The following is a 275,988-nucleotide window of genomic DNA, read 5'->3' as shown; positions in this document are numbered from 1 at the left end:
CTATGGAGGAAATGAAGGTGTTAATATGATATTTAATGAAAAAATATAAAAAAAAGTAATTTATCGTTGATTTCAAGAAAAAATCAATAAAATCCCTTTTTTATCTTTGCACACTTTTTTCAATCCAGTATTTATTTATTATTTTTACCACAGAAGCAAAACCATGCCAACCATGCAAAATATTGCTGTTTAACACAAATTCACCGGCAAAAACAATTGGAGCCTTTTCATGAGTAGGCATCTCGTAGAATTTGACATCTTAAATTCGGTTTTAACATAAATTTCTTCGTCCATCAGAACACATTTTTGAAATTGCGTAAAAACCGGTTGCACATATTGCCAACTATGAAACTGTTTATTATCAGTTAATTACTGGGTGTCTACTAGTCAGGCAACACTTTTTGCCTGCCGGAAACGGGTTTACTGCACAGTTGATGGGTCTACTTTCAGATATTCTCAATAACCATAGTCTTTTTACCCATATTTGAGATCAAGGATCCCACTCCGATGCTTATTTTTAACTTCGTGAGCATCCTAGAGTGGATCCTTATACTTCTTAACCGTGAGGGCATAAAAAAATCCGAAAAAATCAACAATTCATGAGTTTTCAAGTCGATAATGAAGAATTTTCGAGGCGATTGTGCAAAATTATTTTTACCATGTATTTTTGCATCGTAAATATCTCAAACACACGTTAACTTAAAAAACTGAAAAAATGTTGACAAGATAGTCCTTTTCATAACCAACACAACTCTACTAAAATTTTGCATATACAAGTTCTAGTAACGTAGCAATCATCGACCCTGATACTAAATGATCATAGCTTAAGGCTTAAAACCGACTTAAGATTTTTTAACACTCAATTTTGATTACTACACCATTTGAAGCGATTGTATAGTTACTGAGATTTTCTCCATTTACGAGATTACTTTTTTAGCGTATACCACAAATCACGCGTGAAAAACTTTAGATAAAATACAAACTTGGTTAAAGAAAGTTAAATTTTCTCCTTGGAAATTGAAATCGTCGTTCATGTAAACCTGCAAAAAAAAACGAACACAACGCTTTTATTTCGTAACGACTACGCCCGAAAACGGATTTCTTACATCATTTTCTTACTCATAATTATCACACAAACTCAAAATAAATTAAATTTTATTGATAAAATCAAATTAAAACTCCCAAAACAAATCACAATAAAAGTTTTAAATCAATGATGTTATCGATTAGTCAATGATATTTTTTTTAAAAATGATGTTCCTTATTCTGAACTAAAAATTTGCTTCAAAATAAATTCTAAGCTGTCTAGTTTTAAAATTTGAAATAAATTTTCCCAAAACGCCTAGAAAAAAATTAAGTCTAAAATTAATGTGAAATGAGGTAAAAAATTAACCATTATAAATTGTTGGGAAAATAATAATTATTGTTACTTTGATTTATCGGCCTAGCGGTGAAAAGTGATGTCCTTTTTAGTAGGGACATCTAAAGATTATGAAATTTTTATATAGATGGATAGAAGGTTAGAAGAAATGTAAGATGGTGAAAATGAGCGGGTAGAATTTGTCTAGAAGCATTACCATCACATACCAAATTTTTGTTCCTCACGAGCCTACTACTATGAAGTGGTAGATACAGATAGAGTTGCATCTACCACCACACATTAGTAGGCTTAGCGTGGTCCGCCCCACAAGCGAGAACCACATCATCATCTTTTTGTTCGTCCGCACTACAAGTTCTCGCTTGTGGGGCGGACCACGCTAAGCCTACTAATGTGTGGTGGTAGATGCAACTCTATCTGTATCTACCACTTCATAGTAGTAGGCTCGTGAGGAACAAAAATTTGGTATGTGATGGTAATGCTTCTAGACAAATTCTACCCGCTCATTTTCACCATCTTTCATTTCTTCTAACCTTCTATCCATCTATATAAAAATTTCATAATCTTTAGATGTCCCTACTAAAAAGGACATCACTTTTCACCGCTAGGCCGATAAATCAAAGTAACAAACAAAAATTACGGTGGTTAATCTCTTCATAAATAATAATTATTATTATTCATCATTTATCTAACTTTACATTTCTTTTCTTCATTTTCAACTGAATCGTTGATTGAAAAATTCCGCTGTAGTGTTTTGAATTAGAAAAAAATTATCGCGATTTTAAATGTGATTTTTTGATTAAGGAAATAAAGGAAGGTTTATTTTTTGAGAACACCAAATATTTAGAATTGAAAAACACAGACTTATCAAAAAATTTCTAAAAATTTAAATGGGTAGTTTGACTTTAAAATTTGGTGAATTTATTTGGAAATTGAAAAATCTGTTTTATACAGATCTATTAATTCATTTGAAAATTAAAATTAAATACGAAGATAGAAAAGACAAGTTTTTTACCATCAAAGAAGGCTTTTTTCTTCAATAAACTCTCCTTACCATTTTAAAATCTTATTTATAGAATTTTATTGATAACTCAAAGGAGAAGCACTTCGGTGCTTATGTTTTAATGATTGATTTGGTAGATTTTAGCGTCCTGATCTCGAAGCATTTGTAAAATTTGAACTATCACATTCAGTTTTGGTGATATGGAGTTTCAAAATGTGTCAGTTTCAAGTGAAAACAATTATTGATAACTGATTGACTATCAAACCTACATTTAAAAAAACTGGTACAAGTATTTTTGACGTTACTGTAGAGAGTTGAAAAAAAAAACCTAGATTTCATTTAATAAATTTGTTGAAACCTGCACAACGATTAGTTTTCTGCTTTAAAAAATATCACAAATTGCATTTGGTTTAAAACTTCTCAAAAATTTCGTTAAATGAATAAAATTAAACACATAGAAAGCTTCTGTAACATTTTTCGCAGAACTCAAAATAACTTGAAGTCTTGAAGAAAGTTGATAATTGATTAAAACTTTAATTTAAAATTGTTATGCTTTTATTTTATAGTTTTTTTTTTTCAAAAATGAACAAAACTTTCTTGAATAATTTTAACCAATTTTCAAAAGTTATTTCAATAACAAAAGCTGATAGAAAAATTGCAGATTTGGATTCAAGGCACCCGGAAAAGTGAAAATTACGTTTTAAATTCATTGCACTTCGGAAAAATGTAAATTTTGTGGCTTTGTGTAATTTATTAAAACCTTTTCAAATGTGATGTTGAGCATTGAGCAGAGCAAGGGAAAATATTTAATTCAGTACGAAATTGGTTTCTTGAACAATATTTCAAATCAGCATAACATTTGCAATGACATAAGCGATTTTTTTAAATCAAAATTTTTAATAATAAAGTAGAGGATATATAATTTTAGATTTGCTTTGCTTATTCTGTAGACCATCGTGAGAGGTAAACCCCTATAACATGGTGTCAACCTGTTATAGTAAAAAATAGTATTCGATGAATGACTTTTGACATAATGCATGCTTCAAAAACAATGAAATTTTGCTTGGCCGGTCATTAGGAACCAGCACTTTTATTTAAATACCAATTACCGCTCATCACTAAATGCTTCAAACAAATACCGTCATCTGGGGCAACATGCAACACTTTTCAACTCTAATGGCTTCTAAAACTATAATGCCTACAGATAATCATAGCTCTCGTACATCAAAAGTTTTAAGGTTGGTGGGAAACCAAATCGACGTAGTCGGGAAAAATCTTGGTTTTACCAGATGTTTTTAAATTTTCAAAAACATGCGATTTTCACCCTACTAAGGAAAAGGGGTAAGTTGAAACAAACTCTGTAGTTAATGAAAAATCAAATAAAAACGTTCGAAAATTTATAGTTTTTGATACATTTGTGATGTCATAGCGCATTAAGCACCAAAACTCCCCTCCCCCCATGGAAATTTTTTCAAAGTAAAATTTTTCAGTTCGAGAAATGAATTACTATTTGATTTTCTTAGTTTTCCTTAAGCTTAAATTATGACAAATCTTCCAACTCCAGATCGTATAAGCGTAATCACAAAGAAGTTAAAATGGTTTCAAGTATTAAGTGATTTGTTAATCTTTAATCTTGTTTATTAAAAACCAATTAATCACCAATGTTTTCACAGTCAGAAAATCAAATAAGAATGGATCCAAATGGAATCATATTTAGATTCAGATAATTACAGATATTTTTTATGATTTTAGAAAATTCAACCCTCCAAGATATTTTTAAAAGCAGTATTATTTGTTTTAATTACCTAACGTGTAACTAGTTTACTACAATTTTGAAATTTTATAAGAATTTTGATGACAATGTTAAGTGAACCATTTCAATTAATATTATTGAAAGATAAATTCAAAGAACTAACACCACTATTAAATATTGTAGAACGCTTACATTTTTTTTTTTTTAATTTATTTTAAAAAAAATCTGAAAAATATTTTTTATGGGAGCCAAATATTTTGACATTTGGTGGAATTGAACTGGAAAAACCTCTACTATCAGCCCATGCAAAAATTAGCAACACTGTTTTTTTTTTTCTTTAAGTCCTTCCACTAAACACACCGTGCTTTTTTTGATATTGTTGGTATTTCTAACTAAACTTCAATTTTGAAAACCCCCCCATGGATGAGTCCTTCGCACGGGCCTGCTATTAGGCGTCGAATTGGATAATTTGACAGGGAGCGAAAAATACAATGTTTTATATCTGGCTATCGTTAGCATAATTTTTCAGTGAAATGGTCGAACAATGATGCCAACACAGAATAGACGTCAAATATTTGGGGAAAACATCCTAGTTTTATTTTTCTAGGGAGTTAATATGCCTGCTTGATGGTATCGATTTTTTTTTTCAATGCAAATCAACAAGGAAACAACTTTGAAACTACAGGGTCCGGTAATTGAACTGCTACATTACTTCAACAGTAATTATTTCGCTGCACACGAAACAGTATTGAACGACCCCTCGTCGCTTCGTTTACATAAAGTCTTAGCTATCATTGGATGTAAGTGTTACTTTTGTAATCAGGTGTTATCCGGAAAAATGGATCCCGAACAGAAACGTAGCGCTGTGGTTGCCTTGTTCCTGGCTGGCAAACGGCAGAAGGACATAGTTCGTGAGCTGTCCGAAATAAGTATGTGCAGAAGTTTTGTATACCGTACAGTTAAAAGATACCTTGTGACCGGAAGTGCCAAAAAACTGTATGGTGGGGGACGCCGACCTACTGTGGTAACACCTGCCATGGCGAAGATCGTCAAGAAGCGCCTTAAGAGAAATCCTCGTCGTAGTGCCACTAAATTGGCAGAGGATCTCAACATATCGGATCGAAGTCTCCGTCGGATCCTGAAAGATATACTTCAGACCAAACCCTACAAGATCCAAAAGGTTCAAGACCTTACGGTGAAGCAGAAACAAGAACGGGTAAAAAGAGCGAAGGCGCTGCTGAAGAGGGCCGCGGAAGGAAGGTTGAAGAATATCGTGTTTACCCACGAGAAACTCTTCACCGTACAGCAGTTCGTGAATAAGCAGAACGACAGAGTTTTGTTGCCAGACAGATCACGAAGCCATGCCGACTTGCTGACGGCCATCCGGCGACAGAAACCAGCATCGGTGATGGTTTGGGCCGGAATCACCCATGATGGCCGGACTCCGCTGGTTTTTGTCCCTGAAGGAGTGAAGATCAACCAAAATACATATCGGGAACTAGTTCTAGAGAATGTCGTCGAACCCTGGGCACGTTGAGATTTTGGTGTCAATTTTTGAACTGTATTTACTTGGCCGCGGAATAAATAAAATGTGAAAAGGGAAAAATCGACTAGTAGCAACTATTCGCAGCGAAATCTGAAAAACGGCAACGTCGCTAGAACTGTTCTCGCATAAGGAAAGCTCAGTAGGCCCATGGGTTGTTACGTTTTTGCTCGTTTGAAGTGTGCGTAAAAACACGCTCTCATACCACTGGACTTGCTATACATGGGAATTCTGCTTCTCAGTTTCTCATGCATAGTAAACTAGTGTAGAGCAAAGGCGGGACAATTCATGGGAGCTTTTCATCAACATACCCTCTAGCATAAAATTTCAACACCTATCAAGCTTTCTCCTATTGGCGCACTAATGCCTGTCTATCCACCTTTCTTTCAAATTTCTATAAAACAAATTCTCTCTAGTTTTCATTCCGCTGAACATGTCATTCAAATTATAATCATAAAAATTACGGCGATTAAAATCATATTACAATCTTCAACAAAGTTGTTGAATAAGTTAAAATCTTTTTAAATCAATTATTAAAATATATGAACAGAAATGCATGTTCTCTCGTGTAGTTAGTTCTATTCTTAACGGTGCGTGAAGTTGATAAAAATTGAAACTTAAAGTTGTAATAAGATTGCTAAAAAACCGTCGTAGAATGTTGAAATTTTGTGCAAAACGTGTGATTTGAACGCATCAGCAAATGTTTAGAACCTCTTATTCATGTAAACCCTTATCTAACAATTGTAAAGTTTGAAAAACTACTTCAATGAAACACTCAAAAAGCTTTCATAATAAAACCTCTATTATTCTGCCCTTAACAGAGATAGAATTTTGATGTTTTCAACAAACTTTCATATTTTTGCGTATTCTACAACTTAGTTGAACAAAATACAGCTCTATTTCTTGAAATAAAAAGTTACAATACTCATTTTTTCATAGAAGACTTTGACTAAATTTTGATGCTTTCAAGTTATGAAGCATGTTTGGAGGAGCAAATGTTCTAAAGACACTTAAAAGCTAAAATGAAAGAAAAAGGCAGTAAAAAAAAAAGTTCCACTTTTTCCTTTTTCGAACCACTACTGTGCACTTTTGGTTGAAAAAACCGAAAAGTTGATGTAAAATGTGAGCTTTTTAGTTGGGGACATCTTTAAACTACTTGTGTGATTCTAAAATTTAAATGCATTTTATTCATCTTAAATTGTCTAATTAGTTTAATTATTTATATTGTCAAATTTGAGACTTGCAATTGAATGAAATTTGAAACTGAAATTTATTTAAAGGTTATCTCAGGAAAAAATTTAATCTCTCAATTTAAAAGTTTTTAGTTTTTCTATTTTATGCTTAACGAATGTCATTGCACATATGTACATTAAGGGGTGGGGGGGGGGGGGGGGGGGGTAGGGTCTAACACTTTCAAAAAATCGATTTTTTTTATTTTTTTATTTTCTTATTTTAAAACATTTCAAGAATGTTGTGTCAAATTTTCAAGTCAATTGAAGCAAAACTGTAGAAATTATAAGCCTTTATCTCCTCCTATCTAATACTGCAAGAAAGCAAGAGCAGAAACTTCAAACGCGTTTTTCTCGAAAGCACATTTTTAAAGTCCGTGGACATCGTCATTTGAAAACTACTTATCGGATTCTTTTCAAATTTGGAACATATTTTCTACATATAAAATACCAGACCCCAACGTTTTTCTTTTTTGTTTTTTTTTTACTTTGGGGAGATTTTACAGGTGAAAAATGGCGGATTTTTTCGTGAAAAATCGTATTTTTTACTTCAAACAGTCACAAAAATTTCATAAATTTTTTTTAAGTAAAATAAAAACGTTGGGGTCCAGAAAAACATCTATTAAAAATATTTTGCTCTGATTTTTTGACTTCAGATGATTTTGTGCTGAGATACAGTGTCCACCGCAAATCCTGTTTTCTAAAAGGCATCCTCGAAAGTGCTCCGTCACCGGCTCATTTTTCAATATTTTTCTACGAAAAAATTACTAAAAGTTCTTTCAACAATGCTTTGTATAGTGCAAAAAATTTGAATACATTTGTTTGAACGAAAGCTTTAGAAAAAAATCGTGAAAATGGTGTTTTTTTATACCCGTTAGACCCTACCCCCCCCCCCCCTTAACGGAAAAAATTGAAATAAAATTGTGGTCTTTCTATGTTATACATGTCCGTTTTAATTTGTTACTTTATGAAGAAATAACATAAATTGAATTAAATTAACCCTCTAAACCCAACCCCGCCTTAAGAAGGGATTAAAAAAATCGGCATTAAACCACCATCATTACGAAATCGGCCGATCATCATTTTAACAACTTTCAAAATTGCGGTCTTTTAAAATACGACAATCAAAAGACAAATATGTTCAAAGTTTGTAACCAAAAAATTACTAAGTTAGGTTATTTAACCCGTATGGTGAAGCAATTTAAGTCAAAAATTGCTTCATCGTACGGGTTAAAAAACTAAAACTAAAAAAAAATCTTAACGATAAAGTTTTTCGTAGAACCAAAAGGGTATGTAATCATAGAGCTAAACGTTTGTGAGAATTTTTCTGCGAGAAAAATTGGATTTTAGAAGTTTGACATTAAATAATGTTTACAAATTGTAACTTACAATGTTAAAAAAAAGATAATAAAGTTAGACTGCCAGTAGAAGTCCTACGCTTCTGATCACATTAGTTTCTTATTACAACGGCAATTCAAATGACTTCTCTTGTATGGTAATCATTGTATGGTAAAAATTTTAAAAATTTAAGGGTTTACGGGACCGAAAAAATTATAAAATTATAGAAGTTCGAGCATTTTCGTTTATTTTTAACGGGGGGTAGATCAAATGGCTTTTTGTTATGTTAGTGAGGCGCGTATTTTTAGTAAAGACCAATTTATGGAACTCCGAAAAGGCCACAATTTGGAGCGGGGCCACAATTAATAGAAGCATTTCAATTATAAGTATAAAAGGATTTATCTAGAGTAAACCACAGTTTTCAAACAAAACAAATTTTTACTGCATTCCAGGCAAGTCAGTAATCATATTTGTCGAAGGACATTTAAAGGTGTTCTCTCTCTACAAAATTTTAATTGAGCTTTTCGACCGAATTCTGTAAATTTTGTTTTTCATTTATTATGCATTTTACTAGTTGTTCATCAAAAGTCTAACAGTGAACTGTAATTGTTACGATTTATTCATTGATCCCCATGATAAATCTCTCAAGTTATTGCCATACGGTTCAACGAATTCAGTAGAACGAACCGACTAAGGTGGATGAGCTTTAACTTTCAATACAGAAGTAAGGTATACCTAGCGGATTTTCAATAACTCAGTTCTCAATTTGTGCCTATCCGATTCTACAGATCGGATGGGTGCAAAACTTTATGAAGTTGGAAAATTTTCTCCGCTATAAAACGGCCAAGTTTACAACCAATTCAGTAGACAATAAAAGCCGCGCGCAGCTGGTAGGAAAAGAGGTAAAAACAATAAAGTTCATACGGAACGAAGCCAATACACGGGAACGGAGAATTCATTCGATGCTAGAAATTGAATTAACGTTAATGTGCGAGAATCACGATCAAACACAACAGCAATATTCAAGAACATGAGGTACGCCTATGAATCGGAAAATGTGATTCTCTGACTCCCAATTCATGCCTATAGGAATGACTAGCAAAGCGATCTTCTCATGGGCTGGAGCGATCTGGGCTCTTATCTGGGACTCTAGGTCAAGTGAATTACCGGTCGGCTGTCGGCTGTAATGAAATGACTCGAACAAACTTTTTTTTTCTATACTGCCCATAGGTTTAAATCGCTCCATTCAACAACTGATCCAGTAAGTGAGGGGTTAAATTATGGGTCTCTTAACCCGGTGAATGGAAGGTTGGGCTTGTTTTACGCCCCTCTGGAAAACAATAATGAGTGTAGTTACTAATTAGTTTTTTTTTGGAACTGGTTTATTGTCTTTTTAGCGACATCCGGATGAAAAACGAAAAAAAAACAATAATATTTAGTGAAAGTCAAACAAATGATTAACATTACAAATAGAATAAGTCTTTCCCCGAAAGCTTGCATCCGGATGTTGAAAATTATCTCTTTCAGATATCTCTTGAGACCGGATCATTTTTAAAGGCATAACAAGGTATTTGTTACGTACAGCCACTGCGGCGACAATTCATCAACACACCTCACAAACAAAATTACATTTATGAGGAACGTCAGAATAAGTTTTATTTGGCGGCTCACGTGCATTTTTGTCAATCCTCACTAAATCATTTTTTTAAGTTAGATGAAACTAGAAGTCACTAGAGTGGTTATATTACTCGAGTTGTACTCAGAAGATAAGTTGATCACTGTAGGTATAATTTGTATGACAAAAAACGGGATTCGAAATTCGAGAGATTCGAGATTTGTACGAGAATCATTTCTGTCCACGCATTTGAGTCAACCAGTGCTATCTGGATTTAATCCGGTGACCACTTTGGGCAGGTACTAAGATGATTCTACACCTGTAAAGTAAAAATAATAAAATAATACTTTGTATAATCCGAACTTAAAGGCTACTGAATAGTAGAAAGGACTGCTCTGTCTGGTTCAACAATTTTCAAACGACCAAAAAAATCACAAACGTATGTAAGTCCATTGAAAAGGTGTCCATATGTTATAATTTTTTTTAAAGTTTTATTAACAACACTTTACCATCCTTATGGTGTTCGTGTCGAGAGAAATCAATAATCTAGATTTTCACAAATCTGTGGTTTAGTTTTATAAAACGTTATTCACCTATAGATTGGACTCTGAAACCTTCTTCAGAATATTGAATTCCAAAATTCCTATTTGCTTTTTAATGAATTTGATTGTTTTTAATTATGATTTTTTACCTTAGAATTCTGATGAAAGCATTCTGCATTTTGAATTATCAGAAGTATAAATGCTGGAATAAGCAATTAAAACTTACTAAAGGTTTGAACCTTGAATTTCGATCTGTTTCCGTTTTTTTTTTAATTTAGAGTTCGAATGCACATTTCAGAAACTTTCAGAGCGGTTTATTTTTGTTGGTCTATTTCTGAACTTCGAATTTTGTTTTTAAACTCTTATTCTTATGCAATTACCCTGGACGTGTGATATATTAATCAAAATATTGTTTCATGGATTATTGTGGAAGGTTTTTTTTTTCAACTGAAACAAATTTTGTTTCTCTAAATGTTTGTAAATTACAATGTTACATAAAGGGTCTTGATCAATTTATCTATATCTATATATATAAAAAGCAATTTCTGTGTGTTTGTTTGTTCGTCCACTATAGACTCAGCCGTCTTAGAAGCTAGGGGTCTGAAATTTGGCATGGATGCTAATTAGGACCAGGAATGATGAAAAATGTTTTCAGATTTTCGGATGACCCCTATTGAAGGGGGTCGTCCATGCAAGACTAATATTGTTTTCACGATATTGACGTTATTTTTCGTCGGATTGTGTTGAAAATTTGCACATAAGTGTTTTTAAAGACGAGCAATTGATTTCAGGTGTCAAATTACCTTTTACCTTTTTTTTCAGTCCAAACAAGATGGCTAACGACTCAGTTCAATCTTGTGTTACTTGTAAAAAAAACATTAATTCTCGCGGAAAACCGGTGCAGTGCGACGGAAAATGTAAGCAGTGGTTCCATAAAGCGTGTACGTCGTTGAGTGATTCGGAATATCAGGAAATCTTGGCAGTTCCTGATAAATTTTGGTTTTGCGTTCCATGTAAAACGGCGCGCAACCGAAACCGAAAAAGCACAATCGGCATTGCTGAAAAGTCATTGTCTTCTTCTTCGTTAGCTGCAAGTGTATCTGGAGAAGATCAATCCGAGTTAGCAAAAACCATCCAAAAAATGGATTCTAAGCTCGACCGACTCATCGGTTGGCAACAGGATATCATCAACGAGGTCCGGAGCATCCAGAATACCCTGGACGAGCTTCGAACTACTACCGAAACACTTATGGATGAACAACAACAATTGCGAGAAGAAAACTATGAGCTGCGGCAGATGCTGGAGAAAAACGAAGCAGAAACTAACCAAATTAAGCAGGAAAAGTTGCTGAAATCGTTCGAAATATCTAACATCCCCGTATCTAGTGATGAAGACCTTCTGAATATCGCTTCAAAGATTTGTGAATCATTTGGCGTAAATTTGGAGGCTACTGATGTGAAGGAAATCTTCAGAGCACCATCAAATAGTTCTTTGAAGTCGCAAATTCCTCCATCAATAATTGTTAAACTCAAAAGCAGGGAGAAAAAGGAAAGCATCATGGCTGGTAAAAGAAATTCACGAGATCTTTCGACAAGGGTCCTTGGCATGCCAAACAAATATCCCAAAGAATATAATGTGTACATCAACGAATCAATGACAAAACGTTACAGATATTTGTTCAAGCTCGCTAGGGATCAAAAACGCGATGGAAAACTGAAGTATGTGTGGTTCCGTAATGGCAGATTACTGGCTAGGAAAACCGAAAAATCCAAAGTCAAGGAAATAACTTCATCAAGTGTACTGAATGACATCACAAAGTGATCCTAGTTTTCATCTGCCATTTCAACCAACCACCAAAAAACTTCTTTCCGTCGAACAGCTTAAATTCAAAAATTCTTCCAATCTTAAACTCATGTATATAAACGCTCGAAGCTTAAATGAAAAAATCGCCGAACTAGAACATCTTTTGGATTGCGCTAATCACCGTATTGATGCCATTTTGATTACCGAAACCTGGTCTCATGCCGAAACCGAATCATCTTTGTCGCTTCTCAACTACAACTGTTTTTTTGCATCGAGGAAAACTAGGCGCGGCGGCGGAGCAGCAATATTTGTCCACAATAGTCTTCCAGTGAAACACATCCACACATTCTGTGACGAACATAACAGTATTATCGCTGTTGAGGTGGGTTCCCACGAAAAAATCACCTTGGTGAGTGTCTATCGTCCACCAGATGTTAAAACTGAATCCGTTGACCACTTTATCGAAGAGTTTGATAAGTTCCTCACCTCCCTCCGAAAAGATTCTCTGGTAGCAGGTGATTTCAACTTTGATATTCTGACCAGAACACCTTCCGTTGAAAATTATATTCAAACTGTTGTCACCAATGGATTTGAATTTTGCAATTCCTCCCCTACGAGATATCGTGCATGCCTGGATCACGTTATTACAAACAACACTACACTTAAAATCACGCTACAACAGTTGGAATACAGTCTCTTTGACCATGACGCAATCTTTATCGAAATCGATCGAAATATAGAGCTTCTAACGCAGCAAGATAAGTATTATCCTAAAATTGACTTGGATGTACTCAGAGAGTGCCTCAATCGTAACCCAATCGCAACCCACTCACTTACGAATACTGACGAAGTTTATCAATGTTTAGTCTCTGGAATACAGCGTTCTATCCAGGAATCGACGAAACAAATAAAAGTAAACAGTCAAACAACAACTAAAAACGCTAAAATCTGGTTCGATCGTGAGCTGAAGGATGCTGTGTGTGCCAAAAACTATTGGTTTGGTAAAACTCGCCGAAACACAGCTTGTGAATTTTCTCGACGTATGTATAGAATGTGGACCAATACAGTTACTGCTCTTAAACGAAATAAAAGGCAAAACTACTACGTAGCGAAATTCAATCGATGTGAGAACGATGCGAGCAAAACATGGAGCGTGATAGGTGAAATTCTTGGTACGAAGCGCAGTAACAAGTCATTATTGACCAAAGAGCAAAACAAACTTCAAAACATCAACCAATACTTTGTGACCGCTGCTAAGAATCTAGTTGACAAAATTCCCTACACAAGTATGATGCCTTTGAGTGTTCAAACGGACAGGTTATTGATGTTTACTCCCATAACCCCAATGGATGTATGTGCGATCGTCTCCAGGCTCAAGACTGGAGCTTCAGCTGGTTACGATGGAATACCAGCAAAAATCATAAAATCTTCCTGTGAAATGCTAAAAGACAACCTTACAGATCTTGTTAACTCCTCCATACTATGCTCCCGAGTACCCAACGAAATGAAAATTGCGAGAGTTGTTGCAGTACCCAAAATACCTGTACCGAAAACTTACGCTGATTTACGCCCGATAAGTGTCTCCAGTGTGACTGATAAAATAGTGCAAAAAGTCATTAATCAACAGTTAGTGAATCATCTAGAACGGAACAAGCTTCTTTCTACGCACCAGTACGGGTTTCGAGCTAATTCTAGCACTCAGACAGCCCTTTTCGATGTTGTAACGGATATCCAAACAAAATGTGACAGTAAGAAGAAGGTAGCTGCGTTATTCCTGGATCTTAGCAAAGCGTTCGATACGTGTGACCGAAATATTTTGCTAAGACATCTTTTCGAACTCGGTATCAAGGGGCGCTCACTACAGTGGTTTCGAAGTTTTCTTCGCGACCGCCAACAATTTGTCAATGAAAACGAATTGAAAAGTTCCGTATTGCCTGTTGATTTCGGTGTCATACAAGGAAGTACTCTTGGACCCACGTTATTCAACTGTTATATTAACAATTTAAAAAATGTACAATTTCACGGCAACATTTTTATGTTCGCTGATGACATGGTACTTATCTACGCCTGTGTTTCATATGACCAGCTACAAAATAATATTAACGAAGATCTCCTAACGTTACACCGATGGATGAACCAGCACAAGCTAACGCTCAACGCCGAGAAAACCAAGTACATGATATTCAACGATCGACAAAGCGTATCTATGAGCCTCAGGTATGGTGGGCAACCATTAGAACGAGTCGAATTCTTCAAATATCTGGGTGTTACCATCGACAGCGAACTTAAATGGAATGTCCATATTCGAAGCTTAACGACCAGATTAGCCAGGACAGCTGGAATCTTCAGGAAACTAAACTATTTGTTACCCGATTCCACTAAGCGATCAATATATTTTTCACTTTTTCACTGCTGTGTTACCTATGGAATTTGTGTTTGGGGAGCGGCTAGTGCGTCTGTTTTGAAACCTCTTCAAGTGATACAAAATAAAGCTATCAAAAACTTATTCGGTCATCACCGTAGAACATCGACGCAGTTCATTCACACTCATCATCACCTTCTCACCCTGGAGAATGTGTACGGTTATGCTGCATGTCTACACATTCATCAAATTCAACATGGATTGGTCCACACAAACACGGTTCTAAGCAGAAGTTCGGACAGGCATCAACACATGACCCGTGGGCGAAATCATCTTTTAACGGCAAGGATAAATACTACTACATTTGGTCAAAATTCGGCGCTGAGAAAAGCTATCAACACGTACAATCAATTGGAAGAAGATCTCAAACTCCTTAGTTACAATGTGTTCAAAAAGCAGTTAAAACAAAAGTTATTAGTCCAACAATCATGATCTCTCTCATACTAAGTTTTTCCATTCATCAAGAATTGATGTTTTTATAAAAAAATGTGAAATTTGAATTTACCATAGAAATCAAACAAATTTGTAAAACAAAACTGGTCAGTCTCTAAGAGCCTTGGCTCAAAGACAAATAAAGATACAAATACAATACAATTATGTGATAGGGGTCAGCCAAAGGGGTCTTCTATATTAACTGTTCGCTGTATTTGCGATATCGACGTTATTTTACATCGTATTCAGATCAAAATTGGTACACGATAGTTTTGAGTGACGTGCAATAGATTTGAGGTATAAAATTCGATGTAAGGGTCCGGCAAAAGGAGGGGTCGTCCATATTAACTTTTCAATATCATAGTAATATCGTCGTTTTTATACATCGGATTGGGATGACAATTTGCACAAAGGAGTAATTAGGGACAAACAATTGATTTCACTTATCCAAGTTAAAGTCAAGGGTCGGCCAAAGGGGTCGTCCATATTAACTATTTACTTTTAATGCGATATTGTAGTTATTATACATCGGATTCGGATGGAAAATTTTACAGGAGAGTTTTGAGGGACGGGCAATCGTTTTTAGGTATCAAATTTTGTGTCAGGGGCCGGCAAAGGGGGTCGTCCATATTAACCTTTCGATATTTTTGCAATATCGTCGTTATTATACATCGGATTGGGATGAAAATTAACACACGGTTGTTTTCAGGGACGGGCAATTGATTTCAGCTGTCAAATGTTTTGCCGGGGGTCGACGAAAGAGGTCGTCCATATTAATTAATTTTTCACTGTTTTTAGAAATATTGACGTTATTATGCAATTGATTGCTTTGAAAATTTTTACACAGGAGTTTTGAGGGAAGGGCAATCGATTTCATATATCAAAGATTGTATAAGAGGCGACCGAAAGGAGTTCGTTTTTTTGGCAATAATTGCGTTATTATGCAACGATCGAGCCGAAATTTATACACGGGGGTTTGTTTGGAACAGTCAATTGATTCCTTATTTCAAATTCAGTAGCAGACGACAGAAAAAGTGATCGTCCAATGTTTTTTCAATTAGTACTTTTCATTAAGTTAACAATGAATTCGGAAGTGCATCTGTAAAATGACTTTCTTACAAACTGTTCAGACATATTCCAAATTGAAAGCGAAACGGAGTTCGTATGGGATCAGCTAGTATACTATATAGAGTATGGTGGGGTAAAAGTACGACCTTTGTGCTATCCTATTTTTAGAAAATTTTGCCGGTTGTTTTGCAAAAAAACAAGAACAGCATTTGATTCTTTAGACTTTTATCTCTCTTCTACAAAATTACGAAGATAATCGGTCGACGCATTAGTGAAAATGTCTAACTGCTATCGAAACGTACTTTTACCCCACCTCTGGGGCAAAAGTTCGAAGCAGCATCTTTGTTCGCTTCTGATGCAAATCCTATACATGGGCAAATAACCTGTGCGAATTTGGATTTCTCCACTAACTGTCCATATTCAGCAGGTTTTCGAAATCCAGTTCTAATCGTATTTGAGCTATTTTGCGCGCGAACAAGTCTTGAAGAAACAAAAATATGCGGTGATGTTTCCACAGCATTTAAAAAAGAAGTTAAAATTTTTCCTTCCGATTTACTTCAGAAGACCCTTCGTACTTTCTTCGGCATTTGATAGTGATTAAAAACAACTAAATAGACACATTAAAACTTTCATTGAAAGCCAGACTTTTGATTACATAAACATGTTTGCCGTTTTTTGAAATACATATTACACCCTTCAAGCAAAAAAGCCACATTACCTCATTTTTCGGGGTATTTTCAACTTCTATGAAAAAAATTATGGCTGGTTGTTGGTAGTTCAAATCACTATCAATCCACGCCAGAGTTTAGAATTTTACTGTTCTCGGTTTGTGATAATCCCAAAATGTACTTTCACCCGACTCGTACTTTTACCCCACCTTACTCTAATGATTGTTTAAATATGTGTTAATGTGTGCTAATTTGTTAAATGGAATAAATGATCTCAGAATCTCACGATATTGATTTTTTTTTCGTCTCCAATATTTTACAAAACTTAACGATTTCTTAGCGAAAATTAAGAAAATGTGCTATAATGTGATATCAAAATGAAGCTGGACCGGTACAGATCCAGTTCTCGCTGGAAGTTTTGGTAGTATTTTCCTTGAAAAGGAATCTTTCTCGGAGTAATTATGTGAGCAGAAAGCGATTTCTTCCCAGTTGGAAAAAAAACAAGTGTGGGAAAAGAATAAAAATCTATCGTGTTTTGGTTGGAAACGTCGTGATTGTAAGTCATGACTCATGACATACATCAGTGAGCTCAATGTTGAGTTTTGTAAATACGAGGAAAATTTAAAAAACTATACCTTTCTGAAAAAAAGGCAAAAGGTGGGCAGATTAAAGAACTATTTCACAAAATGAAAGTTTGTTGAATCTAAGCAATCGGGCCATCGAGCTGAATTTTTTTCAAGTTCCCCTCTACTAAGTTAGTTCTCATCAAACCTCCCAACTGTTCAGATCAGTAGGGGAGAATGAGGATACTTGATCCCTGGGGATACTTGATTCCTTAGCTATATCTCGAAACTGGAATGTCGTACAAAGATCAAATGTTCTAGCAAAATGTGCCAAATGGAACAACACAACTTGGTTGAAGCTCAAAAAATTTTAACAAAATAAGTTTTTGGGTTATTGATTTTTGTTCGAAAAATTTCACAAAATGTGACTTGAAGATCTTTTTTCATCATCTTAAAATGTTCCTATCATGGAAAAATTATAACAAAAATATTTATTCCAATACATCAATCTTTCGAGTGTAAAATTAACTTCAAAATACAATATTTTAGAAGCGATGGAAAACTCCCAACTTTTTTCAGAAAACGTTTTCTAAAATGTTGATTTTGGGTACAATTGATCTCTAATATTTGGGTACAAATGATCCCGGTATATTCTTCTTCTCATTGGATTGCTGATTACGAGATTACTAATATTTATCCAATAGCTAATATTCATCCACCAATTATCTGAAGAAAAGGGCTAAAATAATTGATTTTCTCTTGTTTATAAAAAAATTGCGCCCGTAAGTATGCAATGCCATAAGGGATGAGAATAAGCTATAGAAGTTTTTTTCTGACAATTACAGATTGTTAAATGAAAACAAACATGACCAAAATTGTCATTTAACGTTCTATCTTGGGGTTTTGTTTGATTTTCTCCATGGATTGGGGCTTCCTGGATAAAGGATCAAGTATCCCTTAACTTCAAAAATATCTTTTTTTTTTACTCCCACAAAAATGCTTCTAGTTCATCTGCGGGTTCAAGTATCGTTCTAATTTTTGGAGCATAGAAACTTGAAGTTACACGCTGTCAGAAAATGTAAGAGAGTGCGAGTTGCTATATTTTTCCAAAAAGATATGGTGAAAATAAGAAAAGGGGATCAAGTATCCCCACTCTCCCCTACCCAAATAAAAACTTCAGTTGTAAATCCATTGCGTTGTTCTTTTTTATACGTATTACAACAAAGTTGTATTCCGGGAACAATGTTGTGAGGAAAGTGACTAATCATGTCAAGTGATTTGCTTCCAAGATCTTTCGCTGTTTGCTTGGGAAAGTTCGCAAATAATTGGAAAAAAATGTTGTTTTTAATGTGAAGAACCAACAGCACAGAGCGGTGGTGTTTGAATTGTGCTTTTAATGATAAATCAACGAAAATAACAAGTGAGTTTATGACATTGGAAGTTTTTTCTTAGATGGTTTTTTACATAGTTATGATGATTTTTCATAGCTTATTTTGGAATAATATTGTCTGTGAAATGGAGCTGCAGATACCAGATGCGGCAACCATTTCACAGAGAGTGCGCTTAGCAAGTAGGAAAAATTAGTTGAATTGGTTGAGATTGTTTTATTTTACTTGAAAACTGTTTTACTGTGATAAATCCTATCTGCCTCTTAGCAAAAAACATATGATGATTCACAGAACTTTTTACATTTTAATATTTTTATATTAATAAAAAAGAAAGCATGAACAAAATTAAAAAAGAATAATGAAACTTTTTTGTTATTCTTTTGAATCAGACATAAGTTCTGGCTATGGAAGTACGATTAATGATTAGTGATTTTAGTGATAAGTGAAATACTGGTTTTAGAACATAAAATCTCATTTTCCTATGGGTAAATTCGTCCAAACTTCTATAGAAATCCCATTTTTAGGTTGATGCCTGAAATATTGTACCTCGCAGAACTTTTGACCTTTTGTTAGAACTTTTAAAAAATTCAATAAAAAAGCGTATCGTAGTTTCTGAGATATTGCAGTTTAAATGGTATCTCAGGCCATACGAATTTCAGAAGGCTCAAATTTTGTGACATAAAAGTGTTGTGTGATAGTTGATCTATTCTACGCAGAAAATTTGATCAAAAACTATCATCAGAGTAAAAGGTTATAGAAGTTCAATATCGAAGTGACAGTTTGAGACCCCTCCCTCGATATTGAAAAACTTATCCGGTACAACTGTGTTCGATGTTTCTCTTGGGCTCGAACTCGCAGACATCAGCTCAGGAGACAACAGACTTGCCAACTAAGCTATATCACAAGCCCAATTTATTTTAGTATGAATTATGACAAATCGTTTGGCATTTACTATTCTAACACTTATACTCCTTCGAGTCTACATTAGGGTGTCCCAAAATTGCATAATGTCTGGGAATCCGGAGGCTCACCCTCCAAATGGTAGATTAGGATGTGGAGAACAAACTTTTGTATCGAGCCAACTAAAAAATCATGTTTAGAGGTTCCGCAAACGCGATCTTTGAAAAAAGTCCACTTTTAAACGATTTAATTTAATAAAAATTGGGTCCTGGAATTTTCACAAAATTCATACATTTTATTTTTTTTTTAAATTTTGTTTGAACTGAAGACTACACGTAAAGAATTTAGAACAAAAACGGGTTTTTCGTCAAATTTTATTTCTTTAAAAATAAATTGCTAATTTATGTTGACGTTATTAAAATTTTAATAAAGACTAACATTTCACCTGAAGACTGCTACTCGATTAGACTTAGAACGAAAAAGTTATAGCGGTTCAAAGATTGTATTTTAGTAGCAAATTGTGGTTCAACATGCAATGAGTACATTTTAATCATTTACATTAATCAATGCGTTTTATATTTCAATGAAAAATTTGATAAATTAAATAAAAAATATCCTAAATTGTGATTTTTGATAAGGATTGAACCGTAAACAACTCTTTACACGATGATGTAAACAAAAAGCTTTGTTCAGCAAAGTTTGATTGCACAAAAAATCGCATCTTTTGATTGCCAGGCCATGCGAGCGGAGGGGTTCAACTACCTAAGCATGTTGGCTAGGAGTCTTTTTCGTATCGATCATGATTTCGAAAATCATCTAAGAAAAATGAGAAGAATTATTCGAAAAATATAACATCTTCTAAGCCTAATATTGATCTGTAATGTTTTTTTCAGTTGGTGTATTACAATGTTTAAAACCAAATTGGGAATAATTTATTCCTTATCAATTATTAATTAAATTTTAATTCAAATATGATATATTCCAAATATTAAACGTAATAATCGAAAATTCCGAAAAAAATATTATTTGCACTTTATTTTGATATCAAGAAGAATTTTATTTAAAAAAAAATCAACTTTAACTTCGATCACTGAACACCTAAAGAATAGAAAAATCTTCTTTCTTTCTCATCTAAAATCGATTGCACAAGGCAACCAAAATAACATTTTTCCTGTATGCTAATAGATATACATATAAATATGCACTTTTTCCTATCAGCTAAAGTTTCGATATAATTTTTGAAAAAACGTAAAACATTTATTAAATAAATGTTTTACGTTTCGAAATAAGATTTCGAAAACAAATAATTAAAGTCGATGATCAAGCTTCCCAAACAACGCGAACTTCTGAGAAAATGGTTAAGTATTTTATGTTTTCTTTTGACATTTTTTTTCTAAATCGGCATAATTCGGAATGTTGACGATTTTGTATATTTTAATCGAATGGAATCTTTAAAGTTTTTCAAAGCAAAGTTTTCAAGAAAGTTGTTAAATGGGTTTTCAAATACTCGAAAAGACTTTCTTAAATGATGTCAAATAAAGTTGTTATCTTATCTATTGAAATTTCTCAAAGTAGTGAAATTTATTTTTTTCAAAGTCTTTTTTTTTTGTTTCGATTATAGTCGTTTTACCATCTTTATGGCATTCACGACTTTATCAACGTTGCAGTTGGCGGATCGTTATTGAAAAACTTATCCGGTACAACTGTGTTCGATGTTTACTCTCGGGCTCGAACTCGCGGACATCGGCTCAGGAGACAACAGACTTGCCAACTAAGCTATATCACAAGCCCAGTTTTTTCAAAGTGTTGTGTTTCGAAAACATGAATATTTAAAATAAAAATATAAACTCTTGATAAGTATTTATTCTCATGCAGATTGTTCAGTTGATCAGTAATCAAAGCTAAATTTTATTTAAATCTGATCAATTTCAAATAAGGTAATTGAGCCAAACCATTTTTTTATTATAAAATTTTGATTCAAATACTTTTGATTTCTGATGAAACTTGTATTTAAGACCCAAATTTTTTTCAAAAATCAAATCTTCAAAAAGTGGACTTTTTTCAAAGATCGCGTTTGCGAAACCTGTTATCATGATTTATTGTTGGCATCATACAAAAGTTTGCTTTCCACATCCTAATCTACTAGATGGAGGGTGAGCCTCCGGATTCCCAGACATTATGCAATTTTGGGACACCCTAGTCTTCATGTAATATAATTGAAGCATGAGTAATTGTTAAAATTAAAATTTAATAGAACGATAATGGAATTTTCATTACTGTTGACGGTTCCTCCAAATATCTTGGGACGCATTTATCAGCGCCATTAGAAGATTCAACAAGAAAAATGTCATGTCATTCACACCATCTTCCTAATTGACCGATCAATGAGCCGATTAAACGATCGCCTGGGAAACCGATCCAACCGAGAACATCAATCAGCGATCGTGATCGATAGCAATTACAGCAACAAAGTATGTACATAAATAGGAAGGTCCGAGATAACGAAATCGAAAGTAATCTCGAGACGGAAAGCATACCCTAACTGTTACCTACTTCCTACGGGGTCAGTCGATCGATGTTTTTATGTTTTTTTTACTGCTCCACGATGCTTAACGGGCGCCATCCAAGATCATCGTGCTATGCTTTCAGATGAATAACCCACCTCATAACTAGGTAGGTACACACATAACAGAATGGTCAGACATGGATGGGTATCTATCTAGAAAATAAAAGCTGAACCGATACCGCGAAACAGGTTCGTTGTTTCTTGTTTGCCGATCATAATACGCAACACGCGCTTAAGTCACTCTCACTGTTCCATGTTTTTATTTTTGCTTTGCAACAAACAAGTTTTGGCCGTTTTGGCGTTTCATAAACTAACCAACCATTTAACCATTCAATTGGTTGAAGGCGAAGAAAAACCGGTGGTGTGCATCACGTGTTTATAAGGTGGAAAACGATAAATCTTCTAGCCAGGCTTTCCTGTTACGGGATCAGCAGAAGAGTTGTCGTCTTTTGGATTGCCGTACCTGATCGTAGATGGAAACATAAAAAATCCCAGGGGTTTCTGAATGGGTCTTCCCATAGATATGTATGTTGGTAGTTGGCAGTCAGTTCCGGTATGAGGTGACAAAAATAAACGGGTTGGGATCAAGTCTGTCTTGCTTTGGTGCCTTTTGAATGGTTATTTTTTTATGGAGTTTAAGTTAACCAACAGCATGAATCGTTCAGTGAGGGAGAGCCGAAGTCAGAGAACCGGAGAATAGATCGCTGTTTGTTGCAAGTCTCTGAGAGGGAGTAACAACTTCATGGTCAGGGTTGAACTGTTAATGAATTTCAACTCTGTAGTTTTAATTTTTGGTCTTCCTTTCATTTGCCTAATTTTTCAATTTTAGTGTATATTAGCTGACCCAGTGTGCTTTGCTACACCTTTAAAAAATAAATTAAATTTTCTATGAATTTTTAAAATTTTAATTGTTTTGTGAGTGTGATTCACGGTTTGCAGTCTTGTGCGAATTGCGCAGGTAATCATTCCTCCAATTCCATAGACTGTCCCGTTAGTGCCCGTTAGTGTTTCTGCCTGTTCGCGGTCAGCCTCGGCCAACTTTAGAATCACGTCTTGGTAATGCTAGAAGTGATTTTAATGTTACCTGGGCTGATTCAGCGCCACAGACTCGTTGGGTTGTCTGCTGCGGGTATAACTAATGAAAAAAAAACAAAACGCTTGGTAAAGTCCCAGAAATAAAAATACCTGTTCTTCTTTTTCATTCTCTAATCCTAACAATTTTGTTGATTTGGGTGAAATTACTGAGGAGAAATTAAAATTTTTGCATCAAAATTCAATGGAAATGATGCAACTTATGTTGGAAGCAAATTCAATGTTTGATGCTTTCCAAACTTCTTTTAATTATGCTAAAAAAATTATCATGACTTAACGATTCCCTCATGGATCCAAATAGATGTTTAAATATTATGAATTGAAACGCTAGATCTTTGCTGGCTAACCAAGATAAGTTCTTCTTATTTTTGAAAACACAATACATACATATTGCTGCAACCACTAAAACTTTTTTAAAGCCAGACAATAACTTGAAAAGCAATGCTTTCTTTAAAATTTTACGAAATGATCGACTTGATCGACATGGTGGAGGTGTAGCTATTGTCATCAATAGTCGTCTCAAATTTAGATTTCTTCCTTCTTTCAATACAAAAGTCTTAGAAACAATTGGAATTGAATTAGAAACGTCTATGGGGAAAATTATAATTATTGCCGCATATTTGCCTTTTCAATGTAGCGTTGAGCAGAAAATTTTTTGAAGGGAGATTTAAAAAAACTCACTAGAAATAAGTCTAATTTTTTTATTATTGGTGACTTTAATGCTAAACACCGATCTTGGAATAATATTTCATCAAATTCTAATGGAAATATTTTATTTGATGACTGCGCTGCAGGTTATTATACTGTTGAATATCTTAACGGGCATACTTGTTTTTCTAACTGATTCAGGCAAGCATTGTAGTCAGTTAGTTACTCATGCGGACCTCGATTCAGACCACCTTCCAGTAACTTTTTCATTATCCCAAAATCCCAAACTTTCAAAAAGCTGACTAGGAGCGATACAGGAATTTTATTGAACGTAATTTAGATGTAAACGTTCCATTGAATTCAATAGAAGATATTGATTTGGCTGTAGAAAATTTGACAACTTCAATAGTCATTGCTAAAGCCGCTTCAATACCTAAAGTTAAACATAAATTAAATCAACCTTTGATCGATGATGATCTTCAGTTTTTGATACGAGTGAAAAATATTCGTCGACGCCAATATCAACCTTATTTGAAATTTATTTATTGTGACCTTCAAAAACAGATCAAACGTCGTTTAAATTTTATTCGTAATGCAAAAAAATTTAACAAAAGCAGTAGAAAACATAAAATCCTACTCAAAGCCATTTTGGCAATTAACTAAAATTCTGAAAAAACCCCATAAGCCAATTCCTACTTTGAAAGATGAAGATAACTTTTTTGAACTAGTACAGAAAAAGCTAAAAAATTAGCCCAACAATTTTAGTCTGCTCATGATTTAAATTTAAACGTTCTAGGTCAAATTGATCCTCAAATTTCCCTAGAATTTGATGATATTCTTTCTAAACAAAATGTATTTGAAAGTTCTTGTGGGACAAATATTGATGAACTTGAATTGATTTTCAAACAAATTAAAAATATGAAAGCTCCGGGGGAAGATGAGTTTTTCTATATTCTTATTAAAAAGTTGTCTGAAAGCACTTTTAATTTTATAGTTAAAATCTTCAATAAATGTTTTCACTTGAAAAATGCCAAAGTGACTCCAATTTTGAAACCTGGAAAAAATGCTTCAGAGCCTTCAAGTTATCGACCAATTAGTTTGCTTCCTTCTTTAAGTAAACTATTTGGGAGAGTTATTTCAAATAGAATGATGATTCAAATTCAATTATTCAAAATTACTTGACTAGCCGAACTTTGCAAGAAAGCTTTCAAAATTCATGCTCTGCAAGGACACCCATTTGAGCTGGTGTCCATCAGGGCAGTATACTTGGGCCAATTTTATACAATATTTTTACTTCTGATCTTCCTGATGTACCAGAAGGAAAAAGAAGAAGATTATTTGCTGATGATACTTTGCTTTCATCCAAAGGTCGAAATTTACGGGTGGTACGCAGTAGATTGCAATATAATTTAAATTCATTTGAATTACTTTTTTTTTATAATAGCTTTATTTGAAACGGCTCATACCGTTAAGTTTTAAGGAGCAAAATCCGTTTTTAGTTTTTTAACAATGGTCTGCTTAGCTTAACACTTTTTCAGAAGAAAGAAGAATGATAGGAATGCGAAATATGAAAATAAAAAGAATTATAGACGTAGATCGATAGCTTTTAGAAAAAGATAGATTTCGAACATGTAGTCCAAGTCTTTCACAGCGAGCACGTCCCTCACTGGAACGTTGGGTGGTTTTCCTCGGGCCCGAAGGGAGTCTGAAAAATTCGTTCTGGCGACAAGATGGACCTCACACGACCAAACAATATGCTCGATGTCATGGTAACCTTGGCCGCAACTACACAAATTTCTGCCAGCAATATCAAAACGATAGAGTACCGCGTTTAAGGAATAATGATTGGACATGAGACGGGAAAATATACGAATAAAATCCCGACTCAGATCCAACCTATTAAACCAGGGTTTAAGGCTTACCTTTGGGATAACCGAGTGGAGCCACCGACCCAACTCATCCTCGTCCCATTTGCGCTGCCAGTTGACAAGAGAATTTCTCCTAACTAAAAAATAAAACTCATTGAAGACAATTTCACGCTGATACGTGTCGCCTTCCATCGCTCCTACCCAATAAGCGCGTCCTCTCAGAAATTGACAGAGCATGCAAAAAACTGAGAGTTGAGTCACCGAACTTAGAATAAAACGGTTAACTTCGGCGACACTCCAAGAACGCAAATATTTTCATTCGGTTTGTCCTGCCGAGATACCTAGAGGCAATAAATACGAATGCGTACATGCGAAATCAGTTTGAATTGTACACTCGTACGGTGTGGTCGCATTTTGTCCCCGTGTCCCGTGTGTGCTTTCAATCGTAGCTGTCGACTTCTCAGGCAGGCGAACACGCGTCTCGAAGGGAAACATACAAACACGATTCGGATTGTGTTCGTGTGTTTCTCTGGAGGGCGTGTCTTAGCTTAATTCGTGGCACTCACCCAAGGCACGCGTATGGTGTGTTCCACTCTAACGATGTGATGATGCAAAATCGCCAGAGAGATCGTTACGATCCCTCTGGCGATTTGAGTTACCTCTCTGCCGATTCATGTTTACTGGGTACCTTCGCTAGAGAGTCTGCCTTCTCATTACCCATTATAGAGCAAAATGCGAAGGGACCCGAACAAATGTGATGGCAAAGCTACGTTTTGATAAAGCAGTCAGAATATCCCGAATCTTTCCGAGGAAACACGGTGAGTTCTTTCCTGGTCTTATCGAACGGATTGCTTCAACAGAGCTGAGACTATCCGTGAGTTTGAATTACTTGAAAATGTAAAAAATTTCTCCTAACGCTTCCAAAACTCAACTAATTTTGTTTCCCCATAAGCCAAGAGCTCCATTTTTAAAATCTAATGAAAATCATCCCACAATTTTTAACGGGGTCTCATTAGAATGGTCTGATCACGTGAAGTACTTGGGACTCACACTTGATCGGAATCTTACTTTTAAAAATCACATTGAATCAATCAATCAATCAATCAATCAATCTAAATGTAATAAATACACTAAATCTCTATATTCCTTCATCAACAGGAAATCCGGACTCTGCCTGAGGAATGAGTTGCTCATCTAAAACAGTCAGCTTTACTGTTTGTGACTAAACATATTTTTAAGTCGCCAAATTGCTGCATTGGGGTACCCCAGACTTTGGAATGAAGTTAGAGGATTCAGCGGAACCAATTTTCACAGCCAATCGACGATCTGTAGCTTAAATTAGGTAGGTTTTCGGCTGTCTTGGAGCTCTTCAGATTAATTATTGCCTCTAAATCATTTCCTTGCTTACAGCAAAAACATCCAGATCCAGCACATCGATGGGTAATCGTGTTACGGCTGCGTTCAATTGACCAGCGGTTGGCGATTCAATTGAAAGAAAAACTGGCGATGCGCGTCGCAAAAGGTCGCATTTTACGTCAGTTGAAATGAAACCTGGAAGCCCTGACTCTTTCCGTTTGGAGTTTTCAAATTTTCTGAACTTATTTGGATTGTGACGAAGTTCACTCTAAGTACGAATCACATGACCGCGATGGCAAAGTCGATTGTATATACGATAACGTAGTAGTAGCCTTCAATTTGATTTTCACGTATGGGCACCTGAAGTTTCTAAACTTCCGTAGCAACTTCGATCGTGTCTGTTTCAACCGCTTCCAGTGAACATTAGTCCAAGTAGGTCGAAGTGGAGGTTGCACAAGGGATTGGGATTCATCAAAAGTATCATCCAGGATTGCGCTAAATATACTAATAGCCACATCAACGTCAGTACAATTTTGGATTTCAGATCAATCAACTTCAGATAGCACCAGGGGTGTCAGGTGTCCTGATTTTTCAGGATTCGTCCTGATTTTCGAGAGGCCGTCCTGATTTTTCAAGAACGCTTGAATTGTCCTGATTTTTATAAAATGGCCCTTAAAATGTCCTGATTTGTACTGATTTTTAAAAAAAATATCTAAATTATAGCTAAATTTATTGTTAAATGATGAAAACATCAAACAAATTTTTATTTTTTAATTTACAAAAGGTTTTATTAAGGCATTTTACTAATAAAGTTTTTATGTGCCGGGAGTATTTTTCCTAACTTTGGACTAGTATGAGGGGAGATCAAACAAATATTCAATAAAATAGTTTACCCAATGATGATCTTCGGTTCAGATGATATTTAAATGGTGTTTTTCGATATTAACTGCTGGCCAGCTAAGATTTTTCTCGCTTCAGTTGCAAAATTCGAGGCGTCTTCAGCCTTTAGTTATGCAATTTAAGCGGAACTGCATGTTATTTTCACCAATTTAGTGGTGTCCTGAAAAATTTTGATTTGTTTTCTTCGCGGTGTCCTGATTTTTGACAATACGACCTGGCACCTCTGGATAGCACACGGTTTATGGCATCAAAATCCGCACGAATCGCTGGCCTCGATTATAGGGCTGATCGAAATAGATTCAACTGAGAAAATCAAATCCAGCGTTTGATTTCGAGAGTTTCGTATCCTGTTACGTTGACTAACTCCATTTAATGTCGTTCCATCCAAGAATGTAGCACTAGATGTATTTATCACTGAGGCAGAATTCTACACCATGTTGTTGCTCTGACCCGGAATCCAGAACGATGGAGTCACCAAGGAATACATGCGATTGGTTAAAGTCACCAAGAAGAATTATATTACATGTAGGGTGTTGTAGTCTAGCATCTGATAATGCATCAACATGCAAATTGATAATTGAAAAAACGTGTTTTTCCGGTGGTACATATGTTGTTCCGATCAAAAAGGAGCTGTGATCATATGACACCCTCACACATAAATTTCCTATGCTTACTTACTTACTTAATGAACCCGCGCCGATCCTCCAGTGCATAGGGCCGTGGTAAAAGTCTGTAGCCGCCACTGACCGATCCCTTACTGGCGTACGACTTATTAACGCCTAAATGTATTCCCCCCAAATCGTTGCTACATTGTAACAATATAATAATTTCAGAACATTCTCATAACTGTATAAACTACTAGCTAAATGATTTCAACATTGGTTGAAAGACTATTATACTTCATCTACTAATTAGATGAGTCATCTAAAGGACTTATGACTATTCAGCCCCACGTTGGGCGCCAAAATGTAGCCGCCAATGACCGATCCCTTACTGGCGTACGACTTAAGCGCCACTCCGTTAGGAGATCGTTCGCCACGGTTTAATATGCCCGGTGAGACTCCGCTGATGGCGAGTCCATAAATTGTCCTTAAAAGTGGTTAAGGATCGGATCAGATAGGGCTCGCCAAATAGCTAACCCAAAATACGACGAAACTAACACATGACGAAATTGCTACCAATCAACATAAAATCCTTAGAACAACCCAGTTATAGATCGCCCATACCTGACAATTTCATCACTGAGCTGACCACCTCCCGAATCCCAATTATAATCGGCAATTTAGGTACATATGAACCTCCAGGTCCTTCCCCTAACTACCCCAGTGTGGTCAAGTCCTTCACTGAATTAATGAAACAGTTCAACAAACATTTACAGTTTGAAAATTTATTGCCTTACGATTTACTTTGAATTATGGCATTTCAAATTCTACCTACTACTTGCGTGCAATTCTTTCTTAAACGCCTAAATGTCCTTCTTCATTGTGCGTGCTTTCAGCGACAAGTCTCAATGCAGCATAGCTTGTCGCGCCCGGGCTTTTATGTTGAGAAGTGGGGCTCCTAAACTATCGGCTGGGAAATTCGGCCTCGCAGCGGTTTACAAATACTTGCAGTTTTTGCGTCGTCACCGCATATGTGCACCAAGTTTCGCACCCGTACAGCAATACGGATTTGACGTTTGAGTTGAAGATTCGGATTTTCGTTCCTAGAGAGATCTGGCGTGACCGCCAGATGTTTCGGAGACTCGCAAATGCGAAACGGGCCTTTCTGATCCGGGTTTCGATGTCTTTCCTGGTACCACCATCAGGCGTTATCTGGCTACCAAGATACTGGAGGCACTCCACTTTCTCAACTTGTTGCCCAGCTACCATGAAACTGGAGGGATTTCCTGTGTTGATCTCCATCGACTTGGTCTTTCCGACATTAACTTTGAGACCTGCTGCCTTGAAACTTTCGGTGAGGTCGTCGAGTTTGCTCTGCATATCCGGTTGTGTTTGGGCGAGCAATACAATATCATCAGCCAGGTCAAGGTCGTTCAGTTGCTCCATTGTTGAAGGATTCCACGGCAATCCTCGGTTCGATGCATAGTCAATCGATCCAGACAGAATCTCATCCATTACGATTAGAAAAAGTAGCGGTGATAAGATACATCCTTGTCTCACTCCAGCAGTTACCGGGATTGGTTCGGACAAGACACCATCGTGCAAGACCTTCCACGAAAATGCCTCGTATTGTGCTTCGATGAGATGGACTAGTTTCTCTGGAACCCCTCGTCGCCTTAGAGTTGCCCAGATATTTTCATGGTTAAGTTGGTCAAATGCTTTTTCGAAATCAACGAACACCAGCAGAGTCCTGGAATTCGTTGATTTGTTCCAGTATTATTCGTAGCGTTGTGATGTGGTCCACACATGATCGTCCGGATCGGAATCCAGCTTGTTGCCGTCGGAGTGTAGCGTCGATTTTCTCCTGGATCCTGTTCAGGATCACTTTGCAGAGTACTTTGAAGGTTGTACAGATCAACGTTATGCCTCGCCAGTTACCGCACTCTGTCAGGTCTCCTTTCTTCGGGACCATTACGTGGATACCCTGCATCCAGTCCGCCGGGAATGTTGCAGTATCCCAGATGTCAGAAAAAAGACGGTGCAACATTTGTGCTGACAGGGATGCAGCAGGGATGCAATCGATCCCAGGTGCTTTGTTGGATTTCATGTTTTTGATTGCCGTTTCTATTTCAGCCTGCGAAGGCGCTTCCGAGTTGACACCATTTATGCAACTTACTGTTGGCGCTTCGAGCTGCGGATTCTGTTGGCCATCGCTATTCCCCAAGTAACAATTTTAGCTTTATTATGGTCAGCAAAATATCGTTTGGACTATCGCATTAATCTTCATAAAAAGCTAAAGCGCATTCTATAACATCACCTGGACTCTAATAAAGCCAAAACCAGGCTATTTGGCCCTACCCTAGAAACGTCATCAAGACATATAATTGTTGGTCATCAATGTAGGTCACCAAAGCTTTTAAAAAGCTATTATAAAACATGTTAGAAATTTTTGTTTTTTTCGGTTCTGTCAGTTCTCGGAGTTTTTTTTTATTTTTTCCAGCAACCATAATGGTTGATGAATGATGATTGCATTATTCAGATATGATCTGGTAAAATTAATAGCTAAAAAACCAATATTTTCACCATATATTGAGCTTCTTTTCTACTGCCAGTCAAGATTTTAGGTAAAATGTATATGAAATAGTATCTTAAAATAAATGCGCCTCGTCAAATCTGATGGTCAATCATGATGGAATTGATGGAAAAAGGCCTGAAAAAAATTTTTCCAATGCTTGCATTGTGAATCCATCAACAAGGCGTCATTTTTTGCCCTTCGATTTTGTTTATGGTTTATGGTTTATGGTTTAATGATGACCCCAAAAAAAGCTACGATTTGACGTTTCTCTCGCAAGCCAACCAATAACACGCTAAGGTTGAGTTCCTGATTTCTGAGTTGTTAATCATTAGTACAGTAAATGAGGACAGACTGTTTGAATGAAAAGGGATTGGTTTTGAATGACCCGTGGAATAAATCATGAGTTGAAGTCTCGTTGTCTGACGCCATCTTGAAATCCAAGATGGCGGCTTCCGCTGAACTTTAAAATGGTGTAAATGACTTGAAATCGCATGAAACCCCAACAAAATGGGTATCGGGTGAAAGGGCTAAACGAGTAGAAGTTGAATTTCGCTATCAGACGCCATCTTGAAATCCAAGATGGCGGCATCCGCTCAACTTTTAATGCTCAATGCTGACAAAAAGTCGCATTAAACCACCACTATACGGGTATTGGGTAAAAGGGCTAAACTAGAAGTCGATTTTTTTCTTTCCGACGCCATCTTGAAATCCAAGATGGCAGCTTCCGCTGAATTTAAAATACTATTAATCAATGAAAATCGCTTGAACACAACTTTTTTCACGTTATACTACATTAAAACTACTATTTTAAGACAATTTAGATCATTTTAAATCACTTTTATTATTTTTTCATTATGTTTTTAATGCATTTAGCACTTTTCTTGTTTTGTTTTTTTTTGCCATTTATGTAATTCTATTATTCCTATCATGCTATTATGTTTAAATTGTATTGGTCTTATTCTTGCGAAAACTATAAGGTTATGTTGTTTCTGTTAACCGTCTGATTTAGGCACATGTGCCAAATTCGATGTTGCCAAAATCGAATGTTGCCAAAAACGAACGGGGTCTGTATTGTAGTGGTTTTTGTGGGATTTTCAGTCACTTACAGATTTTCAAATGCGAAAACAGATATTTGACTTCTATCATTTAGCCTTAGCACCCAATACAATATATTTGGGAGTTTCATGCTATTTTCATTCATTTACAGTATTTTTAAGTTCAGCTGAAGCCACCATCTTGGATTTCAAGATAGCGTCAGAATGCAAAAATAAACTTTTTATAGCTTATCCCAATTGACAAACACCCATATTTTGGAGGTTTCATGCGATATTCAATGATTTAGAGCATTTTTAAAGTTTATAGAAAGCTGCCATCTTGGGTTTCAAGATGGCGTAAGATAGCAATATTCGACTTCTACTCGTTAAGCCCTTCCACCCACTACCACCTGGGTTTCATGTAATTTTAAGTCATTTACTACATTTTAAAGTTTAGCGGAAGCCGCCATCTTAGATTTCAAGATGGCGTCAGATAGCGAAATTCAACTTCTACCAGTTGATTCCTTTCAACTTATACCCCTATAATATAGGTTTAATGCGATTTTCAGTCATTTACAGTATTTTCAAGTTGAGTGGTAGCCGCCATCTTGGATTTAAGATGGCGACGGGCAACGAAATTTGACTTCTACTCTTATTCTACTCTCTTATTACTTTCACCTAATAACCATATTGTGAGGTTTCACGATATTTTCAGTAATTTACAGCTTTGAAAATAAAAGCGGAAGCCGCCATCTTGAATTAATGATGGCGTCAAGCAACAATTTTTTTTCCTACTATTTGGGTCCTTTCACTCAATACTCATATTGTAAAGATATTCATACCACTTTCGGTGATTTCAAGTTTTCAAAGATGATTTTTTTTAATTTTAACTCAAAACCAACACGCATAACTTACCAAAAATGGGAGTTCCAATTCAAATATGTGCTATCTAATCTGAGCGTGTCCTGTTTTGACATCTTGATCGAGAACTGTCACTAAGTTTTATGGCGGTTTAATAATCATGCACTGAGTGCTATTATAGAACATGCAAAAGAAAGCTTGGAGCAAACTTCTAGGTTTCTGTTTTATTATAGTTTAAAAAAAGCATTCACAACTCTTTCAAAATAACTAAAACAGCATGTTTAATAAAAGTTTTATTAGCGTTTTCAAAACCATCTGAAAACATATGGTCGAAAAAAAATTATAAGCATTCTGCATGACCATAATAAAACCGCCATAAAACGAGCTGCACAAAAAAATGCCATAATTAAACCATGATAAAACTTCCTAATGCTAGTTCCCAAGTAACAATTTTAGCTTTATTATGGTCAGCAAAATATCGTTTGGACTATCGCATTAATCTTCATAAAAAGCTAAAGCGCATTCTATAACATCACCTGGACTCTAATAAAGCCAAAATCAGGCTATTTGGCCCTACCCTAGAAACGTCATCAAGACATATAATTGTTGGTCATCAATGTTGGTCACCAAAGCTTTTAAAAAGCTATTATAAAAAAATTGTTTTGTTTTTTTCGGTTCTGTCAGTCCTCGAAGTTTTTTTTTATTTTTTACAGCAACCATAATGGTTGATGAATGATGATTGCATTATTCAGATATGATCTGGTAAAATTAATAGCTAAAAAAACCAATGTTTTAACCATATATTGAGCTTCTTTTCTACTGCCAGTCAAGATTTTAGGTAAAATGTATATGAAATAGTATCTTAAAATAAATGCGCCTCGTCAAATCTGATGGTCAATTATGATGGAATTGATGGAAAAAGGCCTGAAAAAATATTTTCCAATGCTTGCATTGTGAATCCATCAACATGGCGTCATTTTGTGCCCTTCGATTTTGCAACCAACATGGCGTGAGTCAATTCATAGTTTTATTATGGTTTAATGACGACCTCAAAAAAAGCTACGATTTGACGTTTCTCTCGCAAGCCAACCAATTACACGCTAAGGTTGAGTTCCTCATTTCTGAGTTGTTAATCATTAGTACAGCAAATGAGGACAGACTTTTTGAATGAAAAGGGATTGGTTTTGAATGACCCGTGGAATAAATCATGAGTTGAAGTCAAATTTCGTTGTCTGACGCCATCTTGAAATCCAAGATGGCGGCTTCCGCTGAACTTTAAAATGGTGTAAATGACTTGAAATCGCATGAAACCCCAACAAAATCGGGTATCGGGTGAAAGGGCTAAACGAGTAGAAGTTTAATTTCGCTATCAGACGCCATCTTGAAATCCAAAATGGTGGCATCCGCTTAACTTTTAATGCTTAATGCTGACAAAAAGTCGCATTAAACCACCACTATACGTGTATTGGGTGAAAGGGCTAAACTAGAAGTCGATTTTTTTCGACGCCATCTTGAAATCCAAGATGGCAGCTTCCACTGAATGTAAAATACTGTTAATCAATGAAAATCGCTTGAACACAACTTTTTTCACGAAATACTACATTAAAACTACTATTTTAAGACAATTTAGATCATTTGAAATCACTTTTATTATTTTTTCATTATGTTTCTAATGCATTTAGCACTTTTCTTGTTTTGTTTATAGCTTTGTTTTTTTTGCCATTTTTGTAATTCTATTATTCCTATCATGTTATTATGTTTAAATTGTATTGGTCTTATTCTAGCGAAAACTATAAGGTTATGTTGTTTCTGTTAACCGTCTGATTTAGGCACATGTGCCAAATTCGATGTTGCCAAAAACGAACGGGGTCTGTATTGTGGTGGTTTTTGTGGGATTTTCAGTCACTTACAGATTTTCAGAGAAACGCGAAAAGAGATATTTGACTTCTATCATTTAGCCTTAGCACCCAATACAATATATTTGGGAGTTTCATGCTATTTTCATTCATTTACAGTATTTTTAAGATCAGCTGAAGCCACCATCTTGGATTTCAAGATAGCGTCAGAATGCAAAAATAAACTTTTTATAGCTTATCCCAATTGACAAACACCCATATTTTGGAGGTTTCATGCGATATTCAATGATTTAGAGCATTTTTAATGTTTATAGAAAGCTGCCATCTTGGATTTCAAGATGGCGTAAGATAGCAATATTCGACTTCTACTCGTTAAGCCCTTCCACCCACTACCACCTGGGTTTCATGTCATTTTAAGTCATTTACTACATTTTAAAGTTTAGCGGAAGCCGCCATCTTGGATTTCAAGATGGCGTCAGATAGAGAAATTCAACTTCTACCGGTTGATTTCTTTCATCTTATACCCCTATAATATAGGTTTTATGCGATTTTCAGTCATTTACAGTATTTTCAAGTTGAGTGGTAGCCGCCATCTTGGATTTAAGATGGCGACGGGCAACAAAATTTGACTTCTACTCTTATTCTACTCTCTTATTACTTTCACCTAATAACCATATTGTGAAGGTTTCACGATATTTTCAGTAATTTACAGCTTTGAAAATAAAAGCGGAAGCCGCCATCTTAAATTAATGATGGCGTCAAGCAACAATTTTTTTTCCTACTATTTGGGCCCTTTCACTCAATACTCATAGTGTAAAGATATTCATACTACTTTCGGTGATTTCAAGTTTTCAAAGATGTATTTTTTTAATTTTAACTCAAAACCAACACGCATAACTTACCAAAAATATGTAAAAATGGGAGTTCCAATTCAAATATGTGCTATCTAATCTGAGCGTGTCCTGTTTTGACATCTTGATCGAGAACTGTCACTAAGTTTTATGGCGGTTTAATAATCATGCACTGAGTGCTATTATAGAACATGCAAAAGAAAGCTTGGAGCAAACTTCTAAGTTTGTGTTTTATTATAGTTTAAAAAGAGCATTCATAACTCTTTCAAAATCACTAAAACAGTATGTTTAATAAAAGTTTTATTAGCGTTTTCAAAACCATCTGAAAACATATGGTCGAAAAAAAATATAAGCATTCTTCATGACCATAATAAAACCATCATAAAACGAGCTGCACAAAAAAATGCCATAATTAAACCATAATAAAACTTCCTAATGCTAGTTGGCATAATCTGTGTTACTTGGGTTGGCATAATCTGTGTTACTTGGGTCGTGACTCGAAAGAGTTGTTCGAAGTGCTCAGTCCATCGTTTGAGCTGATCTGTTCGATCGGTCAATAACTGACCTGATCGGTCTTTCAGCGGCATTCTTCCATTAATCCTTGCACCACTGAGGCGGCGATAAAAATCATATAATAATCGGATATCTCCAATGGCGGCGGCTCTTTCTCCCTCTTCGGCTAGGGAGTTTGTCCAGGCTCTCTTGTCTCGTCTACAAGCTCGTTTAACTGCCTTTTCCAGCTCCGCATATCGTGCGGCTGCTTTGGCTGACCCGGTACATGCCTGCTCAATTCCGACTTTCGCCTTTCTCCGATCATCGATCATCCTCCAGGTTTCGACATCCATTCACTTCGTCTTCCACAAACTTTACCGAGTACCATGGCTCGTCGTGATAAAGGCATTCTTGATTCCACACCACTGTTCTTCGACTGTTCCGTCTGTCGGCAGCTCCGAGACTCGGGATTCTAGCTGTTCAACGTATGCTCTTTTCACCTCTGGATTCTCCAACCGGCGGACGTCGTATCGACACCAGACTTTCTCCTCGCGCCGTTGGACACGCGCAACTCTCAGTCGTATCTCGCCAAGGACGAGGTGATGGTCAGATGCAATGTCTGCGCTTCGCTTGTTGTGGACATCAAGAAGGCTCCTTCTCCATTTTCGGCTGATGCAGATGTGGTCAATTTGATTTTCTGTTCGGCCATCCCGGGATACCCAAGTGACCTTATGTGCTGGTCGATGGAGGAAGAGCGATCCACCGATCACCATGTTGTTGTTGCCACAAAATTCTGCAAACAGCTCTCCGTTTTCGCTCATCTGTCCTAGACCATGGCGCCCCATGATGCGCTCAAAGTCCTGATTATCGGAGCCAATCTTTGCGTTGAAGTCGCCTAAGTGGATTTGAATGTCACCCTTCGGAATTCTCTCAACCACACTGTTTAATTGACTGTAAAACTGCTCTTTCTCCTGCAAATCGGCAACGTCAGTTGGCGCATAACACTGGACCATTGTAAGGTTTCTGACCCGTGTTCTGAATCTGGCTACGATTATTCGTTCGTTTATCGATTTCCATCTTATGAGGGCCGCATGGGCCTGCGAGCTGAATAGGAAACAAACTCCTCGTTCCCGAGTAGCGTGTTCAGAGTAAAGCAGTACTTGCCCGGACTGTGTCTTGTGTTCTCCAGTGTTAGGCCAACGGACTTCGCTCAGTCCCAATATCTCTAGCTTGAGGCGGCTAGCTTCTCTAGCAAGTTGAGCCAGCTTACCTGGCTGGGCAAGGGTTAAAACGTTCCAAGTTCCAATTCGTGTCCGTGTTTCCATGCTAAAAGTCATTGCCAAAGTTCCAATTCGGTTATTTCTTCTCTCAGTTTCCGTAACAATACAAAATATCAGGAGCAGTAGGTTGTTAGCCTAAAGTCCCTATCCCGGATGAGGCTGCCATCTTGGACTTAGCTGGCGGGAGCCGCATTTCATAGATTCAGCCGCTCGCTGCAAGACAGACGCTGCTTGACCCGCCCCTGACCTGAAGATCAGACGCTCGGTTGTTGTTGCACGCCGCCCCTGACCTGGGGAACAGACGCGTGCGGCCACCTTCTCAGTCTGCATGCGACCAAAGCATCCACAGGGGTTGGGTACCCGATCTCCGCTTAGGTTACTCGCATCCCAGCAGGCACCACGGGGAGGTTGAACTAACCTTACACGCCCCAAAAATTACATGTTTGAATAAATACACAGTGATATAATTTTAGATTAAAAAAACCCATGGTGCATCGTTTCGAACTAAAATTACACGAATTTTTATTGCTGTGTATGATACTACATCAAGGGGTAAGCTGTGTTCTTGTACATCACACCCTATTTCCTTTTTCCTATTTCTCCTTTTCTTTTTTCGTCAACTTCATACCGGAACTTCAATCTGCTGTCAGTCAACCAACGACGTTTCTAAAATTTAATTTAAATGCATAATATATCAATTCACCGTCTTAGGCAAAGTTGTTCAGTAAAAATTCCAGCATATATTTATTAATCTACATAAAAGCATCAATCAATGTTGAATCAAAGAACTTGATGAGCTGATTACAACCCTGCTGTGAATTCTGAGTTTCTCTGCACCAACTGAATCTCTCTCCAAAAGGTGAAGTGATGGCAGAAAAAATCCAAGCTTAAAATGATGTGGAGTTGAGTCAGTTTCAACCCAACCGTAGCTTAACACGGTCGTTCGCGCGCTTCAACGCGTCTCTCACGGAAGTATAATCGATATCAAAACGTCGTGACTCGAACACGATCCTGTGCGCGATCAACTTTGAGTGGTCGACTGGTGTTGTCTACATTTTTTACATCTCGTGGTTGGTAGCCTTTTACTTTAGTATGTTTTTTGTTTTCGGTGGCTTGCTTTTGCTTACTTCATAAACCTTGATCGATAGGTAATTCTTGTAAGTGGCGTTTTCAAGCACTTTAAGCAGTTTTATAAAATGGAATTCCGCAATAAAAGAAGACCATCTAAAAAAAGGGTTCGTCGCTTGTTACCACCCTTCAATTATTCAAATTGAAGTACTTTTTTTTTTTTATCCGTCTCTCGTGGGCTCCCTTTCGCGTATGTTTTTTTTTGCATTTGTTGCTGACTGTGTCCGAGATCGACAAAGGCCGATCGTCGTCGTCATGATTCATTTCCAGAAGTGATTCGCTCGCATTGCCCGGGACGCCTGTTTGGAATAGTTGGAACCTTTGCGAGTTCATCTGGAACCATACCAAAAGAAGAAAAAAAAATAGCATAGTTGACTAATTGAGATTGAGTGATTTAATGTGGCGTTCTGGCATTTCTTTCTTGCATACATATTGTGTGGGGTATTACGCTAGTGTTGGGAACATTTCTTTTGCCTTCTCGGTGGAGCAAAAGCATGAACCGTAAGGAACCACCTCTCGTTTTTCTCCTTACTCTCTTCCCCAAAAATGTCATGTGGAACTCTGTGCTGTCGATGTTGAGAAGTTCGTGTAATACTTTTCCGGGTCTGCTTTTTTATGTTACCTTTTTTTCTCTTTTGTGTCATCTGCTGCGGCCCATGAAGATTTCGCGCTATGTGGAGTTGATTTTTTTCTTTTTTTTCTGTTTGCACATTCAACAATTTTACAACGTTTGAGTCAGCATTTTAGGTAACAACACCGCTTTAGTCTCTGTCTTCCTCGAAACGCTGTGGTGTTGATAATTATTTGTTAGGTAATGGAGTGTGGGCTAAGAGAATGAGTAATTGTGTCCCACATGTGCACCTAAAACGAAATGAAGTGATTGATCTACATGAGCTTAAGCCGTTCGCTGAACACCAACACCCAGAGCAAGTGTCAAATATGGAAGGAAGCAAAGAGTGTGGTTGACAGTAGTGAGCAAGTTGGAACCGAAGATTATTTAAAATTGAACAATACCTTCTCAAAGTAAACCACCACTAGTGCCAATCGGACAAGTCTCAGCAGTAACTGTCAGACTCAGGCCGGACCAGACCAGACCATATATGCATGCACGATGGATTAAGTCCTTCACCAAATTGAACTGGTCTTGGCGGCATTTACGATCGTCGTGTTTGTGGGCTTTAATTTTTATTGAAGCTGTACCTACTCTGTCAGTTGGACACTGGAATTATGGAGCATATCTTAGGAAATTCATAAATTAATTTTCATTTCTGTTTATTTTTGATATGATTAGTTTTTGTATTCCGGATTGATGATTGAACTTTTATACAAATTTATCAAGTCAGAACGAAGACACCAGAATTTTCAACTAATTAAATAAGACGAACACTGCGGGTAAAACGGACACTTTCATTATTTCGAAAATTACAATATTAGGCACAAATCTAATGATAGGAATAGGTTCGCCTTAGTCTATCAACTCTTTCGAGACCCTTTGTTTATTTACATCAAGCTAGGTCTCATAATAGCGAAGGAGGAAATAAGAACGACCTTGTTCTCGAACAATCAGTTAAGAGTTACTTTGATATAGAAAGTATAGGTATTGTGAAATTGAATGATGTGGTAAGGTCGAAAGACGATGAACGCGCTTTAAAGCTTCTCCATAACATGACGCGATTCGTCGGTGATCGGTACGAGACGGGCCTTCTATGGCGATACCCGAATCCATGCCTACAGAACAATAAGGAGATGGCCCTGCAACGTTACCGTGGTTTAGAGAAGCGTTTAGAGAAGGATCCTGCTCTAAGACGTGCATTGAACGAAAAAATGGAATCTTATCTTACCAAAGGATACATCCGCAAACTTGAAAACAAAGAAATACACAACTTCCGAAAATTGGTATGGTATCTGCCGACGTTTCCCGTTACTAATCCCAACAAACCAGGTAAAGTGAGACTGGTATGGGATGCTGCCGCAACGTATAAAGGGCAATCGCTGAACTCCGCATTACTAACCGGACCAGATCAACTAGTCTCCTTGTTTTCCGTGCTATTGAAGTTTCGCGAAAATCGAATCGCCGTATGTGGTGACATCCGCGAAATGTATCACCAAGTGAAAATTCGTGAGCAGGATCAACATTGCCAACGTTTCCTGTGGAAGGACAAAAATGATAACCTTAGCGAGTATATTATGACTGTGATGACATTTGGCGCCTCTTGCTCTCCTAGCAGCGCACAATTTGTGAAAAATCTAAACGCTAAGAGACACGCCGATTTGTACCCAGAAGCAGCCGAAATTATAATAGACTGTACCTACGTGGATGATATGCTATTCAGCGTGGATGATGAGGAGAAGGCAACCGTCTTGGCAAAAACTGTCAGACTTATCAACGGAAAAGGAGGTTTTGAAATCCACAACTGGATGTCCAATTCAGCACAGGTACTTATCGAGCTCAACGAATAACCTACAGCGGGGAAAAACCTTGATCTCATGTCCACTTTAGCCACTGAAAAAGTCCTGGGCATGTGGTGGGAAACAGCATCTGACTCCTTTATCTTTAAAATCAATTGGAACCGTTTGGATGAGGCTTTGTTAAAAGGTTCACGTATACCTACCAAGCGAGAAGTCTTAAGAACGCTAATGTCAATCTATGACCCTTTAGGCCTCATTTCTCACTACCTAATGTTCTTAAAAATTCTACTCCAAGAAATCTGGAGGACGGAAGTGGCTTGGGACGATGCTATTGGTGAAAAATTGAACGAGAAGTGGCTTCGATATGTGAGTCTTCTTCCTTCTTTAGAGAATCTTCGAATCCAACGCTGCCTTCATAGTTTGAGCAAAATAGTACCTGCTGTTGACGTGCAGTTACACATCTTTGTTGATGCTAGCGAGGAAGGAATGGCGGTCGTGGTATACCTACGTTACCAGTTTGACAATTCCTTTGAATGTTCACTAGTGGGGTCGAAAACGCGTGTAGCCCCACTGAAATATTTATCGATTCCTCGTAAGGAGCTGCAATCAGCGGTCATAGGTGCGCGATTCGCGAAGATTATCCTGGAAAAGCTGTCAACTAAAGTTACTCGATGCGTCTTCTGGTCCGACTCTCGGAATACATTATCGTGGATTTCTTCAGATCATCGAAAATATAGTCAGTACGTAGCCGCACGAGTCAGCGATATTCTTGAGATCACAACAGCTTCTGCTTGGCGGTGGGTTCCGTCCAAATGGAACGTGGCAGACGACGGGACTAAATGGCAGCGCACTCCTGCGCTCTCGGCGAATGACCGATGGTTCTGCGGTCCTGAGTTCCTACGTAAAACCGAAAATGAGTGGCCCGTAATGCCTGAAAAGAAGTGGACAACCGATGAGGTGCTTAAATTTACTTGTAATTTACATTCAACACAAAATATTGCCATTATCGAAGTTAGTGATTACTCTCGTTGGATACGCTTGTTGAGAATTACCGCATTCGTACTGCGCTACATAAGTAACTTGCCCAAAGACAAGAAGAAACAAGGTGGAATTCTTACCAGTAACGAGCTACGTGGTGCCGAAGAATTTCTCATTCGTCAAGTTCAAAGAGAAACCTATTCTGAAGAATATACTATTCTCAAAACAAACAAAAATTATTACTTCCAAAAAAGCCCCCTTTATAGGCTTTGTGCATATCTCGATGACAGTGGAATCATCAGAATGGAAGGAAGAACAGGTGCTTGCGAGTATCTCGACGTGGAGACAGCCAATCCAATCCTTCTTCCGTGGAAACATCATGTTACAAAATTACTTGTTTTATTCTATCACACTCGATACCATCACCAAAACAGTGAGTTGATCATCAGCGAAATAAAACAAAAGTTCTACATCACGAATTTGAGAAGGCTATACAAAGATGTACGCAAAGATTGTCAATTGTGCAAGATTCTTAACGCGCAGCCTTGTTCACCAAAAATGGCTAGACTACCTGCTGGGCGAGTAGCAGCCTTCACGCGACCATTCACTCACACCGGAGTGGATTACTTCGGCCCATTAGAGGTCGTCGTCGGTCGTAGAGTTGAGAAACGGTGGGGCGTAATATTTGTTTGTCAAACTACGAGAGCTATCCATCTAGAAATTGCTCATCAGTTAAATACAAGCTCCTGTATTATGGCAATTAGGACCTTTACAGCCAGAAGAGGAACGCCTGCTGTGTTTTATAGTGATAGAGGCACGAACTTCGTGGGATCGGATCGGGAGCTACGAGAGACTTTCAAAAGGATAGACCAGAGTAAGATTGCTGAAGAATTCACTACTCCGAACACATCGTGGACCTTCAACCCTCCAGCAGCTCCACACATGGGTGGAAGTTGGGAAAGGCTCATACGCTCAGTGAAAAGAATTTTACCTCTCTTGCGCGTATCTAAACGCCCAACCGACGAAGAGTTACGCAATGCGTTTGCGGAAATTGAGAACACGCTTAACGGAAGGCCGCTAACACATGTACCTGTGGACTGCGATTCTCGTACAGCACTTACCCCGAACCACTTTCTAGTGGGAAGCTCAAACGGATCTAAACCCTTGACAGATATTAACAGCGACGGAATATCACTAAAGCGAGGGTGGCAAGTATCGCAAGTCATCGCCAATCAGTTCTGGAAAAGATGGATACGCGACTACCTACCTGAAATCACCAGACGTAGCAAATGGTATGCACCAGTTAAACCCATCGAAGTCGACGATATAGTGTATGTAGTTGATCCAGACTTACCCAGAAATTGCTGGCCCAAAGGACGAGTACTAAAAATCGCTACTGACGTAGAGGGGCAAGTTCGACGAGTCTGGGTGAAAACGAGAACATCTGTTTATGAGAGACCTGCGGTTAAGATTGCTGTGCTCGATGTAGGTGGCAAGGATAGTAAGCCGAATCCTGAGAAGTTATAATCGTCTTACTCGGGGGGGAGTGTTACGAGGTCCCTCGTATCGGTATCGAACCTACCTCGAGCGAATTAGGAAAATTCGCCTGGCAGACGTCAAAGACGTCAAACAACTTATCAAAACAAAGCAAGGAGAGGATCAATCTTGTAAACGATTAAGTAAAAACGTGCTTTCGAACCACGAACTAAAGAAGTTAGTTTTTTCTACGGTTATAGGCGGTTGCGATATCGAAGTTAATTGAACGGTAAAGGCGAAGGTTTGCTTTAGTGAGGTGATATGATTACAAAGAAAACTTATTATTGTATTCTCTCTTTAGATCGCAAACGATATTCGATCCTTAAATCTAAGCGAACCCAAATTGATCTTAAACCATTTATGAGGATCTTGTATAAAATTGTTTAATTATTCCCTTAAAGCTAACTCAAACCTATTGAAACTTTGAATTGTATAATCGAATTATAAACGTTTAATAGGTAGTAAGATCTCGGTTGCCTCAGAGGAGCCTAAGAGGATTTACATCGCTTGAAACGGAACAAGTCACTAAACGTGAGTTTACACACCTATTGTCATTAAAACATAAACTAATTTCCCTTACCTCGCAGGGATTTTTATTATAGCTGAAATATATGCTTAATGCGGATTCGGAAATCGACTCGTTATTGAAGAAATAACAGTAAACAAAATAAAACAAAACTTTGATGATCCATTTTTGATGTAATTTTCTCAGAAAATAGTTAACATCTCGCAACATTTTTGAAAATATAACCGTTTTCAAAGTTGGAATGTTTATTAGTCTTCTCTTTAATAATCTGGAGGAAAATCAGCGAATTTTGGTCGAAGGGCTTGAGCAACAAACGTTTTGAAAAAAAAAAGTTGCTAAGGCAGGTAAGGGACACCTCAAGGTCGGGTAAAACGGACACATAAGTTTCTTTAGGAGTTTCAAATTTTTCATCGGTTTGATCCACCTTATGTCTTCGACAGTCAATACCAATATTATGAGTAAGAGCAATTGTCGGTCTAAAAGCACTCAACATCTCAAACCGGCCATTTAAACTGTAAAACGTGGATCCCTGGTGGAGAGGGCGCCTATAGTATACGGAATATACGGAAAACCACACTGTTTCGCTTCTGGATTTGAACTAGACTAGTTGGTTAAATTAAAAAAAAAACGTTTAAAAACGTTCTCAAATACTTATTTTACAAAATATGTACTTTTACAGCTATTTGTCAGGAAAAATTTACTTTTCAACGAGTGTCTATTTCATCCGACCATTTTTGCAAAAGTGTGATTCACTAGCATGTTTTAGATTGCTAAAAAACAGTTATAATGAAGAAAGTTTACTAATTTCAATGGTTAATGCTATAGCAAACAACCTAAACAAACTAAAAATCTGTTCGAAAACTGTGATGAAAAAAGCAATATCTGAATTTTGTATTGCGATTCTACCTTAGGGTGTCCATTAGACTGCCCCAAATTTGTATGGGAAATTTAAAACCTGTAAAATGTTATACGCTGCAGGCTAAAATTGATCCTGGGCCTTATACAAGATCTCATGCCAAATTAGGGCCAGATCGGACCACAGGAAGGGGTCGCTCAACGAGCCTGAAGTTTGTATGGGATTTTGAGACATTTTGTTCGAGAGGAACATGAAAACCCAGTTTTTCGTCAATAACTTTTGTCTTCTTCGACCGATTTCTTTCAAAAACGGGTTTTCTCAAAGCCTAAATTATGACAAATATTTCATCCGAAAGTTGTATTTCAATTAAAGTTAAGATAAAAAAGTTATTAAGCTTCAAAAATTGGTTAACTTTTTTAAGGGTGACATTCATCACTGTTTTAATGAGGCGACTAAAGTCCGACCAGAATACTCAATGTGAAATGCATGCTGTTTCGTCAGATAATGACCGATTTTAACCATTGTTGCTGCGGTCGATTGCAATTTTTAATGTTTTTTCTAATATTTGAGTTTGGATGATATTCACTTGATAGTTCGGGATGAAGTAAGGGCGGAGAAATGCTTGACGATTTAAAAAAAATTGCATAACCACAGGGGCTCAGGAACATGACTGGACAATTTGTGAAGCCAATAAAAAAACAGTTTTTCATCAATAACTTTGGTTCCCTCAGCCGATTTCTTTCAAAAACGGTTTTTCTTAAAGCCTTAATTTTCTACCTAACTCAGAATCTTTTTTTTCTTCTCAAAAATCAATTTTTGAAAAATATTTTTCTCACGTTTTTATTATATTAGCTTTTGATAGAGAATGAAATATCATTTATTGTCAATTGATTTCAACAAAGTGTTTTATTCGGTTTAGAGTGAATTGTGTTTAATTTTGAAGTTTTTAAAAAATGTACGCATTCCGTTTCAAAGAAATTTATTTGAAAATTCTGCTACCGTGCATGCTTCGAAAAGAAGCAGTTGCTATGATATTTGCCAAGCAATTGCTTCATATTTCGACTTCATTCATACCCGAATACCTAAATATTCTAAAAATTAATCTGAAAATTAAGTGTCGATATAGAATTCGTTTGTCAGTTTTCGCATGGTTAGGTCATTTTGGAAATAGTGTTCAGTGAATGCTTGTGGCAACTGCCAAAACAGTTTATCGGCACTCAGGAACGATCTTCTAATGATTCAAAGTCTTCTACGATATAGCGCTATTGATTGCGATAAAATTAATATTTACGAAGCTGCTGCAAACAAAATGGCGAAACACTTGTGGTATCTTGGTGCGGAATTAGTTGCTCTGGCTTTTTTTGACGAAAATGTTTCCTTGGAAGAAAAAACAAGATACGGTTGAAGCACTTCAACAAAATGTAACACATGAGAATCGAAGCCTCAAAGCCAAAATCGAGAATTTTGATCTGCTCAAAGATTTCAAACTTGCAAGTTTCGTTTCTAGGAACACGAACAGTTTTTTTTGAAATTACTAGTTTTTCAAAAGACTTTTTTAAAGATAATCCCAACAAATGGAATCAAAACTAAAACTATGGAAAATCCAGAGAGATTTTAAAGATGGTAGTGAACGACTGTGCCGAAAGAGGTGTTTCATTGATTGCGGAATTTAATGGTAAATAACCAAAAATGAAGAACAACTGCAATTTTTATTGAAGGTAGGCACATCGAAAAAAATTCAAATCTCCAACAAAAAATAATTTGATTTGAAATGTTGTGCATAATTTGAACTTTGTTAATTACTCTATGAATAAAAAAAAGATTTTGAATAATTTCATGTGTAAATCTCATTATTTTTGTAATAAAAAACACTCTAAATCAAATAAAGTACATTGTTTTAACGACAGCTAAAATAATTGAAAAACGGGAAAAGACTGTAAATCGACTTGTTTTTTTGAAAATTTAGCTTTTAATTGGCATCACAAATCGTCCAGTCATGTTCCTGAGCCCCTGTGGTTATGCAATTTTTTTTAAATCGTCAAGCATTTCTCCGCCCTTACTTTATCCCGAACTATCAAGTGAATATCATCCAAACTCAAATATTAGAAAAAACATTAAAAATTGCAATCGACCGCAGCAACAATGGTTAAAATCGGTCATTATTTGACGAAACGGCATGCATTTCACATTGAGTGTTCTGGTCGGACTTTAGTCGCCTCATTAAAACAGTGATGAATATCACCCTTAAAAAAGTTAACTAATTTTTGAAGCCTAATAACTTTTTTATCTTAACTTTAATTGAAATACAACTTTCGGATGAAATATTTGTCATAATTTAGGCTTTGAGAAAACCCGTTTTTGAAAGAAATCGTTCGAAGAAAACAAAAGTTATTGACGAAAAACTGGTTTTTCATGTTCCTCTCGAACAAAATGTCTCAAAATCCCATACAAACTTCAGGCTCGTTGAGCGACCCCTTCCCGTGGTCCGATCTGGCCCAAATTTGGCATGAGATCTTGTACAAGGCCCAGGATCAATTTTAGCCTGCAGCGTACAACTTTTTCAAAAGTCGGGTCATTTGGGGCAGTCTAGTGTCCATCGTACCCGACTTCCCCCCAAGTGTAACATTCTTCGCAAACCTTAAGGCCTTAAAAAACTTGAAAATAATCTAAATTTTCAATATATTGGAACAAATTGGACAAAAACTTGCATGCAACGAACTTGCATACAGTCTATATTGCACAAATACTTGAAAACGAGTTATTTGGGATCGAAGGTTCGATAAAATCACAAGTAAAAAAGGTTATACAAACCATATCCTCTTCAGTTTGACTTTCGCACTTTCAAAAGTTTGAATTTTCGCTTAATTTATTAATTTTTATAAATTTTATGATCTTTATAATATTTTCAAAAGCAATTTTGCATACCTATTTGGATTTAGAATTCCCAAATGAATAAAAATCATCTCTGCCGTTCTTGTCTGATTCGTGATGCTAAAGACAAATTCAACTTTTGTAATAGATCTTCACCAAACTTGAAAACTAGTAGAAAAACTAAAATAAAGTGCCGTAATGCTGATAATTCAGAAATATTTGGGTTTTGTATATATTTCATTTTTGTTAAAATGAGGTTTAAGTGAAGATCCCATCCAGGTTGAGATTGAGAGTAGTGAATTATTTCATAACTAAATCTAAATAAACTAAATAACTAAATCGGATAAACATTAACCTACATGAAGGTGGCAGCCAAATCGACCGTGTCGAATTTAAAAAACCGACCATATACATTTACTTTGTAGATTGGACCAAAAAACTGATCTGTGTAAATTTTTAGCTCAATCGGATTTGATTCAGAGGTGCCTCAAGGCGCGCAAAGTTTCGGTTTACTACCTAAGAGGGGACATGACTGCCGTATGACTTAAAAATACATAAAACTTCGAGATCTGTATTTATCTCTATAAATGAAATTTAGTCAAAAAAAAGTTGAATTTCCACTTAAAACCACATATTTTGTCTAAATGCTTCTCATCAAGATAGGTGTTTGTTCAACAAAATAGATATTTTAAAATTTTGAAATAAATGAATTAATCCAACAAAAATTTTCAGAAAAATAAATTTTAGACGTAAAAACAGTTTTCAGTCACTAAAATATCATGATATGGTGTTCCATTTTCCGCTTTATGAAAAAGTTGTCAAAAGAGTGATCGAACTGAAAATAAACATACAATTTAGTCGTTACCCGCATAGTGCAAGTATTAATCGGCTCATTACAATTCCAGTGAAACCAACACTTGGGATTATCGAGGTATCCGTATATGAAAAAGAGATGAAAATTACGGCATTGTACCGCTTAACTTTTGTCATTGTATCACTTTTATTCGGACAAAATAATACTGAATGTTATAATCAAGACATGACAGCAATAGTATTATTTTGCATAAAAGTCTGCTCAGGTAGTAGAGTAAGAAAAATTCAGATTTTTTTTTTGATCGGCATGAAAGTAAATTGAAAACAAGTTTTTTTTCTCGACAATTACAGTTATGGTTGTGGTCTCATATTTAAAAATGGATGCGATTTCTTTGTAAAACTTTCACATATGGTATCACATAGGTTTTTTTTGCGACAAGTGTGGCTTGTTAGTTTATCGACCCTTCCACTTTATGGAAGAGGGACTCTTATACAAAATCAACTTAAAATGAGGCATAACTCGAAAAAAAATCTAAACGATTTTCATAAAAATTGGTACACAAGCATGTTTTCACATAACAAAGTTATTAATCAAACAGAATTTCTCCTATTTAAAAAAAAAAAGATCCCATGCAAAAACGGAGAAGGTCCATACAAAAACAATGATTAATAAATTTGAAGCATGTTCCAGTGATTACCAATATATTTTGAATACTAACACGCTCCGATATAACTAGACAACTAATTTCATTAAAACACCCCGTCCACTCTTTTTTTTGCTGGAGAAGAGGCAACAATACAAAATCACCATAAAATAAGAAAAATAAAACTCATTTAACTTCCAACTCATCCAACTTCCATTTGGTTCACAAGTAACATTTGACGGTGGAGGTTGGGGAAACTATCGTTAAATTCTTATAGGTCAAAACACTTTCATTGTATTGAAAAACCTCTCCTACTTTCAAACCCAAAAATTTGCTAAATAAGTATTGGATTTTTTGTGCACCTTAGACTGCCCCAAATTGCTGATCGAAGTAGTCATCGCCTGAAGAATGACGTGTTTTTTAAGCTGCTAAATTTTAAGTTAATTTCAAAAGTGAAAATTTTAAAATATTAAGAATAATCATCATTTTACCGGTGCCGGAGATCCTTAATAAAGAATCCCAACAAGTTTCGGAGGATTCTTCCGAGCCATAAGCACCGCCAACCACTACGGTCATTCCAACAAGCGGTCAACTAGTGTTGGCGGATCGTAATTTCTTCTCAACGGACTATAACAAACGGTACATGGGTGTTTGTTGCAGCATCTCGATCGAATTAGCCAACGATGGACAAATGGATACCTGAAGCATTTTTGGGGCTTGAAACAAAATTTGTTCATTGATCAGCAGTATCAGTACAAAAGCTAAGTATTCGTGTTTATTTTATTTTCTTCTGCGTCTAAAGTCTTCGTTCTCTCAAGGAACATTTATAATAATTCATGAGTACTTTCTTTACTTGTCTCCTAGGTTTCCGAATCTTCTTTTTTTTTCTAAAAGTAACTTATTTCATGAGTTTTATTTTTTTTTAATTGTATTTTAAGTGAATAACAATATTTTTGAACTAATGATTGTTGAAAATTATAAAATTGAGGCTAGTAAGATAATTATAGTATAAAATTTCAAATGGTTAACAAGTTCTTTGAAAAATCAGAATTGACTTCAAAATTTTGTATACAATTTTGTTTAAATACATTTTAGAGAATATGATTTGTAGATTTGATTTGAGAAATATGCAATTAACTTATGAATTTGGAAATTTATATGTTTATCCAAGCTGTTAAAATAATGTTTAAAACTTCACTTCAATTCAATCAAAAAGTTTGAGATTTGTCAAAAATGACTGTCATGATTTTTGAATTTTATTTCATTTTACTGTATTTTGAGAATACAGTTACGGGAAAAATCCTGTTTTAATCATCATGATTTTCTTTAAGGTTCATCAGTACATTTAATTGAAGGAATGATCAAAATTCAAATAAATTATATGGGTACAATAGGCGAATCAGTTGAAAAAATGAAAACGAAGCCATTTAGGAAGTAAGATAAGTACCCTTTCATTGAAGAAGTTCGAGTATCCTTTTAAAATGGTATGAGGTAAGATATTGAAAATGTGCAATTTTTTTATTATATTTCAATAATGAAAATAGCTTAACTCTATTAATGGGGATGTTGGGGGGATTGGACAGGGCATCGAACGATCCGAAAAATGATATACAATGGATTGTGGGTTCAAGCCAGCCGGAGTATCTCGGCAAATTTAGAATCATGAGTAGGTTACTTAAGTACCTTTTAAGGATTCTTTATTTGTTTCGAACAGTTTGAAGGGAGTAAGATGAGTCAAACCTGCCCCAAGCCAGTGGTAACGGACCCCTTGGTTGTGTTGCAAATACTGTTGATGAGTTAAGCATGAGCAATATTTGAATGTGCGATCGAGACTTCCCGTACCGCCTCGGGTCGAAAGACCTATCAGCCACTGGTGGGTTCAACTACATACATACATACATACATACATACCTTAGACTGCCCCAAATTTATTTGGGAAATTTCAAACTTGTGAAATGTTATGCGCTGCAGGATAAAATTGATACTAGGCCTTGTTTAAGATCTCATGCCAAATTTGGGCCAGATCTGATTACGGGAAGGGGTCGCTCAAAGAGCTATCCTTTGGCCGAAGGAGACTAAATTTATTCATAAAAAAAACAGGATTTTCATGTTCCTGCCAAACAAAATGTCTCAAAATCCCATACAAATTGCAGGCTCGTTGAGCGACCCCCGATTCCCGTGAGATATAAAAAGTTGGATAGATTTTCAAGAGATTTTCCCATCTAATTTATCTTATTTTACAAAAAGACAGTTCCTAATTTCGAAACGAGAAGTGTAAAAAAATGAGAGCCAACATCCAAAAGTAGCTTATGTAGACCCAACCTGTACAATTTTCGAATGATTATCTTCCAATTTAGAACACGGACAGTTATTAACATAATTAGAAATTGCATTGAAACATCTCTCTCACTCTCAAAGGAAGGACTTACATCTATATAAAGACATATAAATATATAAATAAATGTTTGTAAGTCTGTTCCCTATAGACTCAGAACTACTATGATCTCTATGATAGTTTCAGAACCCTCCGACTTGAGAGAACGGGGGGCTCCCATACAAAAGTAACATAACGTATGACATAATCTGATTAATTTACAAGTGATTTCTAAATTGAATTTTCTAAACACACATATTTTAACAGAATTAAATGATTTATTAGAATGGTTGACAAGTTTTGTTTTATTTGGATGAGTAATTGTATTAAAAAATCCCTTTGTTGAAAAAAACAGGAGGGGGGTCCCTTACAAATTAATTGCAAAAAGTTGCAGAACTCGATCAACTTACCAAACTATTTTGTTTAAATTTGGTACGAAAAGAAGTTTTGGATGGCATGAGATTTTTAAAGCATTATCCAACCGTTTTTGGAAAAGGGGACTACTTTACGAAATAAACAGAAATTTGATAAAATTCGAACAATTTCCGAATCATTGTTAATTAACATGGATGAACATAAGCATTTTGACTTCAAGAGATTTGAAACTCATGTGATTTTTATGCATGACCAAAAAAAAACTAGAATAATTCATTGAAAAATTTTAATTTCAATTAATATTTAAGATAATGTATTGTAATAAAGATCCTTCCCAAAGTTTTTAAAAAGTGGTTCCCAAATGCAATCAACATTGAGTATTACACCAAACGAAACATTTCTGACTGATGTACGAGGGTTTTTGGGTACGAAAATTATTTCTTTGTTGGTTTGGATCCCTCCCTCCTTCTAGAGGGAGATAAGAAGAGAGGAGGTGGCATTGTTATGCATATCTGTAACTTGAGAACTAATTTAGCAAACGAACCATATTTAGAATGAGATGGTAAGTTTTTGAATACGAGAAAGATTAAATGATTGTTTGTGAACCCACACCCCACTCACTCGCACCCCATTCTTCCGTAGGGGAAATGCAAAGAGGGAGGGGGTCTCTCATATTTTTTTTTACTTAACTAATTATTCAGTGTTTCGTTGCGATCGAAGCCCTCGTAACAGCAAAAAGACCACAGGTGGGGTGTTACTCGCGGTAAGGTCCAAATTTAAAACTTTGCTAATCTTTGACGACTCTTGGCATAATCTCGAGCTGGTGTGGTCCCGTATCGAATTCGGCGACCGGAAGCTCTACGTTGGCGTACTATATTACCTCCTGATCGTTCGAGAGATGTTACCCTAACTGGATCATTTTCACGCAGCATCTCTAAAATAAGCTCTTTCTGCGGTCCAGAAGATGACATAATCGTCTTAGGCGATATTAACATGCCAAGTAGTGGTGCTCCAGCCAAGATAGCTTTCTGAATCCAGAACGCCCTACTTTTTGGACTCCTTCCAGACACTTTAAGTACAGCAACTTTACTTCAGATCAAGAGCGTTGTAAACGAGAATGGCCGAATGCTTGATCTTTGCTTTGTCAATGACGGGTTCCGTTTCCCAACTATCGAATCAGCACCTGCACCGCTAGTTAAAGTAGTCCCACATTACCCGGCTTTACTGGTTACATTCGATATCTCTAGATTGTGTTCCCCCGCTGATAAACTCACACCCTTCTACTTGGACTACAAGAACGCCGATTTTGATATCATTTCTCCCGTACTGGCCACCATAGACTGGGAATCCGAGCTCGAACTAGCAAACCCTAATGGTGCAGCTGAAACTTTCTCGCACTCTCAACTACGTAATCGACCATCATGTGCCGAAACGCACCGCCAATGCTAATCCTCCGACTCCATGGGCTACATCAACCTTACGACAACTGAAAGCGACGAAAAGTCGTGCCCTTCGAAATTACGACAAGCACAAATCTTCGCATACCAAGGAAGAATATCGCGAACTCAACTCCGCCTACAAAAAAGCCAGTCAACGTTGCTATCAAAACCATCTTAGCCGAATTCAGCAAAACCTCCATACTAGCCCAAAATCCTTCTGGAATGCATCTCTAAAGCAGCAACTAAGCTCAAAAACTTCTTCTCTACGGGCCCGGATAGGATACCAGCTACCTTCCTAAAGCGTTTTATGCCTTTTTTGCTGACTCCTGTCAGGCTTATCTTACAAGCTTCGCTTGACCAGGTCACCTTCCTCTCACTGTGGAAAGAAGCTTACATATTCCCGGTTTATAAAAAGGGAGCCTCAACGCTCAACTACAACTAATTTATTGACCTTTACCTCGTTTGTGCACGAAAGTTTTGAAAAGAAACTGATGCCATCTTTACCGATCTGTCTGCCGCATTCGCAAAGGTGAACCATGATATTGCCATCGGAAAGCTCGAACGTTTAGGATTATGTGGATCTCTTCTTGGCTGGTTCCGCAGTTACTTTATTAGACGTAAATTGACAGTTCGTACGGGTAACTTAAGGTTGCCAGAATTTTTTCAGCACGTATCCAGGCCGGACGAACCGGGCAATTTTCTATAAAAACCTGGCAAAATCCGGGCATTTCATTTCTAAATTGACGACCGAAAATCCGGGCAAATTTTGACAAAACCCAGAAATAACTCAACAAAAATCAAGAAAAAAAAAAGGAAAAAATATTTTTTTCATCAAAGTTTATAAACAAATTTTAAATTGTATTTTAGGCTTCGAAAAAAACTTTCATGATTATTTTTTCAAAATCGGCTCACACAATTTGGTGGTAAATAAGAAATTTTTACAACACAATTTAATTTTATTTAGTTTGATTTGCCAAATAAAGAGAAAAAATCCGGGCAAAATCCGGGAATCTTTCAAGGAAATCCGGGAAACCGGGCCGGGCCGGACTGTTCCCAAATTTTGTATCAAATATACGGGCAAACCCGGATAAAACCGGGCAATCTGGCAACCTTAGAGTAACTGTTTTTCCAGATAGTACTCAGCTTCATCAGGTGTGCCTCTGGGAAGTCATCTAGGGCCAATAGTATTCCTGATCTATTTTAATGACGCGCTTCAACTTTTCGATGGACCAAAATTAGCGTATGCCGACGACTTGAAATTGTTCTACTCTATCAATGGCCCGGAAGATGTGAACTTCCTGCAGAACCAGTTTAACCTCTTTGCTTCCTGGTGTGATGCCAATCCCCTACCTTTAGACCGTAGTAAATGCGCAGTGACATCATTTTCCCGCAAACGACACCCGTTCTCAGCCGTTTATTTCCTTGGAAACCTTCGAGCTCAACACGTAAAAAATCTTGGTGTAATTCTTGACGTGCGGCTGGATTTTAAGACTCATACCAACTTTATCGTTGACAAGGCCCCCAGTAGCCTGGGTTTTCTTTTCCGTATGACGAAGGACTCTAAGAACATCTACTGCCTGAAGAGTCTTTACTGTAGCTCGGTTCGATCGATCCTCGAATATGCTACAACGACGTTTTTCAAGGTATGCCCTTCGACACTTAAACTGACAAGACCCTTTTCGCTGATCGACATCGACATGCTGTAAGCCCGAAGGATTGCCACTCGTGCGTATTTCGTCGCTGATATGCTTTCATCAAGAATCGACTCTCCCGCACATTTGGAATCCAATTGGCGTCCGACCTCGAGTTTTGAGTAATCGGGATCTTCAGCTCTTCTCTCCTCTTAGACTGAACAATTACGGTCCAACTCTGCAATAAAGGGTGTCATTGAGACTTTCAACCGCTTCTCAGAACATTTGGATTTTGACGTTTCGAGGGATGTATTCCGAAGAAGAATTCTTAGTGTTCTAAGTTCAGTGTAGATTTGTATTTGTAGTTAGTCTCTTTATTTTAGAATATCATTTGGTTCAATATATGATCTGTTGATTTTATTATTAATAAATAAATAAATTTGAAAGCTGATCAAGCAAATGGAACCAAATTTGGCATGAGAGGGTACTTGAGGACGAGAAAAATTTTATGTTGATAACTTAGGCCGGAAAAAATTTCGGAAATGCAAAAAACAAATAAATTGGAATAAATTGCACGAAAGCTTGTATGCAACAAAATTGCACTATATCATTGCACAAAACCTATAAATCAAGTAATTTTTTATCGAAAAATTCAATAAAATCAAGGATACAAAAGGAGAAATTACTCCCATCTTCCAAAATCCGTTTTTTGATCTTATAATCGTACGGATATTTGTTTTTTTTTACGAAATTTAAATAAAATTCTTTAAACTTTATTTATTCCTCTCCTTCGGTTTTTTTTTTTTGGAAATTTGGAAGAGGGGGGGGGGATGACAAAAGAAGAAATTGTTATTTGAAAGAAATTAGGCGTGGGAAGGTTATTGGGTACGATAAATGTTTCTAGTAATGTTTGAGACCTCTTATTCATTAGATTCAATTTCTCTTATACTCATACAAGGCGTGTCTCCCTTCGTTCATAGGGGAGACCGGAGAAAGAGGGAGGTTTTTTGAATATTTTTTCGCATAATTTGAAAAAATAAAACCAAATGATGCATGTGATGCTATTTGAAGGGTGTCCCACATAAAATGGCATCACTTTGCAAACATTGTTTAGAAGCTCCCATTGCGTATTTTTGCTTGAAAATTTGCAAAGAAATAGTTGAAAGTGAGGCTTATTCTATGACGCTAATGACGTGACTAACGAAATTCCACTTCTGTGCCTGAGTCCAGAAAATCATTCAGAAAAGATATTTGTGTATCGATGAGCTCTGAAGACCAATAAAAACTCATCCGAACGAAAATTTCGAGACTACAGAGGCTATTTAAGCCAGCAAAACGATATGAAATTTCGTAAGTCACGTCACTCGCTTCGCAGCCCCAGTGTATACAAGATATTAGATAATTAGGATTTGAGTCCTCAATTCTTCGATTTAGAGTTATCGTTTTACAGGTCTCGTAGGAGCCTGTTGAGCTTTTCAAATGTTGTCATATTTTAGGTTTGATTGGAATGGATATAAATTAACTGAAATATTTTTCCAAGGTAACTTTTTTTTTTCTTTTTTAACTCACTTATCACACTATCCTCACTAAGACTATTAGCTTAGCTTAGCTTAGCTAGATTGACTACTCACATCCACCTTGAACTATGGAACCCGAAATGCTTCATCATGAATTTCTACCAACAATAGTGAGGTTTATTTATTTGTCATTAAGTGATTCCATTATTGCTTCCACACTACTTTTAAAGCATCTCGAGCTCCATTGTCGCAGGCGTGGCTCAGTAGAACGAATTCCACATCGCCAATGGTTGCTACTCCGTGATTGACCGAGGCCATCACTTTTGTTCAGAGGTCAAAAGAATGGTGCTTGGGATTAGCAGCTCATCCTCAATGAACAAAACAGGTGCTCTCTCTTTGAACATCAATAACGTCGCCGGCCACGTCCTAGTAGTCAATGGATGGATTGGAAAAGGTAGAAAGGGATGAAAGATCAATTTTGTGCTTTAGGACCGAGGTCACCTCTGCATCCTAGCAAAATAATTTAAGGTTGGAGGTTTGGGAGAAAAGGATATGAGCAGGATACACTTTTGACTAGTGTAATGATGTGAAAAACCAAATCCTATACATTGTACACGCTTCTGTTCTTTCCTAACGACTAATTTGAAAATGCTTAATGTTTTTCTACTATTTACTTTTAATATTGAAAAAAAATAATCAGAGTAAAAAATATCTGTTAGTAAAACAATGTTGACTGTACTTCTTTTATTTAACGCTTGACAAATTGAATTTAAACATCTTGTATAAAATATGTATCAGATAAACCCTTTTCAATTTTGTCAAAACTGATTTTACTGAATGAAAATATTAGTATCATGTTGCCAAAATAGTACACTGCAACTTTCTGCAGATATTTAACTTCCTCACACTATCCTCACTAAGACTATTGCTCTTAAAGTCATTGGATTCAAATGACCGGTCAGATTTTTATGGAAAGTACCAAAGACTGCCAGCCAGTCGAACCTCGAACGAGTAACATGTTCCGTTCAGTTGTCCATTTAAAAAGGCAGGTTAAATCATCTCATACCACCCTCATAGGGTAACGGACCAATTTTGGACCGCTTTGGGAGGTGGCTATGCTATTTTTTTAAATAAAAAAGTACATGTTACAATTTTTGACTACTTTATCCGTTCATTACGAAGATCAAGGCTTTTTCTATCGAAACATATCGTCGTTTGTTGCAATGTAACAAGATATAAGCCTAAAAACTCGTTTCTTGGAACATTGCTCTGGTCGGTATTTTGGACCACCAAGTTTCTATTTTGGACCACCCTTTAGACCTATTTTGGACCACCCTTAAACTAAATAAAATTTTTTTCTAAATTTTGCTATATTTACGACAGCGATTGATGCGCAATTATGCCAATAATTCAGTTTATCTTTTCCTTTCTTATTCTTGTAGTCAAGTTTTGGTTGTTCATGTTAGTTCATCCCTGAACTAATTTTCTTCAATTTCTCCCCAGCCTCTATTTGAGTACACTTGTATGTTGAATATTTCCTACTAAAACCATCTGTTTTTTCTACAACTAATTATGCTTTAAAACAGTAATTTTCGATAAGAATTGAGTAAATCAGAAAAAATTCTCCGTTATATAGTGTATTGAAATGTTTTGAAAATTCCGTCAGCACACTGCAATCTCGACGAAATTTGTTCTGCAGTGTTAAATACTAGCCAGTTGGCTTATTTTTAGGATCAATTTTTTAAATGCAAATCTTCTTCAGACGACCCAATGATAAGTTAAGAAAGTCTGACAACATCAAATTGATGCATTTTGACTTCCAAAACCTTAGTGGATTTGGTTTCGATTCAGTTCTGTAGAATTCGTAGATTCCAAAAAGATTCAAATGTGCGAGAATTATGCGATTTTTTTAACCATCTAAAAGCCAGTTTTCTTTTCGCTGAAAAATTCGCAAAAGTTTAGTTTTGTCTTTGAAACAACTTTTGTGCTACGAAATAAATTATCGTTGGAGTAAATTAATCAACAGTTTTCTTTTTCAATAATTGCATAACCACAGGGGCAGAAAAACTTGAGTTTTAGTACTTTTTCGCTTGTAATTTTTACAAATTTCAACAATTATTTTTCCAAAGTTTTCAATCTCGTTAAGACTATCTCATAGCTATAGTTGAATATATTTTATAAATTAGTCTGCTATTAACTTAGATATTTCAACTGTTACAAATTTTAAACTCAGTTACATATTTGCCGATTTGTTGTCGGTTTTTTCCCAACCCTTCTCTTAAACGGGGTTTATATTTCGTCTTTCTACCTAATCAACTATATTCTAGAAAATCAACCCTGTATGTTTGTAAGCTTTTGATCAAACTGTCAAAAAAATTTCATGAAACATAACAAATAATGACTTAATAAAAAATTGGTGCATGTGCAGTTTTTCATGTTTTTGTTTAAGCTGTAGTTTTGACAACTGCTTATCAAGCAGTTGCCATTAATGTAGATTGTAAGATTAACTTGTTTTAAAGCATAATGCACAAAAAGTAAGTTAAAACACTGATGAATTAAAACAATAAATGGCTTGATTATATGCCAATTGAAATGAACCCGGCCTGAGGGCGGTTTTGGGCTTTAGCGAGTTGTTTCAATAAAATAAATAATACGAAAGTTCCATTTTTTTTTATAAAAAGCTATTGAAATAGTGTGCATAATAATTTTCATATCGCCGTACAACGTTCTATTGCGTTAATGAACATTTAAAAGCAAGTTTAATACGCAGGTTATGTTGGGTGGTCCAAAATAAGTCCCTAAGGAAATAAGTAGGACCTATTTTCGACATGGCTCGAATTGCGATTAAAACAAGTTTTTTTGATTCTGCAAGCTTGCAAACTAGTTTTCAAGTGTTTTATCATAGCTGTGAACATGTTTGTAGTTGTTAAATTTATCACACCTAGGCAGAAAACTTCTTGAAAGTTGAGTCCAATAATGGCACTTCTTCCTGAAATTGGCTTGGTTTGGCCCAACTGTGAAAAATCAAAACTTTATTTTCAATTGTCTATCTCTTATCAGCTTATTTAAATGGAATATTCGATATGATTATAATCATAAGAAGTAGCTTTAACTATATTTGTTCAAAATTTTCATGATTTACATGATATATGAGAGAAAGATTGGAAAAAAGCTGCAAGGTGGTCCAAAATATGTACCCGGTCCAAAATAAGTCCGTTACCCTACTTATTACTGTAGTAAATAAGCAGTTTTAGCACTGGGATTACGTCAGATGATGTGAGGAACTGGTTGTAGATATCGGACTAAAATCAATTCCGTACGGTGTTGGAAAGTTGAAAAATAGAAATCAGGACAATAAGATTTATTTATTTTTACGAGTGACAAAAAAGTCGCTTATCAATAAAAAAATATATTATTCAAAAAAATATGCATGATTTTCCCACTGTGCCAAAAATGCAGCCACGTGTGATTGACGAATTAATAAAACCTGAAGGAAAACAAAACCAGATGATGATTGATAGGCCAGCTCTCTCACTGTTGCCATTTTCAAATAGGATAGAAGCCAGCCGTCGATTCAGCAACTTATAAGCAATAGGAAGAAGATTTCGATTGGGGGTGTCTACCTACCTACATATGAAGTGTTGAGTTGAGTTCATTTTGCTGCTTCGTTGCGTAAGTCAATTAGGTATCATTTTCTACGAAGAAATAATACGATGTGGGTCTTCCTTGTGTTGTTGACTGCAGATTTAATGAAAATGTTACCCGGTGCTGAAACCAGTTTCAATCCGGCAACAATGAATGACCGTGTGCTGCAAATCGGTTCGATACTTTTTTTTCATATTCGTCAAGGTTGTTTATGAATGTTTGACATTTACTGTTGAGAAATGATGAACAAGAGTGTTTCAGAACCAACTAGAGGGATTTAGAGCCTCTGTAAAGCTGATTAAAATTTTGCTGAAATGTCACAAAGAAAATAAGAAAAATTACTTACTTACTTACCGACTTCCGTACTTTTTCAATATTTATTTTACATTGTACAACATTTACTCATGATACGGTAGTTTTCGCATTAAACTCGCCAACTTTCATTTTTAAATGCTGCAGACGGTTTGCAATTAAGCTATTTCTATTCTGGGACAATGATCAAACCTACTTAAGCGGATATTATTATTATCATAAAAACTGGCCTTCCTTACTGCGGCCACAAAAACTTTCTTTCTCTAGGCCAGTCTCTGCTTGCACCCTCTGACAATGTGAAATGGGAAGTTTTCTGGGCGATATTGAACCAGAGATGCCAGTATACTTAGTGGAGGAGAAAGAAAAAGGCCAACAGGCCCCTGTCATTACACCTAAGATGGGTTTAGGCTGGTTTTACAACTCCGGGTGATGATCTGGTTTATCGGGGGAGAGTGACTTTGATTGCGCTTCCCGTGCAAAAAAAAACTAATAGTCAGACGTCAGGGGTCTTCTTTTTTTTTTGAACGTGAAATATTGCACTTAAATCATTTCAAGAGTTTACACCGATGAGTGAGTCCGTCTGCCCCAACAAAAGCTGGAAGTATCAATAAACGCCACTAATGAATGGTAATTATTTGATAATTTTTGGTCAGCAAACACGATTGGCAAAGGAAAAATGGTTAGATATGGGTTCGATATCGATGAACGCCTACATTGAAATTGAAAGTGAGGTATAGGAAAATGATCGATTTCATTCGCCAGTCTGTAATAGGCTTCAATGCATTAGTGCAGGGTTATTATTTTCCTCAACAAAAAGTTCATCGATCGGTTAATGGAAAGCGTGTTGTTGTTATTGAAAATAATTATCGCATCAGGGACGTACCGCTTGAAAAAATGATCGTCTTATTGCAAACACTTAACCCTCATCCGCATTAGGGTGTCATTTTGACACCATTGCAAGTTTGAAGGCTTGTAACTTTTTTCGGAAGCTTCAAAAGACAAAAATTTCTTCGGGGACCCTAAATGAATTCAAAAGTTCTTCAATATTGCATCTTTACTTTTTTTATGGACGAACCCTGGAAGCCTGGACAAAAAAACTCCCTTTTCCGACTTTTGGTGTCATTTTGACACCACAAAAGTAAAATCTATTTAAGTCGTTTGAATTATTATGAACTTCATATAAAACTTATATAAATAAAAACCTTGTAATGTCAGTAAAATATGTTTAGAACATTATATACAGCTAAAGTTACAAGTTTTCGCGTTATTCAGCATGAAAGAAAAAAAATCCGAAAAAACATCCCTCACGAAAACTGCTGTAGTTCATATGTTCCACGTCCAAAAAAATATTTGCCTTATGCATATTAAAGCTGAAGTTAATGCCTACATCATGAAGACAAGAAATATTTTTTTAAATTTTTTTTAATGAAATGGTCCCAAAAAGTTCAAAAAAGTGGTCTAAAAAACCTACTTTTCATTCGAATGCTGGTAAATACTGTTTGAGCGATGGTAGAGTTTTAGAAAAATATGACAACAAACTTTATCAAAATTCTAACATTTTGCTGTCTTTAGATTTTTGATGCAACAAAAATTGAAATTACTGGAAATTTTCAAAGTTCACTACTTTGCGCAATTTTTTTACAAATTGAAATTTCATCTGTTTTTGTGGTCCACCGTCAGGTTGTACCCGGATTTTCAGTGCTATTACTTTGTTTGGACCAATCAAAAGTATATTCATTGGAAAGCTAATTTAATCTACATTCTAGTGAGGTGCAACAAATCACGCTGTGAGATTTTACAAAAATATGAAAATTATAAACGTAAAATCATTCCTGAATTTCTAGAACCACAAGCACCGCGTTCAGCAAAACGTGTTTGTTTGCTCTTCGAGTAGGTACGGTGGGTGATGATTTGGGCAGAGAGCGAAGCCGACAGACGAAATAACGATGTGTGTCGTTTACAAGGTTTCTTTTGATGTAAGTTTTGTTTAAATCGGTCTAACACGCCAAAAGTTATAACGATTTGAGCTTGTGGTGTCAAATTGACACCACAAGTGCTGATCAGGGTAATGAAATCTAGTGCGGATGAGGGTTAAATAAGCTACCCCAATTTTTCCTGAACTTTGTAATTTATTTTTGCATGGATTTATTATGTAGGTATATAAATGGACATAAGATTTCCACATTTTTTGTATTTTGTTTAAGTTTTTGTTATTCTTAATAATAACATTTGTTTTCGACCTTCAATTTTTTTGAACTATACTTAAGTTTCAGTTTCAGTTTCACAAGCTTTGTACATCTTTAGTTAATTCTAATAACTAAAATATCTTAAAAATAAAATATTTGAATATACACAATTTATTATTAAAAAATCGAAAAAATATATACGAAAACTACCTATTTTCCTCAAAATTATATATAAGTGAATTAAATATCTTAGTTTCAACCAGTTCAAGTGGTTTGAAATGTATAATTTGAAATTGAGCATTTTTGTTAATTTTCTTCCAATAAAAAATGTAAAATACAGTCTTCTTCTTTCTTTTTTGTTAGAGAAAAAGTAGAGCATTTAGAATCTCATGCCCTTAAATAGAGAACTTCTCACAGAAGCTATTCACATAAGAATATTTGCAAATATCATTAACCTAATGGAGTTACTTTTAATAAATGCGTTGAGTTAGCATTTGTCGAATACTTATATCCATCAGTGTACTTAATGATATGGGTATAGTATGTATTTTTTTTTGCAGAATATTTAGTGGTGTAGATGTTTCTTTAAACTCTTCTTAAAGTTAATTTATGATTTTTTGAAGAGGCTTTTGTTTCAGTTTTTTTTTTTTTGAAAAACTGCTAAAATTTCAATACTTTTTGATGTGCAACTTTATAATTTCCGTTGAAAAATAATAATGTTATGTGCATTTGAAATGTGGTTAAATTCACGATAAAATCTAGCCTAAAATATTACGGAGAAGAAAAATCTTTACGTCACAGAAATGAAAAATTTTGGGAAAATCTGAATACTTTCGGCTCAAATTGTCGGAAATTTAAAAAAAAACATATGACTTAAATTTATCTACAAATGACTTAAATTTAATGCAAACTTAGATCATCTTTGGTTATGTTTTAGTCACATTGTGCACTTTTATTGTTTTCTTTATTATGTTTGTCATTATAGACAGATTTATATTGTTTGTCGTTTTGAATCAGTTTTTTAGTAACTTTTAGTCGGTATTAGTTTTGTGTTTGTATTTATTCCGAAGTTTTTTATTAATGTCATTAGTGTTATATTTGAACAGCAATGTTTATGTTCTTAACAAATATTTTGGATGATGTTTAATCTTATTCAGGTCCAGTAAACGCAAAGAAGATAAGGAACGACCCAAAATCGAATCGTGCCCAAATCGAGAAGGGTCTGTATTTATCTTTTTTAGACAATCTGATCCCTCTAGTACTTTGTCTCGCTGGCAACTGTGAAAATTTGATAAGAAAAGATGGGGTAGTTTTAAGGAAAATCAAATTCCGATGTTATTTTTACTGAAAAGAAAACCTTCAGATTAAGAGTATTCTTATTAAGGTAAGAACACACCATCATAAACGTCATAACAGTTCACAACAATGAACTTCTCATATGGACGACACAAAATTTTATAACAGAAATCGATTGGCCATCCCTTAATATCCCGGTATGCAAATTTCCTTCTTAATACAATGCATAATAACATAAAAATCTCAAAAAGCATATTGACGACCTCTTTAGCCGACCCCTGACCTTAAATTAAATACCGAAAATCCATTGACAGATCGTCAAAACACCCATATTTAAATCTGAGAACATTTTTCATCATTCCTGATTCTTAAAAGCCATCGTGTCAAATTTCAGCTCTCTAGGTTTAAAGACGGCTAAGCTTGTGGTGAACAAACAAACAAATATTGCAGAAATATATTATAGGGAAGATAATGGCGAAAAAGCCACCTTAGGAAAACGCTTATTAATCCAGACTAAACACTTATCATATGTGAGTTGCATCAGTTGTTCTCAGATACTAAAGAAGTTAAATTTATTTCCGGTTTGAAATTATATTGTTGACAATAACGTGTTCAAAAGCTGAAAATCAATCTCTGCGTGGGGCAAGTTGAGAACCCTCTGGGGCAACTTTAACTATATGCATATTCATGCATAACACTATCCTTACTCATCCTTGCAAGTGCACCAATCTTTGAGTAGATTTTGAATATTTTTAAAGGTAAGAAGTAGTCATCAGTCCAGCGAAAAAATATAGCAATTTATTTGAGACTGAAACTGTACTTATACTTATCTAAAAAGAGAAAATGAAAGTAAGGGGAAAATCGTGTTTTCAGGAAACTGTATAATTTTAAGCCTGTAAAAAATACTGCCAATTTGTTTTAAATGCTGTGATTTGCATTTGTATGAATTTTTACTTGAACTGATCTGTAAAAATTTTTATTTAAGACACTTTCAATAGGGTGTCACTCAGAAAAGTGAATAAGGCAATATTTTCTGATACATCGATTAAGGAGAATGAGACTATGATTTCATGCTAAAAAATCATACTAAACTTGCTTAAATATGCTTTTCATGGGAGTGTTTTATCAAAGGCCATGCGCTTGCTAAAACGCGCCAAAAAAGAAATGCTAAAAGTGGCATTGATTTTTCAAAACGGCCAATTTTCATTGAAATCGAAAAATGAAAAAAAAACATTTTTGAGCGAAAGAATCAACTTTTCATGTTTATGTTGTTCATTCTATTTTGATTTAGCCTCCCAGTCAAAATGTCTATTAGTATTATTGACAGATCTCGCGCCAACTCGACACGGTATCCCAGCAAACATAAAATCTCATTAGAAAACGTTACTTAAAGTCGGTATAAATCGGATATGATAAAAAGTCCGCCATGTTTGCAAATTTGTTCTCCCGAGCGGGATTCAAGCGAGAATACAATCTTGTTGGTCTCTCTGCGATAAGCAGTGCAACCGGATTGCTAAAAATCAGATGATTCATTTGGAAAAAAATGTCTAATGAGAGAAGCAGCAAATATTGTCGTTGGCAACGGTTTGCATGCATTGAGAGCTCAACTTGCACTCTCTCGCATACTTTGAGGATGTATGAATAAGGTGTTGAAAATCCAATTTGTATAATTCTTATCGCTTAAGCCAGAAGTTTAAAGAATGTGCGTATGCTGTCGCCCCTTTGGTAAGTAAATGCTGTTTTTTCGAGTTTTATAAGATGACTAGCTGATCCCATACGAACTCCGTTTCGCCTTCAACTTAGATTATATCATGAACAGTTAGTATGAAAGTCAATTGCCAAGCATTTTCCAGATACATTTCCGAATTCATTGTTATTCATTGAATTCATTGCAACACTATTGGACGATCACTTTTCTGTTGTCTGCTACTAAATTTGAAATCAGGAATCAAGTGACCGTCCAAAACACCTCCTGTGTATAAATTTCAACTCGATCGTTGCATAACAACCCAATTATGGCCAAAAAGTTAAACCCCTTTCGGTGACCTCTTATATAATTTTTGATATCTGAAATCGATTGCCCGTCCCTCAAAACTCCCGTGTGCAAATTTTCAAAGCAATCCATTGCAAAATAACGTTAATATTGCTAAAAATAGTTTAAAAAAATTAATATGGACGACCCATTTCGTCGACCCCTGGCAAAACATTGAACATCTGAAATCGATTGCTCATTCCTGAAAACTACCATGTGGCAAATTTCCATCCCAATCCGATATAGAATAACGACAATATCGCAAAAATATTAAAGAGTTAATATGGACGACCCCTTTGGCCGACCCCTTACTTTAATTTGGATTAGTGAAATCAATTGTTTGTCCCTAAAAACTCCTAAGTGCAAATTTCCATCCCAATCCGAGGTATAAAAACGTCAATATCACTAAGTTACTGAAAATTTAATATGGAGGACCCCTTTTGCCGGCCCCTTACACTGAATTTGATATCTCAAATCGATTGCACGTCACTTTAAACTATCGTGTACCAATTTTCATCTGAAAACGATGTATAATAACGTCAATATCGCAGAAACAATGAACAGTTTATATGGAAGACCCCTTTGGCTGACCCCTTACACAAAATTTAACACCTGAAATCGATTGTTCGTCTTTCAAAACACTCATGTGCTAATTTTCAACACAATCTGACGAAAAGTAACGTCAATATCGCGAAAACAATATTTGTCTTCTATGGACGACCCCCTTCAGAGGGGGTCATCCGAAAATCTAAAAACATTTTTCATCCTTCCTGGTCCTAATGAGCATCCATGCCAAATTTCAGCTCTCTAGCTCTTAAGACGGCTGAGTCTATAGAGGACAAACAAACAAACAAACAAACAAACATACAAAAATTGCTTTTTATATATATATAGATTATATAATGAATGTGAACCGTATAGCAAATTTTCTTGAGAAATAAACCTACAAAAATGTTTGCTGGGATCTGGCATAACCCTCTCTGAATTGAATGAAACTTTGTGTGTTTATAGTCCTCACGTAGGGCACTTGGCTTACTTAGTTTTCCCAAAAATTATCTAAACAAATATTTGAAATTGGCCAAACTATACAGGCCAATTTTGTATGAAAATTTTTAGCTCTAGAATATCTATTCTTACACAAATGTAGTCTACAATCTACAGGAGAGTTTTAGAAAAATGATTGAATTTTTGTAAATAATATTGACAAAAAATATTTTGAAATTCTACACTGAGAAACTAAAATTTCTACGTTTCAAAAACTAAAACTTTATTTCCTAAAAAACGCCATCTCAAAATTTGATGTAACTTTTTTCTAAGACGAGTAGTAATAATGCCTTTAAGTCGATCATACATTGCAACTAACAAAAACTTTTTCATGTTTATTTTTCAATTTGTTTTTTTTTTAATGTAGATTTCTAGCCTATAATTCAAAAACTGCTTCGTCGAATTGATTGTACTGATTTCGAAGAAATAAGAGCTTCGATTGTAATAATTGATGGTAGAAGTAAGTGGATATCCTACACTGAAGAAAATGAAAAAAAAAACTTCAAGCCAATTTAAAAAAAAAAAAACGGCCGTCTCAGAATTCGATAATTTTTTTTTTTGGAGGGGGGGAATTTTGAGGTTTACAACTCTTCTGAACATCGCGAAGTGAGTACTCTTAAAGGAAAAAAGTTTTTCTAACAAAAACTTTTTTCTGCTTTTCCTTATGAAAGACGAAAAACAAATATTCTGTTTGTATAGTGATAAAAGTTAATTAGAAGCAATCCTTTAATCATTAATCCATTGACTCTGGGCATATTTAAAAATATGAACTGACATAAAACATATTACCGGCCTTATTATAAAACATATTAGTAGGCCTTATTTCTGCCCGGCTTAAAAAAAAATTTCATCAAATTGTATAATCTCAGAATTGGGGAATTGAGTTTTAGTTTTTGAAATGCATTTTTCTCAGTGTAGTATTTCAAACTAAAAATCAATATTTTTTCAAAAAATTCAATCATTTTTCCATAAATCTCTTATGAACCACATTTGTATAGGAATTGTAATTTTCGTGCTAAAAATGTTTCAAAAATTTGTGCCTGAAAAGTTTTGCTCTTTTCAAATGTTAGTCTAGATGTCTAGATAATTTTTGGGAAAACTAATGCCATATTTGTTTTCATCTGGTGGAAAGATGGTTGTGCACCAACTGCTGTCAACTTCATTTAAAAAAACGCTTTGACAGCACTTGGTGCACTACCGGTGCACCACCAGGATGAAAACGAATATGGCATAAGTATGCCAAGTTGGTAAGATATTTCTGCCTACAAAGTTTCATTGAATTACGAGAGGGTCATGTCAACTTCGTTTCGATTTGGCGTGAAATCTGTCTATTATATTTTCGGAGTTCGGCTGCTTTCGGTTGTGTTCGGCTCTTTGGCGAGATTGAACATACACAGGCGCGAATTCGCAACACAGTTTAGCTCTGCAGCTTTTTATATGGTTTTTAAAACTTAAGCTTTTGAAGCAGCTAAAGGAATTTAAGTAATCAAAAGTTGTTGACATTTAAAGAAAACACTTTTCTTCAACAAATTCATTCGTTTTTTACTCGAACTATTATGGCGAATTGGCGATTCGCTTGGTTGGGGTATAATAGAGCATGTTCTTTTAATAGTTTTTTTTTTCTTAAAAATCAAAGATTTTTTCAATTTTCGCGGAAAATATCAACTATTTAGAAATGCAATACTAGTTTAAATGTTATTTTTGCGTGTCTGAGTTAATTTCTGAATTAATCTGAGATTTGTAAGAATCGTTAAATAACGACAATGGCGTGGTTGGTAGAATAACGACCAGAGCGCAGATTGTCGAGGCTGCTGCTACGAAAAATTTGTTTCTGATTTGGCCTCCGGTAGAAAGACGGATTGGCACAGGGAGCACAGATTTTGAAGGCTGCTGCTACGAGCAAAATATGTTATATTACGGCCCATGCGCTCGTTATAACGCGCCAATCGTAGTAGGCTGAAAATAGCATTAATTTTTCAAAAAGGCCAATTTTTATTGAAAATGAACAAATAGTCTGAAAGCATATTTTGAGCATTAATTCAGCCCAAAAAATCTATTTTTCAATTTTTGTTAATTTTCTATTAGTCCATTTTGATTTTCTTTTCAGTCAAAGTGTCTGTAAGTATTGGTGTGTTTTCGGTCTTCGGCTGCTCTCGGGTGTGTTTGGCTGCTAGGCGCGTATTGAATACACAGCGGTGCGTATTCGCAACACAGTTTTGTTCTGTGGCTTTGAATATAGTTTTAAAAAATCAAGTTTTTGAAGAAACTATAGCAATTTGAGTAATGAAAAATCATAGGCATTTGTAGAAAACACTTTGCTTCAACGATTACACCCATTTTCAACATAATTTGTACGTGGAATACATAGAAAATCAGCTATTCGCTTAGGTGGCGCTTAATAGGGCATGTTCCGGGGAAAAGTTCATATAACGCCCCATGTGGCTAATACGCGCCACTCTTGTTCTGAAGAATCTGAAACATTTTAAGCCTGCAAAATATTACCAATTTGTTTTAAATGCTGTGATTGGTCATGGCAAGTATGAATTTTTCCTTAAAATGCCCCTGTGTCGTGATAATTTCACAATTTAGGTTTTTCTTCATTTCGATCTAAATTTTAAAACACTTTTAATAAGGTGTCACCAAGCAGAGAAAAACGAATAAGACAATATTTTCTGACACATTGATAGAGGAGAATCTAAATTATGATTTTATGCTAAAAAATCTTACTGAACTCGCTAAGGTATGCTTTTCATGGGTATGTTCTATCACGGCCCATGCGCTCTTTATAACGCGCCAATCGTAGTAGGCTGAAAATAGCATTGATTTTTCAAAAAGGCCAATTTTCATTGAAAATGAACAAAAAGTCTAAAATCATATTTTGAGCGTTAATTAAGCCAAAAAAATCTATTTTTCATTTTTTGTTAAATTTCTATTAGTCCATTTTGATTTTCTTTTCAGTCAAAGTGTCTGTAAGTATTGGTGTGTTTTCGGTCTTCGGCTGCTCTCGGGTGTGTTCGGTTGCTAGGCGCGTATTGAATACACAGCGGCGCGTATTCGCAAAACAGTTTTGTTCTGTGGCTTTGAACATGGTTTTTAAAAATCATGTTTTTGAAGAAACTATAGCAATTTGAGTAAAGAAAAATCATAGGAATTTGTAGAAAACACTTTTCTTCAAGGATTACACCCATTTTTAACACAATTTGTACGTGGAATACATAGAAAATCAGCGATTCGCTTAGGTGGCGCATAATAGGGCATGTTCTCCTACCCATGAAAAGCATACCTTAGCGAGTTCAGTATGATATTTTAGCATAAAATCATAATTTAGATTCTCCTCTATCGATGTGTCAGAAAATATTGTCTTATTCGTTTTTCTCTGCTTGGTGACACCTTATTAAAAGTGTTTTAAAATTTAGATCGAAATGAAGAAAAACCGAAATTGTAAAATTATCACGGCACAGGGGCATTTTAAGGAAAAATTCATGCTTGCCATGACCAATCACAGCATTTAAAACAAATTGGTAATATTTTGCAGGCTTTAAATGTTTTAGATTCTTCAAAACAAGAGTGGCGCGTATTAGCCACATGGGGCGTTATATGAACTTTTCCCCTATTTCTGATTCAGCCCCTGGCAAAAGACGGATTGGCTTAGCAGGCACAAATTTTTAAGGCTGCTGCTGTTGATTGTTTGTTTTGATTTTGTTCTCCGGTGAAAAAAACACAGATTGGCTCAGCAGGCGCAGATTTTTAAGACTGCTGCTGCTGATTGATTGTTTTGATTTTGCCTTCCGGTGGAAAAAGACGAATTGGCTGAGCGGGCGCAGATTTTTAAGACTGCTACTGCTGATTGATTGTTTTGATTTTGCCTTCCGGCGGAAAAAGACGGATTGGCATAGCAGACGCAGATTTTCAAGGCTGCGGATTGTTTGTTGTAATTTGGCCTTCCGGTGGAAATAGACGTAATTGGATTAGGAAGCGCAGATTTTTAAGGCTGCTGCTGCTGATTGTATGTTTTGATTTGGCCTTCCGGTAAAGAAAAAAGTATTGGCTTAGGAAGCGCAGATTTTTCAGGCTACTGCTGTTAATTTTTTATATTGAAATGACCTTCCGATGGAAAAAGACGAAATTGGCTTAGGAAGCGCAGATTTTTAAGACTGCTGCTGCTGATTGTTTGTTTCGATTGTGCCTGCCGGTGGAAAAATACGGATTGGCTTAGGAAGCGCGGATTTTATACCAGCTTCTACTGATTGTTTGTAATGTAGAATTAAAAAAGATATTTGAAAAGTAAAATTTTGTTTGAGAGCAAAATATAAGTCCCTAAATAAAAGTATCTAAAGCATGGGTCACGCAAAATCTGGACGCATTAAAAAGGGTCTATCTCGGAGCTATGTAAACAAAATAATAGTGTTTTGTAATCAAAATGTAGGGTTTTTATAGCACTTTAATAGAAAAATAAGAAAAAAAATAATTCCAATGTTGTTTTGATGAAGTTTCGAACTTTTCGTCGAGAACCACTCATCATAGTTTGGACACCCTATTCACTGACCTCAGCGGCCATTTTGTTCCACAATCTTTTCATCTCTGTTGCATCCCGAGTCGTCCTACCATTCTTCTTCATCTTCTGCTTGACAATAACCCAAAATTGGGTTGAATTTGGGTTGAAACAGGGCGGAATTGAGGGCAGTTGGGTGGGTTGATGTCCTTTTCAACAAAATCCACCCGTTGGCCCGATACCACTGGCACTGTAGTATCTATTTGCTGTAGTGGCAGCTTGCCAAATCTGGCGAAAACTTTACTGGTCCTTTGTGAGATCTAATGTACGAAAAAAACGTTTTTAAAGGCACTCCTCTTTGTACATTTCGGAGTCCATGGTCTTGTTTTTCACAAAAACCGATGTTTTGCGTCCGCAGCTGCAAATACCTTGCCAGATCAAACACTTTCTTGCCAAATTATCGGCAAAAACGAATTTTAACTTGGCGGGGACATCACCTCGACCTTTGTAAAAATTTTGGCCAGGAAGCTGCCCAAAATCAGATTTCACGATTTTTGAACCAGACGACGTCGGGTTTTTAACGTGGGTGTCCAAAATTAATTTTCGCCTCGTGGCTTCCTTTACGTGTAACTTTATTGGAACAAAACGAATCGTATGAAATTTTCAGCACTGATAGAGGAAACATTTCCGAACAAAGTACTGTCAAAACATTCCAGATCCGACAACTAGGAGAGCTATGGTATAATAAACAGTGCGTCCAGATTTTGGATGATCCATGCTTTATTGAGAATAGAGGTGAGAAGGAATGTATCATGGAATAGTCGAGATAGCCATGACTTGCTGTCATGGCTATGCGGTCACAAACTAGAAAATTTTCACTAGTCGTATTCTTTTTTTTTTTTTGATGGGTTTATTTATAAGCTACCTGGCTGACCCGGAAAGGAAAAACAGAACGGGGGACAGAAGAGGAAACTTTACACGAGAGTAGCATAGCTTAGAACAGGATAGCGGCAACAGAGCCCGAGAGTTCTGAAGCACCAGAGGGAGGAAGCGTTAAGATAGTGCTCGACGGACTGGTACAGATGGGCCCTACATGAACTTCGAGTTACCCCAACCTCCAATTCAACCGAGCAGTAACAGTATGATAACATACGCCTAAGTCTCGATATCATTGTCAGAAGGGTTCACTATCTTACCGTAGTTGAATTTTCCCTACCTGTCACCTAACCTTACTCGTTTCAATAAATTTGAATTTTTGATTGTTTTTACTCAAGATTAACATAGATTAGTTAATAAAAATATTTCCAAATATGTCAATGTTAATAGATCCAGAACAAATGCTTGGAAACTCGGTAATTATACAAAAAGCTAGAATGACAAGAAACAGAACTAAAATCAGAATTTGTCTATCTTAATCTGAAGCGTAATAATTGTACAGAACACAAAAAATAATTATACAGAGTTGTGAGAAATTAAAAAAAAACAAAACAAAAAAAAAATAATCAATATGACTGTTATAACACTTATCAACAGTACTGACAGTACATAAAACGCTTCATCTGTTAATTGTGATGTTTCCACTAAGGAATACTACCTTTGTTTAGCAGAAGGGAGAGCAAGTGTTTCATTTTCCATTCATCTTATGATCATGGATCATTAAAAATGGACACATCTGAACCTACAGAATTTAAACTAATTAAAAATGTTCAGCACTTTTTCTTATAGATCTTAATATGAAACCACGTTCAATAAGATTGTGAGTAACTACCCTGTTAGGAAAATGATAGATTTATCCATCATTTTCACTATCATACACACTGCTGCCTTTGTGAAGTTGATTTTTGTTGATATTCTTTTCAGTAAGACTAAAAAATAATAATAATAATGAGAGAACACTCACCTGCGAAGAAGCTGTTCAATGTGTCTTACGGTATGCTTTGCTAAAAGCCTCACCCAAAATTCAGCCTCTGTGCCAATGGCGTGTAGTCAATTTCATAGCATCATTGGTACAAGAAGATAACGCGACCGGCACTGATTCGATTTGCGCCCACCGGCATTAACCTCCCAGCGTAACCGAATTGCGTATGTCTGAATGAAACAAAATAAAAACGTTTTCGCGTCCCTCCCCATCGCATCACAAGCCGAAGAAGGATGGAAATAAATACCGGCCAACACCAGGCAGCCAGCGAACCGAGCACTGTGCGTGTGAATGTAGCAAAAGCAACAACAAAAACATTCCTTCAATTTACCGGCAAACAACACCGGCCAAGCTGCCCGGCTTTAGCAGCTGTGTATATGTAGCGTGTGTATGTAATAGCAGGCAGTAAGCAAAGCACAGTTCTCATTCAATGGGTTTCCCGTTCCTTCACTCCCGTTCCCTTTCCCGTTTCCATCTTAAGACAAAGGAATGCATTGAAAGGAGGCCAAACGCCGGGAAGCCGCCGTTGTACGTTTTTTGTGATTGATCGGTAACAGAAAGCCTATGACAAATATACCTCATCCTGCATGAAGCTCGAATAGTACACTGGTTAGAATGTCGGACTGGCAAGACGATACAATTGGTGATGTGAGTTCGATTCTCACTACAGCGCTGTGGTTTTAATTTTTATTTTCTTGTTTCTGGGATGAATTATCCAATAGGAAGGAAATCCCATAAAATGTTTTTCTTGTTTCGCTTGAATGTAGTGGTCATCATTTTGGTTGGGAGCCGTGTCCTTATGCCAGTTACGGTTTTTCAAACATACCGTCTTCGGCACAGTGCACATTTCAGAGCATTATCGGCACAGAGATTTGCTAAAAAGGCATTGGATTTTTGCAACCTCTTCTATGGGTGCTGTTTTAGAAATATTTTTGTTTTTTAGAGAACTTCTTTAAAGATAAAGGACCTGAAATATAATTTAACGACAGAAAAAAGTACCCATTACAACGAAAAAGATTTTTTTAGAAAACAATTCAAACAGCATTCTCATCCAATGAGCCTCTAGATCTTGTAAAATGCTTGATTTAAGAATAAGCCTCCGAAATTCATAAACCGCAAATGCACACTTACTAGAGCATTGGGGAGACGAATGCCATTGTACACCTATTCTATTTCTATCTACCATATCAGTACCTAATTGTTGACGTACACATTCAACTAATTATGGTATCTACTATTAAATCACCCACCTATCCAGTATCCTAAATAGACTATCCTAAAAGATTGATTACAGTTGTCTATCTTTCACAATACTATCTGTTCTAACCTAACTTGCGCATGGTGGTCAACAAGTGGAAATATCAACTTATAAACATCTAATTGTGATATTTCCACTGCGCAATGCTCTTTTTGTCCGATGGAAGGGAGGGCAAGTGTTTCAACTCCCATTCACCTTATCAACATGGATCATCAAAGGAAAAATTATACATCATTATAATTTTTAAACCAATTTTAAATTAAGTTTCTATGATCTCATATCGAATAAGGTTATGTGCTACCGCCCTGTCAGGTTCATGTTAGTTTTTGAGCTTGTTTCCAAACCGTGACTTCCATAAACACAAGGAAGCACAACATCGCCGTGACCCAATAGAGCCTAGGGTAGGGGAAAATTTTCACTAGTCGTATTCTGACCACGAAAGAAACAAGTCCTAATAAATACCTTTAGACAGTTATTCTCTTGTTTCACTTAATCGAAGTATACAATATACAATATATCTAAAAAAATTATTTATATTCACAATATTCTTGTGAGCGACAGACGTGTCTGAGTATATCTCTGAATTCTTCTGAGATTTGTAAGAATTGTTAAATCACCTTATTTGATATTTAAATATCCGGAAAAGCAAGGTTGGCACTCTGATTTACGTGTTAACTCCATTATTGTGGAGCTCTTAAAAATAATATAAACTGTAACCTGAAATTTTAATGGTAATTTGGATTTAATTTTGATTGTTTTTCACCAAACTTCTATAAAAAAAAAAATAGTTTAATCTTAATTTTCTAGAAACCTTTAAGTTTTCGATAATTTTCAACCTGTACTGCATTCATTATTCGACAATATTAGATTAGTTTTTCCATTGAAATTGAAAACTTCGAATAGCTGTTTTAAAAACTTGGAAGATTTTTACGATTTACAACTGACAAAATTCATTCTTTGGTGTATAGAGAAGATTCACGGATAAGGAACTACCAGTTGTAATCGAAAAATCAGGCACATCACGTCTATTTGGTCTCAGATTTCCGGGAACTTCAACGGTTATTTGAACAGTAATCCACAACTCATAGCTGCAAATCAAACAAACATTCTGCCAATAATGATTTGGAAGTTTATGGTAATCAGTCAGCTTATGATTTCAGCTCTTCCCATTTGGTTTGATTTCATCCGAAATAAATAAACTAACGGATGCTGATCAGATAAACACTCTGTACGTACAGCCCTCTTGAAATCAAAAGTGCAGTGTGGTTTGAACGTGATGGTTAAGATGTATGGCTCATGTTGTATGGCTCATCCCAAAACCGCAAATCACCCTTAGAACGGCAATGGTGTTTATTTAGTAAAACTTTAGTAGAATTAGTTTTACATGTTGAGTTCCTAATATCGAAATGCAGTCAACAAACAATTGCATCATCATACGTGCGTATTTGATTTTCGTTTAACATTGATTCAGCTAGCAAAATCAATGCAAATGACCTCTAAGTCAACTGCGCAACAAATGAAAACAATGCTTACAGATTGAAATCATTGAATGAATTGCTGCTGTTGTGAATTATGAGTGTTAAGCCCTAATTTTCTTCCAACTCATCGAAGTTTATCAGTCAATTTGAATATGTTGTTCCTCAACTGTATTTACTTTGAATTTCAAGCTCTTCCAAGAAGTGCTGTGATGATCTTTTCAAGCGGGAACGAAAGCTTGACCCATTAAAATCTACTACCTAGTTGAAAATCAAATCTGCGAAAAAGTTGGGCTGATGTTTGGTTCCCATTTTTGGCCCATTTTATAGCTGAGAACGGTCACGACACACCGACGTCTAAACATTGTAATAAAAACAATCATCATCACCACCATCATAATAACAATCTGACTGTATCGCAAGATTGGTCGACTGGAGAAATCCGCGAGTCGATGCCACTGATCTTCGATGCGGGGGCGTAACTGCAACCTTCGCCTTTGAACAAGTTGGACTAGAAAACAGCGATAAAAAGGTTGAAATAAAACCTTCAACCATCATCAGCAGAAATCAGAGAGAGAGAGGCTTCAGTAAAACCGGCCGAGTTCGATGACTCATGGGCGGCTGTTGAAGCTCATTTGTGGAAAGCAACCGGATCTGTTATCGGCCAGCTGGTGAAGTCTCGCTTCTGGGTCGATTTGAACCACGACCAACCCAGGCAAATCCAGCGCCAGTGTCCAACTTTTCACTTCCCACGTCGTCGTCTTCGACGTCGTGATTGTTGCTGGAGAGTTTCTCATCAATGAGCTGAGCCTCCACTAATGGTTGGATTGTTCCAGATTCTTCCGATGACTCGGGACCAGGGATCGTTTGGCTTTTTAATTTATTCTGGTAACGCATTTTTCGCTTTACAACATTCTTTCTTCCTATCATGGGGAAAGGCGGCGCTCGGATTGGGTCAACTGAGCTGAGGCACGTTCACTCCTCAACAGTGCGAAAGTTTTTTGCATGTCCACCTTTTTTCGAGTTTTACCGTTAAAACTTTTACAAAAAACGGGCGTGGGTGGCTTATTGCTCTAGATTTTTACTCAACAGGTTTTGATTCTTGCGTAAATGCTAAACATTTTGCTAATGGATCAAATTTAAATTTAACGATCTACTTAAATAACTCCTATAGTAGGATTTCTTCTCTTATATAGTTATTCAATCCATCCATCTTAATAGATAGAAGATAAAAGAAAACAATCAAGCCGATCACCTAGTAGAAGGTTTGAATCCATTTATGAAAACATTAAAACTTGATACGAACCTCCTACTGCATTGATTCTGAACAAAGATTGGAAAATTATGAAATCAGAAATCGTACTCTATCTAAACCCCAAAAAAATGACAGACCACTTTAAGCAGAATCCGTCTCCCGGCAGATTGAAACAAACAATCCATGAACCGGCCAAGATCAAGGTTTCCCACAATGGTCGGACTAGGAAAAGTGATTTCAGTTTTCCCACTGCACTTTGGCTGCATGAAAACACTATTGTCTGTTTTTTCTCTTCTGTTTAAAAGCACGCTTAAATGCGACTGCGACGTTTGTTCCGCCCGCGTGTTGATGGTTTTAAAGATGAAAAAGTGACAATTTTATTGTGTTGCATGATTTCTGATGGGTGCATTCATACTCTGCTTGATTCATTATCTTAACGATCGCTTAGGTGTCTGTCGACTTCAGAGCCTTCTGGTGATGTCACTTGGTATAATTTTCTGTGTTGATTTCAATAGTTTATTTTACGAAAATTGATAATACCTGAAAAGAAAATGATCCATATTAACTTAAATGAATGTTTCAAGCTCTATATTGGCTGAATAAAGGTTTCAATTGAAGTGATAATGTGATCTTGGAATATGGGCTAAGCCCAATGTCAGGATTTCAAGATTTATTACGAATCTCAATTCAGAGATTCACTCAGACACGTCTGTCACTCACAAGAATCGATCAATGACTGAATTTTATTTGTTTTGCGAAGTGTTGCCAAAATAAAAAAAAAACGTTGAAATAGAAACCAAAAAAAAACGTTATTATTTACCAAATATTCTTCTTCTTCATTCTTCATTTCATTCATTCTAAGCAGAGAATTTTCAGATCGATAAAATTTTATTAATTTTCTGCATACCCACACATTTCTAGCAACAGCCTTCCCAAACTGTGCTTTTCTTGTCACTCTGTGCTTGTTTACCAAAGCCGGAACAATCCGAAGTAGGCCAAATCTAGGTAAACAATCAACATCACCCATTCAAATCTGCGCTTTCTAAACCAATCCGTCTTTTTCCCACCGGAAGGTCAAATCAAAGCAAACAATCAGCCACAGCCTTTTAAGTCTGCGCTTTCTAAGCCAATCCGTCTTTTTCACCGGAAGACCAAATCAAAACAAACAATGAGCAGCGCAGCCTTTTAAATCTGCGCTTTCTAAGCCAATTCGTCTTTTTCCACCGGAAGGCCGAATCAAAACAAACAAATAGCAGCATCAGCCTAAAAAATCTGCATTCCCGTGCCAATTTGAGACCCCTCATTTCTTGCAGTGGGGAATAGGAAAAGGGAAGAGGGGCTTCCATACGATTTTTATAACACAACTCCTTTAATTTTCGAGCAAATGGATCCAAATTTGGCTTAGGAGGATATTTGCGTACGAGAAATGCTTCTATGAATATTTGATACCCCTCCTTCCTTCCAGTGAGGAGACAAGAAAAGGGGAGGGCGATTCCTTTAAAAAATTTCGCATTACTCGAGAACTGATCTGGCAATTCGAACAAAATTTATTATGAAAGAGCATTCGGGTTCAAAAAAATGCTGTCTTGAGATTCTTCTTCCTTCCAATTTTGGAGATATAAAGGGAAGAAGAGAACTTCAAAACAATTATTTTGCATTATCCGAGAACGTTTCAAACAAATGGAACCAAACTTCACATGGTAAATTATTTGGGTTTGAGAAATGGTTCTATAATTGTTTGAGAAACCACCCTTCTTCCAGGGAGGGGACATCAATCACGTTACATTAATTAAAACAAAGTAAAATTAAAAAATTATACTACTTTTTTGGCATAACTGAAAAAGTTATCTACAGTGAGCGAAATAAGAATAGCACCACTATGTGTTTTGCTTGTTAAAATATGAATGATTGAAAATTACGAAAATTTTCTTCCACAGAATGTTCTGAATTGCTTAACGGATAAATCAAGCATAAGTTTACTGTTTTTGGACGTAGCAATTGGCGTTGAGGACCAATAATGTGAAAAAGGGGTGCGAAATAAGAATAGAACCACTTGAGTTTTTCTAACAAAAACAAGATTATTTTCAAAAATTTACTATGTAAAAGTGAATAATAATGCTTCTACGAGTTATTTGAATAGATAACTGCATTTTAGGAGTTTTCCAGAATTCCAAAGGATTTCAAAGGTTTTAAAATGGGGGGAGATGCTCCTTTAGCGTTAAGGAATTAAATATTTGAGCTATAACTCTTTTGCAAATTACTTACGTTCTTCATTAAAATGACGTGAAATGATGAAACGAACATTCGGGATTAATTTTTAATAAGAAAAAATAGGTTGGAAATCAAAAACTTTGATTTTGTTCTGTAAACCACACTTTTTTCCGGTTTCAAGTCGTAGATGGCAGCACTATCTTGCAGTTAACACTAAATTTTGTCTCAATATTGATTTTCCAGGTTTATTAAGGCCCATATTCATCATTTTGAGGTATTTTCCCATTACAGTTTTGTGGAAGTTCACGCTGCAGAAAGCTTTTCCGGATTTGCAAAAGAATCACCAGCCCGAAAATGTACGACCGCCAAAATTCTTGCTCATCTCAACTTCCAATTCAATTGCAAATCATACCAATAGTACTGCTAGCCGTCTGGTCCATCAAGCTGCATCCCAAATTATAACTTTATTCCGATAATCGGTCCGAAAAATTCACTTTTAGTAACCTTGATGCAATTCTATTTTTTTGGATTTAGTGATCTTAGAATTTCCAAAGCGTTCACATGGTACATGTATTTATTTCTTGACCAAAATCGTCCAGCACTCCCTAATTAACCCCAGATATTCAAAAATGGGCATGAATTTGGTTTGAAGGCAAGATAGTGCTGCCATCTATGACTTAAAACTAAAGAAATAGTGATTGATTATCAAAAAACATTAGTGTTTTTGAATTTCAACCTGCTTTTTGGATTCAAACTTAGCCTCAAATCTATGTTTCATCATTTTGCATCGTACTTATGAATGTTAATGAAGAAATCAAGCAGTTTGATAAAGTTTTATAGCTCAAATATCTAATTCCTTAACGCTAGAGGAGCATCTCTTAAAACCCCCATTTTAAAATTTTTGAAAACCTTTGGAATTCTGGAAAATTCCTAAAATGCAGTTATCTATTCAAATAACTCGTAGAAGCATTATTATTCACTTTTACACAGTAAATTTTTAAAACTAATCTGATTTTTAATGGAAAAACTCAAGTGATTCTATTCTTATTTCGCACCCCTTTTCCACATTTTTGGTCCTCAACGCCAATTGCTACGTCCAAAAAAAGTAAGCTTATGCTTGATTTATCCGTTAAGCAATTCAGAACAATCTGTGGAAGAAAATTTTCGTAATTTTCAATCATTCATATTTTAACAAGCAAAACATAGTGGTGATATTTTTATTTCGCTCACTGTAGCAAATGGAATCAAGTTTTACATGGGAAGGCACTTGTGTACGACAAGGCCGTGCGAACGGGGGGGGGGGTTTAGGGGTTTAACCCCCCCCCCCATGAAGATTTTATCCAAGTGAAATTTTCACCGAAGTAACGGAAAATTATTTTATGTTAAAATGTATTTGAAAATGAGTGTTAAGAAGCAAGTCAGAAATTTTTCCCGAATTCCGGAATTTAGTCTTCATTCACCCTTGGCTTGAGACATTTCGATCTACGATAGTATTCAACGTTTACGAATTGAAACTAACTTTGGTTCTAAATTGCAATTCAATTAATCTTTTATACAGGAACTCAAAACTTGACTTACAAAAACCCTACCCCGCCTTCAGAATTGTATTTTATTAAGAAGTGTAACTGAATAAGCACAGAGTTTGAAACGAACCATTTTTTTAAATCGTTATTTTAATTACAAATGTTATGCTAATATGAAAAATTCTTCAAGAAACTTGTTTCGACTAAATTTTATTAGGTGTTTTTTGGGTTTCTAAATGCTCAACACAACACATAGTTTACACAAGGCCACAAAATTTACATTTCTCGGAGGTGGAATGAATTAAAAAGGCCATTTTGACTAATTTGGGTACCTTGAATCTGAATATGAAAGATTTCTATCAGCTTGTTATTGAAATGACTTTTAAATAAGTAAAAAGTATTTGAGAAATTTCTACATTGTTTATAAAAAAAACTCATATCAAATACCAATCAATCAAAAATAAAAGTTTTTATTGAACTATCAACTTTTCTCAAGAATTCAAGTATTTTAAGTTCTGCAAAAAGTTATAGAAGTTTTATTTTATTTTTTTTACTTTTTTTATTTTTTAACTTTTAGAGAAGTAAACTAAACTGAATTTTAGATATTTTTCAGAAAACATGTAATCTTTTTGCCTTAACACCAAAGCTCAAAGTGTTCGACCAAATTTGATAAAAAATTCGAGTTCATAACGCTAAAATCTACCAAATCGATCATTAAAAAAAGCACCAAAATGCTGTTGCCTGGAGTCATCAATTAAATTATGTCAATTCTTATGGTGAAACGTGTTTATTAAAAAAAACCTCCTGAAATGTTTGAAAAAACTTATCTATTTCATTTTCATATTTTGTTTAAATTTTAAAATAAATAAACGGAATTTAAAAGTATAGTTTTTTTCCAATCCATTTATTAACTTGCCGAATATTTTAGTCGAAATATTTAAATTTTAGAAATAATTTGAACAAATTTATTTTTTTTTTATTTTGAATTTTTATGTACTTGACACATAAGTCCTCAAGTCTTAATTATAAAGTAAGATAAACAAAGTTTCAAGCTTCTGTTCTTTCCAGGGCCCAATATTTCAATCGAAAGTGACAAAATACTTAAAGCTTGTAATTTTAAACTTTAAAACTTGTGATTAAAATTCCAAAAACATTTCATCATTTTTTTTTACATAAAATCGTTTTTTATGAATCAATCATGATTTTTGAATTATTCTTTAAAAGTTTGAAACATGATTTGAAGTAGGTAACAACTTTAAACTTAATTTTAATGCGAAATGTTAACTAACTTTGTTTTTGCTTTGTTCTTACAATATTTGTTGTAACTTGGAACTCCTTATCGTTCAATTTTTATCAATACATTTCCTTGATAGTATAATAGAACATGAAGTTATTATTACGAACTTCAAAAATGAACTATTTAAGCCATTTATTTTTGCTATAAATATGTTTTTCTCTTACTTCTTTCACTTACACTTTTAAAATAATAATAGGTAATTTTTTTGTTAAAATTCAAAACACTACAGTGGAATTTTTCAATCACCGTTCATTTGAAAAAAAAGAACAAAATTTTAATAAAGATGAATAAAAATTAACAATAATTATCATTTTCCTAAAAACTAATCATGGTAAGTATTTTACCTGATTGGATATTTATTTTAGAATCCAGATTTCTATTAAGCTCTGTGTTTTGGAAACGTTTATTTTAAATTAGCTTAGAAATTCTTTTGAAACAAATTTCTAGTTCAAAATAAAGAGCAGAATTTTGAAAAAAAGAAATTATCAATGACTAACCGAAAATTTGAAACTTTCATTCTGGTATGATTTGAAAATTTGTTTTATTATCAGTCCAATTTATTTTTAGTTTGTGTGGTAATCATGAGTGAAAAACGGTGTTAGAAATTTCTTTCATTTTTTTATTGTTTATTTTTGGTATTGCTATTATTTTTAGCTAAATTTGAAATTCGAAAACCCCCCCCATGGACGGGTCCTTCGCACGGGCCTGGTGTACGAGATATGTTTCTATGTTTATTACAGACCCTTCTGGCTTGCATTTTGGAGAGCGGAGGCTCGGAGGATATTAATTAGGAACTTATGAACCAATGAAACCAAATTTGATATGATAGTTGTTGGTTATGATAAATTGGAACTTTATCTTTAAAACAGGGGGGATGGCACGGGGAATGGAGGTTTTTCATACAAGTTTTCTGGCATAAACCGAGTACTTATCAAGCAAAAATGACCATATCTTGTAAGAGAAGTTGTTTGCGAACGAATAATTTGAGATCCTCCCCATTCAGGGCGGAGTCAGGAAGAAGGATATACATATTTCATTTGGCATAACTCGAAAACTAATCAGACAAATGGACCGAAATTTGTTGGTAGATAGATACTAAAAACGTTTCTTCAGTAGTTCGTGTGCCGCATTAAATGGAAAAAATGTTGAAAAATCCATATGAAGCTTATAAAAAACAGAGTGAAAATTTTAGATTTTGCAACACAAATTCAGATATCAATTTTAAGAAATAAATCGTCTAGAATCATAGAAAAAATCATCTTTGTAATGCAATTCGATACTCTAGTTGCAGCTCTCAATATGAAATAATATGATTGAAAATAACATCTACAAAAAAAAAACAAAATAAACTATTCTTTTATAATTCCATTTATTTTAGAAGATGTAACAAAATACACAAGGAAAGCTACACAGTAAACGAAAATTACCGAGTTCGGTAATTTTTTTACCGAAATCCTAACATGTGTAAATCGTTAAACTGTTCGGTAATTTTTTCGGTGTGGTAGTGTCAAGGAACGTTCTATGTCACCATATGAAGTTGTTTGTATCATTTTGTTGATGTTAAAATCATTACTTCAGTCTTTACTGAACTTTCAGATGTGGCTCATTTTTTTTATATTTTCAAACCAAATTTTTGGAAATTTGTTATTTAGCGAAATTTTGCTATCACAAATTACTGTTGAATTGTTGAACAGAAAAATGCTTATTGATCCCGCACAAACTTACAAAATTGGGTTATTCCCAATCTTTATGGTAGAAATTTTACCCATTTTCTAACCGGCTGAATAAACATCTTGGTTTCGGAAAGAAGATATTTTCCCATTGAAAATCCTAATTACAAAAATCAAGATTTGTGGAACAAATTGATTATTTTAGGGCAACTTCAGCCCTGGTCTAGATAGCCCGTTAAAAATAAGATATTCGATGAAAAGTCCGGATAATTCCGGATTTTTTTTTATTATCTGACGCTTAAAACACATGTTTTTTTTTCAGATTTCTTACATTTTTATTTTTTGAGTTCGATTCGGTTAATAAATAAAAATAACCATAAAAAAATAAAATAAAACAATATTTTAAAGCTACAAAACTCTGTTATTTTTCAACGGAAATCATAAAATATTTAAAAAAAAACTTAGTCATGGACCTTAACCATAAAAAACTGGTGTCTTAAAGTACTGTCTGCATCTCAGAATATTTTGCAATAAATACCATTTTTTCCATTTTCAGAAATCTGGGGCACTGCCGATTCAAAATTGTTCGACCATTGTTTGTTTTCAATGAAAAAAACGACATTTCTTGTCATTATTTCTTTCATAACTCTTAAAGGAGTTATTTGCCCACTTTGGTGTCTTCAAATGAAAGTTGTATCATAAATTGGCCTAAACAATGATATTTTGCTGATTATTCGGTGATGCAGACGGTACTTCTGGACTCATCATACAAACTTTTGATTCCCGTTGAAAAATATCAGAGTTTTGTAGCTTTGAAATATGGTTTTATTTCATTAACAAAAAAAAACTAATCGATTCTAACTCCAACTCGAAAAATAAAAATTTAAGAAATCTGTAAAAATTCATGTGCTTGAAAATCGTAAAAATGAGCCGAATTTTCAATTTTGGAGAAGATCTAAACACTCCCGGCGCATATATAGATATTTAAAACATCCCTGTATCGCAAAATAGCAATCCAGCAAATCTGGGAAAAAAGATATAACGTTTTAAAATACTTTAACAAAGCTTTGTTTTAATTTTTGTGCATGTTTGAATTTCTGAAGCTGTACCTTATATATTAATTATTTTAAAAATTTTTGGGGTGAATAAAACTCAGGAGAAAACTGAGTTTAAATTAAGGTTGCCATATTGCTCAGATTTTGTCCGGGTTTATTCATTCGAAAAATCAAATTGCAATGTGTTTTTTTATTTATGACTCCAAAACGAAATTGTTTTAGCATGTTTTATAAAAATAATCATGAAAAGTTTATTGGGAGCCTAAAATACAATTCAAAATCTGTCGATGAGTTTTAATGAAAAAAAAAATTATCATAATTTTTTTAAATTTGCCCGGATATTGCCTGGATTTATGGTCTTCAATTTTGAAATCAAATGCCCTGATTTTGACAGGTTTTTATATGGATTTTTCTGGATTTGTACGGCCCGGGTACGTACTGAAAAAATCTTGCAACATTAATTTAAATGGCAATTTTAGACTAAGTCTTCCAGAATAATTTCCAAAGGTACCAGTGGCGGGCAAATCCGTGCATTTTTACCCAAAAATTTGGCAAAATCCGCGAATTGGATATCAAAACTTTAATCTTAAAAAATCGAACGAAGGAAAAATCCAAAAATTTCTGATAAAAATTCAAGAGAAAAGGTAAAACATAGCCAAATGATAATCTATTTCTTTATTGAGGCACATCAGCGGCATTCAACTTTAATTTTACAGTTCCAAAAAATGTATGCAAGTTTATTTCGATGATACAAGCACAAAAACTGGGCAACTGAGCCGGATCTGGTTCTTCCAATTTTGGCTTTGAAAAAGCGGGCAATCTGAAGTGCTCGATCAATCAATACCCAAATTCCTACCAAACGCAAGGCTCGGTAGTTCAAGTTTTGTTTAAAATAATTTCAAATCAACATTGTTTAGAACTAGTGAAGAATTCTTCATATTATGCGATTTTGACCATTGGTTTTGATGATGAAAAATATCCATAACATTTTTTTCCGAATCATATGTGGACCATTCAAGAAAAGATTAATATGGAAAAACACCAGAAAATTCTACCTTACCCGTTTTTATTTGAATATCTTTTGTTTCAAATTCGTAATTGTAATTTGTTTTGAAAAATAAAGATTTGCTTTATGTTAAAAAAAATTATTCATCATCATTAATAAAATTTCGTTCAATAAATTAAATTGACGTTTAGGTTGAAAAATTGCAGAAAAATCGACAATTTCTCAGTAGGTGAATTTTTTCACACGATTTACAACATTAATTTGTATCCCTTTTTTTTTTTTTTTATTTTCTGACATTACCAATAACTGATTATTACAATTAATGATAATAGATTCATTATTTGTTAGAAAAATATTCGCTCAGTATTTGAGACAATGGCTAATTTTAACAAAAATCACATTGTTTGCTTGATTCAGTAATTTTCTGGCCTCAATCAAATTGAAATTTAACCAACAACGCTGTAAAAAAAACATTAACGTTCAGAGGAATTCATTCTTGATTGAGTTCCTATAAATAAACCTTTTCATTTTATAAATTATACGTTCGATCATAGCTTTTAACCCTCCAAAGCTGTTCGGGTCAATACGACCCGAAGTGCACATTTCAAACATCTTTATCATCTTTCCACTGTACTGAAGAACTGGGAATTTTGACAGACCAAGTTTGTTCTATGAAAATAATGATCAAATCAACGACAAAAAATTAAAATTTGAGTTTTGAAAATCGGTTCACCGGGAAATGAAATACAGCTAAGCAAAGCAAAAATTGAATGACGTTTTTTAAAAGTAAGATTTTTTTCTACCGGAAGATGTGAGTTAGCGGTCAAAACTTTCATTGGACCCCAACATATCTATACATTGTCGAATAGATGGATTCTTGACGATTTCAAACATCAATGAAACACTTAAATACAGAAAAGCTGTCAGAAGTTATGAGTATTTTAAAAATAAAATGGATTTTTCGGACTTTTTACTTTCTGAACGGGCAGTTCACGCTCGGACGTCGATGCGATCACACGTGATTTGTCTTTTCTCTAGTCAGTGAGATCATTTTTTATCTTCCTTCAACTTGAACGGAATCCATTTCGAAGTCTTCCGAGATGGAAAGAACGCGGAAAAATACAATCAAAATTGCTTTCGGTGCATCCGCTAAGCCGCCGGCTTACTTGGACGTCTTCGATTTCGTTGGGAATAAGTTGGCGATAAAGGCTTCAGCTGTCCATTCATTGTATAAGGACGAAAACGAGCGTTGCTTCTTCCTGAAGTTTCTGGATGAAGTAAATTTCAATAGCTTTACGAGCAAAATGGACGCCGAATATCCATTCCTCTACCAAGATGGGACCAAGATTACGGTTAGACTGGAGGTGGCTAGCAGTATTTTTCGGTATGTGCGGATTTTTAACTTGCCGCCCGAAATCGATGATAAGGAGATCGCTGCGGTGTTGGGGCAATTTGGAACGATTCGGCAACAAGTTCGTGAGAAGTTTGCGGCGAACTCGGGCTTCCCCGTGTTCAGCGGCATCCGAGGGATACATATGGAGGTCACCAAGGAGCTCCCTCCAAATATCTTCATCGCGCACTTTAAAGTAAGATTGTTTTACGAAGGATTAAAAAACCGATGCTTTTTTTGCAAGTGCGAGGGCCACCTAAAGGCCGAGTGTCCCAAACTTGCAAGCCTTAAAGTAGGAGAAAACGGTACCAGTGCGCAAAAATCAACCGAACCACCATCGTTCAGCCAAGTTCTGAAGAACGCGACGATCGGAGTTACTCCGAACATCGGCAATATCGCTGCGAACATGACAACATTACCGATTAAATCTCAAATTAGACCACAGCGTGAAGCCCCGATGCAACTCACTTCCCTCGGTGAGATTGAGCTCACATCATCAGTTGCCACAAAATCGGCACCATCGGTTGAAGTGGTGAGCAGCGCCGAAGACGATGATGAACACGAAAACGATGACGGAGTTGACCTTGACGACGATGACGACGAAGACGACGACGGTGACGACGAAATGGACTCGGAGAAGGTGAACCTCAAGCGGACTATATCCAATCCCAGCTCAGCGTCAGAAAAAGAAACTAAGAAGAAAAAGCAGACGAGCAAAACAACATCGGTTGCAGCGGCTGCGGCGATTCCGGAATCAAGCCCAATCGAAATCATTGGACGTCGAACCCGAGAGAGAGCAGCTACGATGAAAAAGAGTGCATAAGATGGTAAGTGTATTAAGAAATGCTCAAATTGTGTTCGATTCATCGTTGTTTAATTGACTTTGGGTTGCAATTGTTTATCCTCCACTTATTTCATTATGTCGTTGGTTCGTAATTTAGTAACAACAAATTTGAATGCATTAAATTCAATGGTGAAGAAGATGTTATTGCGAGATCTTATCTGGAATTGTGATGCTGATATTGTATTCTTACAAGAGGTCGCATTTGAAAATTTTTGTTTTATAAATACACATAAATCATTTATCAATTTAAGTACTGATGGTAAGGGTACGGGTATCCTCTTGAGAAAAAATATTGAGTATGAAAACGTTTTAATGCACCCTAATGGAAGGATTTTATCAATAACCGTAGGATTAACTAACTTCATCAATATCTATGCTCATTCCGGGAATAACTTCAAGAAGGAAAGAGACAACCTTTTCACATGCGAAATTTTGCCTCATTTGATTTCTGGAAAGGAGAACGTTTTAGTTGGAGATTTTAACTGCATATTGTTGCCAGATGATTCGAATGGTTCGGTCAAGAATTTTTCATTCGGATTGAAGGACTTAGTTACTTCATTGAATCTGCTTGATATTGAGCAATTTAAAAAAGGAAAAAATAAATGCTTTACATTTTTTCGTGGTAACTCGAAATCGCGCTTAGATAGATTGTATGGGTCAAGGAAATTTTGTGATTTAGTGCTTGATATTCAAACTATTCCGCTATGTTTTTCTGATCACCATGGGGTGAAGCTTAAGTACCGGGTGACAGATTCAATGCAAATGAATTTTCTTGGGCGAGGTTATTGGAAAATTAACTCAAACTTGCTATATAATGAAACAATTATAGAGAAATTCAAAGAAATATATACAAACCTGAAATCTAGATCATCTTACACGGATTTAAATTTTTGGTGGAATACAATCGTTAAACAAAAAATTAGGCAATTTTTCAAAACCGAAAGTTTTCAAATGTATAAAGAAATTCAAGCTACTAAAAGTTTTTACTATCAATGTTTAAGCGAATTATGTGATAAACAAAACAAAAATGAAAATGTCTCATCAGAAATGAGCATTGTCAAAACACAGTTGATGAATATCGAAATGAGGAGAATGAACATGACAAATTATAAAATAAAATCTACAAATCTTCTAGCTGATGAAAAATTAAGTATGTTTCAAGTGACTAAAAGTATTAATCAATCTAACGGGAAAACAATTAAATTAAAAATAGGAGGAGAAATAACAAATGATGTAACGAAATTGAAGCAAACAATTTTCAATTATTATCAAAACATTTTTCAAAAAGAGAACAGAGAATCAGTAGATTTCACCGGTGAATTAAGCATCTTGAATAAATTTCTGGATGATAACGATAACAGAAAACTTGTCGAGCCTATTACTGAAGAAGAACTCAGAAAAGTTATCAAACAAGCATCAAAATGTAGCAGTCCTGGTCCGGATGGCCTTTGTTATAGATTTTATGAAATTTTTTTTGATCTCATTAAAAATGACCTTGTAAATTTGTTTAATTATTATTTGTTAGATGGAGGATATCCTCCAGCATCATTTTATGAAGGCATCATCACGCTTATTCCCAAAACAGGTGACCCTCATGTCTTATCCAATTACAGACCAATAAGTATGTTAAATTCAGATAGTAAAATTTTTACAAAAATATTATGGAATAGAATACAGCCATTAATGGGTAAGTTGATAGGGCCCAACCAAACCGCCTGCGTCGAGAATCGTTCATGTGTAGATGTCTTAAGAAACATAAGAAATTTGATGGTGAAAGCAAATAAATCAAAATTGTTGAAGGGATTACTATTGAACTTGGATCTTGAAAAGGCATTTGATCGTGTTGATCACGATTTTCTATGGGCAATCCCAGGCTTCCGAATAGTACTGCCGAACGACAGTATTCTTGCGAACGTCGCGCATACACCCCGATGAAAGCTTTCCGAATATTTCTTCCCCGACAGTTTTAAAAGGAGCGGTCGTACGATGTACAACGATGGCTTGTTTCTCTTCATGCGAAAGTTTTTTCGTGGGTATGAAAGCTTTTTAAGCTCCGTGACAGTTTTGGGAATATCTTCGTAACAGTTTTCAATGCGTTGAATTTTTCATGACAGTATTGCTTATTTCGTCCGACTGTAGCCGAGATTCGTTTCGGATAGTCATCCACGCTCGGACTGAGTTAATTTCGAATTAACGAACGTATGAGCTTTCCTTCTGCTTGAGCGTAAGCTAGCTACTGCGGCTGGCTATCCTTACGTTATTAGTTGGTCGACGCGCATTGATGCGTGTTGTTTTCCAACCTGAAATTGGGTTTCGTTTAAGAGCATTAAGTTCAAGATTTCAGATTGAAATATGAGATTTCAGATTTCAGATACAAATTCAGATTTCTGATTCCTATTTCAGGTCAAGATTTCAGATTTTAGATTCAAATTTGGATTTCAGATTCAGGTTAAGGCATTAAATTTCAAATTCAAATTTAAATTCAGATTTCAGACTCAGATTTCAGATTGAGATTTCAGATTCTGATTTAGGGATCATATTCGAGTCTCGGATTTCCGAATCAGATTTCAGATTCAGATTTCAGATTCAGATTTCAGATTCAGATTTCAGATTCAGATTTCAGATTCAGATTTCAGATTCAGATTTCAGATTCAGATTTCAGATTCAGATTTCAGATTCAGATTTCAGATTCAGATTTCAGATTCAGATTTCAGATTCAGATTTCAGATTCAGATTTCAGATTCAGATTTCAGATTCAGATTTCAGATTCAGATTTCAGATTCAGATTTCAGATTCAGATTTCAGATTCAGATTTCAGATTCAGATTTCAGATTCAGATTTCAGATTCAGATTTCAGATTCAGATTTCAGATTCAGATTTCAGATTCAGATTTCAGATTCAGATTTCAGATTCAGATTTCAGATTCAGATTTCAGATTCAGATTTCAGATTCAGATTTCAGATTCAGATTTCAGATTCAGATTTCAGATTCAGATTTCAGATTCAGATTTCAGATTCAGATTTCAGATTCAGATTTCAGATTCAGATTTCAGATTCAGATTTCAGATTCAGATTTCAGATTCAGATTTCAGATTCAGATTTCAGATTCAGATTTCAGATTCAGATTTCAGATTCAGATTTCAGATTCAGATTTCAGATTCAGATTTCAGATTCAGATTTCAGATTCAGATTTCAGATTCAGATTTCAGATTCAGATTTCAGATTCAGATTTCAGATTCAGATTTCAGATTCAGATTTCAGATTCAGATTTAGATTTCAGATTCAGATTTCAAATTGAGATTTTAGATTAAAATCTTAGATGCAGAATTCAGATTCCGATTTCAGATTTTAGATTTCAGATTCTTATTTCAGATTCTGATTTCAGATTCAGGAATAGTTTCAAATTTCTTATCAAGAAATTATTTCTTTTTGAACCCATTTCCTATTAAGGAAATTAGTTTTATTAAGGAATGTAGTGTTCATAAGCAAATAAAATAAATTACCATTACATACTAGCATCCACACTAAAATTTACCTCTCTGTTATGTGAAAAAATAATAAAAATAATCCATGTATTGCGTTGGTTTCATCTCTAGTGTTAAACTTTTATAAATTCAATCGATTTACAAAAATTGTTTTGTTCGTTCAGCATATATTCTCGAAAGTTAATACTTCCATCCAACCAAAAAAAAAAAATAATAAATATGAAGATAAAATTCTGACAATCTGAAATTTACACCAGCTTGTTATCTGACCTGATACCTGATAGAAGTGTATCAAGAAATTTAGAATAGAAATTTTTAAAAGGTTATCTTAAAAAAGAAAAAAACAATTGAATCCCACAATTTGATACGTTACGTATATTATTGGAAAAATAATTGAAAAAAAACAGTGTACATGTATGTTTTCAATTGGAACTTTATGGAAAGATCAAAAATTTAATTTCTTTTATCCTTTAAAATCCAATTCCGCCTTAAGACGTGGTTTATTAAATTCAGCATAAAACCAAAACCAACCATTAATTTAATTTCTTTTTGCGCAGAATATTTCAAATCATGTTAATTTAACAATCCATACTAATTGCGATTATTTGACAAGCAATGGTCAAAAACTACAGCTAAGTGGAATTCAAAATCATGAAAAACTGGAAATGAACCTATTTTCCGAAAAAACATAATTTTGAAAGCGTCAGAAATCTCTGGCCCACGTGTTTGACGGGGGTGGGGCTCTCCATAGGACCGCGCATGTTTCAGATTTATATTTAAGATTGAGATTTCAGATTCAGATTTCACATCGAGATCCCAGGTTCAAATTTTATGTCCAGGATTCGGATTCAGATTTCGGAGTAGGATTTTATATTCAGATTCAGATTCAAATTCTGCTTTCAGATTTCTTATTTTAGGTATCAGGTTTAGATTTAAATTTCAGATTGAGATTCAATACAGATTTAAGTTCAAATTAGGATTTCACTTTGAGATTTTCACCCTTAAATGATAACCTACCTAATTTTTTTTTTTGAATACTTATACAAATTTTAGAGAAAAATGATAACGATCAAGTCTCTTTTCAAATCGCACAAAAATAGGTTCTATTTAAACCCACGTTTCCCGCGAGTTTAATATTTCTAAGGCTATGATTCTTAGAAAAAAAGTTAAAGTAGTAAATTGTACGATTGGTTAAGACAATAACGATTTTCGCCTAACCTTCACCGGCACCACACATTGCGTTACGCCTAGTCGTATGCGGCTACTCAGTTCGAATAGATGGTTCGTTCGATCTATTCGAAGCGAGCAGCAGCATACGACCGGGCATGGGTACGGTATAAGCATGACAGTCATCCGTGACAGTCATGCCTGAAACTGTCACGCCCTACAGCCGACAGTTAAAATGAAATTATTTTAGAAACAGGAGGCATGAAGGAATAAAAACCGAACTGTCGATTCGGTACGCTACAGCTTTAAGCACAACATTTTCGGCAGCGCAAGCTTTGAGCCGATTGTTCAGATACAGTCTTCGTTCCCGAACGTGTGTGATGATGCCGAAGCTTTTTGATTCGATACCGACTGTACAGCAGCGAACCGAGCGGTTAAAGGAAACCGAGACAGTTTGTTCGGCGAAGAAAAAACTGTCATCGCAATGCAGTACTTTTGGGAAGCCTGGGCAATCCTATCAAAATTTAATTTTTCAGTCCAGTTTATAGAATGCTTAAAAAGGTTATACAAAAACGCTAGTTCCAAAATTTTATTCAATGGATTTTTAACAAGTTCTATCCCAATACAAAGCTCAGTTAGGCAAGGCTGTCCGTTAAGTATGGCTTTATTCTCTCTGTACATTGAACCACTGATTAGAAAATTATGTGAAAATATCAATGGACATCTCATAGGCGATAGCTTCATAAACGTTATTGCCTATGCAGATGATATTTCTATTTTCGTTAAGAATAATAATGAATTTGATGTTGCATTAGAGATAGTGAGCTATTTTAGCATTTATTCTAAAATAAAACTCAACTTGACAAAATCATCATTTTTACGAATCAATAATGGCCCATCAGGCCCACAGCTAATTAAAGAAACGAAAACGTTAAAAGTACTAGGAGTAGAAATATGTCAAAATATAAAACAAATGACTGAAAAAAATTATAACGATTATATACGAAAATTACAGTTTACTCTTGCACCACATTACAGAAGAAACTTGAATATTTTTAATAAAACATGGATACTTAATACATTTATTTTGTCAAAGCTGTGGTATATTTGTCAAATTCTTCCTCCCGAAAACAAACATATTGCTTCAATTAAAAGAATAAGTGGACAATTTCTTTGGCAAGGTTATATTTTTAAGGTTCCAAGAAATGAGCTTTATCTTCCAGTGTGCAAAGGTGGTTTGGCACTTGTTGATGTTGACTCAAAAGCAAAAGCTTTATTTGTGAAAAATGTTCTGTTTATAAATAAAGAAGGAGTTCAAATTCATGACAATTTTATTCTAGATCAAGCAGACACTCAAACCTTACCTCGGAACTTCAAAGAATGGCTTGGTGTTGCAAAGGAATTACAACAAGATAATCATTTAAATACATGCAACAAACTATATCACTTTTTTATAAACTCTCTAAATATTAAATGCAAAACTCAAGAGGATACCCCTAACCTTCAATGGGAGATTATTTTAGAAAATTTAAATAGTAACTTTTTATCAACACAAGTAAAAACATCTCTTTTTAAAATCTTTAAAGATATTTTTCCCAGTAAAGAAAAGCGGTTCACCAATAAAATTCAAGGTGCAGAGACATCAATTTGTGAAATCTGTAATAATATAGAATCAACAACACACATTATAAAGCAGTGTGCAGATTCAATTCCCATATGGACCTGGACAAAACTTTTGCTCAGACGAAGACTCGGTATAACTTTTTCTGAACCAGATATAATCTTTGCTATTAGTATCAACAAAAGAAACTTTCGTTATAAATCAGCACTTTGGCTGATTGCAGAAACTATTAGTTATAATTTAGAGCACCACGGCAATCGTAATTTGGATGAGTTTAAACAATTGTTAAGAATCGCGCGCCTAAATAATAAAAGCTTATTTGAAAAGCATTTCGGGAATTATTTGAGCATCTTTTAATACACTTATTTAAAAATACACTATCGCAACTCTGTAAAAATCAAATTTGTAGTGTTTAATAAATAGGTTTACAATTAAAAAAAAAAAAAAAAAAAAAAAAAAAAAAAAAAAAAAAAAAAAAAAAAAAAAAAAAACCAATTTCTGATAACCTGGTTATACATATCGACTTTATTTTGGAATGTTGATTATCTATATATATAAAAATGAATGTTTGTCTGTCTGTCTGTTCCCTATAGACTCGGAAACTACTGAACCGATCATCGTCAAAACTGGCATCTGAGGGTTTTTGATGCCGGGGATGGTTTCTGTAATAGTCAAAACTCCATCCGACTAATGGAAGGAGAGGCTTCCATACAAAATTTGTAGTTTTTCGAAACAAATTAAAGTCATGACATCCATTTTCTTGAGATTTTTTTTTCCTTTGGACGGTTTGTTTTTCGTCTCTATGGTCGAGGCGTCGAGAGCCGACGTCGCAAAAGGAAAGTAACCCAGGCATAGCATACTGATCAGTAGGAATATTTTGGCGCGTATTTCTCAACCAAGCATATTTTCTTTGAGGGGTTTGTTTTTCGTCTCCATGGGCGAGCAAACGTCGTTGCAAGAGGATAGTAACCAAAGCACACTGTTCATTGATTGCTGGAAATTTCACAATAAGGTGCCTATTTCTCAAACACGTGGGCGATATGCAACCTAGATGTGTTTTTGTTCTTGCTTATTTGATTTGTACACAGCACATGGTAATAAATGACGCCTAGATGTGACACGGATTGGTATTTTATCAATCGAATCAAAACCAATTGGAAGATTTGCAGAAATACTTCCATATTTAGTTCGTGTTAATGTAGGTAGCATTCGACTTTTCATTTAAGGAACATTAGAACATTCAACTTTTTCTGTTAAACAAAATTAAAAATTATGTTTTCTTCTAGAAATTGTTACTTCGGCCCAAATACACAACTGAAACGAATTTAGAAATGAAAATGGGAGCTTTTTATTTTAAATAATTCTGAAAAAACCATCGTACTTTTTCTTTACATACCAATTCAAGTACGTACTTAACATGAAAAGTGTTTTTGTGTTACATGGCTGCATAAAAGAGACTTTTGATCCGCTTCGTTTTTGAAAAGCGAGACTTTAGAACTGATATTCAACTGTACGCTAAATTTATAAGAGAAATTTTAAGTTTACCCTTAAAGTGTTAAAAACAATATTCCCTTCTGTCAACTTACACGGTGGGGCAAGGGCAAACGTCGAACTTTTAAGAAATTCATCTTCAAAATGATTCAATATGTTGGAAAGACCAGAAGAGGTATTCCGAATGTTGAAACTGCAGCGGATATTGAAAATTCTTAAATGTCTTTGTAAATGAAAGTCATTCCCTTTGAACAGCATTCGTTAAAAGTGGAGTCACAAACATAAATTTATATTGCAGGAATACTGCAGATATATCAGTGAAACTTGATAGAACAAAAAACAGGAATTCGTATTAAATCCATTTTAAAGCCATTACTCTGACGCATCTGTAAATAAGCTTTGCATTGACACTTGCCCCAATATACGGGACAAATGTAAACTTAGAAATTTGTTTTTGCCTACATTTTTGAATATTTGACTTTCAAAGAGAAAATAAAAAAAAGCTGAGAACTTATTTAGTGATGCAAATGATATTTTTTTAAATATTTATATGTTTACCGTAGTAAATTTATTTTAAAAAAAATGAAATTTGGACTGTATTTAATACATAACTTATTTAATATATTTTTCATTACCATGATAAGTGCTGTATCGAGCCGGTTAAATTTGCTTACCTTCTTCAAGCAATGGGGGACAAAATTGAAAAAGATGGGAGAACTCCCATGTAAATTTAAGATAAAGAGCTTTTCAAAGAAGGGGCCATAATTAAAAAGGTTTTTTTGAGTACAGACTCTGTACCTACTCTATACTACAGAGTACAAATTTCAGATCTTGAAAAACGAGTTTAGAGATCAAGTTTCAGTAAATAATATATACCATCTTTGAATTGCTATTCAGAACTGCAGCTGCAGCTCTCATTTCAAAGTTGTTGGTTCTGAAGTATGATGAGGTTTGATTTATAAAAATGCTCTCTAAAATCTAAATTTTAATAAATTTTTACAAATTACTTTTATTTCCGGAAGGTGTAGCAAAGCACAACGGGTCAGCTAGTTGAGTAATAAAAATTAATAATCTACACAATAAATATAATATGATCTAAATCGGTTATCATTTACAGCCAGGAAAACGCCATCAAACTACTGCTCAAATTTTCCCGAAATGGATATTTTGCGAACGGATTTGGAAGGTTAAAGACGTAAGAATGCGAAGTAATGAAAAGTTCCTCAAAGGTGGAAATTCAATTGGCTAATGTGTTTCCCGTTTTTGAATTTCATTTTATTTTGATTTTTTTAATATAATTGCAAATGAATTTAAAATTTTGTTCTACCTTTAAATATCATCGAAACAAAAAAAAATCCTTGAACTACTTGATCAGTATGATCAAAAGTGAACGTTCTCAATTTTGGCTCAGTTCGATTTTATCGAATCACGTGTATCAAATAGGTTTTTTCAAATGATAATCTCCACATTGTTAAAACAAAAAAGCTTTGATTACAATTAAAAACAAGAAATGGTAAATTGTTTTTCAGAAAACAATGTAAACGAAGCAGGTTTGTGAAATAGCTCAGTGAGCAAGTCAGTTGCCTCCTGAGCTGATGTCCGCGAGTTCGAGTACAACAGTAAACATCGAACACAGTTGTACCGGATAACTTTTTCAATAAGTAACTGTCCGCCAACTGCAACGTTGAAATGAAGTCGTGAATACACAAAAAGATGGTAAAACGACTATAATCGAAACAAACTGAAAATAAACAAAACACAGAAGTTACTTAACTTGACTTAAACACAAATCTATATAAAAAGCTATTTCTGTATGTTTGTTTGTTTGTCCTCTATAGACTCAGCCGTCTTAAGAGCTAGAGGTCTGAAATTTGGCATGGATGCTCACTAGGACCAGGAAGGATGAAAAATGTTTTCAGATTTTAGGATGACTCCTTCTGAAGGGGGTCGTCCATACAAGACAAATAATGTTTTCGCGATATTGACGTTATTTTTCGTCGGATTGTGTTGAAAATTTGCACATGAGAGTTTTAAAAGACTAGCAATCGATTCCAGGTGTTGAGTTTTGTGTAAGGGGTCAGCCAAAGGGGTCGCCCATATTAACTGCTCGCTATTTTTGCGATATTAACGTTATTATAGATCGTACTCAGATGAAAATTAGTTCACGATAGTTTTGAGGGACGAGCAATCGATTTGAGGTATCAAATTTTGTATAAGGGGCCGGCAAAAGGGGTCGACCATATTAGCTTTTCAATATATTAGTGATAATGACGTTTTTATACATCTAATTGGGATGAAAATGTGCTCTTATGAGTTATTAGGGACAAACAATTGATTTCACTTATCCAAATTAAAATAAGGGGTCGCCCAAAGGGGTCGTCCATATTAACTCTTCACTGTTAATGCGATATTGACGTTATTATACATCGGATTCAGATGAAAATTTATATACGATAGTTTTGAGTGACGTGAAATCGATTTCAGGTATCAAATAAAGTGTGAGGGGCCGGCAAAAGGGGTCGTCCATATTAACCTTTCAATATTTTTGCAATATCGTCGTAATTTGAAATCGGATTGGGATAAAAATTTGCACACGGTAGTTTTCGGGGACGGGCAATCGATTTCAGTTCAGATGTCAAATGTTTTGCCAGGGGTCGACGAAAGAAGTCGTCCATTTTAATTAATTGTTCACTGTTTTTAGCTATATTGACGTTATATGCAATGGATTGCTTTGAAAATTTGCACACGAGAGTTTTGAGGGAAGGTTAATCAATTTCTGATATCAAAGATTGTATAAGAGATCACCGAAAGGGCTTAAACTTGTTGGCAATAATTGCATTGTTATGCAACGATTGAGTCAGAATTTATGTACGGGGTTTTCTTTTGACACGATTTGATTCCTGATTTAAAATTTAGTAGCAGATGACAGAAAAAGTGATCGACCAATATTATTGCAATTATTACTTAACAATGAATTCGGATGTGCATCTGAAAATGCTTGGCAATTGACTTTCATACAAGCTGTTCATGACATATTCCAAGTTGAAAGCGAAACGGAGTTCGTATGGGATCAGCTAGTAAATTATAAAACTTACTTAAATTTACAAATATTGACAAAAGGTCTAACAACGATGATTTTTTTTTTCGTAACGTAAGTTATGCCTTCATTTGAATATTGTAATAAATTTGTTGAAATTTATAATTGAGATTGGATTCCATCGTTGTAGATCTAAATATCTTCAGAGTCAAGTATCAGAACGATTTACGATGGAATGTAAAATTTTCTATACCTCAAAATATGTACGTACATAAATAATGAAAACCACTAAGAGATTCGCGATTTTTTCAACATTAACTTCCATTGCATTTATTTTTATGCTGCCTTATGATGTTTTTAATCATTATCAATTTTCTTTAAAAAAAAATATCTGTTCAATTTTGTAATACTTATGTTACAGAGCTTGTCTTTGTTTCACAAGAACAACAAACGTTGAACTTGTTTACCGCACAACATGAAAGTGGCGATTTCAGATTGTTATGGAACACAAACTAATCATAATTTCTCCCCAACGTCAATCATTTACATGTTTATGTTGTAATTTTCGTACAATAAATGGTGAAAACGACTCTCAGTTGTCACCTTGGCATTCACCGATGTCAGTAACCCACCATCATAACCTCGAATTAACGCATGTAATCGACCTTCTGCATAACATCCACACGAAACAATAGGTTCGTGGTTAGTTTTTCTCACTTTCTTTTTTTTTATTCGTTTCACCCCCAACAGGTCGACAGACAGACAGTAAATTAGCCTAGATCGCAATTTTGAGTTTGCACCTCATCAACCGAATCAAGTAAAACACGCACGTGTTCGCTGTTCCACGTGCTCCAACAAGTGCAGCACAAAGTTCGCACGCACGAAACCATGGCGAAAATGTACGAGTTGACAAGGTGCTGGTGGGTGCTGGCGGCGGTGTTTGTCATTTTCATGGCGACCGTCATTCCCGGAGCCGAAGGCGCCAAGGAAAAGCATCTCAAGTACAAGGAGAAAGATTTGATGCGCAAATCGATCGTGTACGACAAGAACACACCGGATGTGTTCTACTGTCCCACGAACAAGCCCTCCGGAATGAATAAGATGATCGTGCGGTAAGTGTTGCTAGTTTTTTTTTTAAATTGCAAAAATGTTATTTATTTTAAATTTCAATTTCTTTTAGATCCCGACCTTTGCATAAACTTTGCGAGTACGAAGGAAAACCGCTGCCCGAGGACTACAAATCTGATTGCTACAAAGATTTGGACGAAAGCGATTACGCCTGCAAGGAAAAATATCGGATCATGGTAATTTGAGTAAAATTCGAAGAGGGGTTGATCACTACTTTGCAGTTGTTGAGTTTGTTTTTGTTTGGAAGTTTCATGAGTTTTTTGCACCCATTCGTGATCCACCCCTTGATAGTTTAAAAAAATATTTATTCGCTCCAAAGATAATTGGTTGAATTGGCTTAAACGCTACCGCACATTGTTTGTAATACTTATGTTATATCTATACTAATATGAAATGGTTCATTTTACAAAATTTCAGAAACGATACGCCAAAGATAACGTTGAGATCTAATACACGGAAAAACAAGAAAAAGCGCTAATGAAATACTGAAACTCACACTCAAATTCTATCGCTGCATACAGAATAAAAACACAAAACACTACTACACGCCAAGCGCCCAGTGCACTCAGTGTTTTAAAAAAAGGCCGTCCTTCAGCGGTCAAAATCCAACGAAATGGCTAAACGAAAACATTCCATTCTTGCACTTTCCTTATCCTACTGGACACAACTATCGAAATTCCTTCTATGACGTTTCTATGAGCTGTCAAACTACTTTTGACAGTTTTGACGTTTTATTAAGCTTCTTTAACATTTCTTCAAAAGATGTTTCCTATACAGTAGCTTAACTTCTCCTTCTATGTAATTCTACAATTTCAAACTTCGATTAATGTTTTTCGTATAACGAATTTTTCTTCAAAAGTTTATAACAAACAATCAAATCAAAGCTTATCCTGCCGATTTAATACCAAACTAGCAAATATGTTTATCTCTGATAACTAAGTACGTAACTAAGAATTAATTCACGTTTCTAGAAATAATAGAACAAAAATAGAAATGTTTAAAAAAGGTTTCATTAAGTGGTTACCACAAGTAAACGAGTAAAATCTTCTAAAATTGAATAGTTTCCAACTACAAATGTATTTAAAAAATATATAAGCAAAGCAAGGGAACTACTACATAAACACTTACACAAATACTTGCATGACATTTTTTAACTAACCAGGATGTAAGATGAAATAAAGTATTCCTTAGATACTAACAATGAAGCTAACACATTTTCAAACTAGCTTTTACCAACATTTTTCTTTAAAACTATTAAGTCGCCAAATGCCAGTGCTGCCAGGTTGGCAAACTGAACAAAAATATGATACCTAAAGCATTTGGCGACCGTGTATGGGCTTACTTTGAATTTACCTTTCACTCATACCATTAACCAAAAAATAAACTAAAGTTAACGGACGCCGGACATTTCCCAAAAGACGCTGTACAGAAACATAAACACAAGCAAGCAAGCAAACAAACAAAACTTTCTCGCCTCCATGCCATTTCTCTTTTATTATCGCAAAACACGTTCGCCCATATTTAAAACCCAAATAAACCATTGCAAACAGGTGGATTTGCAGCCAGTAGCAGGTGCGTATACGCTTTTTGGAAGCATTCTTTTTCAATGCCCTCCTTTGTTTACTATTTATTACGATTTACTAATACTATATAAAAAAAATTAACTGTTCAAAACTGACACAATTTTGGTCTTCCAACTTTTTAGATGCGTATGTATCCCCCGGGCAGTGACGCCCCCTTCAATGGTTCCCGGCTGAGCCGATTTATGGATATGGACGAGGATATGAAGCGAGTCAAGGCGAAACGTCAAGTTTAGGAAAGCAATAGTGCTGAAAAAAATCAGCGAAGTTGTTTGTAAATATGTAGTTTCACAAATGCCATATCGAAGTCAAAATTCAAATTATACAATGTTTTAAAAGTGTGCTGGTTTAATAATCAATTTTTGATCAGTTTTTTTTTGTTAAAAGCGAACTAAGAAAAGACAACAACAACAAAATATCCGCACATATTTAGATAGTTATGAACCTACTCTTCAAACTTATGTGTATTGCAAAAGAGAACTCAGTATTGTGATAAAAAAGTAAGACAACGTCAATCAGAAGAGATCTGTTGGATCAACCAACTTGAGCGTCGCGTTCTGTTACTCGTTACTTTTTGGAATGGTATGAATAACTCTCAGTGTATAATATTCACTAACTGTTAAGTTTATTTTTTTAAATCTCTTGATTTCTGTGTTAGTTTCAAAAACTCCTTCAAAGTGTACAATTGCGACCTAACTTATTTAGTAATAAAATTCAACTTGTAATAAGAAAAGACCTTCATTTGCATGAGAATTTTCCCTTTTTAGACTTGAATAAACACAATAATCAATAAACAAAAAACAATAAACAATAAACAATAAACAATAAACAATAAACAATAAACAATAAACAATAAACAATAAACAATAAACAATAAACAATAAACAATAAACAATAAACAATAAACAATAAACAATAAACAATAAACAATAAACAATAAACAATAAACAATAAACAATAAACAATAAACAATAAACAATAAACAATAAACAATAAACAATAAACAATAAACAATAAACAATAAACAATAAACAATAAACAATAAACAATAAACAATAAACAATAAACAATAAACAATAAACAATAAACAATAAACAATAAACAATAAACAATAAACAATAAACAATAAACAATAAACAATAAACAATAAACAATAAACAATAAACAATAAACAATAAACAATAAACAATAAACAATAAACAATAAACAATAAACAATAAACAATAAACAATAAACAATAAACAATAAACAATAAACAATAAACAATAAACAATAAACAATAAACAATAAACAATAAACAATAAACAATAAACAATAAACAATAAACAATAAACAATAAACAATAAACAATAAACAATAAACAATAAACAATAAACAATAAACAATAAACAATAAACAATAAACAATAAACAATAAACAATAAACAATAAACAATAAACAATAAACAATAAACAATAAACAATAAACAATAAACAATAAACAATAAACAATAAACAATAAACAATAAACAATAAACAATAAACAATAAACAATAAACAATAAACAATAAACAATAAACAATAAACAATAAACAATAAACAATAAACAATAAACAATAAACAATAAACAATAAACAATAAACAATAAACAATAAACAATAAACAATAAACAATAAACAATAAACAATAAACAATAAACAATAAACAATAAACAATAAACAATAAACAATAAACAATAAACAATAAACAATAAACAATAAACAATAAACAATAAACAATAAACAATAAACAATAAACAATAAACAATAAACAATAAACAATAAACAATAAACAATAAACAATAAACAATAAACAATAAACAATAAACAATAAACAATAAACAATAAACAATAAACAATAAACAATAAACAATAAACAATAAACAATAAACAATAAACAATAAACAATAAACAATAAACAATAAACAATAAACAATAAACAATAAACAATAAACAATAAACAATAAACAATAAACAATAAACAATAAACAATAAACAATAAACAATAAACAATAAACAATAAACAATAAACAATAAACAATAAACAATAAACAATAAACAATAAACAATAAACAATAAACAATAAACAATAAACAATAAACAATAAACAATAAACAATAAACAATAAACAATAAACAATAAACAATAAACAATAAACAATAAACAATAAACAATAAACAATAAACAATAAACAATAAACAATAAACAATAAACAATAAACAATAAACAATAAACAATAAACAATAAACAATAAACAATAAACAATAAACAATAAACAATAAACAATAAACAATAAACAATAAACAATAAACAATAAACAATAAACAATAAACAATAAACAATAAACAATAAACAATAAACAATAAACAATAAACAATAAACAATAAACAATAAACAATAAACAATAAACAATAAACAATAAACAATAAACAATAAACAATAAACAATAAACAATAAACAATAAACAATAAACAATAAACAATAAACAATAAACAATAAACAATAAACAATAAACAATAAACAATAAACAATAAACAATAAACAATAAACAATAAACAATAAACAATAAACAATAAACAATAAACAATAAACAATAAACAATAAACAATAAACAATAAACAATAAACAATAAACAATAAACAATAAACAATAAACAATAAACAATAAACAATAAACAATAAACAATAAACAATAAACAATAAACAATAAACAATAAACAATAAACAATAAACAATAAACAATAAACAATAAACAATAAACAATAAACAATAAACAATAAACAATAAACAATAAACAATAAACAATAAACAATAAACAATAAACAATAAACAATAAACAATAAACAATAAACAATAAACAATAAACAATAAACAATAAACAATAAACAATAAACAATAAACAATAAACAATAAACAATAAACAATAAACAATAAACAATAAACAATAAACAATAAACAATAAACAATAAACAATAAACAATAAACAATAAACAATAAACAATAAACAATAAACAATAAACAATAAACAATAAACAATAAACAATAAACAATAAACAATAAACAATAAACAATAAACAATAAACAATAAACAATAAACAATAAACAATAAACAATAAACAATAAACAATAAACAATAAACAATAAACAATAAACAATAAACAATAAACAATAAACAATAAACAATAAACAATAAACAATAAACAATAAACAATAAACAATAAACAATAAACAATAAACAATAAACAATAAACAATAAACAATAAACAATAAACAATAAACAATAAACAATAAACAATAAACAATAAACAATAAACAATAAACAATAAACAATAAACAATAAACAATAAACAATAAACAATAAACAATAAACAATAAACAATAAACAATAAACAATAAACAATAAACAATAAACAATAAACAATAAACAATAAACAATAAACAATAAACAATAAACAATAAACAATAAACAATAAACAATAAACAATAAACAATAAACAATAAACAATAAACAATAAACAATAAACAATAAACAATAAACAATAAACAATAAACAATAAACAATAAACAATAAACAATAAACAATAAACAATAAACAATAAACAATAAACAATAAACAATAAACAATAAACAATAAACAATAAACAATAAACAATAAACAATAAACAATAAACAATAAACGATAAATTGAAGATCCTAAATTGAAAATTGAATTGAAAATTGAAAATTCATCATTAAAATTTGAAGATTGAAAATTCAAAACTGAATATCGAAAATTGCATACTATAAACTGAGAATTGAAAATTAAAAATTGAAAATTGAATTTGAAAATTGAAAATTGAAAATTGAAAATTGAAAATTGAAAATTGAAAATTGAAAATTGAAAATTGAAAATTGAAAATTGAAAATTGAAAATTGAAAATTGAAAATTGAAAATTGAAAATTGAAAATTGAAAATTGAAAATTGAAAATTGAAAATTGAAAATTGAAAATTGAAAATTGAAAATTGAAAATTGAAAATTGAAAATTGAAAATTGAAAATTGAAAATTGAAAATTGAAAATTGAAAATTGAAAATTGAAAATTGAAAATTGAAAATTGAAAATTGAAAATTGAAAATTGAAAATTGAAAATTGAAAATTGAAAATTGAAAATTGAAAATTGAAAATTGAAAATTGAAAATTGAAAATTGAAAATTGAAAATTGAAAATTGAAAATTGAAAATTGAAAATTGAAAATTGAAAATTGAAAATTGAAAATTGAAAATTGAAAATTGAAAATTGAAAATTGAAAATTGAAAATTGAAAATTGAAAATTGAAAATTGAAAATTGAAAATTGAAAATTGAAAATTGAAAATTGAAAATTGAAAATTGAAAATTGAAAATTGAAAATTGAAAATTGAAAATTGAAAATTGAAAATTGAAAATTGAAAATTGAAAATTGAAAATTGAAAATTGAAAATTGAAAATTGAAAATTGAAAATTGAAAATTGAAAATTGAAAATTGAAAATTGAAAATTGAAAATTGAAAATTGAAAATTGAAAATTGAAAATTGAAAATTGAAAATTGAAAATTGAAAATTGAAAATTGAAAATTGAAAATTGAAAATTGAAAATTGAAAATTGAAAATTGAAAATTGAAAATTGAAAATTGAAAATTGAAAATTGAAAATTGAAAATTGAAAATTGAAAATTGAAAATTGAAAATTGAAAATTGAAAATTGAAAATTGAAAATTGAAAATTGAAAATTGAAAATTGAAAATTGAAAATTGAAAATTGAAAATTGAAAATTGAAAATTGAAAATTGAAAATTGAAAATTGAAAATTGAAAATTGAAAATTGAAAATTGAAAATTGAAAATTGAAAATTGAAAATTGAAAATTGAAAATTGAAAATTGAAAATTGAAAATTGAAAATTGAAAATTGAAAATTGAAAATTGAAAATTGAAAATTGAAAATTGAAAATTGAAAATTGAAAATTGAAAATTGAAAATTGAAAATTGAAAATTGAAAATTGAAAATTGAAAATTGAAAATTGAAAATTGAAAATTGAAAATTGAAAATTGAAAATTGAAAATTGAAAATTGAAAATTGAAAATTGAAAATTGAAAATTGAAAATTGAAAATTGAAAATTGAAAATTGAAAATTGAAAATTGAAAATTGAAAATTGAAAATTGAAAATTGAAAATTGAAAATTGAAAATTGAAAATTGAAAATTGAAAATTGAAAATTGAAAATTGAAAATTGAAAATTGAAAATTGAAAATTGAAAATTGAAAATTGAAAATTGAAAATTGAAAATTGAAAATTGAAAATTGAAAATTGAAAATTGAAAATTGAAAATTGAAAATTGAAAATTGAAAATTGAAAATTGAAAATTGAAAATTGAAAATTGAAAATTGAAAATTGAAATTGAAAATTGAAAATTGAAAATTGAAAATTGAAAATTGAAAATTGAAAATTGAAAATTGAAAATTGAAAATTGAAAATTGAAAATTGAAAATTGAAAATTGAAAATTGAAAATTGAAAATTGAAAATTGAAAATTGAAAATTGAAAATTGAAAATTGAAAATTGAAAATTGAAAATTGAAAATTGAAAATTGAAAATTGAAAATTGAAAATTGAAAATTGAAAATTGAAAATTGAAAATTGAAAATTGAAAATTGAAAATTGAAAATTGAAAATTGAAAATTGAAAATTGAAAATTGAAAATTGAAAATTGAAAATTGAAAATTGAAAATTGAAAATTGAAAATTGAAAATTGAAAATTGAAAATTGAAAATTGAAAATTGAAAATTGAAAATTGAAAATTGAAAATTGAAAATTGAAAATTGAAAATTGAAAATTGAAAATTGAAAATTGAAAATTGAAAATTGAAAATTGAAAATTGAAAATTGAAAATTGAAAATTGAAAATTGAAAATTGAAAATTGAAAATTGAAAATTGAAAATTGAAAATTGAAAATTGAAAATTGAAAATTGAAAATTGAAAATTGAAAATTGAAAATTGAAATTGAAAATTGAAAATTGAAAATTGAAAATTGAAAATTGAAAATTGAAAATTGAAAATTGAAAATTGAAAATTGAAAATTGAAAATTGAAAATTGAAAATTGAAAATTGAAAATTGAAAATTGAAAATTGAAAATTGAAAATTGAAAATTGAAAATTGAAAATTGAAAATTGAAAATTGAAAATTGAAAATTGAAAATTGAAAATTGAAAATTGAAAATTGAAAATTGAAAATTGAAAATTGAAAATTGAAAATTGAAAATTGAAAATTGAAAATTGAAAATTGAAAATTGAAAATTGAAAATTGAAAATTGAAAATTGAAAATTGAAAATTGAAAATTGAAAATTGAAAATTGAAAATTGAAAATTGAAAATTGAAAATTGAAAATTGAAAATTGAAAATTGAAAATTGAAAATTGAAAATTGAAAATTGAAAATTGAAAATTGAAATTGAAAATTGAAAATTGAAAATTGAAAATTGAAAATTGAAAATTGAAAATTGAAAATTGAAAATTGAAAATTGAAAATTGAAAATTGAAAATTGAAAATTGAAAATTGAAAATTGAAAATTGAAAATTGAAATTGAAAATTGAAAATTGAAAATTGAAAATTGAAAATTGAAAATTGAAAATTGAAAATTGAAAATTGAAAATTGAAAATTGAAAATTGAAAATTGAAAATTGAAAATTGAAAATTGAAATTGAAAATTGAAATTGAAAATTGAAAATTGAAAATTGAAAATTGAAAATTGAAAATTGAAAATTGAAAATTGAAAATTGAAAATTGAAAATTGAAAATTGAAAATTGAAAATTGAAAATTGAAAATTGAAAATTGAAAATTGAAAATTGAAAATTGAAATTGAAAATTGAAAATTGAAAATTGAAAATTGAAAATTGAAAATTGAAAATTGAAATTGAAAATTGAAAATTGAAAATTGAAAATTGAAAATTGAAAATTGAAAATTGAAAATTGAAAATTGAAAATTGAAAATTGAAAATTGAAATTGAAAATTGAAAATTGAAAATTGAAAATTGAAAATTGAAAATTGAAAATTGAAAATTGAAAATTGAAAATTGAAAATTGAAAATTGAAAATTGAAAATTGAAAATTGAAAATTGAAAATTGAAAATTGAAAATTGAAAATTGAAAATTGAAAATTGAAAATTGAAAATTGAAAATTGAAAATTGAAAATTGAAAATTGAAAATTGAAAATTGAAATTGAAAATTGAAAATTGAAAATTGAAAATTGAAAATTGAAAATTGAAAATTGAAAATTGAAAATTGAAAATTGAAAATTGAAATTGAAAATTGAAAATTGAAAATTGAAAATTGAAAATTGAAAATTGAAAATTGAAAATTGAAAATTGAAAATTGAAAATTGAAAATTGAAAATTGAAAATTGAAAATTGAAAATTGAAAATTGAAAATTGAAAATTGAAAATTGAAAATTGAAAATTGAAAATTGAAAATTGAAAATTGAAAATTGAAAATTGAAAATTGAAAATTGAAAATTGAAAATTGAAAATTGAAAATTGAAAATTGAAAATTGAAAATTGAAAATTGAAAATTGAAAATTGAAAATTGAAAATTGAAAATTGAAAATTGAAAATTGAAAATTGAAAATTGAAAATTGAAAATTGAAAATTGAAAATTGAAAATTGAAAATTGAAAATTGAAAATTGAAAATTGAAAATTGAAAATTGAAAATTGAAAATTGAAAATTGAAAATTGAAAATTGAAAATTGAAAATTGAAAATTGAAAATTGAAAATTGAAATTGAAAATTGAAAATTGAAAATTGAAAATTGAAAATTGAAAATTGAAAATTGAAAATTGAAAATTGAAAATTGAAAATTGAAAATTGAAAATTGAAAATTGAAAATTGAAAATTGAAAATTGAAAATTGAAAATTGAAAATTGAAAATTGAAAATTGAAAATTGAAAATTGAAAATTGAAAATTGAAAATTGAAAATTGAAAATTGAAAATTGAAAATTGAAAATTGAAAATTGAAAATTGAAAATTGAAAATTGAAAATTGAAAATTGAAAATTGAAAATTGAAAATTGAAAATTGAAAATTGAAAATTGAAAATTGAAAATTGAAAATTGAAAATTGAAAATTGAAAATTGAAAATTGAAAATTGAAAATTGAAAATTGAAAATTGAAAATTGAAAATTGAAAATTGAAAATTGAAAATTGAAAATTGAAAATTGAAAATTGAAAATTGAAAATTGAAAATTGAAAATTGAAAATTGAAAATTGAAAATTGAAAATTGAAAATTGAAAATTGAAAATTGAAAATTGAAATTGAAAATTGAAAATTGAAAATTGAAAATTGAAAATTGAAAATTGAAAATTGAAAATTGAAAATTGAAAATTGAAATTGAAAATTGAAAATTGAAAATTGAAAATTGAAAATTGAAAATTGAAAATTGAAAATTGAAAATTGAAAATTGAAAATTGAAAATTGAAAATTGAAAATTGAAAATTGAAAATTGAAAATTGAAAATTGAAAATTGAAAATTGAAAATTGAAAATTGAAAATTGAAAATTGAAAATTGAAAATTGAAAATTGAAAATTGAAAATTGAAAATTGAAAATTGAAATTGAAAATTGAAAATTGAAAATTGAAAATTGAAAATTGAAAATTGAAAATTGAAAATTGAAAATTGAAAATTGAAAATTGAAAATTGAAAATTGAAAATTGAAAATTGAAAATTGAAAATTGAAAATTGAAAATTGAAAATTGAAAATTGAAAATTGAAAATTGAAAATTGAAAATTGAAAATTGAAAATTGAAAATTGAAAATTGAAAATTGAAAATTGAAAATTGAAAATTGAAAATTGAAAATTGAAAATTGAAAATTGAAAATTGAAAATTGAAAATTGAAAATTGAAAATTGAAAATTGAAAATTGAAAATTGAAAATTGAAAATTGAAAATTGAAAATTGAAAATTGAAAATTGAAAATTGAAAATTGAAAATTGAAAATTGAAAATTGAAAATTGAAAATTGAAAATTGAAAATTGAAAATTGAAAATTGAAAATTGAAAATTGAAAATTGAAAATTGAAAATTGAAAATTGAAAATTGAAAATTGAAAATTGAAAATTGAAAATTGAAAATTGAAAATTGAAAATTGAAAATTGAAAATTGAAAATTGAAAATTGAAAATTGAAAATTGAAATTGAAAATTGAAAATTGAAAATTGAAAATTGAAAATTGAAAATTGAAAATTGAAAATTGAAAATTGAAAATTGAAAATTGAAAATTGAAAATTGAAAATTGAAAATTGAAAATTGAAATTGTTGAAATTGAATTTGAAATTGAAAATTGAAAATTGAAAATTGAAAATTGAAATTGAAAATTGAAAATTGAAAATTGAAAATTGAAAATTGAAAATTGAAAATTGAAAATTGAAAATTGAAAATTGAAAATTGAAAATTGAAAATTGAAAATTGAAAATTGAAAATTGAAAATTGAAAATTGAAAATTGAAAATTGAAAATTGAAAATTGAAAATTGAAAATTGAAAATTGAAAATTGAAAATTGAAAATTGAAAATTGAAAATTGAAAATTGAAAATTGAAAATTGAAAATTGAAAATTGAAAATTGAAAATTGAAAATTGAAAATTGAAAATTGAAAATTGAAAATTGAAAATTGAAAATTGAAAATTGAAAATTGAAAATTGAAAATTGAAAATTGAAAATTGAAAATTGAAAATTGAAAATTGAAAATTGAAAATTGAAAATTGAAAATTGAAAATTGAAAATTGAAAATTGAAAATTGAAAATTGAAAATTGAAAATTGAAAATTGAAAATTGAAAATTGAAAATTGAAAATTGAAAATTGAAAATTGAAAATTGAAAATTGAAAATTGAAAATTGAAAATTGAAAATTGAAAATTGAAAATTGAAAATTGAAAATTGAAAATTGAAAATTGAAAATTGAAAATTGAAAATTGAAAATTGAAAATTGAAAATTGAAAATTGAAAATTGAAAATTGAAAATTGAAAATTGAAAATTGAAAATTGAAAATTGAAAATTGAAAATTGAAAATTGAAAATTGAAAATTGAAAATTGAAAATTGAAAATTGAAAATTGAAAATTGAAAATTGAAAATTGAAAATTGAAAATTGAAAATTGAAAATTGAAAATTGAAAATTGAAAATTGAAAATTGAAAATTGAAAATTGAAAATTGAAAATTGAAAATTGAAAATTGAAAATTGAAAATTGAAAATTGAAAATTGAAAATTGAAAATTGAAAATTGAAAATTGAAAATTGAAAATTGAAAATTGAAAATTGAAAATTGAAAATTGAAAATTGAAAATTGAAAATTGAAAATTGAAAATTGAAAATTGAAAATTGAAAATTGAAAATTGAAAATTGAAAATTGAAAATTGAAAATTGAAAATTGAAAATTGAAAATTGAAAATTGAAAATTGAAAATTGAAAATTGAAAATTGAAAATTGAAAATTGAAAATTGAAAATTGAAAATTGAAAATTGAAAATTGAAAATTGAAAATTGAAAATTGAAAATTGAAAATTGAAAATTGAAAATTGAAAATTGAAAATTGAAAATTGAAAATTGAAAATTGAAAATTGAAAATTGAAAATTGAAAATTGAAAATTGAAAATTGAAAATTGAAAATTGAAAATTGAAAATTGAAAATTGAAAATTGAAAATTGAAAATTGAAAATTGAAAATTGAAAATTGAAAATTGAAAATTGAAAATTGAAAATTGAAAATTGAAAATTGAAAATTGAAAATTGAAAATTGAAAATTGAAAATTGAAAATTGAAAATTGAAAATTGAAAATTGAAAATTGAAAATTGAAAATTGAAAATTGAAAATTGAAAATTGAAAATTGAAAATTGAAAATTGAAAATTGAAAATTGAAAATTGAAAATTGAAAATTGAAAATTGAAAATTGAAAATTGAAAATTGAAAATTGAAAATTGAAAATTGAAAATTGAAAATTGAAAATTGAAAATTGAAAATTGAAAATTGAAAATTGAAAATTGAAAATTGAAAATTGAAAATTGAAAATTGAAAATTGAAAATTGAAAATTGAAAATTGAAAATTGAAAATTGAAAATTGAAAATTGAAAATTGAAAATTGAAAATTGAAAATTGAAAATTGAAAATTGAAAATTGAAAATTGAAAATTGAAAATTGAAAATTGAAAATTGAAAATTGAAAATTGAAAATTGAAAATTGAAAATTGAAAATTGAAAATTGAAAATTGAAAATTGAAAATTGAAAATTGAAAATTGAAAATTGAAAATTGAAAATTGAAAATTGAAAATTGAAAATTGAAAATTGAAAATTGAAAATTGAAAATTGAAAATTGAAAATTGAAAATTGAAAATTGAAAATTGAAAATTGAAAATTGAAAATTGAAAATTGAAAATTGAAAATTGAAAATTGAAAATTGAAAATTGAAAATTGAAAATTGAAAATTGAAAATTGAAAATTGAAAATTGAAAATTGAAAATTGAAAATTGAAAATTGAAAATTGAAAATTGAAAATTGAAAATTGAAAATTGAAAATTGAAAATTGAAAATTGAAAATTGAAAATTGAAAATTGAAAATTGAAAATTGAAAATTGAAAATTGAAAATTGAAAATTGAAAATTGAAAATTGAAAATTGAAAATTGAAAATTGAAAATTGAAAATTGAAAATTGAAAATTGAAAATTGAAAATTGAAAATTGAAAATTGAAAATTGAAAATTGAAAATTGAAAATTGAAAATTGAAAATTGAAAATTGAAAATTGAAAATTGAAAATTGAAAATTGAAAATTGAAAATTGAAAATTGAAAATTGAAAATTGAAAATTGAAAATTGAAAATTGAAAATTGAAAATTGAAAATTGAAAATTGAAAATTGAAAATTGAAAATTGAAAATTGAAAATTGAAAATTGAAAATTGAAAATTGAAAATTGAAAATTGAAAATTGAAAATTGAAAATTGAAAATTGAAAATTGAAAATTGAAAATTGAAAATTGAAAATTGAAAATTGAAAATTGAAAATTGAAAATTGAAAATTGAAAATTGAAAATTGAAAATTGAAAATTGAAAATTGAAAATTGAAAATTGAAAATTGAAAATTGAAAATTGAAAATTGAAAATTGAAAATTGAAAATTGAAAATTGAAAATTGAAAATTGAAAATTGAAAATTGAAAATTGAAAATTGAAAATTGAAAATTGAAAATTGAAAATTGAAAATTGAAAATTGAAAATTGAAAATTGAAAATTGAAAATTGAAAATTGAAAATTGAAAATTGAAAATTGAAAATTGAAAATTGAAAATTGAAAATTGAAAATTGAAAATTGAAAATTGAAAATTGAAAATTGAAAATTGAAAATTGAAAATTGAAAATTGAAAATTGAAAATTGAAAATTGAAAATTGAAAATTGAAAATTGAAAATTGAAAATTGAAAATTGAAAATTGAAAATTGAAAATTGAAAATTGAAAATTGAAAATTGAAAATTGAAAATTGAAAATTGAAAATTGAAAATTGAAAATTGAAAATTGAAAATTGAAAATTGAAAATTGAAAATTGAAAATTGAAAATTGAAAATTGAAAATTGAAAATTGAAAATTGAAAATTGAAAATTGAAAATTGAAAATTGAAAATTGAAAATTGAAAATTGAAAATTGAAAATTGAAAATTGAAAATTGAAAATTGAAAATTGAAAATTGAAAATTGAAAATTGAAAATTGAAAATTGAAAATTGAAAATTGAAAATTGAAAATTGAAAATTGAAAATTGAAAATTGAAAATTGAAAATTGAAAATTGAAAATTGAAAATTGAAAATTGAAAATTGAAAATTGAAAATTGAAAATTGAAAATTGAAAATTGAAAATTGAAAATTGAAAATTGAAAATTGAAAATTGAAAATTGAAAATTGAAAATTGAAAATTGAAAATTGAAAATTGAAAATTGAAAATTGAAAATTGAAAATTGAAAATTGAAAATTGAAAATTGAAAATTGAAAATTGAAAATTGAAAATTGAAAATTGAAAATTGAAAATTGAAAATTGAAAATTGAAAATTGAAAATTGAAAATTGAAAATTGAAAATTGAAAATTGAAAATTGAAAATTGAAAATTGAAAATTGAAAATTGAAAATTGAAAATTGAAAATTGAAAATTGAAAATTGAAAATTGAAAATTGAAAATTGAAAATTGAAAATTGAAAATTGAAAATTGAAAATTGAAAATTGAAAATTGAAAATTGAAAATTGAAAATTGAAAATTGAAAATTGAAAATTGAAAATTGAAAATTGAAAATTGAAAATTGAAAATTGAAAATTGAAAATTGAAAATTGAAAATTGAAAATTGAAAATTGAAAATTGAAAATTGAAAATTGAAAATTGAAAATTGAAAATTGAAAATTGAAAATTGAAAATTGAAAATTGAAAATTGAAAATTGAAAATTGAAAATTGAAAATTGAAAATTGAAAATTGAAAATTGAAAATTGAAAATTGAAAATTGAAAATTGAAAATTGAAAATTGAAAATTGAAAATTGAAAATTGAAAATTGAAAATTGAAAATTGAAAATTGAAAATTGAAAATTGAAAATTGAAAATTGAAAATTGAAAATTGAAAATTGAAAATTGAAAATTGAAAATTGAAAATTGAAAATTGAAAATTGAAAATTGAAAATTGAAAATTGAAAATTGAAAATTGAAAATTGAAAATTGAAAATTGAAAATTGAAAATTGAAAATTGAAAATTGAAAATTGAAAATTGAAAATTGAAAATTGAAAATTGAAAATTGAAAATTGAAAATTGAAAATTGAAAATTGAAAATTGAAAATTGAAAATTGAAAATTGAAAATTGAAAATTGAAAATTGAAAATTGAAAATTGAAAATTGAAAATTGAAAATTGAAAATTGAAAATTGAAAATTGAAAATTGAAAATTGAAAATTGAAAATTGAAAATTGAAAATTGAAAATTGAAAATTGAAAATTGAAAATTGAAAATTGAAAATTGAAAATTGAAAATTGAAAATTGAAAATTGAAAATTGAAAATTGAAAATTGAAAATTGAAAATTGAAAATTGAAAATTGAAAATTGAAAATTGAAAATTGAAAATTGAAAATTGAAAATTGAAAATTGAAAATTGAAAATTGAAAATTGAAAATTGAAAATTGAAAATTGAAAATTGAAAATTGAAAATTGAAAATTGAAAATTGAAAATTGAAAATTGAAAATTGAAAATTGAAAATTGAAAATTGAAAATTGAAAATTGAAAATTGAAAATTGAAAATTGAAAATTGAAAATTGAAAATTGAAAATTGAAAATTGAAAATTGAAAATTGAAAATTGAAAATTGAAAATTGAAAATTGAAAATTGAAAATTGAAAATTGAAAATTGAAAATTGAAAATTGAAAATTGAAAATTGAAAATTGAAAATTGAAAATTGAAAATTGAAAATTGAAAATTGAAAATTGAAAATTGAAAATTGAAAATTGAAAATTGAAAATTGAAAATTGAAAATTGAAAATTGAAAATTGAAAATTGAAAATTGAAAATTGAAAATTGAAAATTGAAAATTGAAAATTGAAAATTGAAAATTGAAAATTGAAAATTGAAAATTGAAAATTGAAAATTGAAAATTGAAAATTGAAAATTGAAAATTGAAAATTGAAAATTGAAAATTGAAAATTGAAAATTGAAAATTGAAAATTGAAAATTGAAAATTGAAAATTGAAAATTGAAAATTGAAAATTGAAAATTGAAAATTGAAAATTGAAAATTGAAAATTGAAAATTGAAAATTGAAAATTGAAAATTGAAAATTGAAAATTGAAAATTGAAAATTGAAAATTGAAAATTGAAAATTGAAAATTGAAAATTGAAAATTGAAAATTGAAAATTGAAAATTGAAAATTGAAAATTGAAAATTGAAAATTGAAAATTGAAAATTGAATATTGAAAATTAAAAATTGAAAATTGAAAATTGAAAATTGAAAATTGAAAATTGAAAATTGAAAATTGGAAATTGAATATTGACAATTGGAAATTGACTGAAAATTGGAAATTTAAAATTGATAATTGAAAATTCGAAATTCAAAATTCTTAATTCTAAATTCAAAATTCTTAATTCTAAATTCTAAACTCTAAATTCTAAAATCTAAATTCTAAATTCTAAATTCTAAATTCTAAATTCTAAATTCTAAATTCTAAATTCTAAATTCTAAATTCTAAATTCTAAATTCTAAATTCTAAATTCTAAATTCTAAATTCTAAATTCTAAATTCTAAATTCTAAATTCTAAATTCTAAATTCTAAATTCTAAATTCTAAATTCTAAATTCTAAATTCTAAATTCTAAATTCTAAATTCTAAATTCTAAATTCTAAATTCTAAATTCTAAATTTTAAATTCTAAATTCTAAATTCTAAATTCTAAATTCTAAATTCTAAATTCTAAATTCTAAATTCTAAATTCTAAATTCTTGATTCTAAATTCTAAATTCTTAATTCTTAATTCTTAATTCTTAATTCTAAATTCTAAATTCTAAATTTTAAATTCTTAATTCTAAATTCTAAATTCTAAATTCTATATTCTAAATTCTAAATTCTAAATTCTAAATTCTAAATTCTTAATTCTAAATTCTAAATTCTAAATTCTAAATACTAAATTCTAAATTCTAAATTCTAAATTTTAAATTCTGAATTCTAAATTCTAAATTCTAAATTCTAAATTCTAAATTCTAAATTCTAAATTCTAAATTCTTAATTCTAAATTCTAAATTCTGAATTCTTAATTCTTAATTCTAAATTCTAAATTTTAAATTCGAAATTCTAAATTCTAAATTCTAAATTCTTAATTCTTAATTCTAAATTCTAAATTCTGAATTCTAAATTCTAAATTCTTTATTCTAAATTCTAAATTCTAAATTCTTAATTGAAAATTGAAAATTGAAAATTGCAAAATTGAAAATTGCAAAATTGAAAATTGAAAAATTAAAATTTAGAATTGAAAATTGAAAATTGACAATTAAAAATTGAAAATTGGAAATTAAATATTGAAAATTGAAAATTGAAAATTGAAAATCGAAAATAAAAAATTGAAAATTGAAAATTGAAAATTGGAAATTGAAATTTGAGTATTGAAAGTTGAAATTTGATTATTGAAAGTTGAAAATTGAAAATTGGTAGTTTAAGTTTGAAAATGGAATATTAAACATTGAAAATTGAAAATTGCAATTTAAAAACTGAAAATTGAACACTCAGAGAAAATTTGGAACTTGAAACAAAACAATGCTGATTTTGATTCATAAAATTATTTTATTGAAATAAACTTTTTTTTGAAAAAAACTTATCATTATTTTGATTCGAGATAATATTTATTGATTCATATAGATTATTCTTTCTTAAATGACTTAGACTCAAAAATTTGTTTTAATTTCAACGGAGAAAAATTCTTTGAAGTATAATGGACAACGGATTAGAAACAAAGGAATTTTTATTTGTCCCAGAATCAATTTGTGATTCAATTATATGTTAGACTTTCGAACATTTTCCTTACTGGGGAGCATTAAAAGATAAACGCCCAATAAACGTCAGCCGTTTGACAACCAAACTGTCATCGAATCTTCAAAATTCGTCGATGGTCACCCGATTACCGCCATTTTGGACCGATTTTGGGCATTTTCAACTGGCTACGTCAACCACAAAGATATCTGCATCTCGCTCGCACCTTCGTCGATCAAACGGAACAACTCACTCTCCTTACTTTTTCCCCCATCACAAGCACTGTATTTTACCTTACGATTCGATTTCGGAAGTTGGTTCGTTTTTCCTGACTGGAAATCTTGGATTTCGTGTGCTACTTTGCGTCTCAGGCAACTCAAGTTCGCTCCAAAGTGTCGCTAAACGCGTCGGTCAGTGCGAGAAAGTGAATTTGTTACTGCTGGTGAGTGGATAAAGGTGTTTGGGTTTGATTTATTTTTTTCCTCGGAAGTCGTGTCCCATTTTAGTGGTTCACCATCATTGCGATCGTTGCGAAAAATATGGGGTTTTTCTTTCAACCAAGATAGAGAGAGCACTGTGAAGTGGTGCTGTTTCATTCGCTCATACTGAATGCTGTATCTTGCCGTTTCGGTCCCTCTCATTTGATAACATACCCCAGGCAATCATTCATCATCAATCATCGAATTCCCTGTGTGGCTGTGTACGTGAGATTCGCACAACAGAAGGAAATAAACATTGACAGCTGTCAGTAACAGTGCTGCCGGATCCGGGCGATTCAGTTTGTTCTGTTGTTCAACAAAGTTTACTTCACCAATCCATAAGCAAAGCAGAGCCCAGCGTTAATCTGGCCATCGATTAATGTAACGGAATAAGCAAGTGCAGAGGATAATGTTGAAGTTTTAATCGTCACAGCTTGGTTTATTACTGGATATTTTCACTGCATGAGTTTTACTCTCAAAAGTATTTGGTGTTCAGATTCTCTTAACTGTTTGTATTGAAGCGCACGTAAGTAAAACATTTTGATTTTCTCTACTGGAACGAAATATAAAAAATTTGTTTCGAAGATTATGAACGTTGATTGATTTATAATTAATTTATCTAATCGTTCCCAATCATATTCGTTGTTCAACCTCATAAATTAAGGATTGCATCAATATGTAATTAGCCATCGAGAAATCCGGATTGATTCTGAACTGCTGGAATATTCGATTTTGTTCTATGCGAATCGGTATGTGTTTTGTGCATAGCAAAAAAAAAGTGGACGTGCATTCGCAGTTTCACCACTACCAGTTTGATCTGATGGGAGATGGTAAACGGCAAAGATGCGAAAATTGCGCATAACGTTGTGCTCATCCCAACAAAATTGAACAATATTATGGTTTCTACTGTACGTTTAAAATCTACACTTTCTAATGTATTTTGTCTGAAATTGTTCTTAGTAAAAATACATTGTTGAATAAGGTTTATCTGATATTAATAAGTCTGAAATCTGGCTATGAACTTGGTTTCTTTATTTCGAATCTCAACTCGAATGTTACGATATGATTCTGGATTCGAAACTCTTAGTAAATTTTTAAATTTAACTTAAATTTTAATTCGGACTTCGAATTCCGATCCTTAGACTTGATCCATATTTTTGATTTTGAATTCTCTCAATTTAATGGCTAAATTCTAACTTAATCACATTTTTAAACAATTCTGTATCTGAACCTTAGTTATTTTACAATCTTCTAATTATTTTTCTTCACACAGATTGCTTATCTCGAATTCAAATTTTGAGTCACAAAAACACATCATATTGGTGATATCGAGAAATATAAAATACGCCAACCACCCTCTATAAAAATAAAAACTGGTCTCGAATCTATTTATTATCCTCCATTGACAGAGGATTGAGATGTTACCTATTCTAGTTTCAAAGAAACAATGCTTGAAAAAAAAACTTCAAGTTTTAAAAAAGCAATAGAAAAAATGTAACATCATTCAAGGAAATTTATGAAAATTCGGTATCAAAGATTAAAATTTCATAACTTTTATTTGGTTGAAGATTGCATTTTTTACCTATGATTTAAAAAAAATTCTTTTGAAATAAATTCACTTAAATTCTCATATTTCACCAAACTGTGATAAATATACTTTAAAGGGGCCTCATTTTTTTTAAAGTTTCAACTTCTTGCGGTCTTCGAAAAAGCTGGTTATTGATTCGATGAAACATTCGATTTAAAAATTTTTTAAATTAGAAATGTTCTAAAATGTTGTAAAAAAATTTCTCAAATTTGTTCTCATATTCTCAAATTAACCTTTAACATTTTTAGCTCAACATGAAGATTCAAACTGTAAAAATGTAAATTTTGTTGCTTTATGCTATCGAAAGTAATTGAGTAAAAATATTTAATTTTATCGCAAATAATTTTGTTATTTGTTTCCATGGGTCTTTTTAAATTTTCAAATTCAAGAATTTTTTTCTTAAATGCTTTGCTCAAAATACAAATATGTATATTTTGAGGTGCAATGTTGAATCATTTTTAAATTTAAAAAAAAAATTACATAGAGTCTTATATCGACATAAACATATCCTCATAAAAAACTTTTAAATACAAACAGTGTGGATTAAAACTCGTATGGCTATTTAGAGTGAATTTTTTAAATTTTATCCCAAGTTTTTTCACAAACCAGGTTAGAAATCAGTTCACTCGAAGTTTTCGCCAATTTTCAAAGGAATCTTAACATATTCAAGTATTAAAAGTATAATTCGAAATTTTCTGGATAAAATATAACTAGTAATCGAAAAAAAGAGTTAATTTTGCACAACTTAAAACAAAAGATCCGGATTTCGTGATGGTTTTTTTCCCAAAGAGTGGCTGAGAAAAAAATGGTTTTCTTTTTAACATAGAAAATTTTCAACGATGTAAATTTTATTATTATTAAGCTAGCAAAAGCACCCTGCCGTAAGTGATTATCTTGTGTTCAACTTTTGAATGAAACACTTTCACTGGAAATTTCTTTTTACATTTCCAAATTTGGAACAATGGGTTCCGGATTTAAAATTTAACTTTAGTTTGCCTGTTTTTATCAGGGTTGGCATAATTCAACGTCATTAGTCAAATGACTGTGACTGTTGAGCCTCTTGGTCCGTCAAACTCATTTGACTGTTCCTTAACGACCAGTCACTTCGTTTGCGGGTCATTCATTCCCCAGTCATTTGAAGCTAAAATATTAACCTAGTCAAGCAATCGCATTCAACCGACCGATGACGAAAAAGAAACGCATTTATTATTATTGTTGTTTTTTATTGCTATTGTTGCTCTCTGCCAGCAAGTCGTTCAATTAGTTGTACCTGCCGTCAGCAGCCGATCGAAGTGTGAAGAGATTTGCCAGTCACTGTCAGGAGAAATTTTGACCATGTGTAGGAGCTTCGTCAGTCGATGATGTAGAAATGTTGATTGTTGTCGTGCTTTATCCGTCATGCGAGTAGTGAGGCTCCGTCAATTGAGAACAGTGCCAGTCGTTTGATGAAACAAAACTAGTCGGGTCAAGCGTGACGGGCGAAATTTACCATCACTGGTTTTTATATGATTGATAGTTTTTTTTAATCACTGTAATAATGTTGAACATATTTTATGAGACTTTCTGAATTCCTCATTTCATTCTTCGAGGCAGTTTTGAACTCTAGGTTCTGATAAAATTGATAAGTTTTTTTCAATTTAGAGGTTTTTAAAGAGAGATCAGAGATGTTCATAAATTTCAAAACTTATGACATACTTGTTACACAATTTTTGAACTGTTGAATTCTAACTTGGAAATTTAAATCTTGATTCTGAATTTTGAATGTTGGGTTGAATCGCTAATCTTAGAACCAAGACTGAATTTTGGTTTCCTTTTGTTAATTTTCTCTGTTTTGGAACTAAATTACTGGTTTTTTTTCGTTTTTCCCGGTGCGATTATAAATTCCCGGTTTTTCCCGAATCTGTGGCCACCCATTTAGAGAAAAAATTGACATCAATTTCATGAGAAAGATTTAAAATGATGTAGGGGAGATGGGGGCATAATGGCCACCTTAAGGAAAACGGTTATTTAACCATAGAAAATAGCTATAATATGGAGGTTACATTATTGTTTCGTGTTCAGACACTTGAAAAGCCTATTCCCTAACGGGCTGAAACTTGAAAAACTAGATGAAAACGTTTAAAAATGCATTTTAAAAAATTTTGCCAAAAGCTGAAAACCACCCGCATGAATCAGTATTATACAATAACGATTTCCATTATCTTCTTCCTAAGACACACGAAAGATAAGCTTTATCGTTTTGGATTATAAATGTACGATTAAGCTAGTCTTTTTTTCATGAAATGGAATCGTTTGGACGCACTGTACGATACAGCGAACGGGTCGTTAAGTAGAGTAACCATTCATTTTTTTTGCTTTTTTCTAGACTTTCCTGGATTGAAAATCAATTGGTATCATACATATAATCTTCAGCTAATCGTTTATCTCCAATCTTTCAGACGATACCGTGAATCTTTGAAATGTCATTTTATGATATGTTAAAAAAAAAGTAGACGATTTGTGGTATAGTTTTCCATAGATTTTATTATGTTCAAAAATGAGTTGATTGATAATTATTTTAAATATACATTCATATATTGATATCGACACAATATTCGAAATAGTTTTACTCACTTCACTTTCAACATTTCCCTAATGTATACATTGATCCTGTCCTTGGTCGCATATCAGAGGGTTCGTTAGTGTGGGTCAGTCAATCAGGAACTAAATGAATTTCCGGATCGCTGAAATAAAAAAAAAACAGTTATAGCTATTCAGACAACAAATTTTTGATATTCAAATCTTTGTCTTAAAGTTTCATAATCCTTTTACTCAATTCCAATTTAAAAAATGACTCACAAATTGAAATATTTTTCTTATATAATGTTTCAAAACTTAGTTGTGAAATGATGCTAGTTGAAAATTTTAGAATTTTGATTAGACATTTATGATTATATAAATTAATATTTCATTTTAAACCGCTTCTTTCCTAATTCTCATCTTTTGTTTTCAAATTTCCGTAACATAAATTATGCTTTCGACAATTGTCAATTGTTTATGATCAAGACATTTAACTTTGAAATTTAAACCAGTTTTTTATTTCTAAGTTTCGTGATCAAGTTCTTTAGACACAAACTTCAAGCACCTTCAAGTAAGAATCTTTGAACTAATTTAACATTCTGAGTTTTACAAGTTCCAACAAGTTCAGTTCTTATATAAAAGGAAACGTAGAATTCGATCCATATATGATCAGGAACTTTAAACAATACTGTTATTGATGATGATTTAAAAATTATCTTAAATGTATCAATGAAAAAAGTAATAAATACCTTGTAGTAAATCTTTCATAACAATGCGGCCCTTTTGTTCAATCGGTGCTAATTTCAACCCGTTTAGTTTCGATGAGATGTTCGAAGAAAAAAACAGCATGGTAGAGTGCAATTTAACGAAATCCGAATGGTCCGGCTATGAGGGACGTTTCTGGTAAATAGTGGCCTAACAAAAATGGAACTGTAGTTGATTGAAGCTGGAATATTTCGCAATATTTATGCAGAACCAGTTTTCGTTTTCAGAATATTTAACCTAAAGAATAATAAAAAATATTAAACAACATATTAAACATAGAATGTAACAAGAAATTACCAATATATGGTGATACCCAGAAAATCTTGGTACTCGAGAACAATCATCAGACCACCAGAATCGGATCTGGAGGTGTCGTTATTGCCGGCTCTATGCAACGAGGTTTAAGTCGTGGGAGTACGGTTCTGAATTCATCGTGCCGATCCGATTACCTGGAGGATGAATCATCGTTGTCACTGTTGTAAGCAGATTTTCCAGTGCAATCTGCGAGGACATCAGCCAGCAAAGACAAAAGGCCCATTCTACGGTTTACAATAAAAAATAATACGTATTCATTTTAATTTTGATAACATTAATTTGATTAATGGTTACACTGATTTCAAATAATTGATATCAAAATTACCATAAAATAAATTTAACGTAAAAAATTAAAATTTTACCTCAAACTGATGCTTGTGCTTCCAGTTCGATTTTCTCCGACTACATCCTGGTCGGTTGCAGCTGCAACACCTAGAGCTAGTCGAGTGTGCCGGGAGCTGCTTTTTTACTGGCTTTAGTTTTCCTTCGGGAACACCCATGATGGTTATACTGCTACAGAACAGTCAGCCACTGTTGTGGCGTTCATCACAATTCCCTGCTCATCCTTGATGACGGATTTGTAACGTTAAGGACTGCGGCGCTGTTCATAAAACAAAAGTATGAGGAGATGGGGAAGAATTGAAAAAAAAACACTATAGATACTTACGACAGCGTGCACCAAGCTTGGGGATATTCGAAGCAAATTCTCAGATGCATCACGGTGGAGGACAAGCCAATCGAGCCACCATGTCTCACCTGAAGATGTCTGCCAAGTGCCCTCGAGAAACCAGCAGCAGCCGACAGTTGCTAATTTTTGGGTTGGGGTTCCGGCACTGTTCAAGAAACAAACAATATAAGCGTGTGGGGGAGGGAAATCGAACTAAATTATGAATACTTACGGCAAACGCAGCAAGCATCGGTGCCGTATTTCCAGTACAGGATCTGAAATGCTGTTTGCTAGCTGGATTCCGATGTTTGCTTCAATCGGAATTTGCTACGTAACCGCAAATTTTCGCCTCACTGCTTTTGAAGCTTCCGGGCCATCTGCCTTAAGATTGCAGGCCATTGGCGGTGTTCAGATCTGGAAAAGATACTTAAGATTATTTAAAAACAGGTCGTACACAATAAAAATGTTTAAAACTTACATTTAAGCTTATAATTTTGAAGGAAAGGAAGTTTTCGGATCCTTTTGCAAAACCACACGCCATTTTATTTTGTTTTGCTTAGTGAAGACACACTCAGATGCATAATGAGTTTTATTTTAAGGATTATTACCCGTATCTTTTAATAATATTTTTTAATCATTCCAAGCGAAGACACATGAAAAATGAAAAAGTAAGTCAAAAATAGGAAGATTTTAGAACGATTACTAGAATAGTCACTATTACTGTAATCAGAACATAATAATACTAATGATTCAGTGTATAATACTGCTCCATGCGGGCAGCCACTGTGGAGGCATAATGAGAACCCCCCCTGAGGCAGTATGAGCACCATTAATCAAAGCAAGATGTGCGTTTTTGCCGGGGAATCTAGCAGCGAATTTAATTCATCAAACAAAGCAATAACAAAATAATCTAGGTCTGTTTGTAGAATACAAACAATTCACGCACGCTCAAACATTAAGTGCTTTGTTCGGCGGATGATGCTACTAGCCGTATAATGTAACAATAAAAAAATCGATCATGAATTGTGAATGGAAAAAAATCACCTCGAACAGAAATCTAACTCTAGTCTTTAGATTACCTCTCCGACACCTTACCAATAGGCTAAATTGTCGGATGAAAACTAGTCAAGGTGTGGCGCTATAAATCAATTTTAATTCGCTGCTAGATTCTACGGCAGAAAATGCTCATTATGCCTCGATAATATGGTGCTCTATATGCCCCTAGTCCACAAATTTAAGTAAAAACGTGTTTTAAAATTGATAAAAGTGAAAAATCAAAAAATTTTTGATGGTAAACATTGAGAAACAATGTGTACATCATGTTGCAGTGCGTACATTATAGATCAAGGTTACTTTAAGATCATAAGAGCTTATTTCGTGGTGCTCAAAAATTATAATATTTTCGTAACTTGAGAACCAAGCTAGTTTTTTTTGAATATCTCTGTAAAGATGATAAGGAGATTCCTTTATTTGTGAAAAATTAATACTATAGGAAGTACGAAACAAATCCTCATGAAAATTTATTTAAGAAAATACGCACTTTCGTAGAAAAGCGTAGTTCTCATTATGCCTCGGGTGCTCGTTATGCCCTCATCTCCCCTACTGTAGTTTGAGATATTTGAGTTTGCAAAAATTCCTAACTATTAACGTTAACAGTAGAGGAGATAAAAGCATAATAGCCACCTTAAGGAGAATGCTTGTTTAACCATAGAAAACAGCTATAATATGCTTAAAACTGTAAGTAGAAGCTCTAATTCGGATCAGGTTTTAAAAGAAAAATATACTGCTTAATAGTTGCAGGCCATAAATTCACCATAAGTTACTATTTAGAGCGAATTTGGTCCGCAACGGTAGGAATTTCGATTGGAAAGTAATCTGTAATTATATTCCGATGGAAACTACAAACAAATGTCAAATTCTAGGTGATACATTTTTAAAAACATCCCATCACATTAATTACCACCGGAAAGTGTGCAATAAAACTTCGCGGCTCCGCAAATCTGCTAACCAAACCCAGCTGATGTGCAAAAGTCATAAAATTGTAAAGTCGTAAGCAGTGATGGTAGCGCAGCAAAACTCAAAGGGAAAAAATTAACTGAAAAGGAAGTAAAGAGTAGAGGGACCGACCAAAAAAAAAAAAAAGGTTTGCGCTGTGCTACGTGCCACTTTTTGCTCTTGGCATCCCTCGTTTTTTTCACTTCTTCTGCATGGTTACTTCATTTTTAATAAGAGGGTGCAGCAGCAGCAGTTTGTGGTATTTGTCCCGATGCCATCGCTCACGATCAGGAGGGAGACACAAGAAAAAAAGTGGCACCTCTCGGTTTTCAATCCACAAACGAGCAGCAGCAGTAAAAGCATCTGTTTAGTTAGTCCGCTAGTAGGTTGTATTAGTGGGTTGATCAGTAGTAGCTCGGTTTAAGCTGGGAGTGTATCAGTAACCGCCCTCTTTTTTTGTAGTCGTGAGAACCATTCGATTATAGTAGGTGGAAATTCAACCAAGACCAACCTCAAGCAATTGTGTACTACACATATCAACATTCAACAACGTTCATCCGCCATTCGCTCGGCTATTCGACAAACCTTTTTCCGTGTATCGTTTGGATATTGTGGGCGAAAACAATTTTCCATTCCTTCGCTAGCTTCTGGTGTTGGGAGTTGAGTGGATTCGCAAATGTCCCACAACAGTTTATGTGTGGCTACCTTGTATTTACTAAACTGACCAAACCAGTTTCTCCTTTTATTTTTTTTTCCTCCACTCTTTCAGTTGACTTCGTTCAGGTTTGATTTCCTCCCTTGAAGCCACTGTTGTATTTGTTCGGTAGTTAAACCTGGGGTAGTATTTTTTTTGATGGACTAAGTAAATCTCGGCGTTTCTTGCATCACTAAAATTCATGTTTGAAAACCTTCTTAATAAGAATATTTAATAAATTTTTATTGAACTTATGCAGCCGATATATTGGTTGTCGCTAAATTGACACACTCGGAGAATCTCCGCAATACCTTTAATTAGTAGAAAAATTCAAGTTTAATTCGTCCCATAATACATATATTGCATATAGGGGAGATGAGGGCATAACGAGCACCCAGGGCATAACTAACACTCCTTTTTTCTACATGAGTACGTATTTTCTTAAACAAATTTTCATAAGGACTTGTTTCGTACTACCCATAGTATTATTTTTTCAACAAAAAAGAAATATCCTTTTCATCTTTACAGAAATATCAAATAATAACCAGCTAGGTTCTCAAGTGACGAAAATATTATAATTTTTGAGATTATTGATTTTTTTTATTGTTACATACGGCATGGCCGTAGGAACGGGGGGGGGGGGGTTTTGGGGGTTAAACCCCCCCCCATGAGGGTCCAAAAAAGCAAGCGAGATATTATACTCTACACTAAAAATTTTAAATTCATAATCAAATTATCATAATAGCGCTAAGTTCTTCAAGAGTAACAATCTAGAATAAAACCTAATGCCAAAACCTCAAAAACCCATCATATGTTCAAAATTCAGCTATAGTTTCTCAAAATTTTCTCATGTTCATAGAATAAGGTTGCCAGAAACTCCAGGTATTGGATTTCAAAATTGTCGACCAAAATCCGAGCAATATCCAGGCAAGTTTGGTTAAAATCTTGGAATTACTTATCAAAAATCAAGAAAAAAACATCTTAAAAAACCTTAAATGAATCTGTTTTTAAACTTGCTCCAAAAATTTTGGGCGCATAAATAAACAAATTAAAACACATTTTTTTATTAAATTTGATTTAAGAATGAGAATAAGAATACATACTGGCAAAATCCGGGCTTTTCTTAAATCTGGGCAACCGGGCCGAACCGGACTTTTCCCAAATTTTATATCAATTATCTAGGCCAACCCAGTTAAAACCGGGTGATCTGAGAACCTTATTATAGAAATTCAGGTCTGAATATTAAATTTTAAATTAAACCCATTTTGGAGGTTTTGGTTCCATATTCACATAACCAAAATTGTATTTCTACTTATTTTCGTATTTCTGATTCTGTATCAAGTTTAGGATTTTGGATTTTCAGTTCGAATAATCATAAGAAATCAGGAATGAAAAGCTGTTTTGAAATCCTGCTTAAAATCGGTTTTGCATTTCATATCAAATTTTAATCATGTTTTTAGAAAATTGTATGCATTTTCAATGTTTTGATAATAGTTTTCCGAACATGAAAAAACTATAGATTTTGTTTTATATTCTAATTCGAAGTTTTTAAACTTTATTCTAACACAAAATTTAAACATTTCTAGCTCTTAAGTGGCGATACAAAATTGAAAACTTAGACTCAGATTCATCATTTGAAATTCACATCCTTATTCAGATTCACTAAACAGATTAAAAATAAATAATTGAAATAAATAATGAATTAAGATTAAACCAGCATTACAGAATTTATATTAAAGATTCATGAATGAGGGCTCTTAAACATGGCTAATAAAAATTTGATCTGGAACTAAGATTCAGAAAACGTCTTTATTTTACATTTCAGAAATGTAAAATAAATTCGAAAACAGATTCAAAGATCAATTTTTGATATCAGGTTCAGAATTCAGGTTTAAAATTCAGAAAAAGATTAAGCTTGTGAATGAGTTTTTCAATCATCCTAGAATAACAAATATAAAGTTTTTTTCTTTATTTTGATCACCGCACTTCCTAATGATCCTTTTTCTTTTTATTGTTTTGCATTATTTAAGGAATTTCAGTTTTTTTTAAAGCCAAATTTCAAAATTAAGTTATAACTTTAGTTCAAGTTTACATCAAGCAAATTGATCTGAAATTATTTTTATCTCTTCTGGTCTCTTGAGAAAATTTTGTTTATTTTCATCAAAGGTTAGAAACTTGGAACTTGCAAAAGAGTTTGGAAGATTGGGCTTGTTTGATTTGAGTATACAATATTTTTTTTAAGAAATTGAAGCTTCCCTTAAAAGAATTTATTTTATGCTCAATTCAAAAAACTTTGATCTACCAGACTCTTAGACAAATTCAAAAATTTATCGTTGAAATTAAATTCCATATTTTGTTTCTTAGGGTTTCATTAAAAAAAATTTAGCACACCTTTTTGGCTAAGGACCACTTTTTTAAAGTTATGATTTAATACGAAATCTATCAATGAGTATTTAAAAATTAATAATCATATAGATACAAAAATAATTCGTTTAAATTTTTTTTGTATTCGCGATTGGGATAAAAATCATAGGTAAAAATCAGTCACCAAAACCCCCCCCCCATGAGTCGGTTCTTCCTACGGCCCTGACATACGGCTAATAGCATCAAAGCATCATCCGTCAAACAAATCACCAGACACATAATGTATGAGCATGTGTTAATTCTTTGAATTCTACAAACAGACCTAGATTATTTTGTTATTCACCCATAGAAGAGGTTGCAAAAATCCAATGCCTATTTAGCACATCTCTGTGCCGATAATGCGCTGAAATGTGCACTGTGCCGAAGATGATATGTTTGAAAAACCGTAACTGGCATAAGGACTCGCCTCCCAACTAAAATGATGCATGACCACTACATTCAAGCAAAACAAGAAAAACATTTTATGGGATTTCGTTCCTATTGGATAATTCATCCCAGAAACAAGAAAATAAAAATATAAACCACAGCGCCCGTAGGGAGAATCGAACTCAAATCACTAACCAAATGGTCTTGCCAGACCGACATCTAAACCAGTGTACTATTTGAGCTTCATGCAGGAAGAGGGATATTTGTCATAGGCATTCTGCCACCGATCAATCACAAAAGAAACGCACGACAGTGGCTTCCCGGCGTTTGGCCTCCTTTCAAGGTATTCATTTGTCTTGCGATGGAAACGGGAAAGGGAACGGGAGTGGAGGAAACGGGAAACCCATTGAATGAGAACTGTGCTTCGCTTACTGCCTGCTATTACATACACACGCTACATATACACAGCTGCTAAAGCCGGGCAGCTTGGCCGGTGCTTGTTTGCCGGTGAATTGAAGGAATATATTCTTGTTGCTTTTGCTACATACACACGCACAGCTTAGCCGTGGTTGTTTGCCGGCAAATTGAATTGAAGGAATGTTTTTTTTGTTGTTGCTTTTACTGCATACACACGCACAGCTCGGCCGTGGTTGTTTGCCAGTGGATTGAAGGGATTGAATTAGAAGGATGTTTTTGTTGTTGCTTTTGCTACATTCACACGCACAGCGCTCGGTTCGCTGGCTGCCTGGTGTTGGCCGGTATTTATTTCCATCCTTCTTCGTCTTGTGATGCGATAGGGAGGGACGTGAAAGCGTTTTAATTTGGTTTCTTTCAGACATACGCAATTCGGTTAACTTGGGAGATTAATGCCGGTGGGAGCAAATCGAATCAGCACCAATCGCGTTATCTTCTTGTACCAATGATGCTTTGTAATTGACTACACGCCATTGGCACAGAGGCTGAATTTTGGGTGTTGCTTTGTTTGATGAATCTACGCCTCACCGTTTAGTGCAATCATGATCATGAATGATAAATGAAAAAAAAATCACCTCGACCAGGAATCGAACTCGAGTCTACTGATTACCTCTCCGACATCTTACCAATAGGCCAAATCGTCAGACGATACAAGTCAAGCTGTAGCTCTATTACTCAGTTGACTTCATCGTGTCGAATTTGCTGCTAGAATCCCCGGCAGAAAACGCTCATTATGCCTTCATTAATGGTGCTCATACTGCCTCGGGGGGTTTCTCATTATGCCTCTACAGTGACTGGTTTTCAGCTTTCGGCAAAAATTTTTAAAATGCATTTTTAAACGTTTTTATCTACTTTTTCAAGTTTCATCCAATAAGGCAATAGACTATTTGAGTGTCTGAACACGAAACAATGATGTAATTCACATATTACAGCTGTTCTCTATGGTTAAATAAGCGTTTTCCTTACGGTGGCCATTATGCCCCCATCTCCCCTATTTCACATATATGGTGTCCCATTATGTCTAAGCACGATTTAAAATGAACAGTATAAACACAATTTAGGAGCAAATCCAACATTATTTCACTTTTTATATTTGATTCTTTACAGTGATTGGATACAAAAGAAGATTCCAGTCAATCGTATGCCAGTGATCAGGGATTGATTTTTTTTATCAAAGACTGCTTTTATAAGTTTCAGCAAAGACTGATAAGGGATAATTATGACCATTTTTTCCGAGCTTTTTTCGAAGTTTTCCAAAGAATCTGCAGGCTTTACATTTTTTATACGATTTGATAAAAAGTTCATTCGAGGTCGCTTGTACACAATTAGGCGGATTCATCTCCTTCAGTACGATCTGGACTCTGTTGGATTGGTGGTGAACTGGTGCCAAATTCGGCCGAAACAGTACTGAATGATCATGAGACTGCTCCAAGCTTTGTATGGAAAAATTCAAATTTATAAAATTTTTACACTTCTCATAATTTATGTTGTTGCTATTACTGCCACAAATAGCAAGAAAATTTTCTAAATTCAGTCCTGAATTAGCGAAATGAATTTTAATTTTGTGAGGAAATTTGTATAGGAATACAAATTTTTTTATTAAAAATATCCAGAGATGTATAAGGATGGCCAGCGAACCAGAAAAATCTCGAATTGAAAATGTAACCGGGAAAACCGAGAAAAAACCTGGAATCTCCTTCAATCAAAACCGGGAAAATTCTGTATTAATCGTTTTTCTCATATATAAACCTGTTGAATTCTAAAGTTCATTCATTTCACCAAGATTTTTTTTTCTCAGAAGCTTTACATTTCATAGCCGTTTATTTATGTTAAGCCAACCACTCGAGAAAAGCTATAAAGTATTGGAACTTCAATTTCATACAGTAATTATGGAGATAAATAGGGAATTTATTAGGAAGTCGGAATTTTTCTTCCTCAGCGTATACATTTCCAGTGTTCCAGTTTCAATTCTTATGTATTTTATACCTATTTTAAAATAACGAAACGTAGTCGAAAAATTTCTCGTGAATAAACTATTTTCTAGTTCATGGATATAGTGCAGTGAATAGTTTAAAAAAATGTGTTATATGAAAAATTCCCTTAAAAGGTGAAGCTTAGATGCTTTTTTTAAGAAACTGTAATAGTGTTATTTGATGTAAGCCTCCGGGTGGACAGCGAACCTGAAAAAACTGGAAAAAACCGGGAATCGAAAATGCAACCGGGATAATCTTGTATGAATCCTTTTTTCTCATACGTAAATCTATTGAGTTCTGAATTTTTCTCCCAGAAGCTTTACATTTCAGATTATTTAAGGCTGACAAACCATTTGAAAAAAGCGGGAAAGACTCGCGATTTGAATTCCTTAAGTAAAATATGGATAAAAATCAAGGATTTTTTTTCAGAAAATCGGAATTTTTGTGCTCAGCGCTTACATTTTCAGTGTTCCATTTTCAGTCCCATAATATTTCGTACGTATTTTAAAAACAAAACGTAGCAGAAAAATTTCTCGTCAATTAACTATCTCTTAGCTCACGGATATTGTGTATGAATATTAAAAAATATGTTTCAAATGAAAAAATTTAATTAAATGTAAAGCTTCAATTTTTTTTAACTGGCTTTAAAAGCGTTATTTAATGTAAGAATTATATATATTATACCTAAGTGCACTTTCTTTCCAAATTTTAAGAAAAAAATAAACCTGAAAGTCTTGATGAAAAAACAAGTTAAAGAAACAAAAAAATTTGATAACATTGCATTCATATGTTGATAGTTTTTTCCCTGAATTCTTATTTCGAAAGATCAACATCTTTCTTACAACTGGCTCAGAATTTATTATGTGCAAAACTTCACCAGAAAGACGCGATGCTGAATCACAACTCAACATAAGCAGAAGTGTAAAGGAAATATATCAAATGTACGGGAAACAATTTTGAAGAGTCCAACCAAAAAATGGAATGAATATGTTGAACAAATGAGGGTGGAAATAAATTGACTAATTTTCGGCTATTCTGAATTGGGTATACGAAAGTACACGTACACGTTTTTATCTTAACCATACTTCAAGTTTTCATTTAATTAATATATTTTAATTTTTTTTTAATAAAACGCTATTTTTTTCTTGGTGTTTTTTAATAAATTTTGCGCATTTACTGATAACCGTATTCTCCATTAAGAAAGAAATGTGAAAAAATACGAATCAAATGTTTACGAGTTTCGGAATCATATTTATTAAAAAAAATTCAAATTTCACATTTAGAGTTTTTATCAATATATCAATGTATATTTGGGGCCGGACTGAAAATTGTAAGATTTTTTTTTATCAAAATTGTAAATTTAGTATCTATGTAGCACGCAGAGCTTAGGTTCTAGATACACATTATTGAAAAAAAGCTTTAAAATCTTAATTCCACCTAACATGAATCTTGAGCTAACATCAGAAGTTGAAGTTCAAATTTAAATTCGAATTATGAATTCCAATTTGAAATTTAGTTTTGATTTATGGATCAGTAATTCAATCCGAAATTAATTTTTCAGAAAAATAAACAAATTTTTCATAGGAACTTCAATTTGAAATTTTCGGATCACATGGCGTTATATCAAAGCAATATTTTTTCAAATACGAATCATGAAAATAAATTTTATTTGAAGCGAAGTTGTTGGCAAAGACTGAGAGGAAGGTGGAAATATTCTATGAGATTTTGCTGGATACTAGAATTATTTTATACTAAAATTATTTTCTTGAAGTTTTGCATTCAGTTTGTTAATATTTTATTTTCTGTAGAATATCTCAACAAACATTCATATAAATAAATGTCTACTTTTTTGATAACAAAAACCATAAACAGACTTCTTCATGTTATTTTAAACCGGGAAATCCTAAAATATTTTACGGGTAAACCGGGAATTTTAAAATCGAAACTCGCTGGCCACCCTGATAAGAATTTAATATTTTTGACCTTAGTGCGCTTTCTTCACGAACCTAAAAAAAAACCTGTGAGTTTGGATGAAGAAATAAGTGAAAAGAATTAAAATGTTTAAGTAGCGATGCGAATTCATTTTTGTTTTTTCAATTGAACACATGGTTGTTGCAAATATGATTTTGTTGGTAATTTATCTTATTTTCGGCCATTTTGATTTGGGTTTACAAAAGTACACGTTTTTATATAAACCAAACTTCTCTAACCATACTCCTATTAAAATTCTTTTTGTATGTTCTTTGTAAGTTTTTCGCTTTTACTCCGTTTGAAAAGAAATGTAAATAAATACTTATCATATGTATATGAGTTTCGTAATCATATCCACTAAAATTTCATTAGAAAAAAAATCCTAATTTAAAAAGCAAATTTCACCCATAACATGGGTTTCAAAATTTGGATTAAGATTTTAATTTTGAGTTTGCGTCATATGTTTTTGACGCTGGATTGAAAATTTTCAGAATTTGGATTAATATTGCAAAAATCCAGAAAAACAAGCACACAGAATTCAGGCTCTAAAAAATAATTAAAATCATAGACTAAGGAAAAGGTGACAATTTTTGACGAAATTACAGTTATGGTTACAGTTATGGTATACTAGAATTATTTTCTTGCAGTTTTGTTTTTCAACCTGCTTTTCTGTAATAATTTTTTTTTCTGTAATAAATCCCAACAAGCTTTTGTATAAATTTCTTTTTTTTTTGATAAAAAAAAATTAAATTTTTTTTATTCATGCAATTCTATACCGAGAAAATCATTAGTATTAATCGGAAAAAACCGGTATTTGAAAATGGAAGCTCGATAACAGCATAAAAATATAACTTTGAATTATAAATATTCCTTCATGCTTGCCATACATATCATGTGAATAAATCACAATTCTAACTCGTACCCCAGCAAAAAAAATCGATGCTATGAAAAAACAAAATACATTTTTTCTAAACTTTAGCTGTTCTGACTGTTAGAAAATAAAAAAAAAAATCACAAAAAACTGCTCTGCAAAGCCAATGAGTTTGGGGTATATATAACATTGTGCAAAACCATTTTAATGAAATTATTGAAAGCTCTAGCAACCAAAACCTGGCATTTTTTAATACTTCTCAAAAGATTCAGATTTGTTTTTTTTTATAAAATACTTCTTCTCACGTAAGCAAAAATGGAGCTTAAAAATAGACAAAACCTATAATCAGGGCATCGAAAAAACATATGGGAGCAAAAGGTCAATTTTTGCAGGCTCTCTCGGACGTTGTGCATGCCACCCACGAAAATGACTTCCCAAACCAATGCCTTTTTACCGAATTTTTCGGTGAAAATTGATGTCTCCATCTCTTCAATACTCGTCAATCTCGTCAATAGCTTTTGTTGTGACGGAAGCAACTTATTTCTGACTCCGCTTCCGCATCTTCTGCTTCTTATATGTCTTTAAACCCAATCGTACCTCGGCACGATGTACGGTGCTGTGAGAAGATCCCACTTTTTCGTCACATCCCGAACTGAGGCAGTCTTTTTACTGGGGCGTGAGCAGGCATGACCTTCCAGTCCAAAGTTTTGTCCACCGGACTCGATTTTCGCCCAGATTTAGTTTTTTCGACTAGTGCGAAATCATGGAAACACTGAGTTTTAAGTTTTAAGTAAACAAAAATACCCAGCGGAATCAGCTGTTTAAACGTCATCCGGAATGAGCAGGATTATATCAAAATCGTGCTTAGACATAATGGAACACACTTTAGAAGTGAATGTCAATAATTTAACCATAAATACAGTTACAACATATGAGTAACATCGTTGTTTCTTGTTCAGGCACTAAAAAAGTTTACTTCCTTACTGGCTGAAACTTGAAAAAGTAGACAAAAAAGTTTAAAAATGCATTTTCAATTTTTTTGCCATAGCTGAAAATCGGTTACAGCAGGGGCATAACGAGAAGGATGGTAAATAAAAAAAAATTCCTCGACCAGAAATCGAACTCGAATCTTCTGATTACCTCTCCGACACCTAACCAATAGGCCAAATCGTCAGTTGTAAACTTGTTAAACTGTAGCTCTATAATTGAGTTGACTACATCAAGTTAAATTCGCTGCTAAATTCTACGGCAGAAAATGCTCATCGTGCCCCGATAAATGGTGCTCTGATCGCCCCGAGTCAACAAGTTACCGTAAAAACGCATTTTAAAATTGATTATAGGGAAAAATCAAAAATTTAATGATGTCAAATGGAACAATGTCATCATCAGGTTGCAGTACGCTAACATTATAGTTCAAAATGATTCAACGCTCATAAGAGCTTATTTTCCGGTGCTTAAAAATTACAATATTTTCGTCACTTGTGAACCTTGTTGGTTTTTTTAAATATTTCTGTAAAAATGATAAGGAGCTGCAGGAACTACAAAACTGTTCCTCGTGATAATTTATTTGAGAAAATACATGTTTCCTTAGAAAAGAGGGGTGCTCGTTATGCCCTCATCTTCGCTACTGACTTTATTCAGTTTTCAGTTAAATAACTACTAGACGTATACTCAATTTTTACAAGTTCATTGAACTTTGGCATGCTGTATTCATGATCGTTATCACGTTTGAAACAAAAAACTTGAAACTCCTCTCGGATTAACACGATTAACACAACCTTCCTTCCAATACGCCCTTTTGATTAACTTTGCCGTGCAGGTTCGACTGACAGACAGCTATCGGTGGTGGCCCGTTTCAGTATTTTTCTTTACTCTCGATTTCGCACTTGCTCGCTCGTACCACCAATTCAGTCAAACCAGTCAGTCAGTTCTCATTGAGCGCTTTCGGCTTTCGGTTCAGTTTTCTGTTATACTTGAGCGTGTGTCCCCTCGCTTTGATTTGAGGTCGTCATCGTCGGTTCGGATTCGGATTCGGTTTTACACCTTTGGAAATACGGATATCTCAGCTGTCCACGGCTGTTCTTCGGCGGTGATCCTGTTCTGTTTTCTTTTCGGTGTATACTGGCAATTCTCGAACGAGTGGTGTGTGGAAATTCATATTTCTCCCTGGTTGTTGTGATTGTTGGTGGTGCTTCGTCGAAATTCGTGAATTGCGGGTGTGCAACTCGCTGAGTGATCGTTCCCTCTTGAAGTGCTCTTCTTGCATCTATAGGTAATTTTCTGAGGTGATTCTGATGGCCTGTGTAATTTGTATATTATGTAAAGGAATTCTTCGGTCGAGAGATAGCGGAAAAGTGGAAACCGAACCCGAGTGACCTTTGGTGTGAGGCTTAAGGTGAAACTAAGCGGTTTTCGATTGTTTTTCTTTTGTTATACGGAATACCATACGGTGTGTCAATCGGAGGTGATTTCCCAAAATAAAAAATAAATCAAATAAGTCCTATGGTGGAACCGTAGAGGGAGGGTTGAGTGTATGGTTTAAAATTGCCAGCATAAAATATGTGTGTGCAGATAAATTTAAAAGAAAAAAAATGTGTATGCCTAGCCCATTACACGAGCTTTCGGCTGCCTTGAGGAATGAGAAAAGTTTCAAGAAAAGTCCATCGACCGCTAGCTAGCTAGCTAGCTCGCTTCGTAAATATGGTATAATACCTCACTTTTGCCATCATCGCGAGCCGTGTAGGAGCAAATCGTCGATGGTTGGTGTGATGATGATGTATCAAACGGCCCAACGGGCAAGAAAACAAAAAAGCAAAAGAAGGAAAGAAAAGAGCTCAAGATTTTCTATTTTATTTTTCATGCCAATAGCTGCTTTAGCCAGATTCTCAGCCTGAAAGAAAGAAGAGAAAACTACGTCTACAACACCGATCAACGAGATCCATCGGACAAACGACAGAGCAGGAAAAATACTTTCGAAGAAGAAGAAAAGTCGTCGTGGCGAGTTTTTTTTTCGTCGTCGTCGTCGTTGTTGTTGCTCCCTACAATCTTACGTTTAGTTAAAACATCCGCTGTACTCCGCGTATCGTTCCGTTGTTGGATTGAGCCCGAGTAGCAAAAGCAGCTGATGGCATAACAACAACAACAACAACAAGAGTAACGCAGCAATCACACACAAAGACAGCAACAGCAACAACGGGAAACCGTAAAAACAACAACCAGATATCTCGCGTAGAGAAGAGAGAGCAGCAAAAAAAAAATAACGAATCAAAATAATCGCTGGTATTAGTTGTGGATGTTGTTGGATGATGGTGTTTTTGTGTTGCTGCGGCCCCAGGGAGATCGTCGTCGTCGTCGTTGTCGAGTACCTTATAACTAGCTGATTGTGTTTTCAAACGATCTCTTCGCCTAGTATGGTTGTGCGGTGGAAAATTCACACGGGTTTCCCGCAATCTTCCCTTGTGTTTTTATTTTTGAAGCATTTTGTGTTATAAATATGTTTCTCGGTTCTGTAATTAATATTTAAGTACCTGTCGCATATTTTTGAATCGAGAAGCGGATCTGGTCCCAGGACAATACGAAGTTTTCTCTGTTCGTAATGCGGTGTGTTTCATTTCGGGAATTCTTAGTTGGAAACTATAACTATAAGCTACTATACAAGCAAGGGTAAATGGTATTAATTTTTGAAATTTTCCACATTGAAATGTAAGACACCTTTACAAATCTGTTATCGAAATTTTAAAAAATACTATTACTTACTTACTTAATGATCCCGCGCCGATCCTCCGGTGCATAGGGCCGTGGTAAAAGACCTCCACTGTTGACGATCCGGAGCCAGCGTCTTCACCTGGTCCCAGTCAAGATTCTCGTCGACAGTTCGGATTTCAGCGGCTAGGCTTCGCCGCCACGAATTTCTGGGTCTGCCTCTTCTTCGATGACCTTCTGGATTCCAATCTAGCGCCTCTCTGCAAATCTCGTTTTCATCTTTTCGCAGCGTGTGCCCAATCCATCTCCACTTACGTTCCCGAATCTCGATTTCTAGCGCCTTTTGATGACACCGGCGATGTAGTTCCTCATTCGAGATCCAGTTGCCAGGCCACCAAGCGCGGATGATATTCCGCAGGCAGCGGTTTACAAATACTTGCAGTTTTCGCGTCGTCACCGCATATGTGCACCAAGTTTCGCACCCGTACAGCAATACGGATTTGACGTTTGAGTTGAAGATTCGGATTTTTGTTCGTAGAGAGATCTGGCGTGATACTATTCAGACTGCAGAAATATAATTTCTAAATATTTTATACTAACCAATGAAGTTATGATCATTTGTATCGATATACCAGAACAATTTTAAATACGAATCGAATTGGGCTCAAGATTACTTACTGCCATAATGATTCCAACAATTCTGCGTATCGTTTACTCGTGATGAATTTAGGCATGCAAGGGTAAAATAGTGACAATTTTTCAGAAGGAAAGGTTGTCTCTACATTTCATTACGTAGCCGAAAATCGGCCCAAGAAATTGAAAGTTACAGCTGTTTGAGTTGTGGAGGGCCGATTTTTTTCGACCTTGGGCTTTTGACTGTCAACAAGGCAAAGTCTTCAACAACAAAAACTTAGAAACGCATTTTTCTAGACTTTTGTTTTTGTTTAACTGTAATATCTTAAATTAGAACGTCTAGATCAGTTATTTTCAAACTTTTTTCAGTCACCACCCCATTTTGTTTATTTTTGAAATCAACGCCTCCCTGAGCAGGAAATATGCTTTAAGAAAAGGGGTAGGCAAAAAACGGCCGCACTATAACCTTTTGACATTTTATTGTAATTTAATTCGAAACGTTTGAGAAAGCACATATAAAAAGTGACGTAATTCACTTCAGAATACCAAAAAGCCGACACATAACCTAACAATTGTAGCACGTCAAAACTCAAGTTCATTCAGAATCAAATTGCTTCAAACCTCAAGAATGATATGAATCAAATATTAAATTTCCCAGACAAATATTTAAGCTTGAAAACATGAAAGTTCTCTTAATACAAAATGCCTATCTTTATTTTGATAAATTAAGTTCTTAGCAATCGAACTTGCCATTTTTGTTAAAAAAAATAATGGGTATTATTATGATGAAATAGTATTAAAATATATAATATGTAAGAGTGGGGAATCATGGGCCATTTTTATCTATGTTCCATAACTTCACTATTATAAAAGATAAAATGAAAATAAAAAATGGTATGGTTTTCTACATTTTCAAGGTATCATAAGGTATTTTTTTTTAAATTTTTAATAAGGTATTTTCCCCAACTTCTGACTGTTTGAAAAAAAAGCATTATTTTTTGGATTTTGAAAAATGGTAGGGAATCGTGGGCCACCAAATTCAAAATTGACCAAATAACATGCAAAGTTTATGAGTTGACCCAAAACTGTGATTTCCAAATTTATTTCGTTATTTTAAATCAATTTCAGATGATGAAATAAAAAAGAGGGCTGTGTATGATCGCATAGATTCCAAAACCTGGCTCGCGAACGTTTTGGCAAAATTTCTTATACAGGATGGACAGAATATTGTTCATAACTCTTCATTTGGCATAAGAAAACTTTACAGATAGGAAAAACGTATTTAAAGTTCTGTTCTGAATGTGTATAAAAACATAAAAATATATGTGGTTAAAGATGTGTGGCCCACGATTCCCCACAAGCTATGATTTACGAATTGGTTGCGTTTGTGTGGCCTATTGATGTGTCATTAAAAATTCCTTTTCCACGTGAAAGAACATGACAAAACTAAGATCATGAGCGTATGAGCATATCTTTGTTATGAACTTAAGGTTCCCCATCGATGCAATTAGCGGGTGCTTGTTTAATTATGTACGTAAATTTTTGTTAACTTTTTTTAAGCTTGGTAAATAAAAAAAAGCATATGTTGCATATTTGAGTCAACAACATATAGAAAAATAAATAGATGTTTACGAAAAGCGACGACGACAGTTGGATTGAGATTTTTATCTCATCACACATCTGAGATATTCAAAGCAGGGTGGCCAGCGAACCGGGAAAACCGGGAAAAAACCTGGAATTTCAAATCAAAACCGGGAAAATTGTTTATGGATTATTTTTTCCCATATATAAAGCTATCAAATCCTAAGATTCCTTCATTTTATCGTAACGAAACTTTTTCTCTGAAGCTTTACTCCATAGTTGTTTATTTAAGGATTGTGAAGCAAAAGCGGGAATATGTCGGGATGAATAAGTCAAATGCCGGGAAAGGTCGGGAATTTCATTAAAAAAAAATAGGTTTTTGAACTCTGCGCATACATTTGTCGAGCATAGAATCGTCGTGGAAAAATTTCCTTAGCATTAAATATTTCTTAACTCACACTTTTTGTGCACTGCAGTGAATGTAAACAAAAGTTAGTAAATTAAATATACTTTTCACAACTGTGAAGTTTTAATTCGTTAAGTCTTGGTAACATACATAGAGTTAATTAATCATTGATTTTGTTCCGTTGTGCACTTTCTCTACAAATATCTGAAAAAATATACCTTAAAAACCTGAATGAAGAATTAAGTGAAAGGAATCTAAAAAGAATCCAAATACTGCGACTTTTTAGTTCTCACGTTGAAATAAGACATTTTTCGATTGAAACTACATCTCGAAAACTTAGATTTACTTAAGCTTAACACTTATCTTATAACTGGTTTTATTATACATTAATTCAGAATTGATGATGTTCGAATCTGCATCAGGAGCTCATTTTTTTTTTCAGAAAAACACGTTATGCTGAAACGGCACTAGAAAATTAGTAGAAATCTAACAAACACTATTAAACTGGGGGAGTTATTTTGAAGAGGCTGACAAAAATATCGAATTAATTTGGTGAAAAAATTGAACGTTAATAGAACATTAAAAGAGAGATATGAATTCAGTTATTTATCCTAACTCGGTCAATTAATTTTTTGAAAAGCTTTACTACAAAGATCTTATGATCAAATGTTAATTTTAAATAATTTGAAAAATGAAAAACATTTTGACGTGACTTTACTTATTTTCAGCTTTTTTTAAATTTAGCTTACGGTGCCTTTATCAAAATTCAAAAATATTTATTATCATTTTTTAAGTTTTCATTTGATGGATAAAATGTTAAAAAAAATCTAATTTATTTGTTTGTGTTATATGTGCTAACACACTACAAATTGTCAAAACTATCAAAACATAATTTCAAAAATCAAATTTTAAATTTCTGACAAACGACATAACCTCGTAGTATTTATCTTATTATAAATATTTTCTTCTAATGCAGCTCAATTTTAACTTTTGAGAATCGGGAATTTTCCCATGTGGGAAAAATGCCGAAAACAAAAAAAATAAATCAGATGCCACAGAAGGCAGAAAGTGTAACAAACTACCAAGTTTTTGTGTTATTCCAGAATACATTTTTCAATTAAACCTGAACGTTTAAAATTTAAAAATCGAATAAAAGCATGAAATTTTGAGATAAAACTGAAAATTCAAACTATGATTTCTAATAAATTTACCAGAATTTAGGTAAATAGATTTAGGCATCTAGAACTCATCGCATTCTAAAATAAAATTTAAAGGTATCCAATTAAAAATATTATTTAGTGTGCAATATGAGAAATGAAATGAAATTCCGGATTCCTTAGCATGAACATAGTTAATCGGAATCTGTTTTATGAACTATAGAAGAAAAGTATTAGAATATCAATCTGTAGCCAAGCTATAAATCAAAACTTGATTACTTATTCCGAAAATAAAATAAGCGTCAGAAAAGGAAATTTGAATGATGAATCCAAACTTGAAATTAAGTTGATTTATGGATCCCCGATTCAATACGAAATTCATCACGCATGATTATGTTTCAAATTTCAGAACTCAGAAGCAAGATTTCTACAGTAAAAGTCAGTACTTGAAATTTTAAAATTATTATATACATGGCATCATATCAGGGAAAACCAGAAAATCTTAATAGGGAAAACCGGAAAAAACCGGGAATTTGAAAATAGAAACTCGCTGGCCACCCTGTAAACTATAACCTGGCTAGAAACATCATTATAACTAATTTTTGAATCTTCGATGAAACCATTATGCTGTAAAGTTTTTACCGCCAAAGTTTTTTTAAAGCTTTTTTAAAACATATGCAATTTTTGTTTTTTTTTGTCGATTCCGTGAGTTCTCCCAGTTTTATTTTTTATTTTTTCCAGCAACCATGATGGTTTATGAATGATGGTTGCATGATTGAGATATGATCTGGAAAAATTGGTAACAAAAAAGCAATTTGTTGACAATATTATGAGCATCTTTCGTCCTGCCAGTCAAGATTCAAGCTAAAATGTGTATGAAATAGTATCTTTAAATAAATATGCCTTGTCAAATCTCTAGAACAAAGAAATTTTCATGAAACATTTATTTTAATGGGAAATTAAAATTTAAAATAATACGCGAACAAAATTTTCCAATAAATATTATTGTAAAACATTACATAATTACATCGCAAACATTATGGAATAGATTGTAAATAGGTCTGAAAAAATGTTTTCAAACACTTGATTTTATGATTGTATCAATATGGTGTCATTTTGTGCCATTCGATTTCGCAACCTACACGGCGTTAGTCAACTCAAGCTTCATAGCTATTTTGTGGTCAGATAAAAGGCTAAAATTTGGCGATCAAAACCCCCATGAGGGAAATTTTCATCCGCAAGAGCACTATACTAGCACTTGTCAATTTCAATTGTGCTCTCAATAAGTTGTGTAATCCTATTCAAATTTATCGTTTCTTTTAACGTTAAAGATAAGTTCATGCTCCCAGGGTTGCTAGCGAACCGGGAAAACCGGGAATATCGGGAAAAAACTTTGGAATTTCATTGCGTCACCGGGAAACCGGGAAAAAACCGGGAATTTCGTCACCTCACCGGGAAAATTGTCATGTTTGAAATGTTTTCACAGAATTCCCAAAATATGTTTAAATAATTTGTAAATTTAAGTGAAGTTTTTGAGTGTGCTACACTTCCAAGCATAACTCAAGTGTTATAAATTTAATATTGAAACTATTATCGACAAAACTAAACACAAAACTAACTACAGTCGAGCGTCGAAATAAAAGTATAGAAAGTATAGCAACATACAAATGCATTAAAGTGATCTAGAAATGCAACTATTCAATGTGTATTTGATAAAAATCCACTAGAGTGAGTTTTAATATGGAACTGTGGATGTTCTCTTTGGTAATACCCAGCTAACATGAAATCGTAATAGAAAGGATAATCCAAATCGAATATTAAGACATTTTCAATAACTATTGTAAACACGTTGGTATTGAGTGATTTTCTATCATTCATTTACGACAAGCTTGGCCCAAAATAGTTGAGTCGGATAGCAGTTTAGTCAATTCGTAAATATGTTTCCAAAACGTTTGGAATATGCTAATTCAACATTTACGATTTGAGTGAACTGATTTACGATAAATGGGCGGTCTTTCAATTGACACTCTCTCTGGTCTCTTCCTTTGACCGGTTCGTAAAAAGAAAATCTCACCTATAGAGCTATAGCTTGGACCATATCAACTGATGAGTTAGCATCGTGGTAAGGCCGGACTGCGAACTCGGAGGACTGAAGTTCAACTCTCGGTCGAGGAAATTTTTTTTTCGTTTATTTTGCTTTTTGTTGGAAAATCGAATCGTTGGAATCTTGTCATTGTAGATATATCGCCTCCACTTTTGAAGCTTTATGCTATTTTGGTAAGTTTAATACAATCTTTTTATCTGGTATACTTGTTTGAATAATTCTGTTGTTCCTGCGTTATACCTTCATAAATGTTTGCTGGGTATCCTTTCGGTACCAAAACATCAATACAAAACAGGTATTTACTCTAATTTCCTTGGTCTTGTCAGGAAAACGACTGTAGCAACTCTAGCTAATAGAAGGTTTACACTCTCAATTGAAAAGGTTTTGTGCTTTAAAATGCTTGGGATTTTATGTTTTCTCTCCCTTATAGAGGTTTCTCACTACTCCAGGTCAACTGTACCAGTTTTAGTATTCGACGTCAAATGATTCAGAGTTTGACATAAACTATTCATTAAATTATGTTACGCAAAAAGCGTTTCTAAGCAGAGTTACACCTCTTGTCACAAGGAAAAAAATGGGTTTTCAATGTTGTGTTGTGTATTTCATTTGAATTGGCCTGAAGAACGAAGCATTATATTTCAAGTGTTTAGTTTTTAATGCTTCCTACGTTAAACATTTGCTTAAAGTTTCCTACTCTGGAACATATGTCTTATGTAAAAATTGTGTCGAAAAAAGCTCGTCTCGAATCCTTATGTCTTTACGCTTCTACAAATAATATTTTACATTCAAACGATTAAAGTTAAGCTTTGTCTTATACACGATTTTATATATTTTAACGAATCTTTAGTTCAAATGACTAGATCTCTACTAAAGTTATTCACTGTTTTGTATTGGAAAAATAAACAATTTTTTCTAAAAAATGTCTTTGGATTTGTACAAAAAAATATAACTGCATTAAGCAAATAACTAAATATTTTAGTGGAATCTGATGATTTTATGTTTAGTGAGACAAATCCCCATTCAAGTTGACATCTGATATTATGTTTCTTTGGATTTTTTTTCCATATTCCTATACAAACTACAAATTTTTTTCTAGAACTCTATAAAAATTCTAGAAAATTCACAGTGGCTGAAAACCACATCTACATTATAGTTTCAAGATCAATTTTACCGGACTTATTTTTGCAAAATTGTTGAAATAGTGGAGCAAACCAACAAATAGATGTCTGTTTTGTTAGATACGTTTGAAAAAAATCTTGAAAACCTGTCAATTTGATACGAAAAGACTACGTGTTAAAAGACGCCGAAGTATTTGTCATGATTTCTAACCGGTTAACAAGTTTTGGGTTACAGTTGATAGAAATTTTAGACCTTTTACATTGAATTTTTATTCACCATGATTTTATATTAAAAAACGAGTAGAATAAATGGCAAAGTCATCATTTATAACCGGGAAAAAACCGTGGAAAAACCGGGAAAAACTTTGGAATTCCATAACGAAAAATCGCTAGCAACCCTGTGCTCCCGGACGAGAGAAAATTGCCCACTATTTTGCATGAAGTTAAGGGCACAGAGAGTCAGAATGGACGCAAATAGCTCGAGAAACTACTCTCTGTGGGTTTGTTCTCTTGCTCGTTTCCAGTTTTTTCGGAGATTATACTCAGAACTAGAACTGACTGAGAGAAAATCATTTCATATGAGTTATCTTGATCGTCATTGGCAACTGATGAGATGTTATCGCCTTCTCATATTTATCGCTAAGTGTTAAACAAGTGATAAACCAGTGCTGTAAATAATTTAAAATACTCAGCATGAAAGTCCCAAAATATTGGTATTGGGTGAAACGGCTTAACATGAAGAAACCAAATTTCGCTTTCAGACGCAATCTTGAAATCCAAGACGGCAGCTTTCGCTTAACTTTAAAATGTTGTTAATCACTGAAAATCGCATGAGAATTTGGGGAAAGGGCTAAACTAGAAGGGCTTTAAGGGGTTTCATTTGGTTTTTAACCGTCGTTTACAGCATTTCTGAGTTGATTTCAAGACAGCATCAGAATACCAAATTTGACTTATTCTTGTATAGCCTTTTCAACCAATACTCATATTGTGAGACTTTCATTTGATTTTCAGTGATTTACAGCATTTTAAACTCAAGCGGAAGTCGAGAATTAGACTTCTTCTTGTTTAACCCTTTTACCCAATACCATATTATGAGGGTTTCAAGCTTTTATCACTAATGTACAGGTTTGAGAAGAAAAGATTTCAAGATGGTGTCAGATAGCAAAATTTCACTTGTACCCGTTCCATATTCCGGGGGTTTCATGCGATTTTCAGTCATTCACAGCATTTTCAAGTTGAGCGGATGAAACCATCCTAGATTCAAGATGGCATGGGACAACGAAATCCGACTTTTACTCGTTTAGCGGCATACCCAAAAAGTCTTCTTTAAAATGTATGGCTTCTGCAGCCTGTAGTAAACTCCAAGGTTGGAAATTTCCTACGGCAAGGTTGGTAAATTTCTCAAGTTTTGTTTTTATCTTCTACAAGCGCATAGCTTTCATGAGCTATTCAAACAAATAAAAATTATTTAATTCATAACCTTGTTTGGAAAACAATTTTAGGTGATGAATATTCGTCTTTCATTTACCATCTGCAATTCATTGGAAAAAACAAAATTCCACTGATTAAGTGACCTCGCAAATCGCAGAATGATTCCAACTACTCGACTACTTGGCGGGGAAGGTGATTCATGCTAATATGACGCGAAAAAAAAACGAAACTTCCTTGTCTTTGCATTCGAAGCGTACGGACTGATTCGCTCCACAATGGCTTAGCAACAACAAACGAAATAGTTGTCCATTGAGTCATAACGGCGGCCATCGTCAATTGGCAACTTTCGCTATATAGGTAACACACTTGAGGAGGACACACCACTGTTGATCGACCCAGAAAAAAAAATGCGATTCTTCTGGTTCGGCTTCTTAAAACAGGCATACCCAAATTCCGCCCATCCATATTCATAACTATTGGGGCAGCGATGTTACCACTATGTTACTTCATGGTTTTTTCGACTAGTTTGTTATACTATTTAGCAGATAGCCAGTAGAGTCTCCACTAGCCAGTAATACCCCACATCGAATGCGGTAGAGGGATTGTGCAATAAATCGCACCAAAATTGCCACCTTATTTTTTTCGCTGCTGTTGCTGTTTTTGCAACATACTTAAACGGCTATATAACATTGGCCATTGTGGATAGTTTGGCGGTGGTTGTTGGTTGGTCATCAACAAACCAAAACAATAACAACAACATCATCATCATCGATGGCGTGCGCGACGACTGTTAAAAACCGAATAACCACACCAATCTACATAGGAATTTCTATTCCGTCCTCGTGCCGTTTCTGTGGCGTCAACGAGTTTTGAGGTTTTTGGTCACTACTCCGCGCTAACTAAACTACATATTTGCGATATCAACCCAACCCGTTTTTGCGTTGAAATTTTTATGTTTGGCCAGATTTTTTCTTGGTTAACGCTTTACGCTTCATCATAACAATCAGCAGGCAGCTCTGTTTGATTTGCAATTTTCATAGCCTATCGGTAATCTCAATAAAATATCGAAAGGGGATTTTCGATTCCAAATAACGGGCTTAAACTACGATTCTCTAGTTTCAGTGAAGTTAATAACGAAAATTTCGGATCTATCGTCCAATAAATTATTCAAAAACATGACGTGTGGTTAAGATAAACACTTCAATCTCATACTCGAATTAGATTATGCTTTTGAAAACGCATCAGCTCAAGTCGTTATTCAAGCTTCAAACGAGTATTGCAAACTAGTCTTGAACAGTAGAAAAAAACACACAAGCCCGAGGGTAATTGTAAAAACAATGCTTCGAGTTGACAACTGTCTAGGTTAGGGCTATGGAGCCATACTTTTTTTTATATAGGTACCAAATACAAGCCAACGAAACATGAACATACAATGTACATAACCTCTTTTCCGCACTTTAGTTGTTTATTGTACCTGCACTCTCTCATAGTTTTAGCTGTTGTTTATGGTCCGTGAGGTCTCTTTTTTCGCTGGCTCATAATCACACCGGAACCGGAACAACTGCGTATTGCAACAACAATTGTTGTCTACAATAATTATGCTGCCACCTTCAGATCGTACTTTACCACCCTATCTCTGCAACAAGTTGGTATCGTCAACTGGAACATCATGTAACATTTTTTTGAAATGTTGCGGGGTAAAGTATGGTGTACGTTAATAAGATTACACGCAAAAATGCTCTTTCGCTCTTTTCAACATCTGTAAATTTTCTCCTCACTTCTCTATACACCTTTATCAGTTTCAGAACTACATTTCACCGATATGCCGAAAAATAAATTTACAAAAATTAATTAACGGTCGTTAACTTATCTTAAAGATTCTTTTTATAGTTCTTGTAATGTTATGCATGAAGATTTCTAGTAAACTGTTAATACTAAAGTCTGCTTCATTTAATATTGGAACAAATTCTTTTGCTCATTGTGGCGCTCCTAGTGGACGGATTTGGAAACTTTTTTCACCCACGTGTCGGGAAATTCATTACCTTTCACCATGTATTTATGTCATAACACAAAACGATAGCATTTTCAGGGTGGCTAGCGAACCGGGAAAACCGGGAAAACCGGGAAAAACTTTGGAATTTGATCACGTCACCGGGAAACCGGGAAAAAACCGGGAATTTCGGCATCTCACCGGGAAAATGGACATTTTTGGATTATTTCACGAAGTTTCAAAAATATTTTTAGAATTATTTCAAAATTTTTAGAGGATTTTTGAGAGTCTCGATATAGATTTATCTCATAATCGCTTATTTTTGTTCATTAGTAAAATAAGCGTTTATGTTATCACTTTTTTAACTTATTTCGGAGAAATAAGAGTTATCTCATTTTTTCGGTCTCCGCAAGTGTGCTACACTTAAAAGCATAACTCAAATGATATTAATTTAATAATGAAACTATTAACGACAAAACTAAACACAAAACTGAACTTTTTTCCTCTTCTCAAGAGGTTTCTAACTTAACCAGGTTCTCTTTTATAGAGGGTCAGCAACATCCAAATGAATTAAAGTGATCTAGAAATTCAACTGTATTTGATAAAATCCACCTGACACAAGGTGATGCATCAGTTCGAAGTTTTCTGAGTAAGTTTCAATATGGTACAAAAGTGTTATTTTCTCTAACTTCCTTCTTGGTCTAGTCAGTAAAACGATTCTAGTTTATGGAGGTATTACACTCTCACTTGAAGAGGTTTCGTGTTTTGCAAATCTTGAGACTCGTTGTTTTCTCTCACTATAGAGGTTTCTCGCACATCCAGGTTAGGCTGTACAAGTTTCAGTTTCGACGTAAAATTATTCAGTATTCGATATACATATTTCATAAAATTATTTTATGCAAAAAGCAAATAATTTGGCAGCGTGAGACGTTTTTGAGCAGAGTTACACCTCTTTTTTATCAGAAATTCATCAGAAATTTCAATGTAATTGTTGTTGTGTATTTCGTTTGAATTAGTCTGAGGAAGGAAAAATTACATCGCAAGTGTTAAGTTTTTAATTTATTCTACGTTAAGCTGTTGCTTATAGTTTCCGAAATCTAAGGTCTTAACCCTGATAAAAAAAATAATATCTTCAACTGAAACAATTAAACCTCAGCCCTGTTTTATACACGGTTTCTATATTTTCACGAATCTTTAGTTCGAATGACTGTTACTATAGTTATTTATTGTTTTGTTTTAAAAAACATTTTTTTTCAAAAACATTTATTTGGATTTGTACAAAAAAATATAACTGGATTTAGAAAATAACTAAATATTTTCCGGCAATATGATGATTTTAAGTTTTGTAATCCCCATTCAAGTTGATTTTATAGTATGTTTCGATGTATTGTTAACATATTTCTATATAAATTATACTTTTTTTCTAGAACTCTATAGAAATTCTAGAAAATTTATATTGGCTGAAAAGTACTACATCATAGTTTCAAGATCCATTTAACTTTAACCGGACTTTTTTTTGCAAAATGGTTGAAATTGTAGAGCAAACCAACGAATATATGCCCAGTTCGTTAGATTTGTTTTAAAAAAAAATCATGAAAGCCTGTAAATTTGAAACGAAAATACTACGTGTTACAAGACGCCGAAGTGTTTGCCATGATTTCTAATCGGTTAACAAGTTTTGGGATACAATAATTAGAAATTTGAAGCCTTTTAGATTAATTTAATTTTTTTTTTATTCGCTATGATTTTAAATCAAAAACGAGTATAAAAAGTATCGGAAAAATCATCATTTATAACCGGGAAAAAGCCTGGGAAAAACCGGGAAAAACTTTGGAATTCCAAAACGAAAAATCGCTAGCAACCCTGCATTTTGTAAACAACCGCCATGGAAGCCGAACGGAGAGATCAAATTGTGCACAGTTTTCTTACGAGTACGAGTACGAGAATTTCTTCGAAACAGCAATGAAAATTTTTTTAATTTTTTTTTATGAAAGAGTAAAGAAAATGCTACATTTGTATGAAAAACAAATTATGAATTCGTTAATAAATGACTGAACTACACGCAATTGTTTGTGTTCCAATATTAAATGAAGCAGACTTTACATCCGTCGAACTTGGTCAGCACTTGGTCAGCACTTGGTCGTACAGCTTTCGAGCACGGATTCTGGCCACATTGTTCTGCTTCAGCGTCCGATTTGGCTGTTTGCTGGCTCGGAATGACCTTATTCCTTCCCGGAGACGAATTCGTCGCACCGTACTGTGAGCGGCCTGGAACTTATTGGCCAAATCGCGGTCTGAAAGATTGGGATTCCTCTTGACGGCCTTGATGACTTTCCCACGCAGTTTCCGGTCGACAGTTCCACTCCGACGCTTCGAATGCGGCTTCCGAGCCGTCGTCAATATTTGCTTGTACTGCTTGATAACATGCCATACGGTATTTCTGGGCATTTTAAGCTGTTTATCTAGCTTCGATGCCGACAACAATGGATTTTCAAGAAAACTGTGCACAATTTGATCTCTCCGTTCGGCTTCCATGGCGGTTGTTTACAAAATGCTATCGTTTGGTGTTATGACATAAATACATGGTGAAAGGTAATGAATTTCCCGACACGTGGGTGAAAAAAGTTTCCAAATCCGTCCACTAGGAGCGCCACAATGAGCAAAAGAATTTGTTCCAATATTAAATGAAGCAGACTTTAACAAAATGTTTACGAACCTACATGGAAAAAAGATTTGAAACCGTTAAACCTTTCGGGTAAATGTTAATATTTTTTATCAAGGATTTACTGAGAAAATAAATTACTCAGTTTCCAATACAAAAATAGCAAATTATTCAAATCGAACAAAGGAACGAACGATACACTTACGAGATTAAAATTGCAGGAAGCTTATCTCGATCGGATCAATTCCTGCTGATACAAATTTCCGCAATTTAACTTCTCACTATAATCAACCGGATTGCCTATCGTTGATGGTGATAGTAACTCCACCTATGAGAAGTAGTACAATAGTAGTAGTAATACTAGTTGCTACTAGTTTCGCGGGACAACTTTATTTTTACTTGTTCAACAAAGAATAAAAAAAATAAAACTAAACTCATCCACCGATGGACTTTTGCTTGTCCGCTTACTGTCGATCCCAACCCAAAGGTGTGCGTGACCGCCGTGCCGTTTGCATGATTGACAGTTTCTGATGGCTGTGGGCCGGGGTTTTCTCGTATCGTGTCTCTTCATTTTTTGCACTCCTCGCATAAAACCGACTGGCCGTTCGACAGACTACGAAGACGACGTGTGTCGTCCCGGAGTGAATACTGACCGTTTAGTGGGCAGTTTGTTGACCCTCGTCCGCTCGAATCGATGACGGCTGTCATCGTTTTAGGAAATGAGTTTATTTATTGTTACTTTTTTATGTTTTTGATTTCAAAGCCTAGGACAAATAATAGCGCTTGAAAATTGATTTAAATCCAATCATTATTTTTTGCAACTTTTTTGAAAGTTTTTCTTCAGTTTTTAGCATATTTTAGTTTTTCATTTAGCTTATCTAAATAGTTCCAATTTATGAAAATAAGTCTACAACGCCTTCGGTCTATAGGCACGAGTCTGACTCGTTCTGAGGGTTTTCTGTCATCGTAAATGAAAACCACGAGTATGACTCGTGGTCAATAACATACGCCGATAACAGGAAAACACGAGTCAGACTCGTGGCGAGAAATATGAGCATTCACAGCCACCGGCTTTGTTTAAAACAAGCTTTCCACAGTTTGTACCAGAAATCGAAGACCACAAGCATGACCACGCACAACCTTCGACAGAAACCACGAGCCAGACTCGTGGTAGGAAATGTTTCATTAGAGTTTTTTTTCGTATCGATTATTTTTGTGTTAGTTCTATAAACAAAAACCACGAGTTTGATTCATGGTTAATAACTTTCAGAAAATATCAAGATAGTTCTGTTGGAAAAAGCCACTCGTTGTTTTCATAAAATTTTATTTCAAAAGTTCGAGCTGACTTCACTTATTTGTTTATTTGTTCCTTGGAAAAATCTCACCAGCGTACTCACCATCAAAACAAAAAGTTTAAACAAACTGCCAACAATTCTCTCGGAGTCGACCTTTGCTGCACAAAAAGAGGGCAAAGACAAGGTAAAAGGCCAGCCAATAAACTTTCTACACAGGTTTGGGTTCTCTCCTTCACATCTGTAAGAAAGGAGGTGAATGGGCTGCAGCAAACAAGTTTGTTAAAAAATGTAGAACAACAGAGAAAAATACCTGAGGTATCGTATATTTCGGTTCCGTTTGCTTGTTTTCTGCCTTCTGCCATTCAAAGGCCGCTGCAAGAAATGCACCATGGATGCTGAGAAAAACACCTGAAATATTCATTGCACCCTGACAAACGGAAACCCACGAAGGTGTCACATCTTGTTGGTAAAACTTTATGGTTTTTTGTTGTGCCTTTCGAGATTACGCAGGTAAAGGTACACCAGAAAAAGAATGAAGAACCACGCGAATAGACCCGTACTCGTCATAAAATGGGTTTCTCTCGCTCTTTATAAGCGTCTTTCAAATGTCATAGTCTCCAAACAAGATTAAGACAAGATGATTGCTTGTTTTTTCGTTCAAGTAGGACAGGCGGTAGGCGAAATAATTGCATAAAATTATATCTCGCTGCTGCTCGAACGATGTCACGGAGAACTTATTGGGAGCTACACACTGAGTGCATCTGTTTGCAGCTGCAGCATCGTCTCTTAGTAGCTAAAGGCATTCAATGAAAAGAAGCGGCAGCGGCATTGATGAAGCTTTGAAAGTTGTTTTCTCGTTTGAAATAATTATACCTCATCCAAGCATGATTTTTTTTTAATAATTTGTGAGGTTGAATCAAAGTTTTATCTCAATTTTAAATTTTGAAATAGTCTTCCCAATTTATACTTTGATTCCGAATTACTAACTTACAATTTCACCACGAGTCTGGCTCGTGTTTTAATGAACTTATTTCTATACATCAGTACCCAAATAAATAAGGATTTTTTTTAGCAATGGATGATTTTCAAATTTAAAAAAGTTTTAAAGGGAACAATCAATTCAAAACAGCTGCTACTGTCGGCTAAAAAAATCGTCCAATCAGAAAAGAGAACGGGAAAGTTGGCTGGAAGAAAAACAACATCGGAATACCTGAACGAAACTGGTTTTCCCAATCATCATCAGTTCATCGATTCATACACAAACATACTCAAAGTAGAGAATGAGCAGCAGCAGCTGAATATCTTGGATATGCTACTCCAGCAAAAGAAACTAAACTTGTCCTGCAGAGTCGTACTGAATCCAAGAAAGCTCTAACTTCTTCCAGTAGTGAGTGGAAGGGTGAAACAAGCTATCGATTTTACGTGACTTGCTGATGTTGTTGTTTATCACTTCTTGAACCGATGATGATCATACATGGGTTCAACTTCTGGAGCAGTAACGGCAGCAGCAATGTTCAATCGTATGTAATGTAGGTTATGCTTTAAGGCAGAGCACAAAGTCGCTGCCTTAAAATTGTGTCGGTGATGAGGAGCGCGAACCCACCTTCACATCAACACACCTGAGCCGAGGACCGAATTCGATGCTGATTGCTTCCGAAGTTGAGGTTGTATTGGTGGGAGTGGCATTTAAACCCGTTCTTTTTTTTTTTTGCTGTTGCCCTCGAATGGCGAATAGCTCTGGCATATCGTACCTGCAGCATGTTTTGCGCGAGGAAGAAAGAAGTTAAAAAAAAACGAGCATAACATTCCACCTTCTTTCCAGGTGTTTTTTTTTGTTGATACATTGCCCCGGACTTTTCTTGCATTATATCATCTGTGCTGAGGAGAAATCACAGCTGATTGGTTGACTAGGGGAAATTTGTTATTCAAATTTTGCCCTGTTGAATAAGTTTTTGATATCATTCCATTTTGCTAACCGAGACTGTACGCTGAACTCTAGGATTATTCTCAAATTATCAAACGTCAATCACTGGTAGCATAAGTGTTTAAACACGAGTCTGACTCGTGGTTTTCGCTAATAGCAAAACTACAGAAAAAATCGTTGTGCAATAACTCTAATAAGAGTAATACCTGGATTTTTTTGCTTAAATTTCACACCGCGAGTCTGGCTCGTGTTTTCCATTCAAAACAGACAAACATTGTTCAATTACCACGAATCAGACTCGTGGTTTTCATCCGATAAGATGGTTGCGGCTCAATAAAACAAATCAAGGATCAAAACCCATCTTGGTAGACGTATGGCACAATTCAAAAATATTCATACACCCATAGAAGAGGTTGCAAAAATCTAATGCCTATTCAGCAAATCTTTGTGCTGAAAAAGCGCTGAAAGTGTACTGTACTAAAGATGATATGATTGGAAAAGCACTACTGGCATAAAGACTCGAGCTCCCAAGCTCAATGGTGCATGCTCATTGCATGAGAGCGAAACAAGAAAAACATTTTATGGGATTTTCATCCTATTGCACAATTTATCCCAAAAAATATAGTGAGAATCGAACTCACTGCAACATATAATCTCGGCTTGCCAATCAGATATCTTACCGGGTGCACCATCTGAGTCGGTTAGCAATCGAAAGTTTATTGTCATTGTTGTTCAATTTTTTTTCTCTTGATTTTTGGTGAGTAAAGGGTGTTACGGTCAATATTTGGTCAAGGGAAAACGCGTGTAAATCGGTGAAATCATTTATTTAAAAATCAAATTAAATTTCTTTTTCAAGTTTAATTAGTATAAAATTCAGGAAAAATATTCAGTTAGGCTTCCGCTTTTCCAAATCAGAATTGCCGGGCCTTACGCTTAACCCCTGCCATCAGATTTTGTACAGCCACCTTGTCCACCTTCTTCGCCGCAGAAAGCCAGTTTGCCTTGAACTGCTGCTCGTCCTTAGCAGTTTTTTTGGTCTTCAGGTTCCGCTTGACAATAGCCTAGTATTTCTCAATTGAGCGGAGCTCTGGCGTGTTGGGAGGGTTCTTGTCCTTGGGAACCACCTGCACGTTGTTGGCGGCGTACCACTCCATGGCCTTTTTACAGTGATGGCAAGATGCCAAATCCGGCCAAAACAGTACGGAACAACCGTGTTTCTTCAGGAAAGGCAGCAGACGTTTATTCAAACACTCTTTCACGTAAATTTCTTGGTTGACAGTTCCGGAAGCTATGAAAAGGCTGCTTTTCAAGCCACAGGTATAGATGGCTTGCCAAATCAAATATTTCTTCGCGAACTTTGACAGTTTCATGTGCTTGAAAATATCTGCTACCTTTCCCCTTCATTTTGCCGTATAAAACTCCTGTCCCGGAAGCTGCTTGTAGTCAGCTTTGTCGTAGGTTTCGTCGTCCATTACCACGCAGTCAAACTTCGTCAACATCGTCGTGTACAGCCTCCGGGATCGCGCTTTGGCCGTCGTATTTTGTTTATCATCGCGATTTGGAGTCACTACCTTCTTGTAAGTCGATTGTCCGATTATTGACGATACACTCAGCTCAGCTCTCGGAGACAGAGGTTAGGGTTTCGCTTCAAACTACCGGCAACTCTCTTTGTCGTCTCAGCGGCTTCCGGTTTTCGATTTCCCCCCGATCCAGACTTCCTGGCTGTAGACAAACGTTCCCCAAACACTTTAATTACATTTGTAACGGTTGATTTGGCAACTTTTAGCGATTTTGCCAGCTTTACGTGCGAGTAGCTCGGATTTTCGCGATGCGCGAGCAAAATTTTGATACGCTGCTCTTCTTCCTTGGACGGCATTCTGACAACTGAAGAGTGAATTCCAAAATCAAAATAGGAGCAACATTCTACACACACACACACACACACCTTAAAAATGAGGGGTGTTCAGGTTTTTTAAATGCAAAATTGAAAGAAATATGTCAAGTTGAAATCGACCAAATTTTGACCGTATCACCCTTTAATTGTTAAGTTTTGAACAAATTGGCTCGAATATTGCCCGGGTCGTCAATTTTAAAATGAATTGCCCGGATTTTGCCAGGTTTCTATGCCCGGATACGTGTTGAAAAAATTCTGGCAACCTTAGTTTAACTATTTTGTTACAGATTTGTTCGATATCCCAATAATATAAATATAATTTCAATTACAGTTTAGATTTTTTTTTGAAAATCAGGACAAAAGAGCTTTTTTCAAAAATCAGGACATATCAGGAAAATTTATAAAATTAGGACGGTCTTTCGAAAATCTGGCACCTCTGATAATGATAAAAATTGTTTTGACTGTTTTCCACACAACCAGGTTCCAGATGCCCTGATTTTTCAGAATTTGTCTTGTTTATTCAGAGTACTGTCCTGTATTTTTATTGGTTAAATGATTTTTTCCTTCGCTGTGTTCTGATTTTTGCTTTACACAACGAACAAAAATGTCTTTTTTCAAAGGGTCTGTACTTATCTTTACAAAATCCTAAAAAATCATCTTCTGTTCATACAGAATCAGTACCAAAAAAACCAAAAATATGTTTTACTTAATGAAGCTGCTCTTGTGAAATATAACCCCTGCTTTTTTTTTCGTCCAAAAATTTATGTCAAAGGAAGCGTTCGCAGCATCGCGTCTTTCTCGCCTACAAAAAAAACTCTGTTTGCTCTCAGATATATCCTCTGTCCTCTACACAATGTGCAATAGAATTTTTCGGAGAAGGAAATTTTCTCCATCAGCAGACGTGAATGCTCTCGCTCACTCTTGTGTGTAGACAATCTCACTTTTTTTTAAAAAAGAGACTTTCAGCCTTTGGCTGGTTCGTCTATGGCCTCTCGAATCTCACTCTTGTTAGCAGTTGGAAACAGTGTTATCACATCCAAATCTGTATTCCCGAGCGAAAAAAATTTTTTTCATCTGTACTTTTTTGACATAAAACTGTACCAAAATCGAAAAAACGATATATGAAAACTCAGTGAAATCAACACATTTTTTTTTAATTTTACAATTACATTTTTTGTAAAAGATACAATTTTGAATATTTTTACCATTTATAGTCTCTGAAACCAATCTCTCTAATAAGCTATAAATATTTCATTAAGTCAGTATAATTTCCATGGTTTATTTAAAGCCGCACTGCTATACATTATACCAAATGTCAAACATCTGTACAAATCTGTAACAAATTTTAAAAATCTGTCATTTATACACCCATAGAAGAGGTTGCAAAAATCCAATGCCTATTTAGCAAATCTCTGTGCCGATAATGCCCTGAAATGTGCACTGTGCCGAAGACGGTATGTTTGAAAAACCGTAACTGGCATAAGGACTCGGCTCCCAACTAAAATGATGCATGACCACTACATTCAAGCGAAACAAGAAAAACATTTTATGGGATTTCGTTCCTATTGGATAATTCATCCCAGAAACAAGAAAATAAAAATATAAACCACAGCGCACGTAGGGAGAATCGTACTCAATTTACCAATCAAAGCGTCTTGCCAGACCGACATCTTAACCAGTGTACTATTTGAGCTTCATGCAGGAAGAGGGATATTTGTCATAGGCATTCTGCCACCGATCAATCACAAAAGAAACGCACGACAGTGGCTTCCCGGCGTTTGGCCTCCTTTCAAGGTATTCATTTGTCTTGTGATGGAAACGGGAAAGGGAACGGGAGTGAAGGAAACGGGAAACCCATTGAATGAGAACTGTGCCTTGCTTACTGCCTGCTATTACATACACACGCTACATATACACAGCTGCTAAAGCCGGGCAGCTTGGCCGGTGCACTGAACCAAATCTGGAAATAAAATCTACTAGGTCATTCCAATAATTTTTAAAGTTAATCGCTCATATACAAAGTAATGATTTATCCTGTACAAGTTATTGGAAAATTCAATAAATTCTGCAAGTGTATTTTATCGATGAAAAATATACTAAAAAGTATAGGAAAATCTAATGAATACCATGAGCCTAATAATCTTAATCAAATGCATTAAAAAATTCAGTAATTTTCAAATGTTTATATTTATATAGAATTTATATTTAGCATATCTGATAAATTCACTAACAATTCGCATCGACTCGACCTCGACTGATTTGTAAGATTTGGTTTGATAAGGAAACCTGTAAAGTGGCCAAAAAAGTACTGAAAACTGTACGCACCAAGGCCGAAAAGATCGCTAGCGATGAAGGTAAGTGGAAAAACTGTTTTATTTGGCGATAATTTTAATTTTTTCTAACCCCCGTACAGCTCGCAGTATATGCAAAAAAAACTCTACCATCCGGCCGGACAAACGCCGGAACAGTTCCAGCGCCGAACGAGGTGAAAACGGGGCAGAAACGACCATGCATTCACATCATGAACAGCAATACTTGGCGGAAAAAAACATCACTCCTCCAGTTCCTCAATCATGATTGCAAAAACATAACCAATCACAACATTCCGAAGGCTGGAGGAAGAGATATCAACACCACAGAAGCAGCTACCAGGAGCCAGTTTTTTTCACCGACGGCGGAAGCGCACTAAGCCGTCGCTGATCGTATCACCATCGCCACCACCAGCGGCAACAGCAGCACCACCAAATCCAAAAGCTGATATCCGCCGGTAACGTTTCTCGCATCGCATCAACCAAACTCCTGTAAGTTGTCATTTTTTCTTCTCCCACGGTGGAAGTGGAAAGGAGATATAAATAAAATATTAAAATGCTTCAAGCCCAGATGTTTTATTTTTCATAACAAATCCATTTAAAAATCGAAAGTAGAATTACATACATTCATTTCATTGTCTAGAATAATCATTTTTATCTAATTACGATTAAATTACTTTCATTGGAAATTCCTATAAAATTTATCGGAAAGCTAAACTATATGCGCAAAATTTTGCGCTCATCTATAAAAAGTATTGGATTTTCTAGTAGTGCAAAAATACTAAAATTACCGATACTGTTTACAGCCCGATTTTGCTCAATGCTTGTTTGCCGGTGAATTGAAGGAATATATTCTTGTTGCTTTTGCTACATACATACGCACAGCTTAGCCGTGGTTGTTTGCCGGCGAATTGAATTGAAGGAATGTTTTTTTTTGTTGCTTCTGCTACATTCACACGCACAGTGCTCGGTTCGCTGGCTGCCTGGTGTTGGCCGGTATTTATTTCTATCCTTCTTCGTCTTGTGATGCGATATGGAGGGACGTGAATTCGTTTTTATTTTGTTTCTTTCAGACATACGCAATTCGGTCGCTCTAGGAGGTTAGTGCCGGTGGATGCAAATCGAATCAGCACCGGTCGCGTTATCTTCTTGTACCAATGATGCTATGTAATTGATTACACGCCATTGGCACAGAGGCTGAATTTTGGGTGTACGTACAGAATCTGTACCAAAAATGAGTCCAAAAATCTGTACTTTTCTAGATAAATCTGTACATGTGACAACCATAGTTGGAAATATCTCTCTCCGCACAGCTTGGGGGAACAGGAGAAACAAAATTGCACTCCCGTCCACTGAACAAGCCGAACTGAAGAGAAATGCCAACCATGTTTACATGGAGACTGATTCTTCAGGCTGATCGATTTTCTAACTGTTAAAGCTTCAAGTGTATATTTTTTTATACTGTTGTGTTCTAATCAATTTATTGAAGCCATATACTTGGAAAATGTAATTCTATGTCCGTGTTCCCATATTTACGATTTTATCTACTGTTAAAAAAATTCGGTTGAATATAATATAAATGTAGAAATGTTTTGCATCGTATCTACTTTTTACACTTTTCATCTCGAATATCGTTTAAATTTATGATTAATCAACTTACAATTTACCTTTATTCTATAAGATTCTACCGAATTGTTCAGTTGTCAACAATCGCTTATCGTTTACCGGCAATAAAACAGATGAGTGTGTACGTAGCTACTTGTTTCCATTTTTCCAGAATATTGTCGGTTAAATTGATTAAGCCTAATGCATCAGCAACGGCAGCTGTTTGACGGTGTAAACCTTGACACAATTTTATCTGGTCGAGTGGTTAATCGAGGAAAACATTCCGCGCCACACGTAACCGCAATTCGCGTATGCGGCTTTGCGCTTATCAGCCCCTCTTTGCGGTGACGACGTGACGACCGACAACGTTAGGCACGTGTATGTTGTCGTAGGCGGATGACAGCTTTCGATGTGTTTACTACATATCTTGCGACGGCATTGCGCCACGTTACGTTTTGCATTGCATTAGTTCCGTTTACCATTTCGTTCAGCTGAAAGCGCAAACTAAACACCACTCTTATCCACTGCTGTGATATATAAGCAAGTGTAAAAATGAGGCACCTCCTTTGTCTTAATCTGCAACGTGGATTCTGTAAATTTTTAATGGAATAACGAATCGATAAGCCGGTAGATCAAAAAAACGTTGGCCCGAATTGTCATTAGGCTGAATAGTCGTTTGGCCAAATGCACAACAACTACTACGATTTGGTCTAACAATCATTTGACCTTTTCGGCATTGCGTCCGTTTTGCGAAACTGCCTTCAGCTAGATAACCTATCGAACTGATGACTCCGGCCTGACATTCTTTTGGCTTAACTACTATTCGGTCAAACTTCTTTTTTGGCTCACCGTTTATTCGGCCAAACATTCTTTCTTCTGGATTACCTTAAGCCTTTACTGCCACAATAGATCATCTACATGTCGCAGTGGCTCTCCCCTACAAGAAATTAAATAACCTTTGGCCTGATTAACCATCTGACCTGGCGTCCTTCACTAGGCTTAACGATTATTCGGCCTAGTGATCATTCTGTCTGACAACTATTCGGCCTAACGTTTTTCGGCCGAACAGTTTTAAGAAGGATAACCTCTGGCATGGTGACCCATTTGGCTTAGTGGCCTATTCGGCTTGATGGCCCTTTCCATGACCCCGTCCATTGGCCGGATGAATTTCGATCGTATGGACTTTTGCCTGTCGACTTTCGGTAGAATAATTCTGCCTATCAGAGATACCAGAGAAAGGAGAAATGAATCGCTTGAAAATTTTCCCCATGATTCTTCCCAAGAGCCTTCACAAAGTAGAGATTTTCACTTTCTGATATTCCTATTTTGATTTTCACAAACATATTTGGTCATGTTGTAGCGATATTTGCTTAGTGTCTAATGTAGGTTTCATCATCCATGATAACACAACTCGACTTCTTGGTCAGAAGTTTGTCGTACGTAGAGTTTTCGAGACCTCGGTCTCACGGTTCAGCCTGTTCTGTACTCCTTTTTTTCTCTTTCTCCTTCAGATTGGTCTGAAATTCAATTCTCTCTTTGGCGCACATAACTTTAGTCGATGAGGTATCTAGTTTTTTAGCCACATTCCGTACTGATTCCGAAGGATGCCGTTTGTAGTAATCATTGATTTGCTTGTCCATTATAGGGTCAGCAGGGCCAGATTTCCTACCGCGTCTCGGTGAATTTGCGAAAGTACACCGTTCTCTATACTTTCTCAACGCGGTTTGAGCTTCTCCAACACTCACATCTTCTTCCTTAGCTAGTTTTCTGATTGGAAGAGCACTCACAGTGTCCCATTTGTGCATAATCCATTTCCTTTACTCGGGAGTAAGGCCACGCATTTTCAAATTTCTTTGTGAAAAACGACAAAAAATAACAACGCTAACTTCACTTGGATGTAACAAATACAGGGTTGCTAGTGAACCGGGAATTTTAAATGGAACCGGGAAGAACGGGAAAATACCTGAAATTTCGTATCGTTTTCAAAATGGCAGAAGAAGAATTTAAATTAGAATACCAATCAGAACATCAAACATGAAATTAAATTTTGATTTATGGATCTGTTATTCAATCCGAAATTATCGTACATGATAACAATAAGCGTATTTAAAGGTGTATAAGACGCAGTTTTCTCCAACATTTCTAGACCATAAACGGTGCTAAATTTAAAGCAAATTTCAAATTTTAAAAAAATTGCTAAAAAGTGCGAGTGCGTCCTATACACCGTCAAAAACGATATATTTCAAATTTCAGAATTCAAAAGCCTTAGCTCTATAATAATAATTGTAGAAGTGAGTGTAGAAAAAAAGCAATTTTTCAATTTTGAAATCAAATTGAAACCATATTTTATCAAGTGCACATCTAGAAGCCAGTGGCTTTGGCGTAGTGGTTAGAGCTCAAGTCATCTACGACAATGTTTATGAGATCGAATCCCGGCCATGACATACTTGGTACTTTTTTTGTTGGTTAGTGGTTTTTAAGATTTGTAAAATGCAGATCATATCATATCCTCGAAAGATGTAAGCGATCCAAATAAAAAGTAAATTTGAAAACTTTGTTTGAAGGCTGATAAAAAGGTAGATGTGACTTCGCATGATAACTAGAATTATTCTCTTACCGGGGTGCTCACAGAACCGGGAAAACCGGGAATTGAAAATCGTACCGAGAAAACCGGGAAATAACCGGGAATTGAGATCCAAAACCGGGAAAAATACACAAGACAGTTAGATTTCTTTTTTGATACCAATATCAGGGCTTTAATACAAAATTTCGAATTCAGAATTGTAATCTAATTTTCCGAGTCAGAATTAAACAGATAGAAAGAAAAAGTTTTGGAAAAAGCTCACAAGTTTTGAAATTCAAAACTTCTCTGATTTTTCTCCAATCACTTCTAATTTGAAAAAAAAACTCACAATTTCTAACGGAACTTAGAGTTCAAAACTGTCTCTAAAAATAAGATATTTTTTCAAAAAGTCACTTAAAATTTGTTCATTTACTGCATGTCATAAGGATTATTAAAAAAAATCAATCAACCAGATGAATTCAAGTAAATCTAAGTTAAATTTTAAAATCAGAACACTTAGTTGCAAACTTACAAATGAACAAAAAAGCTCCTATTAAAGCGTTAAACTCAAGGGCTAAACACAGTACAGGACTTTTTTTGTAGCTTTTAAACAACAAACAGGAAAGCTTCTGTAATCAAACGAACTGTTTGTGGAAAAGATTCATCAGAGGGTCTGGATTTTTTTTTTTTTGAGACGAGCTTTTTCACTTGATTACTTTCACTTTTTTCTATTCAATTGATGGTCATCATTTATACTGAAAATTCCTAATAACAATTTATAAAACTTGAATATGTTACAATTTCTTTGAAAATTTACTAAAATTTTGGAAATAAAGAATGAACCTGAACCGTGGCAAATATTAAAAAAAAAATTCCAGTGGAAATTTACTCGCTATAGGAATTTTAAGCAACACTGTGAAAAATTTACATCAGTTTTGTCATGAGGGTGTGTTTATGTACATTGAAAGCAATGGTTTAAATCTTAAAAAAGTTACAATTATTCAAGAATGCATTGTATCTCCCTCACAACATACATTCGTGTTTCAAGTACAGTATTTATTTTTAAAAAAATCTTTGTGTTTAAATATTAACAGGGTTTGCTTCATTACACAGTGCAACCTTTAAATTGAAAACAATCTCACTCATCGCTAGTTTTGAAGTAAAATATGAACACTAATAAACCCTTCAAAGGGTATATTCCATCTCATCAAAAAGTTACTTTTTGCTTCTTCGGAGAGTTTACACACAAATGTTTTAAAAAACACTAAAAAGGCAAAAAATTCACAAGTTTTCGATAATTTCTTTGACATTTGAGAATGTTTGAACCAAAAGATGTTCATATCACTGTTTTTGTTTGAAAATATGTGTATTTCATCTAGATTCACAAATTTGCTGAAGACAGGAAAACAAAAATTTTTAAATGCTTTAGAAATTTGAACTTTACAAAAATCATTCTTTTTTTTAATGTCTTTAACAAGGTGTTATTTTTTTCTCAATTCATTTATTTAAAGACTGCATGGAAATTTTTATAACAAAAAAAAATCATATCGAAAGTTTTATTGACCAAAAGTTGCAGACATCATTGAGAAAGAAAAAAATAATGCATAGTTTTTAATTTGATGAAATGACAAAAAAGACAGCCTTTTCTAAATATTTTAAAAATAGAATAATTTTGTAAAAGCCGTATTTCTAATTTTGTATTCATGTCTTTAGTAAACTTGTGAATCTAGATATAGTATACAAATGTTTGAACAAACAAAGTCATATGAAATTCAGCTCTTGGTTCAAACATTCTCAAATGTCAAAGAAATGACCTTAAACATACAAATTTTCAAGCTGTTTTGTAATTTTCAGACGACGGAATATGTTTTTGAAATAAGTGTATTCTACATTTTGATGGTGGAAGTAGTTCTTATTTTTATTTTTGTTGAAGAAACTTTAGAAAAATTCTGAAGGGTTCACAATCATGAGCCATATCAAAAATATTTTAAATTCGAAACATCAGAAATGTTCAGTTTTTTGTGTAAAAATTCTGAACTAGCAAAATGTAATTTTTGATGAGTTTGGAAAAAAAAAATCCTTTGTTGGTTTACATGTTTTCATATGTATTTCAAAACTAGCGAATAGCGGGATCCACCAAATGACCTCGAAAAGGTTTCGCAGTGTTATGTTAATACATTGCGGACCAAAAACAAGAAATCTGGTTTTCTTGGTTGTCGCGAGTAAACATCCTTCAAAAAAAAAAAAAAAAATGTTATACATTCATTATAGTGTCGTGAACCCCAGTGTTTTGTACACATAACTATTTTGTGTATGATGTTTTCTTAATCAATTCTAGAAAATGTGATGGAAGCCATAAAATCGAATCGAGTTCACACTAATTGTTCAATGATATGAGTGTGAGAAAACAGCAAAATCAATGAAATAAGATAAAAAATGTAATGTATTTTGACGAAATTAGACCATCAAAGCCTTGAACAAACCATGAATATATGACTGGGGAAACCGAGAACTTCAAAATGAAAAAGTTGTGGCCACCCTGTCTTAGGCGGCATCCATAAATTACGTCCTCCGTATGTCACAAATCGTAACGCTTTGAAGTACCCTTCATGAAAATTACGTAACGCTGATAATTAACCCCCCCCCCCCCTCTCCATCTTCTCATGTTTTTAAATACTGATTTTCGAAGGTAAAGAAAGATTTTAACATAAATTTTACTAACGTTTTTCATAACGGAATCAATATGTATAAAATCGCTTCTAAGTACTCATTGATGACTCTCTGATAAAATAAATATGTTGAATGTTTACTGATGATCAACCTCCTTTACTTTATTACGTTCAAAAAGCATAACTTGTTATGCAAAATCCATTTTTTAAATCAATTGAGAAAAAATTGTAAAATTTCCGTGTTAAGATTGAATTGAGTTCTTGGGAGTAAATGTACCTAATATTCGGGTTTCCAACGATTATTTCAAGCATATTCAATACACATTTTAAGGAGTCTATCTCAGAATTGTTCAAGAGGAAAGGTTACAAACCAGCTTCAATCATGTTGCAGCTTACAATTTTTAAACTGAATTTTGTTTGAATCTGATTCTGCAAAAATTGAATGGCATAAAAATAGCTGCGATTAAACTGAAATTTTAAGGAAAAAATCGTTACGTAACGATGAGCACACCTCCCTCCCTCCCCTAATGTCACAATTCGTAACGCTCGAGCTTACTCCCTCCCCCCCCCCCCCCCTAGGAGCGTTACGTAATTTATGGATGTCCCCTTACTTTCAACTTGCAACTTGTATGCAGCCAAAATTTCATTGAGCATTACATGATTTTTTAAATGACGGTTAGTTTATAGTGATTGTTCCCAAATTTTGTATCAAATATCCGGGAAAACCCGGATAAAATCGGGTAATCTGGCAACCTTAGTTTATTAGTTCATTAGTTATCAAAGATCGATTGTACTCAAAACTGATCAATTTAAAAATTTGCATACGTAATATAACCAAAACTAGAGGTGATAGAAAAAATCTGGCAATGATCTGATTTCTGGACAACAAAATTTTCTAAAGTCAATTTTTTAGAACATAGGCGCCAAAAATGTTTTACCTTATTTAATTTGTAAAGGTCAAAATATTACATCAAAAGGTATCAAAATCTTAAATGAAACAAAAAAAAATGATTGAGATTATGAATTCATAAAATTCTTTCATGCCTAATGTTCAAAACGTATTACCTTCAAAAAGCTTTGCTACGATATGTTGTTTTGTCAGCCATTTCGCCAAACGGCTGTAGTAGGCACATTATACTCGATAGGTGCATATAAGAACACTTTCTCCTTAGTATTTTTTTTGTATTTATTTTTTAACAAGTATTATTCAATTCCCATCAAAAGGTTGATGAACGTTTATCAAAATGTTTCATTTGAAGGGCGTTGCGAAAAAAAAACCGCTGATAACAATTTGCAAACGTTTCCATTTGTTTTGCGAAAAATAAAAAATTCCATCAGAAAACCTCGTAGGTAACTGAAGTATGTGATTACACATCATCAGTACTTACCTAGGGAGTGAAAAATTTTCAATTGCATCCAGAAGGTTCAACTCCAAAAAATCGAAAACACATACCAGTGTATCGGTACCGTAGGTGTACTTATCGTACAGTACCTTCTTACTTTTAAGAAAAGTCATATTTCCTAAAAAATTTCATTATTTTAAAATCTAATAGATTTGAATTTCTTATGATTTATCATCCATACAATGGAAAAAAAGTAATTCCCATTTGTAAAAATATTATAAATTAAATTCTTTTGAAAACGTAAGGCCATCACGATTGTTTACCAATCGCTCGCCTTAAAAAAGAACATCACGTACACGGAAAAGAAAACCGAGCAGCACCAATAATGCAATGCTATGCGATGGTAAGCAAAGCACAGGCAAGTAAGCAAAGCAACGAACGGTTCACAAATCACGATAAGATACTGCTCGTAGTGCTCGAGTGTAATAAATTTACAACACACAAACACTACTATTTAGTAGAAAAGTGGAACTGCGCCGTTTGCAACTGCGCAGCCATAACTTTTATGGTGTGTGGCACTTTCTGTTTTTCGTCACCATTTCCCCGTAATCCAGACTCTTCGACAGACAGCTGATTTTGACAGTTGGAAGTGTCAGACTGCCCTGCCACACGACAGTCCGGAGTTGTTGTTTCTTTTTGCTGTAATTCGAAACATATTGTGAACTATACAGTGGAAGATTCAACGGAACGATTTTCCGAAAATAACGAAATTAATTGAGTGCGTACAGCAAGTGAGTAGTGTACCTTCCCACAGTTTTTTTTCGGATTAATTGACCCGGAGGTGTTTCGAGCCAAACATAAAGAAGACTTCTCATTCACTCATCTGACTGGAAGTGTAGTGTGCAAAGCAAAGCAAACAGCCTCTCGGAAGGAGCAGACGAGGAAAGTTCAAGGACGTTTCGCCATCGAAGGAACTGCAAAGCAGATTGTTGCCTGGCTGACCACTTCTCGGTTGGCAGATTGTTTATTTTGAGTTGTTTGAAATGGTTAAACAAAACCTGAATAGCCGTGATTTTTGCGAGTGATGGAATGCCGTTCGAAAACACGTTCTGGAGAATTTACGGATTCTTTGAAGGCACGAGCCGGCGTATCCGAACGATAAATTGCGATCAAAATGTTCGGGAAATTTCCCAGAATAAAAAGGTATTTCAGATAACGTGCTAAATTTATCCCTCTCAATTGGATGTAATGTGAGGTGTGGGTTTTTTTTCAACCCTCCAAAGCTATTCGGGTCAATATAACTCGAAGCGCACATTTCAAACATCCTTATCACCATTCCAATATAATCAAGAAGTGGGTTTTTTTAGAGATCAAATATGTTCTATGAAAAACATAATCAAATTAACGGCATTGAGAAATGAAATACAGCGAAGCAAAGCCAAAGTTGGATGTCGTTTTTTTTAAACTAAGATTTTTTATTCTACCAGAAGATCCGAGATAGCGATCAAAACTTTCATTGGACTCAAACATATTTATACATTGTCGGATAGAAGTATTCTTGACAATTTCAAAAATCAATAAAACACTTAAAAACATGCGAAGATTTCAGAAGGTATGAATATTTCAAAAATCAAAGTGTTTTTTAGGGCTTTTTTTTTCTTTAAAAAACCAGTTTTTGATAACCTGGTAATACATATTGACTTTATTTTGAAATATCAAGTTATTAGAATAAATTACCTACACAATGAATCTAATATCATCAAAATCGGACATTTACGGCCAGAGAAACGCCAATAAATTGTAGGTCAAATTTTCTCCGAAACTGATATTTCGCGAACAGTTTTGAAAGGTTAATGACCTAAAAAATGTCTTTACGCCTTTCAGGAAAAATTGACGTAATATCTGTGTCCTCTATTTCACTGAGTGGTTGACAACAACAAGCTTCCAATAATAAAGATTATTTCTTTAATCAATCCCTGAACAAACCTGTAAATATACCAGGTAAATGGTTGCAAGAAGTTTTGCACTCTTTAAAATGGTTTTTATAGCTTAGTTATAATAAAACTAAGCATTTCGTTAGCCGCAATAATGATGCCGGTCACGTTCTGGTGATTCAAAGATCAATAGGGAGGCATAGTTAGACTTGATTTTAAAACAAACTGAAAATAAGTAGTGTTTCCATCATATCTTGTTGTAAAAATAAGTAGCTCGGAGTTCTTCACAGTTCCTGAGAGTGCCAAATTCATGTGTTGTTTTATGCTACCAAAATTAGAACAAAACTTGATCTTGTAGATGAGTTTAAGAAGCAATCTCGTGGAGCAAAAAATAAAATGATTTGATGTGCTGATCTACAATAGATGAAAAGTATTCGACCATTTTCCGGCCATACTATTTTTTCATGTCACGGTTCATAAATGTTTGAAAAACATGTTTCTAAAAGTTAAAATAAATATAAGTAACATCATGCTTAGCAACGATCACGAACCATTTCAAAAGGGAATATGCCATTTTTTATTTTTCAGCGAAGCTATGTACCTTTTAATGTATTGTTTGTATATGCAATTTTTTGTGATGTTCTGTCAAGTGGTTTTCAAATAAGTTTTTCGACTTCAACATTTGGGCAGCAATACTTGCGCCATCTATAATGCTACTCTTAATTACCCTTTTTTCAAATCAAGGCTATTTTTGATTACGATTTGTGTTTCCTGAAGCTTGACTTTTAAAATAACTAAAAAAAATTTAATTTTTTCAAAGATATAACAAGATTAGCCGATTGTCCTCCTTCGGCACAAAAACAACATATTTGACTTTTTATTTCTCCAGTTTTTGAATAATGGTACAATTTCAGATCCAACTTAAACTCGGTGTTTACTTTGTAGAAGCTATTGAAGTGCTTTGCAGAGAACACCGTCACATTTGGAAGCAGCCCTCTTTGTACTTTATTCATTTTGTCAATCGTTATGAAACACTGAGTGATTTGCAGTTTCTACAGATCATTAGCGTCCTCAAGTACTAGATATTAAATTTCTCAAGTTTTTCTCCTTGTTTATCTCCGGCAAATACAGGCGAGACTTGTCAATGAAAAAAAAAATGATGGCCGCTGAAGAGTTCGTTTTGCTGTCCAAGACTTAATTTTTCAAAATATCTCTCCAATAGCAGTCCAAAATTTTTGCTCACGATTTGACCACTGCATTTTGTTTATTTTGTTAGTGGGCAGCTTTTCTAATTTGTAGAAATTAAATCAGACCTGTTTATTAGTCAGCTGGAAGAACCACTCAGGAAAATTTATCTTTTTTATCATTTCCTCTATTGATATTTTCGAATTGAGCTTTAAAAAACCTCTCACATTCCTTAACTTCATTGAACCAATCATTTTCACTTTTAAATTTAAGCTCACTATTGGATCTGTTAAGACTTCTTAAATGATTTACCATGTATACTTTGGTTCAATAGTCGATTTCCAGCTGTTTTTGGGTCTCCTAATGAGACTTTTCTAGATTTTTCTCGATCCTGCCCAAACAATTTTGTCAATGAACTTCAGTATTGGACGCCATCTCAAAAACCACTTGACAGATTGTCACCACATTTGGTACACGTATACATTACATAACTTGGTAGCTTTATAGAAAATTTTATCAATTTTTTCTCCATGCATTCAAAAGTTATTGACAAAATAAAGTGTTGCAGAATTTTAAAACAACGTTCACATGAGTAAATTTTATCTTTGAGGTTTGCATGGGAAAATTAAATATTTTGTTCTAAAAAACAAACATGATTTTTTTCCACTCTGAAACCGAGCATTCTAATCGTTTTTGTGCCAATTTATCAATTCTTCAATGAATATGTTCTGCTGAACAACTTAATCAAAGATCGTAATTAGAAATTAACCGAATATTCGGCGCCGAATATTGCCCAAAAACCGTTAAAGCGAATATTCGGCTTACCAAACAGTTGAGCTAAGTATTCGGTCGAATAGGCCAATTTATAAACTGCTAACTATAAGTGGTATGTCTTTTGACATTGAATTCAGTTAGATATAAACCTAACCCATTATCCCAAGTTCCACAGTTTTCGTTATGTCTGTTATTATGAGAGATTATTGTAAAATAAAGCAAACATGTGTCTGGTTTTCAAAAACTTCTTTGCAATGGATCAAAAGATACGTGGGGTAGAACTTTTTTTTCCTCATTTCCAAGAATTAAAGGTTAGAAATCTAATCTCAACAGTGACAAAAAGGGAGAATTGCTTTTGAAAATGTCGGCAGAATCTAGCAAAGTTTGACCAAAGCTGTGCGAGTTAAAAAGCAGATTGATTGAAAAACTAACGTAAAACGACGAAAAAGAAGAACTTGTTCTGGTTTTGGCCTTATTATTTGAAGAAATTCTGTTTGCCCTTGCAGTACAATAGATGGAGTTGAAGAAATGATTACCTGTACAATTTACACACACATGAGCCGCATTACATTCATACAATATATACAAGCATCAGTATAAAATTTAAGATGATTTGGTTGATTCCTGAATTATCGCAACGCTTTTCAGTTTTGCATGGAAATTTGTATGAAAGAAGCAATATTTGCACATTAAATCATCCAGAAAATTCAAATCAGCTTGAAAAGATGTTGGTCTTGAATTTTTGGTTTTGACTATTCTTAAGCTTTATTTTTTGCTCACATGACAAGCAGCAAAGTATTTCATGAAAAAGTTAAAACCCTTTCAAAATAAATGATCTGAATCCATTGAAAAGAATTCAAAATGGCGGACTTTAATTGCTAGAGCTTTTAAAAATTTTATGAAATGTTTTCGCAAAGGTTATATAAAACAATAACTTCTCAGGCTATGTAAAGCAGTTTTTTGAGAATTTTTTTATTTTCATCCTACGGTTGAACAGCTTTAACCCTTCGTTTCATAAAGTAACAAATTTGCAACAATTAATTAAAACTGTTCCAAATTTCGCATTTAGCATAAAAGTCTACTTTTTTTTCGATGGAAATACCATTTCTAACTTCAAGATCACGTTCAATTAGAAAAAAATGACTTTCAGTGTATATAGGTTCAAAAAAGACCACCTTGAATCTGAAAAATATGGAATGTGGAAAAAGCCTTATTTTTCAAATTTTTGGCCTAGTCTAATTCACATTGAGAAATTTTTTCCGACTCAAAAAAAATATTTTCGTATTCTCACTAAAGTAATTCACATAATAAACACAAATTGAGGATTTTTTTTGTTTTCTTTCTGATATAATGGTTTTTCAATAATTGTTGCAAATTTGCAACATCATGCAACGGTAGCACCCTGGCTAAGTATATGGGTTCCATAGTGTTTTTCCGAAACTGGTATAACAAATACATATTTTAATTATAAAAAAAAAAGTCAGATGTTCATAATTTAGTAAAGAAGCATACACAAAATATCAACAGTTCCAAAATATTGAACAGGAAAACATACATTGGGGAAAACAGTTTAAAACGCTTTATATAAAGTGACATATGAGGCCCTAAGCCAAAAGGGTCTAAGTGCTTCAAAACTGTTTTCGACAAAACGCGCTACAAAGTTTTCTTTTTTCTCGTTTTACATATATTTTGCATAAAGTTGTAGTTTTCGTAGAGTTTTAAAATCTTATTACAAATAACGAATACATTTTTTTTTATTTTTCGATTTGAAAGTTCAGAACTATCTACCTACATTCGATATCCGAGGTTTGAAGTATTGCTGTGCTTGTTTTCATAGAGACACAATGAATGATTTGATTGAAAAAAAAAAACCATGCCCATTGTTTTTTCTAAAGTATGATCGACTTCTAATAATGAATCGACGGAAAATGCTCTTAATTAAGATTATTAAATCATTTTCCAATTTGAGGTTAAAAAAATTGTTCATTTCAATATCATAGACTGACAGGTTAGATGTATTTCATCCTATATCTGACTATATAATAAGAATGTTCAATCAATTGCCAGCTGGCCAGGTATTTACACGGATGCCGGAATACCCATAATTAAACTAGCCCACCTGATTGACTTGTTCTTCCAAAATATACCTACATCAAAACACGCAATACATTCACTCCATAACAGTTCATACGACGCCATAGAGTCCGGGTATGATGTACGCTGCATTGGAGATTTGTCGAACTTAATAATCGAAGAATGCATGTGCATGTGCACTTACTTAGGCAGAAACTGCGGTGAATCCGTGCACCCATGGTGGATTAACAACAAACATAGCTACTCCCAGCTAAATTCTAAACTCTCACGGTGTCCAAAAATCTAGATTTACGAAGTTTTTATGATAAAACTATGATTAGTGCAAAAGAAATTAGGAGTTAGCATATATTTCTAATTGTCTTGTGTGAAGAACAAAAAGGTATAACCGTTTCATGTTGTTGCAAATTTGCAACAATTAATATTTTTGCTAAATAACCGAAATATGTGAAAATAATATTTTTTCATTATTTTTCCCTTCATGTAAACATCATTGCGCACTATTGAGAATTTTTTCGAGAAAAAATAAAAAATCATGAAGGGTTAAAATATATAGTAAAAAAAATTTGAAAACAAAATTTGGTATAACATCGAATATCTTTTCTGGGGTACAAGTTAGGTTTTTACTTTGTTGACATGAATTGTACTGCAAGAATCAAGGAATATTTTCATCCAAAGTTATATTATGAGGAACTTTCAGTACATCTCTGGCGATTTTTGAATGAAAAATTTTGTTATCCCATGCAAATTTCCATACAAAATTAAAACTCATTGCGCCAATTCAGGACTATGTGGATCGTTTCCAAAATTTTGATTGCTATTTCTGGCAGCAAAACAGTCAAAAAAAAGTCATGGGAGGTGTAAAAATATAAGAATTTGGAATTTCCATACAAAACTTGCAGCGTTTTAATATACAGATATAGTCCCATACGGGGCTGTAGGAACGGGGGAAGTTTTTGGGGTTAATCCCTCTCCCCCCTATGAGGGTTCAAAAATACAAAGTGAAATGTTTATCACTCGACTTTAAATTTGAAATTCTTATCAAATAATGATGAACCACTATAATTAGTCAAGAGTACCAATCACGATTCAGAAATTGGCCCAAAACCTCGAAGTCTCATCCCAAATCCGAAAATTTACAACAGTTTTTCAAAAAAAAATCTCAGTTGTTAACAGTAATTTAGTTTCGATATATAATAATTCCAATAGTTAGCCTCCAAAAAGACGAACTGACTTCAATAAGCTAGACTAACCTTGCCAGATTGCCCGGATTTTGCGCATTTTTTTTTCACGATACTTGCAAAATAAAACAAAAATTTAAATTTAGTCATTGGAATTATGTTTCTTGCCTCAAATAAATTTATCAAACAAATTTTGTTAAAAGTAACAAGAACGATTTTTTGGAAGCCTAAAATATGAATCTAAATCGGCTGATGTGTTTCGATAAAAAAAAAATCAAATTTTCAGGTGTTTTTCTACTTGATTTTATTATTCAGATCAAAAATTTGAAATTTGAAATTTGCCTGGATATTGGCCGGATTCTAGGGAAAATTTTGAAAAAAATATGCCCGGATTGGAAAGTTTTTGAGATAAAATAGCCCAGATTTGCCCGGCCTGGATACTTGCGGAAAAATATCTAGTTTGTGCTCAGTTTATTGTTCTTGATTTTCAGTTTGGATCATCATTGGAATATTTAGAACCCTGATTTGAATCTTGCTTTTGCTTTTCATATTGAAATAAGATGGATTTTCCATATTCGAAACTAATTATTTCGGACTATGAAAAAAATTATTTGAAACTCCAACCGTTTTTAAGATTTGAGCTTGAAATTTTTATCCTCAATTCATTTGCAGAATTGAAACATAAGAAATTTTAATGAGTCCAGGATGGAAAAATCTGAAACAATTTTGTTTTTTTTTTTTTGTTCACAAGTTTTATCACGAATAAATAATTGAAACCCACACATTCAGAATCAAGTAAGGGATTTCTGGTTGAAGGTTCTAATCAAATTTCGCATTTTGGTTTTAAATTCGTAGGAAAACTTTACTGGAATTTGGATTCAGATTTTGAATTTAAGTTCAAAATGCAGAATTCAGACTCAGGAATAAAATTAAAAATTCGTATTCAGATTCAGTTTGAATTTAAGTTTTATAATCAAGGTTAAAAGATCAAGATAGATTCAAAACTTTGATTTGCGATTCAAAATTCAATTTTTAACAATCAGAGTCAGTTTAGAAACGCAAACCTGGTAAAATTCACAAATAAGGAATTAGATCTGGATTCGTTTCAAAGATTTTATTTTTTGGAAAATCTAAATTTTAATTTTAAATTATTTAAAAATAAGAAATTTTTATTGTTAATGTTTTTTTGATAAAAGAACTTGTATTTAATCATATAGTGAAATTCAGCTGGAAATTTTATTTAACATTTAACATCTTTCACATGGCTTCAAAATAAAAGTTTCAAAAAATAATTTAAACTTTATTCGAGTTAAAAAATTTAAAAATAATCCTTATTGAATCGTAAACCTGATTTTTTACTCTTATTTCTGAATATTTGTTCACAAATGCTTGAAATAGTTATGCTTGTGTTTAAAATAATTAGTTTGCTAATTTAAGTAGGTAATAGCAAAACGTTTTTCTTTTAAATGAAATCCTTCAAATGTTTAAATTTATGTTTCGATTACAGCCGTTTTAACATGTATGTGTCATTCGCGACTTTTATCAACGGTGCATTTGATGAACAGTCATAAAAAAAGCTTACCCGTTACAACTGTGTTCGATGGGGACTCTTGGGCTCGAACTCACAAACATCGGCTCAGGAGGAAACTGACTTAGCCAACTGAGCTATGACACAAGTCCCCATATTTGTCAAAACTTCATAAAAAAAATTGGCAACTCCTAGGACTATTTTTTTGAAAGTTATTATTTGAAATAAATAGCTTTTAAGGTAAAATAAATTTGATCTGAATAATTAAATAGTACCTACACATTTTTTCACAATTCTTCGTGTATGCATTGTTAAAGCAAAAATTTTACAGGAAAAAAAGTTACCAAAACCTCTCCCATAAACCGGTTCTTCCTGCGGAACTGGTTTTTATCCGAAGTTTGTCCAATGTTCGTTTTCAAATAATTTCTTTGTCAATATAAGAGAAGCGCTTTTCCCAATAGTGCTAACCAACAGCAAAGTTTCAACTATTTATTTTTTAAATGCTTACCTGTATTTAAAAATATAAGAATTTCAATACCTATGTATTTAGTTATTTTTATTCTGATTTTATTTTATTTTTTTTTTTTTTTTACTTAGAGAAGACTTAAACCATCGCAGCCATTCGTCTTCATAAGTTACCCTAAATTTTAGCAATCTTACATGTAGTAAGAAAAAGTGTGTACCCGATCAGGAGAGCATATCAAAATTATAACTCAAACGTATCTCACCAAGGTATTTACATCTGATTCAGTTATAATGAAGGACACTAAATTTTCGATTTTAAGTTTCTCCAATCTGAATTTATTTATTTATTTATTTATTTATTATATTATAAATCAACGGATCACATATTGATCCAAATGAAAAACTATAGTTTAGGACAATGTACATACAAGCGGTAATCTACGTTAAACTTAAAACTCTAAGAATTTTTCTTCGGAATACATCACGCGAAACGTCAAAGTCGAAGTACCCGGAGTAGCGGTTAAATGTTTTTATAACACCGATTAGAGCTGTGTTGGCCCCATAATTGTTCAGCCGGAGAGGGACGAAGAGCTGAAGATCACGACTCCTCAGAACTCGTGGCCGTACGTTGAGTCGAAGTTCCTCTAACAATGCGGGGCAGTCTATTCTCGATGAGAGCAGATCGGCAACGACCGAGGCTCGTGTGGCGGTCCGGCGGGCTTGTAGCGTGTCGATGTCGATTAGACGACAGCGGCTCTCGTAGCTGGGAAGTCGGAACGGGTCGTGCCAGTTGAGTTGTCGGAGAGCGTATCGCAAAAAACGCCGTTGGATGGCCTCAATACGCTCTGAGCCGTTTTGATAATATGGGCACCAAACAGCCGAGGCATATTCAAGGGTCGATCGAACCAAACTACAATAAAGACTCTTCAAGCAGTAGACATCCTTGAAGTCTTTCGTCATGCGGAAAAGAAGACCCAGACATCTGGAGGCTTTGTCGACGATGTAGTTAGTGTGAGTCTTGAAATTCAACTGTGTGTCAAGAATCACGCCAAGATCTTTCACTTGTTCGACGCGAGCGATAGCCTCGTTTCCAAGATGATAAATGGCTGATAATGGGAGCCGCTTGCGGGAAAACGAAATTACTGCACATTTGCTGCGATTCGAGGGAAGGCAATTTACATCACACCAAGAGGCGAAGAGGTTGAACTGACTCTGTAGGAAGTTTACATCCTCGGGACCGTTGATGCGGCGATACAGTTTCAGGTCATCAGCATACGCTAGTTTTGGTCCATCAAGGAGCAACAGCACGTCGTTGAAGTATATCAGGAATATTATTGGTCCTAGATGACTCCCTTGAGGCACTCCGGATTTGGCGGAGAACTGACTGGAAAATGATTCACCTATTCGAACAATGAGTTTTCGTCCTACCAGGTAGCTGCGGAACCATTCCAGTAGAGACCCGCAGATACCAATACGATCGAGTTTGGCGATGGCTATGGAATGGTTCACCTTGTCGAAAGCAGCTGACAGATCAGTGTAGATGACGTCGGTTTGAGATCCCATGGCAAAACTGTCTTGCACATTAGACGTGAATGTCAACAGGTTTGTAGTCGTAGAGCGCTTGGGCATAAATCCATGTTGTTCATTTGAGAAATAAGGCTTGCAATACGAAAAAATGGGTTCCAAAACAACCAGCTCGAACAATTTGGCTATCGCACATAAGGCAGAAATGCCACGATAGTTGTTCACATTTCGTCTGTCCCCTTTTTTGTGCACCGGAAACATATAGGCCTCTTTCCATAAGGATGGGAACGTAGACTGATCGAGTGAAACTTGGAAGATTATTTTTAGAGGTATCAGCATATGTGATATATATCGCTTCAAGAAGGTAGCTGGTATGCCATCTGGTCCTGCGGAAAGGCTGTGTTTCAGCTTAGCGGTCGCTTTCAAAATAATATCGTCGTCTACAACAATTTGATTCAGCCATGTGTTCAAATGAGGGACGTTACAAGCCGCGCTGGTAACTTGGTCCGAGGATATTGAGTTTGAGTCAAATACACTACGGAATTTGTCAGCGAAGAGGTCACAGATTTCAGGTTCCGAAGTCGCTAAATTATCATCCAGAAACATGGAGAGCGGTAGGCCGGATTCTTTCCGCTGGTCCTTGATGTACTGCCAAAATGATTTGGGTTTTGTTTTGAAACCTCGCTGTATCCGAATTAAGTAGCTCTGGTAGCAGCGTGAGCATAGTTTTTTGTAAGCTGAGTTGAGTTTGCAATACTCATTTTTAGCGCGGAGAGTTTTGTGCCTAGTGTAATAACGGAGAGCTTTATTCTTGAGCGTTTTCATTTGTCGCAGTTCTTTCGTTACCCAAGGAGCTCGTAGGTTAGAAACTGATGAGCGTTTCGGTACGTGACGATCGATGATGTAATTGATTATATGGGAAAATTTCATAGCTGCAGCGTTCGGATCGGAAGATTCCAGTTCAGTTTCCCAGTCGATAGCATCGAGCGTTTGTGAAACAGCGACGAAATCAGCGTTCTTAAAGTCGAGAAAGAATTGACCAGGTTTTTGGATGTGGGCAAAAGCTCTAGGAATATCAAGTGAAAGCAGCAGAGCAGGGTGATGAGGAACAACCTTGACCAAGGGCGTAGGAGCCTCTTCAATCGTAGCCAATTGGGGTCCGTCACTGATGAAGCAGAGATCGAGCATTATATATATTATATCTTATTCTGATTGACAAACTTGAATGGGGTTGAGCTAATTTTCAATGACAAAGATTTTTTTCGGATTTTCCTAAAATAAAATGATTATATCATATTTTGATATACGTGCAACTTTTTATGAAACACGGACATCGAAGTCAACGGCCCAAACCGTGCATTAATGAGTTTCACTCAACAGATCCATAAAATTGAATCCAATTTTTGGGAAACCAAAAATGGAGCATGGTTTTAGCATATAATGTGGTTTATTGACATTTCACTAGTAATTTTTCTCGAAGCACTCATATCTTGAGTTATAATTAAGTTATAATTTTGATAGGTTTTGTTCTGTCCAATATCAAACTATGCTATCTGAATGAGATATAATCTTGAAAGGAGCATATCTAAAATTGATATAATTTAGCTATGATCGCAAAGATTTTTTGATATAAACTGAGATATTTTAACATTCTACGAGTACTGATTAATAACTAAAAAATTAGTATCAAAATATCTCATCTTGATATAATTTAGTTTTTCCTTCCTGATCGGGTATGTATTTAAGTCGATTTCAAAACTTCCCAAACAACCTTCCACCAAATATTACAGGAAATGAGCAACTGCAGCTGCACCTACAATATGGGAGGTTCCATTCGTAGTCTCTCGTGGTCTATCGATTTTCCGTTCTACTTTCCGATGCTGTAGTTGCATACATAAGTAGGTATAGCTCTGATTATACAGCTGAGCCATCAGGGTGTGTTGATGTTCAGATCCATTTGTTGCATAATTGTTCGAAACATTTCTCACTAAATTGGATTTATTTTTCTTGATACTTTTTTACAAAAACTTTGGTTGATGAATTTTCTTTGACCGGTTTAGTAAATTTCATTGAAATAGAGGATGTGTATGAATTTGAAACAACTTACTCGAACCGGTTGCTCCAGCTCCCCTAACACAATGGATTGCATTGATGCATTTAGTAGTAGTCAGCCATTCACCGGTGTTGACGGTGATGATGAATGCTTTCCGCACGACAACCTCGTGCATTCTGCCCGAAAAACCAATCGATTCCGATCTTTGATGGGGCGTTTTGAATTTCATTATTTCTACCCCATAGGTTTAGGTTACCTCGAAATAGAATGCTTTTAGTTGCTATGAGGGACACTGCTAATAGTTTTCCATTTTAATTTGCTGGAAACAAGTCTATTCTAGCCATTCGGTGAATAGTGTATGCATTTGAATGACAGTTCAAATGGACAACAAAATATAGATTTTAAATTCGTTTAATACACTCGAATCCATTGGAAGATTTAAAATTTTCTGAAAACTTTTAGTGTTAATTTTTTCTCTTCCTAAGATCGTTTGTAACCTTATTCTAACCAAACATCCTTGACTTTTAAAACTGACTAACCAAAATGTATTCCAACCGCCAGAGAACAATTCCCAAGCGCTATTAGCTTGCCTAATGATTATTTCCTTCATTGGTACACTAATACGGTACACTTAATTTCCAGTGCAACCAAGCCGTAACCTCGTTTCGAGAGTTGCTCGTTGCATCCATCATCCCGAAAGGTCATTCGGTCGGGTGCCCGATTGTCTCGTCAATCGGCTGACCGCCAAATGGGGATTCCGACGATGAATCGCCTCGTAACAACGAAACACAAACTATAGTGATGGTTAACCTTCGAGACAAGTCTCTTTATTCTATAACTTCTATGTTTGTTGTTGTTGTTGTTTTTTTTTTGTTGGTTCATATTCCTAGGAACAGTTTGTGATAAGCTATGTTTCTATTTATTGTGCAGCCGTGAGCGAGAACGCGAAAAAAAAAAAATACACCAGAACCAAGTCTTTCCCTTCGGTTTTTTTGAGACGTTGAGGCTCTTTGCGCGTTTTTATTAATAGCGCAGAACAGGAAGAGGAAGAACGAAGAAGAGAAACGTATTGTGGAAACATGACAAGGTCGTTCGTTGAATCTCGTCGTCGTCAAACTATTTACCAACTAGCGATCATCATTTCCGATAGATCCGGCTTCGATTCGGTTGACATGTCTAGTTTGTTGAATTTTTGTATGGTTTTTGATTGAAACTCTACTTTAGCATAGAGAATGATTTGTTGAATTTCGCTCTGTGTTTGACTTTTTGTGTGTTTATACTAAGGATTACTAAAAATAAGTTTTATACGTAATGTTTAGAGATCTTATCTTCTCAAAGCAAAAATCAATATTCCAACTATAAATCTTAGAGCTGAATTCGTTTTTTGGCCTGGCTGCCAAGCTTGACTAGCGAAACTGCAAAATCCACTTTTTGCACATGCATCGATTGCTCTACAAAATCGGTTTTCTTAGTTTAGACGCAATTTCAAGTGTTTTATTCGAAAACTACGATAGATGATACGAGTTATGGCAAAAAACTGTCCATTTTACTGTAGTCAGGGAAGCAAATCGAGTAGAACTTATAATGATAACTGATTTATCACTTGTTCAACACTTAGCAATAAATATGAGACCGCAAATGGCTTCTCATCCGTTTCCAATGACGATCAAGATAACACGCCTGAAATTATTTTCTCTCAGTCAGCTTTAGTTCTGAGAAGGGTTGCCAACACTTTTTTTCAAAATTCAGGGACACGAGAAATAAAAATCAGAATACATGGTTCAACGGAAATTTAAACGGTCGAAATGAGGATCTTTTTTTGGTTGTCAATCCACATTTTGAGCTCCACCAATGTCTTTAATGCTGTTCCATACTACCCATTTTCCATCATATTCCCAAAAATCAGGGAAAATCAGGCTGATCTCCAAAAAAGCCATGGAAAAACGGAGGTTCATCAAGGTATCAAGTTGGGCCTAAAAAATTAAGGCAAATCCTGAAAAATCAGGTACATTGGCAAGCCTGGTGCTGAGAATATTCTCCGACAACACAAGAAGCGAGCTAGAGAACAAACGCACAGAGAGTGCTCTATCAAGATATAGAGTGCTTCACGCTCTCAGCTTCATGCAAAATAGTGAAAAATTTTCTCTCGTCCGTGAACAAGAATGCATCCTTAACGTTAAAAGCGTCCCTGGAATAGGAAGCGTCCCCGGAATAGGAATTCACAACTTATCGAGAGCAAAATTGAAATTGATAAGTGCTGGTCTAGTGTGCTTGCGAATAAAATTCTATACGACGATAACGATTTTTGGATTCCCTGGCTGTGAAACCTAGCACTCTCAATGTTTCAATATAAGCTTCTTAAGTATTTGAAATTATATCAATCAAAAGTTTTGCATTATTATTTCATCAAAACTGGGCCATGTCAAACACGATGAGAACTGTATTTCGTAAACCTGTTGGAATGGTCGTACTTTCATCCCACAGAGTTAAAAGTACGTTTCGATAGCAGTTAGGCATTTTCAATACTGCCATCAAATCTGACTTTCGATGATTTTCGTATTTTTTGTTGAATTTTTGTTGTTTGAACAGATCAAACTGTTTCACTATATTATTAAAAAAAACCATACATTACGTCCTTGATGCTGAATTCCTGGCTGCCACTTTATACAAGAATACGAACAAAAATTAAACTGATCATTCGATTTTTCTGTAAAGCTCTAGTCCAGTGGTTTTCAAAGTGGTCCCTAACGCCCCCTGGGGGCGTTGAGAACTTTCACAAGGGCGGTGAGCTCAACTGTGGAATTTGGGGCGCGCTGGAAGGGCTCAGGGGAGGCTGTGAGGTCGAAATCACGAAACAACGTAGATTTGAAATAATAACGAGTAAACAGGAAGCAAAACAATGAAATTACATTACTAAACATGAAATTACAGCCACGGTTAAGACTAAAATATACATAATTTTGCAGAGCTGCAAAGCAAGTTTTGCCCTTGTATCACAATCACGAGCAGAATTTTATTTTACATTGTCATTTTTAACGATGTTGATCTGTTTTTTGTGAAAAATCGTATTTGAAATATTTTTTTTTCAATGTACACATTGTTTCCGAGTGTTGAAAATTGTTTAAAAGAAAAAAATTATGGTTTAAGCTTTAAGCTTTCCTGATTTTTTATCCAAAAACCTGGATAAATCTCGGACATTGGATTCCAAAATTTTCAACTTTAAAATCTCGCTATTCTGCCCAAAAACTAGGTATTTAAAAAAAAAGAAAATCGAGAAAAAAGGTGAAATATGATCACACAAATAATTATTGTTGAGCGGCGTTAAAATCTCATTTCATATTAAAAATAATTTTGTAAGCTAAAAATATATCGTTATTTGTCGAAAAAAAAAATTAATCGTGTAAACCTCAATACGAGCTTTTGGTTCGAATTTTGGTGATATTGTGGAACATTCCGGCCTTTTTTCTAATTTTTTTTTCTCTGAAAATTCGGACAAGTTCTGATAAAACCGAGCAATCTGGAATGCTTAGTTTATCATTATCATTGCCAAAACTCCGTTATTATTATCCATTTGAAAATCTAAGATCGACGAATGCTGCTTATCTTTGAACACCATTCAAATTCAGATTTTAGGTTTCATAAATACAAGTTTAAAATTTATATTAATTAAAAATTATATTAAGAAATACGTTATTTCACCGGCTTGACATTAATTACTGTTTTATTAATCCAATAATGACAAATAAATGGCAAATAAAGAATTTTGTTCAACAAAATTTAAGGTACTAGTTTAATTTTCAAAGTAAACTGATTTTCTTCAAGTTTAAATATTTGTTCTGGAAATGGTTGTTCAACGATCCTGATCATCATATTTAAAGATTTTTTATAAATTCTCTACGGAGGGCGTTGAACTCAAAAAAATTGCAAAGGGGGGCGGTAAGTGAAAAATATAGCCCGCTCCTCCCTTAATTGCTTTGTGCAACTTTCAATACATGTGAAAACATACTTCATTTAAATGGAGGTGGAATCTGTACACCCATGGTGAACCAAAACTTTGTTTTTTTTTTTCTTTTTTTTTATAGAAAACGAACACAAACACATATAGGATCTCATATATCCTCGAAAAGATTCCTTTAACTCAAACCTAAGCGTACATTTTTCGAGGATATGATGGCTAGCATCTTACAAATGCTAAAACCACCAATCCACATAATGTTTATGCCTATGTATGCCGTGACCGGGAATCGATCTCATGACCGTTTGCTAAAAAGACTTCAACCCTCTAGGCCACGGACGGCGGCCAAAAATTTCACATTTATAATTCATACTGTTTTGAATCTTTCTAGGAATAAATCATCCCAAAGGATCAAAGTCTCCGATAAAAATGGTAGATTTATCTTATTATTTAGTTTCAGGGGTGCAAGCATTTGCATGATAAAGTTGCGGTGAATCCGTGCAGCCATAGTGGATTTCAATGTATATGAATTACCCTATTTAATGGTGTTAGTATATAAGATGCACCTACATTTTTTGACCTAAACATTTTGGCCAAAAACTGCGTCTTGTACACCTTTAAATACGGTGAGCTCTTTTGTTTACCTTATTTGTTTATTTTTCAAATGTCTTTTGAAAATTAACTAACTTTTAAATTAAAGTGAACGCCTGTGATAGAAATAGGTTTGAACAAAGTGTGGGCATATCAAGAGTTTAGCTCTGCATAACATAAGTTGAGTTGTTTATGAAAAAAAAAAAAAGAAAATCGTTGTTCCTACAATCCAATAAAAAGTAGTTGCGTTTTGGGTAGAATAGTTGCTTTTTCTGCTTTGTTTACTTGCTATTAATTCTGTTATTAAAATATACATGCTCTGATTTCAATGCATCATAAATCGATATCCTTAATCCGCTATTGAGTTTCAATGTAACACTACTGGAAATTTGGCGGCTTGTATCTTTATTCAGGCGCATCCAAATAAACAAATCTCCTGGGACCCTCAATAAAATCATGAAATCTTTAATTTTGTATAATTACTTTTTTTATGGACTCACCCTGAAAGCCCAGTCAAAAAAACTTCCTAATCAGACCTTTAGTGTCAATTTGACACTCCTCGCCTAAAATCGCAATATACCTCTCTTGTTTTTAGACCGATGTTTACAAAATTTCTTGCAACTCAAATATGTTCCTCAGACAATATTAAGTGTAGCTTAATTTTTAAGTTTTAAGTTATTCAAAGTCTAAGAAATAAATCCGAAAAATATGCTTCGGAAAAAGACTATAGGCTAAGCTTGCCAGATTGCTCGGTTTTATCCGGGTTTGCCTGGATATTGAATACAAAATTTAGGAAAAGTGCGGCCATTGAAATACTCCCGGATTTGTTCACTTTATTTGTTAAATCGAGCACGGAAACAAACAAACTGTGTTGTAAAAATTTTTTGATTAAGCGTCCAAAACAAAATGTTTTAAACAAGTTTTATAAAAATAATCATAATTTCTAAAAATAATCGTAAAAATCTAGTGATAAGTTTTTGACTGAATTTGCTGAACTGAATGAGATTTTGACTGAATTTGCCCGAATATTCCACTGATTTTTGGTCGACAATTTAGAAATAAAATGCCCGGATTTTTTTTTTTTAATTTTATATGATTCAGCCAACAAAATTGTGAAAAAGGTGGTGTATGCTTTGTGAAGTATCGCAGCGCTTATTTAATTACTTCAGTAGAAGCGGTGTGAAATTTCTTTACTGGGGAATGTATATTTTTTGCGCATATTTTGCGTTAATAAAGCTTAGTTCTTTTAGAAATGGGACAGTTACGAATGCGTGTATTTCGAAAACCACTCGTTTGATCCAAATACTTTCTATGAAGGAAATGAAGGTAGTGTTATGATAATTCATGAAAAAAATATTTATCGTTTTTTGTAAGAAAAAAATATACTTTATTCTTGGTACCTCCCTTCGGCCGGCGCACATTTTTTTCGTTCGTGACATTGATCTGTTTTTCAAACTTATACTTTGTCTAATCTGAATTTTAGATTGCTACAACCTTCTTCTTCAATTTCTACTACTTTCCGGTTCAATACTTCTATTTTAAAAGAAACTGAGGGCAATTTAGTGGATATAGCTGTTTCGACATTAACAAAACTTGATTATTTTTGAGCCACTTTAAAGCGTTTTTAAGCAAATTGTGCTGGCAAAATCTGACAATAACGAAGTGAAACCATCATGAGATTGAAGTTCAAGTATAATCGGTTAGTATTAGATCGGAGGTTGCGAAGTGTACATACAAGATTACTCTTTTTAGGCTTTAAAACAAGCGAAAACCAAAGTTTTCGTTTTGAAAATTGTTGTTTTTTTTCCACAGGAGCAGAATTTTGGCAAATCATTATATTTTATACAAAACAACTAGCAAATACATACTTTGATATGCTCGGGACCTTGCCACGAGCAACATGGAATAGGATTCAAACGCTGGGATTTGTTTGAAATAGGGTATTTCATAAGTTTTGTCGTTAATCAAAAATCAGCTTTCCCATTGTCTCTGTGCTGGCTGTACAGCTTACGAGCTCTGAAACTAGCAAAAATTTGTTGTTTGAGGTTGGGTTTGAATGACTTATTACTAGGCAACACTTTCAGCTTATCGGAGAATTTTTTTTTGACATTTCAGCGATCCACCCTTAGATTTTTGCTTATTCCAAATTTAAAATGCTGGTTTGAGACTTGACTTTCCAGATGACCCTTAACCGTAGTTGTCGATCATGTGATTCACTCCAATGCTTGATTTGAACTTTGTGGACATTTTTAACAGTGTGTGCATACTTTTCCACCACTCATACACGGTGTTGTCAGCTATCAATTTGATAAAGATGGATTTTGAAGAAAATTGTGCAAAATTATTTTTTTCCATTTTTTCTTGCACCGTAGATATCTCAAAAAACGCGTAATTTTTAAATTAAAAAAAATTAGGTAGGATAGTACTTTTCCCAAGGAGCAAAATACTATCAAAATTTTGAATGTCCGATTACTAGCTAACGAGCTATTTGCAAAAGAAAATGTCCCATTTCTAAAAGAACTAAGCTTTATACTCAAAATACAGTGCAAACTGGAATTTCAATATTGGTAAATCTGCGAAATTGCCATCGGCGAAAAGTACGAAAAATAGCTGCCTTTGAAAATTTGTCAAAAACTATGTGTTTCCTATTTTGAGAATCTGAAGATGCGAAAATGTGCCAAATTACGTCATCTTTCCGTTTAACTTTTCAAAATTATTCTGCTTTGACTAAAAAATTTTGGCAGTTGATTGATAGAAAAATACGGTTTTACAACACTGTTTTATATTTTTGTGTGACCATGATCAAAATATTTAAAATATTTCCTTGTCCGTAACGTACAGAGCTTTCTTGTACACTAAGTGAAATTTTGTTTCGGGAATTCCGTAGCTGATCTTTTTTCCGAACTTTTTTTTCTCTATTATGTTTTTTTTTGCATATTTTCTTAGACTTTGAATAACGTTAACTTTAATTTGCGGTTAAAAAAGGACAGTTAGCCGGTCATATAAACCCGGATTACAAGTTTGGCTGTATCTTCAAAACTACTGAACCGATTTTCATAAAAACGTATCATTTTGGAATCGTCTACATGTTCTCTATCTACTTAAGAAGAAAAAATATTATTAATATTTTGTTGATTTCTGAAAATTGAGCTAAAAAAACAAAATGGTAAAAAAGATGGCGTTTTTGTACAAAAATTGAAATTTCTCTATGTCAAATAAACTTTGGCTTGTTTAAAGATTCATTCAAAGTAATAAAAGTTTTTGGTTTCCGATGTCATACTTCATGAATGGAAATATAAAAAAAATGAAAAAACATTGATTTTCTTCTTGAAAACCTAAGACTGTGTATGTTTTTTTTACTGAAAATTACTTAATTTTATTTTGTGTGGTATTTTTATCACATTAAGAGCCGCGAAAAACATACAACGAAAGATTTCAGAAATTTGCTAAGCCGCATTTCAACTCAAAATTGAATTAAATGTGCATTTTCATTATAAATTCTCCACTATCGGTTAGAATTGAATGAAATTGAACAGGAAATCAATTTTTCAAAAAAATTCCATGATTGATCATTGAAATTTTTTACCAGCTGTAGGACTGAGAGGTCTGTAAAACCAGGCACTTGTATTATTTCAATATGAGCTCTCAATTTATCAGAATTCATATCAAATAAAATTTTCTCGATGTCCGCCCTATGTCTACCCCTCAACAAGATATCTTGAGAGAGATTAAAAGAAGAATGTGGGAAATTTGGAATGATGAATGGGTTAGAACAACACAAAACAAATTACGGGAGATAAGGAATACAACAAGTCACTGGAAATACTTCACCAGATCTAGACGAAAAGAAGTGGCATTACGACGATTAAAAATTGGGCACACATGGGAAACTCATCACTTTCTAATTGACAAGACTAGCGGAGATTGTGAGGTTTGTCGAGAAAGGAAAACTGTGAAACATATTCTGATGGATTGCAGAATTTACGAGCTAGAAAGCAAGGAATGTGAAATTGGATCAACAATAGGAGATATTTTGGCGTATACTGAAGAAGCAAAAGAAAAAATAATTAAATTTTATTAAAACAAGTAGTTTGAATAAAAAATTATGAAAATGTTGTTATAGTTTATACTTTTGTAATTGTAGTAGTAAGAATATTTATATGTAATTAGCTGTAAGTATTTTAATAGACTCGAATGAACACTCAGTATTAAAAAAGTCTCTAATAAAAGTAAAAAAAAAATGTTTAAGATACATTACGAGTAGAGTGTCCTATCCCGGATTCCGCGACCGGGAATTAAAAAATCGGAATTCTCGAATACTTGGAATCGCTAAAATATCCCGGGAATTCCCAAAGCCAATAAAATATGATTTATTACTAAAAGTGTAATCGTGAAAAACGACAATGAATCTAACCAAACAATTCCAATAAAAAAATGCTATGAAAAGAATCCGAATATTCTATTTTGCAACACTCATCATTTTCCGTTCCGCAAACTGGTGACAGTAGCAAAATCATCGGCAAAGAAATGACAAAAAGATAGGCAAAGATGAAACTAAAGGATAGTCACCTGATAATTCACGAGAATCAGTCTTGTTTGTCGGTTAAATTCTTAGTTTTTGGGTCTCGGGTTTCATAATTGCTAATTGAATTTATGAGGCATTACAAAAGTTTAAAATGTTTTGCAATACTACTAACTATAAAGGTATCATATAGATATGGTTTCGGGCGTTAAAATCTTCATTTTCAATGTTTCCCGGGGTCCCGAAAATTTCCGGGGAAAAGAATCGTCAGATAATAGACTAGACTAGAAGCAAAAACGATGTTGATTTTTCAGTACAAATATTCAGTTTTCCCATACAAACCTAAAAATTCAAATTTGCTCATGTAAACGTTACTCAAAAATTCTGCCTAATGTCATGAATGATTTTTGAACCAAATTTAAAGTTTTTAGACCCCAGGGTTCGGGAAATTCAAAAATGATCCGAAATCGACTAAGTCAAATGGACATGGTATTTAATTTGAATGAAATGAACATGCCCAAAGCTCATTTTATTTCGCTGTCTCAAAATTTTAAAAGGATCGGTCAACTATTTTATTTTCTACAGCGATTTTCCCTTGATGCAATTTGAGTCGGGACAAGCCTTAGTAAGTTTTCATCTCTCATTTGTAGTAATGAAGATTGTTGGAGAATGCATTTAACTCAGCTGTTAATAAAAGTTCTGACAGAGTCTTATCTAAATCTTTTGTAAAAGAGTAAATTAGAAAATAGTATTACCATTGACCATAAGTTATTCACCCTGAATGAGTTACCCAAACCATTTTATAATACATAATCGAATTGAACTGCGATGCCAAAAGGTTTGCACCTATCCTCCTTACATGGTACCGAGTAGGTACCGATTATCACATTTTACCACATTTTTTTTTATTTTTAAATTTTCTTCAACTTGCTATAGCGGTAGTATGAAGCGATGCGAACTGATTTCAAATTAATGAACACGTCATACGAAAATTAGCTGCTAGCAAACGAAGAGGGATATTCCACATCACAATGTTGTGAAACCACCCAACCCTCTACATCATTCATACAACCAACTCTCCCATTAACTCACTACGCTTAGTTTAGTGCTGCGCAAAGGGCCACCATTTTTTTTTGTTTCTAAATGAATAATATACAATGCACAATGCATTCAATTCGGTGACGACGACTTGCCGCGGCGCGCGGCAATCAAGGTTTATTTTTCCCAGCTGTTCAAGCTCTTGGCTTAAGTTAAGTCGCTAGGCGATACGCGCAATGCCCGGTTACATTCATACAATATACCTCTAGTTGCCTCTAGTGAGTATACATTTATTCAGTAATGAGGAGTTTGTGATGTATTGGGAGGGCCTTTCACTTTTCCGAACGAAGCAGAAAAAAAGAAACTAATACGCGCCTAGAGCATGCGGTAGTAAATATTGTTGGTGCTAGTTTGTTTGCTTTTCGATAATGCAGCAGTATTTGTAGTAATTTACTGCTGGCAACACATCAGTCAAACATAGTAGTAGTTTGTTGAAGTTGTCACTTAGTATGTGTTCAATTCACCGATTTGATCATCAACTAAGCGAAAAGGCGCTCGTCTGCGGCCAGTCTAGTATCGAGCGCATCAACCGAAACCACCGAAAAAGTAAGCATACGAGCTGTTAGGTGATAAATGTTAATTGAAATGTATCAATTTGGTGTCAAATAACAGTTGGTGATCGTACACTTTTCGATTGTATTCAGCTTATTTATGGAAGTGATTGTGTCCAATTCGAGTGACAATTCGTTTCCGGCTCGTTTTGGAGTACGATATTTTCAGTCGTTTATTGGGATATCTTAAACAAAATCGTTTAAAGGTAAGGATTGTTCTATCAATAGTTTGTCTATGTTCAGAAACATCCGGAGATCTTTCCGTGTTGTTCTGGAACATTCTTAAAGACTAAGTAGGGCCCTCTTTGTTTACAATCGCTGCAACCATTCTCTGTTCCCATTTCAATTGACTCATACCCGTTGTCAGCTCACCAATACTTAAGATTGCCTCAAGAATCGAAGTTATAATCCGTTCAATGTTTACTCGAAGAAGTCAACTTCCCTCAATCCTCCTTGAACTGATAGCTACAATAACACAGAGAGGACACACATGTGGCATCCATCAACGAATCACCTCCCCCAAAATTCGACCTTCCCAACCGTTGAGTCGGTGCCCTTTTTTCGGGTGATCTACCTCGGATCGTTTGTTTTTCTAATCTTGCAGCGAGACAACACGCGCCCGCCTTTTTTTTCTTTTTTTTAAGTCTTCTGTAGATGATGCATTCAGTTGCAGGTCTGCAGCCGCAGAGTTAAAGATCAATCTACTGTCTAACGGTTGGATGGATTGTCGGTGATGTTGTCGTGACGATGTCGAAAATAAACAAAAGCCGCGAATTATCTCATACCTTAAATTGGTGCCAAACAGCATCGATTTTGCAATGTCATGACTGCGTAATTTACTTACAGAGGTTTAATAGAATTACGAAATATTAACTCACCTTTTTTCGGATGTATTTTGTGAAAATACATTATTTTGATACATCTACGAGCCGAAGTGACTCTAGAAGGAAATAAATTTCTTGTAAAATGTATTTGATTACCCCAAATAAAAATTTTATATACCTTTCTTTATTAAATTTAAATGTTGAACAACATGGAAACCTATTTAAGTTTTGTTTGAATTCCGATCTATTTATTAAGAAATAATGGATGGCTCTAGGATAATTTTTCTATATTTCGAAACAATTCAATATCTTCATGATCCATGAATCGGAAACCTCGAAATAGTTTTCTGAATTTTTCGAAAGAGTTTATCGAATAGTAACACAATCGAATTGCAAACGTATAAATTCATATTGTAACTAGGGGAGAGTGGGGTAACGTGAGACACTCTGAGTATCTCAGATTTGTGTTGAGATAAAAATCTCAATCCAACTGTCGCAATACGCATCATATGCTTCTTTTATTTTTCAAGCTTAAAAAATTAAGAAAAATTACTTACATAATTAACATATGTATTAATTAGGTTAGTAAATTTTCAAGCACCCACTAATTGCATCGATTTGGAACCTAGAGTTCATAACAAAGATATGCTCATAAGCGTGTGATCTTAGTTTTGTCATGTTTTTTCACGTGGAAAAGGAATTTTTGATGAAACATCAATACGTCACACAAACGCAACCAATTTGCAAATCATAGCTTGAGGGGAATCGTGGGCCACATTTTGTGGAGTATCTTGATCCACCTATATTTTTTTATGTTTTTATACACCTTCAGAACCTCAAATACGTTTTTCCTATCTGTAAAGTTTTCTTATGCCAAATGAAGAGTTATGAAAGATATTTTGTCCATCCTATATAAGGAATTTTGTCGAAACGTTCGCGAGCCAGGTTTAAGGAATTATTCGATCATACACAACCCTCTTTTTTATTTCCTTATCTGAAATTGCTGAAATGAATTATGAAATTTCAGTTTTGGGTCAACTAAAAACTTTACACGTTATCTGGTCAATTTGGATTTTTTGCCCCACAATTCCCAACAATTTTTCAACATAAAAAAAAAATTTTTTTTTTAAACAGACAGTACTCAGTAAAATTAATGATACCTTGAAAATATAGAAATTATTTTCATTTATTTATTCTTTTTATCTTTTAAAGAAGTTATGAATCAAAGACAAAAAGTGGACCATGATACCCCATACTCCCTACTTTAAAAACCTGAAGTTTAAGAAGTTGAGCCGTCATCTTCGGTCGAAAAACTTTTAATCAGATTAAAGTGTCAATTTGATAATATTTGAATTTCGATACCCGGGCAGCCTTTTTTGGCTAAGTTAGATCTAACTTTGCTATCATGCCTTGAAAGTAAAATAAGGTATCATTTTGCCCGAATAAAAGTAGTCAAAAATGTCAAAATTTGTGTCTCACTTTTCATATACGGATATCTCGATTAACCGAATTGTAGGTTTCACTGAATGATGTCACTTTACGGTTTAATATACTGCCAAAATTTGGCATCGTTGTGTATTCAAAATTTCTTTAAAAAAGGCTAGCTAAATGAGGTATCAATACACTTTTAGTTCAATTTAAGAATTTTGTCGACATGGGGGCCAAATTCAAGCATTGTTCCATCCATCGAGTACAATCACACCAAATTTTGATAAAACTATCATGCCGTTAAAAGAAATATTCGTAAACCGTAGAACCACTTCATAAGTTTTCATGAAAAGATCTCATCACATTAGAATGTTTCCCAAAAACAGTTGAAATGAACAAATTTTTTTCTCAAATTCATTTTCACGAAGTTAGGTTTGTTTTCAACTGAGTAATTAGGGGCAAATAACACATCACTCAGATGTCTCTGGTCATATTTGACGGGAGATTGAAGCTCCTGAGAAAATTTTACCCAATATAGGTATTATTGCAGGTCATAAATTCTGCGGCTTCTAATTTTTTGGGATTTTAGGTCCAAATTTGCCAATTTTGCATTGGATTAGTTTTAACACCAAATTATACTACCAAGTTGCTATTATAACTACCTTATGTTGGTATCACACCTTTTGATGCCTGGTTTTACTATTGTTAAAAAATTGACAGAAAATAATTTTATAAGATTGCTGTTGATACCCTATTTTGGTACCACTTGCTATCGATTTGAGCTTCAAAGTCTGCTCGAATATTTTGCACTTTTTCAGAGCATGCTTAAAATAAAGAATTAAGAAAATCTTTCTTGTTGCATCATTACTTATTATGGACCCACCGCGAAATCCATTACAAATAAAACATCCTTTTGCGGTCTATTTTTTTGGATTTGAACTACTATATTTAGATTATATTCAGCTATCATCAACAGGGGTTTTCAAAATAAAAATTAGACTGATATAAAAATAAACAAACCCCAATTGATGACTTTCTTTTTGTTTTTTGGTTGGCAATACAAAAATTTTATGATGGCTAACCCTCTATCCTAAGCTTGTCAGATTGCCCGGATATTTGACACAAACATTTTCCTAAATTTCAGGTTCGATCAGTTGCCCAGATTTCGATTATAATAACCCAGATTTTTTCCGGATTTATTTGCTTCATTTGTAAAATCTAAATTTAAGCTCAAATTAAGTTATGAAAATTTTTGAATATTTTTGCGCCCAAAAACGATTTTTTTAAGTTTCGACCAAGTTTTATCTGAATAATCATAATCAGTTTTTTGAAAGCCTAAAATACGATTTAAAACTATTGATGAGTTTTGATGGAAAAAAAATGTTCATAGAGTTTTTCTTGATATTTATTGTATAATTCCGTGGTTATGATCAAATTTCCTCGGATTTTGCCAGGATTTTGGGTTGAATTTTTTTAATAAAACGTTCGGATTTCTCCAGGTTTTAAGATAAAATTGCCCGGATTTATCAGGTCCGGAGACTCCCTCGAAAAAAATCTGCCAACCTTACTTCATCTCATGCATACATTCCATTTTGATGAAAAAATCAGAGAAAATTAGACATTTTTGCAGTATTTTAAAGTAACATTAACATAAGTAAATTTTAAGTTTTAGATTTTAACTGATTAGATTAATATTTTGTTCTGAAAGCTATTCAATTGGAAAATGATTTTGCCATTCAAAAAATCAATCAACTGACAAAATAAAAATACTTGAAAATTGAAGCGCAACAATTTTATTCATGAATATATTTTTCTATTTAGCTTAAAACTTGCTGGAATGAATCAATTGTATTACACAATTCACAATTCTGTAATAAATAATAACTACCAATTTCAAAACTTCAGTCAGAATAATTTGATCAATTGAATGCAATTGCCGGCCAACCGGGAATGGAAAATTTTACCGGGAAATAAACGATAATTTAGAATCAAATCCGGGAAAATACTTCAAAGAAAGCCTATCCTACTCCATGTTAAAGTTCGATCTGGTAAAACAAAAATGTAAACCTTTCTATATCAAACTTTTCACAGCTTTTTATTTTGTTCATTTATTAAGATTCGGAACATGTAAAAAAATTTAAAAACTTTGAATGAATGTTTATTGTGTGATTTTTCGCTGAAATGGTATCCTTTTTTTTGGATAAGAAATGTTGAAAATTTCAGAACATAAGAATTCACATTTCAAATTGACAAAATCATTACAAAATTACAAAACATAAAACAATTACATAAAACAATTATATAAAAAAATCAAAAATCCAAAACTGACTTTTCCAACCCAGAGTTAATTCTCAAACCTTAAAACCTGAATTTATTTATTTACAGCTTGTGCTTAGATATGATTCCTTTAATTTTAAAATATAAATGAGAATTCGGACTCAGGATTTTGAAAGAGAATCAATAAAGTGCTTTTCAACCAAATTTAAGATTTAGAAATCTCTATTTTTTTTGTAAATTTATTTTTGTCATAACGGTGAAATTTATATTCTTGGAGAAAGAATATCAGAATTGGAAATTGATAAAGATGGATAGAAAAGTGAGAAAAAAATTTACAGATGTTGAAAAGAGCGCAAGAGTATTTTTGCGAGGAAAACTAACTACACTTTTATATCCATCTTTATCAATATCCAAAAGGTTAAGAAAAGTCAAAACTATAAATAAAAGACCAATTTCATTTCAAGCTTATTTGAATTTCCTGGATGATTTAATGTACAAAATTTTTTCTTCCATACAAAATTTAAACGCGTTGCGCTAACTCAGGAATAAAACAATCATCTCAAATTTTACACTGATGCTTGATGACCAAAAAAAGCGTCGAAACAATTTATGGGGGCAAAAAGCCATATTTGCAGCGGTTTAATGTACACCTAGTTAAATTGAATAACATGCTTTTTTTAATTAAGTTAGTTCAATTTTAATCTTCGGTCAAATTTTATCTATTACCTTTACTCTTTAAACTTTGATCTAAGCCTTTAGGCCGATAGGCGATAACTTTTGCCTCTGATTTTCGTGATATGGCTATGAATGTTCAAAAATGCATCAGTTTTAAATAAAATCAAGCTTAAAACTCTCGATAACTGATGAGCTAACAAACTTATAAAAAAATCCTAAACCGTCTTTGATTGAATTAATGAATTCTATAAAAAAAACTTATATACTCTAGTTTCAGAGATACGATTATTATTAAATTTTTAAATTTCCATTAATATTTATAAAATTCTTCCGAAAAAGTCGTATGTACTTAAGACATCGCTGGAGAAGGTTTTGATTATATTAAAGGTTGTTTGTCAACTTTGGTCACAACTGCTAAACGTTTTGGTGTTCGCTTAGAAAAAAAATAACTAAGTTTAAAAATGTCTTAAAAATTCTCGTATTTAATTGAACGAAAAATAAGGTTCCTTAGCTTTTTGTTTGGTAATTTTTTTTTACCGAACTTGTCCTGGAAATTGAAAAATTTCGGTTTTGGTGAATACAGCAAATTTTTTTCTTATTTTTTTAAATGGATTTTTTCGTTTCGTTTCAGTAAATTCTTGAATCTAAGAAACTAGCACTGGTTAAGATTTCACGTGAAAAGGTAAATTTTGTTAACCTGTGTAAATATTGTTTCAAAATAATTTTTATAATTACGAAATTGAAAAGTCATAGATCAATACTAAAAGCAATATAAGAGCCGAAAATATAAGGCATAATTTCCTCTGATCTGAATTTATCATAAATTTATTGATTGGTGAATTTTAAAACTCAAAAGTTAAAAATTTATACCGTAAAATGAGGTGAATAGGTGCATGGAGGTAATCGGGACATAAATAGAAAAATGGTTGTGATCCAAATGTCAAGCATACTACACATTATTTTTTCTCATCATATCATTTCATTTTACTTTATCATGCATGAAAAAAAAACAAAAAAAAAAATGAAAAATTGTCGAACAAGTGTTGTTGATGATGTTGATTTTTAACAAAAACTCGATTTATTGTTAAAATTACTTCTTAAGCTCTCTACAGCTGGATTTGCATTCTTTGGTCAGTTAAAGTTCAAAATAAGCTTTAAGGTGGTTTTCTGCACCATTTCGACTTATTGTTACTCGTTCCACTATTCAAAGGATGCCCTGCAGACAATCAGGAAGCAGCCCAAAAAGGTGAATTTTGAGGAAGAAATGACGAAAAAATACGTTTCTGCATAAAAGCAACTGCTTTCAGATGTTGCGCAATTTTTTTGGGTATAGTTGGGTCTAATATACGATTTTGTGAACATGGTATTGAACTAAAATCATGTAAAAATAACAAAAAAAACACAAGTTTACAGTTTAGTGTGTGAAAGTTTGAAATCGGTCAACTAGGTATTTTTTACAGCGTTTTTACTGTGATGCATCTCGATGTGGGGCACTAGACTGCGTCGATTAGGAGTCATTTTTGAATTTCTCAAACCCTGGGGTCTTAAAAGCTTCGCTTTGGTTCAAAACTCATGCGTGATTTTTTGCAGAATTTTTAAGTAACGTTTATATGAGCAAATTTGAACTTTTAGGTTTGTATGGGAAAATTGAAAATTTTGTACCAAAGCGGAAAATTTCCTTTAGAGAATTTTTAAATTGGCACAAAAACCATGAACAAGAAACTCATGATTGATCTGTGTATATAAAAACCGAGAAATGTATACAATCCTTCACACTTTAGATTGCTTTTGAAGAAGCTATGTTTTTGCATAATAATCTGGTAAAAAATAATGTTATCCTTTGAACTTTGGGTTGAAGGGTTTTTTGTTACTCTCCTGGTCGTGTATAAGTACTTAAGAGACTACAACTTAAGCCAGTTTAGATGGCTTTATAGCGCGCTAATAAACTGTTTTAAAACTTTTATTTTGAGATGTTTTTATCTATAAGTTGAGGGTCAAAAAGCTATTAGAAGTGAATTCAAGTCCTTCTTTAACATTCCTTCAAATCCAGAAATGAAGCATTATAAAATAAGAAAAAACGTTTAAGTCCTCTAATGCTAATTTGTTCCAAAAATCATAGTTTAACAACTTCTTAAACAGAAAGATTGTTAATTACAGCTGTGAATTTTCTTCACCGAAGTTCGTCATCCAGTTTAAATCTTAGTATGAGTATCAACCACAGCTCACTTTAGTCTTATGCCTCAAATTCCAATTCGGATAAAAACGTACATTTGAAACGACTGCTTTAGATAGTATTCGGCAAGTGAATCCCTTTAAAATACTTTTCTTGAAGAGAAATTGAATAAACCCCAAAATCACCATTACAAGTGTTTTACTTCCCCAATTGAATGAAGTGTACAGCCCGGCTGACAGCTGACCTCCACGCTCACCGAAAAACCAGAAACCAAAATGAACAAAAAAAACGCGTCGTTCATAAACCAAACAACGGACCAACTTAGCGTGTGTGAATCATATTAGGTTGAGCATCGAAAAATATCCGCCTCGCCAACGGTATACCTACATATATTTTCGCACTTTTCCCACTTTTCGGTCTCTAAATTTAGTTTGATTCATTCAGTAAACAGTGACGAGACTTCTTCGGGGATTTCTCGGGAGCAACCAACGTGTCGATTATTTTTACCCTTTTTGCTAAAAAAAAAATTCTTCCAACAAAAAAACGACCCGGTTGTACTAATTATTTCTTTTCTTTTTTTTATTCTTTCATCCCTACAGGAAACGGTTTTGACGGCGAAGAAGACGGGAATCTGTCCGCGTATCTCGGAAGTTGATAACTGTGTGTGGTTAATCCGATCGTCCATCGCGGGGATTGGGATTGGTGGTTATTCAAACGTTCTCGAAGTACCGGTCTTGTTCCAGCTTTTTTCGGAAGTTACTGGGTAGCTGGCGAAGTGTTGTAGGAGAAGGAAAACGACGAAGATCACCTTTTATTGCCAACTGATACAGTATTCGTAGAAGTGTGGGGGGTATTCGCGAGGAAGAAGTTCTGTGTGGTAATTCCTTAAGGCTTCCGGTGGAGCCTTGGGATAGAAAAAAAAGTGGTTAGTGCTCTTAGTGAGAAATCCTATCCGATCCACTCGTTCTGAGGTGGCGGATTTGTGCTCAAGTGTGGCCCAAAATAGGCAAAAGCTCAAGCAAGAAGTTCCTTGAACAGTGTAACGGCAACCTAAGCGAAATTGTCCAGGGGTCAAGCAAGTGAAGGTTGTAGTTGTGGGTGTTGTGTTAAGTGGTGGTGATCATTCTTTGTGGCGGGTGCTTAATCATCAAAAAAGTAGTAGTGGTCTCGCAAGTGAAGTGGCCAACGAGGGGGTAACTGTCTTTCCGAGGGAATAATTGTGTGGTTGATTGATTCTTGAAGAAATCAGCTAGAAGCTATCCTCCGGCGTCATCATGAACGTGATGAACAACAGTAGCGGGGACGAGGAGCAGGTCGAATGTCCGCTGTGCATGGAACCGCTAGAAGTGGATGACCTCAACTTCTACCCGTGTACATGCGGCTACCAGGTGAGAATTCAATTTGTTGCTTCTGCCATACATCAATTGGTTTAAATTATAGCGTAATGTTTGTTTCGACTCAAATAGTATTGGGAAGAATTTTCAGCTATTAAGTCAATGGAAAGAGAATATTTTTTCATAGAACAAACTGTTTGATCTCTCGCCATGAGAAATTGATAAAAATTTATTCTAAGTTGCACCTTTGTTTTGATTTCTCGCCAAGCAGAATCTTGAGTTTTTTATTTCAAAGGAAAATGCCGCAAAAGCAAAGGAAAATTTCCTTTAATATTTTATGAAGAGATTATTCTTCGTGATTTTATGTTTGTTACTTTATTTATCGGCTTTATCGATAAAAAGTATGTCCTTTCTTGTAGGGACATCGTAAATTATGATTTTTTTTTTATTAAAGACGGATAGATAATTAGAAGAAACTAGCTAATTTTACCCGGCCTTGCTCGGGTTCACATATATAAATTAAAATGAGTCGTTTGACTTTTTGAAATTTTGAAAGCTTCTCGTTCATCATCATAACAAATTGGACCATGTTTGGCCATGTGAGCTTTGTAAGTTTTGTTAGTCTTATTAAAGATTTCATTGGTATTTTTAGCAAAGTTTATCGTTTTCATATTATTGAATAACTAATAGTTTTTAGGTTTGCTAATAGAAATTTGAAATAATTTCCCTTGAATGATTATCCATTCTATCACAAAAAACTTTTCAATCTAAGGTTGCCCGGATTTATCCAGATTTTCTAGAACGTTTGAATCAAAATTTGAGGTACGTCCGGTATGCCCCGGTTTCCCGAATTTTGTTGCAAAAAGCCCGGATTTTGCCCGGATTTATTCACATCATTTTTTAAACTTAACATAAACTGAGATTTTATAATTTTTATAATTTTTTTCATTTTTACGATCAAAAGATGTTTTATATGTCAAGTTTTAGAAATTTGGAAGCAATTTAAAATCTGCTGATGCGGTTTGTTGGAAAAAAAAAAATATTGCAAGTATATTTTTCGTTATTTTTACTGAATAATTCTGAGGTTTTAACCAAGTTTGCCCGGATATTGCCAGGATATCGAATTGAACATTTTGAAATCAAATGCTGGATTTGGCCAGGTTTTTCGATAAAATTTGCTGGATTTGTCCGGTCCCGATACGGCAATTCTGGCAACCTTATTTTACACTCACCTTTTTTAGAAAGCTTGAATTGAATTACCCTTTTTTCATCAAATGATTACTATTTTTTAATCTTTTGCATGGGTGGATCTTGTGAAAATCCAATGTATTAAGCTTGTAAACAAATATAAACGACCTCTTTTTCCGTAGAATGGAATACCTATTTCAGTTTTATTTTATTTTCTTATTATGTATTATAATGCATTTTATCTATTGTCCTGATGCTTGACATCTTCTCTGAGATATTAAAGCATGGATCATCAGAAATCTGGACGCACTGTTTATTATACCATAGCGCTCCTAGTTGTCGGATCTGGAATTTTTTGTCAGTACTTTGTTCGGAAATGTTTCTTCTATCAGTGCTGAAAATTTCATTACGATTCGTTTTGTTCCAAAAAAGTTACACGTGATAGAAGCCGCGAGACAAAAATTAATGTTGGACACCCACGTTAAAAACCCGATGTGGTCTGGTTCAAAAATCGCGAAATCTGATTTGAGGAGGCTTCCTGACCAAAAATTTTACAAAGCCACTGGTCGGAGTGATGTCCCCATCAAGTTCAAATTCGTTTTTGCCAATAACTTTGCAGAAAAGTGTTTGATCTGGCAAGATATTTGGAGCTGCGGCCGGAAAACCCCGGTTTTTTTTTTTGTAAAAAACAAGACCATGGAATCCGAAATGTACAAGGAGGAGTGCCTGAAAAATGTTTTTTTTTCCTTTTGTTAGATCTCACAAAGAACCAGTAAAGTTTTTGCTAGATTTAAGTAGCTGCCACTACAGCGAAGAGGTACTACAGTGGTATCGGGCCAACTGGTGGATTTTGTCGAAAAGGACGTCAACCCACCCAACTGCCCTCAATTCCGCCCTATCGAAAAATTTTGAGCAATTGTTAATCAGAAGATGAAGAAGATGAAGGACGACTCGGGATGCAACAGAGATGAAGAGATTGTGGAACAAAATAGCCGCTGAGGTCAGTGAATAGGGTGTCCAAACTTAGATGAGTGGTTCTCGACGAAAAGTACGAAATTTCATCAAAACAACATCGGAATAATTTTTTATTATTTTTCCTTAAAAGTGCAGTAAAATCCCTACAATTTGAGCACAACACATTTTCATTTCGTTTACATAGCTCCGAGATAGACCCTTTTTAATGCGTCCAGATTTGTAGTGATCCATGCTTTATTATTGCTCCAATGTTTATTAATATCAGGTTGAAGTTTATTTGTCACTGACACTTTCATTATTGATGATAAATTTGTATCAGATATTCTCGAACGATGAGGAGTTTTTGTAGCTTTCATTATGAAAAAAAAACTGCTCACAAAGATAGGTACTTGCAAACATAGCAAGAATTCTGGCAACCAATTTTCGTAACTCAACGTAGCGTTCAGGCAAATAGCTGTAAAATTTTGGTTTAATTAACAGCGAAATACATCGAAATGGCTGTTTCAATGTATTTCGCTTTTAATAAAGTATCGGACTTCAGCTCTATCAACTCTAGTTGCAAATTATCAGCAGCATTTTCTGGAGCAAACGAAAATGGAGATATAAACAACGAAAATTTTTGCTCGTATTAATTAAAGTCACGAAAACGGCTTTTGAATGCATCTAGTAACGATTATAGGTGAAGTACGTATTTATCAAATGATGAAGCCTCATTTGATCTTTTCAGTTCTTGACACGTAGAGAATTACACAAGGTTTTCTTTGGAAATTTTGTTGATCCTTAACCGTAACTTCGCTTGAAAGTTTTTTACATCATCACAAGCAGTTATGAATTTTTTTTTCTTTTCTTTGAAGTTTTAAATTCAAATCTTGCAGGTGGCCAGTGATATCAATGGCAAATGCCAAATCCTGAACCCAGTCGTCTGCTTGAGAATGTTCAACAGGTTCACCTTTCATTTCCAAAAATAAGATTATTTCCTCTCGTAGCAAAAAAAAAATCTTGTTAATAATTTGTGGCAGGAAAGACAGCATACTTCTTTGTAGTAGGTAACACAATCGAGTTCATGTCCAATGTCTTCCAAAAATGTCGAAAATTGGCGATGATTCTAGCCACGGGAACGGATAAAATTAAACTGGTGTTAGCACATGTTGGAACTTTAATTGCTTTGCGCATAATGCCTCTTGGTGAATAATACATTGAAAATGATCAAATTTGAAATTGCTATCGGTCTCCCTTATTTTCGCAAGCAGTTTTGAACCGACACCATTTTTAGCCCCAACCATAGTTGGTGCACCATCCGTTACTAGGCTAGCTAGCTTTTCCAAAGGTAAATTATACTGTAATATAACCTCTTGAAGTTTGTCGAAAACATCCTTACATATTTTACATAAAAATCAGTGGTGTTTTTTGTGACAATTTAAGACGGGGCTACGCGGGCCGCATTGACCAAGTCCGCGGGCCGCATGCGGCCCGCAAACCCCCAGTTTGACATGCCTGTATTAGAAGAAGAAGATGAAAGATGATGGAAATGAGCAAGTAGAATATTTAGAGGCATTACCATCTCATACCAAATTTTTGTTCGGCACGGGCTTACTACTTTAAAGTAGACTGGTCCATAACAAAAAAAATCCTTATATTCCACGCGGCACCCCCTAAGTTGGTGCCTTTAGGTGAAAAAATTACTTTCTGAAGGTTTCAGATCATTAAACAGAAGCACGAGCTAGCACAAAGAACATGAAATTTGTATGGAGATTTTCGGAAAAATGCATGAAAAATCGACATACTTTCACTCTTTGTGTTCTAAAATATGTTTCCAGTCCAAAGCTCAGAATTTCAGGAATTGTAGTTCAAACAGTGACAAACAAGTTTGTAGAAGATTGTGATGCGATACGAGTTAACTGTGATGAGTTATCCCCAATTGAATGTGATTTTTTTCGCATTTCTTTGATATATCGTGAACAAATTTCATTTCATCTCCATACAAATTTTAAGTCCTTAGCGCCAGCTCGTGCTTCTGCCAAATGACCTGAAACTTTCAGAAAGTAATTTTTTCACCTTAATACACTTATCTAGAAGGTGCCGTGTGAAAAAATGTTGTAAAAATCATCCCATACAAATTTAGGCCAGTCTACTATAAAGATAGAATTGCATCTACTAGGTACCACATATTAGTTGGCCACGTTCGCACTGGATTTTTTTTATTTAAATCAGATTGGTTTTACTTAAAAAATATTTGACCATCCAAAAGAACCTCCTCGTGAGATAAAGCTGAGTTGTTTAACTGACTGGAATAAAGGCAGGCTGTATATTAGGGTGTCCCAAAATTGCATAATGTCTGGGAATCTGGGTACTCACCCTCCAAATGGTAGATTAGAAAACAAACTTTTGTATGGGGCCGACCAGAAAAAATCATGTTTAGAGGTTCCGCAAACGCGATCTTTGAAAAAAGTCCATTTTCAAAAGATTTGATGTTAAATAAATTCTGGGTCCAAAAATTTTCACAAAATTTATATATTTTGTATTTTTTTTAAATTTTGTTTGGATTAAATTCCACACGTAAAAAATGAAAAATGAACCAAATTTGTATCAAAATTTAAAATTAGCAAGCTAGCTAGCAAGCTGAACAAGAATGTTGTTTGTATCATCGTGTGAAGAGATATTACGGTTTAATCTTAACGAAAATCACAATTTATGATATTTTTTTCAAATCATCAAATTCGTCTTAATAAATACCTACTTAAAAATCAAAACACTTGCAAAAAAAGACTTGGATGGTTTAAGGGAATCATCAAAAGGCCATATGCCAATTTTGAGCTCCATCTGACAACGGGTCAAGGTCAAGGAACAAGGGTTGCACTGCATCTCAAGTGGGAAAGGGATTCTAAGACATTGGAAAAAGCATACAAAACTGGTTTTTCATCAAATATTTTTTTCTTACTAATCGATTGCTTAATTTGTTTTTAAAACGAACACATAAACATACAGGATATCAATGAAACTTCATGTTTCCTTGAAGAGATTCCTTTTTCCTAACTCTAAGCGTACATCTTATGAGGATATGATGGCTAGCATCTTGCAAATGCTAAAACCACCAACCCACTGAAAGAGTACTTTGTATGCCGTGACCGGGATTCGATTTCATGTCCGCTGGCTTAGAAAACTTGAAGGTTATCCTCTACGCCAAGGGTGGCGGCACAATTAATTATGTTGATTATACTAAAATTTTAACTAAGACTAACATTTCACCTGAAGACTGCAACTCGATTGGACTTTAAACAAAAAAGATATGGCGGTTCAAAGATTGTATTTTGGAATCAAATTGTCCTGTAAAACGCAATGAGTACTAATTGCGTAAATGTAGTCATTGCTAGTTAAAAACGACAATTTGCCACCACAATACAATCTTTGAACTGTCATATTTTTTTTTGTTTTAAGTCAAATCAAGTTGCAAACTTCAAGGAAATGTTTGTCTTAGTTGTAATTTTAATAAAACCAACATAATTAAGCAATCTCTATTAGTAACAAAAAAATATTTGATGAAAAACCAGTTTTTTATGCTTCTCCAGAACACAATGCCTCAGAATCCCTTTCACACTTGAGATTCAGTGCAACTCCTTCCCGTTATCAAATTCAGCTCAAATTTGGCATATGACCTTTTGATGATTCCCTTAAACCATCCAAGTCTCAGGGCTAGAAGTTGGTCACTTTTTTTCAGGCTGGTAACTCACAAGTTACTTTTTTCGAAATTTGGTCACTAAAGTCACTATTTTTTTAAATAATTTCCTTAGCCTATTTTTTTAGTTATTTCTCCTTTCTTTCTTTTCTTTCCTTTCGAGTCCTGTGGAAATTTACACGGCCTAAATTGGGAGAATCGCTCCGGTTCAGTAAAGGAAGATAATTGTTTTGTTTTGCTTTGATGTATAACTCTTGAACATTATTTTAATAAAAAATTTAATTTAAACAAAAATCTTTTTCTGCCTTAAAAAATATGTATTTTTTTTTGTTAATTTGTGACATTTTATCAACGTTTTGGCATTCGTGTCAAGAAAAAAAGTGTTATTAATAAATTTATTACCTAAAATATTTCCTAAAGAGACACTCTTACAACATGTTCAACCAAAATTTGAAGTATTATGATTTTTAAAGCTTGAGTTTGTTAAAATATGATTCTAAAATTAATTTTAAAATATCAATCAAAATCTGTACAGTGCACTTCATCACATGGCAGGAAACTTCCATGCTATTAAATCTCTTGTTTGTATTGAATGAAAGGTAAACTTGTGATAAGTGACTCAATTGAATCGAAAATATCAGATATTTCATTTCTAAGTTCCTTTATTTTTAGACATTTTGGAAACATTTGAAAGATTGGTAGATACCTACCTACATAGATATCAATTTAAGATTTCAAAACATATTTGAAGTGTTCGATAACTTTCAGTAATTTCTGTACCTTTCTAGAGGTTGACTGATATATTTTCTAAAATATTCCAAGAAATTTTTGAGGTGTTTCTTGGATCTTTTATTTTGTTCAAGAATTGTCGTGTTAAATCATTTGTGAACATTTTTTCAAAAATTTCTTCCTTTTTGAACCTCATTTTTTCTAGTAAATATTTCTATTGATTGATATATGAATCGTGCAATAAAGTCTGCAGTGGATCTCTTTGGAAATGTTTCATTTTTGAAGGTAAATTCTCTTTGAATAAGTTTGAAATTCTAAAAATTTTATTCTACCTTGAAGATTAGTCGCGTAAATTTTTTGAGCTTTTTTGTGTTATTATCTTGAATCTTAAGTCAATTTTTCGATAAGCTTTTTTTAATCATTTTCAATTTTCTGTCAACATTTTGTCGTTTATCTATTTTCAATCTTTTATCATTATTTTGTCACTTTTTCATTAGGACCTACTTATTTTTAATTTAATGACCCTTCATGAAATGAAATTTCTGTAAATGTAAATCTTAACTCAATTTTAAGTATATTCTTAGAACTTTTCGTTGAACATGTGTTGGTTTTTCATTTGATTTTGTAGATTTCTCCCATATAACAATTTTGATTAAAATTTTTGGTTTCTGTTAATTTATTTCGAATGGTTAACTTTTTTCAATATAATTTTAGACTTTTCAACTGTTTTAGTGACATTGAGAAAATTCAGATTTGGGTGTATAGCATAAACCCAAATCCTAATTTTTCCATTGTTCACACTATAGAGTGCAGTTTCAAAATATGTGGATTTTTATTTTCAAAGAAAATGGATAAACTGGAAGTTCTTGTCGGAATTAGTTGTCCTAGTCCTTCGGGTACGATATTTTGGTTCCCTGCCATTGTTTCCTTAGAACTTTAAGATTCTGCGGACGCTATTCTTGAATTAACTAAGCTCATTTGAAATGTTCCTCTTTTGTCCAACGTATTGCTTTTCTACTAGTGAGACCAAGAGCCTTTCAAAAAACGTTTTTCAATGAATAGAATTGTCTTTGAAGCGTTTTATTTTAGTTTTTAAAGTCATTTTTAGTTAGTTTCGTCTTGACCTGGTCACTAATTTTACCCTAATTTCACTTCAAAGTAACTAAAATGCCCTACTTTTTTACCGCATGGTCGCTTCTAGCCCTGAAGTCTTTTTTGCAAGTGTTTTGATTTTCAAGTAGGTACTTATTAAAAGAATTTAAATTTGCAAATCAGATAAAAAAATATACTCCGATATTTTTCACAATTGTTACCGGAACTCAGAGTTTAAATCCCTCTTAAACATGAAATAACAAACCCAAAAAGTAACTAAACATTTCTTCATGTACAGCAAGTCATTATTATCATTTACAAAAACAATCATATGAAAACGAATTAATCAAAGTTAAATTTTTAATCCGGGATTTTTGCTGCAAACTTGAAAATGTAAAAAGAGGGATATTATAATTCTCCAGTTTATTTCAAGAGCTATTAACACAAGACAACGAACGGCATGGTCTTTTTTGTTGCTTTAAAACAGGCATGTCAAACTGGGGGTTTGCGGGCCACATGCGGCCCGCGGCCTTGGTCAATGCGGCCCGCGTAGCCCCGTCTTAAATTTTCACAAAATTCCCTACTACACAGAAGTTTGCTGGCTTTCCTGCCACAAAATATTAAAAAGATTTTTTTTTGCTACGAGAGGAAATAATATTATTTTTGGTAATGAAAAGTGATCCTGTTGAACATTTTCAAGCAGACGACTGGGGTTCAGGATTTGGCATTTGACGTTGATCTCACTGGCCACCTGCAAGATTTGAACTTAAAGCTTCAAGGAAAAGAAACAAATATCATAACTGCTTGTGATGATGTAAAAAAATTTCAGGCAAAGTTACGGTTATGGATCAACCAAATTTCCAAAGAAACCTTGTGTACTTCTCTACGCGTCAAGAACTGAAAAGATCAAATGAGGCTACATCATATGGTAAATACGTACTTCACCTAGAATCGTTACTAGATGCATTCAAAAATCAAAAGCCGTTTTTGTGACTTTAATTCATACGAGTAAGAATTTTCGTTGTTTGTATCTCCATTTTCGTTTGCTCCTAAAAATGCTGCTGATAATTTGCAACTAGAGTTGATAAAGCTGCAATGCGGTTCTACAGCTAAAGACCCCGTTCGTTTTTGGCAACATTCGATTTTGGCAACATTTTGGCACATGTGCCAAAATCGAACGGTTTTAAGAATCAACATTACCTTTTAGTTTTCGTTATAACATGACCAATGTAATTTATACAAACACCATAAATACGTTTTTATGTTCTGAAATGGTGATAAAATGCAACAATAAAAACAAATTAAAAAAAATATAAAGTATTCAAAAATAACAAAAAGATGAAACATTCAAAAAGTTAAAAAAAAAACAAATTCAAGCAATAGACAGAAAATGACAAATAACAACTAAAAAATGCTGAAGAACTACAAAAACAGCAAATATGACAAATGAAAACAAACATTAAAAACAAAACAAGAAAAGTGGAAAATTCTTCAAAAACATGATGAAAAAAATTCAAAAATGACTACGAATGGTCGAAAATTGACCAAAAATAACGTGTTTGATAATAATAACAGTTATTTTGTAAAAATAACTGAAAAAAAGTTGAAAAAAAACCGTTCTGGGGACGAACGGGGTCTGTAATTGCCTGAACGCTACGTTGAGTTACGGAAATTTGTTGCCAGAATTCTTGCTATGTTTGCAATAAGCTATCTATGTGAGCAGTTTTTTCCAGAATAAAAGCTACAAAAACTTCTCATCGTTCGAGATTATCTGATAAAAATTTATCATCAATAATGAAAGTGTCAGTGACAAATAAACTTCAACCTGATTTCAGGACAATAGGTATAATGCATTACAATATAAGAATGTTAAACATTAAAAGCTTACATAAAAATTTTACGCAAAATTTCATTCCAAGTTTACTTGTAACTAAATTCCATTTTATTGTATCTAATCTCCGCGAAACTAATATGTTATGTTTTCTCACTGATTTTGGCTGCGGCCCTCTACGTCATAGAAAATTTTAAATGCGGCCCGCACACTTGAACGAGTTTGACATGCCTGCTTTAAAAGCACGAATGTTAGGATTCCTTTAAAAATTTGAAAAATTAAGAACCAACTAATTTGATTATTTATTGTAAATTTACTCGCAATTGCTATTGGAATTTTTTTTTTATAAAACTATCAAGAATATCCAAGAGCTGACGAGGGTGTGTGTATGAAGATTGAACACAAATTGCTTTAAATCTTTCATAAAGGGTGATACGGTCAAAATTTGGTCAAGGGAAAACGCGTGTAAATCGATGAAATCGTTTACTTAAAAAATCAAATCAAATTTCTTTTTCAAGTTTAATTAGTATAAAATTCAGGTTCTTGTCCTTGGGAACCACCTGCACGTTGTTGGCGGCGTACCACTCCATGGCCTTTTTACCGTAATGGCAAGATGCCAAATCCGGCCAAAACAGTACGGAACAACCGTGTTTCTTCAGGAAAGGCAGCAGACGTTTATTCAAACACTTTTTCACGTAAATTTCTTGGTTGACAGTCCCGAAAGCTATGAAAATGCTGCTTTTCAAGCCACAAGTACAGATGGCTTGCCAAACAGGATATTTCTTCGCAAACTTTGACAGTTTCATGTGCTTGAAAATATCTGCTACCTTTCCCCTTCCTTTTGCCGTATAAAACTCCTGTCCCGGGAGCTGCTTGTAGTCGGCTTTGACGTAGGTTTCGTCGTCCATTACCACGCAGTCAAACTTCGTCAGCATCGTCGTGTACAGCCTCCGGGATCGCGCTTTGGCCGTCGTAGTTTGTTTATCATCGCGATTTGGAGTCACTACCTCTTTGTAAGTCAATAGTCCGGCTCGTTTTTTGGCACGATGCACGGTTGTAGACGATACACCCAGCTTATTTGCGGCATCTCGGAGAGAGAGTTTAGGGTTTCGCTTGGAACTACCGGCAACTCTCTTTGTCGTCTCAGCGGCTTCCGGGTTTCGAGTTCCTCCCGATCCAGACTTCCTGGCTGTCGACAAACGTTCCCCAAACACTTTAATTACATTTGTAACGGTTGGTTTGGCAACTTTTAACGATTTTGCCAGCTTTGCGTGCGAGTAGCTCGGAGCGCGAGCTAAATTTTGATACGCTGCTCTTCTTCCTTGGACGGCATTTTGACAACTGAAGAGTGAATTTCAAAATCAAAGTAGGAGCAACATTCTACACACACACACCTTCAAAATGAGGGGTGTTCAGGTTTTCAAAATGCAAAATTGAAAGAAATACGTCAAGTTGGTATTGACAGAAAACCAAGAGGTTTTCATTATTTTAACAAAAATGAAAGAAAATTATTGCGTTAGGGTTGATTGTTTCTAACTTTGTTTTCTCTTCTTCCATAACAAAAGGTAACCAAATTCACATTTTCCGTGATGTCAAGAGACTGGAGTAAAGGGCGCTGAATTCAAACAGGCAATTAGTTCTGTCTATCAGCTCTAGTTTTTAATAATCACAGTGCTTTTTGCTACCCCTTCAGTGGAAAAAATTAAGTTCGTCAAAAATATTAAAGTTAAAATAATCTTTCTTTTAAATTAAATTTCAACACTCTTCAAAAGCAAATTATTTTTCATGGCATCTGAGCTACTTGATTGTCTTGAGTCTCAACGTAACTTCAAGATTTGGAGGTTGAAGGAGTCACCCTTTAAAAAAATAGGAGGAATCTTCAGTACAATAAATAAACCCTTCAAATTAAAAAGAAATCGACCCTTTTTGGAGCGGGAAGAGTATTTAGTTACAGTATTTAGTATTTAGAGTATTTAGTTTAGTTTATGAAAACACTAATACATTGGTTTTGTTAATAAAATGTATGTTACATTTATTATGAGAGTTTTCATTCATTAAAATAGGAAGCGTCAATTAATACAATATGTCATCTAACTTTGTAAAAACTAATTTGTGAATTTAAGAAATCATGTCATTATGTCAAAACACTGTCGTTTATCAATTTTCAAAAAAATCCTTCCAGGATTATTGAAAAAAAAATTCTGTTAATTTCGTATGGGAGCCTTACTCTTTTTCGGATTCGGAGGGGTTTGAAATTATTGTAGAAATAATTTCCGGTCTTAAAATTGGCTACACATTAACTTTTACGTTGATCGGTTCAGTAGTTTCCGAAAATTGTTCGAATTGTGTCAAGTTCTTGTTAGTTTTGTATGGGAGCCCCCTCTTTTTGGATTCGAAAAGGTTTGAAAGTATTATAAAAATCATTTTCGGTCTTAAAAACGGCCACACATTAAATTTTACGTTGATTGGTTCAGTAGTTTCCAAAAATTGTTCGAATTGTGTATAAATTTTGTTAATTTTGTATGGGAGCCCCCTCTTTTTCGATTCAGAGAGGTTTGAAAGTATTATAGAAATTATTCCCGGTCTTGAAAAAAGCTTCACATCATCTTCCACGTCAATTGGTTCCGTAGTTTTCGAAATTTGTACGAATCGTGTCAAATTCTTGTTAATTTTGTAAAGGAGCTCATTCTTTTTGGATTTGAAGAGGTTTGAAAGTATAATAGAAACCATTTCCGGTCTCTAAAATGGCTTCACACTAAATTTCACGTGGATCGGCTCAGCAGTATCCGAAAATTGTTCGAATTGTGTCATTTTGTTATTAATTTTGTATGGGAGTCCCTTCTCTTTTACGTCGGAGCAGTTTGAAAGTATTTTTGAAACAATCTCCGACCCCAATAACTCTTACATACCAAAATTCATATTGATTGCTTTAGTAGTTTTCGAGTCTATAGGGAAGACAGACAGACAAACATTCATTTTTATATAGGACCTATTCCAGCGTGACGTCACACAGTGGTCCAAAACCCAGAAAAGCTGGCAGAAAATATTGCAAATTGGGCTGCCTTTTTTTGCCTTTTTTGGAGAACAGCGCCAAAGAATTGGACCCCTTTTTTCTTCAAAATTGACTTCTAAACCAATAACCTCCCGGATCACGAACTTAATAGATATTTAATTGGATCTCTAGGTTGAGTTTTCTCAAAATTCCATTTATTAAACATCCGTTTCATATTTTAAAGCACTATCAGTGCGAATTTCTGTGTTATTTTTACAATTAGGAATAACTCCCAAAACATAATTAAATAACTGTTTAACAAATATTCTTCTAATTATATTGATCAAATCATAGAACCTTTTTTGGTAGTCAAAATTCATGAGAACCAATTGAAACTTGAAAAATAGTTATAAACTCTTTTATGGTATTATTTTGAAAATATGAAATATGAAATAAAATAAAAGATAAAAATTCAGAGTTAAATTAAAAAATTAAAAAAAAATTAAGCACAAACTTTGTTTTTCTCGTATGAAATGTAAATTAAGTGTTTTGTGTTCAAACAACCATTGATATAATGAATGATCATTTAAGAAAAAAGGCCTGCATACCTTATTTCAAAATTTTAATCAGTATTGGCGAAATTGTTAAATAATTCTCATCTCTCATAAAATGTCTATATAGACACGTTCATTAATGAAAAATTAAAAAAAGTGATCAGCACCATAACTTTGTCATGTCAATCTGTTTTGATTTAATTTCAAATGTATTGTAGTTTTGAAATAATTTTAGATTTAATGAACCTTTTTAGGATGTGAGAGGTTTTGCAGCATTCTGTTGGAAAATTTTCAAACAAGAATTTTCTTACTGAACTATTATAATTTGGAAATTCTTACAGTCTTCTTGATTTTTTAGGCTATTAGAGAGAAATTGACCGGTGTTGAAAAATGTCATCGATGAAGTAGTTGTTTTTCATGCTTCCCTCGAACAAAATGTCTCGAATATCCATACACATTTAAGGCTCATTGCTACCTGTTGTCCAATCGGGTTCATATTTTGCATGCGAGCTTCTGATACGTCAATGATCAATTTTAGTCTGAAGCGCATAGTAGTCGCTAGTATTTTGTCCTCAAAACGTGACTTCTTCTACTTACTTAGATTAGAAAATGCATGAATCTTCGTTGAGAATTCAAAAGTTTCACTAAATCTTCTGCTGAAACTATCAATTTAATTTCAGTGTAAGAAAATATTCGAAGCTGTTGGTCCAGCGACGCAAAACTTCAAAAAGTATACACAAGTTTTTTTTTAATATTTAAACAAATTCCTCGTCTCGATGGTCAAGTCGTTAGCATGGTAAGACGGTCATCACTGGTCATCTGATGGCATGGGTTCGATTCCCATCTTGATACTGGGTGTTAAATGTTAATCTGAAGTTGTCCACGTTTATTCAGTCTGTAAGGCCTAAATCGGCTTAGACAATGTATGTCTCAAAAACAAATCGATCGAATATTCGTATCACACATAGTCCAAAAGAAAAGTATTCGATATCCGATAGTTGTGCAAAAACATGTATTCGTTAATGTTCTATTTAAATGCATACAAACGTATATTCACGTAAATAATAAAAATTATTATGAAGAGATTAACCACCGTAATTTTTGTTTGTTACTTTGATTTATCGGCCTAGCGGTGAAAAGTGATGTCCTTTTTAGTAGGGACATCTAAAGATTATGAAAATTTTTTTTATATAGATGGATAGAAGGTTAGAAGAATCCATCTATATAAAAAAAATTTTCATAATCTTTAGATGTCCCTACTAAAAAGGACATCACTTTTCACCGCTAGGCCGATAAATCAAAGTAACAATAAAAATTATGTTTTATTTGTCTAGATTGGTTATAAAATCTATAATATATTGTTTAGTTGGAAAAACTGTAGGACTGTAGGACTGTGTTGTCTGTCTGTTCGTTTTTTTTCTAGATTATTGAATTTTGTTGGTTCATCATGGTTAAGAGATCATTTCTCGACTATCATTATTTGAAAAGATTCTCGAAGATGGAGAGAAACATCAACAAATAGTTTTTGCTCATCAATATTTAAAAAAAATGGAAATTCCAATTCACAGGATAATCATTTGTATATTATTGACTGATCTCTTCATTTTCTCCTCTAAAGTGTTAATGGTCAAGTTTTAACCATCCACTTTCTGCTTCCTTTTTTACCTTCCATAGATTTGCCGGTTCTGCTGGCACAGGATCCGGACGGACGAGAACGAGTTGTGTCCCGCATGCCGGAAGGCGTACCCGGAGAACCCGGCCGACTTCACACCCCTGTCGCAGAAGCAGATTGCGGCGTTCAAGGCCGAGAAGCGACAGCGGGACCAGCAGCGGAAGGCGAAAGTTTCCGAAAACCGGAAGCACCTCGCCAACGTACGGGTGGTGCAGAAGAACCTGGTCTTTGTGGTCGGACTACCGACGCGGTTAGCCGATCCGGAGGTAAGCTCCCGATTATGGTTAGGTAATACTAAATGGAATCGAACTAATTGAAATTTTATTTACCTACCCTTACAGATTCTGAAAAAGCACGAATACTTTGGCAAGTATGGAAAGATTCATAAAGTTGTCATAAACCCTAGCACGACGTATGCGGGAGACAAGGTAACAAGTGTCAATTAGAGACCTAGGTAATTTACTGTTTCCCTTCTTTCGTTTCGCTTTGCTTTCATGTATGTGAACCCCTCTCGTCTACCTCTGGACCTTCGATCGACATTTGGAATTTATCCTTCTTCCCAAAAACAACAACAGCAAGGTCCTTCGGCGTCGGCGTACGTGACCTACTTCAACAATAACGACGCGCTGAGGGCGATCCAGAGCGTCAACAATATTATGTTGGACGGGCGGCTGATCAAGACCAGCTTAGGCACCACCAAGTACTGCAGCCACTTCATGAAGAACACCACCTGCCCCAAGCCGGATTGCATGTATCTGCACGAACTGGGTGACCAGGAGGCTAGCTTTACGAAGGAGGTAAGTGGGCGACTTATTTGTTTTTAACTGAATTATTTTTTAAGGATTAACAGTGATAGCGAACAGTAATTCCAGAATATTTTGATAGTACGAGTTGTTAACTGGGTTCTTCGAAAAAGTTCAATAAAACCAGTGTGAAGATTAAAAAGTCTTAATGGCGGGTATTACATACAGTATAGAATAGCAGTGTGAACCATTGCAGCTTGTTTTAAACCCAGGAATGGATTACTTATTGTATTCTAGTTTCAGTAACATTGTATTAAGCTGCATATTGGTTGAAGAAAGTGAAACCTGTCGTTTTTCACGAAATTCAAGGCTTCTCTTATTTCGGATTTTTTCACCTCTGGGATGATTCATCCTTACCGGAAATTCGAAGCTTCATTCTTCAATTTTTTTTTTAAAGTAATGCACAGTACCTTACAAAGGGTCACTTCTTTAGAGCTTGGATTGCTATCAACTACGGTCCACCTGCAGCCCCTCCTGGCCAAATGGCATAATGGTTGCACTCCGTGATTGGTTCGAAATAATCAACATTGCACAATGAACGAATTGAAAAATTGCCTTACTTTCTATTAAATGGTGTTACAATAGACGTTGATTTGAAGTCTTTTTTGTATTTCTCAAACCCTTTTGTCTAAAAAGCTTCGTTTTGGTTCAAAACTCATCCCCATTTTCAGAAACGTTTACATGAGTAAATTTGAACTTTTGGGTTTGTATGGGAAAATTGTATTTTTTGTAATAAAAAATCAACAGCATTTTGTTTCTTCTGTGGAATCGATCATGCTAATGGTTTTTTGCCAATTTATAAATTCATAAAGTTATTCAGTTATTTAGACACGAATACCACAAGGCGGTAAAGTGTCATCAATAAACCAAAAAAAAAAAACAAAGTTGTTCAGCGGAAAATTTCAAAAATTGGCTCAAAAACCATAAGCTCATGTAAACTTTACTTAAAAATTTAGCAAAAAATCATCGATGAGTTTTGAACCAAAACAAAAGTTTTTAGACCGCAGCCAGGTTTGAGAAATTAAAAAATGACCCCAAATCGACTTAGTCTAGTGTCATAATCCTTGCGATGATGCTTTCCAAAATCTATCGAAAACCTTGCACAACTTTTAAGAGATTGTACTACATCGTTGAATCGTTGACTATTCTCAATGCATCGATAGAATTCTGTTTATCGTCGTTCAATTTCATAAAAAATTAACCAAACCAAAATGAAATTTTCGCAAGAAATACTTTTAACGGAAATGACGCTTTTCCAGTTTTACAAGAGTATCGCTTTCGATCTCAATACTTTCTATGTTATAGCCGTGTTTAGTTTTCGATTTCTATAACACAAAAATTGCGCGTGAGCTTTCATTACGGTACAGGCGTAATTATTGGTTTTAGGAATACCAGTTTAGCACAATTTTAAATTTTGGAACCTGCTAAAATACGCACTCCCCACCGGTGTGATAGCAAACACTTTTATTGCAGACACTCAATAATTGAGAAGAAAACCCCATTACATTAGATAAATTGCATAAGTTTTTAGTTTCACACAATCTAACGTCTTAAAATTCATTCTACGAGTATTCTTTCTGAAAGAACCGTCATTTTAATTACTCTACCAGCATTTCATTAACTCAAAAGCCGAAATGACTACACAGCGAGAAAAAAGGTTAATTGAAACATAACAAAACAAAAACATTTCTTTCAAAAATTGACTCCTTTTGGGGTGCTGATTCCAAATATTCATTTAGTATACCGGCTCTTGTTTGGCCACACCTTTTGAAAATAGGTAAAAACAGTGTTGCTAGCAAACCGGGAAACCGGAAATTTCGGCACCTCACCGGAAAAATTGTCATGTTGAAAATGTTTTCACTAAATTTCCAAAATATTTTTATATCATTTCTTAATTTAAGAGTAGTTTTTGACTGTCTAGTTATAGATTTTTCTCATAAACGCTTATTTTCTTTCGTTAGTAAACAAACGAAGTTGGAATCGCTTTTTATTACTAAATGGGAGCAATATGTAATATATAACAGTTTTGTGTTCAGTTTAGTCAATAATAGTATCATTATTCAATTTATAACATTTCTGTTATGCCTGTAAGTGTAGCACACTTGCGACAAGCGAAAAAATATGATCATAAAATGATTCAGTGTTCGATGTACATATTTCATTAAATTATGTTAGGCAAAAAGCAAATAATTTGGCAGCGTGAGACATTTTAAGGACAGTTACACCTCTTTTTCACCAGAAAAATGGTGTTTCAATGTTGTTGTGTATTTTGTTTGAATTGACCTGAGGAACGAAGCATTATATCGCAAATGTTTTGTTTTTAATTCTTCCTACATTAAATTTTTGCTTTAAGTTTCTACGCTGGATTATATTTCTTATGTAAGAATTGTATCAAAAAAAGTTCCTGTCGAAATCTTAGGTCCTTATCCGATCAAAAATAATAGCTTACATTCAAACGATTAAAGTTCAGCCCTGCCTTATACACGATTTTCTATTAGCAGTTTCTCCTACTAAGCATCTGCTTTATGTATCCGTCATTTAATTTCAATCTTTAATTCTTCTATCAAGAATTTTCGTCGTAAAAAGTTCACCGCAATGCCATTAAACTAGCATATAAAAAGTGAGTTATGTAACTCAGTTGGTGATTCGCAAAATTGAGATGTCCTGAGTAAATTGTAGCAGATTCAAAAGTAAACATCGAATCGAATACACCAGCTAAATTATCCAATGTCAGTCTGCCAACTCTGTCGTAAATATACATTTTGAACTATATAAAATGTTATTCGATCCATAGGAACTAAAATAAACTCCAATTCACAGTGTTCCACTAAGAAACCGGACCATATGGAAAAGAGTATGAATATTTATTCTGGGTTCCAGGCCATTGCGGTATTCTAGGGTACGAAGAAGCAGACCAGCTAGCTAGGGAAAGATTTCATAACATTGATTTTTCGAAAACGCAATATTCTAAAAATGTTTCACACCATAGAAATGAAATAAATAGCAGCCTGATATAGTGTTAGAAATATGGTAATCCTATCTGAAAAGGTAAACCAATGAAAGGCATTCAAAGCTTTTGCCTAGTAGTTCGGCGATGATTCGCGTAAACTTTGCATTTATATTGTGGTCAGTTTTTACGGCTTGTCAAATGTGAGTTGCACATAAACGTTATCGTTTGTTAATTATCTTTTGGCTACAGTAGATGTAAGATAACAAAACGGAAGATAAAACGAAATATTATGAAAAAAATGCGATTTGTCTATGATCGGATATCATATTATTTTCTATTACCGGACTAGAAAGTATCCAAAATTAAACATAATTTCAACTTGAAACTTCCAATTTTTTTCATCTCTATAGCACCCTTAAATGGTTAGCAGAAGATAAGGATTCAAAAACGAAAATATTTTAATCCTCTAAGAATCTTTAAATTATGCTGTCCGTCCGGTGAAACAAATGTTTCATTCTGGTTTGTCAAAAAAAAATTTAGGAATATCTTCATAGAATGTTCAGTACTGAAAAACACGCACTCACAAGACCTGTGCAAGTAATTTGAGTCATTTTTCTACGTTTTTGTGCCATTAATGACAACTTGGGTGAAGTAATTCGTAGTGTCCGGCCATAGACAACACTTTTAGAAATGAGTGAAAACTAACATAAAATGATTTCTCTTACCACATGAACATGTTGTAATTTTTTTTTATAATATAGTTTAGTGCGCATAATATTGATACTTCTCAACAAAGTAGAGGAACCAATATTTACAAAAATAGATTTTTGAAGTTATTGCTTAAAAACCTTAGGTGTTCCTTAGACAAGTTCCTCCTACTCCCTTCCCGGTAGGTATCAAAAATTGTTCTAAAAATAGATAGATAACTATTGCTCTGAAAATATGGCACAATGATGAAGTCCATATTGTCAACGGTTGACATATTTCAATAGATGTTTTTGATATTAAAAAATAATATTTTTTTTTAATTTATAGCATATTAGCTAACCCGGTGTGCTGTGCTACACTTTCCAAAAATAAAAAAAAATTGTGAAAATTGTTTAGGTTTTGTTTTTTGTAGGCACGATTTAAATCAAACTTTATTTATAATTCATAAGAAAAAATTTTTGATCAGGGTTGCAGCTAGAGTTTCGAATTGCACTACAAAGATAATTTCATATTATTTACTGAAATTGATCTCTAATTCTTTTTTCAAGATCTGATTTTTTTTCTGTTCTAATCGTGTATGAGTTCTTTTACTATATAAAATTGTATGTTTTACTGGTGTAAATTCGCTACACTCTATCTTTTCCAAAGTAGGAAAGGCTCAAGAATCACCATAAAACATAGTTCGTATCGTAATAACGTCATATGCCAAAAATGTGTACGCAAACACCCATTTCTTAAAAAATAAGGTGCCTTTTGCTTGATAAGATTTCAATTTATGCCATAAAAAACTTATATGGGAGACACCCCCCTGTTCCCTCCAGCACTGGAGGTAGGAGGAAGGCAATTCTAATAATCATACCCATTTTTTTTTGTACCCAACAACCTTCTCATAGCAAATTTTGTTCCATTAGTGATAAGTGAGATATACAACAAAATTAAATTTTGATAAGTTTTCAGATTGGGCAATAATATTGTATGGGAGCTCCCCTTGTCCCTCCTATATCCCGATTAGAAATGGAGTGGTCTAAAATAATTATATAAGGTACACCGGGGCAAGTGCAAACGTTCAACTTTTCTCTGTTACAAAAAAGTAAAAAATATTTCTTCTTCAAGTAATTGTTGTTTAGACCCAAACAAATAATCTGACATAGATAAACTAAACTTTCTTCTTAACTTAAATTTTTCACTAAAAACACGGCACTGTTTGATCACATACGAATTCAAGTACGTACTAGACATGAACAGTAGGGTGTCCCAAAATTGCATAACTTCTGGGAATCTGGGGGCTCATTCTCCAAATGGTAGATTAGGATGTGCAGAACAAACTTTTGTATGGGGCCGACTAAAAAAAATCATGTTTAGAGGTTCCGCAAGCGCGATCTTTGAAAAAAGTCCACTTTCAAAAGATTTGATTTTAAATAAATTCTGGGTTCAAACATTTTTATAAAACATATTTACTTTATATTTTTTTAATTTTGTTTGGGTTAAATACTACACGTTAAAAATGAAAAATGATCCAAATTTGTATCAAAATGTAAAACAAGCAAGCTATTTCGAAGAAAAAAAAATTTTTTTGGTCCAAAAATATTGAATTCAATTGACCAAAATGTGTACCAAGCGTAAAATATTTTTAATACCAATGCCATCAAAAGATGCGGAATTTTGTGCACTTAAACTTGGCTGAACAAAACATGTTGTTTGTATCATCGTGTGATTCACGGTTGAATCCTTAATAAAAATCACAATTTAGGATATTTTTTATTTAATTTATCAAATTTGTTTGAATAAATACTACTTTAAAATCAAAATACTTTCAAAAAAAGACTTAAATGGTTTAAGAGAGTCATCAGAAGGCCATATGCCAAATTTCAGCGGAATCGGACAACAGGAAGGGGTTGCACTGAATCTCAAGTGTGAAAAGGATTCTGAGACATAGTGTTCTAAAGAAGCATAAAAAACTGGTTTCTCATCATACATTTTTTTCGTTAATAATCGATTGCTTGATTATGTAGATTTTATTAAAATTTCAATCAAGACTTACATTTCACCTGAAGACTGCAACTCGATTGGACTTAAAATAAAAAAGTTATGTTATGACTGTTCAAAGATTGTATTTTTGTGGTAATTTGTCGTTTAACACAGAATGAGTAAATTTTACTCATTGCGTTTTACAGGACAATTTGTAACCAAAATACAATCTTTGAGCAGCCATAACTTTTTTGTCTTAAGTCCAATCGAGTTGCTGTCTTCAGGTGAAATGTTAGTCTTGATTGAAATTTTAATAAAATCTACAATAACCAAGCAATCGATTGGTAAAGAAAAAAATGTATGATGAGAAACCAGTTTTTTATGCTTCTTTAGAACACTATGTCTCAGAATCTTTTTCACACTTGAGATTCAGTGCAACCCCTTCCTGTTGTCCGATTCCGCTCAAATTTGTCATATGGCCTTCTGATGACTCTCTTAAACCATTCAAGTCTTTTTTTGAAAGTATTCTGATTTTAAAGTAGTATTTATTCAAACAAATTTGATAAATTAAATAAAAAATATCCTAAATTGTGATTTTTATTAAGGATTCAACCGTGAATAGCTCTTCACACGATGATACAAACAACATGTTTTGTTCAGCCAAGTTTAAGTGCACAAAATTCCGCATCTTTTGATGGCATTGGTATTAAAAATATTTTACGCTTGGTACACATTTTGGTCAATTGGATTCAATATTTTTGGACCAAAAAATTTTTTTTTCTTCGAAATAGCTTGCTTGTTTTACATTTTGATACAAATTTGGATCATTTTTCATTTTTAACGTGTAGTATTTAACCCAAACAAAATTAAAAAAATATAAAATAAATCAGTTTTATAAAAATTTTTGGACCCAGAATTTATTTAAAATCAAATCTTTTGAAAGTGGACTTTTTTCAAAGATCGCGCTTGCGGAACCTCTAAACATGATTTTTTTTAGTCGGCCCCATACAAAAGTTTGTTCTGCACATCCTAATCTACCATTTGGAGGGTGAGCCCCCAGATTCTCAGAAGTTATGCAATTTTGGGACACCCTAATGAACAGTGTGTTTTTGTTTTGCATATTTTGGCTACAAAAAAGGGCATTCAAATCCGAATTTTCGTTAAAAGGTGAGTGTTTGAGACCGATATTCAAGTGAAAGCATAAAATTTATGATAAATTTTCAGTACACCCCGAGAGTTGTGAAAATAATATTCGCTCTTGTTAACCCACACTGCGGGGCAAGTGCAAACGACACTACCGGGGTAAGTGCAAACGCACCTTTAAGCCATGTAACATCAGCCATTTCAGAAAATTCATCACCAAAATGGTTCAGCATTATATTAAAATGGTCAGAAGAGGTATCCAAAGTGTTGTATCTGAAGCGAATGTTCAAAGTTCCGTAATGCTTAAGTAAATGAAGGTCTTTTGCTTAAAACGACAGTCACCAAAAATGGAGTTCCAAAAAGTTATCAATATTGCAAGAAAACAGCAAATCTATATATATAAAAATGAATGTTTGTCTGTCTGTCTGTTCCCTATAGACTCGGAAACTACTGAACCGATCATCGTAAAACTTGGCATCTGAGGGTTTTTGGGGCCGGGATGGTTTCTATAATAGTTACAAACCTCTCCGACTTAAGGAAAGGGGGGCTCTCATACAAAGTTTGTAGTTTTTCGAAACAAATTAAAGTCATGACATCCATTTTCTCGAGATTTTTTTTCCTTTGGGCGGTTTGTTTTTCGTCTCCATGGTCGAGGCGTCGGTCGCGAGCCAACGTCGCGAGAGGACAGTAACCAAGGCATAGCATACTGATCAGTGGGAATATTTTGGCGCGTATTTCTCAACCAAGCATATTTTCAATGCACGTGGTGGCGATATGAAGCCTCGATGTGATTTTTTTCTACTTGATTCCTAGCTCATTTGTACAGCACATGGTTATGACTGACGCCTAGATGTGACCCAAATTGACATTTTGCCGATCGAATAAACATATAGGTACAATTTTTTTTGCCAAAATCGGAAATTGAAAAGGCATGGCATTCATTTTTAGAAATTATCTTTTCTTTGATGGGTTTGTTTTTCGTCTCTATGGTCAAGCAAACGTCGTCGCAAGTGGATAGTAACCAAAACATACTGTTCATTGATTGCTGGAAAAAATTAACAATCAGGCGCCTGTTTCTCAACCGAGTACCTACCTATATTTCTTATGCACGTGGGGGCGATATGCAACCTAGATGTGTTTTTTCTTGCTTAAATTGTACACAGCACGTGAAAATAAATGACGGCTAGATATGACACGGATTGGTATTTTATCAATCGAATCAAAACCAATTTAAAGATTTGCAAAAATAGTTCGTGTTAATGTAGCATTTGTTGTCTAAAAAATATAAATTTAGTTCTGATGCTAATGAAATAATGGTATGACACTTTGCGGACAGAAAGTAAAGAATTTACATACAATTTTTTAACCCATTTCGCCTACAAGGTTATTTTTGAATCATATTGAAAACAGAAATATGAATAAGATGTTTTCTACAGAGATAGATCGGAAACATTTTGTTGAACATGAACAAGTTTTATCAAGCGCCATTTAAATTTAAAGAAGATTAAAAAATCCGATCCGACACATGAGCTGATCAAAAGCCTTTTCTTTAAATTGGATAAGATAGGACTGACGTGTGCATAAGTGAAAGGTACCAGTGAAATAAACTGATTTTTATTGACCAAAAGTGAGGGAATTCGTTTTCCCAAAAAAATTTTATTCAAAGAACACTAGAGCATGTTCAAACGTTCAAATTTTCTCTGCAACAAAAAAAAATAAAAAATTTTGTTTTCTTCTAAAAATTGTTACCAAATACACAACTGAAACGAATTTAGAAATGAAAATGGAAACTTTTTATTTCAAAAAATTCTGAAAAAAAACGTCGTACTTTTTGCTTACATATTAATTCAAGTACGTAATTAACATGAAAAATGTTTTTGTGTTACATGGCTGCATAAACGAGACTTTTGATCCGCTTCTTTTTTAAATAGTGAGAGTTTAGAACTGATATTCAACTGAAAGCAAATTTTTTTTGAGAAATTTTAATTATACCCTTGAAATGTTAAAAAAATATTCCCTCCTGTCAACTTACATGGTGGGGAAAGGGCAAACGTCGAAGTTATAAGAAATTCATCTTCAAAATGATTCAATATGTTGGAAAGACCAGAAGGGGTATTCTGAATGTTGAAACGAAAACGGATATTAAATTTTTTTAAATGTCTTTGTCATGAAGGTCATTTGCTTTGAACAGCATGCGTTAAAAGTGGAGTAACAAACATAAATTTATACTGCAGGAATACTGTAGATATTTCAATGAAACTTGATAAAACAAACGAACAGAAGTACGTATTTAATCCATTTTAAGCCATTACTCTGACGCATCTGAAAATAAACTATGCATTTACATTTGCCCCAATATACCGGATAAATGTTAACTTAGAAATTGTTTTTGCCAACATTTTTGAATATTTGACTTTCAAAAAGAAATTAAAAAACGCTGAGAATTTATTCAGTGATGCAACTGATATTTTTTCAAATATTTGTATTTTATGCTTTAATAAATTTATCAGAAAAACAGAAATGTGCACTGTATAAAATTGATAATTTTCCATGATAAGTGCTGTTTGGGAAAACTTCAAGCTGAAATGTCTTAGCCCACGAGTTTGGCATATGGCGAAACATTTTTTAACATACTTTTGACGCAAAAAGGATAGATATTCAAACTGCTTCGAAAGGCGAGGATGCTGAAAAAAGCTGTTTGAAAATGGTTATTAAAAATCCTTTTCATCGTTTTTTTTTATAAATTTCTAAAGCTTTCCTCCATAAAGTACAATGCGAATCTTTTCCTTTAAATTAGAAATTTATGATAACTCGAGCCGGGTAAATCAACCTACCTTCTTTAAGCAGTGGGGGACAAAATTGGAAAAGATGGGGGAGCTCCCAAGTAAGTTTAAGATAAAGAGCTTTTCAAAGAAGGGACCATATTTTAAAAGAGAGTTTTTTTTGCGTACGGATATTTGGCATAACTCAAAAAAAAGATGATACAAATGTTTTTATGGAAGTTCGTAACTTTCCAGATTGGGAAAATGTGGAAAATCCATAAATTTTGATATTATTTAAGTTATTATGAAGCTTTAAAAGCAGAGTACAAATTTTAGATCTTGAAAAAGAAATTTAGAGATCAAGTTTCAGTTAATAATATATACCATCTTTGAATTGCAATTCGGAACTCCAGCTGCAGCTCTCATTTCAAAGTTGTTGGATCTGAACTATGATGATTTGACTTAAAAAAAAGCTAACAAAAATCTACATTTTAATGAATTTTTACAAATTACATTTATTTTTGGAATGTGTAGCAAAGCACACCGGGTCAGCTAGTATATTAATAAAAGTTGATAAAACGTACCGGAACATGTATTCAATTCATTTTAGGACCGATACACTGAATCAGCTGTGAATTAGTTTGGAAAAAGTATTGCGTTTGCACTTGCCCCCATAAACGGGGCAAGTGCAAATTTTGAAATTTTTTCACAAAAGCACCGTTACTTTTTACCAACATTTTTTTATTTTTTACTTTCAACGGGACTTTGTTGAGAACTATTTTAGTGATGCAACGAACGATAATTGATAATTTTTGAACATATACAGATTTTTCTAGGACATGTATAAGTTGAACTATTGTGAAAACCGTTTGCACTTACCCCGGTGTACCTTAACCATTTCTCGTACTCCATGCTCTCCCGTGCCAAAATTGATTCCATATACTTGATTATTTCTAAAGGATGGAAAAAATTCTAAACGAGCCCCTGCCTTTTCCCATCTCTCCACAAAAAGGAGGCAGTTGTACCAAATAAGAACTATTTTCGTACTCAAAAACCCTTCCATGCCAAATTTGGTTCCATTTTTTCGATAAGTAACTCGAGTTATGCAGTATAAAAAAATTTATGGGAGCCGAACTTCTAACTTCCCATCTTCCCAATGGAAGAAGGAAGGTGTCTGAAATAATCATAGAAATATAACTCGTACTTAAACATCCTCCTATGAAAAATAAAGTTGCATTTGCTTGAATAGTTTTTGAATTATGTATACAAATTCCTCTTCCTATCTCCCCACTGGAAGGAGAGATGGGTACCGAAAGTTCACAGAAATATTTATCGTACCCCGATACTCTCCCGTACCAAATTTGTATCCATTTGCTCGATTTATTTTCTAGCTATACAAAAATTGTATGGCAGCCTCCTTCCCCATTTCTCATTTCTCCATTAGAAAAAGGAACCCGATCAGAAGAGAAAAACTAAATTATATCAAGATGAGATATTTTGATATTCAATTTTTTCCTATCTGGATGAGTTATAATCTAGTACTCGTAGGATGTTAAAATATCTCAAATTATATCAAAAAATCTATGCGATCATAGCTGAATTATATCAATTTTAGATATGCTCCTTTCAAGATTATATCTCATTCAGATAGCATAGATTGATATTGGACAGAACAAAACCTATCAAAATTATAACTTATCAAGATATGAGTGCTTCGAGAAAAATTTCAAGTGGAATATCAATAAACCACATTATTTGCTAAAACCATGCCCCATTCTTGGTTTCCCAATACTTGGATTCAATTTTATGAATCTGTTGAGCGAAACTCATAAACGTACGGTTTGGGCCGTTGACTTCGATGTCCGTGTTCCAGAAAATGTTTTACGTATATCAAAATAAGATATAATCATTTTATTTTAGGACTATCCGAAAAAAATCTTGATCATTGAAAATGAGCTCAACCCCATTCAAGTCTGTCAATCAGAATAAGATATAATTCAGATTGGAGAAACTTAAAATCGAAAATTTGTAGTACTTAATTATAACTGAATCAGATGTAAATATCTTGGTGAGATAGGCTTGAGCTTTTATTTTGATATGCTCTCCTGATCGGGAAGGGGACTCTGTAAATAGAATGCGGCGGCCAAATCGCCTGGATGTTCGGGGAAGTTCCGAAAGGAAAAAAATTACAGGAAAGTTGCTTAACGTGGCAGGTGATCTGTGGGTTAGGTAAAATCTGAAGGTTTGCGTTATGATTGGCATAGTTATTGTTCAAATATATAAAACATTGGCTTCCCTTTCACAGACCTTTCGAAGTTGACACATAGTTTTGAATGAATCTGATATTTATCGAAACTTTTGAAATTTTTTTTCCTTCTTTGCTTATCAAGGCATATTCATAATTTTAATCTAGATGAAGCTACTTCTTTTTTTTCCTGTTGGGGAGAGAGTCCACTGCGACGACCATCAAGTTGATCTATTGTGGTATTACCCCGCGTTATTATTTTTACTTTGCTATGCTACTTGACACCCCTGCACTATTGGTTGAGTTTGCAGTTGTTTATCGGTAGCACTACGAGCACACACATAACTAGGTAGGATCTCCAAGTGCAATCTAAGTTCCCTTGAAAAGATCCATCCACATGCATGTGCTGCATCATTGAGGCGTACAATTCCAAGGTATACCCGACCAGCATTTCACTAATGCTAAAACCGCCAACCTTCATCATACTATGTGTGCCAGGTTGTGTCACGACCGGGATTCGATCTCATGAACGTTGGCTTAGAAGACAAGTATGCTATTCTCTAGGCCACGATCTGCTGGCACGAGGCTACTTCCTCAGTAGAAAGTTTCTACTAGAAACTCTTTTTGCTAAGTTCTCTCACATTACATTACAGAGCGAGTCTTACAAAGCCATATGTTCTAGGTAAGAGACCCAATAACGTTCTAGATTTAAATCTTTATAATTTTCAAAATATTCTGGAAAGTTGTTACCAATTCTTCGTTTATATTAAAAGGAAATTCAATTAAACCAGTCATTACCTCAAACATTATAACTCAAAAAATAACCTTCTATAACGTCTTTGTAGGAGATGCACCAAGGCAAGCACCAGGAGTACGAGAAACGGCTGCACGACACGATGCAGGCGCAGTTAGGCCTGGTGCCGGCCGGTGGCGGATCGACCACCGGTGTCTCAGTGGCAGCATCGGTCAATGGCAGCGGCGGCGGCGGCGTCGGAGGTGTCAGTGCCGGCGGAGTGGTGGCCGCGGCAACGGTTAACGGTGGCACCAATGGCAGCAGCAACAGCACCGGTGGTGGTGCCGGCAATGGCAACGGAAACGGAAACAGCAATGGCACCGGAACCGGCACCACCACGAACGGTACAAACGGCGGCAGCACTGGTAGTAGTAAAACAGGTGATTCTAAACATATTAGCGACATAACCAATGGACCAATACAAAGCAAAGAAGCTTGGCCAAGCTTATCCACTACGCCGATCAACGGTAGCACTCATGGCAATGGAGGCGGCGGTAGCAATAAGGAGAATAAGATTAACGGTAAAACAGGTGTGTGTGCGTGGCAGGTTTTCCACTTCCCATGTTTACTTTTTTACTTCACCACGATTTCTCTCCTTGTATCCTATTTTTTGTTCCAACGCAACAAACAAAAATCAAACTGGAGAAACTTGAGGCGATTCTAGCAAAAATCACCAAACCAAAGTTGTCTCTTATCTTCACAAAAACACCAACATCGATCAATTACACAACAGACAACCGGATACATTTGTCACCAATACTACAACAAAACCTGTTCGAGGATTCGCAAACGTCTTCGTACCCACCCAGACACCACTGTGTTTTCTAACAACCATTCAAGACATCTCTCACAGTAACCCAATCGCTTCTGTCAACTAACTCTTTGTACGCTTTTCTAAATTTCAAAGAATTTGGCTAACCCCCTTAGTTCCCCAGTCAAGCAATCATCGTGTCAACGGGTACAATCCCCCAAATTTTTGGGGGAATCAATCCTGCAACTCCAAATTCGAAACCGATCCGCAGAGAAATCGTATGTAACCCACTAATCGCTTAAGCCGTATCAATAGTTGATCATTCCCGCTACTACTAACCCCATTTTTGTTTTTCAGTTGTGTTATGTTTTGTTTCTATCTCTGTACATTACTGTGTGATCGAGTGAGAAGCGTGCTTGTTTGTGTGAGAAAGCTTGTGGTTTATGGTTAGCGAAGGTACTAGCAGGTGGTCAGGTTAACCCAATAGTAGGAAGAACACTTACTTACCGTTGTTATTACAAACAAACATCTTGTGATAGTTTATGGGCAAATGAGATTGTATGCGCCGTAATTTATCACAATATGTACAAGTTGGTCTCATCAACGTCAAAGTACTAGCAAATCCCAGATAAAAGAAAAAAAAAACAAAGTACTAGCAAAGTATTGGGGTAAGGTTTAGGCACTGATCATAGTTTAGAGTCAGACCTGGCGAAATGAACATCTAACAAGGTTTGGAAGAGATTTTTCGTATGTATCACCATATATCAAATGTATGTAGCTTTGTGGATTTTTAAACCACATTCTTCTGATCTGATGAATTTCTTAGTATATCGAAAGGGTTATGTATCTCGGGTTAAAAAATATGCTCTGACTCTGACCTTGACATTGAGTCTTACTTTGACATCAAGGCTTGACAAATTTAAGATTGTTTATCTAGTCTTAATTTTTCTTCAAGGCATGTTTTTGAATTTCAACTTTCCTAATAATCAAGGTAAACAAACCTTGATTCTGGGAACAACAATAAGGTCTTGGGTTTTCAAGGCGCTCTGCTCATACCCTAAATAGAACCACACTCCTTCAGTGCCATCTCCGCTTCTTTCATTGTTGCCTATAATAGATCGTTCTACGGATTCTGTAGAGTCCCTCGTCGATCTTATTCTGTGTTAAATGATTGTGCTCAGTTTCCAAAATAAAGTCTGCTTCATTTAATATTGGAACACAAACAATTGCGTGTAGTTCAGTCATTTATTAACGAATTCATAATTTGTTTTTCATACAAATGTAGCATTTTCTTTACTCTTTCATAAAAAAAAAATTAAAACAATTATTCATTGCTGTTTCGAAGAAGTTCTCGTACTTTTCCCGTAATACGGCACATTAGGCGGCGCACACCCTTTTCGTCCACCGTTTTGGCGATTTGATTCCATCAGTTCTTCATTTGAGTCATGTTCCTAACAAGTTTTCCCTTTGCCTTAAGCCTCCGCTTCGTGATTGCCCAGTATTTCTCTATCGGCCGGAACTGGGGGCAGTTTGGGGGGTTGAGGTCCTTCGGTATTACGCTGACCCCGTTCGTTGCGTACCATTCCATAACCGTTTTGCTGTAATGGCAGCTTACGAGGTCCGGCCAAAACATTACTGGACGGTCGTGGGCACGAATAAACGGCAGAATCCGTTTCTGTAGGCACTCTTTTTTGTAGACTTCTGATGTCATTGTCTTGTCAGTGAGAAAGACTTTGGTTTTCTGTCCACAACTGCATATCCCCTGCCAAATCATGTACTTGCGGGCGAATTTATCCGCAAACACGAACTTAAATTTTGCAGGTACATCCCCCCGAGCCGTCGCCAAATAAAATTTTTGACCTGGGATTTGCCCAAAGTCCGCCTTCACGTAGGTCTCATCGTCCATCAGAATACATCCGTCGAACTTGGTCAGCACTTGGTCGTACAGCTTTCGAGCACGGATTCTGGCCACATTGTTCTGCTTCAGCGTCCGATTTGGCTGTTTGCTGGCTCGGAATGACCTTATTCCTTCCCGGAGACGAATTCGTCGCACCGTACTGTGAGCGGCCTGGAACTTATTGGCCAAATCGCGGTCTGAAAGATTGGGATTCCTCTTGATGGCCTTAATGACTTTCCCACGCAGTTTCCGGTCGAGAGTTCCACTCCGACGCTTAGAATGCGGCTTCCGAGCCCGTCGTCAATGTTTCCTTGTACTGCTTGATAACACGCCATACGGTATTTCTGGGCATTTTAAGCTGTTTAGCTAGCTTCGATGCCGACAACAATGGATTTTCAAGAAAACTGTGCACAATTTGATCTCTCCGTTCGGCTTCCATGGCGGTTGTTTACAAAATGCTGTCGTTTGGTGTTATGACATAAATACATGGTGAAAGGTAATGAATTTCCCGACACGTGGGTGAAAAAAGTTTCCAAATCCGTCCACTAGGAGCGCCACAATGAGCAAAAGAATTTGTTCCAATATTAAATGAAGCAGACTTTACCTACAGAGTTATCCTGTTTTTTAAACTCCTTCATGACTTCAAGCTCTTTTTTTTTATTCCGAGTTACCTTCCATACCTTTCTTTGAAACTTGTGCTACTTCAGCCCTAGCATAGTCCCTTTGTGTAGGATAAAATTTCAACATCTAGACTCAAGCTAGACCGTGCAAAAAAAAAACCTGTAAATTTCCGAATACTTTGTAGAACATCGTGTTAATTCCGAAGTCCAAATTTTGGAGTTGGCACTGTGACCAGCTCTGACTTAAAACTAAGAACCTCCGATCTGAGACCTGAGACCTCAGATCTAAAACATGTGATCTGAGACCTGAGACATGGGATCTGAGATCAGAGACCAGGGTCCTGAATATGGAGAAGGAGGTTTGAGACATCAGACCTGACCTGAGAACTAAGACTTATGAACTGCAAACATGAGACATGATATCTGAGACTTGACTGAGGCCTGCGGTCTGAGATTTAAGACCTGAAACCTCGGATATGAGATCTGAGATCAAAGAACTAAAATTTGAGATTTGATACCTAAGAACTGGAAATTTGAGACATGAAACCTGACCTGAGATTCGGGACTTGAGACCTGAGACCTTAGAACTGGAAACTTGAGACATGAAACAAAAGGCCTGAGACTTGAGATCTGAGACAGATCTGAAACTGACTTAAGAAAGTTGACCTGAAATTTAGAATATGGGATCTGAAATCAGAGATTTGAAGCCTGAGATTTGACACATGAAATTTGAGACCTGACATCTGAGACCTAAAAACTGGAAACGGAAAAACTTGAGACACTATACCTGAGATCTGACACTTGAGATCTTAGACCTGAGATCAGTGATCTGAGACTTCAATTTTAAGATCTGATACCTGATACCTTAGACCTAAGAACTGAAAACTTGAGACATGAGGCATTACTAAAAAATTCTATGTGTGCTTCTTCTCGGCCGGCATCCAGAAATCCTCAATTAAAATACATGATCTACATCACAAAAAGCACGCATAAACCATTAAATGCGCATAAATCATCGCTCCCTCGAAGGCTATGCACTTTTGAATATCTGTGAAAGCTCATGATCAAAATAGAGAAGTACTGAATTGAGGTGCGAACCTTTTTTCACGTGGCGGAGCTTACAGAAATTCTAAACTGTACCCTGTATACCCTTTCTCTCGAGAAGCACACAGAAAACCTTGATTACGGCGTGTGTCCTTTCTAAAGAGCTTAGCTTTAGCTTAGCTTTGGATTAGCTTAGCCTTAACTTAGCTTTAACTTAGCTTTAGCCTTGTTTTAGCTTAGCTTTAGCTTAGCTTTAGCTTAGCTTTAGCTTAGCTTTAGCTTAGCTTTAGCTTAGCTTTAGCTTAGCTTTAGCTTAGCTTTAGCTTAGCTTTAGCTTAGCTTTAGCTTAGCTTTAGCTTAGCTTTAGCTTAGCTTTAGCTTAGCTTTAGCTTAGCTTCAGCTTAGCTTTAGCTTAGCTTTAGCTTAGCTTTAGCTTAGCTTTAGCTTAGCTTTAGCTTAGCTTTAGCTTAGCTTTAGCTTAGCTTTAGCTTAGCTTTAGCTTAGCTTTAGCTTAGCTTTAGCTTAGCTTTAGCTTAGCTTTAGCTTAGCTTTAGCTTAGCTTTAGCTTAGCTTTAGCTTAGCTTTAGCTTAGCTTTAGCTTAGCTTTAGCTTAGCTTTAGCTTAGCTTTAGCTTAGCTTTAGCTTAGCTTTAGCTTAGCTTTAGCTTAGCTTTAGCTTAGCTTTAGCTTAGCTTTAGCTTAGCTTTAGCTTAGCTTTAGCTTAGCTTTAGCTTAGCTTTAGCTTAGCTTTAGCTTAGCTTTAGCTTAGCTTTAGCTTAGCTTTAGCTTAGCTTTAGCTTAGCTTAGCTTTAGCTTAGCTTTAGCTTAGCTTTAGCTTAGCTTTAGCTTAGCTTTAGCTTAGCTTTAGCTTAGCTTTAGCTTAGCTTTAGCTTAGCTTAGCTTTAGCTTAGCTTTAGCTTAGCTTTAGCTTAGCTTTAGCTTAGCTTTAGCTTAGCTTTAGCTTAGCTTTAGCTTAGCTTTAGCTTAGCTTTAGCTTAGCTTTAGCTTAGCTTTAGCTTAGCTTTAGCTTAGCTTTAGCTTAGCTTTAGCTTAGCTTTAGCTTAGCTTTAGCTTAGCTTTAGCTTAGCTTTAGCTTAGCTTTAGCTTAGCTTTAGCTTAGCTTTAGCTTAGCTTTAGCTTAGCTTTAGCTTAGCTTTAGCTTAGCTTTAGCTTAGCTTTAGCTTAGCTTTAGCTTAGCTTTAGCTTAGCTTTAGCTTAGCTTTAGCTTAGCTTTAGCTTAGCTTTAGCTTAGCTTTAGCTTAGCTTTAGCTTAGCTTTAGCTTAGCTTTAGCTTAGCTTTAGCTTAGCTTTAGCTTAGCTTTAGCTTAGCTTTAGCTTAGCTTTAGCTTAGCTTTAGCTTAGCTTTAGCTTAGCTTTAGCTTAGCTTTAGCTTAGCTTTAGCTTAGCTTTAGCTTAGCTTTAGCTTAGCTTTAGTTTAGCTTTAGCTTAGCTTTAGCTTAGCTTTAGCTTAGCTTTAGCTTAGCTTTAGCTTAGCTTTAGCTTAGCTTTAGCTTAGCTTTAGCTTAGCTTTAGCTTAGCTTTAGCTTAGCTTTAGCTTAGCTTTAGCTTAGCTTTAGCTTAGCTTTAGCTTAGCTTTAGCTTAGCTTTAGCTTAGCTTTAGCTTAGCTTTAGCTTAGCTTTAGCTTAGCTTTAGCTTAGCTTTAGCTTAGCTTTAGCTTAGCTTTAGCTTAGCTTTAGCTTAGCTTTAGCTTAGCTTTAGCTTAGCTTTAGCTTAGCTTTAGCTTAGCTTTAGCTTAGCTTTAGCTTAGCTTTAGCTTAGCTTTAGCTTAGCTTTAGCTTAGCTTTAGCTTAGCTTTAGCTTAGCTTTAGCTTAGCTTTAGCTTAGCTTTAGCTTAGCTTTAGCTTAGCTTTAGCTTAGCTTTAGCTTAGCTTTAGCTTAGCTTTAGCTTAGCTTTAGCTTAGCTTTAGCTTAGCTTTAGCTTAGCTTTAGCTTAGCTTTAGCTTAGCTTTAGCTTAGCTTTAGCTTAGCTTTAGCTTAGCTTTAGCTTAGCTTTAGCTTAGCTTTAGCTTAGCTTAGCTTAGCTTTAGCATAGCTTTAGCTTAGCTTTAGCTTAGCTTTAGCTTAGCTTTAGCTTAGTTTTAGCTTAGCTTTATCTTTGCTTTAGCTTTAGCTTAGCTTAGCTTTAGCTTTGCTTTAGCTTAGCTTTAGCTTTGCTTTGGCGTTCTCAACTGTGGCCCGGAAGCACGAAAAACCTCATTTGACCGTACGCAGAAATCCTTAAAAACGGCACCATTCTTATGAGTAATCCCAAGAAATTCTCAAATGCACACACATTTCGATTTAGCTCACATTAAGCTTGTGGCTTCCACAAAATGTATGAATGTTAGAGAATTTTTGACATTTACCAATATAACAGAAGTTAGCTAGTTCCAAAAAAATGTTGGTGTATTTTAGCATGCTTACAAGATATGAAAAGTACTGCCGCCTCCTCGCAGCCATGCTTTCACGCATGAAATCTATTTAAAACTCGAAATAATACTAAATTGATCATACTGTGCTGCTTTAGTTATCTTCATTCTTTCTGTTTTGAAGCGTTATGATGAGTGCGAATGGTGATAGCGAGATATTTTGTTGCTAACTGAATGGTTGAGGTCTGAGATCGAGCATTTGTTTTAGGATTGTTTTGCGAAGCAAAAAAATAATCAATAATTGGCCATCCTTACAAACATTTAGAGCAGACTAATCCGTGCGCGACCGCTAACCCAAAGAAAATCGGACGATACAAACCGACTTCCGCCTCATTTCAATCAAATAAAACTCAACCTTCTAACATATTTCATTGGTTTTCTGTTCCCAGCAGGCGGCAGCAACAATAAAGAAAACGTGGCACGGAACGATCGGAAAAACGAGAAAACCCGTACGAAAAATGGCCGAAAGAATAGAAACGGCCGGGATGGCCCGGATCGGGACCGGGATGCGGCCAACGGCAAAGAGCATGGCAAGGATGGTCACAGCAAGCAGCACAACAATGGTAACAGTCAAAACCGGAACAACAACAACAGTAAGGATACCAATAGTACAATGTCCGCGGCTGCAAAGGCCAATGGCAGTAGCAGTGCGGCAGCCATAATTAATGGCAAACTATCGGCAGCGGCAGTTTTGGCGGCCTCGACGAATGGCGACGATCAAAGCGCGGTCAAAGAAGCACATAACAATAGTAAAAACCTATCGAAACAAACAGTCGTCAACGGATGTGGTAGTACAAATGGAACCACAACTACTAGTACGAGTAGTGGGGTTCCTTCTTCCGGTAAATCGATTCCGGTTACACATCTAGAAGACCTGGAGGACGACGACGATGAGTTGGACTTTGAGGATCTGGACAATGACGCGCTGTCGTCGGACATCGACGGCAAGACCGATACGCCCTCGCTGAGTGGTAGCGACTCCTCGCGAGGGGCCGGCGGCGATAGTGGCAGCACCCTGAGCGAAACGCCTAGCGGCAAGAGCTCTCCGACTGCATTCCCCGACCCGCTGACTGCTGTGAACAATGTGATAACGACCGGTACCACGACAACGGCAGCGGCCACCATTAGCAGCAATAGTAGCAGCAGCATCAGCGACGGCAACGGCAAGCAGCAACCCCCCATTGGCCTTGATGATCCGGCGGCCATTTCCAACAGCAACAGTGCAGCCATCACCAATGGTATTAGTAGCAGTAGTAGCATTTTCTCCTCCGCCACCTCGACTACGTCGTCACCTTCGACGCTGTTGTTCGGAACGGTTTCAGACGATCCGGCAACAGACCCCGTGATATCTTCGTCGGTTTCTTCCGCATTGTTCGGTGGAAGCGACAGCCAAGCTCATTTAACCACTGCAACCGTCACGACGTCATCATCGGCATCGTCACCGGCGCTCAACAGACTAGAGCAGCAGCAACAGCAACTGCGTGAGCAGCAGCAGCAGCAGCAAGCCCACAACCAACACAACGGCATGAGTAACAAGATCAACAGCTTGCTGGACAACACCACGTCTCGGTTCGCCAAGCTCGGTATCTTCGACGACAACAGCAGTTTCTTCTCGCACAGCGCTTTCGACCCCTACAGTTTCAACAAACTTGATGGTGGTAGGTTTATTAAACTGCCTTTTTTTGAGTTCTCTTTAATCACAAGTTTTTCCTCCAAACAGTTGTGAACAGTAATTTGGACGGTAACCAGCCTTCCGGTCTCACATCTTCCCAGCTGCCGGATCTACTTAGCGGTACGAACGACAGCAATGAGCAACACACGAAGGAGATCCTCAAAAGTCTGGGCAACCTGCAGCAGCAGCAACAACACCAGCAGCAACATCAACAGCAGCAGCATCACAATCCGTTCAACAATTTGCATTTGCAGCAGCAGCTGAATGGGCTCGGCCTGGGCGGCCTGGGCGGCCAGAATGGTGGGCTCGAAGGTCTTTCCGGTCTCGGCACCGGCAACACCGAAGACTGGGAAGCCGCTTTCAGCAAGTATGTGATGCGCAACAAACTTGAGGATCACCACGAGGAGCTGTTACGCATGCAGGAACTGCAGAAGCGTAACCTCATCAACAGTGGACTGAATAATGGGCCATTTAATGGCTTCAATGGTAAAATTTTGACGTCAACAACTGCATTTCATTTCTTAACAATCGCATTTTTTGGTTTCATTCTCTAGGAGACTATTCAGATTACTTTCACAACACGAACGAACTTAATAGTAGGTTACTGAGCCAGCAGCAGCAGCAACATCAGCAGGCTCATCAGCGGTTACAGCAACATCATCAACAGCAGCAGCAGCATTCGGACATGAGCCACGTCTACGCGGGCAACATGTCCAAATTCTTCGACTTTCACAAAAACCAGCAGCAACAGCAAGCGGCAGCACAACAGCAGAACCAATTCCTTCTCAACGGACACTCATCGCTCGGTCCGGATCCACTCAACATCGCCAGCATACTCGAGAACCCCCGGCTGAACTCTCACTTCCTAGAACAACAACCCAATGGTAATAGGAAGAAATCCGTTTCGTCAACCTCGAAAAAATCATCGCTAAACCATTTCCTCCAACCTCCTCCGCCAGGTTTGCTAGGCTCTCAACTGCAGAAGCAGCGAATGCTTAACGGCCAGCTTAATGCGCATAGTATCCTGTTGAACGGGGCTAATCCACAGCAGCAGCAGCAACAGCAAAGTCAGCAGCAGCAACAAAACAGTAGATTACACAATCCACAACAGCAGCAACAACAACAGCAGCAGCAACAACAGCATCAGCAATATCCACAGCAAAATCCCGTCGTAGACGACGATTTAGGTAACATTTTTCACTAGTTTTTTCTCTAAACCAACAAATGTTAAACCTTCTTCCATGCAACAGGTTTCGATCCCTTCTTGGAGACCCAGAAGGCGCTGGCGGAGCTGATCAACGACGAGAATCAGCAGCAAAACCCATCGGCAGCGGCGGCTGCTGCTGCACATCACAACAAACTGCTGGAGAACGTTCAGCGGACTCGCATGCCGCCGCCAGGCTTCAACCACATGAATGCCTTCGGCTTCGGAGTCCCGCGAGCGCAAGGTAACCTACTGAAATCCCCTTCTTTATCACCGAAAAAAAAATCTAACTTCTCTCTCTCTACTTTTTCCAGTGGCAGGAAGTAAAATTCTACCGTTTATGAACCTGAACAACAACGGGCAGCAACAACAGCAGCAGCAGCAGCAGCAGCAACAACAAGCACAGCAACAGATGAACTGGGGCCAGCAACTGCAACAGCAGCAAGCACAGCAGCAACAGCATTTTATGGGATTCCAGCAGCAGAATGAGCCACAGAATCATTTGGCACAATCCCAGCAGCAGAACGGACACAACAAAGCAGGTGAGTCGGTCTCTTCTTCATTTTTATTAGTTGACCTAATTACACTTAATGGTCCCGCGTCGATTCTCCGGCGCATGAGGCCGTGGTAAAAGACATCCACTGTTGACGATCCGGAGCCAGCGCCTTCACTGGGTCCCAGTCAAGATTCTTGTCGACAGTTCGGATTTCAGCAGCTAGGCTTCGCCGCCACGAGTTTCTACGGCTGCCTATTCTTCGATGTCCTTTTGGATTCCATTCAAGCGCCTTTCTGCAAATCCCGTTCTCATCTCTCCGCAGCGTGTGCCATCTGACACCGGCGATGTAGTTGCACGTTTGAGATCCATTTTCCAGGCCACCAAGCGCGGATGATGTTCCGCAAACAGCGATTCACAAAAACTATTGTATAGGGTGCACGTTGTCGCACTTATGCCGAGGAAACGAATCCTGTCAGGGCAACGAAACGGTTTTGGAGGGTACTAGAGTGTAGTACCCAGCGACCGCGACGTCGCTTGGCATCCTCCTTTTCCTCTTATAGCTCTTTTCACTTTAGAAGTTCTTTGAATTTTTGAGAGTCACATACTCGTTCTACAACGAACTTCATCGGGCCAGTAGCTTGGTCTCCGGAAGGATCTTTGTCATCCCCTGTTTTCTCTGTGGACCATCCACTTACCTGAGGACGTTTGCTATGGATCTGATCCTCTTCAGAAAGTGCCTTCTTAGTTCATGAATCCCGACCATGATGGACGGTGACTGAGAATTTCTGCTGTTTAAGAGCTCCTTGATCTGCTCTTGGACCGCTTCAATTTGGTCTTCAAGTATCGCTAGTGACTAGGCAAGCTATCTAACCGAGGAAAGTCTCGGTACTCATCAACCAAACGGATTTGGAACTGCTCACATTTAAGCCTCTACGTTTATTACTACATATGTTTTGTTATCAGTCGGAAATCAACTCAATGGGAAAGAGTCCACTCTAAGCAGATGCATCATATAAACTCAAGATAAAGAGTCCACTTTTCGCAGATTTTCGATACTTGATATATAGTTGGTCTGGACTCTTTAGAAGTCCAGGTTCAGATCTAGATCAGTGCAAGTAGATAGAAGCATTAGACACCCACATCTACTAGATGACCAGCCAGCGACGGTTGGTGAAATTTCCTAGAAGGATTTGTCAAATTGTTTCCAGAACAGCTTAAAGTCGTCTCTTTAAACCACTGGCCGTTTTGAGTAGAATTCACTCTCTTACTAAGGCAACAGATAAATGATGGTCAGTCTCGAGGGTTATTGGACTTAGTTGCCCCTTTACGACATGGGTCAGTGTTCTCAAGGTAATGCCGTGAACCATCTAAGAAATCAGCTGTGCTTCTTGCCATTGTTCAAATGTTATGACTGCAAGCTGACTAGCACGTTAGTTCCCGATCTTTGCAAAGGAGGAGTGACCTTCGTTTACAAGACTTCACCAATGAAATCTAAAAATACAAGTAATTGTCCATGTCCTAAGATGCGAGGTGACAAAAGGAGTCAAGTTGGGATTTCACAACCATGGAGAACTACGGTACCTCTCAGTCGTTATTCCTAGCACCTCGAGGTCTTTTTCCGCTGATGGTACTACTTCCTTGAAAAAGAAGGTAATGACATTTGGAGAATAAGGGTGAAATTGACTCTCGTAACTAATATTTGGTCCTTCGAGCCGGATACTGCGTCCTCATCGTGAGTCCAACGTCAACAATTTGGCTTATAAGGCCCTGATTCCTCAATATCTCAATATCGAAAAGCAGTGTTGAAAACTGAGTGTATCTGCTATAGATCTTTTTTGATAAGGACTCCAGAATAAATAGGATAACCACGAGAAGGAGAACGTTATGACTTCTTTTGGCGTTACTATAATTGTCGTCCAAAGAAATTTATGCCCCCAACGAATGATGAATGAATAGGGATCAAAGGGAGTCAGGGGTTACTGGAAAAAATAGTCAACATTATTAGTCGTATTTCTTCAATAAGCTTCTATCCAAAAGACTGAGTTTAATATTAATCCTTTTCTCTGTTCCCCCTTCCAGGTTACGGCAGCAATTTCACCGACTGGACCTCATTCGATCCGGCCATCGTTTCCTTCCGTCAGTTTTCATTCATGAACGGACAACAGGGCAACCAGCAGCAACAGCAGCAGCAACAACAACAGCAGCCAAACGATCTTTTCCTTTCGGCACAACAGCAGCAACAAAACCAACTGAATCTAACCAACCTTCAGCAAGCGGGACAAGGTAATTGTAATCAATTATTTTCGTCTTAAAAGCACACCTCTTACTAATTCTGATCTCGATTCTCCGGCAGGATTCGGACATCATGGCATTAACTTGCCGTCGAGCATCCTGAATCAGCAACAACAAGCGCAGCAGCAACAGCAGGGCAACCCCCAAGCACAGGTAAAATATGAAGACTTTTTCCACCATCACCATCAGTTGCAGCAACAGCAGAACAACAACAACCAGTTTCAGGATCCACAACAGCAGAAAAACACCCTTAACAATTATCTCGCCCAGCTCAGATATCACATGCTGTCGTCGTAAATTGTCGTTGTTGTAATTGGCACAGTGTGGATTGCGCGGAGATTGCATCCACCTTCTATTTTTTGTTTGGAAAATTGTTTTCACATTTTTGTTCGGCAGCTGCTGCACCGTAGATTCGAGAATGCACGATCCAAGTCTCAGTCACATAGCACCTTGAAAAAAGAGCCCAATCAGCACATCAACCATTATAAGTAATCATGTTATCTAGCCCTTGAATGGCGTCGTCGAACGAAAAACTTTTTTTTTTCGGAAACGCAATGAGTAAAGAAATATTGAATCGAAAGGAAAATAATTAACTCTACTATGATTGATGCCCCCTTAAATGTGTCGCCGCACACAAATGCGCAAACAAACGCACCTTGAAACACTTAAAAAATGTATTTAGTAGTGATGGCAAATGGGAAAACGTGAAAAAATGGCAATGCAAATCACCTAGCTACAAACGATTAATCGGAATAAATTGTATCGATCGAATTGAAAACACAACGTTGAAACAATGAAATAATTTTCTTCAATCCCATAGTCTACTAGTATGTTTTGATGTAGAATGTCCGCTTTTCTCGTCCTGGTAGTATTCCTTTCTAATTCGGAACAATTTCAAGTGGGTGGACTTATCTCGATTGTTGGTTTCACTTTGAGCAATGACGAGGGTCTATCTGAAGATTTTAGCTGTTATTTTACGAAGAACCCTCAGATAATCTCATCCGAATTGTTGTTGGTAAGAAAATGTTTGAAATTCGCCACGGTATAGTTTTCAACTTTGTCATCCTAAAGTGATGACACTCGATCACAAATTCGATTGGTTACCTACTTGTTCTGTTTCACATCGGCAAGAATTCTGAATGATTCAATGAAGGTCACTTAGAAAGGTAAGCACCGATTTTTTTTTTCGCTAACTTATTTTGTGTGTTCCATAAGTTTTGATTTTGAATTTTTCTTATTTAATTCCGAGTGGTGAGACCCAAACGTTTAAAGTAGTGAGAACCTAGAAAATGGCATAAGATCGATGAACAATTTTTTAAAACGAAAATTGCAGCAGATCATGATTTTTAAGCTAGATATCTAAAGCAAAATTAAGCTCAAGTCAAAATATCGAATTCTTATCTAAATTAAATCTTTTGTTCTTGTACACTTAACTTATTCAACTCCTATTATAACAATTAGTAACATAAGTGAGATAATCTGAGATTACCATTCCTTTTAAATGTTTCCTGAATTTAGGGATTTGCTAAACTTTGTCCACTGTATTAAGTCAGCTCGAAGCTTGTAGGTTTTATTAGTAGGTGATATAATTCTATTAACACTTAAAAGCCTAGGTCGGAAAAAGATGGCCTTCCCAACTCAAATATCATTAGCAATTTTCTTGGCAAATTTCGCCACTTTCTTATAGTATCGAGTTTGAATTTGCTGACCATTTAATAACAATAAATTTCATAAATTTGAACTATGTTATAAAATGTGGCGGCTTTTTAATGTCACTGTTCTGCCTTCATATGTCTAAATTCATCAAGACAAAATGGTTATAAAATTTGTATTTGCTTCAACAAGTGAGCTTCTAAATTCTTCATTTTCTTTCGAACTTCATTGGGATGACAAGACGTTGGGCCTTTGAATGTTAAAAGAAAAGTCGTGTTTGTGTTTATTAACAAAGAATTTGTTGTTTTTGACTCACAACCTAATTTTTTCTTACAGTTTTGTTAGAATTGTGTGAATTTTAGTTAATTTTTCACAAGACTGCCAACGAAAATTTATTTTCGTTTTTTTTTTTATTTTATTTTTTTTATTTTATTTATTTTTTGTCTTTATTAGAGAGACTTTTAGTCTTTGGCTGGTTCGTCTCTTATTTTAGTTTTTTTTTTTAATATTTTGAAGCATCTTGTTGTATTGTTAGTAAAAATACAAGTGGTTACCCTAAAAGTTGTCCTGTTAGAGTTGTGTACATATTTCTTAAAAAGTTAGTATCTTCCAGGTTTGTTTAATAACAAGACGAAATCCAAATAACAGATTTTTTTTTATCGGTTTGTATTGGAATAGTTGCTGCTTCATGCTACAAGCTTCTTAATTATTGCTTAAATATTTGATTTGAATATAATAATTTTGGGTGTATATATCTAACAAAATACCAAGCAGGTAATTAAATACATTTTTAGTTAGTGCACTTTTAATGTTCAACTGCAGCATTTCTTGTTGAGTTTAAAATTTAATTAAACTAAGCTTTTTCAATTGAGAAACACTTTCAAATCGAACCGCTTTAAGTGGTTTGCTCTTCGATGTCCAAAAGCGTATACAACTGCACCATGATGCTTGCGATGTGTGTTTTAATCTCTTTAAAATGTAAAATAATAAGTCCAACACAAATTTGGTCCTAGTCAAAGATTATTAGTACAGATTAGATGATGATAGGCATTATGAATGCGGTTAAACCGCTTGCCAAGCAGTTTGAAAGTGGCTGGATTGAATCTCAGTTGTTAGAAAACTTGCTAAACCTTCAACCTGTTAACTTGCTAAACCTTCATTAGAACTTGGGATGACAAAAACCACCGACGAAGGTTGGACATTTGTAGATATCTTTTGAGAAAATGTGCTTTATGAATTTTATGGAAATTTTTCAAATAGTTTCATCAATTAATCTTTGAAAAAGAGGAGATATGTTTTTTCGCCCAAACGGCATTGTTAAGAACTCATGTTGTAGATTTCTCCGCATATAAAGCATCCCAGCAAACATGAAATCGTACCAGAAATGATAGCTTAAGCAGTTTACATTGGTGTTGCGAATCGCAATACCATTCCGATAGGTACGAATAAGGTGTCGGATAATGCACAGTTGGTGTAGTTTTCGTCGCTTTAGAAATTTATTGCCTCAACTTTGGTAGATATTGATTAGACATTTTTTTCGATTTTTATACGATCGTTCTATAATGTATATTGAACATATATCAAAACAGCATAAGAATATAGCCACAAAAATGTTTGCTGCGATCTGCTCAAACTAACCATATAGTTTGTAAATTTTCTTTTCGTGTTCATTCAAGTACTCTACTTGATGTTGACATACATCTTTTTACATTTGCGATAATTTTAATGTTCAATTCAATCGAGCACGCGTCAGAAGTATTTTTTAATTTAAAACTGATTGAAATATTCCAAGATCTTGTTCTTCTTGAAAAGCCCGAACTCTGTAACCAGTCTTGGATGGCTACGGATCTCTATAATCTTTAACTAGGCTTAAATGCAGCTGTTTCCCTGGAGTTCCCCGTACTTAATCAAGTTGTTTGTCACATTTTATCTGAAGATCAACACGGGTTTATGAAAATGAAGATTTATGATCAATTAAGCACGCTTCGAATAAAGTAATTTGGCTTGATAAACGTCAACAATTTGATGCTGGAGCTCTGAAGCACGGGTTTCGATAAAGTTCCATACGAAGTTTCTCGAACTACTTTCGGGCACGAACTGTATGTTGTGGGCGATATATTTTTCGACCAACTGAGCAACGCGCAACTCAACAGCTTTTTAAATCAAATGTGAATTTTCTTCAATTTTTTTATCGACGATCTTAAGAGATTTCTGTGCCCTTAAAAAACGTCGATTTACTTCTAAGTTGGGATAAATATTGGAAAAAGAACCGATTTCCATGCCCAGTGCGAAAAATGAATTCTTGCGAATCCCGTTCGGCCTAAAAAATGCCCCTGCGTTTTTTTTGCCTCCCAATAGATTTATCATATTTACTTCGAACTTTGACCTTTGAAATTCGAACACAGACTACCAACGACTTACCTTCAAGATCCCTAGATGTATTTTCGAAAGCATGTTTTCCTTCCTTTAGCAGATCTCCACACTAGTAGCCGATGATCGAAGTAGGTACTCATTTACAAATTCGTTCAGAATTTATTTGGTAGTTGTTTTGACGAGTTAGATGGAGTTGAATTCATCGACAGAAAAACAACTTCAGTTGTTTAATGATCCGAGCGATGGCAGAACACATTTAATCGCCAACGTGCTACTAGAGACATCATATTTTGTGTATATATATGGCCATTAATGGTATCGATTGTAAGAAGCCGTGCATAGCAATCGGTACAATAAGCGAATGATACTAAATGGCACTGGTTCGGGTAACTTCCCAAGCAACCAGAATTCCCTTAAAAAGGTTCCATAGAAGCTTAATCAGATCGCGTTTGTGTCTGAAAAGAATGCTAATCAGCCCAAAATTTAAGTTCTTGAAGCTACTTTCAAGTTCGTTTAGGTGGCTGTAGAGAACGCTATTCAGCTTCTAAGAGAATGTCACGAAACTTCTACGCGCCGAAAAAAAATCCGATTGACAGATTGCTCTGACAACCAGATGTCAGATTGCTAGGTTGCCGGTCTATCATGGTCTATCTCATGGGTTTTGATTATATTGTTTTGATTACAAAAGCTACATACGCCTAGAGAATTGAACCGCTGCTCTCTAGGTTGTAATGCAACTCACCAGCCTCTCGACCAATCCAGCAATGAACTATTGCCACAGTAATAATTAGTATTTAAACTTAATGTCATTTGAGATGATTGAATGGGTTGGTCAATAGATTGCATATTATTTCGTTTTCAGGTCTTTCAGAACACCATATAAATAATTAAACAAAAATTCTCATCATCAAAAATTTATTCGAATATCTTAACATTTATAAGAAAAGTTCGAAAAAATCTTGAATTCCATTTGTAAATATCAGTACAGATATAAACAAAACAAATACCATAACAAGAAATTGACAGACATTTTTGACATGTCGGTTAGAATCCCCATATAGGTTCTTTAAAACACCTTCAAGTACCTTAACCCTTTCCTTCCCATGGTAGCACAGGTGATCCACAACTTTGCACAGCTCGCATCTGAACTGGGCGCTTTGGATCAACACCATTTTTTCACCGAATGTGTAGATATGAGTGAACAAACATTGCACAAAATTAGAAGAAAATCGGTTCGCTAGGTTTTGCTTGGGAGATCAAAAGCTGCAAAAAAGTCGGATTTTTTTCGAATTTAAATCAAGTCGTCATTTGTTGCTCAATAACTTGACAAGTTTTCATAATTTCCTTCAAATAAAAATACTGACGTGTAGAAGGTTGCTTATGCAAGCAGAATTAAATTATGGTTTACTTAGATTTCAACTAAAACATATAAATTTTTGAGTAAGTAAAGTGGATCACTGGTGATACACTGGGAACAAAACGTACTTTTCTTCTTGGGAAGCTTCTTATCAATACTCAAGAAAATCATTTCGTCAACAATTAAATCGCTTCAGGATAGTTATTTCATCTGCTTAAATGACCACAAGTCTCTAAATATTTGTAAGGAATCGAGATTTTCTCGAAAAACGGCATGTTTTGTTTCCCTTGCTCAAAGTGTCATGGCGGCCAATTGTTCAAGGCAAAAATGAACATTTCAGATATTTCAATAAATAGACTATCGAGGGGTGTGTATACCAAAGAAGTTTTTCATCAAATAGGATCGTTTTAGTTTGTGATCAATGAAGTGATGAAATTTCATGTTTTTTGCAATTATTTCCTGTTTTTCATTTGCACCCTATGTGTTGTTATCTTCCCAATGGAGCACATATGATCCACCTCAAAACCCAAATTTATCAAATGGATCATTAAAGTAGGCTTAAATTATGCATCTTTTGTTCTAGAACTTTAGCTGTAAATCAATATTTCTATTTTTGAAACGTGAAAAACCTCGTGGGAAGGAAAGGGTTAATGGTGCGTTTTAGAATGTTACGCGAACGTTATCGACCTTCTTTAAAGAAGTTTCATTAAAAGCGCTTAGAAGTTCCGTTATCGATAGTTTAACCTTTCAAAGGGCGATGGAAGTTTCTGAGTAACTTTTACGCGACAAGAGTCACCTGAAGTTCCCGTAAAACATTTTTTCAGCCAAATGTGAACATCGGAGTTCCATCTTTAGGTAAAAACGCGATTTTTGGTGGCTTGGGTTACTAACTTACTCTTTGGTACTCAAGTGGTCTTGGTGAGACAAAAAAACAAGAAATAAGCTTTATAAACAGTTTTTATGAACTAAATGCGAACATTGTTACAATGTCGTTTGACACGAATGCCAAAACATTGGCAATAAAAAAAACAGTTTTTACACAATTTCTGGATTTTAAGAGCATTTGAAACAATTGATCGGTTATTGCTGATAGATGTACTATTGAGAGATGCTATCAATGATATGGTTATTAACAGGTTTAAAAATTATTTGGATTACAGAAAGCAAAAAACAAAATTTGTTTCATCTTACTCGCGATACAGAGAAAATAGCTTACGTGTCCCTCAAGGAAGTGTCTTAGGTCCATTGTTATTTATACTGTACATCATTGACACGAAACGATGCTTACAGTACGCTCGTCTTAAGCTATTTGCGGATGATTCTGTCTCCTACTAGAATATAAATGACTAAGAGCTTGTTATTCAAAAAGAGAAAATTGTGTCTGAATCTCAATAAAGCCAACTGGATGATCTTTGGCAACCGCAAAATCGGAGAGTTAAATACCTAGGAGTAAAAATAGATTAAAAGGTCCAATTTCACAGCTCACATCGACTGCACTATTAAGAAGATTGCCATGAAATATGAAGTACTTTGTCGGATAAGCAGATAAATATATGACTTTTGGGTCAAGAATTATCTACTTGAAATCTGTCACTATGCCACACTTTGATTATTGCGCTACAATATTCATGCATCAGATACGCAGACAAAGTGGCTGCAAAGAATACAACGAAAACTACACCAATTGCGCGCTATCTGACATCTTATTCGTACCTATCGGAACAATTCAAGAGAGCGCAAGAATTTGCTCTCATAGCCTCTCGTTGCCTACGACAATATTTTCCAGATCTGTCATTGGTCTCTATTACTCAACTCTAGAGCAAAATCATTTCAAAGTTTTCGAACTTGGCGGCATTACTAGCATATCCGATTAAAACTGACTTCGGACGATATTTTATACAATCTTTTCATTATGCGGTTGGAATTGCGATTCGCCACACTATTGTAAACGACTTAAGTTATCATTTCTGATACAATTTCATGTTTGCTGAGTAACGCAAGATGTTACAAAGGAGATAGTGTCCAGTTAGCTTCTCGCCCAAAAACCTTAAAAGCCAATTGCGGCGACTGTTGCATGCCATATGGTGGTCTTCTCTTGATGGACTACTTTCTACGGAAGCTAGGTAATGGAAGACCACGGTCCGGAAGTGCTGTTAAAAGGGAAAAATCGGTCCAGACGATAGTGAAGCGGAATTCACTAAGATCAATCTAGAAACTGAATTAGAAAGCTAATATTTTTAAATTTTTCCATGCAACGATCGGTCAAAGATGACTTAAATGCTTCATCGAAGGCAAAAGCAAAGTGGCATTCGATAACAGAAAGAATTAAAGCACTGCGACTTGAGCGCTCGATACGATTCCTATCTAAGTTGAAGAAAAAGAATCTGACCGTCGTGTTTCCAGACGAGAAACTTTTTGCCATTGATCTGGTGCTCAATTCACGTAAGGATCGGTATATTTCACCCCTTAAAGCTAAGAATTTTCCTGAGAATGAATGATATTGATTAGACATTTTTTTCGATTTTTATACGATCGTTCTATAATGTATATTGAACATATATCAAAACAGCATAAGAATATAGCCACAAAAATGTTTGCTGCGATCTGCTCAAACTAACCATATAGTTTGTAAATTTTCTTTTCGTGTTCATTCAAGTACTCTACTTGATGTTGACATACATCTTTTTACATTTGCGATAATTTTAATGTTCAATTCAATCGAGCACGCGTCAGAAGTATTTTTTAATTTAAAACTGATTGAAATATTCCAAGATCTTGTTCTTCTTGAAAAGCCCGAACTCTGTAACCAGTCTTGGATGGCTACGGATCTCTATAATCTTTAACTAGGCTTAAATGCAGCTGTTTCCCTGGAGTTCCCCGTACTTAATCAAGTTGTTTGTCACATTTTATCTGAAGATCAACACGGGTTTATGAAAATGAAGATTTATGATCAATTAAGCACGCTTCGAATAAAGTAATTTGGCTTGATAAACGTCAACAATTTGATGCTGGAGCTCTGAAGCACGGGTTTCGATAAAGTTCCATACGAAGTTTCTCGAACTACTTTCGGGCACGAACTGTATGTTGTGGGCGATATATTTTTCGACCAACTGAGCAACGCGCAACTCAACAGCTTTTTAAATCAAATGTGAATTTTCTTCAATTTTTTTATCGACGATCTTAAGAGATTTCTGTGCCCTTAAAAAACGTCGATTTACTTCTAAGTTGGGATAAATATTGGAAAAAGAACCGATTTCCATGCCCAGTGCGAAAAATGAATTCTTGCGAATCCCGTTCGGCCTAAAAAATGCCCCTGCGTTTTTTTTGCCTCCCAATAGATTTATCATATTTACTTCGAACTTTGACCTTTGAAATTCGAACACAGACTACCAACGACTTACCTTCAAGATCCCTAGATGTATTTTCGAAAGCATGTTTTCCTTCCTTTAGCAGATCTCCACACTAGTAGCCGATGATCGAAGTAGGTACTCATTTACAAATTCGTTCAGAATTTATTTGGTAGTTGTTTTGACGAGTTAGATGGAGTTGAATTCATCGACAGAAAAACAACTTCAGTTGTTTAATGATCCGAGCGATGGCAGAACACATTTAATCGCCAACGTGCTACTAGAGACATCATATTTTGTGTATATATATGGCCATTAATGGTATCGATTGTAAGAAGCCGTGCATAGCAATCGGTACAATAAGCGAATGATACTAAATGGCACTGGTTCGGGTAACTTCCCAAGCAACCAGAATTCCCTTAAAAAGGTTCCATAGAAGCTTAATCAGATCGCGTTTGTGTCTGAAAAGAATGCTAATCAGCCCAAAATTTAAGTTCTTGAAGCTACTTTCAAGTTCGTTTAGGTGGCTGTAGAGAACGCTATTCAGCTTCTAAGAGAATGTCACGAAACTTCTACGCGCCGAAAAAAAATCCGATTGACAGATTGCTCTGACAACCAGATGTCAGATTGCTAGGTTGCCGGTCTATCATGGTCTATCTCATGGGTTTTGATTATATTGTTTTGATTACAAAAGCTACATACGCCTAGAGAATTGAACCGCTGCTCTCTAGGTTGTAATGCAACTCACCAGCCTCTCGACCAATCCAGCAATGAACTATTGCCACAGTAATAATTAGTATTTAAACTTAATGTCATTTGAGATGATTGAATGGGTTGGTCAATAGATTGCATATTATTTCGTTTTCAGGTCTTTCAGAACACCATATAAATAATTAAACAAAAATTCTCATCATCAAAAATTTATTCGAATATCTTAACATTTATAAGAAAAGTTCGAAAAAATCTTGAATTCCATTTGTAAATATCAGTACAGATATAAACAAAACAAATACCATAACAAGAAATTGACAGACATTTTTGACATGTCGGTTAGAATCCCCATATAGGTTCTTTAAAACACCTTCAAGTACCTTAACCCTTTCCTTCCCATGGTAGCACAGGTGATCCACAACTTTGCACAGCTCGCATCTGAACTGGGCGCTTTGGATCAACACCATTTTTTCACCGAATGTGTAGATATGAGTGAACAAACATTGCACAAAATTAGAAGAAAATCGGTTCGCTAGGTTTTGCTTGGGAGATCAAAAGCTGCAAAAAAGTCGGATTTTTTTCGAATTTAAATCAAGTCGTCATTTGTTGCTCAATAACTTGACAAGTTTTCATAATTTCCTTCAAATAAAAATACTGACGTGTAGAAGGTTGCTTATGCAAGCAGAATTAAATTATGGTTTACTTAGATTTCAACTAAAACATATAAATTTTTGAGTAAGTAAAGTGGATCACTGGTGATACACTGGGAACAAAACGTACTTTTCTTCTTGGGAAGCTTCTTATCAATACTCAAGAAAATCATTTCGTCAACAATTAAATCGCTTCAGGATAGTTATTTCATCTGCTTAAATGACCACAAGTCTCTAAATATTTGTAAGGAATCGAGATTTTCTCGAAAAACGGCATGTTTTGTTTCCCTTGCTCAAAGTGTCATGGCGGCCAATTGTTCAAGGCAAAAATGAACATTTCAGATATTTCAATAAATAGACTATCGAGGGGTGTGTATACCAAAGAAGTTTTTCATCAAATAGGATCGTTTTAGTTTGTGATCAATGAAGTGATGAAATTTCATGTTTTTTGCAATTATTTCCTGTTTTTCATTTGCACCCTATGTGTTGTTATCTTCCCAATGGAGCACATATGATCCACCTCAAAACCCAAATTTATCAAATGGATCATTAAAGTAGGCTTAAATTATGCATCTTTTGTTCTAGAACTTTAGCTGTAAATCAATATTTCTATTTTTGAAACGTGAAAAACCTCGTGGGAAGGAAAGGGTTAATGGTGCGTTTTAGAATGTTACGCGAACGTTATCGACCTTCTTTAAAGAAGTTTCATTAAAAGCGCTTAGAAGTTCCGTTATCGATAGTTTAACCTTTCAAAGGGCGATGGAAGTTTCTGAGTAACTTTTACGCGACAAGAGTCACCTGAAGTTCCCGTAAAACATTTTTTCAGCCAAATGTGAACATCGGAGTTCCATCTTTAGGTAAAAACGCGATTTTTGGTGGCTTGGGTTACTAACTTACTCTTTGGTACTCAAGTGGTCTTGGTGAGACAAAAAAACAAGAAATAAGCTTTATAAACAGTTTTTATGAACTAAATGCGAACATTGTTACAATGTCGTTTGACACGAATGCCAAAACATTGGCAATAAAAAAAACAGTTTTTACACAATTTCTGGATTTTAAGAGCATTTGAAACAATTGATCGGTTATTGCTGATAGATGTACTATTGAGAGATGCTATCAATGATATGGTTATTAACAGGTTTAAAAATTATTTGGATTACAGAAAGCAAAAAACAAAATTTGTTTCATCTTACTCGCGATACAGAGAAAATAGCTTACGTGTCCCTCAAGGAAGTGTCTTAGGTCCATTGTTATTTATACTGTACATCATTGACACGAAACGATGCTTACAGTACGCTCGTCTTAAGCTATTTGCGGATGATTCTGTCTCCTACTAGAATATAAATGACTAAGAGCTTGTTATTCAAAAAGAGAAAATTGTGTCTGAATCTCAATAAAGCCAACTGGATGATCTTTGGCAACCGCAAAATCGGAGAGTTAAATACCTAGGAGTAAAAATAGATTAAAAGGTCCAATTTCACAGCTCACATCGACTGCACTATTAAGAAGATTGCCATGAAATATGAAGTACTTTGTCGGATAAGCAGATAAATATATGACTTTTGGGTCAAGAATTATCTACTTGAAATCTGTCACTATGCCACACTTTGATTATTGCGCTACAATATTCATGCATCAGATACGCAGACAAAGTGGCTGCAAAGAATACAACGAAAACTACACCAATTGCGCGCTATCTGACATCTTATTCGTACCTATCGGAACAATTCAAGAGAGCGCAAGAATTTGCTCTCATAGCCTCTCGTTGCCTACGACAATATTTTCCAGATCTGTCATTGGTCTCTATTACTCAACTCTAGAGCAAAATCATTTCAAAGTTTTCGAACTTGGCGGCATTACTAGCATATCCGATTAAAACTGACTTCGGACGATATTTTATACAATCTTTTCATTATGCGGTTGGAATTGCGATTCGCCACACTATTGTAAACGACTTAAGTTATCATTTCTGATACAATTTCATGTTTGCTGAGTAACGCAAGATGTTACAAAGGAGATAGTGTCCAGTTAGCTTCTCGCCCAAAAACCTTAAAAGCCAATTGCGGCGACTGTTGCATGCCATATGGTGGTCTTCTCTTGATGGACTACTTTCTACGGAAGCTAGGTAATGGAAGACCACGGTCCGGAAGTGCTGTTAAAAGGGAAAAATCGGTCCAGACGATAGTGAAGCGGAATTCACTAAGATCAATCTAGAAACTGAATTAGAAAGCTAATATTTTTAAATTTTTCCATGGAACGATCGGTCAAAGATGACTTAAATGCTTCATCGAAGGCAAAAGCAAAGTGGCATTCGATAACAGAAAGAATTAAAGCACTGCGACTTGAGCGCTCGATACGATTCCTATCTAAGTTGAAGAAAAAGAATCTGACCGTCGTGTTTCCAGACGAGAAACTTTTTGCCATTGATCTGGTGCTCAATTCACGTAAGGATCGGTATATTTCACCCCTTAAAGCTAAGAATTTTCCTGAGAATGTGAAATTCAAGTTTATTTCCAAGCATTCCACCGCAATCATGGTATTTGAAGCAGTTGCTTCGAATAGATTGAAGATATCTCCTGTTTTCATAAAAGCTTGAGTAAGAGTTGATACTGGAGTCTACATGGACATTTCGAAGAACCCGGTGCTTCCGTAGCTTCGGAACTTCAGTGAACTCGAGAATTTAATACCTCGAAACGAACCTAAACCTGTCTGGAGGACCAGTCTGGCCTCCGAGCAGTCCGGATTTGAAACCCACCGACTATTTGACATGGACTTATGATCAAGCTATGGTCTGTGGTTTCCCTCAAACAAGTGTCGATTCTCTGAAGGCTTCCATCTCTGAGGAGTGGGCTTCAATGTCAGAGGCTTGTATTCCGATGGTATGCTTCCGATTCAGATTTCGCCTGAAGAGAGTAGTTGAGACCGAAAGTGGACACATCGAGTTATTATTTCCTAATATGTTTATCCACAGGTCTAATAGACTGCCCCAAATTTGTATGGAAAATTTCAAGCTTGTGAAACGTTATGCGCTGCAGGCTTAAATGGCTGCAGGCTGATCCTAGGCCTAGTACAAGGTCTCATGTCAAATTTGGGCCAGATCGGATCACGGTAAGAGGTCGCTCAACGAGCCTAAAGTTTGTATGGGATTTTTTGACATTTTGTTCGGGAGGAAAACGAAAATCCAGTTTTTCATGAATAACTTTGGTTCCCTTCGGCCGATTTCTTTTGAAAACGGGTCTTCTTAAAGCCTAAACTATGACAAATATTTCATCCGAAGACTGCATTTCAATTCGACGTATGATAAAAAAGTTATTTAACTTCAAAAAATGGGGTAACTTTTTTCAGGGTGATATTCATCACTGTTAATGCTGCATCAAAATGTTCGAAGTAGTGAATCTCATTAATAGTAATGAATATCACCCTTAAAATAGATAAGGTACACCGGGGTAAGTGTGGACGCGGGGTAAGTGTGGACGGCTATTAAAACAATACTGTGCACTATTTTTTCAAACTTTTAATGCAGAATATTCAATTTACTTGTAATCTATCCAATGACTGTGAAAAAGATACGATTCAGACAATAACGTATTTTTGCAGCGACTTTTTTCGAATTTTCTCTTTTCAACTACGATATCGAGTTGATGTGCATCTTTTTCAATGGCAAATTTCTCGTAAACTAGCTGGCTCTCGATGAAAAACTCTACATTGAAACAATCCTTACATTCCAAATAACCAGTTAGGAAATAAAAAGGGCGGTTAAAAATGAAGAAAAAAGAGTTTATTTACAAAAAACTATAATTTTTGTCTCCAACCCCTGCCTGGGGTAAGTGTGGACGGCTTTAAAAAGACTTGATGTTTACACATTTTTTCAATTTTCTGTCCTTCATCCTTCATGAATTGTATTATTTGGCTATATTTAGCTTTCGGATCATGGAAAGTTGGGTAAAATACTTGTTTGTTCCGTGTTTTTGATAAAATCGGATCTCGTGTGTTTCAACATAAATTACACACAATAATTATTGAAAGGTGCCTTAATTATAGTATGATGAAATTTTTTTCAAAGTTTTGGACTGTTCGAGAAAAAAAATTACGTATTAAACCATGAAAACACAATTTTTTTTTAAAATTTCCTGAGAAATCAAAGGGATAATCTACCGTCCACACTTACCCCATAAAGCGGGGTAAGTGGAGACACCAGCAGTCCATTACAATTTACGTGATAACTTTTCTCGCTTTGCTTCTATCGAGCTCATCTCTTCAGCGTTTGTAAACAACATGTTCTGCATCACATTGAATGAATTTTATAAAAATTGCTCCACTGCTGATTTTCTAATGATTTTTTAAAGTTGAACTATACGAAAAACCGTCCACACTTACCCCGGTGTACCTTAACTGTTTTTTGAAGCTTACCTAATAACTTTTATGTCTTAACTTGAATCGAAATGTAGTTTTCGGATGAAACATTTTTCATAGTTTAAGCTTTAGGAAAAACCGTTTTCAAAAGAAATCGGCCGAAGGGGACCAAAGTTATTCATGAAAAACTGGATTTTCGTGTTCCACCCGAACAAAATGTCAAAAAATCACATACAAACTTTGGGCACGTTGAGCGACCTCTTCCCGTGATCTGATCTGGCACAAATTTGGCATGAGACCTTGTACTAGGCCTAGGATCAATTTAAGCCTGCAGCGCATAACTTTTTCAAATGTCGGGTCATTTTGGGCACTCTAATGCCTAAATATATGGTTTTTTTTTTAAATCATGTTGATGTCAAGAAAAGTGTCTTTGAACCTTGATGACCATTTTTTGACATTTTTTATCTGTCATACTGTAGATAGTTTACTTTCAAAGTTTTCGAAATCTGAAACGGCTCTTTCCAAATATCGCGGGTACATTCTTTAAACCGATCGTCAATCGCACATACTCGTATTACTCATACTTATTGATTCCGCTTATTCCGATATGAATCGCCTATAACTATCGAAACATGAGTTCAACTTTGCAGCTTTAAAAGCTTTCTTCATTCTTTCTTGGTTGTTTAGCATATTTTTGTTTCGTCTTCTATATTTTTAAAATCATTGTAAATTCGAAAAGTTGGATTGCCTACACTAAAACTTCACAGGTGCATTCTTTTCTCCAAACGTCACGTGTGTAAACTCATTTTTCCATTGTTGGTGGCAAACGTTATATTTTCGAGACAAATTGTGGAATTCGAAGGTCATGTTTAGTAACGAGAAACATGTGTGGCCTTTGTCCGCTTCAAAGGTGTTCAAACGTGTGAATTCAATGAAGCCTGTCACCTCCATTCTCAATCGTCAAAAACCAAGCCCAACGCATCAACCAAGTCTCAATTTGCTCAACTTTTGCTCTCCCTTGCAGGTCAACTTCCCAACCTGGCTCACCAGCGAACAGAGCGCCTACATGAACAGCCTGACGGCCGGGGGTGCCGGATTCGGTCTAGGCGGAAACATTCCTATGCCGCCGGGTTTCCAGGCGGCTGCGGCAGCAGCAGCAGCAGCACAGGCGGCGGCGGCGGTCAACAAACAGAAACACGCCGAACTGAGCATCAACTAAATCGACTAAATTTTTTCTTTCCCTCCACCCGTTGTCGTTTGTAGTCACCACCATGAATAACCATTGAAATTTAATCAGGCCCCCCCAGCCTAAGCCCCGCTGATTCCTTTCGGAGGTGTTGATGATTGGATAGAAACCAAGCCATCCGTACGCAGCAGAACGATGAAAACAGCTGATTGTAACTAGATTTTCACGCCTTCTCCTTAACTGTGATCAAAGCTTTAATTTTCTTTTCTAAATTGGATAAGCCTCAGATTATTTCGAGTTATTAAAATTTATATTTCAAAGAATTATTGCAGCAGTGCGAGTAGGGTGTTATTCACTCAATCGGAAGCATTTGGAAGAATGAATCGAACGTTGCCGAATGATGAGATTTTGAACTCAAAAATGCATTCTTAAGATAAAAACTAAGAAACTGAGCATCCAAAACTCAGAAACAAAGTGCACATCTAGGGAAAAATGCCGTTTCCACCAGTAATGGGGAATATGAATTCTTGCAAATGTCGTTTGGCCTAAAAAATTCTCCAGCGATGTTTCAAAGAGCCATTGATCTTTGGAGAGTACATCGGTAGATTTGGAGTGTTATCAAATATTTTAATTAAATTTTATTCAAATTAAAAACTCCGAGATTCTTATAAATCATCTATTTGAACATTTTTGGTTTTCTTAAACTTTAAAAAAAAATGTAATTTATTCTCAATCTAACAAATTTTCAATATTTTATCTCTCGGTTACTTTCGTATAGAATTCGATTCAAATCGATCTAAAAGTTCATCGATTGATGAGTCTTCGTCTTTTGAGGAGGAGCAAGCAAGCAAGCGAACTACTTTATCGTAAAGTATGTGGAAAAGTTAACATGAGACAGATTTAGATTTCATTCTCCCATCAATCGTGTTCAATTTTTTGAACCGGTACTTGATTGGAAGGAGGAAGTCTTTCTAGGATGGATTTTTATTTTTGATTTTATTTTCGTTTTTAAATGCCTTCTTCAAAAACTTATGTTTTTTTTCTTTGAATTTTCACCGATCTATAATAGTTTTTATTCTAGATTTTGGTCCCTAACTATTGTCTGAAGCATTCAAAACCAACAATCAGCAGAACTTTCGGGGAAAAGGCAGCTTTATTTGATAGTGAATTCAAACTCCAAAAACTTCAACATATTTTTGAAAAATTATTCAAAATTTTATAACAATAAACTAAAATAATCACAAGAAACATCAATATTGAAACTAAAAACAAAACTGCTTAAATGAAGCGATAAAAATCAATCTTTCCTCTGCATGGTATATGATTCACAAACGAAAAACTACAACTAAAAAATCAACATAACATGAAAAAACAATTGTATTGCCCTATATTATTCACTTATTATTATAACAATTATACGATTATTCAACCAAACAGTTATCCCAAAACAACAATTCATAAGATCGAAAATGGCGAGAAGTGAGGAAAATGGAAATCGAACGAACAACAAATGTGTTGCATTTGAAAGAATTCAACCGACAACAAATTGTTATCAGTTGATTTTAGTTGAATGCAACATTAAATTTAATTGGATTATCCCTTTTTCCTCCCCTTGTTGAAAAAATAAATATTCATGAATGAAAAACAACTACAAAAGTTCATCCTTATGGAACAAAATAAAAAATACAATACTTCAGTTTCTGTTGCTAATGCCGCTGTATGAATGTTAAACTGAAGAAAAAAAAACACAAAATCGACACTCGAAGCTGTTGATTACATAGGAAAATGAGGAAAGTTAAGCTGAGCAAATGATGCTGATGTCAGTTTGTTCATGAAGAAAAAGTGAAAGAAGAAATGATGCTGCTTAGAAAAATCTTACAAAGGAAGATAGAAAGTTGATGAGATGTCAATGAGACAGTGAAGATGCTAGTAGACAATGGTGAAGAAGCGAGATAGGGTTGCAGACAGATGCACACGAAAAAGAAGAAATATGTGAAAGACGACGATATAAAACAATACCGATCAAAAACGGAAACCTATAAATGAGGGGCACGTATGGGTGTCGTATGAAAATATTACGGAAAATGCAAGAATATTAAACGATTATGTTTTGTTTTCGGTGGTGATGTATCACAGTTCTTGAACTCTTTGAATTTTCTAAACTTAAAATGACAAGAAGGATTTTTTTAAGAATTTTTATTCAAACAACGATTGATATCCTTTCCAGCAAACCATGACCGTAAGGGCATTCTTTATACCTTTGGGAGCAATCTTTCCCACTGGCTCCGTACTTTTGGGCTTCCCTGTAAGACGCATCTATTTCGTCAGATTCATAAGGTCTGAAAGTAAAAAACGGAAAATGGAAATACAATAAGCATGGTTCTTCCTAGCCTTAGAAGATTTTAAATTCCAAAACTTTGCAACCAGAAACTATCACTTTCCGGGTCTGCAGCTATACCTAGTCATTGTAATCAAAGGTTTTCTTTTTGAAAATTTGCGGGTGCATGTTCTTGTCCGAATGGCATTTGCATACATGTATATTTTGCTCCGTTTAAAATTAATAAGATTGGAACAAATTTGAAACTCTTCTTTTGTCACTTTGAGTTGAAGCATCACTTGGGAAAGAGAATTTAAAAAATGCAAATTTTTACTAAATCGGAACACATTGAACGAAAGCTTGCATGCAACAAACTTGTATGGAATTTACATTGCACAAATCGATAACGAGAGTTTGAAGAGAAAATTTGAAAATAATCTCATTACAATTATCATCTTCTACAGTTCGTCTTTGTACACTTTAACTGTTTGAATTTGTTTGCCCTCATCTTCATTTATTTTCCATTCAGGTTTTTTTTTTTGGAAAACTCCAAGGTGGGAGTTACTAAAGAAGAATTTTTTATTTGTTCCGACCTAAAATGTGTTGATACATGTGATTTGTTCACCTCCATTCAAGCGTACGATGTGAATCTTCAGTGTTCAAAACCCCGAAAATAACTCAACTCGAATTAATTAGAAAACTTTCCAACCCAACTTTGACTCACGTGAATATCACATCGATCAGCTCCCCTATCATTCCGTTATGCCCGAGCGGCGTTTCGGCTACTTCACAAACGGTGCGCAGCATACATTCCCGGCCTTTGCTGCCATAGTTATTTAAAATCGCTTCCAATATCCGGAACAACTGGACCCTACTGTTGTCAACAACGTACTCGTCATTCAGCCGATTCTTGAAGTAACTGTCCGGCAGGGGCCAAATTATTTTGGCCGGAATCGCGAAATTTGCCTGAATGTTCAGCGCTAAATTGAGCAATCGCATCAGCTTATGAGCAAATCGGGTCGGAAAAACGCCTCCAAGCACGATTTTTGCCGTTCCGCCATTCGGAATGAAGGTGAGCCATCGTTTGGCTCTTTCGTGAACCTCCTCGGTGTCGGTGCAGTTACTCCCCAGACACAGACTCAGCAATGTTACAAAAATCACAAATAGGAAGAACCAACGCATATTGTAAATTGATTTTAAACAGAAGTAAAATGTAAACTTTTTCAGTGCCTGATCAAGTGGATACTAACTTACTATCTGAGAAAAAGCGATCGAAACCAACGATGAATATCAATCGGGATTAAGCAAAATTAATTTCACTTTCAATGGAGCATTTAGCATCGTGATGCTTTCCAAACGAAAACAATATCGCCCAAATTGAAGTGTTAATTTACGAAAGTTTGGGTCGATGGCCAACGTATCGAAGGCCGCGAAGAAAAGTTTCATGGTCATTGAGATTATGAGATTTACAGAAGGTTTGATGTGGTAGGTATAATCCAAGTTGAGCACAGTTGGCAAACATCATTATTAAAAATACATCGAGCTGCAATGACCCATTCCGAGCGTTTAGTAATCAAAGAGCAATAGTGGGCACTTGTAAACTTTTCAAAGGTAATTTTTAAGCTTAATTTTCCTTCAAATCATATACAGTTTTCTTTTTCTCCTGTATTGAAATTTATAGATATGAGAAAAAATGTACTGCATTAACCATCTGCATGAACTTGCAGCATAATTTTGTTCAAAATTCTACTAGTTATTTCTTTAAAATCTACTGCAAAATAAAGGATTAACACAAAATTATTGCGAAAATGTCATGCCAATTTTCATATCATGTTCAGAATCAAACCAAAATTTTAGAGTAGATTTATATATACTGAAAAAATCAAAAGAAAGGTTAATCGATGGAATCTTAAGTGTAAAATTTGAAACCGTCCTTAGACATCGAAACAAAGTCCTTAGATTTTTTTTTGTTTCGATTACCATAGTCGTTTTACCATTTTTATGGCATTCGCGACTTTATCAACGTTGCAGTTGGCGGATCGTTATTGAAAAACTCATCCGGTACAACTGTGTTTACTCTTGGGCTCGAACTCGCGGACATCGGCTCAGAAGACAACAGACTTGCCAACTCAGCTATATCACAAGCCCAAAGTCCTTAGATGATTTTTCCATTTTGTTTTAATTGTTGTTTCGAACTGTTATTTTTTCTATTTGTTAATTTAGTTAGGGCTAGCTGACCCGGTGTGCTATGCTACACCTTCCAAAATTTATTAAAATTTGTGGTTCCTAGTTATTCAACTTTTCATTTTGTTGCACGAAATTTTAAATTCAATTTAAAAATTATTGTGTTTCATCGAAATAAATATGCAACTTTTTTATTTTAAAAACTTAATTTTTTTTTAAATCCGTGTTTCAATCCTTTTTATGACTCTTCATCAGTTTATAACTTATGCCCAAATATTTTATTTATATATGAATCTTCGCTGCCCCTTTTTAATATGGAGTGGGTCCCAAACTTTCATAGAACATTATATGAATCAAAATAACGGCAAGGGTCATTTATTTCACCCATTTGTTCTCGAATTATTATACAAATTGTGAGAGTGACCCCCTTGCCCATTCCTATATCCCTTATGGAAGGAAGGGGGGTCTCATAACATCAGAAAAAAAAACACTTCTTATATACAAATACGATCCCATGTCATATATGGCTCCCATCTCTGTAATTTCTCGAAATATTCAAAAAATGAATGACCCTCTCTCCACTTAACATATAAGATAGGAGGACCTCAAACCATCGAAAAATTATTGCCCGTACACAAATATGCTCCCTTGCAAATTTGGTTCCATTTTCTTGATTAGTTATCGAAATATTAAAAAAAAAATGTATGAGTGACCCACTTCCCACTTTTTATCATTCCACTGAATGTAGGGAGGGGTTTTTAATCATCGGAGAAACATTTCTTTTGTTCGAATACCTTCTCATGCCAAATTTGGTTTCGTTTGCTTTATTAGTTGTCAAGTTATGCTATAAAATTTGTATCGGAGCCCCTCTTTCAACCTATCTTCTACCTGGAAGGTGGGGATCAAGATCAAACATTCCGTATATTTAAATACACTCCCATGCTAAATTCTGATCCATTTGCTCGATGGTATGTTTGTTCCCAAGTCATATTTGTTTCCATTTGTTAGATAAGTTAAATAATTGTTGAATAATGCGAAACAATCGTATGTGCCGTCTTCTCTAACTGTATCCCCAATTGAAGGAGAAAGAAGTTCAAAAAAAGGAAATAACCATTATACGTATCCTAATGCTTTCCCATGCCAAAGTTTTCTCCATTTGCTCGATTAGTTCTCGAGTTGTGCGAAAAAATATAAAGGACACCTCCCCCCCTCCCCAAGCAACCAAAAGTTCGAATATCACTTAAGGAACGAACTAATAAGTTCATATATAGCTGTACAAAAGTTCTGTGGAACTTTTTTGCTGTTCAAAATGCTTTTTCGAGTTCCATGGAACTTCATACTTTATCAAGTTCAGCCAATACTCAAAAAAAGCTTTAAAGTACTGTTTTGGTTACTGTTTCTACTTTTTGGGAACTTTAAAGTTTGTATGAAGAAAAACAATCTACTTGTTACGTACTTCTCATTTTTTCAAAATCAAGTAGCTATCAAAGGGTTGCAAGTCTTTTTGTACAGCTCAATAGTTCGTAAAAAGTCTCTGTTGTACTATTTTGTAAACTTGAAAGTTTTTAATCAGTCCCAACGGGCGTTCAAAAGCAACTTCGTATTATAGAAACTTTAAAGCAGATTTAAAGGCTAAAATCTACTTTTTTCGAACTTCAACACGTGTTTGCATAAATAAACACATCGTTACTTGGGAAACAACTATATGAAGTACACATTTAGTTCCGGAAGAACTTTTTAACAGCTTGAAAGTGGGAATTAAGTAGAAATAAAGAACCCGAAAGTCGTTTTAAAGAAAATCATCACATCGAGTAAAATCGTTGCCTACTCATGATGTTCATATAGGGCAACAAGTATGGATCTCGACTTTCAAGCTGTGAGCTCGGGTTCGAGGCTTGGTAAGAACATGGTTTTTAAATGTAATGTGAGTTAGTAACAAATATAGTTGATTAATATGAATCAAAATAGCAGACTTGAGAAGGCAATTGAAGGAGCGGAAGAGTAATTTTTTCGATTTTTTATGCTGCTTATAAAGTGGATTTTGAAGCTGGTTAGAAGTTGTTTGACGATTTATGCGAACTTTTTGTCAACTTTAAAGTTCGTTTAACTACTTAAAAATTGAGCTGAAAAGAAGTTATATTAGCATACTCGATTAAGCTGATCAAACCTGATAGAGGAATGTTATCCGAACTTTTGGTTGCTTGGGTCTCCTTCCACTCACCCCACTGGAAGTAGGCAGTAGTACCAAATATTCACAGAAACATTCCTTGTGCTCAAATTCCCTCCGGAGCCAAATTTCGTTCCATTTGCTGGGTAAATTCCCGTGTGATGAAACAAATTGTATGGGAGCGCCCTCCACTGAGATCCGTTGATCCGTTTCAAGAAGATAGCTGGTATTTTTAAGCTTAGCTGTCGCCTTCAAAATGGCTACGTCATCGAATGGGATACGGCTTATAGAAGAATCCAGTTGCTCGGAGGAAATGGATCCCGTTGTGACGCTAGAAAATTTCTCAGCAAAGAGATTGCATATTTCAAGATCGGTGTTCGCTGTATGGTCGTTCAAAAACATTTGAGACGGAAGGCCGGATTCTTTTCGGATAGTTCTGGTAGCAACGCCTACTGTTTTTTTTACGCCGTGTTCAGCTTGCGGTATTCTTCTTTTGTGCAGAGGGACTTGTGCTTGCTGAAGTTTCGAAGAGCACGGTTTTTTGCCGTGATCAGTTGTCGCAGTTTATTAGTGACCCAGGGAGCTCGTGGGTTGGAGGGTAAGTTACGTTTCGGAACATGGCGGTATTTTACATCTATAGTTCAGTATATTTGAAAAAGTCGCAGAGGCTGCATCGGGATTAGACATATCGAGCTCGTTCTCCCATTCGATAGAATCCAGGACGAGTGAGATAGCTTCGTAGTTGACGTGTTTGGAAGCATGTTCGGATTTGAAAATTTTGAACCAACTGGGACGTATCTTGTGTGATTTTTCAAGGAAATCCAATGAAGGCTGTTTGAGCCACCGCACGCTATGAAAAGTAGAGTTATGGCTGTTTTACCCTCAATTCCTCTACTTTTCAATTATTTCAGAAAAAAGCATGTTCAGACTTGAAAATTTTGAACCAAATGGGACGTATCTTATGTGATTTTTGATGAGAAATTCAACAAAGCCTATTTGAGCCACCGCACGATTTTAAAACTGTAGTTTTGGCTGTTTTATCTTCAATTCCTTAACATTTTTCAAATAGTCAGGAGAAGCATGTTCGGACTTGGAAATTTTGAACCAAATGTGACTTTTCTTTTGTGTTTTTTCAGGAATCCAATGAAGGCTGTTTGAACCAACACACGCTTTAGAAAATGGAGTTATGGATGTTTTACCCTCAATTAAACTACATTTTTCAATTATTTAGGAAAAAAAGCATGTTCGAACTTGAATTTTTAAAAATAAATGGTACGTATCTTGTGTGATATTTTGCGAGGAATCCAACGAAGGCTTTTTGAACCGCCGCACATATTGGAAACAGGAGTTATGGCTGTTTACCCTCAATTTCCCAACGTGTTTCAATCAATTCAGAAATTGGAGGCTAAAACAGCCATAACTCCATTTTCTAATCTGTGCGGTAGCTCAAAAAGGCTTCATTGGGTTCCTCGGAAAAAATCACACAAGATACTGTAGAGAATATTGGAGATAAATAAATAAGAATTGAATAATTAGGAGATATTATTGAGCAACTTTTGAATATATGTACATATAAATATATATTTATAGATAACTAGCTGATTTAACCCGACCTTGCTCGGGTTCACATAAAATATAAAGCGAAATGAGTCGTTTGACTTTTTGAAATTTTGAAAGCTTTTTGTTCATCATCATAACAAATTGGACCATGTTTGGCCACGTGAGCTTTGTATGTTTTGTTAGTCTTCTTAAAGTTTTAATTGGGATTATAAGCAAAGTTTATCCTTTTCATATTATTGAATAACTAATAGTTTTTAGTTTTGCTTATAAAAATTTGAACTAATTTCCGTTGAATGCTTATTCATTCTATCACGAAAAACATTTCAATGTAAAGTTGTCAGGTTGCCCGGATTTATCCAGATTTGCTAGAACATTTGACTCAAAATTTGAGGTAAGTCTGGTCCGGCCCGGTTTCCCGGATTTTGTTGCAAAAAGCCCGGATTTAACCACATCATTTTTAAAACGTAACATAAACTGAGATTCAATTATTTTAATTTTTCATTTTCAAATAGAAGTTCTAAATGGCAAGTTTTAGAAAAAATCATGACACGTGTTTGGAAGCTTAATATACAATTTAGAATCTGCTGATGTGGATTGTTAAAAAAAAATATTGCAAGTATATTTGTCGTTATTTTTACTGAATAAATCCGCGGTTTTGACCAAGTTTGCCGGATGTTTCCAGGATATCGGTTTGAACATTTTGAAATCAAATGCTGGATTTGGCCAGGTTTCTCGATAAAATTGGCTGGATTTGTCCGGTCCCGATACGGCAATTCTGGCAACCTTATTTTACACCCACCATTTTTCAGGAAGCTTGAATTGAATTACCATTTTTTTATCAAATGATATCATTTTTTATCTTTTCCATGGGTTATCTAGTGAAAATTCCATGTATTTAGCTTGTAAACACATGTTAACGACTTCTTTTCAAGATCTCCCCGTAGAATGTAATTCCCATTTAAGTTTTAGTTTGTACTTAGAAATTTCTAAATAGATTTCCGCTGAATCCTTATAAAAAACTTCCTTTGCATGTTTTCATGTGCTTTTTATGTTCTCTCATAGTTGGATGGTACAATTGAACACATCGATGATCAATAATAACTTAAAAATTAAAAATTTACAAATGAAATTGAATTGTACAAAACTAAAAACTTCAGATTCAATTACTAATAGTCTCGTGCGTTGGATTTGTTTTATTTTTTGGATAAAATGAACGTTTAATTGTCTAATTCCTATTGTAAATTTAATTCCTATACGGTAATCAAAGTGTTGAGATCGCAGCCTTGAACTTACAACCCTCAGGTTTCTTAATTGTTTCCCTATGAGGAGTTCCGAAAATATGAAAATGGATGGTTCCTAACAGCTGGAACATTAGTTTTCAGTCCAAATAGTCATTCAACTGAAGAAGTCAATTCATAATGAACATGAATTAATGTATCCATACTTTACACACTGCATATTCTAGTAGATTCTCAACCACTGTTCTTCTCAGTATATTTCTAACAGGCGAGTTGTTTTTAATAATCCTAAATGAAGGCTCATTATTGCAATCAAATGCCTCGAACCGGTACCACGTGCTTTGAACAGTAGAAGGAAAAAACACCCGCCAAAATTTCTCCTTTCAATTTTTTTATGCTCAGCAAGCTTTGATTTGCTTTCCAGTACACGTGAACTATTTGCATGGTTGTTTCTAATGCCCGGCCCATGGTGATGGTGAAAATAACCCCGCCAAAGGAAAAAAAATCGGTTGTCAAAATGGGTGCCATGACTTTTGGCTCGTGGGAATAAAAACGTAAGTTGTATGGGAGGGTCCCTTTTCTTAGATGGGAGGGGCTCAAAACTATTACTAAAACCTTACCCTGGTCCAACTACATCTCAGTACCAAATTTCAGGCTGATCGGTTAAGCGGTGTCGATTTGTATAAGGTGCATACAAACAAACAAACATATATAGTCCAACTCATCTTTATATATTAGATACAAAATACAATATGTGTCCCACAGTGAGCGACTTGCTCAAAGAGCAACAAATACTCAAGGAGAGTATTTACACACAGGAGAGAGATTATGGTGAGTTTGATTGTGGTGAGTGAGAGGAGGTTGAAGAAAAAGTCAGTTGATAAAGAGTAGTAAAGGAATGCAGTTGAAAATAGGTTAAATAGGACAGATTAGTGAATAAAGAAAATAAGATGTTTGAGTTTAGATATTCACAATTCCATCTGGATAATAACCGGCACCAGACACGACAGATACGTACCATTTGTTCAAAATTATCAAGTCCCCAAAGCTTTTTCTGAAAAAATAGATAAATTAAGGGGAATTGAGGGTAAAAACAGCCATTTATTTGTCGATTTTTTTAAATTTACGATGAGAATAAAAAAAGCTTTAAGAAACTATTTCACGATATGAGAAACCTTGTTATCGTCATTATTTTTATTATAAAATTGTAAGTTTATTACATTATATTAACCCTCATCCACATTAGGGTGTCATTTTGACACTATTGCAAGTTTGAAGGCTTGTAACCTTTTTCAGAAGCTTCAAAATACAAAAATTACTTCGGGGACCCCAAATGATTTCAGAAGTTCTTGAATATTGTATCTTTACTTTTTTTTATGGACGAACCTTGGAAGCCTGGACAAAAAAACTCCCTTTTCCGACTTAGAGTGTCAATTTGACACACCAAAAGTAAAATCTATCTAAGTCGTTTGAATTATAATTAATTCATATAAAACTTATATCAATAAAAACCTTGTAATGTTAGTAACATACATATGTTTAGAACATTATATAAAGGGTGATACGGTCAAAATTTGGTCAATATGAATTTGACTTATTTCTTTCAATTTTGCATTTAAAAAACCTGAACACCCCTCATTTTGTAGGTGTGTGTGTGTAGAATGTTGCTCCTTTTTTAATTTTGGAATTCACTCTTCAGTTGTCAAAATGCCGTCCAAGGAAGAATAGCAGCGTATCAAAATTTTGCTCGCGTATCGCGAAAATCCGAGCTACTCGCACGCAAAGCTGGCAAAATCGCTAAAAGTTGCCAAATCAACAGTTACAAGTGTAATTATACTGTTTGGGGAACGTTTGTCGACAGCCAGGAAGTCTGGATCGGCGGGAAATAGAAAACCGAAAGCCGGATGACGACAAAGAGAGTTGCCGGTAGTTTCAAGCGAAACCCTAGCCTCTCTCTCTCTCCGAGATGCCGCAAATAAGCTGGGTGTATCGTCTACAACCGTGCATCGAGCCAAAAAACGAGCCGGACTATCGACTTACAAGAAGTAGTGACTCCAAATCGCGATGATAAGCAAAATACGACGGCCAAAGCGCGATCCAGGAGGCTGTAAACGACGATGCTGACGAAGTTTGACTGCGTGGTAATGGACGACGAAACCTACGTCAAAGCCGACTACAAGCAGCTTCCGGGACAGGAGTTTTATACGGCAAAAGGAAGGGGAAAGGTAGCAGATATTTTCAAGCACATGAAACTGTCAAAGTTCGTGAAGAAATATCTGGTTTGGCAAGCCATCTGTACCTGTGGCTTGAAAAGCAGCATTTTCATAGCTTCCCGGACTTTCAACCAAGAAATTTACGTGAAAGAGTGTTTGAATAAACGTCTGCTGCCTTTCCTGAAGAAACACGGTTGTTCCGTACTGTTTTGGCCGGATTTGGCATCTTGCCATTACGGTAAAAAGGCCATGGAGTGGTACGCCGCCAACAACGTGCAGGTGGTTCCCAAGGACAAGAACCCTCCCAACACGCCAGAGCTCCGCCAAATTGAGAAATACTGGGCTATTGTCAAGCGGAACCTAAAGAAGACCAAAAAAACTGCTAAGGACGAGCAGCAGTTTAAGGCAAACTGGCTTTCTGCGGCGTAGAAGGTGGACAAGGTGGCTGTACAAAATCTGATGGCAAGGGTTAAGCGTAAGGCCCGGCAATTCGGATTTGGAGAAGCGGAAGCCTAGCTGAATATTTTTCCTGAATTTTATACTAATTAAACTTGAAAAAGAAATTTAATTTGATTTAAAAAAAACGATTTCACCGATTTACACGCGTTTTCCCTTGACCAAATTTTGACCGCATCACCCTTTATTAGAGTTCATTAGATGGGGGATGGTAAAGAAAACAAAAAACAGTTTTTCATTTGAAGATAAAAGCCAAATCGATTTAAGCTTCCTAAAAAAAGGTGGGTATTGAATCTTTTGTGAATTCAATATTAGGAAAACGATAAACACAGAGAATAATATCAATCAAAATTATAAAAAGACTAATAAAACTTACAACGCTTACATGAACTAAATTTTTTATAATGATGAATACAAAGCTTCCAAATTTACTAAAAGTCAAACGACTCATTTTGAAGGGGTTGATAAAATTTAGAAAGCATTGGAACGATTCTTAATTTGAATTTAGATTTTAAAACGCACATTAACTTTGCAGGACCAGAACTTCTGAGAGAACGCTCACAACAGACCACCAAGAAGAAAGTGAGAATTATCAAACCCTCTGTTTTGTTTTTTTAGTTGTAAATACATTATATGCTACCATATGCTAGCGTAACTTTCGTCGCTCAGCTTAAAACTACGTTCTGTCTGCAATAGAAATTATCATTAGGAATACACCTTTATTACCATGCACTTTTTTATTTGATACAGAGTTGCCAATCAAATTAGGCAGATTCTAGATAATTTTAAAATTTACTTCGAAACTTAACATTTTTGCCAAGATTTTCGATTAAAAATCATTTTTATAAACAACTAGCTGACCCGGTAAACTTCGTTTTACCTTTTACTTAATAAATCATTAGAAAATATTTAACTTTAACTAAATCTTTAACTAATTCGTGCTCGTGAATAAGTTTTCATGAAAACCGTCTTCAAGTTGTTCGAGTTGTGTCCTATTTCAAGATGATTTTGTATGGAAGCCTCCCTGCCATAAAAAGAGAGATTCTCAAGGCTATTATACAAACCAATTCTGACCTGAAAAACTTCGGATACCGAATTATACTTCATTCCGACTGACCGTTTATACGTGATGGTGTTACAAAGAAAACGCCTTCATTTTTATATATAAGACTAGCTGATCCCGTACGAACTTCGTTTCGCTTTCAACTTTAAAGCTGATGATTTTGTATTTGGTTGGTGATAGGGACCCATTTTCACGAAAAAAATGCTTAAAAATACTAAACAGAATTTGCAAGCGACCTATTTGATTGTCTACCAAACGGAAATTTAAAAAATTAATTGATCGTCGAAAAGAACACCCGTGTACGAGTTTTTGTCTTTTTCAGATGCATAACCACGAAATTATGTCTAAATAATTTTAAAGATAATTTGAACGGACCATTTTTTGTTGTCTGATTAAATATTTGAATTCATAATTCAATTATCCGTTTTGTAAAACACCCATCAATGAATTTTTGTCTGGATCTTATACATAATTGAACAATTATTGTAAAAATATTAAAAAGTAATTGTGGACGACCCCTTTTCTGTCGTCTTATAGAAAGTTTGTTATCAGGAATCGATTTTTCGTCCTGCAAACCTCGTGTTTGAATTTTTGCCTCGATGTGATGCCCAAAAACGTAGTTATTGCAAAAAAAAAATCGAACATATTATGGACCCTTTCTACTGATTCCTTGTCGAAATTTGACACGTGAAATCAATTACATATGCTGTAAAACTCCCATGTGCAAATTTTCATTATAATCCGATATATAATCAAGACAATGGAGCTTATTCTAAGAGTTATGTGACGTGATGTGCAAAATTTTACATCGTTGTTGCCGACTCCAGAAAACACTCTAGGCTAGGAGTTTTAGCTCAAATGTCCTGTGATCGATTTTTGGAGCTCATTCATACTAACGTTTTTTTCTCTGAAAAATTTCCTGGAGTCAGGATTATTTATTTATTTACATAGTATTCCGTCTCACGACATAACTTGACGAACATAATTCCTAAAATTCACTCGGTTCATAGCAACCGTTCTCCAATTTCTCGGGCACCCCACGTTCGCCAGATCACGCTCCACTTGGTCTAACCACCTCGCTCGTTGCGCCCCCGCTCGTCTTGTTCCTACCGGATTCGTAGCGAACACCTGTTTTGCAGGACAGTCGTCCGGCATTCTCGCAACATGTCCCGCCCAGCGTATCCGGCCAGCCTTCACCACCTTCTGGATACTGGGTTCGCCGTAGAGTCGCGCGAGCTCGTGGTTCATCCTTCGCCTCCACACTCCGTTCTCCTGTACGCCGCCAAAGATGGTTCTTAACACTCGTCGCTCGAATACTCCGAGTGTACGCAGGTCCTCCTCGAGCAATATCCATGTCTCGTGCCCGTAGAGAACAACCGGTCTAATGAGCGTCATATACAGGTTACACTTCGTGCGAGGGCTAAGTCTTCTCGACCGCAGTTGCTTGTGGAGTCCATAGTAGGCACGACTTCCGCTGATAATTCGCCTCCGGATCTCACGGCTGGTGTCATTGTCTGCGGTCACCAGTGAGCCGTCAGGAGTCAGGATAAAGAAGTGAAATTTTGTAAGTCATATCACTCGACTCGCAGAATAACCCCCAGTATAGCAAAAACAGTGAACAGATAATATGGACGACCATTTTTGCCGACCCCTGACTCGAGATTTGAAATCTGGAACAATTCAGCGTCCCTCAAAACTTCTATGTGGAAATTTTCATCTCAATAGAATTCATAATAACGTCAATACCGCAAAAACATTAAACCGTTTATATGGACGACATCTTTCGCAGAGCTCTGAATATAAATTTAACTCCTGAAATCAATTACTCGTTCCTTGAAACTCCCAAGTACCAAGTTTCCATCTTTATCCAATGTATTTATGCATTAATATCGTAAAGAATAGTATTAATATGGACGACCCCTTGGCCGACCCTTGACCCTGAATTTGAAACCTGGAATCGATTGATCATTCCTCAAAATAGATTTGTGCCAATTTTCATCAAAATTAAATCTATAATAACGCCATTATTGCAAAAACATTGAACAGTTGATATAGACGACCCCTTTTGCCGACCCCTCCTAAAAAAATTGATATCTGGAATCGATTGTCCGTTCCTTAAAATCCCCGTCTGCAAATTTTCCTCTCAATCCAATGCAAAATAACGCCAATATCGTAAAAACATTAAAAAGTTGATATGGACGACCCCTTCGGCCGACCCCTGACCCTGAATTTAATAACTGGAATCGATTGCTCGTCCCTCAAAACATTCTTGTCCAAATTTATATATCAATCCAATGTATAATAACGTCAATATAGTAAAAACACTGAACAGTTAATATGCACGACCCCTTTTGCCGACTCCTTACACAAAATTCAATACCTGGAATCAACTCCCCATGTTTCAAAACCCCTATGTGCATATTTGTGTCATAATCCGATGAAAAATAACGTCAGTATCGCGAAAACAATATTTGTCTTGTATGGACGACCCCCTTTAAAAAGGGTCATCCATAAATCTGAAAATATTTTTCATCATTCCTGGTCCTAATGAGTATCCATGCCAAATTTCAGCTCTCTAGCTCTTAAGATGGCTGAGTCTATAGAGGACAAACAAACAAACAAACAAACCCACAGAAATTGCTCTTTAAATATATACCTATAGATGAGAAGAAGAGATAATTTTGTATGGGGACTCCCCTTCCATAAAAAGTGAGATTCTTGAAACTATGATACAAAGCATCTGTGGCCCGAAAAACCCTCGGATACCAAATTTCACTTCATTCCGACCGTCCGTTTATACGTGATGGTGTTACAAAGAAAACGCCTCCATTTTTACATATAAGATTTTAAGACCATTATCTACTTATTTTTGAAGGAATTTTAACACATATTAGCTCAAAAATGTAAAATTTAAAGTTCCTATGGAAAAATATTAGCAAAAACTTTGAAATTTTGCTAATGTATTTTGTTCGCGAATCTTTAAAACGAAAAAGTTGTTCTAGACCACCAGACCGATTTTTCCCTGAATAGTGCGTTGGATAAGGGAGAGTCTCCTCTACAATGTAGCAAATTTTCAGAGAAGCCGATTTTTTTCTTTTCAAAGGTCCAAAAAGAAGACACCGTGACTTGAGTTGGTTTCCATTATTTAATGTTGATTGATCATGTCTAAAGAATAATTGTGTAGGTGTATTAATTAATATTAATTTTCAAAGCTTTTACGGAAACTGAACGTAATTTTTCTTTACTGGTTTACACCAACACCAACCAAAAATATTTATTCCAATATGTTAGTCTTTGTAGAACGATATAACGCCATATTTTCAGAGCAATTGTTGACACTCCAAAAAATTGCTTAAAATCGGAAGGATAATTGGAAGAATTATCCGATGAGACAAGCATCAATTATTGTCACTGGCGATGGTTTGCATGTGTTGAGCTCGTATAATTCTTATCGCTATAGCTAGAAGTTTAAAATATGTAGGTATGCATATTGCCTCCACTTTGGTACAAAACTGTTTCAACCATGCGGCTTATTTTGGCAGATATTCTCTCTTTTCGATAAAAAAAATAATCCACTAACTTGTATTTCTTCAACTTTTCCTAATGCAGTCGGAGAAGTGCTGCTCATTTATCACTTTTATTTCAGCGGAATGATCTAAAGCTATACTTCGGTCCTCTTCCAGCTTCATTCTAATACTACAGCTCCCTATTATTGAGTGCTGTTCAAGGGATCACATGCATTCTCCCATATCACTACTAGGATTGGACTTAAGCGACCTCCAGCGGCAGCAGCAGCTAAGAAAGTAGTAAGAAAGAAAGAGTTATTTCTTGCTTTGGCAGGAACAAGAGAAATGGTGTCTTGGAACATTTTATTTCATTCTGTGTGCTCCTTTTTTTCTGTTGGTTCGTCTTACACCTTGGTTGGAACCTTTCTGTTTTTAGCTCGCAAAGCACGGGCAAGATTTGGTTGGGACCAGGAAACTGTGCTTTCAGTTCCGGAAATCGGCAGCTCCGGCCATGGTTTGGCGGAGTAAAATTTATATTTCCCCACGGGATGGCGCGCGCCCAATGCAATGGCTGGAGTTAACCGAGCGAAAACCCAAATAGAATTTTGTTCGAATTATTGGCACAAGTCTGTAGTAAGAGAAAGGGTGCCTGGAATGGGGGGAAATTCAGGTGATCGATGATGTTTGAATTTAGAGATACGGCAACGCGTGCGTCTTTTATTGGAGCTATTTTACATCCGGTCTATCGACGACGGGAAAGTCGATGTGTGTTCCTGTTTGTGTGGCTGTGTGGGTAAAAAATGATTGAATATTGGACTGGCATTTTCGCTGAGCTGGGATTTCCGATGGAAAGTTTGATGGGAGTATGTGATGGCAGTGAAAGACAGCTTGATTTAATAACCCAAATGCAATTTCGCTGATCTTACAGTCTTTGACTCAGAATCTTCCTTCCACTGGTCGGTAAAAATAGATAAAATATCTAAAAAGTGGTGCAGAAACGGTATGAAGACACATTATTTTTACTAATAGGGAAATGATGGAAATTTCATGTTTCAAATTATAAAAACTAAACAAACAATGAAGAAGAATTTATCTTGCCGCAATCCAATCAAAGTAAACGTACTGACAACACATAATTTGTATTAACTCAAAGCCAAGTTCAGGAATGAAAAAGGGATACTATAGCTCATGGGTGGCCAAACTATGGCCCGCGGGCCACATGTGGCCCGCAGCTGTCTTTTTGTGGCCCGCGAAACTTTTCCAGGATGACCACATTTAAATCTTAGATCTATAGAGTTGAGGTTTTTAATGGGTTTTGTACCCTTTAGAGAAGAAGTTTATCAAAATCTGTATCAATCATTAAAGAATTCGGAGCAAAAGTTGGGGAAAAACCTGTATACTTTTAAATTATCCAATATTTGATACATGAACAGTACTTTTGAATAACAGATGTGTATTGCGATAAAGTATGCTAAAAGTGATAAGAGCTTCTAAATTAAGATTGTCAGATTGTCTGGTTTTTCGGGTTTGCCCGGATATTTATTACAAAATTTGGGAAAATTCCGGTCCGGTTGCCCGGATTTTATTAAAAAAAACCCGAATTTTTATAAAAGTATAGTTTTATAAAAAATAACATGAAAGGATTTTTCTACTCCACAAAACGATTCAAAATTTGTTATTGAGTGTTGATTTTTAATCAGTAATTCCTGGGTTTTGATACAATTGCCCTGATGTTGTACGGATTTTCGGTTGTCTAATTTGAAACCAATGCCCAGATTTTGTCAAGTTTGAAATAAAACAGCCCAGATTTCTCCGGCACGTGCTGAAACAATTCTGGCAATCTGATCTTAAATGGGTGTATGGCACTAGTTTGAATTTTGACTGGTTTTTAATGACTTCATGGAGAGAATAATATGATATTTTAAAAGTTATTCCAAATATCAAAACACGAATAAAACAATTAATTTGTCAAAGTGTAGTATTTTAAGCATTTTAGATCAAAGAATTTACTTCATTTGTCAGCTTTCATTGAAATCATCGAAATTTCTACTGTAAATATCACGGAAAAATAGATACATTACATGACAAGTTTCGCAGGATGTTTTTAAATCTGTTTGGAGAGTGTCACATTTTGAAAGAACAAGTCTGCGGTCGCAACGAAAAACGGAATACTTATTGCCGAATAGTTGGGCAGCATTGATTGAATCCGTCAAGCCAGTTTCGGTCAGTATGATGACATCGTAGCTGCAATCGGTGGTTGCCAAATAGAAGTCCTCTGTTTTGGTGCGTAGGCCCCGAACGTTTTGGTAATAGCACCAAGCTGCGTCATTGCAAGGAATCCTGTTTGATGCAAGGCTGGAAGGCAAAAATGCATCACTGGGTGAAGTGCTCGAAGCAGACGAATACTTGCCGTGACTCGTGACACCTTTCTTTAAATGTTTCAAGTAGCCAAAAAATGTTTTTGAATAACTTGGTTTACAAAATAAAAACTAATAATTTATTTTTTGTGCAGCGCTGCCGATTAAATTACATTTCAAATGGGCATTCGTGAAGCACTTCGCACATGTTAGAATAGGGCGTTTGCACAGTGCATTAGTATAAGTAAGCCGTTGGGAAAAAAATGTGACAGCCCCATGTTAAATGAATACAAATCGTCTGAAGAAAGATATTTTTTGAAAAATTAATGAAAACTATTGAAAAGTTTCTTATGTACAACACATTTTTCGAAAGCTAGATCATTTTTTGACTTGTTTGTGATTTTTTTTCTTCTAATTTTGAGTGAAGTTCTTTAACAAAAATGAAGACTTTGTA

General features: G+C 34.2%; 4 protein-coding genes, 1 long non-coding RNA gene and 1 pseudogene across 6 annotated transcripts; 3 read left to right on the top strand and 3 right to left on the bottom strand.

The window, feature by feature from the left end:
• The first annotated feature begins 38,550 nt into the window (after nt 1-38,550).
• Nucleotides 38,551-102,860, top strand: LOC129748485 (uncharacterized). 2 transcript variants are annotated; one of them, XR_008737743.1, is made up of 5 exons: nt 38,551-38,697; nt 100,184-100,545; nt 100,614-100,737; nt 100,979-102,133; nt 102,267-102,860. XR_008737743.1 is itself a non-coding variant. In XM_055743124.1 (4 exons), exons 2-4 carry the CDS (start codon nt 100,322-100,324, stop codon nt 102,375-102,377), a joined length of 459 nt encoding a protein of 152 aa, XP_055599099.1. In that variant the 5' UTR covers nt 38,551-38,697; nt 100,184-100,321; the 3' UTR covers nt 102,378-102,860. The 2 variants fall into 2 exon arrangements, 1 of the variants encoding a protein (XP_055599099.1); XM_055743124.1 differs by lacking the exon at nt 100,979-102,133.
• LOC129742200 (uncharacterized) lies at nt 42,701-43,669 on the top strand. The gene has a single exon (XM_055734062.1). The coding sequence runs from the start codon at nt 42,701-42,703 to the stop codon at nt 43,667-43,669; it is 969 nt and encodes a 322-aa protein (XP_055590037.1).
• A 16,089-nt stretch (nt 102,861-118,949) lies between the features above and the next one.
• Nucleotides 118,950-258,573, top strand: LOC129749584 (putative mediator of RNA polymerase II transcription subunit 26). The gene is made up of 15 exons (XM_055744608.1): nt 118,950-119,112; nt 199,626-200,414; nt 215,069-215,332; nt 215,408-215,494; nt 215,642-215,863; nt 228,491-228,968; nt 235,569-236,837; nt 236,900-237,337; nt 237,406-237,735; nt 237,811-238,038; nt 238,102-238,299; nt 238,370-238,597; nt 240,631-240,834; nt 240,905-240,996; nt 256,312-258,573. The coding sequence occupies exons 2-15, from the start codon at nt 200,301-200,303 to the stop codon at nt 256,504-256,506; spliced, it is 4,347 nt and encodes a 1,448-aa protein (XP_055600583.1). The 5' UTR covers nt 118,950-119,112; nt 199,626-200,300; the 3' UTR covers nt 256,507-258,573.
• LOC129749585 (uncharacterized) lies at nt 123,243-125,810 on the bottom strand. The gene is made up of 7 exons (XR_008738093.1): nt 125,522-125,810; nt 125,276-125,457; nt 125,044-125,209; nt 124,739-124,977; nt 124,359-124,600; nt 124,046-124,298; nt 123,243-123,460 (listed from the first exon to the last, which is right to left on the bottom strand). It is a non-coding gene; the product is annotated as an uncharacterized LOC129749585 (long non-coding RNA).
• LOC129742199 (uncharacterized) lies at nt 168,708-180,067 on the bottom strand. The gene is made up of 3 exons (XM_055734061.1): nt 178,756-180,067; nt 178,499-178,632; nt 168,708-168,896 (listed from the first exon to the last, which is right to left on the bottom strand). Exons 1-3 carry the CDS (start codon nt 180,065-180,067, stop codon nt 168,708-168,710), a joined length of 1,635 nt encoding a protein of 544 aa, XP_055590036.1.
• LOC129742198 (uncharacterized) lies at nt 258,569-259,972 on the bottom strand (annotated as a pseudogene).
• Nucleotides 259,973-275,988: the final 16,016 nt, after the last annotated feature.

Source organism: Uranotaenia lowii, chromosome 2, assembly GCF_029784155.1.
Source record: "Uranotaenia lowii strain MFRU-FL chromosome 2, ASM2978415v1, whole genome shotgun sequence".
NCBI classification, from domain to species: Eukaryota; Metazoa; Arthropoda; class Insecta; order Diptera; family Culicidae; genus Uranotaenia; species Uranotaenia lowii.
This window is presented reverse-complemented; position numbering and strand designations above follow the sequence as displayed.

What these genes read in the sequence shown, in the direction of transcription:
- LOC129742200 (XM_055734062.1), top strand. Translation starts at nt 42,701, where the DNA reads ATGGCTAGACTACCTGCTGGGCGAGTAGCAGCCTTCACGCGACCATTC.
- LOC129748485 (XM_055743124.1), top strand. Translation starts at nt 100,322, where the DNA reads ATGGCGAAAATGTACGAGTTGACAAGGTGCTGGTGGGTGCTGGCGGCG. An exon ending in ATGAATAAGATGATCGTGCG is followed by an intron (nt 100,546 to 100,613) that starts GTAAGTGTTGCT and finishes AATTTCTTTTAG; the next exon opens with ATCCCGACCTTTGCATAAAC. An exon ending in AGGAAAAATATCGGATCATG is followed by an intron (nt 100,738 to 102,266) that starts GTAATTTGAGTA and finishes CCAACTTTTTAG; the next exon opens with ATGCGTATGTATCCCCCGGG.
- LOC129742199 (XM_055734061.1), bottom strand. Translation starts at nt 180,067, where the DNA reads ATGCTCGATCTCTGCTTCATCAGTGACGGACCCCAATTGGCTACGATT. An exon ending in AAAACTCATTGTTCGAATAG is followed by an intron (nt 178,633 to 178,755) that starts GTGAATCATTTT and finishes GACCAAAACTAG; the next exon opens with CGTATGCTGATGACCTGAAA. An exon ending in CGAATCGCAGCAAATGTGCA is followed by an intron (nt 168,897 to 178,498) that starts GTAATTTCGTTT and finishes TTCGAATTACAG; the next exon opens with CAAAAAGAAACAACAACTCC.
- LOC129749584 (XM_055744608.1), top strand. Translation starts at nt 200,301, where the DNA reads ATGAACGTGATGAACAACAGTAGCGGGGACGAGGAGCAGGTCGAATGT. An exon ending in GCCATTTAATGGCTTCAATG is followed by an intron (nt 237,338 to 237,405) that starts GTAAAATTTTGA and finishes TTCATTCTCTAG; the next exon opens with GAGACTATTCAGATTACTTT. An exon ending in AGGGCAACCCCCAAGCACAG is followed by an intron (nt 240,997 to 256,311) that starts GTAAAATATGAA and finishes TCTCCCTTGCAG; the next exon opens with GTCAACTTCCCAACCTGGCT.